General features: G+C 45.5%; 10 protein-coding genes across 19 annotated transcripts; 5 read left to right on the plus strand and 5 right to left on the minus strand.

The window, feature by feature from the left end:
* The first annotated feature begins 40420 nt into the window (after positions 1 to 40420).
* fam49a (family with sequence similarity 49 member A) lies at positions 40421 to 62533 on the plus strand. Of its 3 annotated transcripts, none has more exons than XM_037449593.2 (12): positions 40421 to 40577; positions 53535 to 53586; positions 57327 to 57406; positions 58450 to 58571; positions 58781 to 58886; positions 58966 to 59102; positions 59178 to 59255; positions 59461 to 59577; positions 59711 to 59790; positions 60002 to 60128; positions 60223 to 60293; positions 61794 to 62533. In XM_037449593.2, exons 3-12 carry the CDS (start codon positions 57334 to 57336, stop codon positions 61855 to 61857), a joined length of 975 nt encoding a protein of 324 aa, XP_037305490.1. In that variant the 5' UTR covers positions 40421 to 40577; positions 53535 to 53586; positions 57327 to 57333; the 3' UTR covers positions 61858 to 62533. The 3 variants fall into 3 exon arrangements, with proteins under 3 accessions (XP_037305490.1, XP_037305492.1, XP_037305491.1); XM_037449595.2 differs by lacking the exon at positions 57327 to 57406 and adding an exon at positions 56969 to 57048 and having other exon boundaries at positions 40422 to 40577; XM_037449594.2 differs by lacking the exons at positions 40421 to 40577; positions 53535 to 53586 and adding an exon at positions 56969 to 57048.
* An 848-nt stretch (positions 62534 to 63381) lies between these two features.
* fbxo16 (F-box protein 16) lies at positions 63382 to 75676 on the minus strand. The gene is made up of 9 exons (XM_037449590.2): positions 75592 to 75676; positions 74949 to 75040; positions 74690 to 74725; positions 74193 to 74399; positions 73866 to 74112; positions 73596 to 73770; positions 65827 to 65878; positions 65262 to 65508; positions 63382 to 64888 (listed from the first exon to the last, which is right to left on the minus strand). The coding sequence occupies exons 2-9, from the start codon at positions 75036 to 75038 to the stop codon at positions 64797 to 64799; spliced, it is 1146 nt and encodes a 381-aa protein (XP_037305487.2). The 5' UTR covers positions 75039 to 75040; positions 75592 to 75676; the 3' UTR covers positions 63382 to 64796.
* Positions 75677 to 77169: 1493 nt separating this feature from the next.
* Positions 77170 to 90720, plus strand: fzd3a (frizzled class receptor 3a). Of its 2 annotated transcripts, none has more exons than XM_037450358.2 (9): positions 77170 to 77274; positions 78012 to 78487; positions 84668 to 84864; positions 85426 to 85888; positions 85979 to 86278; positions 86369 to 86620; positions 88260 to 88408; positions 89453 to 89710; positions 89791 to 90720. In XM_037450358.2, the coding sequence occupies exons 2-9, from the start codon at positions 78293 to 78295 to the stop codon at positions 90041 to 90043; spliced, it is 2067 nt and encodes a 688-aa protein (XP_037306255.1). In that variant the 5' UTR covers positions 77170 to 77274; positions 78012 to 78292; the 3' UTR covers positions 90044 to 90720. The 2 variants fall into 2 exon arrangements, with proteins under 2 accessions (XP_037306255.1, XP_037306256.1); XM_037450359.2 differs by lacking the exon at positions 77170 to 77274 and adding an exon at positions 77286 to 77609.
* A 36-nt stretch (positions 90721 to 90756) lies between these two features.
* cdc42bpab (CDC42 binding protein kinase alpha (DMPK-like) b) lies at positions 90757 to 143190 on the minus strand. 5 transcript variants are annotated; one of them, XM_062559740.1, is made up of 43 exons: positions 141772 to 143190; positions 121463 to 121554; positions 118228 to 118311; positions 117351 to 117446; positions 115994 to 116142; positions 110460 to 110553; positions 109651 to 109851; positions 109329 to 109467; positions 108899 to 109008; positions 108718 to 108797; positions 107919 to 108097; positions 107651 to 107773; positions 107346 to 107479; positions 106789 to 106910; positions 106561 to 106681; positions 106260 to 106370; positions 105504 to 105751; positions 104385 to 104490; positions 102847 to 102971; positions 102158 to 102263; positions 101777 to 101925; positions 101597 to 101688; positions 101196 to 101272; positions 100133 to 100171; positions 99604 to 99723; positions 99030 to 99113; positions 98811 to 98916; positions 98557 to 98693; positions 98210 to 98349; positions 97804 to 97885; positions 97478 to 97697; positions 97280 to 97342; positions 96941 to 97194; positions 96724 to 96848; positions 96372 to 96586; positions 96196 to 96293; positions 95669 to 95753; positions 95363 to 95486; positions 95030 to 95147; positions 94556 to 94673; positions 94261 to 94418; positions 93560 to 93634; positions 90757 to 92868 (listed from the first exon to the last, which is right to left on the minus strand). In XM_062559740.1, exons 1-43 carry the CDS (start codon positions 141947 to 141949, stop codon positions 92737 to 92739), a joined length of 5409 nt encoding a protein of 1802 aa, XP_062415724.1. In that variant the 5' UTR covers positions 141950 to 143190; the 3' UTR covers positions 90757 to 92736. The 5 variants fall into 5 exon arrangements, with proteins under 5 accessions (XP_062415724.1, XP_037306254.2, XP_062415725.1 ...); XM_037450357.2 differs by having other exon boundaries at positions 94556 to 94658; positions 141772 to 143188; XM_062559741.1 differs by lacking the exon at positions 100133 to 100171.
* A 4466-nt stretch (positions 143191 to 147656) lies between these two features.
* lft1 (lefty1) lies at positions 147657 to 149646 on the plus strand. Its single transcript, XM_037449728.2, has 4 exons — positions 147657 to 147960; positions 148156 to 148402; positions 148559 to 148798; positions 149134 to 149646. The coding sequence occupies exons 1-4, from the start codon at positions 147696 to 147698 to the stop codon at positions 149456 to 149458; spliced, it is 1077 nt and encodes a 358-aa protein (XP_037305625.2). The 5' UTR covers positions 147657 to 147695; the 3' UTR covers positions 149459 to 149646.
* A 2469-nt stretch (positions 149647 to 152115) lies between these two features.
* On the minus strand, positions 152116 to 161789 carry hnrnpub (heterogeneous nuclear ribonucleoprotein Ub). Its single transcript, XM_037448704.2, has 14 exons — positions 161155 to 161789; positions 159600 to 159714; positions 157716 to 157795; positions 156984 to 157123; positions 156764 to 156863; positions 156254 to 156366; positions 155766 to 156029; positions 155550 to 155669; positions 155324 to 155452; positions 155068 to 155236; positions 154698 to 154979; positions 154347 to 154618; positions 154075 to 154224; positions 152116 to 153780 (listed from the first exon to the last, which is right to left on the minus strand). The coding sequence occupies exons 1-14, from the start codon at positions 161621 to 161623 to the stop codon at positions 153730 to 153732; spliced, it is 2454 nt and encodes an 817-aa protein (XP_037304601.2). The 5' UTR covers positions 161624 to 161789; the 3' UTR covers positions 152116 to 153729.
* LOC119194573 (kinesin-like protein KIF26B) lies at positions 160137 to 185593 on the plus strand. The gene is made up of 16 exons (XM_037448703.2): positions 160137 to 160380; positions 162402 to 163155; positions 163342 to 163704; positions 165634 to 166107; positions 167862 to 167983; positions 168724 to 168895; positions 172583 to 172792; positions 173077 to 173170; positions 174139 to 174410; positions 175055 to 175232; positions 175414 to 175552; positions 175809 to 175968; positions 176149 to 179266; positions 181047 to 181202; positions 183832 to 183982; positions 184571 to 185593. The coding sequence occupies exons 2-16, from the start codon at positions 163096 to 163098 to the stop codon at positions 184695 to 184697; spliced, it is 5796 nt and encodes a 1931-aa protein (XP_037304600.2). The 5' UTR covers positions 160137 to 160380; positions 162402 to 163095; the 3' UTR covers positions 184698 to 185593.
* Positions 185594 to 186409: 816 nt separating this feature from the next.
* cnstb (consortin, connexin sorting protein b) lies at positions 186410 to 203440 on the plus strand. Of its 2 annotated transcripts, XM_037449908.2 has the most exons (12): positions 186410 to 186523; positions 189721 to 189897; positions 191077 to 191177; positions 193521 to 193551; positions 197642 to 197728; positions 197816 to 197927; positions 198528 to 198549; positions 198629 to 198698; positions 199528 to 199778; positions 199994 to 200044; positions 201030 to 201174; positions 201477 to 203440. In XM_037449908.2, exons 2-12 carry the CDS (start codon positions 189810 to 189812, stop codon positions 201683 to 201685), a joined length of 1167 nt encoding a protein of 388 aa, XP_037305805.2. In that variant the 5' UTR covers positions 186410 to 186523; positions 189721 to 189809; the 3' UTR covers positions 201686 to 203440. The 2 variants fall into 2 exon arrangements, with proteins under 2 accessions (XP_037305805.2, XP_037305806.2); XM_037449909.2 differs by lacking the exon at positions 199994 to 200044 and having other exon boundaries at positions 186414 to 186523; positions 201477 to 203436.
* A 4211-nt stretch (positions 203441 to 207651) lies between these two features.
* On the minus strand, positions 207652 to 214043 carry LOC134107856 (polyunsaturated fatty acid lipoxygenase ALOX15B-like). The gene is made up of 16 exons (XM_062559803.1): positions 214025 to 214043; positions 212923 to 213016; positions 212592 to 212769; positions 212119 to 212323; positions 211911 to 211992; positions 211651 to 211773; positions 211464 to 211567; positions 211113 to 211276; positions 210830 to 210973; positions 210284 to 210484; positions 210059 to 210145; positions 209783 to 209952; positions 208815 to 208936; positions 208595 to 208695; positions 208182 to 208352; positions 207652 to 208028 (listed from the first exon to the last, which is right to left on the minus strand). Exons 1-16 carry the CDS (start codon positions 214041 to 214043, stop codon positions 207849 to 207851), a joined length of 2145 nt encoding a protein of 714 aa, XP_062415787.1. The 3' UTR covers positions 207652 to 207848.
* A 22837-nt stretch (positions 214044 to 236880) lies between these two features.
* On the minus strand, positions 236881 to 268432 carry snap25a (synaptosome associated protein 25a). Of its 2 annotated transcripts, none has more exons than XM_037448997.2 (8): positions 268289 to 268432; positions 254715 to 254856; positions 254007 to 254048; positions 251611 to 251659; positions 248090 to 248207; positions 239972 to 240091; positions 239202 to 239346; positions 236881 to 238410 (listed from the first exon to the last, which is right to left on the minus strand). In XM_037448997.2, exons 2-8 carry the CDS (start codon positions 254784 to 254786, stop codon positions 238342 to 238344), a joined length of 615 nt encoding a protein of 204 aa, XP_037304894.1. In that variant the 5' UTR covers positions 254787 to 254856; positions 268289 to 268432; the 3' UTR covers positions 236881 to 238341. The 2 variants fall into 2 exon arrangements, with proteins under 2 accessions (XP_037304894.1, XP_037304892.1); XM_037448995.2 differs by lacking the exon at positions 248090 to 248207 and adding an exon at positions 247758 to 247875 and having other exon boundaries at positions 268289 to 268431.
* Positions 268433 to 282309: the final 13877 nt, after the last annotated feature.

Consider the following 282309-nt stretch of genomic DNA (forward strand, 5'->3'; position numbering starts at 1 on the left):
AGTCAGGTAAATGACCGCCGATGAACGAGCTACACTCCTTGGAGTCAGCTTTCTCTCTGGTGCGTAATTAGCAGTATATATTTCTGCTGTGGGAGATGGGGGGGGGGGGGGGGTTGTATGCCATTAATACGTGTTACAATGAGCAGAAACAATTGACATTCTCTATATAGGAGGTGCCTCCCATAAACTGTTTGGTTCTTGGTGGTGGCGAGCGGAGCCAGAGGAGGCCGAGGGGAAAGATAAAATCATTGCAAAATGGTTTGCTGGCCACCAAGAATAAATCTGCATTGAGTGGATTGTTTTACATTTGCTCTTCAGGAGCTGAAGTGTTTGGCTGCTGCAGTCTTTGCTTTGAGAGACAACATTTAGCCCAGATGAGAGATGCTTTTCTTCTAGCATGTTAGACTATATCTCAAGGACCGGTCTTGGCGGTTACTTTACTTCCAGCCTTAATGCTAAGCTAAGTCAAGTAGGATCTTTGGTAGAGTCCTATTAGGACCCTCGAGGTCCAGCAACCAGCAGTCTTCCAAGGTTTCTGTGCTTTGTCCTCTCACATGCAGCCTCTGTCAGTTCCTTTACCTTGTCCACCAGGTGTCTTCAATCTGTTCCTGGCCCCGCCTTCTTTATTGGTTGGGTCAGGTGGGAGAAACAAGTCAGCAGACTTTGGTCTGCTACAAACCCCAGGGCGGAACCGCCGTAGTCAGGACCTTCTCAATATGCGTTCTTGTGTGGACTTTTGCTCTCGTGGACTCGTGAAACGTCATCAGTCTCAGCCCGAGTACTGTTCCAATTCTAAAGTCCGCATCAGGCCGAGAACGGTCATAACACCCGGATGTGACTCGCCCCGCCCATTTTACCGGGCCTGTCTGTTCTTGTGAGTGCCAAAAATCCCAGAATACGTTTCACCTCAGCAACAGGTGAAATAAACACAACTGTAGTTGAAGTTTATAAATACTACAATTGTAGCGTTGACTACGTCACCGGGCAGCGGGGTAACACAGGTGGGTGGTTCACTTAATTGATTGACGTCACGGGCTATAAGGGGAAGCGAGCATTTGCTGGCAGGTGGTCTCGTCAGGAGAGATGCGCCACCGGTAAGCTGCTGTTGTTGTTTCATTTGAGCTGTTTTATGTGTGTTTGCCTGTTACGCTGCTCTGGTTTAGATGTTAGTTGCTCCGTATGATAATCGCTGTCGGCTCGAAAGCGTTTGGAATTGGAGCGGTTTCGCTGTCACACTCACTACTTCCTGGTTGCGGTGCTGGATGGGAAATGTAGTAAATCGGTCTATTTTGTTAATGGGTTGCTACGCACGGCGCCACTATCTAAAACTACACTCTTTTTACTCCCGTTTACTGATGTACACCCTTGTGGTTTGGGACTATGAGTTTAATGTGTAAATTTGATTGATGTGTTTCTATGATTAAATGTTTGGTAGTCACTCAGTTAACACTTATAATAAATAGATAAATATATATATAGTATAATAATATTTATAAGACCAGATACTATATGTTAAAGAACCATGGTATATTTTGCATTGTTGAAATAATGTTGTTTACACTGTAACCCCTTTTTATTTATACAGGTTTATAACCTGCTATGTGGAAAATTACAGCTGTAATTGTGGAATCAATCGGCTTAATAAAAAACTACAAACGAGTTAGAACAACGTGTCCTCTCCTGATGCCCCGTTCGGTGGGGAGAATCTTATAGAACCGAACAGTTATAAACCGGGGCCCACTGAATAAAGTGCAGTGAAACCAGCCACGGACTGCTTCATCAAGGAAGCTCGGCCAGCCCTGGATTTGTTGGCCTCTTGGTTCTCTTCTGTGGCTGATCCCAAGTTATCATTAATCAAACTGCCCATTGATAGGATAAAAGAGCGTAATCACATTGACAGTGACCAGCTCTCCAGTCAACACAAAGGGAGTCACAATGGCAGACTTGGAAAAGCTTAAAAGTGTGCGATCAAGAGCACAGGCTTCATTCACAAAACGGGCTCATACTCTCACCAAACCAGGACTTTTGGAACCAACTGAAGTTCTCAAAGAATGGAAAATATTCAGGGCGGATTTTTCTAAAGTCACAGATGCGGGATATGAGTATGCTGAAGCCCTGAGGGAGTCAACAGATGAAGAGGTCATAGAATCTGCAACCCTAATTGATGTGAAGACCGCGGAGTGTGAGAAAAGGTTCATTGAGGTAAAGAAAGCCACCCAGGAAGCCTTTTGGACCAGCTACGCAGAGGAGGCGTTCTTCAGGCAGGCTGAAACAGCTGAGTCGGCCATCACTATGGCTGAAGGAGAGGAAGTTAACCCTCGGGAGTCAATCAAGGACCGCAGGCTAAGGAACAGAGGTCTTGAAAGAGAGGTTATTGAACTCGGAGAGATGCTGGAAGAGTGGAAAGAGTTGGTCCCTGGTCCAAAGGCAGTCGATCTCAGGACACGCCACAAGACATTCAAGAAGAGGGTCCTGGCGTTGTCTGATAAACTGGAGGACGATGAAGCAGTAAAGGGTAGAGAAAGAAACCTGGGAGATGATGGCAGCGCGGTTGGTGAGCCGAGACAAGATGCTTCTTTACTTTCTCTCCCTGACGTGTCTGCTGATCTCAAGTTGAAGCCCAAAACATACACAGGGGCACCAAACAGGAACATCCGACCCCTTAGACAGAAAAGCAGCCCCGATAGGACCAAAGAAAACTATAATCTCCAGCCTCAAATCAGCCTTGAAAGAGCACGGCTACCCACTTTCTTCGGTGACATGAGGGAATATTATCGCTGGAAGAACGAGTGGGAGGACCTAGAAGAATTGGGTAACCCACAAGGTGTTGAATGTATAAAAAAGTTCCACTTATTAAATAGTCTCCATGAGAAGGTCAAGAAGGATCTAGTTCTATCTAGCTGTGAATCTGCCGACGATATGTTCAGGCTGCTGGACAGCAAATACGGGAACAAAGCGAAAATAGTCCTACTGATCACCAACGAGGTCCAGTCTCTTCCACCCGTCAAAGGAAACAATCCAAGAAGAACCATTGAATTGATCCAGGCTGTAGAAAGGGCACTGTGCAACCTCCAGATCCTTGGTGAAGAGGACGCTGTGAAGAACCGTGTTGTTGCTCAATCTCTTGAAAGCAAGCTTCCCAGTTCTCTCAAGAAGGAATGGATTATTCACAAGACTGACCCAGCAAACCGGTTCTCTCCACTGTATCATTTTGATTTCCTCCTACGGTTCTTAAAGAAGCAGGAGGAGATTCTGGAAGAGTTGGATCAGTTGGAACTGAGCTCTGCAGATAAAGGCCCTGTGGAAAAGGGTGCTGCAGACTACCCAGATAAAAGAGGGAAGATGGCTTTCACAAAATCCACAGGAGGTCAGAAGGATGACTATCCCAGCTGTACTGTCTGTGGAGATGACTCCCATGCCGGCAAGCTGTTTGCCTGCAGGATCTTCAGAGAGCAAGATCTCTTAAGAAAGAGGGCACTTTTGAAGAAGCTAGGGTTGTGTTCCAAGTGTTTACGTTCCCACCCCAAGGATGGAAAAGGATGCACACCCAGATACCTCTGCCCGAAAGGAGACTGTCGTAAAGGAGGGGTGTCGGACCACAATTACTTCCTGTGCCCTAAACCGCCAACTCCAAAGAAGGACAGCACTAGTGAGGATCAGAGTACTGTAAAATTTGGAGGAAAGAAACTTGGCCTAACCGACAAACAAGAGGAGTTTCTGGCAGAGCTTACTCCAGAACAAAGAGAGAAATACAAGGATGCATTCTCAAATAGAATATCATCGACTGTATGCGCCAAGGCTGGAAAGAGTCTGCAAGAACATCCAGTGGTGATGATGCTGATGGAAGTGACGACAAACTCAGGTTGCCTTGTTGGCTCCCTAATCGACCTCGCATCTGACACAAATTATATCACAAATGAAACCGCTGATCGCCTGGGACTGTGCGGTGAGAACATCAGACTTGTAGTCCATGGAGTCGGGGGGATGAAAAAGGCTGTCTCGACCAGAAGATATTCCCTGCGGCTGAAGATCAAGACCTCCAAGGGAAAAGTGGCAGAGCATAGAATTCTCTGCTATGGCCTGGAAACCATCGCGGAGGTCACTCAATCAGTCACCGCGGAGCAGCTGCAGAAGTTCTTCCCCAATGTGCCCAGAGACGAACTGGTCCGCCCCACAAAGATTGACCTCCTTATCAGTCACCGGGAAGGTCGTCTTGTTCCCCAGCCAATCAAGATTGTGGAAGACCTCGTTCTCTGGGACGGTCCACTAGGAAAGACTGTTGGGGGAACTCATCCCAATCTCATTGAGACAGTCGATTTGGCCGTGTACCGCTCTGAAACTCACCTAGCAAGGACCATGAGAACGGCCTCGATGGCGTACAAAGAAACCATCATACCTCTGAGGGAGGAAAGACATGAGTATACCCGGAGCACTGCAACCGCCAACAAAGAGGTTCTTGAGTGGTTCAGGTGGGACAGCATCGGAGCAGCCTGCAATCCTCAATGTGGTGGCTGCAAGTGTGGCAGGTGCCCCCCTGGTGGAAAAGAAATGACCCTCAAGGAAGAGCGGGACCTGGAAAAGATAAAAGAGTGCCTAACATACGTGCTGGCGGACAAACACAGCAACTCTCCCCACTGGGACACAGCGTATCCCTGGAAGACAGACCTCAAAACACTGCCAGACAATCGGAAGGCAGTGGAGGCAACTTTCAGAAATACTGAGAAACGTCTGGGGAAGGAACCTGCGTGGAAGGCTGCATACAAAGAACAAATCCATGAAATGCTATCAAGAGGGGCTGCCGTAAAACTCACAAGGGAGGAAATTAACAACTGGGAAGGACCTAAATGGTACATCAGCCATCTGGTTGCACCAAACCCGCACTCCTCCTCAACCCCTGTAAGAATTGTCTGGAATAGTAGCCAAGAGTTCAGAGGCATAAGTCTAAATGATCTCCTTCACAAGGGTCCCGAGGTACTCAATCCCATCAGAGGTGTACTTCTGAGGTTCAGGAGTGGACTCCATGCTGCACTGGGTGACGTGAAAAAAATGTACAACTCAGTGTGGCTGAAAGATGATGAAGTTCACCTCCACCGCTTTCTCTGGAGAGACACCCCAGAGGACAACATCGAGGAGTTTGCAGTTGTCAGAGTCAATATCGGTGATAAACCTGCTGGATGTATCGCGCAAGTTGCAATGCGAGAGACAGCCAATCTTCCTCAGTTTGCTGATATGATTGAAGAACGGCGAGCTCTAACCGAGGACAGCTATGTGGATGATATCCTGACCTCGCACGATGACCTCAGGATGCTGGAAAGGGTCACTAAAGGGGTAGAGGAGATTCTGGAAGCGGGAGGATTTTTCCTCAAACCTTGGGTTCTGTCACGCCAAAGTGGGAGGAGTGGAGCCCCTGCTGAAACAGCTGTACCCAGGACTCTGGTACTGCCCAATCAAATGCATGATGGGGAGAACAAAGCACTTGGGGTCGGCTACGAACCTGAGACCGACACGCTCCGGTTGCTGACTTCTATCAACTTCTCGAAGAAAAGAGGAAAAATGAGGACAGGAGTTAATCTGAGCATGGAGGAGGTCAGGAGACAAACACCAAACCCCCTTGCCCGACGCATACTACTTAGCCAGATTGCCGCATTATACAACCCAGTTGGTCTTGCCTCTCCAGCCAAGCAGAAAGGAGTAATGTTAGTACGAGAATCATTCCAGGAAGCTGGCAAGGACAACCCATCTAAAGACACATGGGATGCTCCTCTCTCACTAAAACTCAGAGAAGCTGCAATAACGCTCTTTGAAGAATTTGTGAGACTTGGCCAGGTAAGGTTCGAGAGAAGCCTCACGCCATCGGGAGCCATAGGCCCACCAACAGGAATCACGTTCTCAGATGGAAGTGAATCCTCCTATGGAGCTGTACTCTACCTGCGGTGGGAAACTCAAGACAAAGTTGAAATGAAGGCATCAAGGCGGACCTAAAGCAGGATGGAGTCAACCAACCGACGCCACCAGCTGTCCCGATTGCAACATCAGCGGAAGACGCACAGAGAAGGCCCTGGGCAGTTGGACTGGTGCGCCTTGTGGAACCTCAACGCTTCAGTACTCTGTCCAAACTGTGTGGTTCCATAGCCTGGACTCGACGGGCTGCAGAAACCTGGCTGGGAAGACGCCTGGCACCAGACTCCTCAAAGTGGGAGGCAGACCGCTCTTTTCTATCTTCTGAGGAGAGAGAGCGAGCCTTCGAAGACCTGGTCCTCGCAGCCCAAGATGGCAGTCAGTTCCCAGTCTCAACACTAAATCGCTTGGTGGTCTACAACGACGGGAGCACAGGAATCCTTCTCTGTGGAGGGCGAATCCAATCCTGGAAAGAAGATGGAACAGCTGTCCCTATAATTCCATCTCTCTCATGGCTTGCAACACTACTGTCAAGAGAAGCTCATAATGAGAACCACGAAGGTATTGCTGCCACGCTGCTGCGTACCAGGAGGAAAGCATGGATTGTGCAAGGCCGGAGAATAGTAAAGAAAGTTGTGAACGACTGTATCGCATGTCGCAAACGGAAAGGGAAGATGTGCCAGCAGATGATGAGTGATCTGCCGCCAGAACGCTCACAGCGTGCTAACCCATTTGAGTATACCACACTTGACCTCTTTGGCCCCTTTGAAATTAAGGATGCTGTCAAGAAAAGAACAGGGAAAAAGGTTTGGGGCATAGTATTCTGTTGCATGGCATCAAGGGCAGTTCATGTGGACCTTGTTGACGACCAATCATCGGAGAGCTTCCTCCAAACTTACTCTCGCTTTGTGGCATTGAGAGGCCATCCCAGAAAGTTGTGGTCAGATAGGGGAACTAATTTCATTGGAGCGAAGCCTGCCCTACAAGACTTGCATAGGTACCTTGCTACCTTACGGGAAGCGTCCATAGAGGACAAAACCGCTAAAGATGGGACAGTGTGGGCATGGAACCTTCATCCGGCTGACGCACCTCATCGCAACGGGGCTGCAGAAGCTGCAGTCAAGCTCATAAAAAGGGCTCTCACTAGTCTCGGAGGGACAACAAGCTCACTTACCTGGGGTGAACTACAAACCCTCTTCTACCAGGCAGCTAACCTCACAAATGAAAGGCCGATCGACGCCAGGGCTCAAGAACAAGAAGATTCTATAGAATACTTGACCCCCAATACTCTTCTTCTCGGGAGAACCAGGGAAGGAGGAGACACAGGAGGAATTGATTTAGAGACTCATCCCTGGCGCCGTCTCAGAGCCATCCAGATTGGTGTGGATATGTTTTGGAAGAAGTGGAGTGAACTTGCCGGACCTAACCTCTTTGTTCGACCAAAGTGGCACCGGATCCAGAGGAATGTAGCAGTCGGTGACGTTGTCTGGATTGCTGATCAAAACGCATTGCGAGGGCAGTTCCGGCTCGGACGGATCCAGGCCGTGTACCCCGACAAGAAAGGACTTGTGAGAGACGCTGACGTTAAGACGTGTGCAGGCCCCCCTGCCTCCTTAATGGGTGGGCAACGTGGGAGGAATCCTCAGCACCAGACGTCTGTCATCCTACGGAGAGATGTGAGGAGACTGGTAGTCCTCATCGCTGTGGAAGACCAGAGACTCCTAGACAGCACGCCCAGATCCTGCCCTCTCTAACTGGCTGGTACCTGAACAGTGACAATGAACAGTGACAATGCGTACTATACTTAGAGAGGAGAAACAAAAACAAAAAAAAAAAGAATGTATATATAATGAAATTGTTGTCTGTGACCGCCTTAAATCACATGATCAGTCGGTCAAGTGGGAGGTGTAGCGTTGACTACGTCACCGGGCAGCGGGGTAACACAGGTGGGTGGTTCACTTAATTGATTGACGTCACGGGCTATAAGGGGAAGCGAGCATTTGCTGGCAGGTGGTCTCGTCAGGAGAGATGCGCCACCGGTAAGCTGCTGTTGTTGTTTCATTTGAGCTGTTTTATGTGTGTTTGCCTGTTACGCTGCTCTGGTTTAGATGTTAGTTGCTCCGTATGATAATCGCTGTCGGCTCGAAAGCGTTTGGAATTGGAGCGGTTTCGCTGTCACACTCACTACTTCCTGGTTGCGGTGCTGGATGGGAAATGTAGTAAATCGGTCTATTTTGTTAATGGGTTGCTACGCACGGCGCCACTATCTAAAACTACACTCTTTTTACTCCCGTTTACTGATGTACACCCTTGTGGTTTGGGACTATGAGTTTAATGTGTAAATTTGATTGATGTGTTTCTATGATTAAATGTTTGGTAGTCACTCAGTTAACACTTATAATAAATAGATAAATATATATATAGTATAATAATATTTATAAGACCAGATACTATATGTTAAAGAACCATGGTATATTTTGCATTGTTGAAATAATGTTGTTTACACTGTAACCCCTTTTTATTTATACAGGTTTATAACCTGCTATGTGGAAAATTACAGCTGTAATTGTGGAATCAATCGGCTTAATAAAAAACTACAAACGAGTTAGAACAACGTGTCCTCTCCTGATGCCCCGTTCGGTGGGGAGAATCTTATAGAACCGAACAACAATATTTATGTCACAGAATGTCATTTCAGGAATTATTCAGGCGAGAAGTTAGTTTAATCAACATATGTGTGGTTGCTTTGTTAACATTCTCCCTTCCTCTCAATGAGCTCCAGGATGCGGGAGATGAGGTGTAGTTAACGGACCGTCTGTGTTAAGGACGATGTACGCAGGGGCAATCACTCCGAAACTACAAAATCAGAAAGGCCACCAGGATCATCCATCATGCAGAACATACATGGACTACAGGCTACAGACTTAATACATGCAATGACGCAACAAGGGGCACAGGGCTTAAATACACAAGGGAGGTGCAGGTGATTGGACACAGTTGGAAACAATCAGACACTGCAGACAATCACAGGGGAAGACAGGACAAGGCAGGAAGTGAAGCTACCCAGGAACACAAGAGACATGAAAGTCCAAAATGAAATGTGGGCGGAAGCGTGCCGGGTGTCCAGGGCAGATCCGGAGTCAGTTTGACGTCTGGGAAGTTTCTTTACTCACCAACGTCATTCTGGGTTGTGAGCTCACTGAGAAAAGGGGAAAATATTACCTTTCTGGTTGTTTGAATTGCTGCTAGTCTCCCTTGTTGGCAAAGTGTTTTTGAAAGTTTACAAATATTTACTTGCTGTCAGAGTGGCAACTATTAAATGCAATGTTTCTGTAAATGACATTTGTATATAAAGTTAGTCACTTGGTCGTGTTTTAGATATTGTCACCTAAGAACAAAGACAAGTGAAATGAACAATGTTCTCCTGCTCTTGTCGGCTATGCTTGGCTTGTTCCTACCCACAAAATAAAACCTTCTGGCTTTCTATGTTTCGTACTCGCATCGTTTTGAAATACCAAGTATGCTCTTTGACGACGACAAATAGAAGCTGATTGGCTACAAGCACTCTTCATTAGAAATAAAGGCTGCTGTGTCCTTTGTCCCCACGGTCCCCTGCAGGTGGTCCAGAGGGACTGTAATGGTGACAAAAGTTTGACCTCTGCAAGAGAAATGGTTCACATGCTGACCTCAGTGTGCCATCTCACGGCCCTGCAGGGGTCAGCTGATTGGTCAGAGAGAATCAGGTACCTAATCCTCCAGAAGCAGCCACACCGTCCACAGGACCATATCGATGTTTTTAGAATCAATATGCGTCTCGCCACAGAGGCAAATAAATCACTTTGATAAACCGGGTCTGAGAAGTTAAATACCAGGGAAAATAAAATATGGGGAGTGTATTCATACTGTGGATTGTGAGGTGGAAGATAAAAAATAGGGTTAATAGATGACTGGAGAAAGCCTTCCAACGTGTTCGGGTGGATGCGGCTTACACTGTAATGTGTTGGAGGTGTGACGTAATGAGGTTAATCGAGATTTAGACGCTCTTTCTTCCCCTCTCCCTCCTTTCCTCACAGACAACCAGGAGAGAAACGCTGCTGCAATGCAGCAAAACAAATCAAGAGAATCTATTAAGTTTTTGTGATTCCCTCCCTGCCTCCTGTGTGGCTCGTCTGGGGTTAGACATGAAAGTGAATAGACGCTCAGCCGGGCAAGAGGATTGGTAGATACAATAAACATGCCGTGTGTTTCCACTTTTAGATTGTAATTGGTCATAATGAAGGCCATTATTTCGTGGTTCTGGACACCATGTCAAGCTGCAGTCCATGTATCGGTTGTCCTTTGCTCACTTCCCAGGTCCAAGGTCCCCGTCTGCACCTACAGTGTCCACTTCTGGAGTTGTTGTACAAATGCAAAGACATCTGTGACTTACTGGACAGGCACACGTGCAATCCTTTATCCACATGCATATGGTGATAGGGCTAATGGAAGGTTGCACCTCTCCAAAGCTTGAGTGCTGTTTTGTGTTCAGGATCAAACATACAGATTCAGTCTGCTTCTTCTTTGTAAAAACAAAAAGTGTTTCACACTGTGTCTGCTTGTGAAGGCAATATTGTTTCCATGTCACACTAAAATAACTGTGGGTCAATTAACCCTCACTAAAAACCTCATGTTCTGCTACTCAGCACTCAACCAGTAAACGTTTGAGCTTCCTCTCAACATTTCAAGCGGTTAAGACGGTAGAAATACTCAATATGTCCCTCGTGATGGAGAGCAACAGATTGAGGGAATGTCTCCTGGTCCCGTAGTGTGACCTCTACTAGGTGGTTGTTTGCAACGCCTTGGTTCCAAAATGAGTACAAGCAATTACTTGGAGCCCACATTAAGTGGCCTTGTTTAGCATATCCGATCCATTGCGCTTAAACTGTGAAGCCCGTTAGAGACAAACGAGCCCACTACTACAAACTGCACAGTGATTATTCACTCAGGGGGGTAATAAGCTTCCATCCCCGGGCTGCGTTTCAGCTCGGTGAGGAAGAGGGATGATAGAGGGTGAGGAAGAGGGATGGAGAGAGGGTGAGGTAGAAGGATGGAGAGAGGGTGAGGAAGAGGGATGATAGAGGGTGAGGAAGAGGGATGATAGAGGGTGAGGAAGAGGGATGGAGAGAGGGTGAGGTAGAAGGATGGAGAGAGGGTGAGGAAGAGGGATGATAGAGGGTGAGGAAGAGGGATGGAGAGAGGGTGAGGTAGAAGGATGGAGAGAGGGTGAGGAAGAGGGATGATAGAGGGTGAGGAAGAGGGATGGAGAGAAGGTGAGGAAGAGGGATGATAGAGGGTGAGGAAGAGGGATGGAGAGAGGGTGAGGTAGAGGGATGGTGAGAGGGTGAGGTAGAGGGATGGAGAGAGGGTGAGGAAGAGGGATGGAGAGAGGGTGAGGAAGAGGGATGATAGAGGGTGAGGAAGAGGGATGGAGAGAGGGTGAGGTAGAGGGATGGTGAGAGGGTGAGGTAGAGGGATGGAGAGAGGGTGAGGAAGAGGGATGGAGAGAGGGTGAGGTAGAAGGATGGAGAGAGGGTGAGGAAGAGGGATGATAGAGGGTGAGGAAGAGGGATGGAGAGAGGGTGAGGTAGAGGGATGGTGAGAGGGTGAGGTAGAGGGATGGAGAGAGGGTGAGGAAGAGGGATGATAGAGGGTGAGGAAGAGGGATGGAGAGAGGGTGAGGTAGAGGGATGGTGAGAGGGTGAGGTAGAGGGATGGAGAGAGGGTGAGGAAGAGGGATGGAGAGAGGGTGAGGCACACAGACACACAGGGATTATTCATTTCAGGTTGTCGTGGTCGGTGGTGAATAAGAGTAGCTGGAAGGCGGTGTGGCACACGGCCTGTTACCATGGCAATGAGTCCCACAATGACAGAAATGAGTTTGTCTCCCATCTTTAACATGTAAATTCCTTTCCCTCTTTTTCCTCTGCTGCTCTCTTGGTTCCTTTAACTTTGTCTTCCCAGAGGCCTCTAACAAAGTTTTATGATGCCAAATAACACCTCCTTGAGATGGTGAGGTAACGCTTAGTCATAGCACTCATTGACATTCATACTGCTCCAACTTATGCTCATGGAGGCCAAGCAGATCCTGCTCCTTCTCTCCTCGCATTACGCGTGTGACACGCTGGCGGCGGATGATTTAGGAGACGAATTGATGTTTGCGTTGAGCCAAGAGAGCGAAGGAACGTTGTGTTTAGCTGCTGGAGGCAGCTCCTCAGCAGGTCGACTCCAATGTATCCCACAGGGTAAAAGCATTGATCGTGGATTATTTGGTGTGGGAACAAGTGTAATGAATGAAACAAAATGTTAAAGCTTTGCTGAATCCTTGGCTTATATTTCTAGAAGAATTCAATATTCTTCTTCTTGAGATATGTGTAGATAATACAATAGTTGGATAACTATGTCAAGATTGGTTCCAACTAATTCATTATCGATATTAATGATCTAAATGAAACATAAATAGTTTTACCAACTCAGAATGTAGGCCTGGTAATTATTGCTGATACAATACATAATGTGACATGATTTCATGGTAGATATGTTAATATGTGCAGTACACAATAAATGAAACCCCCCTGAGGTGTGTCTAGTAGTCTCAGCATCATTGGCACATATGGCTGCACAAAGGAACCAAATCAACACAACGCGAGTCGCACCATCAAAACCTTTGACTAAGAAAGTTAAAAACAACGTGTCCTTAATCCCATTTTATGCAGTTTTCACAAAGATTCTGGCATCCGCCAAGGTTAATGCCCATTCATGGGAATTAACGGGGCGTTAACCTCTGCTACATCACAACATATTGGGGTTCATCATCCATCTATTCTGCTGTTTAGGAACACGTCATGAATCCCACTCTTAGGAACTTTCTTAAGAACAAATAGGTAGATATTGGTGAATGAGGCCCAATATCTCTTTTACTCAAATGAAATATTGACAGCAGCTTGAAGATGACTGCAAACAATAAACGTGATGGGATGAAAATGTTTGCCCCTCTGCTTCGCCTGGAACTCTCCCCGTAGCTGCTGTTGACGCAGGATGTTCAGCGGCTGAAAGAAAAACACAATTGGCAGCAAACGCAAACAGAGAGCGAGCGGCTATCTTAAGCCTCAGCTACACATCCAGCCGCAAGAAGGTCCGATTGATTCCTGCTGGCGTTTACCGAAGGTTCCTCTTAAGTCCATCGACAGATGGGTGTGCATGCACGGCTTCATGCCGGGAAGGTCACACCAAATAAAAGCATCACTGACTCCCCATACGGGGGACGGCTGGGAGGAGCTAATGCTACGTGGTATGTGGTCCGCACCGACTACTGCTGCTGATGGCTGGCTGGCTACAGCAGCTACTGACTGAGCTTCTATGGTGCAGAGCCGTGCTTCTCACTCACTAAGCCTCGCTGGCTCCACTCACGAGGGGAAGAGAGGAGGGAGAAGGCAACTCTATTTTCTGCCACTTAGCGTTCCATCGATGCAACACATGTAAATGTGGGGCAGAACACTTACATTCTTAACTTCATTGTTTCCAAAAAAAAAGAGGCCCGACTGCTTTGTTTACAGCAAATTTGAATTTTTCTTTTAGTTAATCATGACATAAATGTGATTAATCGTGACAGCACTAGTATATCTCTGTCTATATATATAGACAGCTATACAGTGTACTGTATATATATATATATATATACAATTTGCCTTTTGCAATGCATTCCATACCAGTCTTAGTGGCCACTCAGATGCACAGAGAGGCAGCTGTAAGCGAGTCCTCAGGTCCGGTGGCTCAACAACTCGCCTGTAGTCAAATCTCAAGGGGCCTTATTGAAGCGCTGGGCTTAACCCGAGAGGAAGGCAAGTGGGAGGGAGGAGGAGAACCAGTAGAGTGCTTTTGGGCACCACTGGCATGCAGACAGGCAGCTTAGAGCTTTCTCTTACACAATGAAAGTTTATCTGGGTTTTGCTGTCTGTCTTGCAGTCTCAGGGCTACGGATCGGATGGATTATGCCATGGGGTGCATGTTTTAACCTTGACTCTCTAACATAAAGAGCAAGGCAGAAGGTCACACTGTTTAAAGTGGTGAAGGTCAGGTTCAGAACATGGCGTTCCTAACAGACGGAGTTGAAGATGAGGAAAAAGGTTTCACGTCTGATTTGGGTCCCTGTGATGAGCTTTTCTGGGTAAATCCTTTAGTGAGAGATGAGGAAAGGCAGCGTACCGTTTACTTCTCGTCCTTTGCACAGCCTGTGGAGCTGTGAGCCTTTAAGATTAAAGTACAACCGGCTACGGAAAATGTCAGTTGAATTTAAATTACATTTAATGTTAATTAATTAAGCTCCTTATCAGCGTTCAAGTACAGTTTATATTCATTCATTTAGCTGCTTCAGTCTTCACAGTGGCTGAAAATAATGGGTTTTATTGGTGGGCGCTACCAAACTGTCCCAAATGGAGAGTCTTGACATTGCTGACCTCTAAAGGAACAGAACAGAATAGAGCGATCTGTTACTGACGTACCGTAACATCCACAGTGCCGGAGCTTTAGGTTGAAAATGCTGAATAAAGTGTGTTACGGAGCTATTGGTTAGCCACTGAGCTAACATTTAGTCTGTCATTTATCTTAGAATATTGATGGATTAGCTGTTAGCTCAGCAGCTACAGTAGCAGACTGTGGGCCTCGGCATTAGTACATTTATAGAGACTAAGTCACTGCTCTGATTTGGGATTATTGCAGAAAGGTAATGACTCACAAACTTTGTGTGAGTCAGTAAGCAGGTGTTGGACAATATGCTTCTGTAGGTTAATGCTGACCTCCTAAATTGAGATGAATTAAGGCTACAAATTTAGATAAACACAAAAATATATCATCCTGTGTTTTCGGAAACAGCGCGAGCCACAAAATGTAGTAGGTAGGGTTGAGGGAAGCATGGTTCATATCAAGGGGGGATATTTCCATATTCTATTCCATATTATTTCCATATATTTCCATCTTAGAAAGACGGGGGGAGCGATTAAAGTGTCTCAGCGCATATTTCCCCCCTCTCGTTTCTCCTCTCTTAGCTCTGTATAAACTCTTTTTTAATGGCGGGGTATTCTTGGCTTGTACTCAGAGGTCACCTCCTGATCTGCTTCTAACAGTCGACTAACCATCGATCCGCCCCCCCCCCTCTTCTTCACTCTCCTCCATCGATTCCACCTGCGCCTGAGAGGGAACCCGCGAGTCAGAAACACGATCGCTCTGAAGCTCCAGCCTGGGATCTCTGGCCAGACGTGTGGGCAACTGCCCTCAGAAGCCCTCAGATGTGCACGTGTTGGAGAGGAAAGGAGCAAACCAGCATGTCAGGCTGGTTTTGGTTTGTAACTTCGGTGTAAAACTCAAATCTCCTTGCTATTGAGCTATTGACTCGGCTGTCCCTTTTATGAGCAAACAAACAACATGGCGACGGTGTGTTTCTACTCCATGGAATATCCTACGGGTGAAGACGCTTTTACTCATGGGTCAGTGTCACATTACACATTAAAGCAAACTTTAAACCTTGAATAAATACTAAACATCAGAATGTGAATTCTTATGTAGAACCAGTTGCTTGCAGTGTTATATTTGGCAGTTTAATTAGCCATAAATCTGGGATTGAGGCGCTGGCCCATTGGCCTTCTGTGGAAGCCTCACTGCAGCCTATCAGGAGAAACCCAAAGCACATTGTAAACAAATAATAATACAAATATTACAGCTCTGGATATTTCGCTGAGTCACCTTGAACTGGACGACACCTCAGTGGCAGGAGGGTGTGGGGGGTCGTCGGTTCTATCTGAGGCATCTTGTCTCATGTCTTAGTGCGACGCTACAATCCACCACCCTGACCCTCAAACCTCATACGTAGTGACCAACTGATCCCAAACAACCTTTAGCCATTTACCTTTTGACTACCTGTCTTCTTTTTGAATAGAAATCAATTGAACAGTATTATTGCTACCCTGGATATGTTATATGTGATATGAAGATGAGATCAATAGTGATGCGTGTCGTCATAATAATATTTGCTCTTAAACAAAGCATTCATTAAACTTAGATTTCTAAAACCCTGCCAATATTATTAAACTCAAATCTGAATCTGCAGATTCGATAACATCAGATCGCTGCAGAATGATGATCAACTTTTAATTCCATAGCAGCGGTTTTTTAATAATCCCAAACCAGCTTGGAGCGGAGCAGAGCTCATCAGAGGGCAGCTCCTCCAAAGATTCTCTTCACAGCAGATAAGCTCTCACACCCTCCAAGGGACAGACAACCACAGCAGGAGACAGGAGACAGCATAGATAGAAATATCAGCTATGTGTAATTAATAAAACAATTATTTAACTATAGCAGGTTAAGTTTTCTTGCTTGTATATTCTTAATCTTATTTTATTCTTATTTTGCACCAATGCAGCAAGTCAAATCCCTCTCTGTGTAACATCTGATTCTGATTATGATAAATCCATGTGTGCATCAATTTGATCACCAAATCCTGATGTCGTCTATAATATTTGAATAAAAGTTGTAACTCAGATGTACTGATGCTACGCTACATGGACCCAAGGCATGAACCTGTGGCGCTGTGGCGCCTTTAGAGCAGGAACATCTCGCGGGACCAACAAAAAGTACACCAACAGCAATCCGAGCAACGCAGGAATCGGAGCAATCAATAAATCATTGAGGCCCTGCAGCAGGGCCCCGTGCCCTCTGCCCCCAAAGCCTTCTTCATTAAGGAAGAACTCATCTGCCGCTCACACACTAGCTTTTAGTCTCAGGCTCTCACCCTGATGGCATTTTAATGATGGGTGGATGATGATGGAAATACAGGCTGTTGGATCTCAAATGGATGCAAATAACTGCTAATTAAAAATAATATGAAAAATCAAGAATTTCAAAGGCCCATACAGAGATTAACTAAATGAACTAAATCGGTTGACGTGTCTTATGATCTATGCCATGTTGACATTGAACATAATCAGATGGGCTAATGAGGCCTTTAGTTGCACAAACTAGTGCAATGATGATTTTTCTTTTTTTTAGAGCAAAGGATATTTTTTGAGAGCAACAATTTCAGATCTGCAGCCACAAATTCTAGTTTTGTAAGCAAAGCTAATAATGTATTTTCACTATATATTTTTACTTTGATTACGGCCTTAGAGCTTTGCTCGGCCAAGCTGGCCGTAGTTTGTGGCATTTTGTCACAGAATCGATAGCAGAAATGCAGACCGGTTGAATTAAGTGTTAAAAGGATTCACAGAAAGAGTGTGAAGAGTGTTTAATCACCGTCAGCGCATTGTTTCGGTTTCAAAGCCTCGGAGATGAACATAACTACCAGTTAGGTGAAGCTGGTGGAGCCTTCTTACTTAACCAGCCTGCAGGGATGAATATTTTGAATAGTATTCATCACGTCCACTCAAACACTACTCTGAATGAAGGATTGTGTTGCTGTGTGTCTGCTGGATGTTAAATAGACAACTTTAAGGAGATCAATATTTCATTCACAGCAGGTGGCAAGCTCCAGTTTCTCTACTGTCCAGAAGGGGGCGACGCCTCTGGTCCCATAGAAGTCTATGAGAAGATGACTACAATGGTCTCAACCTCTAGTTTCAAGGCTTCAATTCAGCATTCAGATTTTTTGGTAAATGATGAAAACCGTAAGCAAGTCATACAAATGATCAAGTTCCAAAGCCATTTTGAAAAGGGAGTTAGAGCTGGAGTCAGAGCTGGAGTCAGAGCTGGAGTCAGAGCTGGAGTTAGAGCTGGAGTTAGAGCTGGAGTCAGAGCTGGAGTCAGAGCTGGAGTTAGAGCTGGAGTCAGAGCTGGAGTTAGAGCTGGAGTTAGAGTTAGAGCTGGAGTCAGAGCTGGAGTCAGAGCTGGAGTCAGAGCTGGAGTCAGAGCTGGAGTCAGAGCTGGAGCCAGCGGCTTTGGACCAGGGCCCTTCTTGCTGTGAGCTGCAGCACTGACACCGTGACATGCAGTCATATCGAACGCAGCGTTCACAATTGATTCAAGTCAAAAACATGATATTGTGGAAGACTTTGTAAAACTCAAATCAATTTATTTTATTTACAGGTAGGTGGGTTGCTGGTGCGCAGGGAGGACTCAGACGCAGGGTCTTCAAAAAAGTGCTCTTTAATCCAAGGATTAACGATGGAGTCCCGATCGGGCCGGCGTCGTGTGCCGCTGAGAGCCATTATGGTTATTGGAGGCGTAGGTGGCCTGGAGGTGGGCAGCCAGCTCCAGCACCTGCTCCCAGCGGCGAGGGGGGTGACCGGAACGCCGTCCGGACACCCCCTGAGCGAGCCGGGGCCGGCGCTAAGCCGAGCAGCCAAATCTGGTCCAACTCTAATGTCTTGAATAGCATCGTAGATATGAAATGAGACGTGTCCACGATCTCTGTAACGGACCTTGTGTTCCGGTCACGATCAACGTTACAGCTCAGGGAACAGGAAGACTAAAAATATTCCCCATGCGTTTCTGAATGATTCTGCGTCTTTACAATGATGATAAATGATAAAAACTATTTATGTTGTAAAAACCAATCTCAACAGAGACGTGTGTGTTTAAACACTCTCACAGAACTTCCTCTGCAGCCCAGCAGACCTGAGTCATCTCTTCATAGACTTTCCCCCACGGAACCAACACCAAAGTGCCTCTGACTCATCTGTTGCAGCTTAAATCAGCTGTAAAAGAGACTCCTACCGGTGGCTCCGTCCTCAGCGGCGCCGGCCTGCTGGGTGTCTGCGACTGTGGACAGCATAATAAGAATAAACTGTATGTACCTTTGAATGGGTCAAATCAATGAGATCCATCCTAAATGTGTCTGTAACGAGGGCCACGCAGAGGGGACCCAGGGGACCGCTTCCAGCGCCAAAACAAGTCTCCATGCGTGTGGCTCATGATCTTACGTTTAAGGATTTGTGCGGAAAAGACTCATGAGGTCTCATTATAGCGCATGATGTACCTCAGCTACCATGCTGGGATCATGGAGGCCTTCAGTCAGGGACAGCAGGGCCCACCTCTTCCAGCTGACACGCTCACGCTTCATTTAGCTTGTTAGCAGCTTAGCATTTGTTAACTAGTGCTGCTGATAATAATAGGAATGAGATTGGACCTGCTACTGATCCATGATGAATTTAAAGATGTCCCTATTGATCCATCAAGCTGCTTCTGATCCTCACCTGTTTAAAACAGGGAAGCCATCGAGGGCAAATGTTCCTGAAGGGTTTGTATCATCGTTGCCACCGTCTCCATTAGTGGAGTTTGTGTGAAAAGTCTGGCTTCTACATCTCTCCTCAAATTTCACAAGGTTTTCATTTGGATTGAAACGTTTTTTTGGTTATTGCATAATATCAATCATTGCATACCTGTCTGATCTCCAGCAAATAGATATTGTATTGATGACCTCTTTGGCCTAGTTGGTTCTCCAATAGATGATTTCGATGTTGTAGACTTGAATCCAAAATGGCTGCCTCGGTGTTTCGGTGCTCTTTGTTTTTTGTTTTTGTCGTAAATTGTGTTTCCTGTAATAAACTTGAGTCGTCACAAATTTGCCCACATATTGCTGAAAATGTTCAAAATGCATCCCATATCCAATGCAGCGATTACGATGGTATAAGTGAGCACTACGTCACTGCCACACATAAAAGAACATTTATTAAAAGTTTGCCACAACCTGGATTCAAACCCAGTCGAGCCAAATAACATTGCATTATAAGACAGCAGCGCTACGCCATCGGTCAAACAAGCTTGTAGAATGGTCTGCTGATTAGTATATTTGTCATAAAAATGTATATAGTCAGTGGTAAGAAAACGTTTTAGTTCAGGGTGAACATTATATGTTCTTCTTTATACGTTGCCACACTGATGGCATAAAGAAGAGTTAAAGCCCCGTTATTATTGGACATGGCTACAATCCGAAGCCCAAGTTGTTTTGGGTGCTCGCTCCTTTAGCTTGACGCAGGCTCCTGATCTTGAATCTACAATCGATTGCTCTTCCTGTGTGTCCCGGATGTTGCGGTTGAATTTTTTGCGGTTTCATTTTTTGCGGTTTCATTTTTTGCAGTATTTTAACGTTGAAAAACATTCAAATACACTATTTCAATGCATAAATATTCAGTGCTAGAAATTCAATCACCTTTTTATTTCAAAACCTGATGACACAGATTTACTTCCATAACCTCCCGCCACCCTAAGTTTCTTCCCTTCGGCAATCGGGCTCATCAACAGAGCCCGGGCCCCTCTGACTGACTCTCACTCCCATGTAAATTCACTTTGTCTGGTGCACTTTATCTTTAGTTAAGTTAGGTGCACTATCTTTATTTCTCAATTTACTAATCCATAGCTTTAGCGTACTAACTCATAGCATATATATTTTTTTATCTTATTGCTGTACTACATTATCATTATTGTACTGACTTCCGTCATGCACCAACCGCCAGGTCAAATTCCATGTATGTCTAACATATAATGGCAATAAACGATTCCTGATTCCTGATCTGTTTGAAAGGTAATATACCTGACAGCAGGGTCAGCTGGTTTGTGGAGAACATGAATCCTGTCCTGTGGAGCTTTTAAACTGCTTTCATTCAAACACCTTCTTCTTCAACTGGCTTTCTACTGCAGCTCCAGCTAAAGCTGAATCACACCAATCCAGAGAAGATCTTTGATCTAATTCTGTCATATCTACCCATTATTTCTAATGAGTTCAGCTCTGCATTATACACTGAATGTTAATATTCTATTTTACGTTGGTCCATTCTCAGGGACACCTTAAGGGGTTTCTGTCAATGTGCCACAAACATCCAACCGGATCCCATCATTGACCCTGGCGCCGTCATTCTAGTCATTTTATTTCAAATGCCTCGCATGACACACAGTATCAATTCAACTCATTTTATTTTGTCCAGCCTTTGTAGTCTGTAATAATCTGTATAATCAGGCCTATAATACCTTGTTTTCCTTACACACAACCATCTGAGACAAAGCATTCTGGCATTGCTTGATAAGGTTACAAAGGGGGATCGATCATGTATATCTAGCTAAAACACGCCGTTAACACGCGTCCTGCACAGTATGCAACATAAACACTTTCTTCATCTGTGAGTCTAAAACAGAGCGCACATTTAACATTCAGCAACACATAGCTGTGCTGCGGAGGCAGCCAGCTGTCACTCTGACTGATTACAGCGCTCGTGTGTGCTCGCCATGCCGCCACGTTGCCACATCTAATCTCACAGCGGCCTAATTTGATCAGGAAAGGTGAATCATGGCTCTCAGCTGTGATGCAGCCAGTGGAGGCTGATACCTAGACATCATGTTCCCTTCATCCATCACTGCAGACTGGCACGGAACAGGTTAACTCCAGGTTAGCTGTTAGCTAGCTCATGACAACGCCATAATGCAGCTGTATGCATCCACAAGGTTTCTCCACACATCAGCAAAGAAACCCCATAAGAGCAAAGAGGAAAACAGAGCTCCTTCACTCCATTTCACTTAAAGATGTAACATGAATCATTTTAAATCTGTTATTACACCTTCAAATACAAGTTCCACTGGCTGGAGCAAAATGGATGTGCTCTTTCCAGAGGCTTCGCCTTGAATGGAAAGATGTGAGTCTTACTTGAGTGAAGCTGCTATTCTCTGCTCCCTGCTGTGAACACATTAATCCACATGTAGTCCCGGTCAGTTATTTCACTGGACTACCATTTATTCCCTACAACATCAGGAGAATACGCCCCCTTCTCACTCAGAAGGCGACGCCGGTACTGATTGTCATCTTCTCGACTCCCTGCTCCATTCCACCTCTGCAGCTCATCCAGAATGCAGCAGCTCGACTGGTCTTCAACCTTCTTAAATTCTCCCACACTACTCCACTCCTCCTCTCTTCACTGATTACTAGTGGCTGCCTCCTCCAGTTCAAAGCTTTGGATCTCACGTAGCGTGCTGTGAATGGATGGGGTCCAGTCTCCATCCAGGACATGGTGAAACCCTCCATCCCAACATCAAGGTGCTTGTTCCTCCCTCACTGAGAGTAAAACACTCGACTAGATCACCACTCTTTGCTGTCCTGCTCCTAAATGGTGGAAGAAGCTCTCTGATGACATCAGGACCACAGAGAGCCTCTACATCTTCAGACTAAAGACACACCTCTTCAGACTACACCTCCACTAAAACACTAACTGTAGCACTTAAACTGTACTTGTAATGACTCTTAAATATAACAAGTTGTAAATCGGCTTATTTGATGAAGTTGCACTTTCTTGTTCTTCTGAGTTTGTATCTCTATGGTTGAAGTGCACTTATTGTAAGTCGCTTTGGATAAAAGCATCAGCTAAATGACGTGATGGAATGTATTCTGTCCCTCTCAATCTCGTTCTCTACATCCTACGTATCAATCCCTGAACTTTCCCACATGTTCTCCTCTCCTTGATTCACTGTGTCCTTCTTGCTCTTTTTTTTTCTCTCAGGGTCCGTCGTCCAAACCGCGGTTACCTTAGCTTCCTGAGCCCTCAACTGTGCAACACATATAATGACTGAACAGAAGAACAGTTTGTGGCTATTAGGGAGGCTTTTGAGACAAGATATGGATGCGATTCACTGCAAGGAATGCACACACACACACACACACACTGTACACACCTTTAACACATTGTATACCCTCAGAGGAAATGATGATTTTATTTTTAATTTCATCTTTATTTCTCAGCTAACCCATAGCTTTAGCGTACTAACCCATAGCATATATTTTATTATACTTTTATTTTATTTTTAACTTATTGGTGCACTACGTTGTCATTATTGTTCTGTCTTCCGTCATGCACCAACCGCCAAGTCAAATTCCATGTATTTCTGACATATAATGGCAATAAACGTTCCTGATTCCTGAATAATTAACTGAATAATAAATGAGAAAGACCCGTCTCTCCAGGTAGATTTGAAGGTTTGAAACCGTGAGTAAAATAGTCGGTGTGAGACTGAAAGCCGAGGGGCTTTTTATGATGAGACCATCGCAGTAGGAAAAGCCTCACTAGTTGTTTCTAGTTTGGTCACATCTCTGTTCAGTTTCCTGCATCTCCCACACCTCTGCTGTAGGCTCCTCTTACGCTTCCCTCCCCTTTCACACACCGTCCATAATCATTAGCGTTGCCACACACAGGGCTAAAAGCTCAACATTAAGGCTCTGAGGCTGCAACAAAGCGAGATGAAAAAAATTGTGTGTGGCTATTGATTGCCGTATCAAGATGGAGTTGTCTTATCACAGACTGGTGAGAGGTTTCCTTTTCCACAATCTGCTGAAACAGCAGCAATGTAGCGCTAATCAGGACACTCCAGTTGTTGGATCGTGTCCCAAATGCTGGGATCTTCATCCACATTGATGTGAGACGTTATACACAGGGAGTCTTGTATGTGCAGCCCATCCGATACCCGTTTACCTGGGACACAACTATGCTGCAGCGCAAGCAAACACAGGAGCTGTGTAAAAAGATCTCACAGTTAAATCAATAATGCATCCCTGTTGGTAGTGACACAACTCTGTTTACTATCTGATAGTGTGTTCTGAATTTACATAGGATTAGCAAAGAAGGAAGGTGCACACAGACAGTAAAACCAGATGAAAACAGTTATAACGTCAAAAGTAAAAACAGGAATCCACACGCGCTTCAATCAAATGAAAAATGAAATTTCCATAGCAGGGGGATTGTCCATCACGGAGGGTAGCTTCCCTATCCTCCTCCGGTCTCCACCCCCTCCACCATATCCAGAGACTACTTACTGAAGTGGGTCCTACACAGAGAATGAAAAGGTTCTTAGGTTCTTCTTTAGAAGGCAGTGTGGTTCTACAAAGAACCATCACCTTCTAAAGTACACCTGTTACCAGTTAAGCTGTTTGTGTGTAGTCACGTCCAAAACACAAAACACTGTGTTATGAGTGATGAATGATGGATGCTGCTCGCCCCACACAGTAAAAGGTTAAGCACCATAGTCATACAATCACCAATGAATAATGTGCACATACTGTATATTAAATATAAAAGTTTGATTTCTGCAGCTTCCTTTAGTTATATTTTGTACGCTTATCGTCTAATGGTAGAATGGTCATTGGATGGAATGTCATTGAATGGAACGTCATTGAATGGAACGTCATTAAATGGAACGTCATTGAATTGTGCGTCATTAAATGGAATGTCATTGAATGGAACGTCATTGAATGGAATGAAACGTCATTGAATGGAACGTCATTGAATGGAACGTCATTGAATGGAATGAAACGTCATTGAATGGAACGTCATTGAATGGAACGTCATTGAATGGAACGTCATTGAATGGAACGTCATGGAATGAAACGTCATTGAATGAAACGTCATTGAATGGAACGTCATTGAATGAAACGTCATTGAATGGAACGCCATTGAATGGAACGTCATTGTATGGTATGTCATTGAATGGAACGTCATGGAATGAAACGTCATTGAATGGAACGTCATTGAATGGAACGTCATTGAATGGAACGTCATTGAATGGAACGTCATTGAATGAAACGTCATTGAATGGAACGCCATTGAATGAAACGTCATTGAATGGAACGCCATTGAATGGAACGTCATTGTATGGTATGTCATTGAATGGTTTGTCAGTGAATGGAACGACATAGCTACACAGGATGTGCATGTGACAGGCAGGGACGTGCTGGAAAAGCATCTATTGTGCGCAGATATCATACTTTACAAATTTTGTAAAATTGAATATCATATTATTTCAAATGTCTTTGTGGGCACAGAGAGGGGCGCTCCAGGTGGGGGGACGCCCTACTGCCCTCTATTGGGTTTAAATGATGACTGCAGCCAGTTGAGGTGAGGAAGGTGTGCCCCGATGACCCTCTGCTCGCCTTAGTGTTTGGATGCACACATCACATGATGCACACAGCGTCACAACAATGTTAGCATTGGCTTGTGAAGCCAAATTGTTTTTACCCTTCTGTATTTTGTGGTCAAAGGTCACTGATACCATACAGATCACATTTTGGACCTCAAAATAACGAATCAGCGAAATTCGGACCATTTCACACAAATTTTGAAAACGATAGAAAGACGAGGAAGGCTGAAGGGCTGAAGGTCTTTGGTTCAGTGGATGTAACGTGACAGGTTGGTGGAGGCGAATTGTGTGTTTCTTCTGCAAAATGTGTCTCTTTTTTGTTGGTCTGTCAAAAATGTATGAGGTTTGGTTGTTTTCTCAAGTTTCCCAACTTCTTAGAGAAAATCTTGTGTCCTTTCTAATGAATGTGAAGTCACAGTTTATTTTTAGCTAGAACAGCTCTGTCGTACGTAGCGGCTTAAAAAGATCCATCAGACGTTGGAATCACATTCACACTTTCTCACTGCTGGAGTGAACACTGGGGAGACAAGCAGTTTGGGACTTGAACAATGTGGTACTTTGTCCCCTCATTATGTTAAAAGGCATTATGTTCCTTTCATAACGCATATGTAATAAAAATAGTAGTACATTAATATTGTTTCCAGACAAAAGACTTGACATTTGATATTTGTTATATACCCATTTCCAAATGTAATAATCAGACGCAGGTGCATTTCTGTCCTCTCCTAAATGAAGTTATTCTTCTGACTAAGCCCATGTCTCTGAATGCAGCATTTTAAATGTAGTTAAAGCCTCTCTGTGGCATCACTAAAGGAGCCGCTGATCCACCTTCCTCTTCAGACCTGCTGTCCATCCTGATTGTGATTTCCCTCTCGCCTGTGGGATTGTAGGTCAAGTGCTGGCTGTCGGGCTGCGTCTGAGCTTGATTAGGGTTTTATTATTCATAACAGACCTTTTCATCGAGACATTTATGACTCAAGGAGAACCCGACGACACGGCACATTGGGGGCGAACTCAAAAGGTGGCAGTTTGCTTCAAGCTCTATTCCCAAATAAAATGTTCAGTTTTCTGTTCCACACAGTTTGACAGGACGAGCCAGTTGAGTGTTTCCTCCACAGCTTCAACACACACACACACACACACACACACACACAGTGCTGCAGATGAGAACAGTGGCTTTGAATTATTGAGCCCAGCTGATAAAAATAGAAGTTAGATGTTCAGAGCCGTATCTTATGCAGCTCAGGGCTGATCTGTGAGGGAGGTTCCTAACGAGGAATATGACTCACATAACGAATTGGCTTTCAGCAGCAGTGACCAAAGGAACAGCGTGGGGCTGCTAGTAATCACAGCCGCTGCTGCTGCCGGGGGATTATGTGTTTGTGTTGCGTCCGCTGATTAAATCGTCATAAGCAGCCACGGAAGTCATATTGACACCCTTAAGAACCTTTCTCTATGCTGTTCAATATAGTACATAGAATCTATTTTAATCAGTTCCTCCATATATTCAAGCATACCAAATGATGCTGCAGGCTAACACACTACTGGACACTACTAAATGGTGGTACCCACCTCACAGTCAATATGTTGTCTCTTCTTCCCCTGCTGGAGGCATTGGGTCCTGACCCGTCTCTGGAGCTCCACCTTAGCTTACACTCAGTCCCACACGTACAGTGGCCCATAAACCACAAACTGAATAGTGTACGTCTGTACAATCACATACCAGAGAAGCTCCTCTAATTACACTCCTCATGCTCAGGAATAAAAAAAACGCAGAAAGTTACATAACGCTGGATGGACGACATCAGTGTCCTCCCGTCCCTGTATTAATGTCTCACTGTGAGCAGACAGACCCTGGAGACACTGCTCCGTCTCACCAACATCCCCTCATGCTGTGGTCTCAGTTACAGTTGTAACAGTGTTTTTCTATATTTTTAAAGAGAAGTAATGAAGAGGAAGCTGTGGTGCAAACAGGGACGTACACTGAACACACAGTCACTGCTTGGCAGAAACTTTCAGGAAGTACTTGAATGAACCATCTGGGAATAAAACTTCTGCCAAAGCCAATCAGGAGAAAACAAATCTTCCATTGAGAGCTGTTCTTTCAATTAAGAAATACTCTCTGACGAAGATGGCTGTGTTCTGCACTCAAGATGATGCAGCAACAGGCAAATGTTCAGCCTCCTCCTGTCCCCAAGCTCTTCCTCTCTCACATTGTTTTGCTGCAGATTAAAAAGCACATCTGTTTGCATGAGGAGGAAACGAATGCCGAGGAAGATGAGAGCAGACCAGCAGGAAGCTGCTGTGCGTCACTTGAAGTAACTTCTCTGAGAAGTCCCATGGACACAATAACATCTGTCGTGTTTACGTACCACTTTGAATTCAATGCCCTCAGGGTTAGGGATAGGGTTAGGGGTTGCATATAATGACTGAACTCATCTCATAACCTGCCGTGTGCCATTTAGTGGGAACACGGTCAGCTTATGGAATGTGGATCTGTTTATTGATCATTTCAGCACAACTAAAAATAAAAAATGTAACTAGTCAAATTACAGCTTCTTTCAGCATGATTGAGACCAGTTCTAGATGTTCAGAGAGGGAGACCTGAAAGCTCCTATTCCTCATCTCAAGGGAAGAATGGCCTCGTCATTTAAATACTGAACAGACACTAACCCAACTTAAAAACCCGCCTCACATCACGCCCTCAAGAGCAACCTTTTGTTATGCCTTGGTTCCTTTTAGGTGAGCAAAGTTAATCCAGCTGTGGCCTTTTAATGTAATTAAGAGAAAAGTAGTGGATCAAGTATTTCTGTGCAGTCAGATGGCTCAATCCGGTTAAGTTAAGGTCAATAGATCATTTAGTTATTATCCTCAGCTATTGGAATTCACATCTAGGAACATTGTGTGGCTGCATATTTGGCTGGAACGCAGGATAGAGACAAGGCGTTGTCATAGTTATCATGCTCTTAAGCTCATTCTACATTCCCAGCATGTGGAGCGGTATTTAGAAAGAATGTTTAACTGCTACTCCTATACCACCTCCACACCCTCTATTACTAGTATTAGTCTTTTCCCATCACCACAATGCAATTTACTGCTCTTTTGTTTTTACCAAATACAGCATTCAAACTTTTTCCAATGTAAATCTTTGTGTTCATTGCGGTATTCTATAACACCAGCAAGCAGAGGCGTGATGGAGGGAGGGAGGCAGAGCGAGAGGGGGATGTGTGTACTGGAGCACATGAGGGGTTATAATGGAAGAACATGTAGTGGGACGAGTGCAAGCGAGGAGGGCTGTGATGAGGTGAAGAGAGGAAAGGGGGAGGAGAGATGATGGTCATAGGAAGAGGGGGACGGGCAGCATCACAGGGAGCGAGGGAGGATACAAGGTGTGAGGGAGACAAAAGACAGGGTGCTGCAGTGGAAAGAGAGGGGGGAGGCCAGAGGGGAGCCCGGTGGGGGGGAAGCCCGGCAGATCTTGTCTGGAGGGGAAATTGCATTGCGAAGGATTTATTGCTTCGAGTGTAATTGGGTTCAGCGCCAGGAGAGAAAATCCATTGAAGCCTCCTCTGCAGCCAGCCCCCCCCCCCCCCCCCCCCGACGGGGCAGCAGCACGCATGCTAATCAAGAAGGCCCCTCGATTAGGATACTTAGTGTGCCATCCTGCTCTGATGGTGGTTTGGTTAAACCCCAGTGCATTCTGGGATTGTGGGCTGCGATCGATGGGTCCAAGAGTGAGCTCGACAGTGTTTCTGCACTTCCTGTTACCTCGTCTGAAGGTTAGGGGGGGGTTTGTGAATGGGTTCTTTAATTAGACACATTGGATAACAAATGCTTTATTATTTAACAAGCCTCTCTCATCATCTCTTTGTTTTTCAAGCTTCAGTGGCTGAAGGAGAAACGTCTTCCTAATGACCGGTGAACCTTCGTACTGTGTAACTCAAACGAATGCTTGCCCCCATCACCTGGGTGATTCTAAAACCCAATGTAGTATTATTGAAGCTTAGGCGCATATTGTATCTCTCAGTGGTCACGCTGTCAGCTGATTGGGGGCGGGCTTGTTGGAGGATGGATATGCCTTATCTGGTTTATCCTTCGATGGAGTCTCCTGCACTATTCATAGTTAAGCCTGTTTAATACATGATTGTTGAATTCAAAAGTCTGCCATTATTGAAAGAATGCTCATATTAAAAGGTAGTCATGCTAATGCAACAATGGTTTCTGTAAATGTTCTGTTTGCAAAGAGTTGGGAAAAATACATTCTAAATTCATCTATTAATTTCCTGTTTGTTTTGAAGGCAGAATGAGTTTAGGTTGCTTTTAATTCACACAGTGCTGTATACCTCTCCGTATATTCTGCTAATTCTTCAAACTACATAACGACCAATTTGGGCCAATTGATTGCGTACATTGACGACTTCTGTTCAGTTTACAACCCATCAACGTCTGGGTTAGTATTCATTCAAGCTTCTAGTTTAGCATTGAGTGAGATTCACATTGAACACACCTTACATGGTAATATTTAGCTGCTATTTCAGCTATTTAAGCATGACCATTTAACAAATTGGCTTTAAACAAACTGAGGGGAGAAATTTAGACAGCTAAAGGATGTGATGATCTTTTCAGCTGCTCTGCAATAAATCAACATAAGACACCGGTCTCCTCATCCTCCAGCATGCAGATCGCGGTGCTAGTCCATGCTGTCGCATTGGAAAATACTCTGCATGCTATAATATCTAGTGAAAAGTCATGCAAATATTCTATTTCAGTTTGGGGAGAAAGAGAGAAGCACACCTCTCATTTAAATGACTGTGCAAGATGGGATTCCTGAAGCACCACAGGAGGGTTGTGTGTGTGTGTGTGTGCGTGTGTGTGTGCTTCCCCCCCGCCGCCACTGCAGTGCGATTCCCCCTCTCTGCCTGACATTCAGCGGCGTTCACAAACCCACACTGCAGAACGGGGCGGGCCTGGCTCTGCATACAGAGAAGGCAAGAGACGGATGAGAGAGAGAGAGGGAGAGAGAGAGAGAGAGAGAGACACTCAGACAAAGAATAAGCAATGAAAGGAGGAGAAGCACCTCTCACCCACTTCCTGTTTTCACCTCTGCAGTCGGCTCGCTCTCTGGCCATCAGCCCACTGCTCTGACGTTCACATGGAGGGATTCTCCTTCCCAGGCTTCCACTGATGAGTGGGGGGGAGGAGGGGGAGGGGGGCAGCTACCGGAGCAGCAGACGACTGACTGTCAGGTGGTGCATCTTGTTCTTGATAACAGTATTGACAGCTTGTAAAAATGGAACATTGATTGAAGCTCAGGGAGTGTGTCTGGTGGTCCTTGCCCTGGAATAATAACGTTTCACTTGAGAATAATGTCGGGGGGGTTAAAGAACCTGACAAATCGCAGCTTTAACATTGTTTCAGCTCAACTCGGAGCTGCACAAGCCTTTGTGGGCACACGGAGACGGATGGTGACCTTTGATAGCCGGCAGGTATGCAGGGAAACAGTAATCCGTCCGCACTGCAGCACATACTTCTTCCCCAGAAGGAGGCTAAAACCACCGCGCTCAGAAACTCCCACAAGGTCAGAGAAATACCATTCATTGCATTAATGCTTCAGTGTCCCCCCCCCCCTCCACTGTGTCCATTAGGTTGTTAAAATGGAATGCGTAGAATGGCATTTCAGCAACCAGCAATTCAGGGAAAAAAAACATTTTGGCTAATTACTCAGAGGAGAGAATGACAGTGACAGAGTTGGGGACTTTGATGGAAACAGCAACATGACTGGGTGTTGCAGGCCATTCCACATGGTAATAGGTGACTTTTATCAAAGGTTGGGAAGATTGGGAACTGCTGCCTGTAATCTGGGGTTTGGTTCATGCTTAAGGTTCGGAGGCACCTGTAAGCCATTTCCACATGGAGACGTTTCCCACCAGCCCCTGGAGTCTCTCACAGGAAAAGGAGACCGAAGAGATGAGAGCCGAGTCCTTCTGTTGGGGTTGGTAGTCAAGAGGGGGAGAGGGGGGGGCTTTAGCTGAAGGTGCTCTTTGGATTGGGGGCTGTCAGTTAATGAAACTGCTTGAGGGCTTTCTCAAATCAGGTTTTTGTTTCAAAGGAAGGAACAGCAAGACAAAGCAATCTCAAGCTTCTAAAGGGATCTTGGATCTGATTCCCATCAGGCTGCTTTAGCAAGGGTTTCCTTCTTGGTGAGAATTATGAATAATCTCCTTCTTGCCTTGGACAAAGGACTCGCCCCTGCTCTTTTACTTGCTGAGCCTCAGTGCCTCGGTTCATCATTGCCTTCTGTTGCAGACACTAGACCATTTGATTGGTATTAAAGGAACTGCACTCAGTGGGATTTAATTAAAAGACACTTTCCAATCTGAACTGTGAGCCAAACCAAGGCAGAGGATAATTCAAAGAGCTGCTCAAATAGAGGATGGGGTGCACGACGTCCTTCTGCTGTTGAATCTGTAAAAGCGGTCGTCCTCATTAGCATCGGAGGGCGAACCAGCAGCGTATTTTACCCAGAAACAAACACTTAAACCTGTATCTGTCTTGACAGATAAGGACTTTGTCTTTGTCCCGGCAAACTGAATCACTTCTAACTATCGATTACTAGTCAGTCCTACTCCAGCTAAACTCAACGTCCTTGTCCTTTCTTCTACGCAGTGTGTGTGCATGGGCGCATGCAGGGGTATAAGCACAACGCGTCCGAGAATTGTAATGATCTGGTTTATGTAATACAGTAACAGCTGGCCCTGTTTAAAGCAAGGGGAATGTCATCGTTTTAAGTAGAAATAATGATGATGCCCCGAGGTCTTTGACTTCCATCGGTAGCGTTACGCAACCCGGGCTAACTGGGAGCCTTTCACACAGCCCTGGATTACATAATTCAAATACAGAGTGGAAACTTTCATGTATATTTCAGAACATATTCATCATTTACCAAAGGGAAGTTGGCTTCCTCCGTTCCTCACCCTGCTTCTTTCTACTTAATGAGGAAAACATCTTCTCAGAGAAAGTGAGCAGAATTCCCCCAATGCAAAACAGGGCTTTGCCTTCAAAGACTTTGTGGACATATAACAGCTGTTTGTTAGAGATTCATCCACAAGATCATACTTTCTGCCTCCACAAAGAGCCAATCAGTTCTTCTTCTGTTCTTCATCAGTGCGTGACTGATGAAAAGAAACTCACGAAAAGCGAGGTCGCCGCCACAAAGCAGCAGCATCCGAACAAGCGTACAAGAGAAGTCCATTTTTGCAAATGCTTTTTTTTGTAGTTTCACGCTTGAGTTGAGAGACAGTGAGCGGCAGGGTCCCTGAGGGCCCGCCGATTTCAATTCTGAGCCAGGATGGGATGAAGGGAACAAGACACTGCAAAACGCTGTGAAGGAGGAAGTCGCTCACCACCACTGAAATGCATCTGTGAAGTGTAATACTAAAAAGTGGTAAATTAACTACTTGCGTTGAGTTTTTTCTCGTCTCTCAGCCACTCAAAGTGCTTTAACACTGTCATCATTCACCCATTCATCAACTGATTGCAGGGCTCCCATACAGAGTCCAATGGCAACCTTATGTAACTTTGCTTTTTCTGTTCTTGTTCTATGAAGCACATCCATTTTTGCAAAGTTTGTAGTCATTGTGCAAAAAGTCTCTCTCCATCTGCTTACTTATTTGAGTTTACTTCTTTATCTTCTTCTGTGGTCCAAATCTCATAATGCAGATGCTGCGTACTGCCACTAAGTGAACAATCAGATATGACATACCTGCGGACTGCTCACACTGAAACATACTGGAGCAATGGCTCCTCTCTGCATGACCCATGACTGTCTTTATTTCAATTTAATAAGTGTTATTCTCATGCAAATCTTAAGTGTAGCTAAACGACAATCACCATTATTTGGAATAATCTTAGCCAATTGATTGTTATTTTAGCCTCTGCCTTGCTGACCTAGTATACGTTTGGCTTTTATGAGATAAAATACAAATCCCATGGCTGCCAAGATGATAAAAAGAGAGGAGAGAGCCCCAACGTCTGTGATGAGGGCATAAAGAAGAGCGTTATTAGACCCACGACGGCCTGTTTCAGACTACACTGAAATCAGGTCTCGCTTTGTTGACACGTCTGTTCTTTTCGCAGGTTTTTTTAATACGAGTACTTAGGCGCATCACAGGGATTCTGTAATCAACTTGTAATCTTAAAAACGGGGGCAACTGTCAAGGGAGCTTTCACCATTCAGTATCTACTGCAGATTGGCAGAGAAAAAGGTTCCTTGTGCAACATGGGGAGGGTTTCAATTGCATCATACCGGCTCTCAACATGGAGACGAGTGAGCAGCTAACCGTGCTAACCGCGCTAACGGTATAAACAGAGTTGCTGGATTAACTGGATCGTGGGTGCTATGCTAACCAAACGTTTGAGAGCATCGCAGGACGACAGCCATGAGCGTGCCAGTGGTGCAGTCTCACGTGCACTGACATGCACTGAAAGCGTGCACGGACGCGTGGGCTATGTCAACAGAGAGGAGAGAAGCTGGGATAACATCACACACAGAGGCAGAGTGACTGTGTCACTGCACAGGTCCTCTGTATCTTTACATAGATAACAGTTTGCTGTGATATTAATGCTCTGGATCCTAGTCATTAGTTTAAATGACATGTATAAAATCCTGACTGGTTATTTCTTTGGACAGATGAATCTTATGGAACTAACCGCACTGCCAGAGGAAGTGAGCAGAGCCCGTGTCAGGGTATCACTCATCACTGGCTTCACTAGTCCTGAGTACTGAGATTTCTCCAGGCTAAAAGAAGAGAATTTCTGTGTGTTCTCGCTGCTAAGTATTCAGAGGCTGGTGAGCATAGAAGGACTTGTGGAAGACAAAGTCACGTGTATCGGCTGAAAAAAGGGTCTCAGGTTTAATGATGCTGTGAAAGGGAAAAGGTGTCACAGAAAGGGTGCTACCTTTGATTCTGACCACTCTGCTTTTATGTAAGTGATACTATAGTGTATTGGAAGGAATTCTCATTTGTAGATAAGTGAGATTTAGACACCCTTGTTGAAGCTGTCCAGCTTTCAGTTCTACATGTATTTGATGGAAGGAGAAAACTGTTTTTAACCCTGACCCTGGCCTATGTGTAGCTGCTACTTGGCTCTTAACGAGTGTGGTAAGAAGATGAATTCCCCCGGAATCGGGCCTGGCCTTTCACCGTCATTATAGGCTCCTAGCAACTGTATGAATCAAAGCGCGCTGTGTTGCTGGACAGATTGGAGAAGGATGAAGACGGGAGTGAGTGCCGCAGTGTGAGTCCCAACTCTCTGAGTCTGCACTGAGAGCAGCCGGCGTCTCCGTTGATCCAACATCCCTCCGCGTCAGGTCCCCTGTGTCTTTTCCTTTTCTGGCATTTATCACCTTTATCCAATCATTATGGGTAATATCCCCGTTCCCTGCATCATTCCCTGTTCTGTCTGGCTCCTATTTTTTGCTGTTCTTCTTCCTTTCCTGGCAGGGCCGAGAATTGCTGGGGCGGTTACCATTGCGGATTCAACTGTTGATGCAGCTGAGGAAATGGAAACTTTTAACTTCTCTTTAATACATCTCGAAAGTAGGTCAAGGCAAAGAGTTTTGCCATCAGAACATATATTTTAAGCTTTAATGCCCATTGACGTGGGGTCAGCAAAACAAGACTTATCAGGAGAATACGACCCCTTCTCACTCAGAAGGCGGCACAGGTACTGATTCAGGTTCCTGTCATCTCCCGCCTTGACTACTGTAACTCTCTGCTGGCAGGTCTCCCCGCTACCGCCATTCGACCACTGCAGCTTATCCAGAATGCAGCAGCTCGACTGGTCTTCAACCTACCGAAATACCCACACACCACACCCCTTCTCAGTTCTCTTCATTGGTTACCAGTGGCTGCCCGCATCCACTTCAAAACATTGGTACTGACGTACGATGCTGTGAATGGATCGGGACCAGTCTACATCCAGGACATGGTGAAACCCTACATCCCAACCCGCACACTCCGCTCTGCATCTGCCAAGCTGCTTGTTCCTCCCTCACTGAGAGAAAAGCACTCGGCGAGATCGCGACTCTTTGCTGTCCTGGCTCCCAGATGGTGGAATGAGCTCTCTGATGACATCAGGACTGCAGAGAGCCTCTACATCTTCCGTCAAAAACTCAAGACACACCTCTTTAGACTCTACCTTGACTAAAACACTAGCGAACCGTAGCACTAACAAATGGTAGCACTTAAATTGTACTTATAATGGCACTTTTCTATAACATGTTTTGAAACTGCTTATTTGATGAAAATTGTACTTTCTTGTTACTTGTTCTTCTGAGTTTGTATCTCTATGTGGAAATGCACTTATTGTAAGTCGCTTTGGATAAAAGCGTCAGCTAAATTACATGTAATGTAATGTAAAGACTTGAACAGAGCATGCTTCAAGGAGGGGCTGCTGTGATTGGCTTCCGGACCATACACACATACCCAATCTGGTAACTTCCATCTTTTGGCTTCAGACAAAACACTGGGTTCCAGATGTGATCTAAGGCAGGAGACAGTAAAACCGCTTTAAAGCATCAGTCCACAATCCAACAGGTGACGTCACAATGACTGCGTCCACTTCCTGTATCCAGTCCATGGTCCAATCGCTGTTACTTCAATGGCTTTGTCATGCAAGTTCAGGCTTGTTGTGTTCTCTCCACAATCGCTGTTCATCTAAAGTCAATTTGGTATTTTTCAGTTCATTGACGTGAGAAATGGGAAGAGACAGGAAGAAATATCCCTCTATTATTTCCACCCAAACCTTATGGCATCTGACTGAGCATCCACCATTCAAGTTTATTCAGGCCAAGGGACTCATTTTCTTCATTTTCACAGCTCCAGATCAGAATAATTCCATAACTTTCGTTGCAGGTACACTCAGAGAGTTGAGCTGCATCATGAACACAGACTGTTTTTCATTAGGAAAGCGATCCACGAATGCCTGTCTCCCTGTCTATCTGTCTCCTTGTCTCCCTGTCTACCTCTCTCCCTGTCTCCTTGTCTCCCTGTCTACCTCTCTCCCTGTCTCCTTGTCTCCCTGTCTACCTGTCTCCCTGTCTATCTGTCTCCCTGTCTCCCTGTCAACCTGTCTACCTGTCTCCCTGTCTACCTGTGCACCTGTCTACCTGTCTCCCTGTGTCCCTGTCTACCTGTCTCCCTGTCTCCCTGTCTACCTGTTCACCTGTCTACCTGTCTACTTGTGCACCTGTCTACCTGTCTCCCTGTCTATCTGTCTCCTTGTCTCCCTGTCTACCTGTCTCCCTGTCTACCTGTCTACCTGTCTCCCTGTCTACCTGTTCACCTGTCTACCTGTGCACCTGTCTACCTGTCTCCCGGTCTACCTGTGCACCTGTCTACCTGTCTCCCTGTGTCCCTGTCTACCTGTCTCCCTGTCTCCCTGTCTACCTGTGCACCTGTCTACCTGTCTCCCGGTCTACCTGTGCACACAATATGGTGACAGCCGGAGGCGAAGCTGCACAACAGCAGGACAAAGCTGTTTGATCTGCTCTTCTCTCATGAATGATTTAATTAATTATTTCTGTCTCACAGGGACCTCAGTGGGCGCCATCGCGGCTTCTGCTGCTTTTCTCTGGGCATGTCTCTGCCCCATTAATTCAACCCTGGACTCCCTCCATCGATTGTGACACTGAAGGAGGGGTAGTTGCCATCGATAACCCTGCAATCCTTTGCAGGCAGCCGAACAGAGCTACTGGGATGCATTTTTCTCCTGCAGATCACCCTAGAAAAGGGAGAGAAGACAGGTACAAAAAAAGGAGAATGATGGAAAAAAGATGAACAGCAAGCCGCATCTGACACTGTCATTGCAGCAGAGGTCTGGGGACCCCAGCTTTGATACTGATTAAGTGAGCTGCAGTGAAGCAGGCAGAAAGGAGAACACAGAAGCAGAAGAGAGTGGACAAGGGTTATGACCAAACTAATTAGATCCAAATGCTCAGAAATATCCAACAAGTGCCCCAACGTCTGGCACATCTGAGAAAGGCTGTTTACTGTCTGCACTCACAGAACACAAGCCAGTTAGCATGACAACCCCTGCGAGGCTCACGGTGCTGCAGAGCGGTGTGGGTGGGGGGCAATCCTTTTTTCTTTTGGAGAGCCCTTGAATAGCTGTGAGCTTGGCGATGCACTGAGAAACATGTTTGTGGTGTTTTTCTCGAGCAGTAACACCGCAGGGTGTCAAAGTAAAAGAAGCGGGCAGCTGTGAGCAGCCTGGTTGCCAAACAGCAGCGGGGGCATCTAGAAAATCACTTTGCACTTTCCTATCTTTGTTTTAAACCAAAGCGTGAGAAATTGGGAAATTAAACCAATTAAGCTTTGTTTTAGGATGAGGGATTACACATCAGATATATTTGTCATGTCCGTGTGTGTGGGTGTGTGTGGGCGTTTGGTTCAGTCCAGGTGGCCGTTGGCAGCAGCGCCTCCTGCCATGTGTGGACCCTTGGAGAAGAGGGAGGGGAAGCTGTGGCGCTGCTCGACACCGAGGGCAGGCAGAGAAAGCAGAGAAAGCAGCGCAAGTACTTCGTTTTTTAATCTCTGTTTCTACCTCCGGGACCTGCAAGTTAATATCACTGTACTTATTATTTGGTTCTCCGTATGCATCCAAAGTCACCTCTCGGAAAACGGCCGCCAATTACATTATGTCACCATTTGAATGTCATCCTAGGTCCCTCGTTGTGGAAGTAGATTAGTGCAAGAACAAGGTGTCCTTGCTCGAGGCCACAAACTGGCTCTTGCTAACATTTGACCTTTGACCTCTGGACTTCCAGTATCATGTCATGGGCAGTAAAATCCAGCCCCCCCCTCCCGTTGCACGTACGTGTGTCGTCGACTTGCATGGAGGCATTGCACTGCACACAACAATATAACATGCATTTGCCATATCACAGTTGCGGTAGCGGTGTGACAATATTTCTATTTTTTACGTGACTAGACAGATAGCAATATCTAACATCAACCACTTGTAATCCTATAACACACATGTGACTCCGCCCACGGGTGATGCACTGTGTTATTAAATCATCAGGCATGAAGTGGTCTAAGGGGAAGGTAGAACGTGGATTATCAGGCCCTTATGTAACCTTTTAAACACATTTTAATCGATAATTCCTCTCCACATAGATCAGATATGGTACTTTATGCACAGATGTAAATATGTTTAAACTGTATAATACATGCAGTGGGCTGCCAGCCACAGCTACACGAGCTGAATCAGGAGTGTGGCAAGCTACTGCCCCCTAGGGGTGGTTCAGCAGTGGTTCTCTGCAGGAGAGAACCGGCTGGTTGACGAGCCATGTTTCACTGTGACATTCACATAAATTGAATTTTAACATGATTTCTTAGTTTGAAGTTGTTGTATAAATAATAGATTTCTATTACTAATACGACAGGAGGTCTGTGCGCTCTCACAGAGGCACATGGAGTGTGGGTCATCTGATGTCTGTGCATCGATCTTTATAAGGTTGTGGTGCCAAAGATGATGGTTCCCCTGTTTCATTGTTCATCTTCCAACCCTGTATTGAACCTTTGAAGAGCCTGGATCCATGACTTAGTACATGTGACAATGTGTCTCCTGCTTGCAAGAGTTATTTATTTTACACCAGTGTGGAGTAATTCTTCAGAAATCCAACCTATTTGTCTGTCTTAAAGTAGCGTCTTCATTTCTTCTTATTATTTTTGTTCAGCACTTTGAATACAATAACTGTCTATGAGTCTATGTTTGCTGCTTAGTTTGAAGGTATGGATCGTGTTTTTTGATATTCTATCTAAAGGAACAGTGTGTGCCATTTATTTGGGTAAACTGACAGTAATGTAATTCAAATATAAAGTGTTTTCTTTCTTTATTTTCACCTGAAAATAAGAATGTGTGAGATGAAAATGAGGAGGCCAGAATGGAAAAAACAAACACTGGTGTACAACGTGTCAGCGCTTCATGTAAGCCTCCATAGTTCTCAGTAAGTCTCATCTTCAACCTCATCGCTAGATGTGGCCCAAACTACGTAGCAGCAAAAGCTTTATATTAAAAATTAACAATAGATAGATATTATTATGTTGCCAAATCATTTAGCTGTAACATGGAAGCTTGAAATGTAAGTAGGAAACTGAAAAAGGAAAGTAAAAGAATACTGATTGTGACTTTGCTGCCACAAGGGTCAATTTTGTGTTATCATGGCACTATAGTTCATGCAGCCTAATTCCCCTGGCTGTTCCAACAGAACGGTGAATAATGTGCTGCAGTGCTCGTCCTAGTCTGGAGACCAGAGGTCATCAGTTCCATGTTTTTGTTTCATGATTCCTGTTAACCAAAAGAACCATTTGTTGCAATCTGTTCACAGTGTGGACCCGGCAAGGAAGTTTTGGAAGGTTAATCCTTTCTTCTGCAACACTACAAGCTATCACCACCAGGTGTCCCTATTGAACAATTGGACCCAGTCAGATAATCTGCAAGGCAATCTAACAATTCCCAATCGTGGTGTTCAGCCTGGCAGCCGATCAGCACTCAGATTGAAATTGTCCAAAGATGAAAATGAAAATGTCTTCCACATCCTTCACATCATTCTACTTTTCTACCACTCTGTTGGAGTATTCTAAAAGGCTATTTCCAGTTTTGGATTTAATATGTAGTTTCATAACTGACATGATACTGCCGGACGGGGTAATAAACGGCATCTTGCTGTGTGTGGGTGTTTGTAAAGGAAACTCAAGGCCATGACAACCAGCGGCTGTGGCAGTAGAAGACGTGGGTGTCCTATGACCCCCATTTCTCTAAGCTAACTGGCGGGAGTGTTTACCCTGCACATACCTTCAAATACACTGCTGACGACAAAGGGATCCGAACCTTTCACACAGACACCGACTCAGGTCTGCAGCCGGCTGCCGGGGCGGCATCAGCGAGCTGCACGAGGCCTTGCACTGAAAAGATTGGATGTTTTCTCTGTAGAGCCGTGACATTCTTTACAGCAGTGTGTGTGTGTGCGGGTGTGTGTGTGTGCTTTGCATTGCAGTGCCTGGGGGCCAGTATAAAAGCTCCCCACTAATGTTCAAACATGCCTTTGACTTCTGTCAATCCTGAAGCTGACTAACCCAGTATACGAGCAGAGAGTTTACTGAGATGTGCTCCAGTTTGCAATCTTAAACCCTGACCCAGGTATGAATGAATGTTATCAGTTGAGAATAATAGCATTTTGTTGGATAACATGAATAGCTTACTATCATGTACAATTAAGAAAAGAAAATAAAAAAATAAAAAATCCTCACACTTGTAGTATGATTGTCTGTGGAGTGGCAAATTATCTAATAAACTAATCCTTTAAGTGTACAGTATTTCACAAGATCTATATAATGTCATACTGTACATGCTTGATACATGGAACACTAGAAGGGCTAAGTACACTTTTTAAATCTCTTACGGAGATTAAAGCACTGGAATTTCAGTAGATACATTTTGAAGTTGAGGTCGATAAAGTTTGCAACACACTGCAGATGAGAAGTAAGGAAAAGCAGAACAATTCAATCGTGTTGACCAATTACAAATGCGAGTGGGCGGGGCTTGGATGCGGGCTCTCTTCCCTTCATTTGCATGGCGGCACAGGGGTGAACGAGTGTTGTGGTGCGTCGCTGCTGGGGACAGAGAGCTGCCAAGGTCGGTGAAAGTACATCTGAGACCAACGTTACATCCTCAGAGGTACCACCCCAAGAGACAAACAGGTACGGATCCGTGTTAAACCAACTTTTCCTCGTGCTTCGTGGCTGAGGTGGACTTCCTTCCCTTGGTGTTGTGCCAGGTTGTGTGTCCCCGTCAGTTCGGAGACTGTCAGACGCGCTCGCACGCGACCAGATGCCGGTGGACGACGTGCTAGCGTTGCTAGCTAGCATTAGCAGCCCCGGGGCGCTGGAATAAGTTATGTGGTGGAATTCAGCGTTGTGCGAGCGTGTGGAGACTTTAATGCAGCACTGCTTGTCCCGCCTTTAGCCTCTGCGACCGTTTCCGTGGGGACGTGTTCTTCCCCGGCTCGGTGGGCGCGTTGCCCCCAGCTAGCACTGGCTAGCGAGCGGACCTAGCTGCTCGGGTAGCGGCACACTTGGAGCCACGAGTTTCTTCCGTTTTCACTTTAACGAATTATTTGATTATGACTTCGGCCCACGATCGCTTGAATGAATGGATTCTGGTGGTGGGTCAAATACTGTGAGACCTCGCTTTGCGTCACGTTATAACCATTTAACAACTATTTCCATCCGCTATCAAGGTTTCAAAGAGCTCTGTAGACCAATATCAGGGTGAAGATTGACACCGACGTGCTTAAAAACCTGATATTTTATTTCAGTCCAGTCAATGTTTTGGTCTCAGTTGTAAACGAACCACAGCAGCAGCTGTTTTTCTCTTTTCTTGACATGAGTCAGTGTGATTTCTCCCCCCCCCCCATGGGATATTGTTGGAGAAGATACGTCATTCAATCAGCAATCAGCAGTAGCAGCAATACGTCCTTGTCCATGGTTCATTCGGTTCAGCACTGTGCGTCACTGCAGTGCTGAGGTGTGTAACGTTGTGAAGGGATACAGCTACATGGTTGGTATTGACTTTCAGAACTCAGTCATGACTAAGGATTCTCTCCAAACGGTGTCCACGTGGGTCCAATGAGCATAAAGCCAATGTGTTGGAACCAGTTAGCTGACCAATGGAAGGGACTCCCAGTTAGGAACATACTGGTTGCCAGCTTGAGATACCAAATGTTTGCTTCTGAGGAATGTGTTCGCGATGCACTGAAATGGCCCTCTTTTGTTAACAGAGAACATACAGCAACAGCTGCAGTGTGTGTGTGTGTGTGTGTGTGCCCGCCCATGTGTGTGTTTTGTCGGTCTGCATGCCAGCCCCGGATTGCAGCATTTCTGGAATGCTGCTTGAATTATTGTGACTTGATCATATAGAACACATGCGGGAGTGAATGAACCGGATCTCTCTGTGGTGCCTGTTGGCTAGCTGAGTGCCATAGTATTCCCTCAAACCCCGTGGAGGCAGGTTAGGGCACGTGGAGCTTTATGAAGTTTGGAGCATCCCGATGACGTTCTAGCAGACGGGCCATGGCAATGAATACTGTACTCGCCTGATCATCCTTTACAGGTTTGCGGCTAATATACATCCAACTAATGAGTTCATGTCGGGTCGTGCGTGGCTGTGTGAACCATGCAAAGGGCACGTCTTGTAGTTTGGCAAACAGGATATGGCCTCACACCCTCTCAAACGCTGGCCTTTTTTCACCTTGTGGTTTTCAACCTGTCATTGCACTGCAGGTTGCTTGAGACAAGCACAGGATATTTGTGGTGCAGTGCAAGAAGATGGTTGTTTGAATCGCAATAAGGCACGTGCATAAAGATGTAGTGCTTCACCACTGCAACCTCCACACTAATCAAATGGAACCAAAATATATATTGCTGTCATACCTAAAACAAACTACGCATGAATGCATTTACAGAATCACAGTCAATGACAGCCAGAATCCACTCGTAACACTGTTAGCACGCTGGCTTTAATGCCACCCTGTGGTGAGTGAAACAGGCGATAGTCATATTCCAAAGAGGTATCCAGCTGCTGTCTCACAGCCCGCATAAAGGTTCATACTTTCACACTCCAATAGCTTGCGGCAGCAGTTTTAGGTTTGTTGGAGTCCAACTATGAATCACAAGTTGTTTTGTGACACAGTGAGAATTTCCAGAGGATTTCCTTCCAGCACCACTGCACACTGGGCCGAGCCTAATATCTGATTTTGAGGTTTTGGCTGAACCAGCAGTGTGAATCCGTCGTGTATCATTACTTCCCTTTGTTGCCAGCTGAGGTTAAATTGCAGTGCGGCTCGGGCACATTCGATCTCACATGTGTTCGTGTGTCTCACATTCTTCCAGTAGTTGTGTATGAACGTGGCGGCGCAAAGACTTTCTTGGAGCGGAGGGGGACATTTGTCAATGGTAGGGGAAACACTGCAGGGCGTCCACGGGCTGTCCATTTTAATCGCTATCAATAAAAGGACATTTCACAGCAATCAAAGGGTGGTTGAATGAATTTATCAGTTGTTCTCAGCGTGCTGGCTGACTGTTATGACCTAATGGGACATTTCAATACTAAACCTTCTTTTTCCAAAGGAGGCCGATGACTCAGGGCTATCATTCTAGCTGTAATCGAGCACCCACTTCGACAAGGAGCCTTTTCAGTCCCACAATTTGCCAAGCAAGATTATTAAATGTCAGCTGTTAGAACAGCTTATCTCTAAAAGGCTTAAAGTGTATTAAGACGTAAGCTTCTGGCATTCAATGTTCACCAGGAAAAACGGCCATTATTTGTATTCAATAATGGCCTCCTGTTTTTATTAGAGGAAATTGGTTGTGTAGTCAACCGTGTGGTGTCACAGTTAAACACCTCGCCAGTCTCTGTCGGCGCCGAGTTCCTGTTTTACTCCAGAGGGGGGGGGGGGGGGAGTTATGTATGACCCCGTGCACACCCTGCTCACGTTCACTTTTCCCACTGGCATCCTGTCAGAGGTGTGTGCGTGTGTGTGTGTGTGTGTGTGTGTGTGTGTGCGCGTTGTCTGGCTGGCTACTACTGTCCTGTTCACTTCATTTCCTCTTAAGGGTTCCAGCCCTGTTCTTACTAGGCTGTCTTTGATTTGTTGTAATCTTGGCTCTTGTAATATATATGTATTTGTCTAATAATGCCTTCTTTGCTCTGGTTTATTCATGCACCTTCTAGGCCCCGGGGACATTGGAAAGCATTTAAAACGTGGTTCAGTTCTAGAACTACAAGAGTGATCTTGGTTATCATATATCTATGCTACAGAGCTAGCTGCCATCTACCAAACGCTAAATGTTCTCACACTTGTGCTCACTCTTTACGGTTTATGAAGTGAAATTGAAACCTTAAAGCCACTTCCCATTATTCAAGGATGAACTTTTGTGATCCATATATCCATCACAAAGACCACTAGGGCAGAAATGTTCACCTGTACTATTTAGATACATTTTGAGATAATAATGACATTGATCGACCTTTGGAGCATTAAGCATCTAGAAGTGACTAACTGGACTCATTTTAAATTCATCAATCTGCTGAAAGCAGAGAGTAAAATGAAGATGCTAATGAAATGAAGAACGCTGTGGTGCTGCAAACTGTTGTTAAGCGTAGCTATGATGCGGCAAGACGCGTTTCTTGTTTATAACTGGGTTGATCTCGAGCTCCATGTTTTGAGCCCAATATTTAACCTTGACAGGGACCAGAGAGCTGGCTGTGCTCCCACGCCACCTGTTGTTTTTCCTCTGCTCTGCCCGGCTTTTCTTTCTGGTGCAGTTCAGCTGCACCAGCAGCAACCCTCAGATTTACAGCTGTTTGTTGTTCATAACAAGAGCAGAACTATTGGGATGTTGAGGACACTCGTCTGGCTTTAGCGAGGACGCCAAAGCAACAGAACAAACCGGGCTGGCTACTGACTGCAAAGCTAAACTCTGACCCTGCAGCCTGTGTGTTGGCATTGGGATGATTAATCAGGAATCCTAATCCTGATGCTGATTCCTGGACCTGAAAGCTTGCCTCGTTCACCTGAAGGTGCAAAAGGTGCTCCGAGAAAACTAGAAAGGAGGCCCTTGCAGGCTGCAGCACTGACTGAGCCAACCCACTTGACCTTGGTGCCGGTCAGACTCGTCTGATGACAGAAACCAAATGCAGGACCCGTAAAGGTATCGTCTACTAGACCAATGTAAAGTGATTAGCACTGATCGCTTTTATCCAAGCCTGCCCTCCATAAATAGGTTAACTTTCACCTTAAGGGACACCCTCATGCTCCTCTCTGTGTTGGTATTGTTTGAACCAAAGTATCAGGGTGCCTCCACACCTGTTGCTGGCTTCATCTAGTCCAGACAAAGGGGTTCAATTAAGTGTTGTTGCACTGTGTTCACACGGACTACTTCCAAACCAAGAGGAGTAGCTGTGCAGTTATTCAGACGGACTGACGCTACTTGTGAAATAGACCCGTTTGGCTGTTGTCAAATTGCAGGGAAATCAAATTCCAGCAGCTGACAGATGTTGCTGCAGCTGTTTCTGGTGTGTGTATCTATGGTCTATGGTGCCTTTGAGAGCTTGTGAAGATTACAGTATTAGTATTATTAAACTGCAAATGGACCATATGATTGACAGGTAAAAATGGCTGCAAAGCCTTTGGGGACAGTACCATGTTGAAAGAGATCCACTACAACCAAGCTGAAGTCAAAGCCGCAAAGTGCTACCTTTTTAACTGCACACTTTCTCACTATATGTATAATACTTATTATTATTATTATTATTATTCTTTTTGAAAGCGACCGGAAGGCTCATTTCCAAAAATGGGAATTTGTTTGAGACTGCTTTATTATTATTATTATTATTATTATTATTATTATTATTATAGGATTCTGTTTTTTACAGCGACACAAACAAATTGAAGCACACCGGTTCTGTGATTGGTGCCCATTAGTAATTGTGTTTTTTCTCCTGTAGTGTGCATTTTGCAGGGTTCCGGTAGCTTCTGTGGGCCTCGCCTGGCTGCCTGTACCCAGTTAGTGGTGGACAGCGCTTGATGCTCACACAAACACTTGCCAACACTGGTTTCACACAAGACTCTGGGCCCACGCAGACATGGTGGCCTTTGTATGTGCAGCACTACGGACGCGCATGGCTCGGCAGAACAGAAGTGGCATTGAGCAGAGGCGTAGGAGGAATTCCTCCACCTGCGGTCCCACTCTACGGAGCCGTGGCTGCCATCAACAAGACCGCCACTCTGCCTCCTCCTCCTTCTCAAATACCAAACGCCCTCTTTAACTTTCCTACATCCATTTTGCCTTTATTTCTTTTCCTCTTGTATTGTTCTCGGCTGTCGGCCATCCCGCCCTCTCTTTCCCAGCATGGGCAGAGGCTCTCTGAGTTGTTTACTACGTCCCCCTGACCCCTCCCCTTGTCATTATCAGCAGTCTCTCGCTCTCCCTCCCTCCACCAGAGGCCAGATGTGGCTCAGGGATAGTGGGGAGTCTGTAAATGAGCAAGTGTAAAACTCTGCAGCAGGCCCAGCTGACGGGCCCAGAGGGCCCCCGGGGGCCAGCAGCTGGACGGACTGGACTCAGTGCTGTGTGACTGCTCTGCTCCGGGTTCAGCATTTCAGAGAGCAGCTACTTAGAAATGAGCTGTGCTTGATGAAGAGTTCTTCAGTGTGTGTGTGTGTGTGTGTGTTGGTCGCTAAGAGAGCGGCAAGTGGAGCAGAACAGTCGCCCCCTGTGCTGCTGTGTGAAGTGCACTGTAAGAGGGAAGGATAAAGCGCGCCAACGATGCCACACAGGGGAGCAAGGCGGCCATTGTGGTGGTGTGCAGGGCTCCCCTTCTCCACCCAGCCTCCCAACCACGGGCTCCTCCAACCTCCCCTGGAGCAGAGCTCAACCCCACCCAACACACACATACATACACACTCACACACACACACACACTCTGCTGACCCATTTGCTCCAGCGAGGGAGCCTGAGGGAGAAGCCGCTCTCCTAACCCCATTTGGAGGCCTGTTTTCCTGGGCCGTCCAAATGGCACATGGGTTTTAAAAATGGAGGCAAAAGGCCGAGGCCGATGTTGTTTTCTTTGAAAGCGGCTGCCTGGTGTGGTTGAATGTTTGTTTTAAAGCCGCCTGCAGTGTTTTGGCTTAACGTGAGCAGAGCTTGACCATATGCCACATGGTGATCTCTCCAAAGTGGGCACACATCCCTAGCATGCGTTTTCCCAAATAATGGAACCCATAGTTCTACATAGTCGGCTGTAATTGGTATTGTCACCACAGTTTATTCAAATTCAGCGTATTGTAAAAGCGCCAATAGCCAGCCCTGCAGTATCTTGCCAATATTGATGTTGAGATAGAATGAGATTATTCTTTCTTAGTTCGGCAGCCGGGAAATTCATAGGATAACAGCAGCAGAGCTGACATGTTAGACAAAACCAGTTTAAAAATGTAAATAAGCAGTGATAAAAAACAAGAATCCACAACAACTTCATTTAAATATAATGTAAAAAGACAGATATTATATACAGGCTGTGCAATAACTGTTATAATAGTGTTTTTATTAGGGCTGTAAAAATGAATAATCTAGTATAGTAGTCTATGCAATTAATGTGGCCGAGAATAATGCGATAAAATATTTGAACGCAACTTTGTTTACTTCCAGTCTTCCAGAGTGCCGGAAGTAAACATGGTGGTCCCGGGAAACGGCCCTGCAGACGCTGCAGACAGAAAAGAACGAGACAGATAGAAGACGGAGGGACCTTTTTGCATTGGAAGTAAAACACAGCTGATTGGTGCAGCTTTGTGTCAAACAGAAGGGGGACGAGTGGCAATCGGACCACTTTTATGCACTGCTAGGCTCAGCTAGCTGCTAGGCTACTTCCAACTCAACATCTACCCTCCGTGTTACACGGTCTGAGGAGGACTGTGTCCCTAAAAGACAGAGGTTTGATAACGTCCTGCTAAATGTGGGGACATTATTGGCACTTGAAACACAATCAAATGATGGAGAGTTGAGAGCAAAGTGCACGAGGACAGCAGAAAGAGTGGCTAGTTCAACATGTTCCACCCGGATCATGTGTGTGTTTGTAATACAATTAAACAACAATTCTTTCTAAATATTACTCATTTCTTGTAAGATTTAGTTTTTATTAAAAGAATAACAAACTTAATCGCAATTAAAGAATTTCAAAATGTGCAATTAAGATATATTTCATTAAATCATTTCTATAAACTGACCCATTGCACATTAGGTTTATTAACTAAATATATATCATTTCTCAGCTGTTTGCAATTAAAATGTGACACAAGAACTGTAGTTGATTTTTGATCCCTATTCAACTCCTGTGTAGACATTCAATGGCCACTTTAATTTGAGAGTGTTGATGCTCACGAACAAGACCAAGTACCTGGTGACAGCAGCAGGGTCTGCAGCCTCTAGTTACACAATCGGTTTGTTCCTGCCACTCATTTTCCTAGAGGTTCCCAAACACAAGTTATTTTGGGTCGTTGGTGTTGATCTTGGTTTCCTTTGGTTTATACAAAGTCCCGCCCAGAGGAAAAGGGTTGACTTTGGAGTACACGGACATTTTAGGCCGAGAGGAGCTTCACCCTAATCACACGTGCAGTGACCGATTGGGATGAGCCTTTAAACTATTATTAAGCTTTGAATGTTTACTGTAAAGGATTGCCCTTCTGTGCCAAGTGATCACAGTGACTCGCTCCTCCTGACCGTCAATCAGAGGCACCAACCTGGAAAAGACTTTTAGACGTCCTGTTTTTAATAATCAATTCATCTTTTTATTGTCGACCGTGAGAAGACAGTGGGCTCGACAGCCCGGCAACGTGCCGCACACAAAACAAGGGAACCAAGATACAGGAGAGGAAGTGGACGCGCCCCATTTGTCCTTAATGACCTGAGTGGGCATCAACGTTTTATGTCTCTGTAGGTTCACCCCGGCCCATAATCAATGTATCTCGATTTGCATCAGAATATGCTTAAAACTGTTAAAATGGTACAGAAACATACAGCAATCACTTTATCTTCCATTTTGTTAAACTTTTGTATTAAACATGCTTTTGTAAAAACACTCGTACAAGGTGATCATAAACCATCATGTGACGCTCGGCATGAAAAAAGGCTGGATGATAAAATGCAGTCAGACGCCGTTTCTTACACAATAATTTATTCACTTTATAAGCTGTGGTGTTTTCTTTAATATTATTCTCAGACATGGGCAAATAGAATTCCTTTCCATCCTCCTTGTCCGCCAATAACAGACCTCAGGTCAGTCAGGACACTACCTCCTCTGCTTTGTGCCTGTCTCAAGGGTGTTTGACCCACAGCGGGACGCACATGCATCCGTATGGAGTCGAGTTCAGTCTCAATAATCGCAAATACACACAATTCACAAATATATTCAATTTACAAACGCACAAAGAAGGATCTACAGTTGCATTATAATGCACACAACACAGCAGTGTTGAGCAAATAGGATTAAAAAATAGGATTACTAGTCAGTCTACTAGTTATGGGCAGGGCCTGACCACACGCTCTTAATGCACTTGTCCGAAAGAAATAAAATGTACAGTGTTGATTTTATTTCCCATTTTTAGGGCGCATTAGGAGTTTAAAGGCTGTATTGTAGGCTGCTTAGAGCTCACTAAGTCCGTGTGAATATGCCTCAATCAGACTGGCACAATGTTTCTCCACATGAGAACAAGTCAGCCAGCCAACCTTCTCCTCGTCTTTGAACAGTTTCTGTCGAGCTTCTGCTGGATGCTTTGGGTTTTTTCTTGCTGGAAAATCCATCTTCTCCCAAATCCTAGTTCACTTGCAGATGATCCCCCTTTTATTTGATGAAATCTTTCTGCATTCATGTTCCCCTCTACCTAGTTCCATACGGCTTCCATGTCTTGATGATGGATTTAGCTGAACTCTGTGGGATGTGCAGTGAGTTGGAAATCTTTTTGTAGCTCTCCTTTTAGATGATCTTTTCTCTGAGATGCTTGAGGTGTTCTTTTGTCTTCATGTTGTCATTGTATCATGACTACTGATGAACCAGAGACTGGTTTATACCACCATTACACACACAAAGCTCCACCTGCATGAGAAAGAAGTGTTTCTCTTGAGGGCGAGAAGGCCGACACATTTCCAGTTCACCTCAGCATCCGTTGTGAATTAAAGGTTTGAGTTGTAGTCTTTCCTGTTTCTCATTTGTTCTTTTAAGGCTTCAATCTCACAGGAGTGTAGAAGGATTTTGATATCCTCAGTGAAGGGGGTCTCCTGCAATCATACAGCACTGTCAAAAGAATGAATCTTATTGGTAAGCTGTTCATCCCCCAACCCAGAGCTCACTGGGGGCTCTGACTCTGTTATCCATTCATCGGCTGTTGCTGTGCAGAATGGCAGAAATATACTGTGGAGTTGTCACATTGGAGAGTTGTGCATTATTTTACTCACAGGAGGGCGGCGGTCTTCCAGCCCATTGAACCTCCATTGAGTGGTAACCCTTGTTTGAACCCTGGAGGGGGTCTGCAGGAGCCAGATGTGTGTCACTTCCATTCGTCACATTCAACCTACAGTGGAGGACTTTTACCATCTGAGATGTATGTAGTCTGTGGCTTTTGATAATCATCAGTAGGACATCTGGAGCAGTCCAGGGAATGATTTTGCCGCAACACAGCCTTTAAAACCTGGAATGCCATAGAATAATGGACAGCACAACATCTCATAGCACAATATGTATATTATATTGTTAAATTGCCCAGCCCTTGTGTCATGGAGGCATACGCTCACAGATTTGCACCCCCCCGTTTTCTAGTGGTGCAGATGATGCTCATCCATGTAAATAATTGAATCCGGGTTGAGTCCTGGATATCTGTCACGCTATCCTGTGTTTGTGCCGAGGTCTCCCGTCTGCAGCTGTAAGGAGGACGTATCGGAGCACTAGCGGCTACTCAGGATCACACCGACGTGGACGCCGCCATCTACTGGGCCCTGAATTAGGAGGATGTTGTCAAAATACAAAACAATACAGAGTACTTTACCATTCTTTTATGCATGGCATATGCGACTAAGTAATAGGTGCTTATGACAGTAGTAGTACTACACACTGGCTGAATGAATTCACAGTGCAATGTGAATAGCAGCATTTTGTATTTAGCCTTAAACTGGATTGTCATAAAATGGGCGCAGTGAGGTGGACGTTCTCTTCAACTACATTAACACGGGATCTTTCACCTGATCTGCTCGCTCTAACATCTACAATAATTGTATCCACTGAGGGAAAATGTCTACCCATGGTCTTAAACCGTTTAGTACATCTATTTTTGAAGCTATGAGTTGTGCTGTGTAGGGGAAAAAATAAAGTAAACTATCAGTTTTACCTGATGGTGGATGAAGATTAGAGAGTGCTAGTACAGAGAACAAAGGCAATGTGTCATGAGCTCAAACACAGATGTGGTCCTCACTTCACCAAAAGGTCTTGCTTCCTGTCTACGGGATGCTTCTCTTATTTGCAGCCCACGTTAATCTAAATTACAGCTCATTTGGATTACGGAAACCTAAATGTGGCTTGAACAAAACAAGTGTGTCACGGGCTGTTCCTGCAGGTGCTGACTGCAATAGAAAGACTTTAGTTGGGCTTTATGCATCTAAAAGTGTGTTTGAGTCCCTTCTGCTGTCCCTCTGCTTGTTCCTCACCATCACCGACGACCCGATGGCTCTGCACTCAAGGGCGCTGTTGGTGATTTTCAAAGGCACCTTCATAGTTGTGTGAATTACATATCCTGTTCAGTGGTTTCACATAACATGGAAACCAAATGGAGAGTTAAATGACCTGGAAAACATTTCCAACATTGTCTTTGCTGAGAAAGAACCACTAAGTTTTGGTCAGGATCGTATCAACATTCACATGCTACGTATGTTACAAACAGGAGTATGTTTTTGTGATTGGTGCAGTATCACGAGACAAATAGAATAAAAAGATAAAATATCCAAACTAGCAAAAAAGAAAGGTGGGGTTACTGGAGGAGGTCTTGAAGCAGGCATGAAATGCTGCCTTTACATCAGCACCATCCCCTGGTACAGCAGCTCATAGGATGCACATTAGCACGAGGAGAGCACATAACGCATCAAATATGTTGTTTCGGCTTTAAGATGAGCAAACATTTGATCTGTTTGACAACTTATCATTAGATGATGTGATCTGGTCTTTGTGACGAGTCCTCGGCGGTGTAAACCCTCAGTGCATGGTCCATGGAACGCAGTGCATTCTGGGATATGGTGTGTGATCATGGCTACAGGCTGTTGGAGGAGGACATTTGCTGGGTGCTGTCATGTACACGTAGTCTCCTACTTCTGTTCTACTTGAGTCATTGTACTTCTAATCCACAATCTGCATCCTTTACTGGCCAAATATTTGGTATGAAGGTGCAGAAAATATACTTATCTATATAAAAACTGTAGCTGGTTGTTTTTAATAAGTTATAGAAAATAGATAATCCTAGACATTACAACAGCAAAACTCTAATGAAGAACATAACAAATACACTGGAATGTGTAGGCAGTCATTGAGGTCAATTCATCTCAGAACAATGCAGACCTTCTGTCCTCCCATATTAATAGAATTCATTAAATGAATATAAATCTCAACGAGTTAAAGTGAAAAATGGGTCATGATCAGCCCCCTGCCGGTAAAGGGCCTTGACTGCAGCGTAATACGTGACGCATATATTACCTCACAAAACGTTAAAACATGATTTGTTTTCAGCGAAACAGTCAAGAGGTTAAGAGGTGTTCCTATTGTGTAAAATAGGAATGACCGTTCATTGTTGCAGCCTAAGCGGGGTGCCGACCCTTGACCCCTTCCCTTTAGGACGATCACAAGCTTCTTTATATTAGCTTTTGTTTGGCTTCGAGTCAGGCGTCCAACAACAGGTGTGAAAGGATCTTTCATCACACACCTTCCCTTTTTTTGTAAAGGGTAAAGTGTGTGTGTCCCCTGCAATGTTTTTTCTCTGATTCTCTCCCAATGATGTGCTTGCCTTGTCCCTCTCGACTTGTTTCTGGCCGTGCGCAGCGACTTACACACTACAATCTCAACAGTGGATGGTTCAGTAGAAATCTACCTTAGAGCAGCTGTATTGTTCACAAGAGCCCCGTGCTGTTATTACTATTATTCTATCATGTGTTTCATTCCTGCGGGTCTCTGGAAAATTCCTTTCTGGTTTTTGACGTTTCCTGAAAAACATGTTTGTTTGTTCGGAGTGTGCATGCATAACTTAGTGACTGCCTCCTGCTGGGTAGCACTTTGGCTGACTTCTTTAATGTCAGGTAGTCTGCAAGTTTGTAATTAACCTCCCCGTCAGAACGCTGGATTTCATACACATATTAGAAGAGTCATTCAGCAGATGAGTTGTTTGTCTTGCTGACACAGGGACACAACCCCCCCCCTCCCCAAACAATCAGTCATGTGTTACTGAAAGAGGAAGCAAAAGAAGGGAAAGCGAGTTTCCGTGCAGAGAAAGGGAGAAGTTGGATGTGTGATGGTGAAGTCTGTGCGGTCCACATGGTGTTTTTGCATGTGTGGTACAGAAGGGACACGTGACAGTGGACCTAGCACGATGCCGAGGTGAGCGCTCATGTTCCAGACGGCAGGAAGTTGAGGGCCTAGTTTCCCGTGGGGCCTCCTACCTACTCATTGTAGATCACCTCGGCCGCTACGTCCAATGATAAAGTAACAGTTGAGCTCATGGAGGTTTCCCAGGAGATGCAAATGAATGAATGTATTGTGGCCCCTAATGTCTGCCACATGTCCTGTGATTTGCATCTGTTCATAATAATCTCATTAATATTGCATCTACCCTTGAAACACTGCTCATTCTTCTGTTGCTACCTCTAATCCTCCAGTGAACACACAGCAGACATGATTCGCATGTAATGGTCCATGTCACTGTAATCATTTGGTGTGTGTGCTTGCTGGATGCACGTGTGAAGAGGAAAGAGAAAGTGGGTTGATGTGGAAAGTCGATACTGTATACCTGTTTCTAGAACTATTTATTTTGGCTCAGTCCAAACTGATTTAACACCAATTCTTTCCCCTTGTTTCAGTGAAGAGAAAGTGGATGATATAGACGGCAACCTGAGCTCTCCACCAGAGAAGGTGACACACCCCCACACACACACACTATGCAAAGCGTTTGTTGGGCCAGTGTAGTCATGTTGGAGTGAGAGCACCTAGTCCCAGTGCTGTGGTTTACACGATGGGGATCAGCCTGGACTCGTCGCCTTGGATGGAAACGTTCTCCCTGATCTGTTTGTACTCAACGCTGTTGAAGTTAGACAAAAGTTAAAAACATAGATGTAGATAGATAAAGCATAAATGTGTCTGCACCTTTGTTTTAAATGTCAAAGTGAAACAATGGTGCGTTTTGTTTCATGAACACTGCTGATGCCTCCCAATGAATGGTTCAAATAACCACTGGAACAGATATCTGATGAACAAATACCAGGGTGAAAGCTTCCTTCTTTGTTCTTATGAGGACCCGTTCACAAAACCATCAGCAAACAGGAGAAATCATGAATGACTTTCATGACAAATGGTTCATACTGATTTAAAAAAAATGCTGTATCATTTGATAACTGTGTTTCTCCAACTTTGTGTCCCATGCTGCATATGATGGACACATATCAGCCCCTGCTGTAATGCTGAATGAATTCAACACAGGGGAACTGTTTGATACCAGAGAGGTTAAGGAGGACGCTTTGTGGCACTGCAGGGATGCTACATGGAGGCCAACAAGTTGACTGACAGGGCGGGACGAGGTCACATGGGTGATGTGACACCCTTTGGTCAACTGGGAGCCGTTTGAACTGGAACGGATTCGGTCCTTCTTTTGGTCCAAGGACGTTGTTCTCTGTGAGGAGGAACACATCAGGGCCTTCTTGTGAATAAGGCTTCAAAGAGGAAGACGGGTTTTGCCCATGTAGCACGTTCTTCACTAAAACATCTCCATCCCCCCCCCCGTCCATCGCATGCACGTCACCATGGTGGATGCTGGTAAACACGCTGCTAGGAGGAAAGCCAAAGTTCCCACGCTTCCATTTAGTGAAAGAGGAAGTGAGCAGGCAAGGAAATTCCCCGAGCACTTAACCGTTCGGTGCGACTTGATTGAAGACAGGCTGGAGTCATGTGATCGAGCAAATGATCCTTCTGGGCACAGCTCTTCCACGTACAGGTTCCATGCATCACTGCTAGAACATTCCATTCAACAGCATCCATTGGGTGTGCGCTCACTCATGTTCTCGCTTTTCCTGTTGACTCAGTGTCTGAAAGTCCCTGACAGAATTAATTAACTAATTAATGATACATCCATGTCTCCTTACCTGTGTGCAACCAGGGTCCTTCGGGGGGCCGTGGACCCGGGTCAATGTCACCTGACCCCCAGGTTGTGGCTTTGAGGCACTCGGTGTGGACTGTGTTCATTCAATCTCACATTAGTGCAAGCTGTGCCGTTATCCTCCAGAAAACCTCGTCTTTCCAGTTGTGTGTAGAAGATGTTTTCACAACAACGTAAATCTATATTTGAGATGAATTATTAGCTGTTTCCCCATAAGCAGGCACGGTATTATTAACCCTAAAAAATAACTTGTTTTATTTCCTTTATTTGAGGAAATAAAACAACATTGACTTGATGAGCCTTATGTGAAATCAAATAACAAACAGACCAACTATCCCTAATAATAAGTTCTCGTTGCTCCCTAATGTTCTTTTGTGCGAGGAGGAGGACGGAATGAGGTCAGCATTTCTTCTTCTACTGTACATTTCTCTGACAGTACGTCATGTACGTGTGTATATAGAGCTCAGCCGTGTTCCATTTCCTCTTCAGCTGATGAGGAACAAGAAAAGTGGCTGGTGGAGCTGGTTTGTTGAGTGCATCTGTAAGTTTCAGTTTTCTGGGCTGTTGTGTTTACCTGAGGACTTTGTGTACCAGTTTGTGTGACGTCACTTGCACTCCCCAGTGTTCTTAAAGTAACTCACTAGCTGCTCTACTTGTGCTCTGCCACTCTTATGACTCAGTCCCTTAATGAGTTCTCTGGTGCTCTGTAGGGAAAGAAAAAGGAAGGATACCAAAAGGTGTATTTTTGTCATGACGGCATCTCTTTAGAGCTTCACAGTGAGCTTGTTCTTCTCTCTGAAACACCTTCTATCATGAATCAAATGAAGCCCTCAAACGCCTCCTTGTTTCATGTCTGGCTCTTTGGGCCACGTGGGGTACAGAGCCCCTCCCTGCTGAGGTGCTTGGGTAGCTGGTCCCCGAGGGAAGCATAGCCACAGGGGGCGCAGTCTGCAGAGGAACTGGTTGTAGCCGCGGGTCACACTTGATCCACAGAAAGAAGGCCGGGCCGACATGACGTCATTTCAGCACAACTCAAAGGAAGGTGAACCAGCACTGCCCCCTTCTGGTGCAACCTTGTATTTCAGCCCCAGATTCAGGTCATTATCAACACCATGAGACAGATGTCTGTTACCGTGGGAACTGTGTTACCACGGCGGCTCGTCTGCATGCATACATGAGCGGTGGTGGAGGAATGAAGGGCTGAATTAATTCTGCGGCTTGCCCGCGGCTCAGAGGGTGCAGTGTGATTATCATGTGCACGCTGCAGCACACAGTCTCTTTTGTTCCTTCTCCACACACTGTGGAGATGAGACCCTTATAGCTTCTTCATACACGCCGATCGGGCCCCTCCGTGCTTTAGTAGGCTCTAAACAACTGAAACTCTTAAAGACAAAAGTCCAACGCTATTCCTTTTTTCCTTTCTCAAAGCAAAGACATTTCATCCCGATGCATTCAGGGCCTCATCTTATCCCACGAGGAGCGTACGTCCTGCCGTCATCACACCTCCCAACGGCTGAGGAGGGAGACCTCTCCCTCTCGCACTGCTGACCCACCGTCTGCCTTTTGTGCCAATAGCCGCTTTATGGAGCCTCCCTGCCACTTGGGAGCCCGTCTCTCTGTTTCCACAGGTACAACGGAGCCGGCACCTTGGATCAGAACCTCAAGAGCTTTGTGCAGCGACGTTTGTCGGCCGCTCCACTGACCATGAAACCACTAAATCCTCCTCAGCATGCGTGCTGAGAATGTAAAACACAATCCAATCTGCCTTTGACACCTCCTTGAGCTTCCTCTGCTCACTGACCAGGCGCTCCATGGCATTTCTCTGCCCCGGTGTCTCCTTACAACGTTTCAGGAGCAAAAAGCTCCACACCGGCAGAATGCTTCTTCTGCTTGTGTCTTGTTTTTTGTTGTTGTAGGAAACCTAAAAGCCTCTGAGTAATGAACGACCTTTAACTAGAAGTCTTTTTTTCCACTAGGGACAACCTGTGCAGGGTGTGAGTGCTCTAGGATGACACACACACACACACACACACACACACACACACACACACACACACACACACACACACACACACACACACACACACACACACACATATTAAATGTTCTCCTGCCTTGTTTTTCACTGCTCTATTCTACCACCAGGTTTGCTGGGATGGGTAACCTGCTAAAAGTCCTAACAAGGGATATAGAGAACTATCCACACTTTTTCCTGGACTTTGAAAGTAAGTCTGTTAACGGGAGAGAGAGAGATGGATGGTGGGGTGGGGGGATGACCAGCTTAGCTGTTTCCTTTCTGTCAGCAGGTCTCTGCTCCCGATGACCTCAAAGGAGTCTGCTTCGGCTCCTCTCCCACCCTGTCTGCTCTCACTCGGTCACGACCTCTGACCTCTGATCTGCCGTCTTTGTTCAGTAACTTATTGATGACTTTATAACATCACGTATACTCTCCTTCTTTCCTTCCTTCCTTCCTTCCTTTCCTTGTGATTTTCCTCTCTTGCAGAAGCCAAATGGGGAATCTGTTAAAAGTGCTCACTTGCACAGAGCTCGAGCAGGGGCCAAACTTTTTCCTTGACTTTGAAAGTGAGCACAGTTTCCTGCCCCCCCCCCCCCTTAATTCTCTGAATAGGGTCAGCGTGTATTGAACTGTCAGCCTCTGCATGTATTGTAAGCCATGATTAATCCTGTCACCACGTAATGGAGAAGAATGGAGCTGACCCTTGACCTTTGCCGGCTGCGTTCACTAAGCCGTCTGCATGCATGTCCCTGTATGTGCAACGTTAGTAGGACCTTCTGCGTGCATGTCCCTGTATGTGCACCGTTAGTAGGACCTTCTGCATGCATGTCCCTGTATGTGCACCGTTATTAGGACCTTCTGCATGCATGTCCCTGTATGTGCACCGTTAGTAGGACCTTCTGCATGCATGTCCCTGTATGTGCACCGTTAGTAGGACCTTCTGCATGCATGTCCTACGGTCATCACTGCTGCATTATCATCAGGTCCACTCTCCATTAAGCATTGTTTCCCTTCCTGCTAACCCGTCCAGCAGCTTCATGATGTAAGCCTTAGTTCAGCACATCCCCCACAATGCATCAGTGAATATCAAATTACTTTTCTGCTTCCTAATGCTCACAGAGACACAATAAGTCTGCTCTTTCTAAAACGCACTCTCACAAAGCAGCCACATGGCTCAGTCCCTGTTGTAGCCAGTGGGCGTCATGGGAGACTAATTAGTAGATTTCCTTTTACTGATGTAGTGTTGTTATAGCGGGATGCAGAGAGTTGATCCTGCTGCAGTGGATTCACTTTCATCAACACTTGAGAGCTCATGAAGTTGGGAGATGAAGTGAAACAATACTTTTAGCTTTGACCCAGTTCATCGTGCTAAATAACAATCCGGATCGACGCCTTTTCAAATCATGTTACTGTGTTACGTTTCAGCCTGAAAATGTAAGGTGAATTTAAAATGTTGACTCTTGATGTGAAAAGGCGATGATCATTTCTGAAACGATTGTATTGACTCCTGCAGTAGCTGACTGTTATCCTGCTAGACATGAGTTTCTGTATGAACATGTGTGGTTTTATATATATATATACACACACACTTGCACCTTGTGTGTGTCAGATGCCCAGCCAACGGAAGGAGAGCGTGAGGTGTGGAACCAGGTGAACGCTGTCCTCCAGGACTCTGAGAACATCCTGTTGGGCCTGCAGGCGTACAAAGGAGCCGGCCAGGAGATCAGAGATGTGAGCTTCTTCCTCTTCACTGCACGATACATGCAACTCTACACTCACTACACAGGAGGAGCGCAGAAGGTTCCCTCACAGTACTCGTGGTGCAGGATGTCTGTGATGACATCACACAGATGTCTAGTCGAATTAATGATACAAACTGCTGCATGAGAGAGCGATGCAACCAAAAGGTGTTGATTCTGTTTCTATCGATTTGTTTCCAGGCGATTCAAAACCCCAATGACTTCACGTTGCAGGAGCGGGCCTGGAACGCAGTCTGCCCGCTGGTCATCAAACTCAAGAAGTTCTACAGTTTCTCTCTCCGGCTCGGTACGCTCACTGTGGAGAAACGGGTCACAATCCAAGCTTTGTCACTTTTAAATGAGATGATTATTATTTGTGTGTTCAGAGGAGGCTCTGCAGAGCCTGTTGGAGTGCCTGACATGTCCGCTCTTCACGCCTACTCAGCACCTGGAGAGGGAGCAGGCTCTGGCCAAGCAGTTTGCTGAGATCCTCCACTTCACGCTGCGCTTCGACGAGCTCAAGGTCTGCTGCAAACGCAAAGTACACCTCTCCAGGTGAAGGTGTTCTCGTCGCCGCTTTGACTGTTTCTCTCCTCAGATGAGAATTCCCGCCATCCAGAATGACTTCAGCTACTACAGAAGAACCATCAGTCGGAACCGGATCAACAACATGAATGTGAGTCGTCCACGAGTTGATCGGATCTACACGTGTCTGCTGTGGTCCGTGGTCATTCTCGATTAATGTAACTGTGTATATATAATATAACTGTGTATATAACCTAAACCAGAACACGAAAGCCTCGGCTTCTGGTAAAATCAGATGACCTCCACAAAACCAAGCCTCTTAGACTGACCTGTGTTTGTGGTCTGTGCACCTGCAGCTGGACATTGAGAAGGAAGTGAACAACGAGATGGCCAACAGGATGTCTCTGTTCTACGCAGAAGCCACGCCCATGCTGAAGACTCTCAGCAACGCCACCACCAACTTTGTGACGGAGGTGAGAGTGCTGCCACCGAGTCGCTCACCTTCTATACAGCTTCAGGGGAGACTCAACATCTGCTGTGTTTCCCCTGTCCCCTGTTGCATCCACTGTCAAGTCCAGGAAGACTAAATGACTTCCACATTTGCAGAACAAGAGTCTTCCCCTGGAGAACACGACAGACTGTCTCAGCACCATGGCCAGTGTGTGTAAAGTCATGCTGGAGACGCCGTGAGTCATCATGCCTTCCCTCATCTCCTTCCCTTTCCTCACAGATGGACATTTGTGTTGATTCAGCAGCCGTTGGTTAAATGAGACTAAATGATACTTTGACCTAAAGCATGACAGGTTGAGTCCTGGTGGTTTTTAAGTAAGGAAAGAGATCATGGTAAGGATGGAAATCTTTTCCTGTACAACCCTCTGCTCCTCCTCCTGTGTTCAGGGAATATTCCAGTCGCTTCAGCAGCGAGGACACACTCTTGTTTTGCATGAGGGTCATGGTGGGAGTCATCATTCTTTATGACCACGTCCACCCCAACGGTGCCTTCAACAAGTCCTCAAAGATAGACGTGAGAGGCTGTCACACTCACACACACACACCAGTAGAGGACCCTGCGTAGCATGTATGTGTGCGGTGATGATGCTCTCCTCGTTCCTCCACAGATGAAAGGCTGCATAAAGGTCCTGAAGGACCAGCCAACAGACATCGTAGAAGGCCTCCTGAATGCCCTCAAGTAGGTTCATGCTCACACACGAGATGGAAAGCCTGATTATGTACCTGCAGAGGAAGGAGCAGTCAGTGGGATCATCGTATGTGCACTGTGTACAGAATCACTAAAGTGTGTAAACGGAGTGAGAGGGAATGATGGAACCTGGATGACAGCAAGTCCTGTAGTGCAAGATGGACAAGGAAAGAGCCTTTTAGGGAGGGTGACTTTTATGTTTGTGTAAATGTGCTACTGGCCTTCCCCCATGTTTACCATCAGGACTAGAGTTGGGTATCGTTTGGATTTGAACGATTCCGATTCCTGGTTTCGTTTCCGGTTCCCAGTGATTCTCGATTCCGATTCTTTTAAGAGGCAGGTTCAAAAAAGTTTAAGTTTAAGATATTTTAAATGAGCTAGCTAACCAAGGGTCTTTCTGAAGGAAATAGTCTGACCTTCTCCATCAATGTTAATTCTATGAACTTTTTATTAACTTTACTATGAATTTCCAAAAGGGCTCTTTTCAACTACAATTTAAATATCAAACTATGAACTTGAATATTGTATAAACATTATAAATTCTGAATATATTTTAACAGGGGTACACTTTCCTCCAGAGAGCTTTATTTTTGAAACCTCACAGAAGCACATTTACACGTGAGTGTGTGACACTGCAGGTACTTAAAGGTTACCTTGCTCCCACTGATGGGCCCTAGGAGCCAGACGGGGCACATAGGGGGCCAACTCTCCCAACCTCTAATCAGGGACACTTCCGCTGACAGGGAGGGGGGGGGTGCTAGCACAATCTTTTTCTTTGCAGCGCCAGCCTCACGGCTCATTTTAACAGATAGGACAGCTCCGCTCGGGCCACCCGACAACCCCACACACCCTGGTCTGATGCGTCACAACTTCACAACAACCGGGAGTTTTTTGCGCGTCATTGACTTAGCAGGCTGTGATTGGAAATCGGGACTGAAGGGAAAATTGCCCATAATTCGGGATGTCCCGGATAATACGGGACGGTTGGCAATCCTAGGCACACATTTACTTCCACTCCATGACCTCGGAGGTGCTTAATCATATTTATGTGCACCCTCTTATGCATGAAACAATTTTGCTTTTGAGTTTTCGGTTTGTTTTGAAAAGTGTAACTCTTTGGACCGCCGACGCACGCTATCCATGTTCAATCGCTCTGAACACTTCCGGTGGACGCTTCTTCGTTGGTGTTCAGCGGTTTCTATTTCCGGTCGGCGCCGGCGGACTGAGAATCGAAACTAGGAATCGAAATTTAAACTTTTGAACGATACCGGGTAAATCCCAAAGCTAGTCCTGATTCCAATCGATTCTCGATACCCAACCCTACTCAGGACACTTTGAATTGTTGGTAATTCAGGTCAAGGCCTCCATGGTGCCACATGACCTCTAGAAGCACATCTTCCTTCCTCCATGCCGTCCCATCGTAGCCACACATCACCTTCACATTTAGATATGAGCATATCTCCCCTAACGTACGCCATTGTTTCTCCTCAGATTCACCACGAAACACCTGAACGACGAGTCCACGCCCAAGAACATCCGGACCATGCTCCAGTAGAATCTGCTCTTCTTTTTTTTTTTTTATACGTATGAAGAGGTTCAAAGCTCTGACCTCGAAGAAGATGTATATGTTTACATTATTTAAAAAGACTGGATGTTAATACTGGTGTGTATTTGCATATTCCCTCTGAAATGATCACATGGCCTCTCCTGATCACCGAGCACAGCTGATGGATCCGTCGGCCTCACGTACTCGAGCTTCTTCCTGGATCTTCCCAATCATTTTATGACAATGGAATTAGTTTAGTCTGCAGCTCTTTGTCAAATTCCACGCTGAAATGAATTAGTTTTTGAAAGAGTAACGAAGGATCCTAGCAACCTGTGCTGTGGACATGTGTGCTGCAGTGACGCGCCGATAAGGGATCGATTGGTTTGATGTTTGTTTTCTGTTTTTATAGCCAGCTGTTGCGTTTCTCTGCTTTGTTTTCTTCACACTCCAATCTGCAACTGTGGAAATATATCCACTGTGAAGATGAAAGTGACTTTGCACCCGGTCCGATCCAGTACGTCGCCGGTTGCTTCAACATCGAGGGCTTTTATTTAAGCGTTCCTGTATGTGGCCAAACGGGAACCTTTTAAGTGACTTTTGTATGAAAAATAAAACGCATTTCTCTCAAAGAAAGGCCCCCCCCCAAAAAAAATGTTCCCCCCAATAAATTATATGTACTTCTTAAGTGAACTACTTTTTTCAAATGAAAGCTTTTTTAAATGTTATTTAAAGTTTGGCTTTGTTTCCAGAGGGAAACGTCTCCTCTGGTGAGACCAGTTATATCAAACTGACATTGTTTTAAACCATGTTTCAGTTTTGTTCATCAGACTACTGCTAGAATTGAAGGTTAGAAGGCGTGCGACTGCTTCCCACGGTGCATGATGACCTGTGATCTGAAGACATGGAGACCCAAGTGGCCTTAAACCGCTGCACCAGCTGCCAGGAGCAGGTGGAAGCCTGTGTGCTCGTTGGGTTTTGTCCCTTTAAGGACGTTAACGTGTTGGCATCCATCCCGTCCAGCTGCCCAGTACTACGCAGCTGAGGGTGGCCCACGGGGCCGTGCTTCAGAAGAAATGCACACATGTGCCCGCGTGTGGCCACTGTCCTAAAGGCCAGACGTTCTAAATACTGAGACCCAATCGGCTGTTCATCTTAAACTGTTGGATTGAGACTCCATGTGGATAATAAAGTGCTTTGGCTTTGTTTTTTATGTGTGGATTGGGTAATAAAGAGGGTACATGTCTTATTCACAATGTGTTTCCTTTGGCTTTGTGATTGTAACATGAGGTATCCAGATGTTTTACTACAGTAAAAGTTCTCCACTACACGGAAAGGTCAGCCTTGTATCATCAGGTCAATCAACACCTGCAAGTTTTGTGTTATTGGGAATAAAAATACCCTTTTTGTTTTTACAGATGTGTTGGAGTAAAATGTTCACTGACAAAGTGGAGCATGAAAAGACAATGCAAGAATCAGACATTGTATAATACTTTATGTACTTAAGACCGATCTATACCAAGAGTACCTTTAAAGAAGAATAATAGGAGGTTTTGTTCTACTGGTTCTATTTCTCCAACGGTTCACTGCAAACATGGTGCAGTTTTTAGGGCCTGACCTGACTGAAAGTCTGTTTCTAGGAACTATTATTACACACTGTAATCCAAATTCAGCTACGCATCAGAAGTGTGAATCATTTCCATACCCTAAATGCGCATGCATTCATGGTTAAAACAATCGGAGATTTTTGCCCCGTTTCACCGATTAACTTGACATTTGGCACACAGGTGCTCTTGGACGTGTTCCACAAAAAAAGTCAATCATGCAAACAGCGGATTTTTTTAACTCCCTGACGCTCGGTCGTCATGTTCAGGATCTCGTTATTGGATCAATGCCATCTGAAATGATGAGAGGCTTTATCTCATTATTAATCAAAGTTATGGACGAATGAAGGTTGTTAGGGGTGTGGCCTAATAGTTACCTCTAGGATGTGTTCACATTGAGCGTACCTGCATTTTTTCAGAATGTTGGAACTATTCGAATTAGGGGGAGTTTTTGCTTGTTTTTTTCAAATTTCCATCGTATTTTTGATTCATAAATGAACCAACTTCTCTGAGAGATAAATTTTAAATTCAGGCAAATTAATCCTGAAACCTGTGTGGTCAAAAATCATTCAAATCCAGCGTTTTCATGCAGCTACGTGGGCGTGGCCTGGCATCCATTTTGGTCGATTTTCTTGAAAACGTAAAATATTATAACTCTAAGGAACGTTTTTATCTATTTTTCATGATGCTAATGTAGGACTTAACGTATTCTCATGCAATTGTCTTTAAAAAACGATGGCTCCACCTATTGGCATAGATAAACACAAACGTTTTACACTTTAATGAGCTACTTCTAGTCCATTTATCTAATGAATCTTGAATCCTTGGGACTTTGATAGTTCACATTGAATATTGGGAGTTTTGGGTATCTGGACATATGTACAGCAGGAAGACTTGGCTCTCTTGCTCTAAGATTAACAGGAAGTAACTTATAATATTCAGTTATTATTTTTTGTGTAGATATTTACTTTTTTCACTTCCTAGACGCGGTACTTTGACAAACTCCTCCCTGGGACTTTGAATGTTTGGTGAAACAATCCCAAGGCCTCGCTGATTAAAATGCATTCAAATCATTTTGTTTCGTGTTGCCGTTATTTACAGTCAATGAAGGTGCTTTTGAAGCACTAAATATGCTCCAATTTTTACTAAACTTGGAAAACGGTTAAAGATGTAGTTACTTCATATGATTTTAATGCTTCTACATAGCATTTTGGCTCAATAGCGCCCCCTGCACATGTTAACTTTAGCAGCCCATTTAACTGCTCCACGTTTCCTCATTAACACGAATTCTATCCGTGGAGACGTACACAGGACATCAAACCACACCACGCGAGTGCAGAGCTGCAGTCAATCTGGTCCTGACGCCGTGGCTCCGCGCTCCTCCAGATGTGTGCGTGGAGCACAGCTGGTCCAGAACTGAACCCCAAACAGTGGTGTACCTGGATAACCACAACGGTCATTATGTGGAGGAGTATTTCTACCCATGTGAGACGCTTTAAGGCATGTAACAAGATCGGATTCATCACTTTTCCTTTCACTGTAAATACAATTTTGCTCCTTTTTGTTGTTGATCACATTTTATACTTTAAACTGTCTGATTTGAATTGACAAATGAAACGTGAGATGCTTTTTGTACAGATGCAGCTTATCACACGTGTAATGCTTTGCTTTGAATACAGATTCAGTAATAAACTACAGCAATAACACTAAGACGTGAAACATTCGTGGTAGGGTCACAAACTGAACCGCTGTGTGGTTACGTCATACTCAGCCCACAGGAAGTGGAGCCCCCCCCCCCCCGGGATCGCTTACTAGGGGCGCTGCGGTGTGAGCGCTGGAACGCCCTGAGCGCCTCCTCGCTGACCCGCGGCACCGCCGACCTCACCGGGCCCGGGCGGACCCCGGCATTCCACCGGGTCAGGCGCAGCAGGCCGGTGGCGGTCTCCTGGGTGACGGGGGGGCCGTGATTGCCAGACGCCCAGGGTGGTCGCCATGGGGCCTCAGGGGGAGGAAGAGGAGGAGCAGGAGGAGGAGGTTGGGGTCTACAGCTGAGGAGCATCTGAGGAAACATGATCGGAGAACTGCTGGATGTGGAGATGTGTCTCACGTTAGCTCGTGTATCCATGGCAACGAATGAGGCGAAACAACTTCATCAAAGCCTGAATATGAAACGCCACAGTGTCCTCTATCTCACCCCCGCCCACCTCCCCCGTCCCCCCCTCAAAGCCCAGCAGCCTAATTGGGCTTCAGCTCCCTTTCTGAGCTGCACATCATTAACAGGCTCTTTCTGTGTAAACGCTGCTCCGTTATGCATGATGCCCCTCCCCCCATCTAACTTACACAAGGGAGTCACAGTGGGGGGGTTGTTGGTGCTTACCAGCGATTTGGCTTGGCTGGGCTTGTGATGCGCCTCGGGTGGTGTCCTCTGGCTGCGGGTGGAGAGACGGAGGAGTCAGTGAGCGGGTGGAGCCTCAGACTAATCAATCCGTCCCGTTATGGGCAGACGGGGACTGCGGTCATGTGGACCGCATTTGAAAATAAAATGCGCCTCTATGTAAGGTATTACGGTAAATGGGTCTGTACAGCCAAAAAGGCACTGAACATCATTTGAAGTGTCTTTTTTCAATATTTGAACTCTCTTTAAATCAGATAGAAGCCGGGTAACACTCTTCTGAAACTTGATCCTATTTCACCTCGATCTCCTCTATCAATATATAAAGTTACATAAAATATTACTGTGTAGTTTTTGAGATAACTGAAGGTAAAGTTAGTAATATTGCCATTATATTCGTCTTTTTCTCAATCTTTGAATTCTCTTTAAATTAGATAGAAGCCGGGTAACACTCTTTTGCCACTTGATCCTGGTTCATGTTGACCTCCTCTATTAACATGTTAAGATACATAAAATATTACTGTGTACTTTTTGAGATATTTGAAGGTAAAGTTATTACTTTTGCCATTATATTCGTCTTTTCCTCAATCTTTGAACTATCTTTAAATTAGATAGAAACCGGGTAACACTCTTCTGACACTTGGTCCTGGTTCATGTTGACCTCCCCTATCATCATGTACATTTACATAAAATATTACTGTGTACTTTTTGAGATAACTGAAGATAAAGTTAGTAATATTGCCATTATATTCGTCTTTTCTCTATCTTTGAACTATCTTTAAATCAGATAGAAGACGGGTAACACTCTTTTGACACTTGATCCTATTACACGTTGGCCTCCTCTATTAACATGTAAAGTTACATAAAATATTACTGTGTACTTTTTGAGATAACTGAAGGCAAAGTTAGTAATTTTGCCATTATATTCGTCTTTCTTTCATTCTTTGAACTGTCTTTAAATTAGATAGCAGCTGGGTAACACTCTTTTGACACTTGGTCCTATTTAAATCTGACCTCCTCTATTAACTTGTACATTTACATGAAATATTACTGTGTACTTTTTGAGATACTTGAAGGTAAAGTTAGTAATATTGCCATTATATTCGTCTTTTTCTCAATTTTTGAACTATCTTTTAATCAGATAGCAGCCGGGTAACACTCTTTTGACACTTGATCCTATTTCACGTTGGCCTCCTCTATTAACATGTAAAGTTACATAAAATATTACTGTGTACTTTTTGAGATACTTGAAAGTAAAGTTAGTACTTTTGCCATTATATTCGTCTTTTTCTCAATCATTGAACCGTCTTTAAAATCAGATAGCAGCCGGGTAACACTCTTCTGACACTTGAACGTATTTCACGTTGACCTCCTCTATCAATATGTAAAGTTACATAAAATATTACTGTGTACTTTTTGAGATACTTGAAGGTAAAGTTAGTACTTTTGCCATTATATTCGTCTTTTTCTCAATCATTGAACCGTCTTTAAAATCAGATAGCAGCCGGGTAACACTCTTCTGACACTTGAACGTATTTCACGTTGACCTCCTCTATTAACATGTAAAGTTACATAAAATATTACTGTGTACTTTTTGAGATTCTTGAAGGTAAAGTTAGTACTTTTGCCATTATATTCGTCTTTTTCTCAATCATTGAACCGTCTTTAAAATCAGATAGCAGCCGGGTAACACTCTTCTGACACTTGAACGTATTTCACGTTGACCTCCTCTATCAATATGTAAAGTTACATAAAATATTACTGTGTACTTTTTGAGATACTTGAAGGTAAAGTTAGTAAAATTGCCATTATATTCGTATTTTGTCAATCTTTGAACTATCTTTTAATCCGATAGAAGCCGGGTAACACTGTTCTGACACTTGGTCCTGGTTCATGTTGACCTCCTCTATTAACATGTACATTTACATGAAATATTACTGTGTACATTTTGAGATAACTGAAGGTATAGTAATATTGCCATTATATTCGTATTTTGTCAATGTTTGAATTATTTTTAAATCAGATAGCAGCCGGGTAACACTCTTTTGACACTTGATCCTGCTTCATGTTGACCTCCTCTATCCCCATGTAGTTGTTGCATAAAATTAGATTTTGTAGCTTATGAGCACAGGTGAAATCAGTAAGAATGACATGTTATTTGTCATTTCCCTTCCCTCTATGCCCATGTATATTTCCATAAACCTTTACTGTACAGTTTGAAATAAGAGAAAGTCAGCGCAGTTGGTACTTTGTCCCCTTCAGTGCAGACCACAGGATGTACGATCCAGGGGCCCCTATCAGGCCATTGTTCCTCCTCGGTTGGATGTAGCTGCCGGTGGACTTTTGTTTTTGCACTGACCGCGTTATGCGTGTTCCGGTTACGAAAGGAGTTGCTCCTGCGGGGGTCCATGGGTGGGACCCTCCTCTATCGCTCCAGCAGTTCTGGGGCTGCACCTCATTTGACTTTGACCTCAGATCAGACAAGCTAACCCTCTGAATTGAAGCATCTTACTAAGTGCAGGAAAGGAAACTTACAAGGTTACCCGCAGTAGCGGCAAGCGAAGAGGAAAGAGCCCAGTGCCAAAATGCGGTTCCACGTGGGACCGCTCAGCCTGCACATCAGATTGAGGCAGAGCCCATAGATGGCAGGAGGCCGTAACAACCTTTCTTGAAGTCGGGTTGTTTGGACAACAAACCCTAACCCTAAGAACTCCATCAAAGGCTAAATACTAGCACGAGACTGATAGTGAACAAGTACCGTAAACCTCTATGGCAGACTGTAACCTTCAGGAATCAGGAATCAGGAATCAGGAAACGTTTATTGTCATAATATGTTGGACATACATGGAAATTGTCTTGGCGGTTGGTGCATGACAGAAGACAGTACAATAATGATGACATAGTGCAAATGAGATAAAAATAAAATAAAAGTATAATAAAATATATGCTATGGGTTAGTACGCTAAAAACTAAAGTTATGGGTTAGTAAGTTAGAGGAGATAAGAAAATTAGAAATAAAAATATAGATTATAGATTAAGTGCACCAGCTAAACAAGTGACGAGTGACAAGTGAAAGTGACAAAGTGAATGAATGAACATGGGAGTCCGAGTCAGTCAGGGGGGGCCCCGGCCTCTGTTGATGAGCCCGACTGCCGAAGGGAAGAAACTGTTCGTGTGGCGGGAGGTCTTAGTCCTGATGGACCGCAGCCTCCTGCCGGATGGAAGGGGCACAAACAGTTCATGTCCAGGGTGGGAGGGGTCGGCTACAATCTTTCTGGCCCGCTTCAAAGACCTGGAAGCGAACAAGTTCTGGAGAGACGGAAGATTGCAGCCAATCACCCTCTCTGCAGAGCGGATGACATGCTGCAGCCTGCCCTTGTCCTTGTCCTTGGCTGTGGCTGCAGCGTACCACACGGTGATGGAGGAACAGAGGATGGACTCCATGATGGCCGTGTAGAAGTGCACCATCATCGTCTGAGGCAGGTTGAATTTCTTCAGCTGCCTCAGGAAGAACATCCGCTGCTGAGCCTTTTTCGTGATGGAGCTGATGTTCAGCTCCCACTTGAGGTCCTGGGTGATGATGGAGCCCAGGAAACGGAAGGAGTCCACAGTGGTGACGGGGGAGTCACACAAGGTGAGGGGGGAAGGTAGGGCTGTATTCCTCCTGAAGTCCACGACCATCTCCACTGTCTTCATTGAACCGGTGTTGATGGACCGAGAGGCAGAGACGTGTTTCCCCAGCTTCACGTGCTGCTTCATGTCGGACAGGAAGTCAGTGATCCACTTGCAGGTGGAGGTGGGCAAACCAGAGTTTGTCCTGCAGCAGAGACGGGATGATGGTGTTGAAGGCAGAGCTGAAGTCCACAAACAGGATCCTGGCGTAGGTTCCTGGGGAGTCCAGATGCTGGAGGATGAAGTGGAGGGCCATGTTGATAGCATCGTCTACAGACCTGTTGGCTCTGTAGGCGAACTGCAGGGGTCCAGGAGAGGGTCGGTGAGGGACTTAAGGTGGGACAGGACTAGCCGTTCAAAGGACTTCATGACTACAGAGGTCAGTGCGACGGGTCTGTAGTCATTTAGTCCTTATTTTCCTGGGCTTCTTGGGAACAGGGATGATGGTGGAGGCCTTGAAGCAGGCTGGGACGTGGCATGACACCAAGGAGGTGTTGAAGATGGCGGTGAAAACAGGAGACAGCTGGTCAGCACAATGCTTCAGGGTGTGGGGCGAGACTGAGTCCGGACCGGCTGCTTTCCGGGGGTTTTGTCTTCAGGCAACACAATACTTTTTTGGACCTTACACTGACCTACCCTTTAATTAAAAACAATGTATATGCGGCGGGGCGTTAGGGAGAGAGACCAACAACGCCACCTGGGGACTTGCACCCCAAGAATTATAGAGAATACCTAAGGCACGCAAATACTGTGGACTAGGCTGCATTCAACCCCACCACATATATAATTTCAGCAGACATGTCTGCGTCCAATCAAAGGAGGGCCCAAAGTGGGTGAGACTTTTTCTCTTTGGGTGAAGCATTCTTTTATGGCTGCCAAGCTGCATGGGACACAATGCCCCAAATCTGTGAGACAAAAGTAACTCTAAAACTGGTCTATAAAATATCTTCATTAAAGAATATGTTTTTGTGTGCATGAGTATGTAACTAAGTATATTTGGTAATTAATTTATTGTTATTTCTTTATTAAAACTGGGTGTTTTGGTTAGTTGACACAAGGCAACACTGTGCAGTTAGGTCATTGACCACAGTCAATATTTTTGTTGTACCAACTACTGATATTGAATGGGAATGGAAACAGGAACATTTAATGGGCGAAATGTTTGTAAATCAAGCTGTTAGGGCTGATCCATCTGACAGTGAGGACAGTGACAACGAGGAAAGTGAGCTTGAAAGGAGTCAGAAAGATTGGATTGGAGTCAGAAAGATTGGATCCCTGCCAGACAGTTAGGAGATCAGGGGTCCGTCAGGGGTCAGTCAGTAGAACAATGTGTGTCCTTCATTCATTCATTCATTTTGAATATGACATTCATATTTGTACTTTCTTAGGATAACGCATGTCTGATCAAAGCGACAGTGAGTCTGTGGATCAAGATGAGGATGAAGACATAGTAGAGGCTGAACACCCCACAATACATTCTGTGCTCGCCCTGGCATAACATTTCTAATGATATCATGTCCCCCCTTCAGTATTTTAAGATATTCTTCAGGTTATTGTAGGTCAGTCGAATGTGTATGCCATACAAAGTGACACAAACAAGCCCTTTAAGTTTACATGTTTTGGATGTGGATTTTGTACATACAGTGTTGGTAATTTCATTTCTTTGTTTAATATTTTTTAATTTATGTTTGGATCCATTTGTAGTTAATGTCCTCAAAATGAACTTCTTTCTAAATGCCTACATTGCTTTTTTGACTTATTTCACTTTATATATACAAGTTGCCCTGAGGCAACAAACCAAAATCAAGTTGGGGGGGGGGGGGGCGCATACATTTTATGGTTGATAAAAGCTCCCCAAATATGGGATGAAATATGTTTTACTCCACAAATTAACGTCATGCCAATGAAGAAAAATTAAAAAGGACTATGAAGAGAGAGTTCAACAGGGCGTAAAACCGTTGAGAGGTCAAAAGGCACTGCGGCCCTGCACCGCCACCGCCTTTCGGCCGACCCTGCCCCCGGTCCAACTGTTCTCCGGGGCAGACAGTTCTCAAAACGACCAACCTTGTTGCATTGCCAGGGCGTTAATTAACCAACTCCAGTCAAAGGACCCTGTAGCTCAATAAAAGTGAAGGCTGACGCGTGCCGGCTGAGGCCCACCATTGGCTCGGCTTCTATCTGATTTAAAGACAGTTCAAAGATTGAGAAAAAACTAATATAATTGCAAAAGTACTAACTTTACCTGCAATTTTCTCAAAAAGTCCACAGTAATATTTTATGTAACTTTACATGTTAATAGAGGAGGTCAACGTGAAATACGTTCAAGTGTCAGAAGAGTGTTACCCGGCTGCTATCTGATTTTAAAGACGGTTCAATGATTGAGAAAAAGACGAATATAATGGCAAAAGTACTAACTTTACCTTCAAGTATCTCAAAAAGTACACAGTAATATTTTATGTAACTTTACATATTGATAGAGGAGGTCAACGTGAAATACGTTCAAGTGTCAGAAGAGTGTTACCCGGCTGCTATCTGATTTTAAAGACGGTTCAATGATTGAGAAAAAGACGAATATAATGGCAAAAGTACTAACTTTACCTTCAAGAATCTCAAAAAGTACACAGTAATATTTTATGTAACTTTACATATTGATAGAGGAGGTCAACGTGAAATACGTTCAAGTGTCAGAAGAGTGTTACCCGGCTGCTATCTGATTTTAAAGACGGTTCAATGATTGAGAAAAAGACGAATATAATGGCAAAAGTACTAACTTTACCTTCAAGTATCTCAAAAAGTACACAGTAATATTTTATGTAACTTTACATATTGATAGAGGAGGTCAACGTGAAATACGTTCAAGTGTCAGAAGAGTGTTACCCGGCTGCTATCTGATTTTAAAGACGGTTCAATGATTGAGAAAAAGACGAATATAATGGCAAAAGTACTAACTTTACTTTCAAGTATCTCAAAAAGTACACAGTAATATTTTATGTAACTTTACATGTTAATAGAGGAGGCCATCGTGTAATAGGATCAAGTGTCAAAAGAGTGTTACCCAGCTGCTATCTAATTTAAAGACAGTTCAAAAATTAAAAAAAGACGAATATAATGGCAATTTTACTAACTTTACTTTCAAGTATCTCAAAAAGTACACAGTAATACTTTATGTAACTTTACATGTTAATAGAGGAGGCCAACGTGTAATAGGATCAAGTGTCAAAAGAGTGTTACCCAGCTGATATCTAATTTGAAGACAGTTCAAAAATTAAAAAAAGACGAATATAATGGCAATTTTACTAACTTTACCTTCAGGTATCCCAAAAAGTACACAGTAATATTTTATGTAACTTTACACGGTGATAGAGGAGGTCAACATGAACCAGGATCAAGTGTCGGAAGAGTGTTACCCGGCTCCTATCTGATTTAAAAATAATTCAAACATTGACAAAAAGACGAATATAATGGCAATATTGCTGACTTTGCCTTCAATTTTCTCAAAAAGTACACAGTAATATTTCATGTAATTTGAGATGGTAATAGAGGAGGTCAACTTAAAATAGGATCAAGTGTCAAAAGAGTGTTACCCAGCTGCTATCTAATTTAAAGACAGTTCAAAAATGAAAAAAAGACGAATATAATGGCAATATTACTAACTTTACCTTCAAGTATCTCAAAAAGTACACAGTAATATTTCATGTAAATGTACAAGTTAATAGAGGAGATCAGATTTAAATAGGACCAAGTGTCAAAAGAGTGTTACCCATCTGCTATCTGATTTAAAGAGAGTTCAAATATTGATAAAAGACACTTCAAATGATGATCAGTGCCTTTTTGGCTGTACAGCCCCTTTTACCGTAATACCCAACATAGAGGCGCATTTCCTTTTGAAATTGCGGTCCACATGACCGCAGTAGACGGGGGAGGGGTCCAAGAAGCTGAATCAGTGATGGATGCTTTGGTAGCCCAGTTGTAATAGTACTACTGTACTTTGTACATTATATAAACTGCATTACATGATGTGTATAGTGTAATTATCGGTAGAAGTATAATGTATATATTGTACAGTCGGAGCGCTGCCTCACGGTGCAGGAGCTCCGGCACCCGGCTGCCCGTTGTCCAGGTAGTTGAAGCGCAGGGTGTCTCTGGGACGCCGGTCAGAGCCTCTCCATGGCCTCCCTCTTGTTGGTGGCGCCCCGGAGATGCTCACAGGTGAGTGTGTGAAGGACGCGGGGGCCTCCTGCCTGATGAGGGCCCTTCCTGGGGTGGGGGGGGGGAGAACATACTGCAGATGGGACAAGGAGCTCGCTCTTCTTCCACATGGGTGCGTTCTAATTCATCGGTAGCAGGGTCACCTTGTAAGCTTGTGGGCCTGCTCTGTGTGAGGGCTCCTGCTGAGCCGTAGTGCTTGGTGTGGGACCGCTGAGCTGGTTCTGGATCTGATCTCCCAGCCTGCAGCTCCAGCACCGCCTGGATGTAGTGTCTCTTCCACACGCCCTGCTCCAGAGGGGAGGGGGAGAAGCTGATGCACCAGCCCCGCTTCACGCACTTGGGCATCCACAGCTGGTCCAGTTCCACCATGCTCCTCCAGTGCCAGCTCACCTGCTCACAGGAGAAGAGTGAGTGCTTCTCAGCTGGCTCAATGCGTATATTATGCATATGTGGTGGTCCTGTTTGTGTACCCGGGCACATCGACAGAGGCTGCGGGGGTCCAGGAAGGAGAAGACGTAGAGGCAGATGGCTCTGGGCAGCAGGCAGGAGAAGTCTGCGGCCTGCAGGGGGAGCCGTCTGCTCACGCTGCTGCTCAGGAACCGCAGCTGCTCCACCGAGCAGCTCAGCACCAAGTCCTGCAGCACGGCTGTCCTCTGGCTCCCAGACCACCCGTCCATCTGACAAAGGGACAGGACCGTCCAGGTGGACAGACAGAGGGGTTTCTTATCATCATCATCATCATTATTATCATCATTTTAAAGGGACAGGACATGCCCAAAACCCATTTGTAAGACTCAACAGCAATGTGTCTTTCACCCATAGTTCCATCGTGTCCTTTGGGTCCATTATATCACAGAGGGGGCTGATACCTCAAACCCCCGGGAACTCACAGCAGAAGTGTCTGGATCTACAGCTTGCACTACAAGGGGGGTTAAATGTTGTAGGGTGCACTGTCCCTTTAACTCACCCACTTTGCCAGAAGGTTCCGCCTCTCTTCAAACACCTGAGAAAGAAGAGCAAAGTGAAAAGGGAACGACCAGCGATGGTGTGACACATTTAAGGTGCTCATGCTTCTGTGCTTTTATTTAACATTTCAGGGTATTTAGTTCTTTTGACCACTTTTCACAGCATGTGAACGATGCTGCATGACTGTGAATAGGATAAGACGTGTGTGTGTGTTTGTTTGTGTGTGTGTGTGTGTGTGTGTGTGACTGGGTGGAGCTGACCTTGCTGTTGGACACAGGGTGGTGCAGAGGAGTCCAGGTGCTCCGTGATGTCCCTGAGGGCCTGGCTGGCACGCCGCCACCACGTGGCATCTCTGGGGACGCGCAGGTGGAGGGGGCGCTGTGAACACTTTATTTACATGTTTGTTGTAAAGTATGCAGAGGATCTTGGGACAAATGTTCAACCTCCCTAAAAAATCCAATGATGTTACAACTATCCCAGCGTTTATTTAAGATAAAGGGACAGTTCAACCCAAATAAAAAAGGCTTCTCTTCCCTGAAAGTGCTATTTATCTGGGTCGTCGGTGTAAGAGAGATGTTGAGCTGTGCCGTGGCACTAAGCAAGCCACATAAAGAAACATTTACGTTCATAACAAGCACTACAGGTACGAGGAGAAACCGTCGATTTTTGATTTGGGGGTAAAGTGTCCCTTTTCATTAGATCCAAATGTATCCTAAGATCCAAAATAAGAATCTGATCACGGCTAAAGTCCCCATTCAAGTCATCATGTCCCGCTCCACTGTTACCTATTAAACAAACCGTCTCCATTCGTACTTCTGTGTCTTATGAAATCAAGAGTTAGGAAAGGTAAAAACCAGTTAAAAAGATCCCATCCAGCGGACACTCCTCTGGTGTCTCACTCACCATCGGTTCTCCTCTGCCGACAGAAGCAATCCAACCCAACACACCCAACTCTTCTTCTCCTCTTCGTCCCATTTCCCTGTGCAAAGTTTACTCGTTGCCATAGGAACAGGGAGCATACTATCACAGTCTGTCCGATACAAAGTGTGTGTGTGTGGGGGGGGGGGGGGGCTGGGTTGGTTGGAGTGTGCGCGCTGGCTCTAACGATGACCCTCAGTGGGCGAGCAGAAGGCCTGACGCTGCAGCTAAGGAGACCACCTGCCTGCAATGCACAGACCCTGCAGAACCCCCCCCCCCCCCCCCTCAGCTGGTTCACACTTCACTGGGCCTTCTAACGGGCCGTATCCAACATCGCTCACTCATGTGCTGTAAACATGTAGATGTGCATTTTAGAGCAAGGAATATATCATTTTAATGCACTGTTGAATTTCAGATTAAATTGCTTAGACATTTTAAGATGAATGTCTGATTCCTTCGCTTGTGCAGAAATTTAAATGATCAATAGTTTGCATTATCACAAGTAGAATACTTGTAGTTGCGGTAATAGTAGAGGTAATGAAGCCTTGTTTAAAGCTTAATAAAGTATTAATACATCGGTGAATGATGCAGGCGTTGTTATCCCATAATGCACCTATTTTATTTGATCACTTCAGCCCGCTGCTGAAGACCTGAACTGAATAAATGAAACATGCTTTGGGTCGTGAGCAGAAGAATAGTTCAAGTGTTTCATTGATGATCAGAAAGCGCTGCTCGTCCCCGAAAGGGCGGCGGCGCGCACCGAAGAAACAAAACCTGCTGCGAAGAAAGACGGAGATTCGCATCAAGGTAAACAAGCACACGCGGAGCTGACCGGAAACTAGCCATCGTGCCTCCAAAGTAAAAGAGTAGACTGACATGGCAAAAATTGTTATGCATTGGTTGGTTGTCATGCACACTTACATCCAGCTACCTGGATTCAGACTTCACAATAGTCCCAGTGTTTTATTTTTGGGGTTGGTAATCTATCGACGTCCTACATAGACTTTTCATGAATAATGTTGATATCTTGAATAATGTTTGACTATAACTGTAGAGTATAAATACATAAGTCACAGTTTATTTATTATAGTATATCCACTGCCGCTGCTATGTTTTATATGATCTTTACTGTTTTACTAGTTATTTTTGTATCATTGCTGTCAAATGGATGGAATATGTTTTCATTGTATTGTAGTGGTCATTCGGTACACGTGACTGCACACATTAGGGTGAAGGAGATAAATACTTATTAAGTCTAAGTACTGGCTTCAAATATAAGTGCAGTACCAAATGTGTTGTTGCTTATCAATCATATTGATGGAAAGCCAATCATGAGATGACGTAGTTGGTTCTCTAGTTTGAAATGAATCCTGTTCGGCTGCCAGTAAATAAACAAATAACCCTCTAAAGTAATGTGTTGGATTTTCTGTCACGAGAATGTGTTTCTTCTCTTCTTCCCGTCTCGACTTTCGTCCATGAGGCTTTTAGTGTGTAGGGTCATATCCGGAAGCCACTTATGAAATGTCGCGGGCTAAGCGCTCGGTGGAGGAGGGAGGGGGGGGGCGCGCTCAGAAGATGGGGGGGGGAGAGGAGAGGAGGACTCATTGTTACCACCCCACGGAGGAGCGCCGGAGACCCCGTCGCTGCACGTGAATTCTCGCCATTCAGGTAAAGTTGCGTTTAATTGAACCGGTTCAAGCTAGCTTACATTCACCCCGTTTCTCCCCCGCTAACCCGCCTCGCGCGCTGCTCGGGCCGGTGAGACCGCGTCAGAACGCCGGTAGACACGCGCCGTCTCTCGTTTAACTGGAGCGCACCGTCGTCCCTTTTGTCCGCGGTGCTTTCATTTATACATCGGCTGCTCGCGCGTCACCGTCAGGAGGAGCGCGTTACCGTGAGGGGGTGCCCGTTACCGTGATGAGATGCACGTTACCGTGAGGAGATGCACGTTACCGTGAGGAGGTGCACGTTACCGCGGAGTCTAGCTCCCTTAAAGGCTCCACGTACGTTCACACCCTAATGGGATTCATTGTGTTGCCTTATAGCCTATTGTGTTGTAGTTGTGTGGGCAAAATTAATTAGATTTTCTACAACGTAAGGTGACACAATAAAAATAAGACAATAGCAGAAATCCTAACGGTGATGTGTGTGTCTGTGTGGGTGGTTTGGTTGTGGTCCCCAGTATGATGCTGGTAATGTGATCACTCCACTACCTCCCACCAGGCTAAACGCCCTACATCCCTCTCATGCAGCCTTTTGTGTGTATTCACACACCATTATTTCTCACATTTTCAATCAGAAATAATTTTTTCTCCATGACAAAATATACTATCCATTTTGAATGATCCTCTACTGGTGAAGCAGTAAAATATGTGTTTAACAGATGTTGTGCTTTTATTGTGCAGATGCAGATTCAGCGGTGGTGGTCACTGATATCCTCTCGTAAGCATCCTGGCTGACGTGGCGGCAGGAGAAGGAGGCGCGCCATCTTAAAGGTTCCTACTGGGCCATGGAGGTCTGCTGATTCCACGCCGACGGATGCAGCCCGCTTGAGTCATGGCCGTGTTGGACCGTCCCTCTGTGAGCCGACGAGCACGACGAGCTGTTTGAGGCTTGTGATTTCCACCTGGACCACCCGCTCCTTCCTGACCGGGCGACCCGCCTCGAGCTGCTGCACGGACCCGTCATGAGTCTCCTGTGGGTGCTGTCCGTGGTGACGGCGTGCGTCGCCATCCCAATGGACGCGCCGAAGGAGAGCCACAGTCTGTTCACGTGTGAGCCCATAACGCTTCGCATGTGCCAGGAGCTTCCCTACAACTCCACCTACATGCCCAACATACTGAACCACTACGACCAGCAGACCGCAGCCCTCGCCATGGAGGTACGTACCCCGCCGACCCGCTCAGCCCACAGTTCAACGGCTCGCTTTACTCCAGGATGAGATTGTGAGGGAGGATGATATAGCTGATATTAGAGCTGATATTCTGTGCTAGTGGTCAATAATGGAATCAGCACATGTTGCCTGACTCATGACTGGAGAATCAGGCCCTAATGTTTATAAACCGACAAAAATAAAATAATGTCATCTTCATAAATGCAGCATGTGGCGTTCATGGATGAACCTTCTATAAAAGTACAAATAACACTGTTGTATTTCTTAATATACATGTGGTTATCTAACGCTGCCTACTTGGAAGACCATCTACAAATGACACATAAATGGTGAAACGTGGAAATGAATTCATACCACGTTGTGTCTAACAGTCCTTAAACAGCATATTGCGTGTTATTTAACGCTACGTCTCCTTCCCACCTTCTTTCTGTCTCTCACCTGTCGTCTGCCTGGATTCATTCATCATCAAAGCATTATGAGACAAACATTTTGACAATACATTCATCCTTTTTCAAACACTAGTTGGTTTTAGCTTTTAAGGTATGATGATATAAAACATAATTACATTTTGACTGTTGGTTGGACTGAACAAGAATAATGTACAGGAGTGGAATAGGTATAAAATAGGTATGAAATTAAATCAAGACAGTAGTGCAATGATTATTGATATTAAATTAGGACATTAGTGTGTTATTGGTTATTGATAATGGTTCAATGGTTCTGCAGGAATTGTATTTTTACATTGGTGTTTTGATTGGTTTCTAGTGAGGATACAGATTGGATTTGATTGAGTGTTCTTCCACTAAGAGTTACTTGAGTCGAGGGGACTCTTTTTTATTGACTTGATCAACAAAATAAATAAAAAATCATAAATAAATCAATATTTGATCTGATTTCTAGGTCCTTTCTCTTCCAAGTTGTTCACATTTCACTTTAGTCTCCGAGGGTTCCAAACATATTGCAGGTCCTCTCATCACAAGGAAGTCGCTGTGCTAAACCCACGGACACCGTGTGTGTCTGTGTGAATGTACTGTCAGGGCAGGACGCTCTTCCTCACATGGCAATGAAGGGTTCTGGGTCTCCCAGCCTCTCCGGGTTTGTGCTCACAGTTTGTAAGCTTTAGCCCACTTTAATTTGTCTCTTTTCGCCCCGAGGACTGTGAATGTGTTACCAAAACATTAAGCACAAATTTCCCTTCTAATACCTGCCCCGGAGCCTATGAGCAAAGTGCATTATTGAAGTGTCCTAAAAGTGTCTCTGGCCCCGACGAGCCATGCTGACAGAGCGAGTGATCAGCCTCAACATCAGGACTCTTCTTATTTAACACAACCGGCTTTTGAGCAGAGTCAATGCAGTCCGTGTTTATTGTTCCCCCCGAGATTATCTATGGATTAAGCAGCAAAGTACCCTACTGTTGTGTTATCCTCTGTGGAATGACGAGTTAGGCATTTACACACAACCCTGGAGCAGATGCATCACCTTGTTAACTTAATCCCATCCTCTGCATAGGATGATCCCCTGGAAGCTCAATCTATCTAGCAAACTGCATCAAAACGTGTGTGTGTGTGTGTGTGTGTGCGCACGCATCTTTACTTCTCTCTCTTTATGCATTCTCATGTTCATGTGTGTTCCCTTTGGCTCCCACCCACTCCATCACTTTTACCGTTTGACACCCGCTCCCCCCCCCCCCCGGCGGTGATGGTGCACGAGCCCTGGCGACCATCTGTGCCGGCTGCACTTTGCAGTAGTCAGGACAATCCTGGGTTATGTAACCCGGCCTGAACATCACATTTCATCATCACGTCACGTCATCACATCTGCACTCACTTTTGGAAAAGATACAACAGCTGCCACCTCTCCGGCCCCCGCATACTCGCTGTGTCCTTGTCGATGGTGACTTGGACACATGACTTTAGAATGTGTGTGTCTCCTCATTGGCAGGGATGTAAGCGGCTGCTGTGTTGTGCCTGTTCGCTGTGAACAGAGGGAGGCCCTTCTGGTTTAGACGGTGTTCACTTTGATTGGTCATGGATCCACAATGAAGTCTCTCTTAGAGCTCGTAAATGGAAGGTACACATGCAAACCCCATTGGTTCCAAGTAGGCAGAGAGCTGCCCTCTGGCTCTTGTTTTCCAGATAACTCGCCTCTAGATGCAGTTCATGGGAGAATTCAAAGCCTGCAACATGTTGAGGGCAGCCAAAAGAGAATAGACAGTTGATTTAGAAGGGAATTAGGCCGCTGAAAGGCTGATGAGGATGATGATGATGATGAATGGAGAAACTGGGAGTTGGACCAGAACCAACGCCTGCCGTTCCTGCACTTTTTGTCCAACCCCCTGAAGTGTCTTTATCATTTCCTTTTTCTCCGGTCTCGTCTCTCAAGACATTTTCAAGGTTTAGTTTTTATGAGAAAGTGAGAGCAATTTGTCACAATATCGTTATAAACATTATTTTGTGAGGTTCTGTGCAGTCTGGGTTGGCTGTGGGGGTTTGACCCACAGAGCATTATGCTTCAACCCACATTAAACGGCCAGCTTTACACAAGGGTTTACTTTTTGAATGTAATCATTTTTAACCAAACTGCCAGGCCACAGGTGCTTTGTGTGTCCGCGTGGTCGGCCATCGCTGACCGCTGAATGACCTCCCAGCTAAAGTGGGACAGCGCCTGGGGGCCGGGAAATGTCTCCTCTTCCTGTGGCATAGTGCTACACAGGACGTGATCTGACTGGCCTCACTGGGGCTGATGGTCCCTTCCTCCAGTGGGACTGGAATGTCACTCAGTGAGGAGGGCTGATGACGAGCACTTTGCATTTCCTCTTTGGTGGTGTGGAGGCAACTGTTACAATATCGTTAGGAACCTGGCAACAAAATCCTTTCCGTGATTGATGTCCTTGTTACAGTACGGCTCTCCTGGATTTATGTAAATAATGAAATACTGAATCAAATGTTTCATGTTATGACAGTGGTAAAGGTTCAAGCAGGGAGAACAGGGATTATTTGGGGAGTTTCACAGCCAACTGAAGATGTTAATTCAGTTGGGTTATTGCAGGCGTGTGAACCCAAAGCCAAACCACCAAATCATTAATAGCTGCAAAAGAAAAAAGTTGTAAACTATTTAGCCTTTTAGTATTAACCCTGCAGAGTGTATTATTTCTCCAGCAGCGTTTATACACACACATGTGACATTGCATGTTGTCGTCATGTAGTTTGTGGCGCTTTGTGTAAAGAGCGTGACTCCTCTGTCCCACTTCCACTGACTTCCTCCTCTTTGCTGCTCCTTAAATCCTCCTCTCGTCTCAGCTTTACAACACATTCACATAAACTGTGTCATGTTACAGTAACCCAGATACTCCTGTGTGTGTGTGTGTGGTTGCTGAAGTGTTAAAACTGGCTGCAGTGAACTAAAAAGTAGTGAAGATGTTTCCCTGCTAAGCACACACACACACACACACACACACACACACACACACACACGGTCTGATAAATCCTACCCAGCGTGACTCAGGCTATAAAGGAGCCTCTTGTTTTATTAAATGTCCAACACCGTGTTTATTGGCAGTGGACTGAAAGAGAAGCAGAGAGCAAGTCGCTGGTCCACAACAGTGTGTGTGTGTACGTGTGTGTGTGTGTGTGTGTGTGTGTGTGTGTGTGTACGTGTGTGTGTGTGTGTGTACGTGTGTGTGTGTGTGTACGTGTGTGTGTGTGTGCGCATTGCACAGAGGGCACAAGGTTTTCAAACCTCTCTTAGCGGGGAATGACACGGTTGACTCAGTGGACCCATCCCTTCTCCCTCTTCCCCCTACTCCTCCCCCCATGTCTTTTGTCCTCTCCCTCCCCCGGCGCAGGGCTCTCCCGTTGCCCAGGAAACCGTCCCGATTGTGCTGGTAACAAAGGGGGCCGAGGCTTTCTTGCCTCCCAGGAGGTGGTCCCCTCCGCCCCGCACCCTGACCTCCTCAAACCCCGCTCCCCACCCTCGTTCTCCTCCTCCTCCCTGGTGATGCATCACTCGTTGCCATGGCGCTGAGCTTGAAATTTAGGGAATTGAAATGGCAGCAGAGGAGAAAGGAGGATAGAGGGGGAGAGAAAATGCAGGGGGGTGGGGATGAAGAAAAGAGGTGACAGGAATGTATTTCTAACAACGACCAGTTGGCTTCTTTGTCAGTAATGTCACCATCTTAGCAGCAGAGCCTTCATTAAAAGGGAATTACTTTAGCACCAGGAAGCTACCCCCCCTCCTCCCCCTCCCTCTCACTAGACCACATTCATATTTAATAACACAGTCGATCTGATACCAAACACACGGGATAATCTCCGATATTCATGTGGGTGAAACTGAGGTCACAGCTGTTTTTCTCACGTCTTTAAAAGCAGTTTGGAGATTAAAGCTTTTCAGCAAAATCCTGTTGAGTGAAAAGTGTCGGCGTGTTCACCACACTCACTGCAGTCTGCTCACACTCACACTCACACACACACACACACACACACACACATGCTATCTCTTCTTTGTGATTGAGACAAACCTCACAATCAGGCCTAAACAGCATTTCATATTGTTCCACTCAAAGATTCCCCCCCCCCCCCCCCAACAGACTCATGAATATGTAATGACTGGCCCCCACCCCCACCCCCAGTTTCTCCTTACACCGGGGGACTTTAGGGTGGAAAGCGCCGCTGGCCGTTCAGCGCACCAGTGGTTCACCGGCTGCTCCCAGTGGGCCCATTAACTTCACATCCCAGTGGACAGTGCGGAGGGTCGAGGGCCAAAACGGCCCCACCCTGAATGCAGATACTGAAGAGGAGCTAGGATGGAGGAGCAAAGATGCGAGCTCACTTTAGACGCATCAGATCATGTTTGAGCGGCTAACCGACGCTACGGGGCAACACCGATGACGTCAGCATCAGGGTGAGGAATGAACCCAGCTCGCTCTGTGCCTCCAAGGAACGACCCGCGTCACTCAAAGCCCTGCAGGACGGACTTCAGGCTGATGTCATCCAGCTCAAGGTGGATCTCAACAGATGCCCAATGAAACAGACATGGGGTCATCTCTGTGGAAGAGACGAGGCAGTCTGATTACTCCCTTCAGTGAACTAATGTCTCCTGATGCGTTGTGTCCCTGCTCATTGTCCTCTGGACGAGTGCTGCAGGGACGTGGCGGCTTTGTGCCCTGAGGGCTCCGCACATGAAGACCTCCGTGTGGGTGGCGTGCTTCCAGGAGGAGCATGTGTACTGGCAGGACAGACACATGGTGGGCAACGCGTCTCCACCACCATCAGGCTCAGATCTGATCGTTGTGTCCTAGTCCTAGATCAGCTGTTCTCTCAAACCAAGCCGCTGTGTTGTGTGGAGTGAAACTGTGTCTCTGTGACTGGGAACCCGTCTCCAGCCCACTCCCACTACGGCTTGTCCCTCTGACCACAGAGTGCGGCTCTGAGAACAGTGTCCGCTCTCTGGAAGTGTCTCACGTAACCTTCCACAACTTACTTCCCCCAGCAGACACCCACTGACAACATGTAGAACTTCCCACAGTGAGATCTTCTATCCACCATCCAACCAACACCGAGACCAATCGCCCCCCCCCCCCCCCCTCCTTCTGTCTTTGGGGGATGGTGCGTAGCATTAGCCAGGCGCTACGCACATCAACACGTTTCCACACTCTTCTACTAACGGATGCTTCCTGCCCTCACGCCTCTTGGCTCACTTTGTATGCGTGAGGCCTTTATGCTGCGTGTTTGTGGGTGTGTTAGCATGTAAATAATATACTTCCATCAGCACTGTGTGTGTGTGTGTGTGTGTGTGTGTGTGTGTGTGTGTGTGTGTGTGTGTGTGTGTGTGTCACTCAGCCACAGCGTGGTCCTCCCTGTAACACAAAGGTCCTGTCGGCCTGTGTGAGTGGGGGGGGGGGGGGGGGGGGGCTCCTTCCTGTCTGAAGGTTGGAGGGAAGGAGGCGAGCAGGGATGGAGGAGGGGGGGGTCTATTATTACGGGGGGGGGATTATTGGGAAAGAGGCCAGCGTTGTTTTCGTGGGCTCTTCTCCAGAAAGTGTCAGAGTCATGCTCCACTGATCTCTTTGTGCCCCCTTTGGCCCTCGCTGTGAGGCTGGGGGGCGATCTGCCATCTTCCTGAAGCGCTTTGAATAAAAGAGTTTTATGATTTGATCCCCATCTGCAGCCGTTCCATCCCATGGTGAACCTCCACTGCTCCCCGGACCTGCGGATGTTCCTGTGCGCGCTCTACGCCCCGCTGTGCACCGAGTACGGCCGCATGACTCTGCCCTGCCGCCGCCTCTGCCTGCAGGCCAAGAGCGACTGCTACAAGCTCATGGACATGTTTGGGGTCAGCTGGCCGCAGGAAATGGACTGCAACAGGTCGGTCCAGCAGCAGAGATCCTCTCCTCTTCCTCCAAAGCACCGGTTTCTAAGCCTCACTAATGACTGGCTTCAGATAACACATTCACAATTAGACCCACGAGTAGCAACACACACTTAGACATCGCCAGCAGGGAGGTGAGCATTCTACAAGACTTCTATCTTTCCTGTTAGCCGTCGAGCAGACGCACCACACAGCAAAGAGCAATAAAACCATGGAACACACCAAGGGTTACCAAACCTTATTTTACCTACTCTGAGGACTCAGCAGCTAACGGTAGCCTAGCGCTCGTGTAGCTGCATTAGCTAGCTAGCCATGTGCCTTTTATTCATTTAAGTCAGTGTTTTCAATGTGCATGAGCCCCCCCCCCCCCCCCTCCCACAGACTAAATGTGAAGCAGTTTAACAGTAGAACATTAAACCGTTCATAGTTTTAAGTTAAAACGTTTGATGCTGTAGATTAGTGTGTTTTGTATGTATTTATGTATAATAAGAACGCGGTCATTTCACGCTGCCGGGTGAGTGACCCTGAGGTCACCCTGTGGTCCCCCCCCCTCTCAGGTTCCCGGACTGTGACGAGCCGTACCCCCGCCCCGTGGACCTGCTGTCCGGCTCGGACGGGACGGAATCGCCCGTCTCCATCCAGCGGGACTACGGCTTCTGGTGCCCCAGAGAACTCAAAATCGACCCCGAGCTGGGCTACTCCTTCATGGGGGTCCGCGACTGCTCCCCCCCCTGCTCCAACATGTACTTCACGCGCGAGGAGCTGGCGTTCGCCCGCTACTTCATCGGCGTGGTGTCCATCGTGTGCCTGTCCGCCACCCTCTTCACCGTCCTGACTTTCCTCATCGACGTGTCGCGCTTCCGCTACCCGGAGCGTCCCATCGTATTCTACGCCGTGTGCTACATGATGGTGTCCCTGGTGTTCTTCCTGGGCTTCCTGTTGGAGGACAAAGTGTCCTGTAACGCAGCGAGTCCCGGGAGGTTTAGGGCTTCAACCGTGACCCAAGGCTCCCATAACAAAGTAACGAGCCGTCGGTCCTGGGCCGTCTTCTGTATGTCTGCTGCCTCCACACCGGTGTGATCCTCCACCTGTCCATTCTGTCTGTCCCAGGCCTGCACCCTTCTCTTCATGGTGCTCTACTTCTTCACCATGGCCGGCAGCGTCTGGTGGGTCATTCTGACCATCACCTGGTTCCTGGCGGCCGTTCCCAAGTGGGGCAGTGAGGCGATAGAGAAGAAGGCCCTCCTGTTCCACGCCTGTGCCTGGGGCCTCCCCGGTGTCCTCACCGTCGCCCTGATGGCCATGAACAAGATCGAGGGGGACAGCGTCAGCGGGGTTTGCTTCGTGGGGCTGTACAACCTGACGGCCCTGCGCTGGTTCCTGCTGGCGCCGCTGGGATTGGACGTGGTGGTGAGGAAACCCTACAGCTGTTCTCTCTCACACACATGGGTGCAGGAAAAGGTCTCTGAATGAAGTTCTCCTCCTGTCCCGTGGTCCCAGGTGGGCGTGGCACTGCTGCTGGCAGGCATAGCCGCACTCAACCGGGTCCGCATGGAGATTCCACTGGAGAAGGAGAACCAGGAGAAACTGGTAAAGTTCATGATCCGCATCGCTGTGTTCTCCGCGCTGTACCTGGTCCCCCTGCTGGCCGTCCTCTTCTGCTTCCTCTACGAGAGCAGCCACCGCGCCGTGTGGGAGACCACCTGGGTCCAGGAGAAGTGTCGGGATTACCACATCCCCTGCCCCTACCAGGTAACGCGCTGCACCACCTCCCCAGCGTCTGTGTGTGTGTGTGTGTGTGTGTGTTTCCACCTGCATGAGCTCATCTCAGGTCTGTGTAAAGCTTATGTTTCTTGGTGAAGGCGAATGAGAACCTGTGTCTAAGACACTTGTCAGTCACAAAAGAAAAAAAAGTTCATGATAAACGTCTAAGGGCCCCTTTAGGGGAAACCAAGATGTAACAACTCAAACAAAATAAGGGAATTAAAATATAACCATTACCGTAAATAAGGAAAATAAAGAGATTAAGCAAAATGGCACGGAAGCAGGTTTTTTTTGTTCCGACATAGTACTCATACAGTGGAGGGTGAGAGGTTTTACACATAAGTGGGGTCTGCCCCCACAACAAAGGTCACAGCTGGGAGGAGGCTGGCAGCGGCCAGATGTTTGCACACACACACACACACACATTAGAGAGCCAAATGCTCAGTGAGAGTGTGCTGAGTGCTTTAAAAGGCAATGCACACACACACACACACACTCATACCACAGCACCGCTGGCCAACACTGTTACCAGCTGTTACAGAGCACTAGCTGAGGGTCATGATCTCCATCTCGATGTACGGTTCCTCCTGCTGAAGCGCCTGGGTCCCTGTGAGCGCTGCGTCCACTCACAGGTTTGAACTGTTGTGTGATGAAGTCCGAGCTACAGAGAGGAACATGAGCACTGTGTGTGTGTGTGTGTGTGTGCTGGAGGGGTCAGGGGTCAAACTGCAACACATACATATGGCAGTTAAAGCACATCAAGCTGCATCTGCTGTTCTAACTGTACATACAGCAGACTCCTCTATGTGCAAAACCCCCCACCATCAGTACAAAGCTTAGACTCAAAGTACCTATATTCTGCTCAACAGCTCCTGCATGATGGTCCAAAGAGCCCCCCCCCCATCCCCCCTCACACACACACACACACACACACAGTGGAACTCTACACCAATGAAGGCAGTGTTTAATGGCTCAGCCGCTGTGGAGATGCTCTGCTGTCTGTAACGAGGACGTTGTTTTTCTGGGTCTCTCCTCTCTCTGCTGTGATGGGGGGTGGGGGGGGGGGTCCTGTGTGCACGTATATAATGAGACTGGGAGGCAGAGATGGGGTTTCTGTGCCTCGCTGCATCCCGGCTGAAGCGTTTGATGGAGATGTTTAACATGACCGTTCAACCCTCGGTGACCCATTAGGACCTTAAACCTGAACTAAAGAACTCATTTCCTGCATTGGAATGATAAAAAATGCTAAAAAAAACAGAAGTAGAAGCTTTGAGCTTTGAGCGTGTGACCGGCCCCCGTCTGGAAGGGTTAGAGCAGTAAAAGACGTAGTAGAACTATTAGTAGTAGTTAAAGGTCTGCTTTCATTTCTTTGTCTCCCCCTCTGGGCTTTGTGTTGGACTGCAGTCACGTGACTACGACCAGCACTACCATCCAATAGAAATGCTCATGCAAGAGAAACAATGGTTGAACCGGATTCTGAAGCTCTAAGAAAATAGTAAATAGATTATTGAAAATAAAACTGAGTATTGCTGGAAGGAGAAACTTGAAGAATCACAGCTCTGAAGGAAGTACAGGGACGACCCAGAGATTTAAAGAGTGTGTGTGTGTGTGTGTGTGCCCCCGTCAGGTGGAGCGCACCAGCCGGCCCGGCCTGGCCTTGTTCCTGATCAAGTACGTGATGATGCTGATCGTGGGAATCCCCTCTGTGTTCTGGGTGGCCAGTAAGAAGACCTGCTTCGAGTGGGCCAGCTTCTTCCACGGCAAGAGACGCAAAGAGTACGTCCTGCTTTATCATTGTTCTTATGTCTAATTGGTATTATTCAGGCTAGAGAGAGATGGCTCTCCAAAGAAGCACTCAGGACAGCAGCGTTGAATCGTGAGATCTAATAGTCCTGTGCTAGGAGACACCTTCATCCAGATACTCATACAGGCCTTCATCTCAATGACACTGTTGCTTTTGTAATACATTAATTGAAGTATAATATACTATGTACCATCAGTGTTGGGAAAGTTCACTTTCTACATGAACTAGTTCAGTTCATAGTTCAAACTTCAAAATATTTGAACCAAGTTTACAGTTCCAACTAGTTCAGTTCTTTTTTTCCATATGTTGCTGCAAGCTATTATTTTTCAAAATTATTGCCACAGCCCAGAACCACAGATTATTTAATCAGTTTTAACACTGAAGCTATGCATCAGATTTCATCTTCATATCTAATTTTGAATCCTTATCCAACCAGGGTTTACATTAGCATTGAGGGGACATTGTTGCTATAATGTTGCTGTCCATTCACTCCACACTACTTATTAAGGCGCGTTTACAGTGTTTTTTCTATAGAAATCTGGCACCCCATTGAACGATGTTAACCTGAAAGAACGCGCCGTTCACAGACACCAGAATGAACGAGTTCACAGTAACGTTCATCGGGCATTAATACAGTACGTTCAGTTCACGTTCGCCCAAAATATGAACGAGTTCATGAACTATCGTTCATGCACAACACTGTGTACTATACACACTACTATAGCAGCACATCACTGCAGGTAATAAACTGTGTAGAAGTAGGTTATCATCATGTCCATGTGGCTTGGTGGTGAACACTGGCCCTTTTCTGCACCTCCCTCCCCCCCCCCCAAACTCAGAGCATTAACCCCCTCTCCCACCGCCTGCTCCACACACTCCTCCATTCTCTTCTTCCACATCCCCCACCTCGCCGCCTTCCCCCTGTCCCTCCCCACCCTACTGCGTCTCTCCCTGCCCTCCCTTCCTCCGCCCCCTTCCTCCGCCCCCTCCCTGTCCTCCTCCTTCCCCTGCTGCAGCGCGATGGTCCACGAGAGCAGGCAGGTGCTCCAGGAACCCGACTTCGCCCAGCTGCTGCTCAGGGACCCCAACACGCCCATCGTGAGGAAGTCACGGGGCACGTCCACCCAGGGGACGTCCACCCACGCCTCCTCCACCCACCTGGCCATGTTGGACGAGCCGCCCAGCGGCAGCACCAGCCGGGCCAGCTCGGTCCGCAGCGCACGCTCCAAGATGAGCAGCTACCACGGCAGCCTGCAGCGCCCCCGGGACGACAGGTGGGTGTGATGTCTCTGTGTCCCCCTGTCCTCCACGCACAGAGGGCCGCGCTCCTGATGCTGACCTTTGTACCCCCCAGGTACGCCGCCTCCAGCTTCCGGGCCGCAGATGAGCGGCTGCCCTACGGCAGCATGTCGCGCCTCTACGACCAACCGCAGTCCAGACACTGCAGCACCAACCGCCTGGACAGCCTCTCACGGCACGGCTCCACCCAACGACTGGACTCACGGCACAGTAGCGCCAGGGACCTCACCAGCACCACCCAAGCCGCGTTCGGTGTCGCTGGAAACGGGATTCACAGAGTCCCGGAGGAGGACGGAGCTGCAGCCTGAAGAGGAGGACTTGTGTGTCCTCTGTTGACATGCAGCCACATGAGGATCGATGTCTTAAAATGTCCTCTCAAATGTACTCTTCCCCCTTTCCCAAAAGCTGAGGGTTTTGGACCTGCTTCACTGAGGCGGTTGAGGACCGTCGCTGCTGGGCTGCACTGATCGATGGACTTGTTGTGTACTTGTAGAAAGGAGCCTTCTTCTTCTTTTAAAAGATTTACATTTGACATTTTGCACCTCTTCAGTCACTGACGTCTCCACTCTTAACGCAACGCTGGACTTATTTATAAAGGCTATTCCTTGATATTCCGTGTGAGGGCTGAATTCCTTTAGAGAACCAAAATGTCCCTCATCTCATTTTACAACTTAATTTCTACATTGAGGTACTTCCTTGCTTTACTGTGATGGATGTAACAAGAGAAATGCAAGGGCTGGAACACAGCGAAACCAAACTGCTGCCTTAGGACTGTGTGTGGGGGTCAGTTAGAGGCTTCTACCATGAAATGTGATAGCATGTAAGCTAACGGCTAACTGCTAACACAGGCGTTGCTCTTCTGTGTGAACACACTTTTACGGTTTGAATTGGTAAATTGGAATCAGTAGTTTGTCCTGTTTAGAAATGTTTACTTGTATAGATGTAAAAACTGAACTTTTTATAATAAAGCTTTTTTTTTAAGGAACGGACAGACATGTAATGACCACACAGCAACACTCAGTTTATATTTGTAACAGCCCTCCGCTTTATTGAAATACATCGGAGTCAGGTTAATAGTTCTCCAGAGGTGTGGCAGCCAGTTCCATACATTATTTTTGTTTGACCTTACACCTTAAATATTTTTTTTGTGCAAAAAAGAATCTACATCTCCTGTAGTGGGTTATCCTCAGTAAAACTGTTCAAAAGGGAGCACGTCCAAGTAAAACAAACCAAAAAACAAATGATTACATCTAAAACATGCAAAACTGTACAAATTATTACAAAGCAATCCTAGAAAGAAAAACAAAATGCAATATGATATGAAAGAGCAAAATAATATGGAAGGTTCTGTAGATAAGACCTCACTGAAATGCAAAGGCGTTTGATTCATTATTTTCTTCCTCCCCCCGAAAACCGTTTATCTTCCAGTCGGCTCCCCCCGGGTCACATGTACTGCACGATTCACCTGGAGCCAGATTCACCTGTCAGTCACTCCTTCATCCACCCAAATGAAAAGAATTCATTGGTCCTGACGTTTCCTGAGTTTCTCCTCCCCTCTCTTTATCGGTCATGTGACTCTCACTGTGTCTGTACAATGATGGCTGATAAAACACTCACCCCCCAGCTTCCCGTAGCTAATACATTGTGCAGAAACTCCCGCTTTAAAAGGTGGTTGTTTGGAAGGAAACACATCCCACCTCCCGGCTCTGCATGAGAAATGGAATACTTCAAAATAAGAAATACTTGGAATGGGTTTATAGAGCAGCTTTGTTTCAAACGGCGGGAATAAAGTGGAGGATGGGTCGTGTTCAGCACTGCTCCTTCCCTTCCACTCACTGGCGCCTGGAGGGTTAGAGATGACATCATCCACAGACCACAGGACGCACTCCGCTCATTTCATCAAGACAAGCGCTGCTAGTGTTTGAGTGAATACATTCGCATTTTAGTGTTGAAATCAAGAAGTCTGACTAATGCTCCTTTTGTAGTGAACCGATCAACCAAAGTCTCTCTCTCGTTCAGTGGAAGGACTTCGTCACGTGATAATTCGTTCACCTGACAGCACGGGCAGCAGAGGGTTCTTCACACAAACGCAAACCGAGTGGAGGAAACACACAATAAAAAACAAACCAATTTAAAATCGCACGGTAAAAAAAAGAAACTGGTTTAAAATGGCCTAAATGTGTGAATACAACTCAGAAGGAACACATGGAAAATAAAAGAATCTTCTGTCTCTGTAGTACAGTATTCTCCGTATCATATATTACTCTCTACTTTGAACCTATGTACATCGTCGTCATGGGAACCTGCGAGCTGTTCAGTTTGGTTGTCCAGCACAGTGGGAGGTGTCACACTGGATGATGTCACTCCAGGGAGCGAGAGTCAGAGGAGATGTGATGATGTCATTCGAGCCGACGTTAACGCTGCTGGTTGCCGATGGTCAAAATAAAAAATGTTATAAAGTCACTGCAGTTAATACCACGAGCAAAATAAAAAATAAAGAGCATTGCCTTCTTTTCTTTTTTTTGACAATTTCAATTTCTGCAGCAACCAAAGAGAAAGCAGGGGGGGGGGGGGGTGAGGACGGGTTAAGCGCCACCCGCCTGAGTCGGCCATGAAGCAAACCTACTTTTCCTTCTCTAAGATTGATAAATAAATTAAAGTATTGTCCCCAAAACCCAAAGGGTCCTATGTACAAGTACGTTCTCTCCAGATACTCCTCTTGTTGCATTTAGAGGGGGGGGGGGGGGGGCACAGACAGAAAGAACACGCTGCAGTCGGGAGCTTTTTTCCTACACACACACTGATGTACATCACCACTCGTATCGTCTCTGTCCGTGTCTCCGCCTGCGACCAGGGACAGAGGGAAGGTGCAGAAGTGGGTGCAGTTATCTGGGCACTGGGGGGGGGGGGGATATTCAGAGAGAAAGCGATGGGCGGAGGAGGAAGAGGAGGGATTTTTTGGAGTCTGTGCTGTCGGTGGAGTTTGGGGGCTGACGGAGGCTCATGTGTCCCAGCCCATGCGGTCTGTGCTCTCCAGGGACAGGGACTTGGCCTTGTGGGGGGAGGCCGGACTGGGAGGGCTGCTGAAGGTGGAGCTGTTGGAAGCCGTGGAATGGCGCGGCGAGTCTGAATCCTGCAGGCAGAAGTGGACATTTTTTATTTTGACCATGAGGAGAGAGAGGCGGGGTTAGAATCAAAGCATAAAGGGGCGTGAGTCAGATGAGGAGAGTTCTAGTATCTACCATAAATGAGTGGAAAGCCACCACCCCCCCGCCCCATCTTTCACATCATCAGCTCAATTGACCAGCTGAAGGCAATCAAACAAACATGCAGGCCAGATTGGGGGGGGGGGGGGGGGGGGGTGTGACCCTTCATACTGTACAGTGAGACAGGATAGAGGCCCCTCCTCCCATGTGAGGCCAAGTGTGTCCCTTCAGTGACCATGTCCTCAGCTCGGGGGATTTACACACACACACACACACACACACACACACACACACACACACACACTATTGGGAGAAGCGCTGCTGTTTACACACCCATGTGACAGTGTGTAGCCTTTCGACCCACATGAACCAATCAGTGTTTGTCTTTCGGTGATGTCGTCATGTCCACAGGAAGCAGGAAGCAGACATGCGGTGTGCTTTGAATTGACGGTGAAACAAGTGATGAAGCCTCGGATGGCGGGTGGAGGCGGAGCAGCAGGGGCCGTGGCTGTCATGTGACTACACCTGGTGCAGACAGACTGTGTGTGATGCGTGTGTTCCGTGACACGGTGCTCGCCGTGGTGTGTTTGGTGCAGCCGGGGGGGCTGTTGACATTACCTTCATCTTACTAAGCAGGGTCCTTAAAGCCCTTTTCAGATCGGGGGTCTTCTCCGACGGTGAGACCGCCTGCCACTGCAGAGGAGAGTTCACAACTCAGCACCCGGCCCACAGACAACATGCTGGGGTGGGAGGGGGGTGCACAGCTGAGGGATGGGGCAAAGACGTCCAGGCTTATGGGCCATGGGGATGGCGGGGGGGGGGGGGGGGCGGCACAGGAAGGATGGCAGGCGTTCTGTGGTGGTGGGGAGTTAAGGTGCTGAAAGCTAATATATATTTACCGTTTGATCCGTTTAATGTGACACGAAGTATATACAACACATGTTCTGGGGGGGGGGCTACATGTGGAAAGGAAGCCACAGGGGAGGATGATTGTAACAAAACGACCCCCTCCATCATGTCAGGTGTTAAATGGGTTCAAACTATTGATCAACAATAGTTCTGTTCAGCAGGAAGTGGGAATCTGCGTTCATGATGACATCACAGGGAGCTCTGGCCGGTCGGTCAGCTCCGACCGGCCAGAGCGATGGGATGGAGCGGGGGGGGGGGGGGGGGGTTTAGGGGCTTCTTTCAGTAGGGAACAATGGGATTGCTTCTTCAAACACGTCGCATTTAAAACATCATGATGTGCATGTGGACAAAGCTGATGTTGTTTCGGCCAGACTGAAAGACGTCGTGTCACAGGGACTCTGTTTACTGACCTCTCTGTCAAACTGGGACAGCGGAGCGTCACCACAGTCCATGCCCCCGCCAGAGGACAGGGAGCTCTCAGAGGGAGAGGTCATGGTCTGCCGCTTGGATCCGTAGCTGCCCCCGGACAGCTCTCGGCGCAGCGCGCTGCCGTTCTGGGAGGACGAGCCTGGACGGAGAGGACGGACGGAGGACTACTTGAACAAAGGGCTCTTGCGGCGGGGGGGGGGGGGGGGGGGGGGGGGGGGGGGAGGGGGACTTACTGATTGGTTGCTACGGGCAGTGGCGGGTTGTGCGGTTACTCACGTATGCCCAGCCCGCTGCTGGCGCTCATGGAGCGGCCCGGCTCGCCGCGGTTCTTGGTGATGGAGGGGATGCTGACGGAAGCACTGAAGCCGGCGCGGCTCTCCTGAACACGGAGGTTCTGGTTTAAACACCACGGCGCAAACACACACACACACACACAGCGCAGTGCCGCGGACAGTGAGGGGCGAGGATGGAGCACGCGCTCTACAGATGTACAAAGGCACACGCACGGCGTTCCGCCAGCGCACAGCGGGGGGAGGGGGGGATGAGAGCAATTTAAAAGATGAAGGAAGACGAGGGAGAGGATGTTCATCAGGTGACTTTGAGAGAGAGAGGGACGACTGCTGTGACTTCCACTCAGATGAGATGCTGGCATGCTACACTAGATGATGATGATGAAGACGAAGAACAAAGGCGGGGGGTCTGTGGGGGCACACACACATTGTGTCCGTTTCAATGTGTGTGTGCGCGTACCATGGGCAGGTCTTTCAGGATCTGGATCCCGTCTCCTGGCCCCATGTGGGCCACGTGGTTGAAGTTGGTGGGGTTGGAGATGAGCTTGTTCCTCATCTCCGGATCACGCAGCATCTCTCTGGAAACAACACAGGGAACCAAAAACAACAACTTCAGATTTTGCTTGATGGTTGTGTTGCTGCCAACAAATATCTATAACATGTAGCATCGGTTATGCTTTTCAATAAGAAGGCAGTTAACACTGCACTGATGATGGTGATGATCAGAATGATGGTTTATACTGCCACGGTTCTAGTGGCTTTCCTCCAGGAGACTCCTCCCGCAGGTACCGACCTCCTCTGCTGGAGCCGCTCTTCCTCCGGCACCCTGAAGGAGAAGCGCCTCTTGTTGTTCATGCTGCGCACCATCTGCTTCCTGCTGTTATCCGACGTCTCTGGGACCACCAGCTCATCGCCCTCTGGAAGAGAGCAACAAAGCCACCGGCGTGTTCATGGGCGCGCCTACAAAGTGATGCAAATGTGCTGTGTGGTTCACAGTGGCACGTCACACCTTCTCCTCATACACAACGCGGTGTATAATGAGCAGGATGAACAATAAGAAAGGAGCGACGGCTTTACTTTATCCTTGTGGTGTTCTTACCGGCCATCTTGTTTCTGAAATAGATGAGTCGCACTGTTTCCAGTCCCAGAAGGTTCAGAGAGCCGTCGACGTTCAGGGGTCGCACCTGAAAGGGGAGTAGAGAAGTGTGTCATTAATCACCCCTGCACAACGGATTTCTGATCATCGGTTTCGTTCAAGACATGGCAGGGTCTGGTTGCTATGTTGACCACTCCACCAGGGGGAGCCAGAGATGCGTCCAGGTGCCTACATGAGTCCACACCATAGATGGAGGCCATTAGAGATTAGATAGAAATATCTCAACAATATTGGTTGTCAGTTGTCTAATTTAAATGAAAGAGTTAGAAATAATGATCTAAGAATAAAATAATCATTCCAAATAAATAAGGCTGGATTAGGGGAAATAAAATTTGCAACGGAAAGCTTTTAAAAATGTGCATCTTGATATAAACTATTTCATTTCAGAGAAATCGGTTTAACCGATCCGTTCTGTGGGGTTTGAACCCAGCTGTAGTCATGTGTCATGTGGTGTCTACAACAGCCCTGACCTTCTTGAGAGGGATGGTCTGAATCCACTCCATGGTGTTGACGTCAAACACGTCAACGGCGTTCTCGCTGTACACAGACAGGTAGGGGGCGTTGTAGCCTGGGCAAAAGGAGTCATTTGGTTCACACATGTGCCTCTTTGTTTCTTCTCCATGTAACAGAACAGGATATCACTCACAGGCGGAGTTGGGAACAGCTGGCCACATCAGCTCCTGCTGACGCGACCTGCGGCCCTGGGAGTCCACGTACACGGCGATGGAGCTGAAGCACAGCAGCAGCTCTTTGCTGGAGATCTCCACGGCGCAGAGGGCTTCCAGGCTCTGCTGGGGGATGAAGGCCAGGGTGTGGTCCTCGTGGTGGAGCAGGTTGACAGGGGCCATGTCTCCATGGACACTGTGGAGGTCATCACAGTCACTCAGGTCATTTGGTCCCAGTGTCATGCAACTCAGTCAGTTACCATGATAACAAATGAACAGCGAAACCGTAACATCTCCACTGCTCCCAGATCAGTCCGTTAACAGGCAGGGTACCTGTAGCGGGTGAAGCCGGACTGGTAGCCCACGTAGAGGCGCTCACTGAGCAGACCCATCCACTGCACCGGCCCCGGGGCCTGCACCTCGCGGAGCCGACGGTGACGTCCTTTACTCTTATTCACCTGGAGATGTTACAGCAGAAAAGCACAGCAATTAGATCCACTAAGAGCAAAAGGCCTGCTAGAAGCCAACAGCCAGCCTATGGTGTTCTCACCTCGTAGCATATGATTTGTCTCTTCATGGCCACGCACAGGCAGGTGAGCGAGCCGTTGCGGACGGGCCCGGAGACGATGCTCTGGCAGCCTTTGGTCTCAGCCAGCTTGTAGGAATCGGTCTCGCGGCCGTCCAAGGCCTGCGTGGGGAAGAGACGGACGTGGCGGTTCCTACCGGAGATGACCGCCAGCAGCTGCTCCTGGAGAATCAGGTCGATGTGGTGCACCTTCTTGTTGTCCCCCACACGGATTATTTCTGAGGACGGAGGGAGAGGGCAGGGGTGAGTAGATTCAAACGGGGGGATCAAGGGCCCTGAACACATCCTTGAAGCGGAGCTTACCATCTTTGGTGACATGGATGACAAAGAGGCCTTCCTCGTTGCCCAGGGCGACGCGCTCGTGATCTGAGGCAAAGCAAAGGAAGTCAGTGTCGGTACAGCGACAGAAAGGCTTCACTACGCGGTGGAGACCAAACACATAACCGTAGAGAACAACTAGACCCAGCATGCACACCGGGGGTCTGCAGTGCTGAAGCCCACCTATGATGGCAGCAGACTGCGTCGTCTTGATGAGCGGCAGCGTGCTGTCGTAAGCCTCCTTGGGGACGTAGACGAAGCGCTCCTTCAGCTTGTTCTTCTTGAGGATGCGGTGGAGCTCGTTGAGGAGACCCACCCATTTGTTCCTCTCCTGATCGCTGTCGGCCAGGATCAGGATGGAGGGCTTGTGGTTGCTCGAGTGGGAGAGCTGGGATGCTGTCACCTGATGAGACAGGAGGTGAAAGGTCAAATTACATGTAAAATAGCACTTCAGGACTAAATGGAATGCAAAGCGTTGTGAACGTTTCAAAGAAGTCAAGAAAACGTACTCGGAATATACAAGGGATATCTTTGCGGCTGGCGTGGATGACATCGGAGGCCAAGACAGAACTGACTGAGAACTCTTCATCCCTGGAGTAAAGGAAGGAGATCAAGGGTTAGACACCCAGGGCTGAGAGCCGCTATCATTGGTCAACCATCTTCGAACCCATTGCGCTGTCAAAGCCTTGGAGGGAGATAATTCTGTGGTTCTGTGGGTCAACCAAAGCCTGCTCGGACGTGATTGGTCAATACTACTCTTACAGCTGGATCGGATATCTGTTCATACATATAATAAATGATAGACAATCAATCAACTCTTATGAGTCAACTATTTGATAATCTATTAAGTAATGCTTCTAGAAAAATGCCAAACTTTAGCTTCTGAAACGTGTCAGCTGACTCCACGTCTCCTACCTCATGTCTATCACTTGGCTGACTACTACACTTGGTAGCGTGGCTTTTCCTTCTCCCAGTTCGTAGAGGAACAGCTTGAAGTCACACACCACCGCCATCGCTCTTTGCCAACCCTTCTTAACGCCTGTCGGTTTGGGCACCTAGGAAAAGACACGGGGGGGTGAAATAACATGGACCTGTACACAAGATACGGTTTCAAATCATTTCTACTGTTGTATAGTGGATTGAACTCTACTGGAACTCTACTCTACTGGAGCCGTCCTGTAAGATACCTGTGTGCTCAATTCACACCAATGTTAACCAGTGTTACAGTTTGGGAAGAAAGCAGCAGGGCCTGTTTCACTAACCCTGACGTGCCCTTCATACGCAGTACCAATCCCCTTCTGCGGGTCGATACCCAGCGGGCCCTTGGTCTGGTCCTGGGGAACGGGACACACGGCTGGAGCCTTGTCCGCACAGGTCACATGGCAGGAGAAGTTACACACTGGACCAGGAGAGAGACAGGTATCAGATGTTAAAACCAACGGAAAAGGAAGCTAATCTTTAAATGGTGAATTGGTTCAACTTCAACAGGAGAATCAGCTGTTGTTTTGCTCCTTGCCTTCACAGGTGCATCCTTGACGTATGAGGCCCACCATGAGGGAGGTGCACTGGTTACACTTAGTGGGTGTGCTGAATGACTTCACCACAAACTGGTGTGCTTTGGGCTGTGGAGGGCATCGACCAAATGAGTGTGAACAAAAGAACCCATAAAACACGTGGAGTCTGCTGTGGAGCAGAATTCAACACTGAAGAGTGCTCCTACAGAAGGAGGTCTGACCTTGGGAGAGGAGCGTCCAATGCTGCCGTACCCTCCGGAGCGCATGGTGGGGGTCTGCCCTGTGCGGGGAGGGTGGTCCATCAACTGCACCACAAAACACACAAAAACACTCAGCAGGTTCCCAAGAAACAAAATGCTGGTAGGAGTCACAGTGAAGGAAGCAGGTGGTAATTCAACAACGCAGTATTTCATTGGCACACATTACCACATGGAAATGCTCTCCAGTTTAGGACAGAATATGAGCAGTCGCATGTAGACTCTGCTCCTACAACACCACGAGTCCCCATGAGAACACGGTAAGCACCTAGTCAACAACTGAGAGCACACTGAGGAGAGCTGTCCTCCTTTACAAGGCCTCCTCATTCTTCTACAATCCAGTTATTCACGTGGAGTGAACGATTTGACAGATATGGTATTGTGAGACGCTAAGTCAAAGTCGCAGCTGAGTGATACCAGACACACACACACACACACATCTATATATATTTGCAGTGTATAACTACACCCGTGTTATAATCCTCAGTAATATGCTGCTGGAAAGATGGCAGCATATTACTCCAAAACAGAGCCTGACCTCTATGGGCTCCACATCACTCGCCATGGAGGGGGAGCGCGAGCGGGACTTGAGGTGGGACTTCGGGTCATCTTCCCTGGATGGAGTGTTGGAGGGGGTGAAGTTATCCATGGAGTCCATCTGAAGAGAGGCAGTGAGGAAAGATGGAAGCATTACATAAGATGGAGGGGAAGGGGGTGATGAGGCAGACGGAAAGAGGATGATTAGAGGAGGAAGGAGAAAACGATAATTCAACGTTCATGTTGACAAATAAGAAGCGGGTGCCATGTTGCTCAGATGGAAAACCCACATTTCGTGTGTCATGTCAAATGCACTGGACTTGAAAAGCCACCACAATTGTGTTGCCCCCCTGGAAAAACCTCAGAGACCAGTGACCACCCTCCATGCACAACCCTCCACAAAGCTAAAGGAAGAAAATATGGTGAATCTGACACAGCTGATATCCAAAATGGGTTTTTCAGAACCCATGCCATGCCACCAGACAAACATCAAACTGTGACATTCAGAAGGGCTCAATGATGGTGCTTACGCGTCTGCCTTTGCTCGCCGGGCCAACGGATGGCGAGCGCTTCAGCAGCAGGAAGGCAGAAAGAGGCAGAAACACAGATGTGAATATCAGAAAGGCTGACACACAGTTCAACAGACTGAGGGAGAAACATGAAGGTAGTAGAAGCCCATCTTAGTCAGTGGGACTAAACACGTTTACTTAATATGTCAAACTCATCCATTGCTTTCCACTAACATTAACTATTTATCCATTATTTACAGAAACTTTCAAGAATTGTATTCATTAGTTTCAGAAAGTGTTTCAGCTATTTATTCAACTATTTCAATCATTTACTGGCCAACCAGTGCAGACCAAACGGCCCTTTGTGTGAAATGTACCTGATGCTTCAACCACCCAAGATTGATTGGCAGCTCAATTGTTAAATGAAATGTACTTTAGTGGAATGGGCACAATTGGTGATTTAAAGTGAGCAGGAAAAGTAAACCAGGAGCACAGCAACGACTCAAGTCAGCTTTACATAGGAAGAGGTTCAAATTTAAAAAATGTACTTTGTGGTTCTGTTCAACACAAGTTTTAGAGCAAATGAGTTAATGTAGCGCTTCGAATCGCCCAATGGCCTAAAAGAATATACAAACTAATATATACACTAGAACCAAATCATTTCATGTGCATTATTTGTAGTAAGAAAAATAAATATCAGATCTTGTTAAAACACTGATGCACAGGCACAAACTCAAAAGACCCAAAATAGTTACACAGATCTACAACGTCTGCCTACAGCATACAACTACTGCTACACACACGGCCTGCTCAAGAGAAACTTACGTCTTCCCAAAACTCAGTTAAAGAAGATGAGGATGAGGAATAAGAGTCCTGATGTACCCGAGAATGAAGCAAGGAAATAACCAAAAAGAACACAAATAAAGATCTCAAGACACAATGAAAATGTAAACAAAATGAAAAAAACATGAAAGCATGAAGAAAAAGGACGCAGGTTTATAAATTCAAGCTTTTAATTCTCATAGATTTTCCCATCTGTAGCAGCAGAAAGATGTATGTTAGGACTTGTGACCTGAATACTTACATCGAACTGGTCGAGTGCGGAGGTGGGCGCGTTGAGGAAAGCCAAGAAGGAATTCTGGGAATCCTGGTGCTTGACACCTTCAGACACAGAACAAATAACACAATCGTGGTGGTTAAGTAGGTGATATTAACACATCAAAGGGTGACTTAACCAAAGTGAGTCACAGGACCTTAGTAACAATACATCTCACGCACATAGCACGTGCTTTTACTTCTAAAATATGGCTGCTGATGCAAAAACCCTCTATTTGGGGTCACTGGTGTATTTATTCTTCTGGTTTTTTAGATAATCCCTCACAAGCCTGCAAAGAGCTCGCTATTTGAAAAATGTACAAATACATGAATACATAAAGGCATTTAAGAGTCTCTGTGCGTGTTGGTGGCTGATGGGGAACGTCGTACCCCTTCGTAGCCGCAGCTCCTCGGTCTCTTTCTTCAGCCGCTCTATCTCGGCCAGCAGCTCCTGGTTTTTGCCCTCCACGTCCTGCAGTTTACTGGTGGGTCCCAGACAACAATGAGTCGCATACCAGCCAGACTTTCAGAAATACTTCATACTTCATTCCTGTATGTAAGTATCCATACCATTCTGTGGACATGTTGTTGGCCTTGACCTTGTTCAATTCATCTTGGATGCTCTGCTTGGCTTTAATCTCAGCATCTAAGGCAGACTGCAGCTCCAGGCGGGCTGACATGTCCAGCTTGGCAAAGCGTCGCATCTTCCACGGCATATCCTGCAACACGGAGCGGTGAAAGATGGAGGTAAAATGACAGAAGAGGAGTTACTTATTAGGCAACCTGTGATAAAGCTAATCTATTATTACTATTACCACTACTAGTTTGACAATATAGTAGAAATCATTAAAGTAAAACCAAACATAATCCTTATCTTCAGCCTGATTGTTTGATCCTCTGACTTAACATCTTCTATCGTAGTTTAGACAGGTGTGTGTGTGATTATCTCACTGTGGATCTGGCTCCCAGGCTGGTGTTTCTCAGTCCTTCCAGCTCTTCTGTCATCTTGGTAGCCAGAGCCTGGAGGTAGCCCCGGGCATCCTTCTCGTCACTCACCCTGCAGAGAACACACACGCACACACACACACACACACACAAAAAAGACAAGCTTTGTCAATGTATAATAGTCCACTAACTGATCTCGTTTCCTAGTTTGTCCACTGCAGTAGCACAGCTTTTCCACCAGAGGGCAACATGAATCACTAAATTAAATAAATTCCAGACTGAGCATGTGTATTTGGAATGTGTGTGTATCTGCCTTTGAATGGCTGCATCGTGCGTGTGTGTGTGTGTGTGTGTGTGTGTGTGTGTGTGTGTGTGTGTGTGAGATGGCGAGGTATGTGTGCTATGTGAGGACTGCAGGGCTCGTCCAACAGAGGGAAGCCGAGCAGCTGCTGAGGTGTCAGATGAATGGGAAGTGGTTGAGTGTAAGGGAGGGCCAAATAGCATGAAGATATTTAGAGGCATGTGAGAAATGCTGCAGGTATTCTGAATCGAGGCACCCAACACTCCAGTAAACAGCCTAGGAGTGTGTGTGGCACAATGAATATGTGTGTTTCAGCATTCATGGAAGTATTGTGGATGTTGGAGTGAGTCCCTGCGTGCATGTTTGCGTGTATGTGTTTATGCGAGTGTCTTACCATTGGATTATTTCTGTTATCTGCGCCTCCCAGTGAGCTACACTTTCTTTTTTGTCTGCCAGCTCCCTCATCTCGTCCTCCAGCTGCCTGTTGGAGCCGTTGACCTTCTCAAACATGCTGGTCAGCTGAGGGGAAGTAAGTAAGTAATGAGTAATGAAAGACCTCCCATTAAGCAGCATACTAAAAGGCACGTTCATAAAGCCATCACTAGGAGCTCAACACTTGCTAAATGGATTCATTTATACAGAAAGAAATACACTCGGTAACAGTACATCACGGAGCCGTACTACTGTGTAATGAGGGCTCAGGTGTCATTGCTGCGTGACAACAAGTGAAGGTGCTCAGCCTTGAACGTGATGGAGGATACATCGTAGTATTGTTGAAGGTTATGACTGTTGTGATTAAACTACAGGCTGCAAAGGAGGAGCGTGCGCTCCCACACACGCAGATAGCCAACAAAACAGTGATTCCTGACCCCTTAAATGTGAAGACGTAACCACCAAGATGTAATGTGCAAGTTATAATAGTACGTTATCCCTGTTTTGCATTTGGCTGCTAACGTTTGGAACACCTCATCTGCAGGTAGTTTGCCGTGTATTTTGTTATATACGTTTTATTATTGATTTCATGGGGCAGCTTGCATGGTGGGTAGAGAGGGTCGTCCATCAACCCAATGTTGGGGGGCGACTTGCATGTCAAAAGGTCCTTAAAGGGGCGGATTTGATTCAAATTGGCTAATACCCAAACACCATCTTCCACACAGTAAATCAAGTAGAGCTGACGAAGTGGGTTGGTTTCCACAAACAGGCTCTAATGCTCCGACGTGAAGGATCTGCTGAGGTTTGGAACAGTAGCTGTTTAGGACGGCCTCCTTGCACAGCTCTGTTTGCACAATGGCACTTCATAAAAACTAAGTGACCGCTCAGTCACAAGCCTTTCTTCACCAGGTTAAACATGTAACGGCAGCTCAAATAAAAAAGTGAAATGATTTTGCGGTGTGCTGTACATCTCAACCGTTGAACACAAGTGTCCTTAGTCAGACAACCAGAGATTATAACCTTACACCCATCCTTAATCTGTCTCCATCAGTGAAAATTAAACCGCTGAGGTTCGTCCGCTCTTTCAGAATGTGAAACAGAATAAAGCGTTTAATGTGTTGAGGGACACATACTTTCATTCTGGTGGCAGCCACATTCATATTCTCTATCAATTTCCTCCAGACTCTTTCCACTTCATCAGTTGCAGACAGAAAACAACATTTTATTCCATATGTCAAAATGCCTTCCGCTCCAGAGACAATGTTTCAATTCGGAGCGTTCCTGAACTTCCAAAGTCAACAGAGCGATTCCATCTGAATGTGCGGGGGCTCAGAGGGCTTTCGGGGGGGGGGGGGGTCTCGAACACTGATTCCTTTGGCATAGCTGGGAAAGACAGGATGCTGAAAGGCTTTGGGCCTGGGGTTGTGTGTGTGTGTGTGGTAGGGAGATAAACAGATCCCTAGTACAGGAGTATTCTGCGTGCACATACTGATATCTTACCTTATCCAGTTCAGTGGACAGCTTCTTATTCTCCTCAGTGAGCAGGACTCTCTCCCTCTCGTACTTCTGCTTGTACTCCGTCTCAAACTCCTCCCGCTCGCTGTGGCTGCAGGAAGCACACACAAAGTGTTAAGCTCATCACACTGACACAAATTCACAATATGACAATATAACACAAAAACTACCACAAAAAATATTTCTTTTTCAAAATGGGACTTTATTGAGAGCTCTTTAGTTGGTGGGATGATGGATGTGCCTTCCATCCCGGACTACAACCCCTCTGAAGGCCCCATCCTACCTTTGTTGGTGTGTGGGCCTTCACACATTTCCAGTAAACCTAAATCAAAGGCTTGGTGCTAAAACCGTGTCCACATTAAACAGCCCAAAAACATCAATGCAGTTAGAATCTGTGTGTCTAAAAGGGATTAGACAGCCGAGCGAATAATACGTCAGTAACCCCAACGGGCACAAAAACCAAATCTTAATGAAATGTGAGTAATCCAGCAGGATAAAGCATGGGATCAGGGCCCTGACTACCTACCAGGTGGTCTGCAGAACACAAATACGTAAATAACTCACATCTCTTATTTGGAACATATTATATCCAGTTCCACTTTAACCATTTAAAAGTCCCAATAACAAGTTGCCTCACTCTTTCAACTCATAAACAACCTTTAAATTTATGTTAGCCTAAATGTATCAAATAACAAAGAGCATTCAGTCCTGTTACTGCCCCCCATTTCAGCTTAATGGCGCATGAAGTGACCTATTCAGGTAAACCATAGCTGCCATTCAAGAAATGTTTTAAAAAATAGGCAATGAGATCAATCTTTGGAGCTCAATAAGGGAGGATCTTTAATTTTATGGTTGGGTTAAGGGATGAATTACTGTCAAGACTCAAATATAACTATTCAACAGAAACAGCACTTCACAGTTACTACACATTAATACCAGACAGGACCTTTTAATAGGATGGTAATTACCTCACACACTCATCACTGGAAAAGACAGTAAAGGAAACAAAAATAGCGTCATGACAGCCCAGATGTTGGACGCCATGTGACCAGAAATACAGATGACAAAAAATTGGATGGGATGAAAAAAGAAAGACAAGAGCACCTCTCTCGGCGCGTCTTGTCCAGCTTGTCTTTAAGCATGAGGATCTCTTTCTGCAGGGCCACGTGTTGACCCTCAGCGTCCCGCAGCTCTTTGCGCAGGGTCTTCAGCTCGGTGGCGTGCTGCGCCTCCCTGCGCGCCAGCTCCTCCTCGTACAGGAGCGTCTTCTTCTCCAGGTCACCCCGCAGGCGGCCCACCTCCTGGGTCTGGTCTGCCGAGGCTGGGGCTGCAGAGGAGCCGGCCTGCTTCAACTGGGTGGCCGGAAGATGGAGAAAAGAGAAGGTCGAGGTGAAGATGAGTAAAGTGTAGGAGACTCTTTGTGCCAGTACAGAACCCTTCCACTGCTCCTTATTTATCTTCTCTCACTTTCTCCGATTCACTCGTCTTTTTCTCAAATTTCGCTATCTTTTCTTCCTACCTCCTATTAGTACTACTTCTCGCGTCTGTCTGCAGTATTGAGACAATATCATCGTCCTGCCTGGAATGCAAAGACTTTATTGGTCGAGTGGTATCACGCAGGGTGGTTTAAATGCTATTGGTCGGTGCGTTAAGCCACTACTGTAAAGACGAGTAAAGCTGCAGTCAAAAGGTGTGTCGTCAGGTGTCTTTTTTAGATTTTGGTCCAGGTCCGGATGGGAGGGCTTCTGGGTCCGGATCCGGACCGCGGTCCCCCAGTTAGTGACCTGTGATCTAGATGGTGTGAAGTGTTGGCTGTTACAGATGCACAGAGGCTCCGTAGACGTTTCTTTGCACACTTACTTTAAGCCCTTCAAGGTCCTCCTCCAGCTGTCGGCTGTACTGCTCGTTACGCTCCCTCAGCTTCCTCTCCTTCTGAGCCTCCGCTGCCTGCTCCTCGGCCTGCACCTCCATCTGATTGGTGCAGAAACTCCGGTGAGTTAGAGGAGAGTATAGGTGATACTCCAAATCTACAGCCACCACGACATGGTTTCTAATCTATTGTCCAAGTATTTATGGATACTATATTTGTACACAGAAGGCAGCAGACGCTTGGATGGAGACAGAACAGGGTGTGCTAGCAACCACAGGGTGACTACTCTACCTCCTTCTTGGCTCTCTCAGCCTTTCGCACCTCAAGGCGGAGAGCCTCGACCTTCTGCCCCTGGCTCTCCATCTCCTCCTCCTTGTCACGCAGCTGGCGAACCAGGCGCTGCTTCACAGACCTGGGACGCGGGTTCAGTCAAAGGTGAGCACGAAACGGACACAAGGGTGAAAGTATACGACCACCTATACCGACACGTTGTTTAGTGGTCTGGAGCCGTGATCCTACCGGAGGTCGGTGAGTCTCTCGTTAAGCTCAGAAAACTCCTGCATGGCCAGTTTCCTCTGGCTGTGGGCTTCCTTCAGCTCCTTGGACTGAGACTTCAGCTTTTCAGTGGCTTCCAGAAGATCCTGGCCAGATAAAAGGGAGGATGTAAATACACAATTAGATTCATACAGTGACTTCAAAAACAATTCCTCTCCATCGGGCACGCCTTCATTAACCTATTCTGGATCAAAGAGGAGCATTTATATATATATATATATATATATATATATATATATATATATATATATATATATATATATATATATATATATAATTGTTGACTGATGACACTTGAACACACCGATATACAATACCAATCCACTACATTAGAACAAAAAAAGTTAGCATTCCCTCTGATATCCATTTTATATTACTGTGTTTGATAAAAAAAAATCAAATGCAATTTTGAAAAGAAACTTGACAATACATTTGTTACCTTAGATAATAAGGACATCATATTTCAATGAAAACATAGAAAACATTAAATTAATGCACCGACTAAAGGGGGCTAGTTCTACCTTGTGCATGTCATCCTTTTCCTGTGCAACGCTCTTCACCCGTCTCTCCAACGTCTTGACGTGTTTTGAAGAGTCCTCCAGGTCCCTGCGGGCCAGAGACACGTCCTCCAGCTGCTTCTCTAGTTGGCCCGAGTCTGACAAACACACACACACACACAAAACCAGACTTTGACTATGGGTGTGTTAGTTTATCAGAATGTGGTGTTGCAAATCTCTACTATCGTCAGGTAATTAGGAAATGATTCGCCCATTAGACCCCAGTGTTATGCAGCTGAATTAAATATGAGAAAGAGAAAAATACTGACCAGCGATCTGTTTCTTGAGGATGTCGATCTCACTCTTCAGACTCCTGATCTCCACCTCCTTGTTTGCACTGGGAGGGCCCTCACCTGTTGGGTGCTGCAGCGCCTGCACCGTCTGAGTCGCCTCTGCAACCGGTCATTTGGAGGCATCAGTTTGGTGCTTTGTTAAACTCGTTTTTTGGAAAGTTGCACCAATGCGTGATTAAACTGCATCATGCAGTTCAGTCAGACTGATGACAGTACAGAAGTGTCTCCTCCCTCCCCGCCTCACCTAGCAGTTTGCGGCACAGCTCTACTTTCTCCTGTTCCAGGCGGCCGATCCTCCTCTCATAGGCCTCTGTGGCCAGGCTGTCCTCCAGGCTGCGCTGGACATCCAGGTCCAACTGGTCCCGGCCCACCTTACCCGGCTCCCCCGCCAGCTGTCGAAGGCAGGCCCGGTCGGACAGGGAACTACAGGGATGGAGAGGAGGGCGGGGAAAAGGGGCAGGAGGCATGAGGACCATAGCAGTGAGAGTCGGCGATATATGAGCATAATGGTGTTATTACAGTAGAAGAGCATTCGATATGAAAGCTAAGGGAGGGGCCGAAGGAGGGGGGAGACAGGAAAGAGAAATGGGCGACAGGAGATACATGCGAGTAGAAGGTGGAGAGGATGTTGAGTCATGTAGGAAGAGGGAGGGTGGAGCAGGAATGACTGCTACAAAAAGGAAGATGAGGTCTGTGTGTGTGTGGCCATAATCACTAAGCTTTGAAGAGATGAAAGATGGGTTTGTTGCTTTCTCACAGGCTTCAGTGTACAGATGTACAGTGAGTGGTGAACAGGAGAATTTGGACCACACAAATATATTCTATGGAACTCAATATTCTATGCCCAAATCTCTGAACTTTTTTTTTGTTGCTTAGTTCAATTATCCTCCCCTTAAATATTTAACTATAGTCTTAACTTCACCAAAATAGATTAAATAAAATTAGGCCTTTGCTAAAAAGAGTCACACCAAGTCTAAATCTAGGCAGTAGCTAAAATAACTAAATAAATAATCGCTAATATAGAATCTATTTTTAGCACTTACCATTTACTGGTGTAGGTGAAGCCCACAAAGGGCAGGTGGTGGCCCGAGAAGGCAGTGTGAGAGGGAGGGGGCATGGTCTCCTGAAAGATCATTATAAAGTACAATAGAGAAGTGTTGTACATTAGAATATTTCTTTCTAATGTTTACGCAATGATAAACAATGTGGATTCAACCTCCTCACCGAGTTCTTCAAGCAGTCATCGTCCACATCGAAGTTGGAGGTGTCGGTCGGGCTGCTGACCTCTGGGATGTAGGGGGCCTCACACGACAGAACGTTTTCCCAATCAATGCCTGAACACAAGAGAGGTCACACATACAAGACTCCTTTATTAATTAGCACAACATACTGGCAATTACAAATCAACTCTGACAACTGAAAAATAGTATATAAAAATGTATCATTGACAGCGAAAACACATCACAAGCAAATGGAACAAAGGACACCAACAGTGGCAGCAGTACATCATCCAGAAGATGCTAATATGATTATATACAACTCCTAGAAAGAATAGATTAAAAAAAATGTAATTTGAGATGTAGATTTAACTCTGAAAAGGAAACCACATTCAAGTGCAGGAAACTATGGAGACGTTTGCTACGTTAGACTGTACCGACGAAGAAGGGGTGGTGCTTGAAGTCCTCAATGCCGTTCTGACCCAATCGGTGCTCTCGACTGCAAATGAGCCTGCGGATCAGATCCTTGGCGTCCTCCGACACGTCTGTGACCTGCTGGGGGAACTGGAAGCGCTCCTGTGCCAGAGGGATAGCGTACATTAGACATTATTACACAGGGCCCCTCTATACATGCCCCCCCCCCGCCCCGCTGTGTGTCCAGACTATGCTCATGAACTCCTCTACTGCAGCACTGACATGCCATGCATCAACAAGACATTCACACGGACAGAGCAGCAGAAAATCCACTGAGGAGCTCACCTTGTGGTTCATGATCTTCCCATAGGTCTCCACCAGGGACTCTGCGTAGAAAGGAGTCTCGCCGTACAGCATTTCATACATGCACACGCCCAGGGACCACCAGTCGCACTCAGGTCCATACTTGCCCTTCCCATCCTCCATGGCCTGGAGTATTTCTGGGGAGATGTAGTCGGGAGTCCCCACTGCCACAGAGGACTGCACCTAGCAGAAAGGTTACAGGCAGTCACTAACAACCCAATAGAGAGCATATGGGCCTTTAAGATCTCAATGCCAGATTATTAAGCGGTTTTCTATTTTCAATTCATCTAACCCTTGTTTGAATGAACGTGATGCTAAATCTGGAATTAATATCAAAGAACGATACATTTTCAGTGTTGTGGAAGAGAAAAGACAGATGTTGGCCTTGTTTCCAGTTATTTTTCTAGAGGTTGCAGATGAAATACACTCTTATCTTAAGTCAAAGCTTCGATTTCAACATTTTAGTCTGAGCCGAAACCCCCATCAAGCCCCATGTTTATTGTTCCAAATGATCATACAACCCCATTACTATACAACCCGTGGAGGGACATATCTGGAGCTTCTTTGATCATCCATTTCATCCTGTCATTCTTCTGTTACATAACACCTGAGGGCAACATTTATTTCATATTTTTCTGAATCATAAACTGCAGCCACAGCCAAGCACCGGAACCACACCCCCCCCCTGGGAGACTCCGGGGGTGAGGAGGAGGTCACAGTAGCTCTGGTTTGTTTGCTTTGGACCAGAGGAGTTGATGTCAGCAGCAGTATGGTTAAGAAAAACAACGTACTGTGCCGTCCTCCATGAGCTTGAGGCAGGAGCCGAAGTCGGCCAGGCGGATGTGGCCGTTCATATCCAGCAGAATGTTGTCGGGCTTGATGTCCCTGAAGGAACCCGGAGAGAAAAGGAGGAGAAAGACAAGATGAGGAGAGCCCTTTCCTAACAACACTTATCGCAAATTCCAAATGCACACAAGCTAAAGTGTAATGGTCTCAACTTACCTGCAGAGCTAGCATTCAGATGTAGTTACCATTCAATAATAAGCTCCTTTTCCCCCCACCCATTCATCAGCAGCTTGACCACAGGAAAGAATCAACACTGAACCATGTTGTGGGAATTGGCAGTGAAGAGAGTGTGTGTAAACAGACACAGTGGGGGCGAGGGGGGGTTACTGACGACACATTCCTTCACTGTTGTGCAGATGATCTCCCTCTGAACTTGTGTCCGCTCTTCATGACTATTCACCCCGTGGTACCATCCTCACTTTGTTCAACACTGCTGCAGATTGGATTCCAAGATAAACATTTGATTACTTCCTGTGCGATACCTCCTGTTAGGAAGGAATGCTTGATGGAATAAGGTGAAGGAGAACCTGCAGCATGCTTAACAGTCTGCTGGGGATATTGTGATAATGAAGGACATCCCTGGTCTCTGTGCTTATGTTCTCATCCGAGGGGCCAATGGCTTCCATGATCCAAGTTTGTTAAGTATCACACCCAATGGTCGCTGGGGCCATCGAGGCTAAATATAGCCTCAGTCCTTGCGTGACCAGTCCACTGTCCCTCTGAGGGCAGACCCTGTCCAGGCCCCTGTCTAAGGCCCACCTATCAAAACACAGAACCACGACACAATACACAAGCTGGGGAGGAGGACACAGACACTGTGTCCAAACATCAAAAAGCCTCCGGCAGGCGGCCACATTATGTGTCAGAAAGTGAGTGGTCCATCCTCTCAGTCGTTGGGACTACTATCGCTTTCCCAACGCCAGTGGCTCAAACCCGCACTGTAACACCATCTTAGTGTGGGCTTTTTTAGGTTTGGCTTCAAACCAACGTAAAGCAAGAGCCAACCAAAGTAAAAGTTACACAAACTCAATCCACTCCTCCGTTAAACAATGTGAATAGGGTTACCTTCAGCCCCAAGCTCGTGTCAAAGAGTAAAGGTAAACTTAAACAACAATGGTGGTGGAATTATTAACATTATTCACCAAACTTTAAAAAAAACTCGTGCTCTTCATTTTCAATCACAATTCTGAGATTGAGTCCAAGGTTTTGGACTAATCAAATTATGAAATGAACCAACCACAGACGCCACTTTCTCTTCTCTTATTACAATAACTACTAGTTAGTTAGCTAGAGAACATTGGCTTGCTAATTGCTGCTAAAGGTCCAGGGGTGACAGAAATCTGCTTATTAATCTCTGCCCCTGTTTACGTCTACCCCTCACAACCGTTCTCAGTTGTGTGAGTCTGCGTTCAGGATGGAAGCTCATGAAATCCACACATTCTCATTCTGAATATTCTTAAACTGTTAACTACTCTCTAAATACACAAGACAATCATAAGAGTCCTGTGGGGGTGGGGGGGAGCAGACAACGACTGGCTTTGAAGCAGTTTTTGATGTATCTGTCTACAGACCTCTACAGATGTGAAGGGCCTGTCACTTTCCAGTTGTGTTAATGGTCCCATCTGATGAGGCTGGAGCAGCAGCTGCCTTAGCAATCACTGAGATGATACGCCACTATGTCCCCAACAAGAATATGAGCACGTCTGTAGACTGGTAGAAGTAAATATCATTATTCCTTTCCCAAATCACCGCTGGCATTATGGATCACTTATTCACTTATGATTTTCAGATTTCCAATGCGGCTTCTGTGGTTTTGGATGGAAACCACACACTGTTAAAGAGTCCATACATTCACGCAAACGATATGAAGCAGGATCCTGGCCGAAATGAACAATGGAGTCAAAGATTACAGTTGGAAAACAGGACGTCTCGGATCTACACTTCAAGCCTACACATAATAAAAGAGGATTTTATCGATGGCTCTCAGTTTGTGCTTGTTATTCTGTACGTGCAGACGGAGGAATGTGAAAGGCCCACAGGTGGCAGTAATGTGCCAAGCAACATGGCGATGCACTGGAAGAGATCGGGAGAAGAAGACTGTCAGAGTGTTGTTTTGTGTTGGATTTTGATTTCTTGTTTTATAAGTAATCATATATTTGGCTTGTTTAATGTATCATGTGCTTTATGATTGAGTGACTTTTCTAGTATTGTCTGTATCTCTTTATTTTTAAATTGTACTGTTTTTAAAACTCTTTTACAAATGCATTGATTAAAAAACTTTGACACACTAACAGGTGCTTCAATAGCTGGAAGAACTTAATCTGTTCCAGAGACTTTACTGTGATGAGCCCTCTGGCCACATCCAAGCCCCCCAATCACACCCACTCAGAAGCTGAGTCACATTTGCCCTCCCCAAATGGTACTGCTAGGCCATGGTGGTTAGCGTAGCTAATTGGGCTCCTGTGTCACAGAGCTTGTGCCGTCTTAAGGAGCAGCGCAGGGACGAGAATAGCAGGAGTTAATCTCCTCTTAAGACCGCGGCCTCCATCTGTGAGGGCCATCTGGACGCCGCAGCACACAGACAAGGCATGTCCACATGGCACCGGCAGAGCCCTGGTGGACTGACACGTCAAAGAACTACCGAGACACCTGGCAACGCAAGTTTCCATTACTATCAAGGTAAAGATGACCTCTAACACCCAAGAGATCAGAAAGGCTTGATCTCTGTTGAGCCCATTTTTCAGCTGTTCTCATGGACAAGGCGCCGTCGAGGAGCTGAGGGAGCAGGGTGTACATCAAGTTCTGGAGACAGGTTACCCCTCAAACAGACCATGCTAGTGGGATCGAGCTCACCACAGTAGTAAGAGCCCACTCAGCTGGCAGCCCCTCTGAGGACATATCAGCTGTCTTTACAGCTCTGTCCCTGTGTCCATCCACACACACACACACACACTTTTGTCCCTGTTTACATCCCCCATCTCCAATCTCACTCAGAACCCCTCTCTCTCTCTTTCTCCCCTGTGGCAGACAGATGTGGTGGTCGGCGGCACAAAGCCATGCTGAGTTAGCCTATTGATGCGTTTGTCCAACCCCTGTGGGAGGCCACGCGGATCACTGACCACTGAATAAATTAACACACACACACACACACACACACACACGGACAGAAGGTTGACCTGAGGCTCTTTGCTCCTCATTTATTTCAGGACTGCATATATTCATCTCCAAAGGGCTCTATGGCCAGCTCAACTACTTCACAACGCAAGAAGAAGAGCCCACATTAGGCGAGCTGAAATACTAGATTGGAAGTAACAAAGCTAGATGTCTGAATAATAGAACTTGGGGTGAGGCACCATGATGCTAATCACCATGAACCTACATGATTCTCTTTGGAAACATGAGAGTTTATGTTGATCTCATGACGAGGCGCTTACATGTGGATGGTGGGAAGTTTGGGGGCTGAATATTGATAGGGTTTCATTGTGTGTTTGGTGAGACAGTCAAAGAGATTTGACGTTTCTAGTTTCATTCAAGGACTGTGCCCCAACACACCTTTTACTGCTACACCCATTTTAAGTACAACGTGCAAGATCCGCACAGAACCCCGTCACAATGTGAGGGAAGTGTGCCAGCACGGTGATAGTGAGTCCCCTTTGTCCTCAGCCCAGAGGAAGAAGTAGAGGCCTCGTCAGTGACACAGTACAGCCAAGGTCCATCCGCGTTGTGACGGTCCGGTCATTGGATCATATCCAAAGTGGCAGAAACGAGACAATACAGACACTCAAACGCTGTCAGCAGCTGGCTGAACTCCAGCCGGTTCAAACCGGTCCCTGAGCTGCCTGGTACTGACTTGTCTCCTCACAGCTGGCGGGTCTTCTGTTTTCTGGGTTGACCCGATGAAGGTGTAGGTGGAGCCATACTCTAATCAAAACATGCACCGTTGAGCCCTGGTTGGTGGCACAAAAACACAAATGGCTGACTTAAGCTGCAGGCCGACAAAGGGGAAATGGTGCCCCCTTTTTCTTTGTAGCGGGGTTTAGGGGCTGCTAGGTCGCACAGTGCACCTTTAGAAGTCAGCCTGAGGGTGGGGTCACAGGATAGTCGGTACAGGACTTCGAATAAGCCCAATGGAAACTGTCCTCTCACACAACTGGAGTCCCAAGAGGAAAGCTGCTCGTCTCTATTGGCGGCAGCAGCAGCCTGTGTGAGTCCTTAATTACGGCCTTAATACATTGTACTCCAATTTAGTCAGTTGGAAGAGGAACCACACACACACACACACACACACACACACACACACACACACACACACACACACACACACACACACACACACACACACACAATTCCACTCATCTGCATAGAAAGCATGCAAATCTCCCACAATGGTTGTGCAAGCCCAAAAGAGAGCAAATAGAGGGTGTGTGTGTGTGTTGGGGGGGGGGGGGGGTGCATTGGGGAGGAGGGAGCAACACCACACCCCCACACCTCCCTAACCCATCATTACTGTCCCAAAACGTCCTTAAGGAGAAGCGATGCAGTTCCCTCTAGCCTGTCCTTTTTTTTCCGTCTCCATCGCCAACCCCCACCAGCGGCCCCCAGATAACACCATGCAATTAGTGGCTCCTCGGCCCCGTCCCATTCGCTCCCTTTTCTTTACTTATATCTACAGGCCTGTTTGGGTCGGTCTCCTTCCAGTGGCGTATTAGAGATCAGAGCGACCACAGACACACCCACACCGCAGCCCGGCTTTATCGTAGTCTCCCTGGCCCGCCCTTGTCCTCTCATCCGTCTGTCCTTCCCTCTGCCCCTTGAACCGACGTGCTGGGACTACTCCTTAACCGGGTTAACATGCCTATGTGACTGCTTCCTGTCTGGCTAAGCCACACTTCCTGCTCCCAAGCACATCCTCTGTTGGCTGAAGAAATGTTTGCAGAGGAAAACGACAGCGATGATCCTGCAATCCGTGGTTTTTGTGGGTCACTCGGGGGCAGATGAGACCGGCTGTGAGGGGGGGGTGCTGAGTAAAACTAGCTTAAAAAATGAGAATAGATGTTCCACTTGTGGATAACCCACTTCATGTTAGTCAGCTGGACACGTGGCATTCACTTGTTTATTCTGTGAGGTGCTAAGGTAAGTATCCGTATCGGTTGCTGCTCCACCATGTCCACCTGATGGTCCAGCAGTGTGTTTGGCCCCAGCACGTGGTAACTGTGGCATTTTTAGAGCGTTTCACACAAAATCATCTTGCAATTCCTAAATAGGATTTAGAATGCAGTACTTTTACATGGGTTCAAGTATGTATGACAGCAGTTATTTTCATCACCTCAAATGTGAATGTTGACACATGGGACCCTTGATGACGAACAACCCAAAAGTGCGACACACACACACAATTTTCAGCTGGAAGCAAGAATCTTGTGGACACGCAGCGCCGTCCCTCACCACGGCTCTCACACGCATTCTGCCTGCTCCTCACCTGTGCACATAGTGGAGCCGGTGAACCGAGTCGATGGCCAGCACCATCTCAGCCAGGTAGAACTTGGCCATCTCCTCCGGCAGCCGGTCCTCGAACTTACTGAGCAGAGTCAGCAGATCTCCACCCACATAGTAGTCCATGACCAGGTACTAGAGAGACCAGGAAAGAGGCCAACAGAGGGACAATTAGCCAGGTCTCAATACTATTGTTAAGCAGAAATTGGTGCTATAGGCTTCATGAGTCTGCTGGTAAACACACAAGAGCTTGTGAAAGGCAAGTCACTACGCTCATCTCAGCATCTAAGAGGAATGGGGATCTATTTTGTTGATTAGGTTTCATGTTGCCTGGAGACAGGGACGAGCATCCTTACATTAAGGGAATGTCCCATCAGCCACGTGAGCTCAAAATTTGGGCAAGGTAGTACCATATCCCATTTAGAGCCCAGATTTACTTTTGGAAAAAAAACTTTCCATTTGAGTAAGTTTCATCAAATCTTTCCTAAAGAGACCCAAATAAAAAAATGTGAATGCAAACACAGCTACTGAGACATAAATGTACATAAATGTACCTGAATATAAATGAGCCTACGTAGGGAGAAGAATACTCCGGTAAAAAAAAGATCAGTATAGTGGAAAACAATACAAGTCCCCCCACACACAAGAAAAAGGTCGGCCTTTCTTATAGAAACATTGCTGCAGAGGCTCCCAAACAGTTCTTCACTGTTGAGGGTTTCTCTAAAAATGGAGGGTTGGACAGTGGTGTTTATTTTTTAAGCCTTTAGGGAGTCCAGGGTAAAGCATTTGTTGTGAGATTGTGAGAATTGGAATGATAAGCAGTCCTGGAATTTAAACTGGGGGTCTCACACCCACCCACACACGCACATACAGAGAGAGAGGATAGACGGGCAGGTTAGAGAGTGCTCCAGCAGCCAATGAGAGACAGGCAGAGCTTGGCTCACAACCAGTCACAGAGCGCTAAAGTTATTCTTTTGGTCTTTTATTGAAATGTTCTGCTCCTGCAGCTCCATTCTATGTGTTGCAGCAGTGTGGTGGGAAGTGAATGGTCAGCGTCTGGCAGGTCCCCAGCCCTCGTGCAGCGGTGGTGCTGTTCTCTGTAAATCAACAGGCAGGTGGGGCTACTCAGTAGAACACTGCGGTTGTAACTTTGGAAAGTACCAAAGCATGAACGTGTTGACATTTATGAAGTTGGGCGGGGTGATCAGTGGATCAGCAAAGGTTTAAAGTTCACGAAGAAAGGTTGAAAACCTGGCAGAGGGGTGTCAGGAAATACACTTGCAATGATTGGTGAAAAGAAAACAACTCTCTGCTTTTGAGGACAAACAGAAAAGGTTCTGCACCAGATTATTGTCGTCCTGGAAGGCGTAGTGCAGGGTGGTGATCCACTGGCAGTCCCCGTTTACCAACACGTCCCGCTCCTCCCGGAAACACGCAGTCTAAAGAAAGTAGCAGCAAATATGAGACCTCTGAGATTAAACCTTCTGGCAACTTTCAGCTGGACATTGGTGCAAGGGATCCACATTTATAAGTGCAGTGAAGTGCTAACTCTAGCTAGTGATGTGCCCAAGCACTCTTTAGGTTTTTTCATTTTCTTTTTTTTTTTACATAGAAAAGTACATTTTATCTCCTAACCTCTACAAGCCCAGCATGAAATCCACCCGCCACCCCTCTGAAAAGGTCTGGATTTAAAAAAACAGGCAATTCCAGCTCCCTGCATGCACGGACATATGACTGCTACCAGCGGCCTAGGACTTGGGACTCGAGTGCATGAACTTGACTTGAAACAATGGTCCCTGGACCCACTTTACAGGTCCGATATTAATGTGTCAGTGGATCGCTCTGGAACACAAATCAACACCACATCCAAATATGGACATGGAAGGAAGGAATGTCAGTATTTTAAAATACTTGTTTGGTGCTTGGATGTTCTGACGCTCACGCTGCACTGTGTTGCTCTACATTGTTCCTCTAGGCTGGGGGCGCACACGCGCACACGCACACGCACACTGGGGAGCAACAGGAATGTCAGACTGTCAGGAAGAGGTCGATGAGAAAAACATGCAACGTCAGCGTGTAGCAACATGTTCTGGAAGCGTTTAGCTATGAAGGTCCGATCCCACTGCGGATGGTTAATCAAAAACCTCTATTTTCTTTACAGGTGCCCCCCGCCCTCCCCTTCCTGAACACGGCTTTGACACCCCTGTGCGTGACGCTCACCTCGGCTCGCTTCAACATCTCCCACTTGTTGAGGATCTTCATGGCGAACACCTTGTCAGTGTTTCTCACTTTCACAACCGCAACCTGCCAAGAGAAGAGAAGACTTTGGCGTGTTAGTGAGATGGAGTCAGACAAAGACTGAGCCGTGTTAAAATCACAAACCAGCAGGAAAAACCAACAGATCTCCCTAATGAACACTACATGGTGCCATCGTAGCATTGATTATTTAAGCAATACGCTACGAGAGGCTCTACTTTACTGTACAATAACGCAACAGTTTGGGGGTTAGGCAACCCTCAAACTGAAGATAAAGTACTGCCTCACCTTGTTGCTTTTATAACAAGGTTACCAGCGACCGTATAAATAAGTAAGTAAAAAGCTGCCTTTCAGCACAAAAGAGTTGTAGCTACCAAACTTTTTGTATCACATTTCATCAGTCTAGAGTAGTAGATAGTCCCCTACATGCATGTAAACAGCATCGGGTCCCTCACCATATCATGACTCCACCTTAATGTCCGGTTGCGAAAGCTCACATTGCCTCAAAACGATCATTTGTGGGATTACCGGTCATTTTCCAGCACACAAAATCTAACGTGTTACTTTGAGTGTGCAGTGATTTGGAACACTGAGGTCAATGTGAACAGGTACTGTACATTATAGCTGAATAATGCACCCCCCGTGACTCTCTCTCAACCAATCAGAACTCTGGATTTCCTCTACTATGGCTATTTTAAGGAAGTATCGATGCTAAACATATGCAAAATCTTATCAATTTTAATGTACGGATACCGCAGCACCTTTTTTAGTATGGAGCATTACAAGTACAGGGGCCGACCAGTAAACTGCAACTGGATCCACATCCACACTCAGACACTTACAGTACAAGCACTGCTCACATCCCTGTGTGTGCACTGATTTGTAAATGACAACACATCCATAGTGAATGGAGAGATTTGGGGTATAAAATATATGTAATCTATCAAACTGAGGACACTAATGTAGTGTTAAAAGGACCACAGCAAGTTCATTTACCAACGTGACACAAAAAACATAGTGATGTCATTTTCCTGCCTTGCCAAACGTGCTGTCAACTAATACAATCACAAAGAAGCCTGACAAGGATTGTGTGGCTTTAAAAAAGACTATTTCAAAACCTTTCAAACATGTCACACACCACACATACATCACATGTATTCAGTACACACCCACAAACATGTATATCCTTTAATACATTGGACACTGGCCACATGTCAGACTAAACCCAATCATTAGCTTCCGTCTCAACAACAGAACTGCCAGCTCTCCCTTCCCTCAAAAGTGCCACAACGAACCTCCCCTGGCTCGGGCTTCACGTTTGGCCAAAAAAGGAGCTGCACAAGTGGCTGTGACAAACCCTGCAAGCCCAGAGCCAGACAACACGTCCATGCAAACTCACATCCTGTCTGATCTCTTTTAAATTCCTTCATATTACTGGGGCATTCTAGTCATTCTCTAAAGGAGTTGGGGTTAAACAAACTTTTCTTCCGGTTAATTGCTGAGAGAAATATGCATAAATTTGTAGGCACACACACACACACACACACATACACAGAGAGAGTGAGAGCGAGAGAGAGAGAGGGGCCTGTAGTCTATTAAATGAGTTGGGGAATGCTGCTAATGCAATACAATGATAACATTCCTGCAGTGTTTGGATTTCCCCTAGTGATCCCTCAGCAGAGCAGAGGGGAGACGGAGGAGCACGGGGGGGGGCGGCTGTTTTGGTCTTTTTCTCCATCTTTCCACTGCTCCTTCCTTCATCTCATCCTTGCTGTCGGCCTGCTCCTTGCTACAGGTCACAGGAGAAGCCTAACGGAGACCAACCAAGGTTCTGCTTGGGGTTTTTGTCCACTGAGTCTTCAAATGTTTAGTAACAAACCCCAGCAGCTGATCCAACTATTCCACCGGCCAAGTACTGAGAGTACTCCAGCTATCTGCTAAAACTGCCACCACACAAGGCAACCAGTATTGTGATGAAACATCTCCAGCAAGGCCACTCTAAAGGCATTTTAAAGTTCTGCTTTGAACTGGTACAGATGCATACCGATGTGCAGACCTCCCCAAAAATGTAATTACCAAAACAACGAGGCCTGTCGCCATAATCAATATAATGACTTAAAATGCGTTCCTCCAGGTACTAATGGAATCATGAGGCAGGTGACCATTCAAACCTGGGCTCAGATTGCTGTTATTACTGTTGTCCAGGATCTCATAAGCCTTCCTAACTTTGTGATCCGACAGACACCAAAAAATAAACTACCTCTCAGGAGCTTTCAGGTGCCAGATGCAGACCACTAGTTTCAACTCTTTTGGCCCCTTCATTCTGCTGCACAATATTCCAAAACAGTGACATCCACATTACATCTAAAAGTAGAGCCACAAGGACATAGTGTCTCTCAAGGACTGACCCGGTGAGAAGGCTCTGGAATGTTCAGTTCATGGATCACACGCTCACATCATATGACTCATGCATGCACATACCAGCACTCCCTGCAGTGAGCACATTGGTGGAGGGGTTTGTGATTTGGTGCTGCAGCTTTACGCTGGTAAGGCAAATGTGCCCCAATCTACCTGCATCCTCCTCCACCTGTGAGTAATTCAAAAGATCGCTAACCCGTTAGAGGGTTCGTAAGGGTGGAGTACAGGGCGTAGCACAAGGCGTAGCACAAGGGGGATCAATTCAGTGCAGAAAGCAAACTAAAACTCTGAGAAAGATGGGCGATGCAATTGGCAAGACGACACCGGGTCCAGCACATCGTGTAGGAGACTTGGCTGCAGGACCACCACACCTGTCCCTGCGACATTCCCCAGCCTTTATGCCATTACCTGAAACCCAGTGACACGTGCATGCAAAGCTCTCTACAGGCGGCCATTGGAGCAAAAAGGAATGCCTGCCTTCACTGGCACTCTGCTTCTTTTACTGTGAAAAAACTACTTCTGGCCTCGTTTTTTTTTTTCTTTCAAGCTGCAAGTAGAGTCATGCTCATGCAGCAGACCAACACGATCCAAAAGTGATCCACCTTCCAACACAACAACACAGCTCAGGTATCAAGGGTACAAGACAACACCGCCTGTTAATGGCCGCTCACAAAAAGACATCTTCTGTCAGTAGACTAATTAACGCATGCAACACAGAAGCAGAAAAAAACAAGCTGCATTTTGATTGGTGAAGTGTGTAGAAAACCAAAAGGTACATCACCTCTCCAAACGCTCCTCGTCCAATCACCTTCAGGATCTCAAAGTCCTCCTTATGCAGGCGCATCTGCTTCACTTTGGAAGTGAAGGGTTTGGCTGTGGGGAGAAGGTAGATAGACTTGAGGCAAAGAAAAGAAGACACATGTGAAATATTAAATCCCCACTTAAAAGTTGGTGAAAAAAAGAAACCTGTGTCAGAACTGTGTACTGTGAGTATGTGTGAGAAAAGAAGCAGAGGCGCAGCAGACTGAAGTTGAGGCCGTGAGTTTGACATGTGATCTAAAAGGTCATATTGAACAGCTGGACTCATTTCATCAATTTTTGTGAGCAGACAGATGATGGAAGTCGGTCTTGCAAACCAATTATCACAAGTATCATCACAATACTATATTGATTCTTTAGACAACATTAGAATATTTGCCAATATCCTAGTGTGGAATTATACAAAGTAGACAATTCTCATGGATTTGATTTAATTCAGAGGGCTGCGATCGATATTAGATAATATTATACATCCAATTATTACATTCACAGAAACTTACAAAAGGCATCTAAAATATTTCCTAGGAGCTCGGCACATGGAAACATGCTTGTGTCATGTGATCACCCGCTAGGGACCCACAAAATCCCTCGTGCCTCCCTAAAGGCTGTGTAAGTGACCACCTGGACCCGTGTGTGTAGCACATGGGGCCGGACGCATGGAGGCTAGATGATGCAGCTAGCTATTGTTACCCCTGCGCTTGAGGTTCCTGGTGGTAAAGGACTCAGGGGGCTCCACAGTCCCTTACTAGCCTAACACCATGCTCAACGCCCCTGGTAGCCACAACTTTACAGAACCCGCAGTGTCTAGGGAAAGGACATTGACCCGCTGTCTCACATGCAGAAATAAAGCAAACTGGTCACCGGTTGCTCAACAAGCTCCCGCTCCCTCCCTGACTCCCCTGACAGCTGGCCCCGGCCTGCTATGACCACAGGGCAGGAGGGGGGGAGCAAGGCCCAGTGCAATGTGCCACCGTGTCTGCACCTAAATACACAGCGGCGTTCAGAGTAGGGCTGGGAACACCTGGGTGGAGAAAGGGCTTGGGTTATTTTGTTATTTATTATGCCTGTGATGTTTGGGAGTGAGATCCAGCTTCAGAAATCGCCAGCTGTGTAAATGATGACGAATCAGGGTGTGAAAAACAACCGATTGGGCCTCTCTCAAAGCGTTTTATCCAAGCACCCAGCAGCGCGGGTAGAGTGCTTCTCTTCTAGAGATCCCAGGCCTACCAAGCGTCCTCTCCAGCCAACATCAAGACCGTGGAAAGTAGCTTTTGATAGCAGATGGACACCAGCAACATTACTACGCTTTCAAGGTCCCGGACAGGACAAAATAATACATCCATTCTTGATTCAACACTTCCTGTTTTGTTACAAAATAATAAATCCTGATGCGTGTTTCTGCAGACAGAATCCCTTCATACGTTCATGCCAGGCTTTTATTCTGAAATAATAATTACGAGACGTTTGCACAGCTTCATTGAGTGGTGGTTATTTTTATGTGACCATATGCCTCTAGCTTTATCTGCATGAAATAAATACACAAGGGACAAGTATAATTGATTTAGAATTTCCGTTGTTGACGGTACAAAATACAAACTATGTAGAAAGAAAGGGCTGCAGCAGAGACGAGTGGCGTGCTCATCTGGAGAGACCCCAACAGATAGCTTGTTGGCACACATAACAGCTTCTCTAAATTAAATTTGTCTTGTTGAGATGGTGTCTTTGATTCCGTACAGAAGCGAGTCAGGTCTATCAGCTGCTCCTGGGGACTTCCACCGCACGACTAATTCGTCTCAAGGGAATCGCTGCCACAGCTTCCTATTTCTGCCCAAACTGACACGGCGCATTAGCCTGGGAGGTGCGATAATGTTAACAGCTAAATCCATCATGATTCACATTAAATCATGTTACAAAGCCGTTACAATTACGTTAGAGTACTAACCGATTAGGCAAGAGATTACATCTATTTAATAAGACTGCTTTTCACTGTTAACGAACACACCTTTAGATTCTCCTCAGATTAACTTCAAAGCTGAGAGCAAACATACAACACAAACTAAGTAAGTAAACTTACATTAAAACATGCATTTATTCCACTTATTCAGCACAATCTCTAAAGTCTGATTTGGCCGTTCCACATCAACACACAGAGCATCGTCTGTGCGACTCTTTTACCCAATGTGTATTTTAGAGACATTTCCATTCAGTTTTCTTCAAATTAAAAACGTGTTCAACTGTGCAACAGAAGAGCAGTTGTGTTTGGTAGGGCGACGAGTGTCTTGGTGATCTGATTGTAGGACGGTTCACTGCTGGCTGTGGAGCCCCGGGGCTGAAAGGCTGCCCACATCACGCTCATTTGGGGTTTAACTGTTGTCGGAGCTGACAGGGTGGCAGGCCCAGGAGTAGGGGGAGCCAGGTCAGGCCAGCTAAGAGGGAGCACACACTGATTAGTAGCTGCATGCTGACTCAGGAGCTCCACTAACCCAGCCACATGAGAAATGGCTTTCATCTCTGAGCCACGAGCCCACAACAAAGCACGCACGCACACACACACACACACGCACACACACACACAATTAGCCTGTTATTGTGCCTTGCTGACACCTTCCACTTGTAACACCTTTATTAGTCTCACAACTATTACTATCTAAATGAATGCACATCACTAACTTTGTTTCTTCCCCGGAGTATTTGTGCTTTCTCGCCCTGCTGACTGCTGCTGCTGCTGCTGCTATTACTATCACGTTACAGTTACTGTCATCATAAACCATCAGTACAGACTACTGGCTTTATCCTGAAGTCTTTGTTCTTCCCTCCCCACAGGTCTCTGGATGGTGGTTCTATCTGATGGTGGTTGTGTCTGCAGTGGACCTGCTGTACACCTGGCTTACTACACTCACTATTTGAATCATCTATGACGCGGTTTATTCTATAAACACGATATGCATTGCAGTCTGTCCATCCTCACTAAGGTTTCCTTCCTTTTTTCCCCAGATGTGAGGGTTTCGGGACAGAGGATGTTACACGTCTACAGACTGTAAAGGTAAATTTGTAATTTGCCATTTTGGACTGTACAAAATAAAATGAATATGTCACGTGGAGGGCTAACCCACAGTTTGAAACATCCTGACTGAACACCCACAGGCGTGGCTGCCTGAGCTCGCCCAACGTTTACCCAGGGATCACTGTGTCTGCACTGATACATTCACAGCAGCGTGCTGCATCCCTCTTTTACACCACAGGAGGAAGAAATGAATACCATATAGTGGTGTCATACAGCCTTACTCACTGGCAAAATACGCAGGTAGACCCAAACATAGCAACCGTTGCTACGACAAGGTGGGGTAGGAAACCCCTGGCCATGCTAGGGGAGGTAACTAGCCAAGCTTTAGCATGACTGGAGGTCTTTGTCTGCACAAAGATTTGCAATGAGTACGAGTTGGACACACAACCACCAGAGGACACTCATGTTGGGCAGTGTGGGATGTAGGGAAACTGGAAAAACACGACAGCTAATCCGCATAGCCAGACTGGTTTAACTCAGAAACGCAGAGTACTTATCGGGGCCCATCTTGCTCCGTACCGTCTGAGCCGTGTGTGAAACTCAGCAACTGTGTTCACTTAGCAGCCGGCCCGCAAATGACACGCTTACAGAGCTGGGCCTCTTCATGCTGCGCCTCAGCACAGCTAGCTCCACATGTCTCTTACGTACCCGGGTGTGACTCAGCGCTGGGCGGTACTACGTTGTTTATATGGAATATTCTAAAAGGAAATCTTTTTTGTTTTGTTTCAAAGAAGCTAAATTTAGCCCCTTTTGTCCTTTTAAGAATAGTACAAATGAGAAGCATTGCAATAGACTGCAAACATGGCACAGGGTTGTCGTCATGTTCTTAAGTGCACGATGGCAAGCAGGAAAATAATCTCCTCAGTCAACGAGCCAACACATCGTCTTTCACTCAAGGCTTTTAAAACTGTAGATCTAACTTCAGTCTTTCTCAAGCAAAGGAACCACAGTGTAAGTGCATGTGTACATTAGAGGAACTGCTGGTGTACGGCGGTCAGCCGATCTGTGCATGCTAGCAGAGGCCTGTACTTATCTACATACCAGAATATGCATTATTCTGGCAGAAGTCGATGCAAATTCAGTAGACACGTGAATCCACCACGAAAGATGAGAAGAGACATAAATAAATGAACAGGGAGTCCCATGTGGAGGGCTTCAGAGGCCGGGGGATGATCCAGGTGAACAAAGAGTGACACGTGGGCTAAAGGGCAATCCACACACATTGGTTTTTAAGTTCTTGGAGCTTTTTAGCCATTACATTACATGTTATTCAGCTGACGCTTTTATCCAAAGTGACTTACAAATCGAATTACACTGAAAAACACTCATTTCATATTCTGCTTTATGGATGGATCAATCCACAACAACGCAGAAGGAATTTTCTTTAAGGGCGTTTTTGAGAGTGTTTCCCGTAGGTTTACGACTTCAGGGGGCGGGAGGGTAATAGTCAGCCAAAGCCAAATGGTTCAGCTAACCGGGGGGGCAATAGTCACTCTGGTGCTCTCTATAAACAAATCTTTAGACTTCAGAATTCCAGTGCGGTCACTTCTATTAGTCTGACCGATATTACGCATGGCCGGGCCCTGGTTCCTCTCGAAGAATGTAAATGACACAAGAAGGAGGAGTGGAAACTGTGAACCAAACCAAATTCAGCTCGTGGGAACTGGGCGGGACAAAGACAGCGAAGGCTTCACATACTTGGACCCCGTCAGCAGCTGAGCCCGTTACAGTAAGTGTCCGACCCTTACAAACCCTCAGAACCCAGGCCTGCTTCCAGAGCGGGGCGGAGGGACATCTGGAAGCCATAACGGGGATTATTTACAACCACAGTGAGGTAACGACACAAAAATGCCGCTTGCAAGAGGGAAAGGGGAGACGGGGGGGGAGGCGTTATTCAGGGTATGACGTGAAGGAGGAGACTGGCAGAGGCAAAGTAGAAACCCTGTGATGGCCTTTGCTGCCATGCAACCACCTCATCAGCAGCGTTCCTACAATACAGTGATGCTGAGGAAATGCTTGGCAGCACAAAAAGAGAGCAGATCAAAGTTCTGACGTGACGCAGGGGGCCCAGTGGTGGCTGTGGATTACCTTTGGATTCAAAATGTTCACTACTTATGTAACATTTCAGTACCTCTGTGGCTAGAGTATGAGAGACTCTGTGCCAGCATCCCTTTAAACCGTCCGAAACAGCCAGTAAATAAGCTAAAATACAAATAGAAATTAAACCATCCCTTTATACATTGTAGACTCAACCAACCCCAATAATCTCACAGCTGTGTGCTGCCCACAGGCGGCGCCGGAGGGCAATGGCAGCGCCCCGACACAGGTTTGCCCCATCAGACGGATGCCATCTGACAGAGAGGGTGAGAGTGTGTCCGGATATTGGCGAGAGGACAAACAGGGAATCGCTTACATTGTGCCTCCATAGGCCTCTGAGCATTGAACTGCATTTAATGCCCGGCTGCACACCAGCATCACCAGAATTACCAATGCTGTGTGCAATAACGTACCCCCCCCCCTCCCACTCACTCAACCACAAGTTCCCCTCAGCGCCGTTTTCCTTTCCCCCCGCTTCCCTACACATCTCTCTTTCCATCATTTCCTCTCTTTTTCCTCCTGGCTTCTCTCCTCATGCTGCTTGGCTCAGCAACCCCCCCCCCCCCCCCCATCCTTTCCCAGTCCCTGCTTTGGTCCTGTTGCATTAATAAGAAAGCAGGAGTGGTCAGAAGGCTTTAAACTAAACAATCGGTGGCCTGCGGCATTGAGCACACAAACAGGATGTCCCCGAAATATTAAGGAACCACAAACACCCCAAAGAAGAGGGAGGGAGGCGGGCCCTGCAAAACAATAGGTCAGAAGGAGTGTGTGCTACAGTGCAGTCTGCTGCTTGGGGGAGAGAGAGAGGGGGGTACTTTCTGCTTTCTGCACAGGAAGTGTTCCAAACTACTTCAAAGAATCCTGTCCAAGTTGATTTACACACGTTGTGCATGGAGAAGGCATCCTGATGCCATCTGCAGATAAAGAGGCTATGAAAGGAGCCTGCTGGGGGACCCTGGAGGTGGCAGACGCACCAGGTGCTGCATTGTTCCTCTGCTGGGATTTCATAGCAACACAAAGATGCCAGGGGTAAGAAGATGGGATGGTGCCGCACAATTCAAGTCACAAGGATAATCCTGAATGTGTGTTGCTGGGTGAACTGAAGAATAATGAGGGTGAATACATTGAAAGTCACCTTCCCTGTTTGCCATATTTGGATCTCCTGTCATCATCAGGAATGATTCATTTCAGCCTAGCTGTAGGTGGGGTGACACGCGTCTCTTGTTTGGGAGCCACTTTTGTTTTTTTACAGAGAAGTCAATTAACTGAGGACGGGTTGAGCAGTGGTAATGGTTATTACAGTTTGGAATAATGGGTGTGTATTGTTCAATTTTTTTCTAATAAGCCTAAACTTATCAAGAAGAGTTTTCTGAATGATAATTATAAAAGCAGTGCTTTTGTATGGGTGCTATAGGAATACTCCCTATTATATTCAACTGTAAAGCAAGGAGTTTCTCATATTCTGAGGACTGATCATCTGGTCCATTTCTTCACCACTCTGTAGCTGGGGACTCAAGTACTAAACTACGAACGAATGACCACAGCATGGCGTCCACAGCCGTCCTTTACAGACCCGGCTCGTTGGCTGTGAATCATTTCTGCTGTTGGTCATACCACCAGGACCCCCAAAGCTATCGGAACCGCTCTAGTATCATTCTTGGATATGCTGCGTTGTGTTTTACCTTCCCAAAACCTTAAGCTGCGTATCAGCAAATGCCACACTAAAACAAAGTATACAAAGTATGTCATATCCTATTTCATAGTAATGGGTGTTGCTTGGCCAAAACACACTTCTACAAAATTACATTTGAACACATCATGGTACGGTGCGGTTCCATTTACCTTTTCTATATAGTCATTTTAACTGACAGGACCTTGAATGTATCATAATGTAAGTCTATGGAACCTCCATGTGTTGGGTGGGTATTCTATTGAACATATCACACTTCAAAGTGGCAGTCTGTAAAAATCTACAGGATAAATAGATAAATGGCCGAGAGGTTGGCCAATGAAGTGAGGGGACACCATTTAAAATATTGCTATCCATTTAGAAGGACTTAAGATAGTAAATGCACAAAGTGAACTAGGGTTGTTCCGATACCAAAATTCTGACTTCGATACTATACCTGGCAAAATATTTCGATACTCTTCGATACGATACCACTAATAAGATACTGGAATATCTGTAAGGTTCCTTTTATAGCAGCTTGTTCCTGCCCAGCTTTTTGAACACTTAACAAATGTCACTCACATTAGTATGAGCCCACAGCAAGATATTAATGAAAACGACATGGTAAAATCACAGCATTGATTATACACAGCTATGTAGGCCTATTGTCCGTATCTATATGACTACATAGGTTATTTCCATAAGTATGAATTACATAATTTTACAGATGTGTGTTTGAGGTGGAAAAAAAACTAAAGCTATGTGGATTGGGTAGATTAAAGATGGACACATAATTAAAGGGCAATTTCTCCCCTTTATTGAAAAACGACAATGAAAATTGCATCTAGTGTGTATTATTTTGTACAATTTTGTGTGCAGTCTGACCTCATGATCACATAGACTCACATGAGTGAAACTGTAGGTCATTTTGCATGTTTATATTTCTGCTGACTATTCAGTAACTTATTTGCTGTCTTGCTTTGTCTTGTGTTGCACTTGCTGATGTTTGACTGTTAGGAAAGTTGTTGTCAAGCCAACAAACACAGCTACAGGGCGGAACACTGAGTGCGCTTTTTTAATAAAGTACCGGTACTAACAATATTTAAACCTAAGGGTACCACGGTACCTTTCTAGTACTGGTACACCGCCCAACCCTAAAGTGAACTGTATTCTGCATTATCTATCACACCTCCATCTTAGAAGGAGGGGCAGGTTCTGGAGGGGCCCAGCAGGCAAACACTTGGCTCCATCTAAGAAGCAATGAATGGATGGCGCCCTCCGAGTGCCTTCAGGCGCCACGCTGTGGTTACAAGAACCAGAGCTAGCAATACCAGGGCGTCGTGTGCTGTGGGAATGTTTTCCAATAGCGAGCTGGCACAGTGCTCACACAAGAATGTAGGCGCACAGCCGCCCCTAACCAGTCACATGAAAAAGTCACCAGTAACTTAAACAGAAGTAAGACTTTACTGCCAGTGGTGCTCCGGCACCATCCTGTCACAACATCCTGACAGATGTAACAAAGCAAGTTCCCTGCTGCCTTTTCTGGGCTCATCCTTCCACATTTATTTTCCACTCTGGATGGAAAAGAGGGGGGTGGTCACTAAGCTACAGCCCCTGGTACAGCCCGACTGACATTGCACCATGTAAGGGTTTGATTCCCATTGGGACCACCCATGCTATAAATGAATGAAAGCATCCACCAGGCATTTGTTGAGACCGTTAAAGCAACAGTGAAGTGGATAACAATAATAAAGAAACTTAAATGGATGTGCCGTGTATTAAAAAGGAGAATGTCACGTCTCAAATGAAGGAGACAAAGGAGGCAGAAGGGAGAGGAGGAGACAGCAGAGAAGGGAGACAAGATGTGGGCCAAGGCTACACGTTTTCCAGGTAGATACTGAAATGGGTGCCCAGTAGGCCGCTCGCGATAATAATTACATTGACATACAGTATATGAAAATGAACGCAATCATTTGTGGTGCTGCATTATATTCATTTAACATAAATGAATGTCACCAGTATTTTAGTCAATTGTGCTGCCTCTTGTCTGCTTTCTTTGTCAAAGGCGTAGGCGGAGCGCAGTCAGCTTCTCTTCACACACACACACACACACACACACACACACACACACACACACACACACACACACACACACACACACACACACACACACACACACACACACACACACACACACACACACACACACACACACACACACACACACACACACACAGGAAGTGAAGGCGTGAACACACTGTGTTAGGAAGGGTTCTTCATAACACAGTCGAGCCAGTTAGGATAAACAAGTCCAAATGGACTTGGTTTTCAAAGCTGCAATCTTGAGCTCCGGTGAGGAACAGTTTGGCTTTAAGCCGAATGAGAGAAGAGCCGATAACGTGAAGGATGCGGTATGTCGACTTATGGAAACAAAGAGGCAACACAACTAACCTAAAACAGGTGTGCCTTTCCAGTGGACCTACTTTCTCGAGCACTACCACATCGTGAACTGTGCCAGCAGCATCTCGCCAAGCCCAATGCTTTGCCCTGTGTGCACTTATTTATTTTGTTTGAAATATATTTTATCCCATTCCGATTCTAATGTCTAAATATTCAGAAGAATAAAATGTTCTTTGTTCTTTAAAAGAGCCCAGAGGTCCTAGTGTAGAAGTGACAAGTTACACAGCAGTCAGGTTGACCCTCCCACACTAATCACTGCCCAAGTCAGTATTTGGAAACCTCATTTCTGACCTTTATCTTTTTAAATAGGATATTATATATGCATATATAATATGCATTACCCCAAAATCCATGGCTGCTCCCCCAGTACTAAAACACAGAGGAGCCGCTTCAATACACCTACATATGTGCACATTTGTTCTGTGCTTTTGCTGTAGTGTAGTGTTTGATGTAATTACTGTATATTTGTAGCTGTTTATTTAAATAAAAAAGGAAACCAATTATGTCCAGTAAAACGTATGCAATATGTGTAAATAATACATGCGGTTTGGGTTTTTCTAGTCATTTGTTGGTTCTTCATGTATTGTCTTTGTGACGCTTCAGTTTTTTTCTTTTCTGTCTCTTTCTGGTCCGAATAATGGATGATGCCTGCCTTGTTGCAGTTATACTGGATGACAAAATATGTATGATGGAGAATGACATGAGTATGGTCCATTTCCCATCAATGCAAAGAAAAAAATCCAGACCAGACTCCAAATGATGACATGTAGAAGAAATGTGTCAGTGCTGGGACTTGTAACCAAAAGCATCCTGAAAGTATGCATCTGGCAACAGCTGGGCGTGTTAGGACGGGCCTTCCCTTTACAACAGGACGGAGGTGCACATGTGAGCTCGACACCAAAGTGAGAGCTTTATTTCAGAGCCATGATAGTGATGGACAGGAAGACAGCCTCTCCATGCTGTTACCATAGACACACTCCCCGTGTTGATATCCCAAACAGATCACATGATGCGTACAGCTAACGTTCCTAAGAGATAGAGCGCGCTGCCACTAGCGGACGGAGTCCAGGAGTTAACCGGGGAGGGCTAAGACCTTTCGGGTCGATTGGGTAAGCTGCAGGAGCGGGTGGACACCAAGATAACAGCTAACGCCACTAATGGCCTCAGCGCTAAGCAGATTGAGTCCGCGTGGGAGGCTGCAGCGGGACGGCCCGTGTTTTGACGTGGACCTGAGACACCGAGGGGAACCCATTCCCCCACTGTCACCTGGATGATAAAGGCCAGGCTTGTGTGTGCTGGACCCCGATGTATGTTAGAACCAAGCAGGCCCCTGAGTACAGGTGTACCAGGTGTACCCTCAACGCGGGGCAGGAGAAGCGTGTTAGTGACTAGTCCATGTCTAATAACGTTGTGCCGTGTTAGGATTGACTGTAGGGCTGTTTGGGATGCGCGTCTGCACATATGGATCATCAATGATGAACAATTAGCATTTCAGAAAAGCATGAGGGATCTTTTTTTCTTCTTTTGGACTGATCCAATCTGTGACTCTGATCTGTGTAATGTGAACCGCTAGTTTTCACATCACATCGGACGTATTTCGTATGGTAACGTAGGTATGCTAAATAAAAAGTTTTGGACAGAAAACTATCAAAACCTAATCATACGCAACTGAGTTTATTATCAGCAAATGACTTAATCTCAGAGTGGTTAGTGACAGACCTTTGGGGCTATTCATATGAGGGGGATGGCTGTGTGCACATATCACTGCTTGAATAAATATTCTGTTTGATTATTGATTCAATAAGCCCGCCTCCTATCGACTACTATATAATAAGAGCAATCAATACTCCGGAAGGGAGGCAAATGAAGGGGGGGGGGGGGGGGGGGGATTGGATTTGGTAGTGATGAAATTGAGTCATTAGCAACGAGTCCAACTGTTGTGTCTGTACAGTGACCTTCACCACAGGAAGGAAGGCGTGAGAAGCTCCTCTTTATTTATAGAGGACAATAACAGTGACCAGTCAGAGGAAGACAATCAAGCCATCACAGGATATCCCCCACCAGAGAAAAGAAAGACTACTGTGGGCTCCAGCCACACGGCTTAATGCAAATATCCGTATTAAGCCGTGTCTCAGCTCACTGTCACACCCGTTCCCTTTGAAACAGACACCACGAAACTACAAAGAAATCCTAAAGCAACAAGAGGAATGAAGAGGAAACATCTCCCCGGGCGCTGCAGAGGGGGCTTCATTGTCACCCACAATCCACACAGATGACACAGCTCGGGGGGAGGGGGGGTTGGACTATCCAATTGCTTGCGCACAGGGACCTGCGTGAATTGGTCCAGCCATCGAACATTACTCGAGACGTGGAGGTCGCAACAGCGTGCACGAGCCATGCACGCGAGTGGCAGCGTAGATCCAGCGAGGGACCTGAAAATAGATCGGGTCACCGTCAAATTCACCACCGCAACACGAGCCAAGGTCATTGCTCCGCCGGTGTCAGCTGTTGTGAGCAGCGCAGAGGCAGAGGCACGAGTCTGTGTGGACTCTTCATATCCATCTCAGCCAATGAGGTTACTTTGATAGAGGCTGGGGGGGTGGGAGTATGGAAGCCTGCCATTTGTCAACTTTAAAAACGGTATTGACGCAGGGCTAAGCAAGTATTGTTCTCGTCATGCATCAATTTCTTTCCCTCTGACAGCAACTGGTTGCATCCATGTCCGTCTAAAATGTCAGCAGCTCATCATTTTATCCCAACCGATCTTTTGGTCGTAATTAGAATATATATTCATGAGTTATTCCCATTGAAGGTCAGTGATATCTGACCTACAACTTGTAATTAGTTCAACCATGCGTCAAAGTCAACTGACAGCCTCAGTGTGTGTGTGTGTGTGTGTAGCAGCGGAGCTTTATTACGGATGCAGCTCAGCTCAGAACCAACTGAGCTGTCAGATCGACTCAGGCTTTGCACGTGTGCTTCTTTTTGCCACACCCCAAAGCAAAATATAGCATGCATACACCACCCCCCCCCCCAAAAAAAAGGACCAGCACGTAGCGCCGGCCTTCTGTCAGGAAGGAAAGAGATGGAAAAGAGGTATAAAGAATAATCATCTTAATGCTGAGTGAGTGGAGGAGGCAGGAAGAAAAATGGACAGCGAGAACACAGCAGGAGCAGTCAGTCAGTCAGTCAGACAGACAGAGCAGGGCGGGTGGCTCGAGTGGACAGACAAAAAGGCAGACCTGGCCTCATCTGAACAGCTGCTGCTCTCTCCAACATTGCCCCTCTGCTCCGAATTCCACAGGCAGCCCAGCTAAGAGGGGCCGGAGTCAGCGATTCTGACTCACAGGCACCAGCCGGGGAAGCAGGCTACGGCACACACAGAGGGACATAAAGCACCCAATGCCTGAGGTTGGACTTATCGTTTCAGAGTTTTCTCAAATCAAAGGAAAAGGAGATTTTTTTGTAACAAACAAAGAGGTTAGACCACTAGAGTGGATGCATTGGCGGTGATGATGTTAGGGAATTAGAGCTGTTGCAGACAGACAATGTTTGGCCAGTGCTGTAGCTCATGGGAACACGCAGACAATAGAACAACAGAAGTGAAATGGAAAGTAGGAGCAGATTCCCCGGGACAACAACATGAATTGTACGCCGAAAAAACTGGATACCCAGACATAACGGCCACGCTAAAAGGCCCAGCAAGCCCCAGCCTGACGCAGAGAGGGGGGCGGCGTGAACAGCATGCCCCGAGGACCCGCTGGAACTCCACAGCAGGGGTTTGCTCTCATGCTGATGGATTTTAACCAGAAGAAACCCCAAGAAACTCAACTTACATGGGGTTTTATATTGTGGGTCGTCCGCCCACCAGCCCCGCCCACACAGTCTGCACCCTCCCCCGACTCCATTCATTAGGACGTCTGGACCCTGCCAAAGCTCTAACCTTGGGGAACCACTGCTCAACTAAATAACATCGTAGTGTGTACATACTGTTGGAATTGGATTCTAAACGTTCCAAATTGCGTCTGTGGCTTCTGCCCAAAAGGTCTTACATTCCTTAATCCCTGGATTTAAATGAGAAGCAACATGAAGTACTGTCAGTGAACCATACTAGACACACACATTGTCATTATACCAGCGACCATAGTTCTCCTGCTACTTACGACTCAGCACCATTTAGCAAGTATCATCATTGAGAGGCTTTATGTTATGATGAAAATAAGGATCACATGCAGAGGTGGATTATTCCGCTTCCTATGGACCTTTTTCTTTGTTTCACGTCAAACCTGTAGCTATGGGTTGACTATATCAGAAAAGTAGAAAGTTACAACTTTTCAGCGCCACCTTGCAAGCCCAAAATCAATACGTTTTTGAAAATACATTTTGGATGTTGTTGAATCCTGCGGTAAAACTACTGTATTACCAACCAATGTACTGCTGCAGACCGATTTTAGACACCAGTTATGCAGTGTGCACTGACTAGAAGGTGTTTGCTAGGTTACCATGCTGAGAGGCAGCTAAGGGGTCCGTGTCTGTGACAGGGAAATAAAGTAGTTCCCCTGTTCGGTGAGCTAGGATGAGTCATTGGAGTGTGGTTCAAGTCTGACATGGTTACATCCAGAGCAGTACACTGCTTTGCTTTCTCCCTCTACTGCAGTAGTACACAGAACACTGAGCAGTACCTTGGACCAGCCAATTACAAACATCTCAACCATGCCTCTCTAACATTTGGACACCTTGCATACTCAGCTGCTGAACACGCTGCAACAAGAGGCATATCCAAATAAAGCTGCAGGATGGAAAACCTAAAGAATTGGTGAGGAGGGGGTTCCTTGATAAGAGTGAGATAGATGTTTAGAGGACTTTAGGTATTAAAATGTTATTGATCATAGTCGTTTTGAAGATGGATTCTTTCCATGGCAGCATTTGAAATGATGCTGGATTTATTGGCTTGGCTTTCACCTCCTTCTTGTTCAATGAGACTACACAACCCCCGATTCAGCAAGTATGGGAGGGGACAAAAGTATGCAGGCCAGCGCCAATTAGCCATGGGACCAATTTGGCTGAACGGGTGGAGTGGGGGAGCACCAACATTCACCAGTTTTGTGAGAAATCGATTGTCTGTGGTGCGTCTGTGTGTCATACAGAGAGGAAGCCGTGCCAATTGCTCATCTGAGCTGAAGAGTCAGAGTAAGTAACAGTTTTCCTTTAGCGTGGACAATTACAAGGGCTGTCAAAGTTAACGGGTTATGTGATTATTGTGGCAGAGATTAATGCGATAAAATATTTTAACGCTGTTAACATCAGTTAGATGGGGAGAGACCGAGATGGAGCTGAATATGGAGAGCTTTTTCCATTGGAACTGTGCAGTTCATTTCTAAAAATGACTTGTTTTAGCTTTCTAAGCTTCAAGCCAAAAAAAGTCCACTTAGTGAGGGACTCATTTTGAAAAAGAACCGCAGTAGAAAAACAAAAGCACAACACGATAATGAGCCGACGCAGCCAACCGAGCAGGTTCATTTCCATTTGGTCTGTAAAGACTGGAAAGACAGCCGAGCGGAGAGGTCACATGATCCCCGGCTAACGGACACTACAGGGGAAGAACCAGGTGGAGCGAGGGAAGAGGGGGAGGGAAGATGAAGAGCAAAGGGGGAGGAGGGGAGGCCATTTGCAGTCAGATCCCGAGGGTCCTGAGCGGCCGGCTAATGACGGCGTCCTCCGGGAGACGAAGAAAGGAAGCCGACCCCTCCCCTGCCCCTTTGTGATGACACATCACAATCAGCTGTGAGCATTTCTCTGCTCCAAAAGTACCTGACAGATGAACGTCGTACGTTACACCTACCGAATTGATATTTATTGATAGCAAGTAAGAAAAAAAAGTATCTTCAAAATGAACAGGAATGCTTGTTAGCGTTTTCCTCAGCAGAAAAGTCATATGTTTTAATGTGACCATTTAATGCAAAACTTATTTTAATTCAAAGTAGAAATGGCCTTTTGAACTGTGGGGGAAAGAAAGCTCAGGTACTCCACTCACTTTACACATCGAAGTCTGTGTTTTCTTCACTTGGAGGACCACTCGGCCCGTCCTCCAGAGCTCTACAAAGTGTGAGAAGAATAAATAACCTTGGTTGTCATCAGCGTTATCTGACCTCTGGATGCTTCACATTGTTAACAGCAGCCAGCATTATAAACCTGAGACGTGGAATTTGAAGGAAGAGTGAATGTTCGCATGAGAATTCTAAAAAGCTGTCCATGTTTCTGGATGCTCTTCTGTTGATGAATGATTCTTTGTTTGGAGCTGCTGAGTGAAATCACAGGAGCAGCAGGACTGCTAGAAGAAGAGGATCTACATGTCTGATTGCTGGATTCTGGACAATGGAAAAGGTTGAGTCCGAGTGTGTGTGTCTCGAAAAGGGACTCAGAGCTTCGGCGTGCTTCGGCGTGTGTCAGAGAGCAGACTGGCTGCCTGCGAGTCGGATTGAGAGGGGAGACCACCAGCGAGGAAGTAAACAAGCTGGTGACCTTGCACCAAACTGTTGGGACAGCAAGCGAGCCACAGTGCACATAATGACACAATGCTGTACAGCTGTCCCGCTTCCTCCTATGACATCATGTTCCCGTCGGCTAGGGACCAGCTAACGTCCTTGAGGTTCCTTCCTGCTCTCTGGGCCCCACCGTAAGCACCGGACGGGAAACGGTTGAACAACTTGAGGGGCCAAAGGATGTCCTGATAGAATCCACCACAAAACCGATTTTCAAGTCCCACGCTAATAAGACTAACAAAGATTCCCCTTTAATGGCAACATGCATGTCCCTGGAAGCCCTCACACTTTGGAGAGAGTTTGGATTTGTAAACTATGACTTTGGGTTAACACTGGATTACTCTAAACCTAAACTCCTAGTATCAGCACTTATATCAGTCAATTTTATATATATATATATATATAGATAGTATCCAGTCCTAAAAATGACATTAAAACACTGCTTCACAATCTCACTACTGGGTGGCGACCCACCAATTGAGAATCACTGGTTTAAAAAGTACAAGAAATGGTGATTGTTGTTTGTCGCCATGGTGACAACACACATTAGCTGGCCTGTAAAAGGGCGGAGTCAGCTTGCCCTTCTCTGGCGTGCAGTTTTCCACTTAGCTGGCTTGCTAACTAGTGTACAGCTGGTTACTAAGATATGCTATGCTAGCTTTAGCTCCCCAAGAGCATTGGGGAGAGAGGCTGGTGGACCGCTGTTTAAGGGCCTTCGGGAGCTCGCCAGTTAACTAGCATAGAGCTGGATAATTAGCTAGCTTCTCAATTCCACCAGGCTGTTATGCTACCCACGGTTCCAGAAAATGAGTCAAAGCTGTGACTGCTATCGATGTGCTTCCTACAGAGACAAGATTATGTGGATTAAGTCTCAACTCTTCTAAATACTCTCCAAGCTGCATAGTGTTACTACAGCTCATTGGTGAGTCTGTTAAGTTTGCATGGAAGTTAGCTACAACAAGTATCACAATGGCAACAGTACAAATAAAAATGGCCACCAATCCGACCATCCTGACTTTGATAGGAATATCCATTCTTTCTCGATTTCTCAGGAATTACCTCTCTATTCTGTGTTCATCATTCACCAAGACTTACCAAAAAATAAAAGGACACCTCCTGCTTGGTTGGCCACTACCTAAACAAAACCGTCGTCCTATAACTCAGAAACATGAATATTTCTGCAGCTGCGGCTGGTTCTTGGGGGGCCGTAATGGCCTCCAAGCTGAATCTAAAACCATGTGACACAAACACTCAGGTGCGGTTTTATTAATGGCAGGAATAACCTTGCTCTGTGAACTATGACATAGGCTAGTTCAGCAAAGCCACAAAGTGTGTGTGTGTGTGTGTGTGTGTGTGGCATGCTGCCAATGAAAGCCTTGCAGGGTGGAGCACACATCAGCTGCAGCTGAACAGCTGGCCTCTGCAGTCTAAAACTGAGAAAAGGTTAGGCGTCCTCCCCCATGTTTGCCAAATGTGGGTTGGCATGGCCACCGATTTCATTCAGCTGTCCGGCAATCTGCTTCCAAAAACAGGGACAGAGATCGGGAGAAAACAAAGAGCAGGAAATGATGGGAGAGATTATGGGATACCGAAGACTATTGAAAGCAAGTTGAATGCTGGCTACTTTTTTGCAGCAATCGCAGGTACAAAGACAAATTTTATTTAATTAAAAAACAATAACATGACAAACATGGGAGATGTTGATAAGTTGGGGCCGGTGGACCCGTGGGGAGTCAGGATACCGAGTACTTTCCTTTGTTCATTTCTCCTGTGGCTGCAGGTCATGTCGGGGTCTCTATTTCAGCTGAAATAAGGTCACCACGCAGGAAAAAAAGCAAACCCAATACAAATGTTTGTCTTTCTCTGCGGCTCATGTACATTCTCTGGGGGAAAAAGAGACGGTTGAAGCCCTATTTCAATAAAGAGGGACACAGGTAGGCTTTTTTGCTTTCTGTAGCTGCAGAGTGGCTGACAAAGGATCTTAGATTTCACAAGGCCCATCTTGAACCATTTTTCTGTGTGTAGAATTAAACTGTTTTAAGTACACGTTCACGGCGGGGCGGGGGGGTTATTATTATATCGTCAGCTAATCTTTAGCTAGATACTGGAAAAAGTGTTGCACCTCATTTATTGCAATGTTAAAAACAAACATCGGACCGGGTCACAAATGCTTCGGTTAAGACAGTAAGCAATTATATGCCAACCCAATAATGAAAACGCAGAAGAATAATGGCTTGATTAAAGTAACTGAATGATTGTTGATCTGAATTCTAAGTGTTAACGTGTGGACCCTCACAAACAAACCGTACCGCTTGACATCAAACATCAATACTTAAATGTAGTTTTTCTCCGTGCTGTACATGTTAAAGTAGTTGCAACTGATGCCCACAGAAGGAATCAGTGAGCCCCGCTGACAGCATCAAAGTACGCAGAGAGGTGAGGAGTGAGGAGCTGTTTTCTTTGTAAATGTATGTACTCTGTCGGTTAAGTAAAAATGACCACGGCTGTGTCAATTTATCGTGCAGTAAATCTATGAAATAAAAATAATCTAGGTCGTTTCCATACGTTATACGTTGACAGTCCTAATGTTTACTCCATCCCAGATCAAAACAAACAAACAAATTTCCAGTTTAGACTGCTATAAGAATAGCTCTTTCATCCAAAAGTTGGTGTTTTTGAAAAGTGATGAAGCATATACAGTACATGGCTCATCTCAAAATGCTTCATTGGAACATGGTTCAAAGTCAAAGAACAAAAACTGTGACACTCCCAACACACTAGATCCCCAACCCTGACAGCAGAGACACCGAGGATCTCTTCCATCTTGACCAGGAGCCACAACACGCCTGTGATAGCCATCGTTCATTTGTCACAGAGAGGAATACGAGACGAGTGAAGCATCATGGTGCACCTGCTTGGGGGCGGCAGTAGTTGCGGGCGGACGTGGGCTCCCTGTCCGCTGGTGCAAGCGTGCGCACGTGTCTGTAGGCCGGGCGGAACTGCTGTGCACCACCAGGAGTGGACAATTGTAGAAAAAAACAATTCCAGACTTTCGTGTTCAATGGTTTGAAGTAACAAGGCTTTCTATCATGCCACCTATCGAACCATCTAATAATTCTTGCTACTAGGGATTAAACTCTGCAGCACAATTAGGATGCTCTAAAAGAAAACACATCATGTGTAATGACCAAACAAAGGGGCAGAGGTACCTCTCAAGATACAAAAAAACAACAATTATTCACCAAATTCCAGCCACTTCCAGTGTTTAACTAGCCAGCATAGCTCGGGTTTAGCTCAGAATAGGTTGTCCAGATGGTGGAGTAAACCAACAAAGCAACCACAGCCAAACTTAAAACACCATTTGACCGATGTATCTGCTATTCGGTTTGCCTGCCACTGCCTTTCCAAAATGCAGTTTCATAAATAAATAAAAAACAGAATACAAGATGGGAGCAAATGTATCAAACTGCAGCTCCTTTGCGTATTACTTTTGTTGCCCTCATTATGATGAATGTGTGTAGTTTTTGTGGGGCGATGGCTTGCTCCCGGACGGCCTCAGACTGCTGCAGCACGACTCTCTGTGCTTTCAGAGCCAGGCAGGCCGGCTCCAGCAGCTAGCCGGGCCTCTGCACCACATTTTAACTAAGAGAGTTGTTCACATTCCTGCTTCATGCACAAACCAAACCCCCAATGTCACACACACACACACACACACACACACACACGATCGAGTTGCTTGTGTGTGTGTCCTCTTGTCTCCTGCATGTTGTTTTTCCTGACTTTGTTTTAACCAGGGGAGTGGGAAAGGTTACTAAACCGATGGAAACATTTCAGGCATGTGTGCTGGAAACGACACACTGATCATTACCTAACAGAGACGGTCTGTCTGATAACGCAAACTTTGAAAAACACACGCCCATAACACAGGAAAACAATCTGGCATGTGAAATGGATCATTTAAAAAAGGGACCAATCACGGCTCGGTGCAATGACAGAAGTCTTCTTGACTGTCATAAGGACAAATGGCAGCATGGAGGGTACGGACATCTTAATGAGATCTTTGGAGTGGGCCCGTCTAAGATCCTCCTCACTACAGCAGACTCTCTTCTCCTTGTCTGCCTGGTACCTTTCTTGTGGAGGAGGGAGGAGGAGGGGGGGGGGGTGTATTAAGACATGTGTACCGTTACGGTGTATTTCGTGCAACTTCCACACCGTGTTGTTGGTATGATGTGTTTGGACAAAGTGCCCCCCCCCCCCCCCCCCCCCCGCTTTAGTTACCGGGAGGGTTTTAAGTGAGGAGAGGCCACCGGAGCCCCACTGCTACTATAAAAGGAATGTGATGGGGAGGGAGGCCACAGCAACACCAACATCATCCGCCTATCATCTTACAAGCAAAAGAAGACAGAACATGAGTAAACAAAGGGCCGAGCCTGGCTCACCCCATTCCAGGAACTCCAGGATGTTCTTCTCTCTCCTAATTGGAGAGTTGTTGCACTCGTCGTAGAGGCAGACCAGGATGTCCAGCAGCGTCTCCACGCTGAGACACTGGCCGTTAGACTGCGCCGGCCCGTCCAGGACCAGCTTCTCCAGCTTCTTCAAACGCACCTCTCCCGACATGGTTATTCCGGCTGCTGTTCAAGTGATGATGAGGAAGACGATGGAGGATGCTGGGAAGGGGAAATGGTCGGGCTGCTCCTCGGCCTGTTGGTTGGCACACAAGGGGCCTGTAAAGAAGTTCTCTCCCCTTGAATGTCTCCAGTTATAAAAGTTTATGTTGAGGACAAGCCGGTGGGCTAATTCCGCGTCAACGTTGGCCAATTCATGATCTCCCTCTTGAAGATCCAGTAACTAAGACGCGCAGAACTTGCCCATTTTGTAAATACGAAAAGAAGTAACGTTTGTCCCAACAATCCGGCGGATTCTGACAAAGTCCCGACGCAGGCCGGCGGTGACGAATTGTTTCGACGCGGCTCAAGAGATCCACCTGAGTTGTTGTGGCAGATATTTGGGATTCTCCATTCTTGCAGTACCCCCCACCACCCCCCTCCCCAAAAATATGCAGGGCAGATCTGCAATGCTACAAAGCCCGAGCGCCCCTCCTCTGCTCCAGGAATGGCTTAGTGAGCAGCCCTGCTAGTCAGCTAGCAGCTAGCCAGTGAGCTAACGCTAACGTTACTTTCCCCCGTTCCTAAGTGCCATCCCGCTGCCTTTCCCAGTGGACGGACACGACGACGCCGTTAAACTGAGCGTGTCCCCTAGCAGCAGTACTGGTTATGTTCCACCCAAGCGCAGAATATTCCCGTGTTGTCACAACTCAGTGCTGGCAGATATGTTCTTTAAATCCCATTCTTCGTCCAAACGTCCGACTGTCTCTTTAGTTTCTTCCCAGTTGCCACACGACGGTTTGCTCGCGAGTTCTAACAGACAGAAAGTTAGCCGTCAAAAACGCAGCTCGTTTTTTTTGAAGGTTATAGCGGAGCTCGTTTCACGTCACGAGCAGAGCTGTAGTCTCGTCTGGCTTATTCCGAATGCGGGACACAGCCTAAACTCCCCCCGTCCTTCCCGTCGCCGTGCCCGCCTCCCCCGCCGCTCGCACCGCGTCTCCTCGCCGTCCTTGCACAGTCAAGTCAGCAGCAGGCTGCGCCAGAGACTGTCCGCGCGGAGAGACAGCCGAGGAGACAGCTCTGTCCGCTACGCCGCAAGGAATTGTGGGAAAAGGGGGTCCTGTTATAAATTATGAATGAGTTACAAATGGACGCTCAGCGCGTGACCCTTGTACGCGTTGAAAACAAAAAGTAAGCGCCCATAAAAACAGGTACGCTCTCCTTCCCTCGGTAGAGAACGTCCAAGCTGCAAAGCCGCGCGTCGCGAAGCCACCTTGCGTCTGCTTTATCGAAGAATAGCGTAAAGGTACAGCTGTCACGCATGCGCAGAGTGCTGGCTCCACGCAGCCATCTTTGATGGGCCAATCCTTGAACGTGCCTGGCAGCGTATCTCTCCCCCTCATAGCATCTCTGGTTGCTACTGCAGGCAAAATCCCAGATCATCATCATGGCGCCCGGCATAGCATCTGCTGTGCGGAAGGGGTGGGGGTGTGTGGTTCAATGTTGTGAATGGAAACTGCGGGCTGTCTGTCAGTCAGCTGCTGACGTAGGGCGGAGAGGACACATTTTCTGCAGAAGTGGGACAACAGTGACCGCTGTCCCTTTGGATGAACCTACGCAACGCACATCAATCAATGCAGCCTGTAGTGAGACCTGATAGCTGTTGCAGTGGGACACATTCACACAATCTCCAGACAATACACAGCCATGTTTGCCATGTGTGTGCGTGTCTATATTTGGTCATTAGTCATCTCCTGCCCCTTGGCCCGCTCTCATTGGTCAGAGCAGACACTAAAAGCAAACTCTTTATACATAAATGAACTTGTTTAGCTTGGAGTTCTATTTTCTGATGACCCGTTGTTCCTGCAGGTTGTCACACGCACAGACCCATACATGAGGATGAATCCTGCCCCTGTGCTTGTATCACCAATAACAGTGGTGTTATGAATCATTAATAAAGTACAGGAGTAAACAGGGATAGTTCCCAGTATCAGCCAGCTATCGCCGTCCTTGTGAGGTGCTTATCGCCAATCAAAGTACATCTTTTAATGGCTAACGGCCTGCAGCTGAATGGTTTGGGGGGGGGGGGTCTGTGCTGCACACACCAGCCAACATGCCAACTTAAGAGGGTTCTAGCTACTCCCGGCAGAAGAAAAGCACAAACACACACACACACACAAACATTGTTGATAAAATGTTGCGTGTAAGCGACAGGAAACTTAATTAAACACGTGTGCTTTGACAGTGCAGGAACACGATTAATAACTCACACCAATGTGACAAATGCTTTGTTGTTATTTAGTTCCATTTTGATGTGAATTAATAGGATTTTTCATCATCATTCAATTTATCTTTAAGTTTAATTTTAAGCAACCAAGTAAAACTATGAAGAATATATATTTAAAATACATTAGAATTCGTTGGAAATAGATTACATTCATTTGGGAGACACCTGTACACACTAGAAGCAGCAGTGATAGTGACTAGGATGATGATTAATATCCCTATGATGAATATGACTATTTTGACTGAAAGCAGGGAGACAGGCATACAAATCATAAATATATCTTGTATTTATTTTCCACATTCCTAAATGCCACCGTTGCAGAGGGTTAAAAAAAGAAATACAATATACAAAAATACAACAGTGCAGTAACGTCTTCTAGAATGTGTTCTTATTTGTGGATGCGTTTCTTCATTGACTCAAGTTCCACAAGGCACATGGTTTTTAGGGTGGATGTTCCCTTTCCAGCGTCACCAGAGCGCCCCCTGCCGTACGAACAGCCTCCATGCGGCCGGTCACCGCTGTGTGTTGGGAGGAGGAGGAGGAGTCCACACATATTGTGTGTATTTAAGCAGGATCTTATCTATTTCCCCTTGGGAACATGGATGCATTTCTACTATTAATAGGCTGTACATTTTAGTTTAGAACTCAACTCTGCAGGCATTTAACTGGTCCTCCCCCAGAACCTAAAAACACGTGTCAGTTAAACGTATTCAGTTGTTTTTGGATCACCAACAGTCTCGCCTGTGTCGATTCATTAAACGTGAATGAAAATATGAATTGTTGGTCCTATCTAATCACGTCTGATCCTATTTGGGTAAGTCTGCGCGGGGGTTAAACCCTCTGTCTCCGTGCTGATTGTCCGCCATCAGATGCGTGAAATGTAATTAGAGTGGCGTGCACTCTGTCTACATGTTGACGCCAGTGAGCAATACTTTGTGTTGCTGTGTATCGTCCCCCCCCCCCACAGACTGATGATCGGCTGCGATCCAGACTGCGTGCGTCTTTCTGACATCTGCAGCTGCGCTGAAAATAAAAAAAAGGAGGAGGGGGGTCCGGGGGAGCATTAAGGTGCAAAATACAGCGGGGGTTCATGTCCCCAAATATTTGATAAAGAGATGAAGCAGGCAATAGCAGATCAGGAAGTCGGAAACCACGCAGCCATGTGAATAATGAGGAATTTGCGCTGACCACCAACACAAGTTCAATATTGACTCTTCGGCGCATGCCCCCCCCCCCCCCCCCCCTCTCGTTGCCCGGGAGACACCGCACGAGATGCGGGTGTCTAGTGTACAAACAACCCGTCTGAGGCCAGCCTGTGGGGGCTCCCTGTAATATTTGTCTCAAGTAGCTGCAAGTCTGCAAACAGCAGCCCCAGTGAGCAAAGGGGAGGCCATGTTTCACAAATGGAAGGGAATGACCTATAAATTGGACCGCTTTTGAATGCAAATGCTTGGATGTTAATTAACACCTGAGTTGTTGATTGTGGGAGCTTGTTGGCCTTTGATTGAAAAGAAATGGCACCTGGGAGTATCATATGGAGCTTTGAACTGGGCAACTAGTCTTTGATTGGCATGGGAAGGAAGAAAGACTGAGAAATATCACACAAAGGGCATCTTAATTTCCCAAATTAGGGGTTGTAATGTGATGGAGAGAGAATAACACGGGGTTAGACCTGGCTGCTGGCTGGACTGGACAATGTCTGCGCTCTGAATTCACATGTCTGCACGGACCGACGTCCGGTGGAGCCGAGGGATTAGACTCCATGGAGTTCTACTTCTTTCTTAAAACTTAAAACAAAAAAGAACAATGAGAGGAAACATTCATGCAAACATCACTTATCAGTATGCGACTGTGGCATTATTCTTTTACAAAATGGTATGGATTTGTTTCTTATGTTTTAAGACTCATTTAGATTTTCTCCTTAAAACAACTCTTTGACTGAAAACCGTCCATCATGGATGAGACCGAGGATTATCCAACATTAGCAACATCTGATGCAGATTTACTTTCCTCATTCATCAACCAAAAACAACAGCACCAGGTTGCAGTGATGCTGTTAGTCGTCTCTCTGCGCACACATTTGTCCGGTGGTGTGAAACGCGGTGCATGCTGGGACCGTAGCGTGCTCCACCAGGTCCGCGGCAGATCATAATTTGTCTCGCGTGTAAGCTGCGGCGAGCTGAGGTCTGGCAGTCATCTGTCATTTGCTCTTCCTGTGTGCCCCTTCAGTCTGTCTGACATCTCTAAGCAAACACGGCCCAATACACAACCACAGGCCGGGCCTTCTGGGCAGCCAGCGAGAGCACCTCTCTTCTAATGTTTGTGTGACAAAAAAGCCAAAGGCAAATCCTCGCAATGGAATCAGATAATCACCAACCTGTGAAGAGCCTGCCCCAATCCACATCCACCACCGGCCCCCTGGATTAGCTGTCTGTTTGGCTAATAATTTTAATCTGCCCGTGACGGCCGAGAATGGGCGACAGGGCTCGGAATAAACATCTAATCCTCTGGTCCCCCTCCTCCCGTTCGTAGAGCTCTGCACCACTTCGTCCTCGTCCCCTTTGTTGTAAACTGGGGGCCAAAAGTGAACCGCCTGGTTCTGTTGTGTGGCCCGATCTTTGGTCCACTTTTATGCCAGAGAAAAAAATTGCTCCCGGGCCACCCAGAAAGAGATAAGGCCGCTGTGTGACAGACTGACGCCAGACTGACATTGTCCAGTGGAATGTACACGTCGGAGTGCGAGGTGTGTGTGTGCAGACAAGGGTTCTACTGAAGACCGAGGGCCCCTTCAGGTTCACAGGGTCAGGAGATGTCTGTCTGGGACGCATGTGGAGAACCCAACACACTTCAGAGCGAAGCGCCCAGAATAAACCCGAGGAACTGCCCCTAAATGAAAAGCGCTCTTCCGACTTTGGGTAATCAGACGGATGGCTTGTTGACCGAAAGAATCCTGTTTGCGGTCACTTACACGTCGCTGGTCCTTGTATAGTGACAATAACAATAAAGCATGACAAATCACGTTCTCCCATTTTCCTTCGGGGCAGCGGACATCCATGATTGGAACTTTGTAGTGCATTCGGTTTTCCAAAATACAGGAGCGAGTTTATAAATAAACAAAGGGCCAAAATAAATGGTGATGCGAGCGTCTGGTTTCCTACAATCCAGATGAGTCCAAAAGACCTCATTTATTTCCACTATGAAGCATGTATTTTTTGTAGTTTTTTATGAAACGACGGTGAACTATACGAGTGTACTTGCTGCTGTTTGAAGTATGGCCACTTAGATATCCTGTCCAGGATGGGGCTGTATTGTCGCACCTTTGTTCTGATAAGGGCCCCCTGCCCCCATTGACCAAGTGTGAACGACTGGGAGGGCCGCTCCGATATAAGAGGCCGCAGGAGTGTCAGGGGGACACTGTCTGTCTGTGGGCGACTCGTGCTACCGCGCTGCCGTTTATCACACCCAACTCAACATGGATTTCCTCCGCGCTTGTGTCCTCTGCGGCGTCTTCCTCGGCTGCGCCATGGCCTTTACGCACCAGGATATGAAGGAAGCGCTGCTGCACAAACTCGGGTTGGATGAAGTTCCAATGATCCATAAGAGGGATCTGGAGAATCTGGTTGTTCCGGCGCACATCAGAAACAAGTACGCGTCCATGCTGAAGATGCACCAGAGCAGGAGACGCAGGTCTCTCCCCAGCCTGGCGGGCATCCTCAGGGGAATCCCCGGCAATGCAGGTAAGGAGCGTTTCCGTCTCAGTAACACATGGCCTGACATTTTAAACACTTCCAACGGAAATAACTGTGACACAGATCCCGGTTCAACTTAACGGTTGTTTCCGTGCGTAACCGTGACCCGACGCGGCCAAACGGTGATGTTACGTCCCTCGGAGGAGACCATTGACTCACACAGTGTATCGCTCCGTCTTGTAGATATTTCCGGGGAGTTTGTGTATTCTGACACCACTCGGCAACGCATGGTGTTCGAGATGGAGTCGAGGATCCCGGATAACAGCGAGGTGACCATGGCGGAGCTGAAGCTCTACCAGCGGGCTTCCTTCCACAAGCGCTTCGCGGCGGAGAGGAAGACGCACCGGCCCGTCAACAACGCCCGGGTCAGCATCTACTGGGTGGAGGTGATGCCCAACGGATCCAACCGGACATCACTGGTCGACTCACGGTAAGGGGCCGATTCATCTGCATATCTTAATGAGTGACATCTCCTCACGCACGTCTCAGCGGCTTCTCCTCGGCACAATAATTCAATTGCGTTCCTCTCCAGGAAATATCCATTTGTTTTCTTCTTTTAACTCGCCCTTATCTCCCGCGTTCACAGGTTGATCCCCATTCACGAGACCGGCTGGAAGAGCTTTGATGTGACACAGGCGTTGCACTATTGGTCCAAGAGCCAGCAGAAGACACCTATGCACATGGAGGTGTGGATCGAGGGCGAGAGACCCGGCAGCTACGCAGCAGAGGTGGCCAAGAGTGTCCGCTTTACCACCCAGGAGCAGACGGACAACACCTTGGGAAGGCCCGAGCTCATCCTCTACACACTCAACCTCGAGGAATACGGGTAAGGGCGCAAGCTTTTGATATACAGGATATTGTATCGGTGTGGCAATTGCCCCCCCCCCCTTTTTTTATTTTAGCCGTCACCATTTGCATTCGTCATTGAATTTGCAGCAGTGTTGCACGCGGGCGTCAAGTTAAGAGTCCGGAAAGCACGTGGAGTGAATTCAAGGGTGATCTCACACCTGATCCTTTATGACGGAGTTATTGCTATAGAATGGAGATGTAATGGCGTCTAATGGTGCAGCTCGAGAAGCGTTGACTTGTGGAAGAAAGAAAGCTTGAGACCTCCCTCTAACTTCTCTCCTTCCTTATTTCCTTCCTTCCTTCCTTCCTCAGTTCTCGCGGCGACTGCGACGTGCAGCAAAACAAAGACACCTGCTGCAGGGAGCAGTACTTCATCGACTTCCGCGCGCTCACCTGGACCCAGTACTGGATCATCGAGCCGGCGGGGTACCAGGCCTTCAGGTGCACCGGAGGCTGCAAGCAGCCCAGGCGCAACTACGGCTTCGGGGAGAGGCGGTGCACGGTGTCGGAGAGCGCCCCGCTGCCCATCATGTACCTGGTGAAGAAGGGGGACTACACGGAGATAGAAGTGGCCGAGTTCCCCAACATGATCGTAGAGAGGTGCGCGTGCACCATGGACAACGTCTCCATAGTGTGAAGGAACATTCGGCGAGGTGTTGATATATTTAATGTTCCTGAACAAAGTACTTTCTATTTAAATGGACATTTACTGGAAGTTTCTCACGCGACATCAAACTCCATCTCCTCCCACAAGCACTTTTATATATTTTGTACATTTTTTATATTTTTCTGGGAAATTCACATTTGTATGAGTTGTGTTGAACCTGCAGCAATTTTCCGAGTTCTGCCTCATATGTTCTATTTTTTTTCAAGGTGTACATAATATGGATGAGTTTATGTTTGGAAATAAAATATTTAGTTTCACTCTGGTCCTTGTGCCTCCTGCTGCCTGGGCCCCATTCTCATTCATGAGCACATTCTCATGCAGGCCTCCTCCGCCTCCTCTTCATTTACACTCACAGCAAATACGAGAGCAGAGCCAATCATTTGCCTAATGACTTGTAGCATTTGTCATGCTTGGGCCCAACCGACCCATAATGCTTTGTTTGCGGTGGGAAGGATACACGGCCACATACGAAGGAACGTGAAGTCACTTCGCATTAAGCCCCAGTGTTTAGACCGGGCCAAACATTGCTAATCAGGCCCAGTAGCTAATGCTGTGTTTGCTGTCTGAGGGGGGGTCCTGTCACCCGCTAATATGCTGCTGGTGGAGGTAAACAGCCTCTGTCTGGGAGGGAAGTGGATTCTACTCCCCCCATCACACAGAGTACTACTATTTATAACATAAGAAAGATTTTTTTTCTTTCTTGTGTGAGCACATTAAAGAGCATCAGAGAAATGGAAAGATTGGAGAGATGGACCTGATCTTAAGGTGTGTCGTGTGTAGTCTGGAGCCACAGTGAAGAGGTTTAATTACTTCTACACTGAAGGACTGTGGTACATGTCCTGTCAACAAAGACCGATTCAGAATATCCAGTGAAGACGTGCTAACTAAAGCAAAACCTCCTTAAGCAGCTTAGTCGTTGGATCCAAGAGCCGAGGACGGGTCGGCACTGGTTGACCCTTTAATAGTCAGAAGTTCATGAAGTCGTTACTACTGAAGTTCACAGGAACACACGGCCCTGGCTACAGTGCTGAAGAGAAACCTTTCATTATTTATATGCTTTAAGGCGGTCTCCCCAAACTGGACCCTTCTAAATGAGTAGAACGCCATTGTTCAAGCTTCCACAGTTTGCTTTAAGTTGGGGGTTGGATGGTTGATACCAAGAGGAGAACTTCCTCCCAGTCGCCATTCTCCTTTCCAGCACCACTCTCAAAGAGCCTGCAGAAGTATCGACTGATATATTGAGACACGATACTGAACTAAAAGAAGGAATCACCTCTTTACACGCGGCTATAGCGCTAATCAGATAAGCAGCGACGGTAGAAACCTTTGCCAGAAACAGCACATTCCGATAATAGGAACTCAAAGGGTATCAGAGAGTTCTGTGGAAACACTGTTAAACGTTCGATCCCAGTTCCATCCACCAGAACCAGGTGGAAACTAGGTTTCTATTCACTAGGACAGAAACCAATTCAATATAATAAGGGGCAGTATCACACATTATCTACCTGCAGAGGGAGAGCACAGCTGCACTCTGCAAACGTACCACTAGATGCAGCTAAATCCTACAATAAGACCACTGAGAAACACTCAAAACAAGTCCGCTTAAATATTATGACAGTTACAAATTAGGGCGTGTGTGTAAGGATATAACGTTAACGTTTGACTACTTTTTAGTCCCAAGTCAGCCTTCAGAGCTGCACACACAGCCACGAGGAAGGATCCCTCCGAGGCTAAATGAGAAAAGTGTGTCTGCTGTGTGTCCCCTTAGATGAATGTTTTGGAATCAAATACAAAATACTTGTGCCAGAAAATGTATCAAAACACAATACACTTAGTATTTAAAATATAGGAAATACTTTTTCTGGATTTTACATTTTCTCACAGGTAAAGCGCAGCATTCAGGTTTCATTTCCACAAAGTTTTGGTGAACGAACATAAAGGAAGAACTCTGAAACTCAATTCAACTCAACTCTCCTCCACTCTCTTCACTGGTTACCAGTGGCTGCCTCCTCCAGTTCAAAGCATTGGTTCTCAGGTAGCATGCTGTGAATGGATGGGGTCCAGTCCCCATCCAGGACATGGTCAAACCCTCCATCCCAACCCACACCCTCCACTCTGCATCAAGCTGCTTGTGGCCTTCTGCTGGGCCTTCGCCACCAGGTGGAATGTGTTCAGGGACCAAGTGCAGGAGACAGCGTCTTCTGCAGTGCAGGGACAATGGGGCTGGATTGTTGCAGGGACAGGTCTTCAGGCTGCCTTGGGGACGTTGACCACCCCCCCCCCCCCCCTGGGCTGCAGGAGGAAGGGTCTGCTCCTCTTCCAGCTGGTTCTTATCAGCTGTTGCTCCATTTTTGAAACCATCAACTCAATTGTACGATGTTCATAAAACACATTTGCACACCTGTGATTTGGATTCTAGGAAGAGTTGTGGCTTAGAGGTCCCATACGGCAGAAGATAAGTCCTTGTTTCTTTCTATAGTGTTGGGTGTTTCAGAGAGACTACAGACGTATTTGGACAAATAGGAATCTTTTTGTGTTGCCACCTTGAGGCACAAAATCAAACCAAATCTGGATATTCCCAAAGCAGAAAAAAACATTTCACTGTAACAAAGCACAAAGTCAGCATGTAACAGATTTTTAAACTTTATTAGAGTTGAGACAAATAAAACGTTTTTAAAACATAAATATCAAAAACCGTAAGATAGAAAAGACCCAAAGCTTTTTGCATTGTTGGTTCGATAATAAAAGACCTGATTTACAACCTGCAACATAAAGCGATAAAAATATAGTCTATTGTGTTTTAGGTTATGAAGTGAACGCAACAGCTTGCACGATGCTAGATGCATGTATCCAGTAGAATAAAAACAGGAGAAATAACTCCACACACTTAAATATAGTTGACAATTCATCACACAGCATAACTGGAGCCAACGAACACTGTTTCCAATCACAATACAGTTAATACTCCATTAATCAATGAACATTCGTGCATGGGCTGAAATAGTGGTGACGTATTTACAGGCCAGTAGACACAGGCAGGTAGAAAAACACTGGCTTTCACCCACTGCATCCTCCTGGAACAAGCAGGGTTCCCTCTGACAGGACACGCCAGGTGGGGAGTAGATAGAGGGCCTCTGCTTGGTCTGACCGGGTGCAGACGCTGTGTAGCCCTTGGGTTTGCTGGTGAAGGAGAAACCCTGCTGCCTTCCATCACTTTTGTTCCGACCGAGCTCAAGAATTAAATAGTGTTGCAAAGAGTATTGAAAGATAAAAGGTTTCATTCTATGGTTTTAGCGTGAGAATATGTCATCCATCTGCACTGAAGAAGCACAGAGGGTTCTCCTTTAAAACATGATGATAGCTTACGTTGTGAAGAGTGATCCGGTCAGAATACTTTGTGAATACTTAAGGCCCTGTTGAAGGTGGGAGCCTGAGTCCTCACGGTTTGAAGTAGCAAACTAGGACTCTGCCCATTCAAAGGTCTTTTACACACCTTTGAACCGAATCAAAAGTCATAAGCCAAGAAGAAAGTAAAAAGCCAACGAGTTTATTGTACGTCTACGGAGTTTAGGTTACAGGTTCCATACTGGCAACAAAAGACAGTTCATCTGTTGCTTGGGTTCATCGGCAGACTGACATGTACAGTACACTAACAGTAGAATCAGCTACCATGCTCTCGCTAACAAGCCACGGCTCCGTGCAATCATCACCGTTTCTTTGCACTTTTGATACAGATCAAGCCAACGGGAAAAAAAAATATTTACAATTTGTAATAAAAAAGCAACACACAAAAATATGAAATAAATCACAGCACAGGTAAAATGCACAGCCATGGACAAAAATAAAAATAAAGGGAAAATAAAACCTCTTAACATCTGCCCTCAAAGCAGGCAAAACGGGTTCTGGTTCCTAACAAGCATGACATTTTTTTATTTTAAAAGCACATCATTTAAAAGTGTGAAAAATGCAGAAAAAATATACATCGAAAGAAATAAAAGCGGATGATAGAATGAGACTGAACCCACGTGGCAGACGCATGAAGCCTGGAGGACGTTGGGGCGTCTGGTCTCCTCCCTGAAGTGGAATGTTGCTGCTGCTCCATATCGTGTTAGTCTTCACTGTCCGTTGGTGGCCTTGAGACTATTAAAAGTGGGTCCTAGAGAAAGTAAAATTGAAGAAAGCGACGTGGAGGGGTGTTCCGTGGCTAGCGGTGGGTCGGCCACCAGTCCGTTACAAGTGTCTTAGTAATATCCAGGCTGATACTGCTGGCTCCAGGGTTTCTGGTTCCAGAACTGCATGGGACACACGAGAGACAACATGGGTCATGGGCCGTGTACTAGGTCATGGAAAAGGTTAGGTAGGAAACCTTTATAGAGGAATTTAGCTAGACGAGTTTCCATGAGAATGTAAAAGCTTATTATAATTTTGCTAGTGATTGAAATCCTAAAATACCACAGAGGACTAACTCACTTTCCACGTAGACTACTTACAGTTCAGAAGGACATTTAAAAGAAAGGTTGGCGTTTATTTCAATCAGTACAGTGTTCAACGTGGACACTGAGGTCCATTGGACGTGCTCTACTGACCCCTTGCTGCCAGCTCTGGTTGAAGGCCTGGGCCTTGTCCATGCCGTTCCTGTTGCCAAAGTTACCGCTGTTCCTGTTGTTCCCAAAGTTGCCATTCTTGTTTCCAAAGTTGCCAAAGTTACCACCACGGTTACCACCTCTCTGCTGGAACTGGAGTTGGAGAAAGGCAGGTTAGTGATGACCATGTTGCCAACCACACCCCCCCCCCCCCCCCCCCCCCCCCGCCTCCAAAAAAACAAGCAGGAAGCCTCAGCAATCATCATGTAACCCACCTGGTTGTGATGTCCCCTGGATCCACCACGATGCATGTTGACTCCGCCTCCTCTGCTCATGTTTCCTCTGCTCATTGGGCCCCCTCTGTTCATGTGACCCCCCCTGGGTCCCATGTTACCCCTCATTGGGCCACCCCTGGGTGATCCACCAAGGCTGGGAATTGGGCCACCACCCCGATTGAAGTTCCCACGGCTATGGAACCCTCCCCTGAAGGCTGGAGGGGGCAGGAAGCCTCGAGGTGGGCGGTTGAAGCCGCCACGAGGGCCGGGGGCTGCAACCCAACAAAGGCTCTTTAGAACAACACATAGATTAGAGAAATAAAATCCGTTTGATTACAGATGGAACACTACCTCCTCTGAAGTTGCCCCTGTTCTGGAAGCCCCCACGAACACTGCCCCTCTGTCCGGGTCCGCTGCCGCGGCCAAACTGGTTCTTGCCCCCCCGGCCACCGCCGCGCAGGCCGCCGCCCCTTTTTGGCGTGGTGCTGCCCTGGTTGGGCTTCTTCTCGGCCGGCAGAGCCGTCTTGCTCTCCTCTTTGTACTGTTCCAAAAGCTTGCCGGCCTCCTCCTTCTGCAGCTCGGCGTAGACGACGCCGCTGAAGCTCTCCCCCTCCTCAGGCAGAGAGTAGAAGCCTGTGAGGAGGAACATCAAGGGGCGGGATCAGAAAGACGCAAAAAACTACAGCACAACTTTGGAACTACTACAACAACGCATTGCTACCTTTCATTTTGAAGAGTGCATGCTCAGGAACTTCCTTGCCATCACTTTCAACCTTCTTCTGGACTCTCTGCTTGTAGTCGTCGTCCGAGGGGCAGACCACCACCGCCTTGCGCTGGAAGCCTGCAAACAAGCACATCTTCCTCTTCTGGCCGGGGGCCGACAGGTTGGTCTGCGATAGGAGAAAGTTAGAATGTTTGAGTTTGAATGAATCTGTATGAACCACGATAAAGAAATAGAAAGAGAGAAAGCCACTTACATGGTCCAGGATGTAGTTTCTTTTCTTGCGGGCGGCGATCTCAATAAACTTGCCCAGGAAAAGAGGTGCTCGCTGGGAAATGGCGCTCAGTTTTGTGATGTCTTTCGACTGGCGTTTCAGGCTGTTGATCTGTTTAAAACGATAGAAGACAAAATGTCAACATATTAAATAGAGTTGGTTAGAAACAGGATGAACTACTGAAAGCAGGAGCGGCCTCCACACTGACCATCATCTTGTCCACAATGGTGTCACTACCCAGGATGTAGTACTTCCCTGGGTTCTCCTGGACATGGTTCTTCACCCATGTGGTCTTCCCTGAACCCGGCAGGCCAACCATCACGATGATCTACATGAAACAAAAGGAAGGTTACATGAAAAGAATTTTGGCTTTACGAATAAACTCCCTGAGTAGTTAAGAATATCTGCACATGACTAGGCGTACCTCGCAGTCAGCCTTGGTCTGGGGCCCCTTGAGCCCCCGGACTCGGTCGTCCACGGGGATCTGCTGCAGGAAGGTGTAACCCTGGGGCTGAGGGAAGTACGGCGTCTCCATTTGGCCAAAGTTGAACTCCACAGCACAGTTGTGGCAGATGACGTGGGGAAAGAGGGCCTGGCCGTTTAGAGAGTCCTTCTTGACCTGGAAAGCGACAGCCGGCTCCCCGCCGTTCTTTGAGAAGGACAACACCACCTCGTCCCCCTCAAAGTCCTACGCCAAGAAAGCCACAGGACCCGTTGTGAGGAAAACGAGTTGAAATGGGAGCACATTTACCCGCCAAACTACACAAAGTTAGAGCCAGTCATTCACATGCAAATTATTTCATCATCGCATTGATAACCTGCATAACGTTTTTGGGATTTACACCAAGTGATTGTTAGTCTCTTACGTCGGCTTGGTTTGCGTCGACAATATGATTAGGAATCAGTTCTTACGATAAGGCAGCAGACGACATCATTCTCCTCGTAGGTTTCTCCAAAGTCCTCTGTCACACAGTTGGTGGTCTTCTTGCCCTTGCCAGAGTATGCATAAGAATGTTCCTCCTCACCTAAAACAGAAAAAGGGGAGAAAATAAAATCACCATAAAAAAAATGTCTTCCTGCGAGCAGAAGAAATTCATTTCTGAATGAACACAGCTGGTCCCAGTCACCTGGACTCGATTGACACAGTGATGATGCCATTCAATATGTAAACCACCATAACCATCATGCAGCCTGAGCTGGAGCCATTTGACATGGCAAAGCTCATGGGTCATAAGCAGCATGGCCGTTGTCAAAGTTTAGCTTTCTTTCAATGAAGGCTCGACTAAGTCAATTGCAGAATAGTATTTGGGCCTGGTTACCATATTGTGTGCAAGTATTGATGTCCAATCGTGTTCGTTATTACTGTGCTATTATTGCTTCGGTAACGCCCACTGGCTGAATGAGTAGCGCTGAGACACTGACCGAGGAGGAGGGTGCCAGTGGACAGGGACCAGCCGACCTGCACATCGTGAATCTCCATGTTCTTGCTAGAAATGTGCTTCACTGGAATTTTCTCTGCAATCTGTAGACATAAAAAACCCAAATGTACCAGGATTAATTTAGTCATCCACTGTACATCATGCAGGGATGTTTTGAGAATGCTTACAGCAGGGGAAAGTGGATTATGTTACAAATACTGTACCTTCATCTCAAAGCATGCTTTGCCCTTGTTCACACCGTAGGTCCCCTTGCCTCCGGACCAGAGGTAAGCAAAGCTCTCCATAGTGAGAGAGGAGGCGCTGTAACGGTCCCGCGACACCTTAAAATGCAGGTCGCAGTTGTCTAGAGCATAACAAAATAAAAACGTATCATTATCTGCATTCGGGTAAAGGGACTGTGATAAAGATTGTGGTAACGTTCTAACTGCGGGTCATTTAAGTAGCTTTGCACTTATATTCATACCTGCAAACTCATAAGAGGGGAATATGGTCACAAGGGTACTGCTAAATGAGGTCATCGCCTAGTTTGCATAATTGTAATTGACGCGGTAGGATCAGAGATTCATTCATTTTCAGTCCGGACAATTTCACGTCAGACCCCACAAAAGCCTCCAATGACACCGGGGAAGGTAGTTACTCGCATTTGCCAAATAAGACGACAAGAGGGTTTGGAAGCAAAAGTTAGCATCACTGATTTGTAGTGAAAGGATGAAAAGCTGGAGGTGAAATTAAGATGCTGTAGATCTCAGTGCTGATTGGCCAAGGTTCATTACACAAGAAAACTACATGACATCTCCTCTCACTCCAGTATTAGAAACACTGGCCGAACAGCCCTCGGATCGACTTGATTCCCGTGGCTGACTTGTTTTGCAGCACCGGCTCTGAATCCATTTCGCTCAGAATGTTCCTTTGAGACGTTTGCTTATGTCACTCACATGTGTCCAGGCAGACTTTTGTGTCATCAAACTCTTCATCTTCTTCCTCCAGGGGGGGGACAGGAGACTTAAATGAAGCCCTGAAAAAACATCAACTAGTCAACGGGAGGATTCACATGTCAATGCAACTGCATGGAACACAAAAGATGTCTTGGGTACCACTGGCTGAGAAATATTCTTGGGAAAAAGGTGGAAAGACAGACTAAGGGAAGCGTTACAAATTAAGAACAGTAAGTTGGGTAAGTGAGAACATTTTATCAGCCTTTGCAGACAGCACTTACCTTCATTATCCAGCGAAATCTAAAACGTGAGCGATACAGACAGAGCACCTCTGCTGTCCACTGGTGGAAGTGATATAAGACTTTCAGATGAGGGCATTTATGATCTCCGGGATTGCTGTGGGGTAAGTTAAAAATAACGGCAGTTGCCGTTTATACTACTCCCTATGAATTAAAAAGTGACGACCCACTCTGTGTTCTTGAGTAAGTGTGAAATGAGTCATCGTGAGAGCTACAGCAACTTACCAACTCTGTAACTTTATATTAGGTACACAAATCCAATATGGGAAGTTAAGAATAGAGTCTATACGGTTCTACATGTCAATGAGGATTCTGCATTGCCCCACATGATGTAATGGTCCAGGCCCAGTGGAAGTCATCATTCAGATAGGATTAAACAGATTCGGGGTGGTCAGCAGTCTTAACATCTCCACCGACATCTGCCACTGTAGTTCTTTAAACAGCATTTAATACAATACGTATGGCTGTGGGGGGGGTGGGGGTTAATGCGAAGTTGAAGGATATGGTCAGCCAGTGCTGCTTTATACGAGTCAGGACTCACTTAAAGTGGATTCAAAATCTAACAAAGGTAGATTAAAAACCTAAAGTTGAATTAGTGAATTTGGGGGGAAAATCTGGACTCAAACTGAAACAGTGTGAACTGTTGCAATAAATATAGCTGGCTGTCTGATAGGAAGGATCTAAAGAGGCAGTAATACCAGTGTATTCCAATAATTCTGGTGATGGAATATTTTAAGTGCCTCACACCCCACCTCCTCCCCCCCCCAAAAAAGTCTTCTGACATTGGATTCTTCAAAGTGTGTCAACAACGCAATGAAAACAAAAACACTGACCAAGAGGTAAGTACATGTATGCACACATACAGACAGCCACGCTCTCCATGCATGAAGTCACCTGCACGGGGTATAAAGAGTCTTGCACGCACGCGTCCACGCTCTCACGCCATGATAACAAACAAACATGATACATGAGACAGAAATAGCATTTTGACGTCATACAACCAGTGATATAAAAACGATTTAAAAAAGGAGACCACTGCGAGGTAAAACGATGGACGGTAATTAACGACCTCCTTCTAGACGTTCCAAACACTTTGGGAATTCTGCTTTCCTTGTATGCTACCCTGCAGCACTATAACCCTCCTCCCACATCTCAGCTATTCCTCCCTCCCCCCTCCCTCCATTCAGTAGTTAAAAAGTGCACATCTGCTACTTTCCTCTGGGTTCTCTTGAGCAGCCTGGCTTCTCCTTCAGGACACAACTGGCTTTCCAAAACAATAAGTGGCATGAGGAACATATACGAGAATCCATAGAGACTTGATAGTTGCACTTCTGCTACAGAATGCAGTCCATTTGAGACACAAATGTGAGTGGGCACTGTAAAAGGTTGGGCTCTTTAAAGTAGTCAGGGATGACCCTCAAAGCATGTGTGAAAGTGAGGTAAGTAATAGTGTAATACTTGAAAATGAGGGTTTTCCTCATGCTAGTAATATGTGCATTGGCACTTAAAGCCAATACAGTTCAACAAAGCTATGGATGGCGTTTCAGGGATGCTGAAGGCCATTTTTGCTCTGTCCCATCCTTACCAGCTGTATTTGTTCTCTTCAATAAATTCAAAGTAGCCCCTTCCATGTTCCTCCCGGCGTCTCTTAACACCCTTCTTATTCTTCTGATCAGCATTCGTGTCTTTGTCCGCATCCCCTTTGAAAATAGAACAAAGATATAGAATGAGGTGCTCCTTTTTGTGAGAGAGAGGTTGGACTGGCAGTGGGGTTCTGGCCCACAAAGCCCGTTCATTAGTTACATTGTGTCGAGCATAATCATCAATAGTAAGGTAACCAAAGAGGAACACCTCACGATTACACTGGTATATTTATTATATTATATATACACAATCATACTACATAACTTGTAACAGCTCTAAAGACCAGATACTAAATTACAATAAAGGCTGGTCCAAAAGAACATTGTGAACAGTGTTTGCTGGAGCTGGAACAACAAGTCTCTGAAAAGTAAATGGGACATTAAGCCTGGCATAAAGGGCTTGGACTGTATTGTGTTTAAGAAGATTCAGAAGTTAGCCCATTGTATTCAAGAGGACAAGTCTACTGTTGTATCGGACAAATGCCCCATGCAACGAAGTGGGAATAGCTATTTAAACCTGATCAATACCCCCCGCATCTAACCCTGAACTTCCCAGGTGAATGGTCGCGGTAGACCCGACATTTTCTTTACTCTTATCGCACGATGATGCTATCGACTCTACTCAGGGACTAAACTAACCACGAGGGAAACAAGCAGTTCTGCACAGCACCGGGTCAGCAGGTCCAGGTGCCCCAATCCCCCTTACGGCAAACGAGACTGGAGGTAAACACAGAAAGGAGAGGTCCTCCCATGTGTCGACATCAAGTCGGAGAGAATACGTTTAATTCGAATTTAACTCGGAACAGCGCGATTGCGGCGGCTGAGCTCGGCGTGTCATTAACAAGATGGAAGCGGATGCAGGCGCTCTGCTACAGCCCGCCGCCCGCTGCTTTAACGGTGCGCCTCCAGGTTGCGCGGGTGCCTTCATTTAACGTTAGAGTAAAGAGTAATCTTGGGTCACCCTCCGCGTCACTACCATCCCACTGCAAGAGTTTAACGTGGGACCCTGAACTAACGCCAGCTAACGGGCGGACCGCTAGTGAACACCACGGACAAAGAGAATGGCGGTAGCTAGCAAGCTAACACGCGAAACAAGCCGAACGAAAACATTACATGTTTAACTTTATTCACCTGACATGTTATAGTTTCAATGAATACATTATACCAATGCATAATTATAAAGTTGATCATTGTGAACTAGAATTTCGACGCTACTCTTAAAATAGGATTAGCGTTAGCCACGGTGGAGGCCGATGCTAACGTCAAGTTAGCATGGCCGGCTAACAGTTCCAGTCGGAGGCTAACGGTTGCTAGTTTAGTGAGGTCACGCTATCTTAACTCAACATGGACGCCGTGTTGTATTGTAACGCAGTCAAATGTAACGTTAGTCATTTCCAGCCGGCCCCCTCCCGCGGTAGTAGTAACGCTATAACAAAACCCGACGCCCAGCCACAGTCCATCCAGCCAGACACATCTCCATAGATCCGGCCGACTCACCCTCAGCAGCCTGGTCCGCGGGCTCACCATCCTCCGTGTCTATTTTCTCCATGTCGTCGACATCTCCCTTGAGCATGGGATCCATCTCGTCGTCCTCGTCTCCATCCTCCTCCCCCTCACCCATCTCCTCGTCTACGGCAACGACATCGCCGTCGCCCCCATTTTCTGGCTGCTCTTCTTCTTGTTGTTCCTCCTCCTCCGCCTCCTCCTCGTTGGCCTCCATACATTCTTCTATGGGGCCCTCTCCCTCGCCTTCGCCTTCCTCTTCCTCGCCCATGCCCTCCTGGCCAGAACCTTCAGCCGCTGCAGCTTCTTGGTCCGGGGGGTTTCCTGCGAGGGCCTCCTCGTCCAGTGCGGCCTGCAGGCGGTCCATCAGCTCGGCCTTCAGCCCCTTATCCGAAAGATCGCGCTTCTTCAGCTCGTCCTTCAGCTCGTTCACTTTCAGCTTTTTGACGTTGATTGAGCTCATCGTGGATGTTCGACTGCAACGTGTATTTAATAAAATATCACGGAGACGATTATTTAAAAACTGCACGTCTTTTGTCGAAGGATATAGTTCGATATACTGCGCCAAATGGCACCCGCGCTGTCCGACCAATCTTTCACCGGCAAAGGAGCTGTGCTTATCCCGGGGTGTGGGGGAGGAAAATGACGTGCTGCCGTAATTACCCAGAAAGCAGCGCGGCATGATTAAATAGCCCGTCGACCATCTGTCGCTGGCGGAGTAACAGAAGACCCCCTTAATAGCGTCCATGTGGGGCAAAACACGAGGGATTACCGGTATACCTTCTTTTTCTTTGTGGGCATAATTCTTACAGGTCTAGGCTATATTAGTAGAAGTAAAGTGACTGAATTATTTAATGATAACGTTCATGAAAGGGGCGAAAAGATTTAAGGATATTAAAATAATAATCAAAACTCTCAACAAGAATACATTTTGTGGAAGAAAGATCATTGTTGGAGTATTCCATAATAAATATAACTTTGGGAATGTTTTCTAAACTGAATGTATCTTAAAGAAAAATCGCTCATGGAGTGATCCCTGCCATCCAACTCTACAATACAGCTATTTCAACTTTGAATACTTTAAAAACATTGTTTTTTTATTTTGTATTAGTCGATGTAAAAAATGCTATTAACAAACCCAATTGTTACTCTGAATAAACCCCACGATGACCATTTGTTGCTTTCGTTCATTTAAAGGGGGCCCTCATTCTTTGTTTTTGTCGAAACCGTAATTGTGACAGATGACATCATCAGATGAAGAAATGTACGCTCCACTGTTTGAAGAGCGCAACCCTTGAAGTTTGGAGGTCTCGTCATCTCCTGCAGCAGTTTGTATCGTTCTGTATCATCCTGTCTTTTGCGAGTCGTCCAATATCATCATGAAAAAATAGTATATTTTATAATTCAATAATACACTCTTTTCTGCCTCAATAAGATGTATGTCATTGTTCTGCATATAGTTCAACAAGGATATTTAATAGCCTCATGCAACATTATCTTCTCTATATCACTATGAAGGTTAAATATTCTTAACAACAACATTGTGATAATTACTCTATTTGTGTAGCACTTTTTAAGGTAAACTCACCATTAAACTGCAGAGCGCAGGAACTGCTGCTTCGGAAAGATGTGAAATTTAGTATATTCCACTCGTAAAAGTTTCTTTTGGCTGTTTCAGTGCACGCATGCTCTTCACTGCCTCCCAGAGGAGGTCATCATGCATACTCAAGTGAATTCATGAAGCGCTCCCTCCTTCTCCTCACTGATCCCCTCTCCTCCTCTGAGGACAGCATCTCCAGCCTCTCACTTTGTTCATGTGTGCCCACGCCAAGAGTGAAACATGTTTGCTCTTCATCCACGGGGCTTTCGGGGAACTTAAATGAAAAGCGCGCCCTGCCTTTGTTCGGATATCGTTTTAAATATTAACAAGTTGTCATGTCATCCCTGACTCGAAGAGGAGAGAGATGCCCTTCCTCGGTGCGAGGGACACACTGGGTAAGTCCGATTTACTCATCACGAGCAGGATAATCGCAAGGTCTTTATGTAGTTTGAAATGAGAATAACTCTTGAAGACAAATCACACAACAGCATTTGGGTGTGGTAACAGTTGTCCACGTCGATTTGACACCTCACTTCCCTGCTGCCAAAGCCCACGTACATCCTTCTTCTGGTGCTTTGTAGAGCTCACAAGTGCAGCATCACTGTGAGTCGCTGGGCTTTTCTACACCCGGGAGGGACCGGCAGCCCGCGGAGCGGCCCCCCCCGGAGGGGGCCGGGGGCTCCAGAGGCGACCGGCACCGGAACACGTGCCACAGCGCGGACGCTGTCCCGCCTTACAAGTCCCTCCCTGGGACCGACGGGGACCGCGCCAGGAGCACCATGTCCTCTGCGAGCGGGACCTGGTGCAGAGGCGCCGTGTCCGCCAGCACCGAGCCGGGGGGGTCGGACTGGAAAGTTGCGTGTTGCGAGAAGTGCGCCGCGAGCCTGGTGTCCCTGAAGAAGCAAGCCATGAGCCTGGCTGTGCACCACCGCTTCTCCTGCAAGGTCAGTTCGCCATGGGGCCGTGAGGGGATGAGGTCTCTCTTCAGCTTGATCGGAACCATTATGAAGACATGTTGGCCAATAGACCAGTAAAGGCGTCTCAGGACGTTTTATCACGTGGTAGTGCAATAGGGGGACCGATAATACAAATATGCAGAGTCCTTTGGAAGTTGTGAAAGGTCCAATCTAATCACCCCATATGAGTGTACCCTTTTACATTTTCAACAAAGGAACTGCAACAAATGTAATTACATTTTATACATTTTTTTTAAATGAATGAGTAATCGAGTAGACATTTATTTATAATTATATAAGATGTAAAATTGTTATCTCAGTCTGCTATGACAGAGAATGGTTAATAATTAGGGTGTGGAGTGTTTGTTAGACAAACAACCAGTATGAAATTGTCAGTTGGGGCTCTGGGAAAAGCAAACGTCTTGCATGCATTTAAAAAAAATGGAATCAATACTAAAATCAAACACAAGTTACAACCCTCACATAGGCAAACAAATGTAGACACACTTTAACACGTTTTCTGTTGGGTATATGCTTAAGTCAATTAGAAAGTGTTTGACTGCCCATATGGGCCCATCAGTCTCAACATTTCTGTACATCTGTCACCACGAGCATCCATCAAACACACCCCAATCGACTAAGTAAACCAGAGCCATTGCTGCATGAGTGGTTCCAAATGTGCATGAATATTTAATCTCAACATCCCTATGTCATCTCCACAGACTGCTCCGTTGAGGAGCACTCTTTATTTTTGTCCTCCTCAGTGGGAGGGGGCACTGCTATACCACAGGCCAGAGCAGTACACAGTGGGAGCAGGAGAGCGATGGTATCTTGTGGCCATAGACATGGTCAGAACAAAGAAATCTGATAAGCCAGCGAGCTCCATGCAGCATTATTGACCCAGGCATGATTTTTCGATGGGTTTGCTGTTTGGTTGAGATGGAGAGTACTACAGTAGCCCTTCTAGCTCTTTATATATCCATATATATACATGCAAGAGGCACCAACATGAAAGAGAAATTGTTCAATTTTAACCGAACAAAGATAGTTGTTTTAATTATTGTGATTAAATTAACTCTATTGAGATTAATGGAAGCAAACATGAAATCTCTAATGATTTTGTACTTTTAGTAATTTTGTTTTACTGTATAATTTAGAGCCCTTACACACCTCCTCTTGAGTGATAACCACTAGTGATTCGCTGATGGACTGGATGAAGAGGGAGGGAGAGTGTTAGATTTTGATGGGTGTGAAGGGCAGACCAAACAAGTCTGGCTGCAGTGTCTTTGTTTCTGTTCATTTTGTGGACATATAATGCTCGGTTTCAGGCTCACACTTATACTGTGGGTTTCTTCTACATGTTTACATGCCTTAACATGTAAAAAACACAAATACTTGTATTATATGCCCTCTAAATTTTTCTGTCTTTTAAAAAAAGCTTCATTTTAGCCGCTATCTCTTGAAACCACTAACTTTAGTTGGAAAAATGTCAAAATTCTTACATGTTGTTCTCCCTGAATCAGTGTTTCACATCAGAGATTCATCACCTTTGTGTTCACTCTAAAGGTGCAGTAAGTTTTCGCTAACTGCACTTTTAATGATTACAGGCGTAGTATTAATCAATACAGACTCCTTGATTACTTGGCTAAGTGCTAACCTTACTTGGAGTGCCCTCCCAAGTCTCCATTTGCACATATTAGCCATGTAATCCTTAAGCCAGACATAAAACCAAGCAAATGAACTTTTCAGTATTCATTAGAAGCGTGTGCCTGATCTCAGAACTTACTTCTTGTTTGTGAAAATATAATCACAGGCTTCAAGAAACTAGTGATTACTTCTGACAGCCCAGTTTACCTGGGATTTTTAAACATTGAAATATTTCTGCAACTTTTCATTTTAGATGTACTTCATTTGCAGGACCCAAGTGACCTGTCTGTGTTCCTTCTTGAAAACCTCCGGGTCCATAGTCGGACCACCAACGAGGCCAGGGACAGGGAGAGGGAGCAGGGCGAGTGTGGAGTCTGCGGCGTGAACCATAACCAGCTCAAACAAGAGGCCGTCCATTTGGCCCTGAGCAGGGGTCAGCCATTAGCTAAGCCTCCCTTTGAACCAAGCTTCAGCTCTGGTACACTGCTGGGCCAAAGAGGGACAAAGCACGGAGACAGGGCTCCACGGGAAGCTGCCCCGGCTGTGCATCAACCCCACAGTCGCACCCACACTCCGCAGAGCCCAAGGAGCCCGAGGACGCCTCAGAGGACCCCTCAAACCCTCAGGAAGAGGGGGCCCAAGCTGCCCAACCCTGATATGGACCGCTGGGTAGAGCAGCAGCAGCTGGTCGCTTCTAAATTTGCATCCAGCGCTGATGGTGTCACCACTTACCCGTACCATAAGGTAACCCTAAAAGCCTTCTCTCCCACCGCTAAATCACGCATAACACATCCCTTAGTGTGCATTCCGCTTTTAATGAGCTATATCGGTAAAGAAGGTCTTTACGGGTGCACATGTCAGCGAAGCAATGCTTCACAGAGCCTATTTAGATCCCATGGCCTAGGACGTTGTTTAAAAGTACTTTTGCTAATGGAATGGAATTGGGTCATGATTTACCCCTGTCATAAAAGCCAGACAGTCAAAAGCCCTTGTGATCAATAGGGGGATGGTCATATTTAACTGGGTGGCTGGCGAAATATGCATTACAGTGATGGAAGCCACTAGACCGAGTCCCATCCCCTCCCCATAGTACCCAATGTCATAAACCTGAGCAGTGTGAGTCATTTAGATTTTCTTTTATATGTGGTGCTTCAAGATTTTTTAATGGTCTTTGATTTTGCTCCAGATCTATACAGACATAAGGGAAATATAAGTGTCCAACATTTGACGTAATTGTAGATTACTTGTGACAGAAACTTCAAAGACATCAAAATTAACTATTCATAACACGCCTTTCTGGAAGACCAATTAGCCAATTATAGCTTAGCAACCGTAACCACGCATATAAAGGGGAGAACCTCTACATACACAAATAAACAGTAGCTTTAAAATAAGAGCAAAAGTGCAAAGAGTTAATATGCAATGTGTTTACCTGCTCTAAAATGTCCAAGCAGCTTATCGAAATGAAAGCTATGTTGGCCTAAAGCAAATGGAGCTAGCATTAGCCTTGTTAGCTTGTTAGCTAGAAAAAAACAAAATGGGCTGCTTTGACTGCAATAATACTACAAAACCTCAGGTTACAAAGCTGCCACCACTGTCATTCTGTGCTCTATTAGTACGGGATGCCGGACATACAAATGTGATTTATTGTAACAAACCTCTTGTTCTTAATCACTTTGTGATCAAATTTGACAGTTAACAATGCAATATCTTGCTCAAATGAAACTGTACTGAACTTTGTGAGACTGCATGAGAAATGAGTGAGAGATCAATACAGGTTCATGTGGCTGAGGTGAAATAATATGAGAGAAAGCAGAGAAAAAAGAGTAGGGAAAGAGGAGAAAAAGAGGAGGGCGGAGGAAAAATGATTGCAGAAAAAGAGAAAAGGAAATTGAGGAGGAAAGACAGGAACAATGGAAGTAAAGAACCGAAGAGGTGAGTGGGAGAGGAAAAAACAAGAGATCATAAATGCCTACAAATACAGAGAAATGAGAGCAGAGGAAAGACAGAGTCAAGATAAAACAAGAAGACAAGTGGATGGGTGGGGGAGTATGTAAAGATCATCCGCATTAACTGCGGCTTCATTAATTCACGTAGCCCCGTCTTTATTTCCTTCCCAGTCTCCTTCCATCCTAACCACTGCCGCAGCTAAAAATCAGTTCATGGTTGAACATCGTTAAAAGAGGAAAGACTGAGCTGACAATGTCATGTTGCCCCAGAAAAGGCTGAGACATTGATGAGACACGGATCACCACGGGAACACAAACAAGTTGGCCCTTCATGTTGAGAACAAGCAAACGCGTGTTTAAACGGTCATGGCCAAAGCCGTGATACGACTAATGGTTCCTGTTTAACATACTGGGCTCCCGGCCGTAGACAGAGACACGCCCTACAATTATGGTCCCCAGTGTAATTCCTGTGATAATAGCCCGTTTGAAGTGGGTGCAGGAGGGCAATTAGTGATTTTATTTTTCTAACGAGCTCTCTCCCTCCAGCAGGCTGCTGCTGATGCTGCCCTGGGACCTAGTGACACCGGGACCGTACAAGCGACCTCAAAGATCCCTCACATATCCAGAGTGGTTACCATCGCCAACACTGCTGCTATGTCCCTCTTAGCCAGGTAAATATATGCATGGGAATATATATATATATATATATATATGTATAGAAATTAGGGCTAGGAACGTTAACGCGTTATTATTACATTAACGCATTAGTTGTTTGTGTTATTGCATTCATTTGTTTTTTCAGTGTTTCTTTTATTATGGAAGTCCATTGCTGACTGGCTCTGAATACACATACAAACAAACCATGGGTCAAAGGGGGGCCGGTGGGGGGGTATTGGTTAGTATTGGCTTGGAATAGACGTCTTCACTTAGGGGCAACGAAACACAAAATAACTGGCGGTCAAAAATCTCTCAAGTCTCTTCCAGACGGCAGAGTTGATTTAAGTTCCTGCTAACCTGCTTGGTGATATTGAACATAGATTATTATTAGATAGACTATTAATTAATCCAGCGCCCTAATCAAAGACACATGTTCATGCTTCAAAAAAAGAAAACCGATATAGAAATTTTAACTTGCCTGTTATTATCTGATGATCATGGAGGGAAACACGATTTCATAGCAATCTAGATGAAACGTTTATATTTCATTCATTGATTACATTAATGTTGAAATTTACAAGAAATATTTTAACTTCTATGGTGCAAAGGGAGTAAAACCTTATTAGTTATTAGTTAATCATGCGATCGATCGCAATATATTTTTTTCTATTGTTTCCCATCATAACATATACTGTCTCGACTGGCTACAGCATAAGCTTTAGTGTTCTGACATGGCGTTCGTTCTTTCCTGTAGGGCTGCAGAAAAGCTCAACCTAACATCGAGGAAGAGAGGCCAGGCCTCTGATCCACCTCCCGCTCATTTCTCCACCTGCTTCAGGGAGTTGATCCAGAAAACCCCACCGCCCGTCCCCCCCTGCCTGCTCCAAGCTGCCACTAGAACCAGAGACTCCCCCACCGTTGCCAAGGTAGACAGTTTGGGTCTAAATTCCAGTAGATATACTGTAGGAGTGCTTTGGTTTGTGTGCAATCTGTAATAATTACATCTAGTATTCTAATTCAAATTTGCAAATTGTAGCAAAACATTTTGCATATTTTATTGTCAAGTTAACAGTGGATATTTTACATGTCAGTACTTTAAATACTTAATAATATTAATAATGATTTGGCCAATATTAAAAACTTAAGGTAATAGTTAGACATTCTGTATTCGCCTAGTTAGTCGAGAACATTGATATTTGGGTTAATCAAATTAAATATGAACATTTCTTTTGGTAAACGTTGAAGGTCTCTGTAGGTGTATTTTCCAAAATGTCAAAGCTATTTTTGCAAGTGTATAAAACAAATCATGAACTGCTCTGTTTGTTGGTGAAATTGTAATTTCCAGGCTTCAATGTCTTTAAACTAAAGGCAACACATCCACACGCCTCCCAACATGGAGACGGAGCCCCACATGGCAAAAACAGTGCTGACAGAATAAGCAGTTGTACCTGAATTGGACTCGGAGGGTAAACGCTACGCACCCACCAAGATTATGGAAGCAAATCTGTGTCATCGGGTTTTGAAAGAAAAACGTGATTGAATTTCTAGCACTGAATATTTATGCATTGAAATTATGTATCTGAATGTTTTCAACATTAAAATACTGTAAAAAATTAAATGTTAAAATATTCAACCGCAAAAAATTCAGTCAGTTAATGTAAAAATGTCAGCTGTCTATTACGGAATCTTACAGACACAAACCACACTGACGGCATGAAGAAGAGTTAAAGCCCCGTTATTATTGGACATGGCTACAATCCGAAGCCCAAGGTGTTTTGGGTGCTCGCTCCTTTAGCTTGACGCACGCTCCTGATCTTGAATCTACAATCGATTGCTCTTCCTGTGTGTCCCGGATGTTGTGGTTGAATTTTCTGCGGTTGAATTTTTTGCGGTTGAATCATTTGCGGTTGAATTTTTTGCAGTATTTTAATGTTGAAAAACATTCAGATACATCATTTCAATGCATAAATATTCAGTGCTAGAAATTCAATCACGTTTTTCTTTCAAAACCCGATGACACAGATTTACTTCCATACAAGATGCCGTTATCGCTGTTAACTGTCGCCAGTCATGTGCACTCATGGAGACCTTGCGGGCTTGGGTCGAAAGTTCTGGATCAGATCACACACAGTTTCAAGAGGAAAAACCCAACATATATAACGGAAGCAACACACAGAAAACACACCTCTACAACAGTGATTTTCAACTGGTGGGTCTGGGTCGCGGAGCCGTTTTTAATGGGTCGCGGCCCTCTAACCCATGGCAAAATAAAAAATCGAATTTTTACAAAAAAGTCATCCTGTGATTTTATTTTGAAGGGACTTTTTTAATGCAGCGGAGTGTAGTTTTTTTTGCCGGCGCGTCCGTCCATGTTTTCAGCAGCGTGTGCCAGGTTGGGTCAAACCATTCTGATATGGGGGAGACATTGGGTTTTTAGGATAATTAAACATCCTGAACATAAAATATAAAATTCAACTTATGAACTTGATTTTGAATACATTTGAGATGTTGAGAATGTTCCTCGATTTGGGTCGCGGCTTGTCATTAAGGGGTGATGGTGGGTCCTGGAGCCAGACCAGTTGAGAACCACTGTTCTACAACATGGATTATGTAATTTGGGCTTTATCCTAAGAGAAAAATACAAAATGAAACAAAGAAAGACAACCATCTTGCATGAAGTGTCTTCTAGGACAAGTACACAGTACCAGTAGACAAAGACACGGTCCGGACTAGTGTATCTTTGGAAGTATATACTATCATCTTCGCCCACAAACCCCGTCTTGGAAGAGTAAAGAGATACGGCAATTTGGAGGAGATCCTATATCCCGCCTTCTTATGATACACTGTAATGTGGTGCTAATGTCTCCATCTCACCCCCTCCCTTCCACTCCCCTCCCCTGGGACAAACTGGGGCGATCAATATGGCTGCGTGTGCTCACTTTGTCTCAGATAGACGGACTCTGGGGTTGAGTATAGTTACATATAAGGTTTAGATAGACACCCCCTCCCCCCCCTCACGAGCCAACCCGTGTCAGAATATATATATACACATGTGTGAGAGCAAAGGGGGATTTCTCCACTTGTAAAATGGGTCTCTTGAATAATTCAATCCTCATAAATAAAGTTTGACACAAAGGGTTAAGGAGCCACTTCTTGAATAAGGTATTACAATTGTGATTTCGAGCGAGAAGTGAAAAAATCCTTCAAAGACAACATGGCTTTTAGACATTCAAAATGTCAATGATGGATGATGTCATCGTAGTGAAATTCAGCCCGAGACACTGGGGCACATCTAGCAGACCAGAATCCTGATTGAGAATCATTTTATAAAGCTTTTATGAACGTCAATAGAGCTTATAATCCTTTCTGGGGTTTATTTGGCCTTGTACTCCTGCAGACCTACGATCCTTTTAAAATGACGTTCAGAGTCAAAATCTAACTTAATTTAAAACCGTAAAGCCTCTAAATCTAAAGGCTTCCTGTGGAGAACTGCATTAAGGCATTAATGTCATGCGGAAATATAGCGCGTATTTAGCAGCTGTAAGTTCCTGTGAGATTTCTGCCCCAACTGGATGAACGTTCTGTCTAATGAAAAAAAAACAGTTAACATGAAACAAAACAAAGCTTATTTTTGTATTTTTGTTGCTATAAAGCAAGAGAAACAGTTTACGACATTTAAGGTTCAGGCAAGGCAAAGGTAATTTAGACTTCAAAGAAGATTTTTTAAAATAAGGCAAGTGCGTTAACGAGCCAAAAGTATACAAAATTAAAAAGGTAAAATAGACCGGTATAAAATACTTTCACAAAAATTACAGCGTAGTGGCAGGATTGAAGAAATGGCAGAAACCTTTTAAGAAGTGAGAGTTGCAGCAGCCTTATGGTTCTATGCACAAGGTGAAAGCTGTGTCTCCATGTTTAGCTTTGACTGGAGACAGGAGCAGCAGTGACTCAGAGCTGAAGCCTCACTGATATATTTCTCTATGACAGATTACATGCTGCTTTGTGACAGCAGAGGACCAACTCACTCTTTATATTTCTCGATTAAACAAATATAAATAAAAACATATTTTTTAATCCCATTTGTATACACGACTAAGAGAACACTGGTGTACATGCCAGCATTTCATTTATTTGTTGCTACTTACTAGCTAACTTAGCTTTAGCCAGGTGCACTCCTATGTAAGTGTAAGCAGGATAGTATTATCTGAATTCAGGCCTAATGGGGCTTTGTGGTAAGTTAAAATGTTAGCATGTTCATAGTGGCAACATGCTGAAGGTTTAGCCTGTATAACCGTCTTTGTCATGTTATTTTGGTTTGTTATTATGCTTACATGTGCTAATTAGCACAAAACAAACAGTCCAGCTGCATCTGTTTGAATGTCATTGGTTTTGTAGGTATTTGGTCATAAACTAGTGGTGAAATTGATTCTGTTTTACTTGACGATGGCAACAACAAGAATGTATCCACAAAAATTATTATTTTTATCATATCCATCTTATAGTTGTGTAGATATTTCTGACCAAAGTGAACGACACATCATGTTTACCACACATTGTTCACCCCGTCAAAGTGCTTAACATTTCATAACATACTGTCATCCTTTGGTGAACAGGTCATGGTCTCGCTGAGGGTGAGCCCAATGCTGTCGGAGGGCCAAGCCCTACCACATATCCTCCATGTTGACAAGTCAAAGGGAAGAGTGGCCATAATAGAACCAGTAGGTAAAAGCCAACCACAAGCAACAATGACGATTGGGAGGGATGGCAAAAACCAGCTGAAGACCTTCAACTTTGACGCTGCCTATCCCCAAGAGTCAAGCCAGGTTTGGTTCTTCATCCAACATTCTGTGTCTTCTCAAGTATTCAATGTATACTTGCCCATCTGTACACCATGGTTGGTTTTTGCTCTTGGTCTGATGACCTGAAAACGGATAGGGCCCGGGTAGCCTCTACAATTACACTCTCCATCAATTATATTCAAGCTCTGCTTACAGTATCTAGGCCCAAGGGAATTTACTGAATCAGTATGCTTCTTTCATTTCATTGGATGTACCATCAGTGCAGTGAATCATTAGATGCTCACCGTCCTTTGTTCCCCCCTGACCAGGCCGAGCTGTGTGCGGGCGTCTTGCCTGATGTCATCCGCTGTGTGCTCAGTGGCAGCGATGGATGCGTCCTGGCTCTGGGATGTGCTGATGTGGGTGAGTAATCGTTGGCTGTGAGGGGCCACGGGTTAAAATCTCAAGATGAGAGTGGAATGCTTCTATCGTTGCCCCCTCCCCCTGCTCTTCTTTCCCTGTCCTGCTTTCTTTCTCTCTATCGCTTAAAATAATTCTTCCCCTTCTGGCTTCTTCTCAAATAAAATACATATTGTCTTTTCTTTTTACAGAAAATAATTTCCATTTGGTCATTCCTCTGTCACCTGTTACTGTGTAAATAACGGCCTGTTGATCAATTATGCATTACACGTGCTTTGCCAAACGTCTGAAAGGCATTTCAGTGTCCTGCACAAAAAGACTTCTGCAGCACTAAGCTCCGAGGGGACTGTAAACAAAATGGACTGTAATACGTTGCTATTAGAGAAATGGAACCTGCACTTAGCGTCGGTGAAGGGGTTCAATAGATTTGCACACACACGTGCACGCACACACACACAGAGGGAAAGGACAGGGTCTCCTTGGAGCTGCTTTTTCACATGACGCCATTCTCCGTAAATCTGATTGAATTAGTTGGCCAATACAAAATGCATGTGGCCCCCAGCCGAGGGATATCAATCTCCACCACAGAGTACGGTTCTCTCTGAATAACGGCAGCCAGCTTGGCCTTTAATTGGAGTAAACCAATTCGCTTATCCTCATTCAATTAGAGTTTGGATAAGACAAGAATTGTAAAACAGGTCCGTATAGCTCAAAACTAATGTGGGGCAAATGTGCACTTGGAGATAAATGTATGGTATCTGTCCACAAGGAAGGGTTTTTTACTGTTTCTGTGTCTCCCATCATGCAAATGGGTCACTCGGTAGGCCATTTAAAAGAAAGATTTAACATGTAAAACCGTTGTTCTAAAGAGTATATTGTGTTGTCTAGAATGTTGTGCATGTATATTCTCTATATATTTCTCTGTCCATGTGTAGCATGCATACATCTGCGTGGTCTGTCGTCTGCCTCAGGCTCCTGGTCCAGCATGGTGGGGAGCGGTGAGAGCATCCAGAAAGTCGGACTGGTTCCCTGTGCCATCTCCTGGCTGTACAGCGCAATCGAGCGGCGGAGGGAGAAGACCTGGACCGACCTGACTGTGTCAGTGTCAGCCATAGAGCTCTGCTGCGGAGAGGAGGACACAGTGAGGGATCTGCTGGGGGAGGTCGTCCCCTCATTGGGGAGTGTCCAGGACAGCCCAAAGGCCCATGTTAGACTCCACGAGGACCCCGTCCATGGGATACAGGTAAAAGGAGCTGGTTTGTTGAATGTACTGTTGTTTCTGCAGTGTCTCTTTCTATCTCTATGTTGTTCTTGACCCAAATTGTTGGTCTATTAACCATACAAACCAAATAGGAGTTTGAAAAGGTTTGTTATTGTTATTGGCACAATTATGTACAGTCCAATCGATCTTTAGGTAACAGATATAAGAAAGCCAAGGCTTTATGTTTTGTCGCTGACTCCTTGCTTTGCGCTACCTAAATGGCAATGTATTAATGGTTGAATGATTCACAGTCTAGTGTTATTTGATTTGTTTTAACAAACAGACAATTAACAAATATTACAAAGAAACCTGCTGGCGTATTTTCATGTGTATTGCTCATTCATTTTCGTAAGGAAGTGTCAATGCTGTCACAGATACTGCTCTAGATGTATGCCCTCTAGATATAGTTGAATTAACATTAATGCTTCTTGAGACAGTAAATTCAGATAATGGTCTTGCATTGAAGATTACATCGGATTGTATTATAATTGTGCAGATATCTTTACGATGGCACTTCTGCAAGCTAGGAACATACTAGTGTAGGTGTTTATTTCTAAAATACTTTTAATGCCCTGGTCACGTATTGTATGAAGAGATTTTATGACTATTCTGCCCCCTTCCTCCAGCTGCGCAACCACAACCGGGTGAAGGCCCCCACTGCTGAGCGGGCTGCTTCCCTCCTGGACGCTGCGATTGCGGCACGTCGGCACAATGACTTCATTACGTACCTGTCTCACAGCTCTATAATGTTCTTCACCCTCCACATCCAACCCCCTCGAACAGAGAGCAGCACCATTGGCAAAGGTTCTATTGAATTATTTACTTACCAGGGAGGCTTGTGCCTAGTAAATGTGCTGTTTGCCCATGAATTATTTCCTATGCTTGAACCTGATTCAATGGCATTATTTTATTTTTATATGTCTTTCATTCATGTGTTCTTTATTAATATTCACATTATGCTTTGTCCTCCGACTTCCATGCTTAGGTACTCGTGGCCCCACAAAGTTGACCCTGATAGATGTGTGTAGCGGCATGAGGGGTATGAGCAAGAATAAACCTCCATTTTCTGAAATGGGACCCGTTGTCTTATCTCTACTAAGTGGACCCAAAGCCTCCCCCATCAAGTAAGAATTTGCCTCCAAAATATGAACTAATATCTATTACAGGCATTGTTGTACTGCAATCTGCATTCATTTTTTGACACTGAGCTGAAGTTAGTTCTTGCTTTTGGTCTTACAACTTGTTTTCTAAAATAGTAAGATATTTGACTGTAAACACATGTTATAGTGGCTTAAAAATAAAAGGACTAAACCAAAAAGTAGTAGAGAATTGATCAAAATGATGCATCCCTTCATTAATGTCTGGGATGTCTCTTTATAGGGCCAGTAAGTTGACAATGCTCCTTCGTGAAGCACTTAGTCATGTCAATTGCTATACAAGAGTGATCGCTCAGGTTGATGACTCAATGGCCCACCTTCAAGAGGCCCTATCTACCATCCAGCTGGCTTCTCGTATCCGAAGGACGCAGAAGAGAACAAAGGTATCGTACACGTCCTGTAACGTCCTGTCTTTTTAGTCATTCACCATCTTATAACTGCATTCCAGTATGGGTGCCTTTTTTACAAAGGTTATTGATTACCATGCATCCCATTGGTTCATGTATTGTTTTTTGTTTGGTATAGTTCTAGAGCTAACTCCACAACTCATCTTTATCCAACAGCAGTCCACTTCATGTTCTCCTTGCGGCAGGAGTCTCACTAAAGACAAGAGAGGGCCTCCATCCTCATCACTGCGGGCGTTCCACTCCACCGATGAGGTGGACGTCGACGTTCCTTGTTTCCGTTTGCGTGGTGATCTAGATGAGCATTCCAGCAGCGACCAGTCCTGTGACACAGTCATCCAAATAGACTCGGATGGCTTGGTCAACTCCAAAGCAACCTCAAGATTGGCACAACATGAATTTGTGTCCATCATACCCTCTTTGCATCCTAACAAGGCTGATATAGATGACCCAGAGTTTATTGCTCTGCTGCAAGAGCTTCTGAGAATTCCTCAGCTGCAGGGAGAAAAGAAGGACGAGGAAAATGTTCAAGGGAATATTGAGGTGTTGAAAGCAGACGTCAAGCAGACAGGGAGGGACTGTTTTAAATGTGACACATTTGCTGAACTCCAAGAACGCTTGGGTTGTATTGATGGAAGTGAGGCAAAAGCGGATGGGCTCAAGTCTTCCTCAAAAGGCCCTCCTCATGACAATGTCACAGCAAAATCACAACCCCAGAAAGAAGAAGGGAAACAGCGAGACAGCGAATCATCAGAGGCACAACATAAATTGTTGTTGAATCAGGGGTTTGGCTGCAGTCGGGCAGGTGTCGGAGAAAAGCAAACAGATGGTGCATTCCCTGGGGACAGTTTTCAGCGAGAGGATTCAGGCCTGTATGACTGTGAGGAGTGCAGTGCAACCAGTTCCAGTGAAGAACTACTAAATCAAACTCTTAGTCTTAACATGACCTGTTGCTCTGATCTTCCCAAAAACAAAACTCTGAAGTCATCTGATAAACCCTCTTCTCAGAGCTTTAAAGTGGAGGCTCAGTGCATTGCTGTCACCAGTTCTACACCCCTTCCAAAAAGTACCCAGGGGAGCCGTGAGGCTGCTGATTGGTTCAAACCTAACAATAGGACCTCACCAATTGGCAAGAGCTCCCCAATATCTACTTCCTCCTCATGCTCCTCTTCCCACTCGTTGGTGGCTACCAGTGTTGTGGTCGGAGATGTTTCACCTAATTGCCCCACAGGAGACGTTAAAGAAATGAAGGCGACCATCACAGTTACCGTTCAGCAACCACTAGATCTGAAAGGTCAAGATGAACTCGTGTTCTCTATGGTGGAGGAGGTAACCATCAGTGGGGCATTGGACAGAGGGAGGACAGGTGGAAATATTATTTGTTTCAAAGACACTAACCAATCACCGGCGCATGTTCAAAGCTATTCCAGCTCTCAACCAATCAGGATAATCAGCAATGTTGGGGAAGAAACTGTAGTGGCAGGATCATCTTACACAAACAAAAGCTCTGTAGCTCAATCTGTAGCTACAGACACTGACACACCCCAGTATCAAAGCAGAAGGGAAAACAGGTTCTTACCTTCATTTATAAATCATATGCTGATTGATACGGATGTGGATTATAAAATCGATAGTCTGAAAGAAAAAGAAAAAAGTTCTTGTGACACTTTTACAGAAGTTCAATCGTCGTCTGAGCTCCGAGGGACTAGTGTGAAATGCCCAGAAGATAGGAAGGCTCTTGAGAAGAGATGTGATGCTTTTACTAATGAGACTCATGGCAAAATTCTTGACACAGTATCTGACACATTGTTTAGCCAAAGTTCTTTTGACCCGATGGTCTTGGAGGATTCAGCTTTCCGTGATGAAACTGGAGAAAACAAAATGCGTGGCAAGACACCGAGACAATCAGACAAGAGCCTCCCTAAAGACAGGGAGCATGTTTATTACACCAACACTCCAAAGGGCTCAGAGGGGGGCGAAATCCGTTCCAGACGTGTTGGGAATGCCCCCAAGAGAATTGGTGTTTCACCTGGTTGCCAGGAAACCGCCACTGCTTCCTTTGAAACAGGTAGCTTGCCTAGAGCCTGGCAAAATGCCAACCATCCGGATATCTACCATTACGGTCACATGGCAGACAACCGCAGAGACCCAAGGGGGGTGACATCATCCAACCCTTGTAGCCCAAGTGCAACGGTCGAGAGGAGGCAGGGCAGACAGCATTCCCCAGCGGACCACAGCATCCGCGTCTCCTCTCCTCGGAAATATGGAAAAGAGTCCAAACAGCATGCTGGCAGTCCTTCTAAAAGCGGGAGGCCGAAGTCACCCATTGAGGACAGCAGACGACTTTTCAGTGCCAAACTGGAACAGCTGGCGACCAGGACTAACTCCCTTGGGAGAACCCCAAGAGATTTCCCAAATTTGAATAGAGGCAGTAGTAACACCTCCATGAGTTCTAAGGGGAGCTCCAAGGCAAGCACCGAAGGTGTAGGTATGGAAGGTTATAAAGGAAGTAATGATGGAGATTGTACCTTACCAAGAGCTAGCAGGAGCCCCAGGAAGAACCCAAGGACTGACCGCAGTCATCACTTCTCTCTTTCTGAAAAGCCTGTAACTCATTCTGCTCGGCATACCCATTCAAAGCTTTCTGCTGTTGGAAAACTCAAGATGGCCAGCCCCAAAGTCCGTCGACTGTCTGCCCCCAGCACCAAGAACCTCAGTCTCCCCCACAAAGGCCTTCAGCAGTCCATCAAACGCAGCCCCAGTCTTTCTCCAGACTGTAAAACTGTTAGCTTTGAGCGGACCTCGTCCTTCCTCCTATCTTCCCCTACGCGGTCTTTTCACTCCATCAGTCGCACTCCGAGCCAAAGCTCCACATGCTCATCCACAAAATCTGCTATCCAAGGGTTTTTCAAAGGCCACATCTCCGACCTGCTTAAGGATACTGCATCCAGCCCCACTTCAGGAGGACTGGACCAAATAACCCCCCTTCCATCGCCCTACAGCCGAGTAACTGCTCCCCGAACTCCTGATCACCTGAGCGGTTACGCTAGTGACACCACCAGTGTGTTGAGCGGAGATTTGCCACCAGCAATGGGGAAGACATCCCTGAATATCTCAAACAGGAACAGTATGGTGAGCAGTGGGTATGACAGCATGGTGAGGGACAGTGAAGCCGCAGGAAGCACCATCTCAAACAGAGATTCTGCAAGCAACAGGAGCAGCTCTCTTCTCAGTGTGGCTCGAAGCAGCCGATCATCTCGGAGGAGAGGCAACGCAGGTAAAACTTGTAACTAGGCTCTTATGAACTGATACAGAGGACTTCTTCTTCTGGAACGATTGTAACCTCATCCAAGTGTTGAGTGTTATTATACGTTGTTGGTGTTAAATTTACAAATGGAGCCTCAATGAAGTCTCAAGCTTAGAACCCACGTTCAACGTCTGAACCGGCCGTGACCATTTTAGACCAAATCATATATTTTACTTCACTGAAAGCAACCAATTGTTTCCAGTACAGAATCACTTTTAATTGGTACATTTTGTTGATGCGTGGCATGTTTTTTTTAAAACTTTTGTCAGTTGTTTACTATTGTTGTATTGTAAGGCATTTGATCTTTTACACCTGTACTATCCTGATTAGACAAACAACTCAGTGTTTCCCCTAGGTTTCCAACGATGAAGGGGGGGTGGGGGTATAGTTTGTCCATTGGTGCTCTTTGTCCGCTGGTGCATGCACCACATGCGCGCATACATGGACATGTTTGCACGCATGTCGGAGCGGAACTCCCGTGCGTGGGGTAAAAAATATTTAAAAAATATACATTTTTTAATTTTGAAATCTATGCTTTTTCAGGGGGGTCATTTCAGGAGCCTGGGGGGCCCACCCCCTCATTTAATGGTAGGGGAAACACTGCTACTGAAATGCATTAGCTCTAATGTCAGCTGAAATGCTAACTCATGTCATTTGAAAAAGTGTAATGTTTCTTGTGGAAATTTCAATCCAGTTCAGAATTTTTGTTGCTTCCTCCTAAGACATAATCTACAATAGAAAATGTCCAAACCTTTAACCACAGAGGTTTTATCAACACTACTGCCCACCTAACATATTAATGTGACATAAATTAGAGTTGACACACATCTGTGGAATGCAGGCATTAAAAGCCTAATTGTGTAGGAGGTCACATTATTAATATATGAATCCAGGGACTTCACTTTCTAATGGCAGCACCAGTGCAGAAAATAAGTTATAAAGACGTGTGTGTGCATACTAACAATAATACTTAATGGAATAATACATTATGCAACGTTCAATGTGCCAAACTGCTAATGGAGAAAACAACAAACAAATTTTACTGTTAATTGAAAGATTTAATTCTGTCTGTACTAAGTTTCCCCTTACGTATTTAGCTCACATGAATTCTAACTAAGCTTTAACCATTTCTTTAGATCTTCCACAAGTTAACACAAGGAATGTTTCGCTGGTCTCAATTTAATATTGATTCCTCAACATGACCGAAATTATCAAAAGAAATCATCGGCGAGAATATTGTCTATTTCCACGTAGTTATCCTTTGCTTGTCATAGGGTCTAACCCCGCAATATCAGAAAAAACACTCACTTCCGGTTCCTTTAAGCAACTTTTATTTCTATGGATCCTGTTAACACAAACAGTAAAACATCTTTTCCTTCTCAGACAGAGAAAAGAACCACATACCCTGTCTTGACTTATGAATAATATGGTAGCCCTTCAAGCTGTATTTCCTCACCAAGCAATCTGTGTTCTCCATTCCCCATGGCCTCGGCATTGAAAGCCACGTAGTGGGACTAGACTTGTTTTATTAAACACGTCAGTGCCAGCACCTGCAGTTAAACATGACAAATAGCAACAGCATTAAAAACTGTAATGCCACCCTATTTTAAATGGAGTTTGATTGGGTATTTATGGAGAAGAATATCTCAACACTGTGTATATGAAGAAGGCAGAAACTGGAGAAGAGAAAGGAAACAAGTCAGATGAATATACAGCGTCTCACTGCACTCTCTGCCTCGCCCCGCTGTAGGTCCTCACCAGCGCCGCCTTTCCCATGATGCACCCCTGTCCCTGAGGCACTCGGCTAGTGGTCTGCAGTCTGGCAGGGCGGATCGGGGGATCCCAGAGGCCTATGAAATCAAGGTGTATGAGATCGACAATGTGCTGAGGATGCAGAAAAGAGCAGGTGCTGGCAAGCAGGTGCTGTGTTTATTTTGAGTTTTTGGAGGTTTAAGGGCATTATGTAAAATATGACCTTTATAAACCTCTTTTTGCAACCAATGTAAACAGCAACATTGATCAAACACCTCTCCACATGGCCTTTTCTTAAGTTCTTAAGTCCCCTTTCTTCATTTTGGCATGAGGTTTGTAAACGGGCCCTCTGCATTGTTCAATCAAAGCCTTCTGACAGTTGGTTCCAAGGTTAACAAATCTCTCATCCAACGCTTGTCTCCATTGAAGCTCCCAGGGATCAACCAAATGGGCCAATTACAAGCTATCTAAGCCCAACTTGAATTGTTCGGCACCTGCGGTATGTAGCTTGAGTGTAAATTAAGTGTAAATGTCAGTAAACATTTCATATTTTGCTGCTTAAAACATAACATAGACTTCCACTAAAAACACAACGTGTCCTTGAGTTTTAGGTATTCTACATCCGTGTTTGCAAAACTTAAAAAAACATTGCAACCCAATTATCAACCCCGTATCTGTGTGTTTCCTGTTCCAAACTATGTTTACTGTCAAACCCACACCAACTTTATTGTCCTTACATATTATAGCATTTATGTTAAAAAGGTATACACTAACAATGTTGGTTCATGCACTTATTTTTGATAACTTATACACATGTTAAACACTCTAAATGACATCAAATAAATACATTTTGACATTCTTTTCATTTACTCTGTTCAACCCATGTTCATTAACAACATAATGTATGCTAGCCTTTCATGGCAGTTGGTATCTACATACTTTACTTGAGTATTTATTTTTCTACTTCTACTCCTTACATTTTAAAATGACAAATATCTGTACTTTCTACTTCTTACATTTAAAAAATCGCCTCGTTACTCCTATTTCATTTTGGAAGGTTTTCCGGCTTGTCACCGTTCAAAAACACACAAAAAAAACTATCCGGATATATCGAGTTGATACTTACACTTCTACAAAAGTATTTTCAAAACCTAGTATCTATACTTCTACTTGAGTAATGAATGTGAATACTTTTGACACCTCTGATTGCAAAATGTGAACTCCAAAATATCAACTCGCGTGTGGCATCAAGGTAGGCCGCATGTTGCTGAAAAGCAGCCTGCTCTGTGGAGTAAACGCTTCATGAAAGATTCTACCTCTCCATTGGAGTTGATATTGGCTGGAAAGCCAATGTGATGCATGTACTGACGTACTGTCCCCGTGAAGAGAGGTCTGTCCTCATGGGACTAACCCCCCGCCTCCAGCCGTCTCAGGGACGGCAACTTTGATGCAATTTTAATGACCACATGGGGGAAATTGGGTCAATGCTGCAGCAAAGAACAAAGAAGCACATTGGATGTAAAATGAATAGATTCTATAAGAAATAACACTTTTTTTCACTGGGCAGGGGGGGGGGGGGGGGGGGGGGGGTGTGATAGTTTTAGTAGTGTGTTCCTGGAGCACTCAACATCTCAAATCTAGTGTTTTCATCTTGTTCCCCATTCAAATGATATTTGGATCATTTGTATTGACTATGGAAGGTTCCTGTAAATGTGTTTAGGGGTCTACATCTGTCTTGTCTCACTCCCCAGGCGTGTCCTCCTTGCCCTAACATGGTGCTAATGAGTGTGTGGAGAGAGAGGGGAGGTGCTGCTGTTCATTCAACCGAGAAAGCAGTGTGTGTGTGTGTGTGTGTGTGTGTGTGTGTGTGTGTGCGTTTGACTCTTAGTGTGGGGACCTAAATCTTTTTTCATAATGAGGGAACTCACCTTCCTTTTGAGACTAATTGAAATGTCCTCACACCATAAATGATTCTCTTTTACTGTGTGTGGTTTATTGTTAAGAGCAGTAGCGACGGCCCAATCAAGGGCACCCCCTGGAGCGCCCTTTGACCCCCCCCCCCTAAAAAAGATAATATTTAATCATAGAAATTGTCAATATTTTTGTTTCGGAAATATGGGATGTACCCAGTAATATTTGTAAATATGATATCTAGTCTAAGAAGCGCTTTAGCCATTGATTCCCAGACTATTCATCCAATCAGCACCCAGCCTGGGGCCACAGTGGCTTTGCCCCGAGCTTGTGCGTTCGGGTCCAGGCTGGTATCGACAGGCGGGGTCGCATTCTGGAGGAAGTAAAGAGCACGGATCTATATATATATATACAATATGTATTATATCATACTAATTATTATTTTATATGTATATTATTTCATACTAAACCGCTTAACAAATAAGATCGTCAAAGTGTTATTTACTCCTTTTTCCATGTAGAAAAAATATTAAATATTTTGTTTTCGAAACCTTTATTGTTTTGCTTTAAATCAATTGGGGATGTTTGCTGAGATTGGATTGCCCTACATAGAACTTTCTCCACCAGTCGCCACTGCGTTTGGACAAGTCAAATAGTGCTGATGAGGGTTTGAAATGTTCTCATTAAAACCACTGTGGATGTTCAACACAACCTCATCAACCCATCAGTGTTGCAGTCATTCCACTACATGTTATTCATGTTTTTAATTACAACGGTAGAAGCACAAGGTCATTCTCTAAATCCAAGCTTTTCATTCATGATTATGAGCTGCATGATCATTAATATACGTTGTGACATGTGCGTGTTTTCAGGGGACGGCACGCTTCAGTGCCAGGCGGAAGTTCTTGGAGCATTGACAGCAGAGGATCTCAGAGGTCTGAGCCAGATACAACGACGTGAGGAGAGAGCTAGACGGGGCCGAGCACCACCTCACGCTGGAGCCTGCCCAGGGGACCCGACAGGGTCAGTCTGGTTTTATTCATTCGAGGGAATAAACATGCACAGTGATGCTTGTTTCTTTTAGATTGTTTCAAATATTGCAATGAATCAATAGGAAGTTCTTTTTTTCTCACAAAAATTTACAGATATATGTGGCTTTCCATTTCTTTTTGCACCTCCCTTTCTTCATGTGTTCAATACTTTTTCCCTGTGTCATTTCACACTATTACACATAACTTTATTTCTGAACTTCTTTGTTCTGGTTTCTTTGTATGTATGTATTACTTGGGTTGTTACCATGTTACCATTGCATGTCAATAGCTCCTTTGGAAATATATTTACTGAGAGAAATGGTGAGGTGTTCAATACTTATTTCACCCGCCGTAACTGTAAGTAGTAGCAAAGAGGAAGCCAATGTTGTGGACTATAAATCACAGGGTCACAATGTACTTCCTGTTATTCTGTATTGTCGATCGCTGGTTAGTGCAGCTATTAACATTCACCACTTGGTGTCACTAAAGAACACACAAATTAAACAATTTACCGGATCCAATACACCCTGACAAGTTCCCGCCAATAACGACCCACGTGTTGAACCTCACTGTCCTCCAGGCGACCTGGGGCAGACCTTCGAGGGGAAGTCCCTGCAGCACCCGGAGGCCCTCGAAGAGGTGACTCCCCGGCTGGAGGCCAGACTCACCCTCTGCAAGGCCGGCGTCATGATGGTCACCTGCTTTGATTCCGGCACTAGGAAACGGGAGAAGAGGAAGGGGGGATGGAGGAGGGAGCCTGCAAGGCAAGCTGCAATGACTCATGGCAAGCAGCGGTTAAATGCTCTTCTTTCTCTCAGCCTCTGAAGGTCTTTGGGATGATGAGTCCAACATGTACCACGTGTACACTCCACGTTCTCTTCTAGCATTCTACCTCCTTAAGCTGACCAGGTGCTACACATGTCTTTGCTCATGGGGGGGTAATGGTCAGAGCCAATAGTAGAGCTTTTTGAAAGGGCCTAACGTCAAAAGACATCATGACTTTAAATATAATCATTCATGTTATCATCGTCATCAGTTTTACTGCAGATTTGTTTCCCATTCAAATACCCTTATGTATATTTTAAACCCACTGTACAGTATTTTAAAAGCAACTCAAAAGCTCAGTGCAGCATTTAATGCTAACAGGACACACATTTCTGTGTGTCGACAGGGCAAATATTGCTCCTCCATTAGTGAAGTAATCCGATCATAAAACAATCTTCCTTTGTGTTAATTGTCTCAGAGTACGTTTGGATGTTGGATAGAACTACGATAGATACTCAGCATTAGTGCAGGGTTACTCACAAGCTTCTTTTTAATATGCAGCTTTAGCTCAAATAAATACACTGGAGCCCCTTGAATGACTTATCAATCATATGAAGACATACATCTATTAACATTTTCTATGTTACTGTTTTGTTGTGTTTAAAAAGAACAAGTTTCTAAAGCACGAGAAATGGACAGATTACTCTGCCTTAGAGTTGCTCCATGTTCACCCTCGATGAAGAGGTTCGGCCACCCATTACTTTCAAACGGGTCTCCAGAAGGGAATATGCCATTTTGAATGTAGCTAAACGCAACAATAAACATGTTCTGAAACGAATCTTCTTGAAGCGTTCATTAAATGCTTGAGGGAATTCTGTCTCATGAGTGGAGGACTGAGGGACCAGCTCTGCTTGTAGTGACTGTGAATAAATGAGCTCAGCTCTCCCTTATGCTCTGTGTCTGTAGACAAACGGTGTCCTTTGATTGGATAGGAAAAAAACCATCACATCTGTTCTTCTGTTTCAACATCTAACATCTTATTACAGATGAATATTTGTCTCATGCATGAGTAGGTCAATCATTTACGTTAAAATATTAGTAAAAAATAACAAACATTTCTTCATTTGAGAAGTTTGGAATCCAGTGTTTCCCCCTCCATTATAACAGGGGGCGCCCCCCCCCCCCTCCCTGAAAAAGTGTGCAATTAAAAAAATATATACAATTATAATTTAGGATAATGCAAAGATGGCGTGCACGCTCAGTGTTTTCCTTATAGTCCCATCAGCACCCTGCGTCACAGCCTGCGTCACACATTGGCACCTACGTCACCACCAGCAGCCAGTGTGACACAGCTGCCACAAGATGGCGACGTTCTGCCTCACGGTCAGTCAGTCATCTTCTGCAGTCCATCCCAGCGGACATTGTGTGTCGGGGTCCCCCTGGACCTGGATACGAAACCAGGACCTTACTGTGAGGCTACAGGTGTAACTACCTGCCCCCCCGCTGTGACATAAATAAACGTCATACATGAGACATACCTACTGTAGAGAGACAGAGAGAGAGAGAGAGAGAGAGAGAGAGAGACACACACACACACACACAGAGGGAGAGAGAGAGAGAGAGAGAGACACACACACACACAGAGCGATAGAGAGAGAGAGAGAGAGAGGGGGGGGGGCGGGGGGGGGTGGGCTGATGTGCATCCTGCGGTTGATCGACACGGAGGACCGACAACACGACGCCGGGCTTCGGGGGACATCGTCCAGCGGTGAGTGCCGTCCCGCCGCGTGCGTCCTGTTCATGAAACGTACTCGTGTGCGCGTGGGAGCGGTTCGTGTACCCGCGCGCACCTTTAATAGCCACGCAGCGGCTTTACGGCGCGTGGCGCAGCAGAGTTCCCACAGCGTTTATGCGTCATGCGTGTAATAGAACCGTCGTAACATCGTCTAATTGGGCGCGAGGCGGTGTAGTGCTGTTGACTTTGCCTGACGGACACGTGCACGCGCACGTGCACTCTGACATTTACTTTGCTGACTTTTTTCCATTTGAAGAAATAACGGCAGGAAGAATTATTATATCGAATTTACAGCAGTTTTAAATACTTATAGTTGTGTAATGTCAGACTACAAGTGAATGGTGCGAAGCTCAGAGCTACAGCAATATGTTCAATGAAAGCACTATATTCATCTTTATTATTATAAATTACCTTCATTAATATCATGCATTCTTATTTGGCTCATTACTTTGTAAAGATACATTTTTACGAATCAAATAATATTTCTGACTGAGTGAAGTGTTTCCACTTCTTATTTCAGAATAATATTAAATAAGTGCTGTTGTAACAGATTGTAGCTAAATATAAAATATGTCAATAAATAGAACATGCGGGTTTAAAGGAGTTTTTTATCAACAACATTCATACAAAGATCAAAACCACTTTCTTATCTGTACTGTAAATGCAAACCCGGTAGCTAGCTTAGATAATATGTATATAATAGTATGTTGAACAGAAATGTGGAAGCAGCTGGCCTGGTACTGTTAAAAATCCACTTACCAGTATCAAGTTTATACTGCATGTAGTATCCAAAGTAAGAAGCACGAGTTGTGGGTTTAAAGCAAATCATGCTTGAATCTTTGTGAGCCGGTGGTCTAGTGGGATGTTAAAGGTAGAACGAACCAGGCCTTTATGCTATGCTAACAGTCCCCTGGCCCGATGGCGGTAGCTTCTAACTGCTCGTGGCACGCGTCGGGTGACATTTTGTATCTATTCCTTCTCTGCAGGTTTCTGTGTATCTGTTAGAACACATGTGTAAAACTCAAGGCCCGTGGGCCACATTCGGCCCGTGAATAAGTTATCTTTGGCCCGCATGATCAACTTTACTATTAGAGCTGGCCCGCCGGTATAACGCACCATAATACTACAAATCCCACAATGCACTCTCCGTGTCACAGTCTGTATTAGATACTGTCTGTAATGACAGCGGTTACCAGGGTAACAAGAGGAGAAAAGTTCATTAACGGATATGAATAAATAATCCTGGTCTGACGGGATGTGTTACATGACATTACATGTCATTTAGATGGCGCTTTTATCCAAAGCGACCTACAATAAGTGCATTTCCACATAGAGATACAAACTCAGAAGAACAAGTAACAAGAAAGTACAATTTTCATCAAATAAGCAGTTTCAAAACATGTTATAGAAAAGTGCCATTATAAGTACAATTTAAGTTCTACCATTTGTTGTTGCTACGGTTTGCTAGTGTTTTAGTCAAGGTAGAGTCGAGTGTGAGTAGAGTGTGTTAGCAGCAGTAGGTGACTACACTCGCTGCTCTTGGCTCTGATATTTATTGTCCACAGATTGTGTTGCTTCAGTGAACAGAGCCGAGACAGTTTAAGGACATCGCAGAGTAAACGTGTTCGCATCTCCACCAGCATGTGGCAGAACACGTGTATTTAAACCATAGATTTAATTATATTGAACTGTCCATGTTATTTGTCTAGGTCACATGTGTCGAACTCGGTCCGCCACCGGAGTGCGTATGTCCCGCCGTCAGCCATCCGTCGGTCAGATCACCAGCCCCCCCCCCCTCCCGCCAGCGGCCCACGTCAGCCGTTCGCCGCGATCCTCAGTGGCCCGCGTTCGCTCGAAGTCGGCAGTATCTGGCCCGAACCTGAAATGAGTTGGACACCCCTGTGTTAGAAACGTTTTATCTAACAGGAGAATCCTTACAACGACATTGTTAGCCTTGCCAACGTCATTCTTGATTTCATCCCACACATCCTATGAGTCAGCCTCTCTGTGCTCCCAGCGTTTGTACTTTAGTGTCACATTCCACGCTGCCGAGTTCACGTGACTGCCGCTGACGTACTGAGTGAGCACTGCTTTCATGCTCTTGGAACACCGCTGGCGGAAAAAAGCTGGTTTCACGAAGCGGAAATAGATTGATCTACAGTATGTCAGCTGTTGTCTATTCAACCTCTCCCAACCCGAGAGAGGAATTCACAGTGTCTTGTATAAAAACACACCAATACTGCAAACATTTATACTCACAACGGAGGGGCGCAGGGGTTCTGTGGCCTAAATACAGCAAAACACCTCTGAACGCCACAACACATGGAACCTGTCGACTAAGAAATGCTTGAAAGCATTGTAACTGGCGGACAAATGAAAGCTTTAGGTTCTTGAGTAGGATATTGCTGATGTATTGTCTGATATATGGCTTTCATATTATCACGCTAGACTAAAATGTGAACATACGTCAAACGTTGATGTCAAAAATGAAGTGGTGAGCCTGCTGACGTCGGCATTAAGCACAAAGCATCACTTGTTCAGCCTCTTGTTGGGTACAAAGCCGTATCTGTAGGCCAAAGTTATGGAATTGACATAAGTCACATCCACAAACGCCCTTCTAAAGCTCCTGTCTGTTAGAAGAATATGCAAGAACGGATTATTGCTCATTGTTGTGATCCACAGACTATCATGAGTTCATTGTAAACCTGTGTTCTTCAGTTCTTCAGAAAGGAGCACTCGGACATGCCTCAATGGACACAAAGATAACCCTTTCATTGAGGGAATCACCTATAGGCTGCTTCTATTTGCCTTCACGCTCTCTTTGTTCTCTGTTCGCGTGTCCCCTCCTTCTCAGAACATACCGAATGTATGAGGCCCATATCTTCTCTCTTGAAGTATGCTTCTTTTTTTGGACAGCTTGGGCGGAAAAATCTTCCTCCACTGGCAGCCTTTACAGACCATAGTGGACCTTCGCAAATTCCCTTTTTATGACCACGAGAAGCAATTTAGGATTAAATCACATGCTCCGTCACAAGTCATAACTGGTCAAGACTGCAGAAACCTGGTGTTTCTGCACTCATGAAACCAGTCACTGTCCCAAGTCCTTCTCTTATCTCACTCAAAGGAAGCAATTCAATAAAAAGTCAGAAAAATGTTATGTTTTTTTTCAGGGAGGGCTTGAAACCGTAGACCAAGAAAGACCCTCTGGTCCCAGAGGAACCTTGACCTGGAGGGTAAGATTGGCACAGCACCGGGGCTGATGGGTAACAAGAACACCATCCCACTGAAAGGTCCCGACACTGAGACAGCACAGAGAGAGGAAGTGCTCTGCGTCGGCACTGGCACAGGTTAAATATCTGTTCTTCATCTTGGTTTTATCCAACACATGACTGCTGTGTGATTTGTGTGCTTTTGCAGCTTGGGGATGTCGCTTCCTCTGCTGCAGTATCAGCTGATGTGGATTGTTGTGGCACTCAAATATACATCATTCAGTCATTAAAATGTCTCTCAAAGACCACCAAAGACTGACTGAAGAGAATTGCTGAAGGCTTATCCTCCATCAGTTTACCATAAACTGCCCAGGAACAAAATGGAGCTTAAATTGATCAGGGTGAAGCTAAGCTGTAAGAAAGCCACGTCTGATAGGCTTGGATGTTAGTGGGCCCTTTACAGCTACGGTTTATGGCGACTAATTGTGGCAGTAAGGCAGCAGGTGGCAGGCAAGGGAATGACAGGCTGTCCCTGATGGCAACCTGCTAAGCTAACAGGTAGCTTCGGCATCTGCCGCATGGCTAGAACTTACAACATCCCAATGAACCGCTCACATGGGGATTTAGAAGAAAACACATTTACAAAAGCAGCTTAAATGTAGTGTTTCAATGACCACAAACAAATGTGTCTCCATCTGTGATGAACCAGGAACGTCATTCAATCGGAGATATTATATCTCTCACAAAAAGAACAAATACAGAGCAAGTACAGTCCATCTATCTTACACACCGTTTCCCTGATCGCTGAGAGGAAACAAACTGACACACCCTACGCCACGGAAATCCAATTCTAATTTAGTGAGGTCCAGATGGAGAGAATTTCCTCACGCATAAATACAGAACATCACCATGTCTTACTATGATTTAGTGGCATGTATCTACTCATCTCATTTTCAGCAAAGAAGGGTTTGTCTTTTGTCAGTGTATGAAAAATTCTTTCTGTCATACTAAGATAGTGAAAAGATAGATGAAGAACAACAACCAAATTCAACAAAGCAGATATCAAAATACAGATATCCAGGCAGTTAATCTCTGATTTAGTCCAAAACAAAAAAAACCCCTGCTTATTAAGTTATTATACACCTTACAAGTTACCGTAGACAGAATATGTTTTCATACCATTAAGAACACATTTCCGTCACTGATACATAAAATGATGAAGGGCACAAACGCTGCACATAAGAGTGGGCACACCAGTGCAGCCGTGTGCTGTAGCATAATCCAACTGAAGCATTTGTTTGTGCTGTTTGTTTCCAGGTGGCGTCTCCAGAGATGGACCCAGCGCAGAGCTGCTGGCCTCCCTGGAGTCCCTCAGAGAAACCAGTGACTACACCATGCTGCCACACTCCCTGCACCAGGTGAGTGTCTCTGTGCAGGAGCCAGTGGGAGGCAATTTGTGTCCCAATCCTGAGGGAACATGTCTTTATATAGAGAAGTGCCTTCATCTACAGGTGTGTGTGTGGCAGTCCTCCTGTGTGACCTCATTCCAAACTCTTTGTAAGCTGACACAAATATGACAAAGCCCGGAGCTGGTGTGTCTGAAATGGATTAGTTTGGTTCGTGGAAAAGGCTTTAACCCGAAAATCCAACAAGGAAACATTTTGCAACTGTTTTACATTGCAGGTGCAGAGATTTAAACTGGCAGCCCCTAGCCTAATATTGTCTCCCCTACAGCCACCGCTCCCTCAGATCATAACTCTGGTGTTCAAAGAGACATTAGCGGCGCATGTAGTAGTAAAAGACATGGTTTCATGTTGCTGGAGAATCCTTTGTAGCCCACGATCCAGCAATTAGACAAGATGATCCATTTGTCCCAGCTTCTCCAGCCCCTTCAGGAGCATGTGGTTTATTCAGCTCCGCTGCCAACCCCAGTAACCAGGTAACTAAGGCCAAGCTATTTTCATCAAACACCGAGAAAGGAAAGGAGAGGCCATGCAGAGCAATCAGGGCTGGTTCCGTTACTGTGAGTCACTCGCTCTGCATATTCACCGCTACTTACCATCAGTGCAAGCTAATGTTGCTGGACCCACTCCCTCTTGTCACAGTTTAGGAAACAGATCGCTATCACCGGGATAATCAGTAACTCTGATTCAGCCTAATTTACAGAGAACAGGATTCTGCTGTGCTGTGATTTCAATGCTGCACAGTAGTTAGTGTGAAAGTAAAAAATAAATAGATTTGTTAGATAAATCCTCACTTTACACCGGTGTAAAATCATCAAAACAGGACAAGTTATGCACCAAGCCAACTCAAGGTTTTCATCTTCGGAGCAGGAATATATAGTTGGAGGATAAACATGCTAAAACAGGGGGGGCTCTGGGCAAAACTAGAGTGCTGCTAGTTGACCTCAGATGATTGTCACCATAAGATTGTAAACATCGACGCACAAACATGTTGACCATCAGAACACTGTGTGAAGTGAAAGAGCACTCTCTGTCGTACTAAAGTGGAACATCAAGTGCTGTTTTTTGGTCTTGATCATGGCCCGTATCTCTTTTTATCTTTTTTGTCACAGTTTAGGTCTTCTTCCTGTTTTAGTTTGTAGTTTCACGTCTCTTGTGTCCCTGGGTAACTTCACTTCCTGCCTTGTCCTGTCTTCCCCTGTGATTGCTGTGTCAATGATCGTTGCCACCTGTGTTCAATCACCTGCACCTCCCTTCTGTATTTAAGCCCTGTGAGTCCCTTGTCCGGTGTTGCGTCATAGCGTGTCAATGTCTGAGTACCCCGTTACGTGTTCCGTCAAGTCCGCCATGCCATGTAAGTCTTTTGTTGGTTTTCAAGTCCAGGGCCCTGTTTTTATCTTTAGTTTCCTCCTCCTTCTCGCCCTGTTTTCTTTAACTCTGCATCTGAGTCCTCCCACCATGCCCACGACCCCCTGTTGTGACATTTTTTTAATCTACTTATTTAGATCAGTACATTTTTAACCATGATATGCATTTTTTTCTTTATTAATTTGGTTAGAAATATGAACACTACCACCAGCATTACAGGACTTTGAAAAGTTGTATCATTTAGTTTATAGCCAAATGAAAATGTTAAAGTGTGCATTTACTCGTTAAGTGCTCAGTGATCCGTGTCCCACACTCTGTCCATGCTATATGTGAAACTAGTATGTGTCATGCACATAGAGATACACATAACTGTTAAACAATGTGTTATACGCATATAAACAATAAAGGCATCTTACACAAATTCTTTAGGGGTATTCATGGTGATGCTCGGAGGTCATTCCGTGAACAAATAGGCATTTAGGTTTCACCAATAAAATCTAGAGGGCAAGTAATGTCTACGATGTCCAACTTGAGGTCGGCTGAGTCAGACTACTGACCACAAAAAGGAGGACCATAAATCATGAGGGTCCTCTGCTGACAATTATAAGAACCCCTTCCTTCATTTAAAAGGCCAACAAGTCAGTGCTCTACCTTTTGTCATAAATTCACACATTAGGTCTTGTGGTATAAGCATCTGGTCTACTGGTTGTGGAAGGATGAAAATAATACCGACCATAATTAGTCATGTGATATTCATCTTTGACGGAATTACAATTTGAATCTACCGGACTTTAAACCAAAACATTTAAAAGTTTCATAATTTTCAGTGCTTTGTTTAATACTATGTTTTTAAGCTTCATGGGTTGTTGGTGACACAAATAATGTGTCAGCTGTAATTAAATTCTGTGCATTAATCATCTTCTCTTCCAGATCGCAGAGGCCTACTCGCTCAAAGAGGACTGTATCCTTATTTATAACACGGGTAGACGAAATCCAGCGTTCTGATTGGTTGGGAGTGAGTCACCGAGGCTGCATTATTCACTGATAATGTACAGTACCTGTTCACATTGACCGATCGTTCCATATCACTGTGCACTCAAAGTAACACGTTAGATTTTGTGCGACCGTTAGTTGACATTTTAGCTTTTAGCTCGGTGGTTATCGCCAGAAAAAAAGACAAATTCCCAAATGATCGTTTTGAGGCAATGTGAGCTTTCACAACCGGACATTAAGGTGGAGTCATGATGTGAATGAATGAGATGGTGAGGGACCCAATGCTGTTTACATTCACATTTTTTCTCTAGACTGATGAAATGTGACACACAACGTTTGGTAGCTACAACTATTTTGTGCTGATAGGCAGTTATTTATTTATTATTTATAATGTCACTGGTAACCTTGTTATGAAAGCAACAAGGTACTTGAGGCTGTACTTTATCTTCAATAATGCAACAGTTCAAGGGTTGCTAACAACATCCCTTGAACTGAACTCATTTGTTGGTGTGTTTATGCATTGTGACTGTAGACTCTATTGAACAGAAGTGCCCACAACCTTTCGGCTCAAGAGCGAAGTAGAGTCCTTTTCTCATCGACGTCTATAGGATCAGAGGAGTCGCCCCCTGCTGGTCACTAGAGAGAAGTAGTCATTTTCTCAAAGACTTCTATAGGACCAGAGGAGTGCCCCCTGCTGGTCACTAGAGAGAAGTAGTCATTTTCTCAAAGACTTCTATAGGACCAGAGGAGTCGCCCCCTGCTGGTTGTGGTGGAAATTTATGGATTGAAGCCTTGTGAGAAATCAAAAGTATCTTGAAATCGCTTTATGATTAAGTATTTATTAAAAATGATAAAGAATAGAGAAATCATCAACACAAGCCGTAAGGACAGACAGAAGTCAAATGACTACAATTCAGCTGAAAAGGGAAAGATTGTTCCTTCTCCCTCGGAGCAGGAAGATCTGACAAAGGAAGAGAAAGGAACAGAGAGTCTTTATACCTTTCTGGAAGAGGGACCGCTGTTGCTTCCCCCCCAAACCCTCAGGACAGAGCAACAGGAAAATCCCCAAAGTTTATAAACTGACCCTCCCTTAATGGCGGCCAATCAATCACTAATCCAAGACAGATAACAAAACAGGATATGGATCAGTCAAGGCATCTGTTGGCCTCTCTGTTTAGACCAGGGGCTATCGTAAACTCGGACAGGTCACGGGTATCCCAAGAAAGGTCACCCCACAGTCCTGAGAGACTCGCACACATGCCGCTCACCAAATTCTTCCCCTACACGGGTCACTAGAGAAGTAGTCCTTGTCTAGTAGACGTCTATAGGACCAGAGGAGTCACCACCTGGTGGTCAGTAGAGAGAAGTAGTCATTTTCTCATAGACTTCTACACTCACCGGCCACTTTATTAGGTACCCCATGCTAGTAACGGGTTGGACCCCCTTTTGCCTTCAGAACTGCCTCAATTCTTCGTGGCATAGATTCAACAAGGTGCTGGAAGCATTCCTCAGGGAGTTTGGTCCATATTGACATGATGGCATCACACAGTTGCCGCAGATTTGTCGGCTGCACATCCATGATGCGAATCTCCCGTTCCACCACATCCCAAAGATGCTCTATTGGATTGAGATCTGGTGATTGTGGAGGCCATTTGAGTACAGCGAACTCATTGTCATGTTCAAGAAACCAGTCTGAGATGATTCCAGCTTTATGACATGGCGCTTTATCCTGCTGAAAGTAGCCATCAGAAGTTGGGTACATTGTGGTCATAAAGGGATGGACATGGTCAGCAACAATACTCAGGTAGGCTGTGGCGTTGCAACGATGCTCAATTGGTACCAAGGGGCCCAAAGAGTGCCAAGAAAATATTCCCCACACCATGACACCACCACCACCAGCCTGAACCGTTGATACAAGGCAGGATGGATCCATGCTTTCATGTTGTAGACGCCAAATTCTGACCCTACCATCCGAATGTCGCAGCAGAAATCGAGACTCATCAGACCAGGCAACGTTTTTCCAATCTTCTATTGTCCAATTTCAATGAGCTTGTGCAAATTGTAGCCTCAGTTTCCTGTTCTTAGCTGAAAGGAGTGGCACCCGGTGTGGTCTTCTGCTGCTGTAGCCCATCTGCCTCAAAGTTCGACGTACTGTGCGTTCAGAGATGCTCTTATGCCCACCTTGGTTGTAACGGGTGGTTATTTGAGTCACTGTTGCCCTTCTATCAGCTCGAACCAGTCTGGCCATTCTCCTCTGACCTCTGGCATCAACAAGGCATTTCCGCCCACAGAACTGCCGCTCACTGGATGTTTTTTCTTTTTCGGACCATTCTCTGTAAACCCTAGAGATGGTTGTGCGTGAAAATCCCAGTAGATTAGCAGTTTCTGAAATACTCAGACCAGCCCTTCTGGCACCAACAATCATGCCACGTTCAAAGTCACTCAAATCACCTGTCTTCCCCATACTGATGCTCGGTTTGAACTGCAGGAGATTGTCTTGACAATGTCTACATGCCTAAATGCACTGAGTTGCCGCCATGTGATTGGCTGCTTAGAAATTAAGTGTTAACGAGCAGTTGGACAGGTGTACCTAATAAAGTGGCCGGTGAGTGTATAGGACCAGAGGAGTCACCACCTGGTGGTCAGTAGAGAGAAGTAGTCATTTTCTCATAGACTTCTATAGGACCAGAGGAGTCACCACCTGGTGGTCAGTAGAGAGAAGTAGTCATTTTCTCATAGACTTCTATAGGACCAGAGGAGTCGCCCCCTGGTGGTCATTTTTTTTACAGATGGTCACTACAGAGGATGGAGGTTTAACACATAGTGGTGGCAGAGTTGTGTCTGTGTCACACTAGAATATGCAATACAGATTTAAATTAGTTAACCTATAATTTCTACAGTAAAACAAATGGTGACAATGTTTGAACTCTACATGGCTCCTTTTTGAATGAAATAAATAAACGATATGCCGTGATTAAATAAACATTTAGGAGTACGATTTTCACTTTATGGAGGAAAGGCTTTGATCTTTTTCTGTTCCAGTAAGAGGCCTGTTGGACTGATGACGGCTAACAGGAGGCCCTCCAGCAACCAAAGGAATAATAATCTGATATTCAAAGTGGCACTATGCAATGGAAACGTTAATAAACATGCCAGGGTGAAACCATCTTTTATTCATATTTTTTGTCCGGTTTGGCTGTGTGCCTTATTGTGACTGCGTCATGTTCTCTGTTTCTTTGTCTCTCTGTCACACATGGGCTGAAAGTAGTTTCTTTTGTGTGCATCGTTGTTTAGGCGATGGGGAGGTGTGAATTTACGTGTGAGTGGATAAAGGGAGAAGGTTTGTTCCTGAACTCTTGATTCTTTGAATCAGTCACGGCTGTTGATGATCTGGTTTATAAAATCCTTTTAGAAGGTAACGTTTTTAAATGTCCTTTTTTAATGCATGATCAAATTGCAAGATTAGCCATCACTTCACCCATGTTGAACTTCACAGGTGCTGAAAGTATGTAGAAGCTCAAAGTGATAAGATAGATATCAGCAAGCCAGAATTCATGAAGAGAACGCCATCTACTCATGATCATTAAACGGACAGGGTTAGTTGGTTTAATTACCACAGCAACATCAAATGGGATCCAAAAAATGACCTGATAAGTCAAGTAAAGAACTCTTCAGAACTAGAGTAACATTTTAAAATCTAGTATATGATAGTATAATATCATACTTTAATAGTTAATTCCTTGGCTTCCTCGTTTCTTGTAAAATGTACAGCAGCATCTCAATCCATCATCACGATGGGTCCTTTCTTCTCTCCTTGATGTTATCTGATGCAACTCTGATGACATAACTCATGCCGTTGCTCTGACTGAGATACAACTGAGTAAAGCGTCTTATTGACCTCTTCATTATGAGGATCCCGCTGACCTTTATTTTCCATGTACTTTGCTGCCGTCTTGTTTTGTAGGGATGTTTTCTTGTATTTTAGTATTTCCGGGGTGCAGAGACCTTTTAGCTTCAACGTCTCAGTTGACTTCTTAACCAACGACCACCACTGCCAGACCACTGGGCCATTCAGTTCCTGCAGCTGGAGAAGCTCTACCACCAACGTCTGCTCTCCAACCTTGCCGACATGCAAGTGAACTGGGGTAAAACACGTGTGACATGTTTCCTTCTCTCCAGGAAAAATTGTATGTTGGTGCAACACAAGGAAATAATAGCATGTTCTTTCACAGAGAGCCAGTGGAGAGAGAGGAAGAACGATGGAGGTGTTTTGGCTGCTGAGACAGACGCCATCAGTCAGAAACACATTGAGACGCTGGACCAGATCTGCAGGACACACTTCCGGTATACCACGGCATATAGACACAACATCCATTTCAGGAAATGTTAGGGCAGATGTTTCCCTCACTTCGGTTTAGATACAGACGCCACAAACTTCTCTTTTAAACGTCTCCTCGATTCCTTTTCCTCCAAACACTTTGATCCCTGTTGGGCAGAAAGCGCTTAGCGCCCCTTTGGTGTTGCTGCAATTGACCTCCATCTTTGTCTCCCATGTGGACATGCTGAGGAAACCAACTAATGCATGAAGACATTGAGGATAGAGACACACATGGGAATCATTTGGGGAGATGAATAATTCTGAAGGGGCCTAAGAGACTTCTGAAGAATGGAGATTCCAATGAGTGACAGACATACACTGCAGGGCCCCAGGACACGGGGACTCTCTTGTTATGTTATTATTGCAGCTTATAGTCATTTGACCCAGATGGATTGGATTTTTTATGAAAAAATGATCCATTCTCCTCTGGATAGGAAGATGATTTTAGCTTTTTAACAGTTGCACCATCAACCTCTCGCATTTCTCAATTTAAGTGTGTCTTTTCACTTTCCCCTGCCTTGCTGTCCTTCTTCTCTATCTGCGTTCTTCTTTTTGGCATCACTCAGACCCTCAATCAGTGTGGAGCAGGTGAGACATGTGAACCTTCCCTTTATGGTGATCTCTACTCAGTTTGATACATGATCATTAACTACGTTTGATTCAACAGAACACAGTGAATCAAACACCGAAAGACATCCAGAGCGAAGACGAGAGACTACAAACCTGTCATGATGAAGGTAGACATGTGTCACTATGGTTTATATCGTACCAAGTTCTGCTTTGAGCTCTTTACTAACCGCCTTCTAGCTCACGGTTACAATGCTAACGAACTGATGCTAAACATGAACCAAAACACAGCTTGAAATTAACATTTTGACTTGATGGTCTGATGCTGCTTGTTCACACCCAACATTTTTTAAATGTTAAAATATGTTTTAAATATAATTTTGGGATCTATGATCCTTCAAATAATGGAATAAAATAATTCCTTTCAAGTAAACCAGATTGCACTGAGGGACTAATGAGGGAATGGGCTGCTGGCGAGGGGTGTGGGTGCTGATTGTAATACGTCAGCTTTTAGCTCACTGGCGATTGATGGAAAATGACCGGAAACATCACAAATGATCATTTGAGGCAATGCGAACTTTCACAACCAGACAATCAAAGGTGGACGTCATGAGCGATGTGAATGAATGAGATGGTGAGGAACCCAATGCTGTTTACATGCACGTATGGGGACCATTGGTCTCTAGACTGATGAAATGTGATACACAATGATTGGTGGCTACAACTATTTTGTGCTGAAAGGCAGCTATTTACTATTATAATTTCGCTGGTAACCATATTATAAAAGGCAGTACTTTATCTTCAATAAGCCTCTCGTACCTTATTGCTTAATCCCATGACTTAAAAATGACCTACAATGAGCCTGGTGAAGTTAATGGCCTGACCTTCTCATGAATTTCTAGACACATTAAGCCACACAGGCCCTCTGCATCAACACACGGTTGGATTCACATGCTTGAGTAATAATCCATAACCAATAGCCAATCTCCTGTCATGCAGGTAACAAGACTGAAACATTCCAGGATGAAGATAAAGAGCTAAGCGTGAACCCACAGGTTCCACAGACAGCCCAAGAGGAGGGAGGTGAGGAGGACGCAGAAGAAGAAGAGAGGCGGGAGGACGGACAGGAAGTCGAAGAGGAGGAGAAGCCGTGTGAGGAGACGCCAGAGGATGAGGTGAAGGTGGAGTGGCCCTCAGGAGTTCCCCAGGCTTCAGTCAAGGAACTGGCCAGGCTGTCCCACGCAGAGGGGGTAGGAAAACATCTGGCTATATTGCTGATAATTATTACTGAGGGAGGTGCATTTTGAAAGGATCGGACAGAATATCACGAAACATGATCTGGTGATGAGAGAGAGCAGGAGGGGTTTACGTATTCCTTGCCCAAGTCTCTCTCCAGACCCGTTCTCATCTTTCCTTCCTGTCTATTTCCCTTTGTCCACTGGCCTCTGATCTCTGCTGATCCCAGCTGGTTGTCTTTTCTGGGATACTCCCAGGAATGATCTCTGCGCTCCCTCTGGTGAGATCATCACTAAGGTCTCTCTGTCCAAAAACCTCCACCCGTGTTTGCTGGTGTGGGATGTTCACCCTGCAGAATGTGCTAGATGACTGAGCCGAGACATGGTGCTCTGAGCGGAGGGGCCTGGTTCTTTTCAGAGGTGGAGATGAAATCTGATACTCAAACAAGCAGGAAGACTGAGCATCGCTGTGATGTACGACTGGGGGGGGACTTCTTTTGCAGGGTTTTGTTTGACACAACAACTTTCCCTTTAACAGGCAACATGAGAAATTTGTGTATGTGAGTGTATATATATATATGAAAACTGCAGAATTAAATCAAATATGATCACATGAGCTGTATATAATATAAGCTGGTTGACCGAGAATTTCTGAAAAGTGAAGAATTAGAACATTTTGAATCAACATGTTTGATTAAATTTTGGCGGCTTTGAAAGTTTCAGTTAAATTCTGTCTGGCAACAGCTGACTGAGGGGCTATCTGTTACAAGACTACTATTATGTCTATGAATATCTAACCTCTTACCCTAATTAAACTCACAAATAAAAACATCCCATAACCTGTTACTGATGAGCAAGTTCAAGTGGTTTCGTCCTGAAGCCAGAAACTTACAGCCAACCGGCGCCATGCGGTGGAGAGAGCTGTTTCTGCTGCATACCTCTAGCATCACCTCAGTGGTAGCGCAGAAGATTCTGACTGGAACAGGACTCGAGCACCAGAGTGTTTCAAGTCAAACATGATGTACTAACGTGCCTCTGTAGGGACTTGAGTGAATGTGATGACTACGGCGGCGTTGGCCACGCCATCGCTTTATGTTCTCTGGGAGAGATTCTGATCCGGTCAGAAGGGTCTCCTGTGGGTTTGGAATGAATCGACTGACCTCTGTTGACCCCACAGTGTAGCTACAGTTCACTTATCAGTCAGTGATGTCACAAATAAGAAGAAAGCACTCATTATCCATCCTCTGGTTTCTGTGTCCTCCTCAGAGCTCCTACCCTGACGGTCTGGTCTCCATTCTAAAGAGGAGGAGAGCTTCGCTGGATGGATTGCCTCCTCCGAGCGACATTGCCACTAAACAGAACCTGAAACGCAAAGTTCGCTTCAGTGAGCCAGAGGAAGGCCTTGAGCAAGGTGCTGTTTAACTAAACAAATGGAGCCGCAGGCTAAACAATAAACCTGTTACTATACTGGTAGAAAATGTCTACATAGTACTCCTTAGTCACTGCAATGATTAAAGAGCAGCCAATCACAATCCCTCCTGACTTGTGTGAAAAAACAAAAAGACTTTTACGAACATGCTATCTTCTGTCGTTTCCGGTCCCACCATGGTAAACGTTTTTATTGATAAGAAAGTCAATGCAAATTAAAAGGTTCAAGCCACATACTAGTAGTTTCCATTGAAAGATCGTATTTTCTCTCTCTCTCTCTCTCAGATGAGATGGGGGGGGATTCCTGCCTGATCTTGCTGCTGCTGTGTCTGGTTACCGTGGTGATCAGCATAGGCGGGACGGCCCTCTACTGCACGCTGGTGGACACTTACTCCAACATCTGCACCGACTTCACCAACAACGCAGACTTCTACGTCATGACCGTGCGGAGGTTCTTTGAAGGCCTCGTCCACTGGCTGCCCCTCCACACTTAAGACCCCCCCCCATCTGCATTCCAGACTGGGATGTTCCAGAACACTGTGCTACAGTGGACAGCGTCAATCGACATCAGCGGGCATGGGACGGACACGCGTAGAGCTGACGCTGAGGCTCTGATTGGCTGTGCAGCGACCTGAGCCTTGATCCCATGGCTCACTAAGATACGTCTAATCATCCGTCTCTGATTTACCTGGAACATACCGTTGCCCAAAGACGCACCACAAAGTCCAAACTGATGCAAACGAGCATGTTGTGGGACTGCAGTTTGAAACTTCCTGTTCCCTGTTGTTTGTGGGGAGACGTACACCAGACACACAAGTGCTTCTCTGATGCCTGTAGCAGTCACAGCTTTGTCTTTGGTTCCTCGACCCTTCTTCTCCTGTTTTTGGATTCATTAGGATTAAACATGTGTGTGATTGTTTTTTGTGCAACGATTAATAGGCATAAAGATTATTTTTCTTTTATTCCGGTTAAAGCTGTCTTTTCCTCGGTAAACCTTTATCAGACACATTACACGGCTTAATAACGAGATTTCTTTTATTTTGGAAAACTCAGATTCCAAAGAAGCCTTTTAATGATTCCTTCACTAAACGTGCGTATTTACCTCAACACAAGTGGTTACTCGTAACATTCCTCTTGCCATCTATGCATCTATATACAGTATATGATCAAATCAAAGAGAAACTTTACTATTTGAACAAAGTACCCCATTTAGCACAATACCCCAAACAGAGTGCCTGAATGATGTGCTGTGTGTACGTTCAGGGAGAGTGGCTCTTGGTACGGAAACATCAGGGCGATCCACTTCTAACACAATACATTGCATAATGATGACGGGGATGCAATGCAGTCATTTAACTCTAAAGACTCAGTTACACTCCTTGTGTGTTCATGTTGCAGGAGGAGACTAGATCATTACTAGATGATTACACTAGATGATTACATCTAGTCTCCTCCTGTGGTGGGCCAACGGCTACGTCACGACAGCAGAAACAACGCAGAAAGAGACAACATTTCAACGTCAAAAAGAAAAAACGAAAATGAAAAATGAAGATGAAGTGAATCATTTCATATCTCTCTCAGGTGTTCATGTTTTAAATGCACTTTGTTTTAAACTGAGCCTTCTGTTATCTGCACTGGGACTGTGAGATCATCCAGTGGACGTGATGCTGTTGTATTGACTGCTGTTCTAAGGCAGAGCTTTGTGAACCAACACTTGTGTTTCCTGTCTGGCACAAGCAGCACAACAGAAAACCCCTGATGAAGAACTGCATCCAATTGAATCAGCATGATCCCTTTTCATCTTGTTTTTACTGATTACGACACTTTAATACCACCACTTCTGAACTCCCAATATTTTGAAAAGTAATGCATGTTACTCCTGTTTTGTGTCTGTGGATATTCCATCTTGAGGCTATTTGCTTCTATTTATGTTCAGTTGTGTCCAAAAGGGTGAATACAAAAAACATCTGCAGGAACATCTGCCATTGTGTTTTCTGTTTGCTGCTTGGTGGGACAATAAAATTTGTCCCTTTAATCTTCAAGATATTTTGCTTCTTCTACAATAACACGCAAGCTCCCATCAGTTTTGTACCCACGTCTTTTTCAACTGGCCACAATAATGTAGTACATCAGTGTGGCCACACGGTGTCAGTGCGCACCACGGAATGAGCCACCAACGGCTCCTGAGGGGCACCGCGACAGCCCCACACCGCGCAGCGTGGGTGGAGACCTCCGGAAGGAATGTGTGGGACATTTAGCGCTCCTCGAACCATGATTCACTTTAACAATACTATGACTAGAACCTTTAGGCCACTAGGAACTAGGGCGGTTTTGTGTTACGTTGGGGTTCATATCTTTGGTTGTCCTCCCCTGCAGCGTTCGAAATGACTTAGGACTCTTGGGAGGTCCCCTAAAATCTAACTATAAAAAATACTGAAGACTACCTTGCTACACTATAAACTGCAGGCAAAATTATATTGACATATTTTGAAGGTGGGATAATGGTCTTGGGATGTTTTTCATGGTTTGGGCTAGTCCCAGTATTGTAGTGGTGTCTGGAGAAGTGGATTGGCTATAATCAAACAGGTAACCCTCTAATTCTGGAGCAACAAAGTTACAGCACCTTATATAAATCCCTGACATGACAAAGTGGAAAACAGGTCATTCTTTCCTTGAGCAAGGAAGTTAACTAAGTTACCTAAATCCACCAGGTGTCATTATGGCAGCACCATGCACCTTCAAATGGTTTGATCAAATACAACTGGCGTTTCTCATCCCTTACGTTAATGGAATTTGTAAAACAGCTAGCCGCTGGATTGAATAATAATGATGTCTATAAAGACTGTACCTACATTAGATGGTTTACTTTGTTTTAAAGTAGTCAATCTAAAACCTGAACTAAAATCTTTAGGGACACGTTTAAAAAAAAAAGTAAGATATTCTAACATGACCGAAAGCCTTTAATAGACAATAATCCAATAGTCTACATTATTCAAAATCAACATGTTAAGTGACCAGGCACATATTTTATTTATTTGTTAACAACTTCATCAGGTTAGTGTTAACTGGGGTTGGAGAGAAGACCTACAGGGCACCCCTGCTTCTTTTTTTTTAGTTAGTAAAAAAAAAAGGAAACGATAGTGAGCTCAACATTAAATGAATTATTAATAATGTAATAACATAACTTATAACAAAAACTTATTTCACCAGTAAATTACTGTTAAACGACAAAAACAACATTTTACAACAACTTCAAATGCAGCACAAGGCTGGCGAGGCGAATTTCAAGTGAACGCAACATCTGTTTGTTTTTTAGACAACGGCAGCTACAGACTGTGAAACACAGACACACTTTACACCGTTTATCTGTCAGTATTTTAACCGTGGTTGCTCCATTGACATATTTAAAATATATATATACTTCAGCTGCTAGCTAATGGTAGGCTAACGTTAGCTGCTGTCTAGTGTAGTGTTTACTAGCGTCCCGTGCAGCGCTGTTTCACTTCCCTCTAACGTCCGTTTTCGGAGCATCAGGGAGAAGCGGGAGGCATTTTAGTGGCATCTAAATAAGGCACCGAAATCAGAGTTGCTATTTGGTCCGGTAGATAACGGCCGTTAAGACGGCTGTACCGTATTAGCAACGGGTCTCGGACCCCCCCCCCAAAAAAACCTCTTCGGATCTACACGATTCACGTAGATGACATTTTCCCATTTAAAACTCACAGACTTGAATTAAGTCCTCGCTATCTTTCGTAATCACTGACTGGAAAATTATGTTGGCATGCTAGCTTTGAATAACTAGTCTAGCTAACTGCTAACTGTCTGCTGTTAGCTGGCAGATTGTTTGGCTTCATATCTATGCTTCATACACATACAGCTAGCAAGAAACGTTGACAATATCTTCTAATCATCTAACTTAATGCAACTTTTGATATAGGAACACCAACTACAAATATTTTACTATAATAAGCAATTATTATGGAGATATAAACATAATCGAAGCACTTACGGGATTTTCATTAGGGTTCTTTAGATTTCACTCTTTGTGAGGCTTCGTTTTTGCCGCGTTCGACAGTAACCCACGTGTCTGCGCCACAGACTGTACTGTTTACGCCGGAGGACCACAACAACAACCTGTGATGCTATTAGCTGCCCTGATTGCTGCTCAATCGTGCTAGGAAATAAAGTAATTGTTTGTTATAAATATAAAACGTCACTAAAGACCTATAATTACACAATCATTTTTAATGTTAAAAATATTTTTCGGGGACCCCCCAAAATCTAAAAATAAATTCTTATGGAGGGTCCCCAATGGCTTATGGGGGGTCCGGAACCCCCCCAAACCCCTTCTCATTTCGAACCCTGCTCCCCTGTATGCTTTTGTTCCTCTAGTGAGCCACAAACATGTTTCCCTAAGTTCTACTCTGGTGGTGGGTGGCTAATGAAGTGAATGTGTTGCTTTGTTAAACTTTAATTCAATTCAATTCAATTCATTTTATTTTGTATAGCCCAAAATCGCAAATCACAAATTTGCCTCAGAGGGCTTTACAGTCTGTAAACATGCAACATCCTCTGTCCCGAAACCCTCACATCGGCACAGGAAAAACTCTTCAATGGGGAAAAAAAGGGACGAAACCTTAAGGAGAACGTCAGAGGAGGGATCCCTCTCCCGGGATGGACAGACTGCAATGGATGTCATGTGTACAGAATCAACAATGTAAAAGATGTACAATATGTACAATATATTCAATTTCTCTAACAGAAATGACACAAGTAATTGCAAGTAGCAGAACAGGTGTACGGCAGGACCACTGCAGGGACAACCACCATCAGGTCGAACCACCATCCACAGAGGCTTCTGTGGGGAGGGAGAGCAGAAAGATGTTGGTTTATGATGACAGTAATATGAATCATATTTAAAGTAATGATGATGGCAGCAGCAGGTGTCAGCAGAGCCATACCAGGAGTCAGAAACGGGGTCCGCACGAAACTATGATCCACGGAGACCTGCTAGGCGAGAAAGCACAAAGAACTCCGGAAAGAATCTTAATTAGTGATGTACATTAATAAAACATGGATGATTGTGGAAGGAGAGAGTGAGAGTGAGAGAGGGGCTCGGTGTGTCCTAAGAAGTCCCCCGGCAGTCTAAGCCTAGAGCAGCTTAACTAAGGGCTGGTCCAGGCTAACCTGAGCCAGCCCTAACTATAAGCAAGATCAAAGAGGAACGTTTTAAGCTTTATCTTAAATGAACTGACCGAGTCTGCCCCTCGGACTGAAAGTAGAAGCTGGTTCCACAAAAGAGGAGCTTGATAACTGAAGGCTCTGGCCCCCATCCTACTTTTTAAAACTCTAGGAACCACAAGTAGCCCAGCATCTACGGAGCGCAGATGCCTAAGACGGTGCCTCACCAGCAAGTGCCTTGTAGGTGAGGAGAAGTACCTTAAATTCTATTCTTGATTTAACAGGAAGCCAGTGCAGAGAAGTTAATACAGGACTTATATGATCCCATTTCTTACTTCTTGTTAATACACGTACTGCAGCATTCTGAATCAGCTGGAGAGGTTTAAGCGATTTACAAGAACAGCCTGATAACAAAGAATTACAGTAATCCAGTCTAGAAGTAACAAATGCATGAACTAGTTTTTTTGCATCACTTTGAGACAGGAAGTTCCTGATTTTCGATATATTACGTCGATGAAAAAAGGCAGTCCCTGAAGTCTTCTTTATATGAGAGTTGAGGACATATCCTGGTCGAAGAGAACTCCAAGATTTCTGACGGTGCTGTTGGATACCAGAGCAATTCCATCCATAGAGACTGTATCACGTGACAGCTGACTTCGAAGGCGCTCTGGGCCTATCATGATAACTTCCGTTTTTTTCCGAGTTTAACATCAGGAAGTTGCAGGTCATCCAAGTTTTGATGTCTCCAAGACAATACTGAAGTCTAACAAGTTGGTTGGTGTCTTCTGGCTTGATCGATAGATACAGTTGAGTATCGTCTGCATAACAATGGTAGTTTATGCGGTGTTTTCTGATAACGTCGCCCAAAGGAAGCATGTACAGGGTAAATTGAATCGGTCCAAGCACAGAACCTTGTGGAACTCCGTGACCAACATTGGTGGTCCTTGATGATTCACCGTTCACAAACACAAACTGGGATCGATCTGATAAATATGATTTAAACTTTACTTTTTTATTGTGGCCCAACAACTTTGTTAATTTATTTTGGTTAATGTTTCCTTTAGTAGAATATTTGGAAAGATAAACACACTTTTTTGCAGTAAAAATCTGTTTCCTTGTGCCTGGACAACAAGGACCACGACAAGGACATAAATGAACGTGATGAAAGGTGAGGTTCAATATGAGGGAAGGTTCACAGAGCTAAGCAGCCATGATGCCCACCATGCACAACAAGACACCGAGGAATGGGAAAACGTTGCTTATGTTTATTTTCTGCAGGGAATATTCATTGAAGAACCAAAAAAATGTTTGATGATACAAAACAGTAAATTCAGAAGTTAAATTGATCAGCATACCACAAACATGTGCACCGTTTCATTCCAGGAAAAGACCCAACATGCAGTTCTTCCCTTCCTAGTTGTTGTTAATGTGAAGATGAATTTGGCCGACATCTGAGGATATCACACCTTCTGATATTCAAATGCTCACGCTATTTTCTGTTACCAGTGGATCCAGGTATGTGTAGGGAACATGGAGAATGTGGTTTCTGGCTCTGATCTCAGCTGATAGCACTTTAAGCTCTGCTTCAAAGCGCTTTATCAGCCTGCAGGGTTGTTTCTCACCAAAGTGTTCCTCTGGGTACTGGCCAAGAGGAACCTGGTGACAATGATACATATAAAAAAAGAAAGGGTTAGAGTGTGAACTTTGAATTTAAAATATTGTTCAGCTTCAGTTAGCAGAACATTAACAACCTATACTTGAAACAACTTGAACATGCATTCTGATTTGATTAAAGACTTGGGCTCTTACAAAGTCAGTGGACTGCTTGCTGAGCAGCCACAAGGTGGCCATCCCCTTAACGGTTGTGTTGACATCAGGTAATGTTTGCAGCAGCGTGGCCTCGCTTGCTCTCCCCTTTGTGGTGGGCGGAGGTTGTTGTAGGGAGCTGGGAGTGTTGGGCATCCAGCCGCCGTAGTCATACTGTGATCAATGAATGAAAGAACTGATGAAAAGGCCTTGAAACGTTGCCATCTGACAGTCCTTCAACTACTGTGGTCACCACTAAAGTGTTGTATTGGGATAAAGATAGTCATGGTCCCATGAGGATGACTCCTGATGATCTTTGGTGAAGCCTCACAGTACCGCTAACATGGCTGAAAACTGTAAATCTCATGAAATTCACTCCACAAGAATAGCACCAAGCAAATAGAACAAGTCCATACCTGTCCACTGTTCACCGCCGAGTGCTGTCCTGAGCAAGTGAAGATGACCATGGTGACAAACTTCACCAAACCAGCCACAGTGGTAAAGCCCTGGGGGATTCCTGACAACCAGAGGGAATAAATGGTTGTATAGACGACAAAAAGTTTGACTTTTATTGTATTATGGTTCTAAAATAAGCATATTTTCCATCATTAGGATTGAGCTTGTCGTTCAGCCCACCTGGGCCGGTTTGAGAAAGGAATCCATATTCAAAGATGTCTGAAATCCACTTCTGCAGCTCAGAGTCCTTCTGGACTTCAGCATCAGTCTTGTAGTAGAAGCTCAGCACGCCCTGCACAAACCTTTCAGAAATTGTGGATACCTTCCTTAAACAACATTCTCAGTTGAATTGTACAATTTGTATAAACTGCAGTAATATTCGAATGCAAGACATTTCAAGGCCATTGCTTAAGAATGATCAGTTGTGCCTTCTCTTTAAATAATTTAGTGCAACAGCTTATTCAACAAAGAGGATCAAATAACTTCAAACAAACAGCTTGACATAAACTTCTAATACGGGATGCTGCTGATGAAGGCCGTTTTTAAAAATATTTTAAGGATCTTCCAGTCTCTGTGCTGATAGGATAGTCACCTCTCTGCAGTAGCTTCATAGTTAACACAAAGACCTGAGCGTGGTTTTCATCCACTCTTTTCTTCAAGAGAAAGTAAAACTCCTATTTCCGTATGCGCTGAATTATTCTTTTCAAATAAAAGGATATTAAGCATTTTGTAATTCCACTTCAGTTCCCTCTTTCGTTAAACATGTGATTACATTCAAACATCACCCGCCTTTGTGTCATCAACACCAATGATTTCTTATTGAAATGACACCTTCAATGATGAAGGGCAGGGATGTCCCCTCCCTGATCCCTCAGTGTAGGACGGTTAATTTAGAAAATGTCATCCGTCACTCAAGAGGTAAGTCAATCATTTACTGTCTAGTCATACTTTCAGGCAATAGTAATCAACTTTGCAGCAGTGCCTCTGGTGGCTGTTAGAAAGGATGGAAATAAACACTTTTTTAAAGGGGAGAATAAGTGGTAAAATGAGCAGCTAAACTGATCCTTTGTGACAGTGGTCCCAAACCACCGGGCCACTTGGTACCGTGAAGCAGCTCTTGTTCTCCAATACCAGAATAGCTGCATTACCTGTTGATGATACCCCAAAGCTTGAGTCCATCATCTCTGTAGTAGAAGTTGGGCACGTCCTCCAGCCCACGCTCAGCGATGTCGTCTGGAATGCAGAGGGAGCTGTAGGTCACTGAGGACCACAGTCTCTTCAGGAGTGTCTTCATATCGTCTCCCCCCGAAGCTGCGATCTAGTAGACGTTAAAATATGTAAGGATTAGAGTTAGAAATTCTGAAGGAGACATTGAAATGATATAAATACTGTATTTATTTCTTAACGTATTTAGGTGTTGGTACCTGTGGGAAAACTCCAGACTCAGATATTAGAAAGTCTCGAGCTAGGTAGTTGATCTGTATAGTGTAGCGAGTGTGAGGTGCAAGCAGCTGAAAAAAAGAGGAAACTTGAATTACTTCAAGGCACACATCTTCATGCCTCCATGTGAATACCTGTCAGGATTCATGAACTGTGAGACACAGGAATCAGCGACTTGATAAAAAGGAAGGATTGTCCCTTTCCGTTACCTTGTACAGCGGATGCACCATGGGCACGTTGCGCAGCAGGGACACGGTGAACACTTCAGCCAGCAAATGAGTGCGCAGCAGGTGAGTCCCGAGTTGATGCTCGTTGAAATCAGCACTTCTCACAAAAACTTTGGCCAACAACCAGTCAAACCCATCAGTGGGAAAGAAGATGGGATTATCGTGTGCAGGGATTTGCTTCAGCTGCAGAGAAGAAAAGAGGTCTGGTCACATCCATCTCTTTAAGCTGTTAACACATGTAGTCAATATTTATGATCTCTAAGAGCAAATTCATGATTTCAGATCCCAGGTCAGAGCAATTCTCAAATCTTTGTCAAAAAGAAAAGGGAGAAAATACGGCAATTTCAATAAAAATATTTGAACAACCTTTATTCTCTGATTCACACTATTCATAACTAGTTGAGCACTCTATTTGTGTCAATTCTCTAAAGGTTTTTTGATCTTTTCTGCACAAATGGCATTTATAGTATGGTGGACTCTGTCATGGAAGATTGTGCATTCATTCCGCTATTTGGTCGCTAATCTTACCTGAATAGCAATTGGCATCAGCTCATCATTGCTGGTTTTATGAAGCAGGACCAGAGGAGCCATCAAGTACTGCTTCTTCCCGTTGATGACGTTTGGCATCAGTCCATCCAAACGCTTGTAGTCACACAGGAATATGTTTCCTTTCTTTTACAATTTGGAGTGAGGATGAGAAATAAGTGGATTCAGAGAATATTAATCACACTAAGTCAATGCAAGTGCAAACATATATGATACATATACATATATACACACATACATATATGATCAAAGTCAAAACAGTCACCTTCATTTCATCTGCCAACCTCCGACCCTCGAGGGAGAGCATGGCCTCTGGCACAGGAAAGTTACCAGGCAGGGCTGAACAACGTTGGATCATCATGGGGTTGGCCCCGTTTAGAAACTGGTAGCCAAAGAAATCATCTTCCTTCCAATTATCCTGGACATAATCTGGAAAGAAAGCACAGGTTACCATATTGGAGTTTTAAACGTTCTGCTAGAAAACAATTTTGTGTATTACATTTATCCCATATTTATAAAGCTAAGTAACAAGAACATGAGTAACATCTTTTTAGGTGGCATCATGAGCATTTGAACCAACACCATCCAGTATGTCATTAAACCAGGCCGACAGTACCTGAGATGTCAGTGTCTTTGCAGCAGAACACCTTATGGATATGATCAATATCTGGCCAGTTCTCCTGGCAATCAGATAATCCCTTCAGCTGCAACTCCACCAGCCTAAGAAATAAAATGAAGAATTAAAAATCATCAATAACCTTCAAAAAATGTTATAGGGAAACTCAGTTCCACAGAATACTCACGCAGTGGCTTCTGTGAAGATAAACTCTGAAGCCTTAGTGAAGGAGAACCAGACCTCATAAGGCAGAGAAAAAAGGCCCTTTGTCTTCATGCAGTGGGGTATTCCCTCTAGATACTCATCCCAGCTGGTAAATAAAGAGCAATGAGGAACACCGACACAAGTCAATAAGCCCTTTAATTTAGTCTGTAAGCACAATATACTTAACTTGCGTGAAGGTGAATGTATATTTTTGGATGCATGAAGCTGTGAACGACTGCTCACCGGTAGTCTTCCTCTCGCTGCTTCAGCTCCTGCATCCGACTGTATCGGCCCAGATCGTTGTCATCCTCGAAGACTCTCAGAGCTTGAAGAAATAAATAAGACGGCTTCAAATTGTTAATAAACACATTGTGTTGGTTACTCCTGCCTTAGAGACCAGCTTCTCCTTCTTTCACGTCTTACATGAGGTCTAAGTCCGATTTACACAAACCTTTTGCCTCCCTGAAGCGGTGCACCTCACTGTCAGTGATCCAGCGATGGATGGGAAACATGTAGGTTTTACCCTCAGGGGACTTCACTTCTATCTTGGCAGGGAACCAAGAATCTTCAGGGAAGATGCTGAAAGGCTCTTTATCAAGCTCTATCAGGACCAGCGATCCAAGAGAGACGGGGCAGGACACAGTGAAAGAAGTGTCCTGGATTAAGAACAGGAAAATGGTTAGCATACCATACTGAATGGAGACAAAATATAGAATGTATGCATATATATAATAATTATTTAGAAGCTCATTATGATTTTTTGCTTTGGTCACCAAAGTTAAAGAGTTAAAGTGCAGCTTTTATCCTGTTGATCTTGTAGGTGGGCGAAGGATAACAAAAACCTCTGGTTGATGGAAATTTGATTCAATAATCTGAAGTTTAGGGAGAGTGTCATTCATTTAGATAAGGAAGTTTCAGACTCACTGCTCCTCTGATGAAGGATAGGGCTCCTTTATATTTATCGAGCCAGGTGCGGTCACTCTCCCCATCAGTGCCCACCAGCTTGATGTAGACGTTGTTAAGGGTGGCGGCATTGGCCACATCGGTAGTGTATACGGTCACTTTGTAATTCACAATTTTCATACTTGCAGGCAGAGGAATCCTGGTGGAGAGAAACACATTAACCTTACTAAAGATTCGTCCAACTGTTATACCAGATCAACCTCAATGCAAAGAACCTTCAACAGACTGCTATCACAATGACAATGGCTTTTGCAAAATACATAAGATGTAACATTAAAGGTTTCTTGCTCACCACTCAGGCTCCTTGGATGGACTCTCGATGTTTGTGTTGACGGGAACACGGACCCTTCTCCTTTTATACACACCGCTTTGTGGGAGTTTACAGCCTGTGCAAATGGATATGGATATTGGATGTTACACAACTGTTGACACTTCCAGCACATCAATCATTATTTGTAGGTGTCACCTTCCAAAGAATTCTCTTCATCTTCTAGGAGATCAGTGTGTCTTCAATCATTAACTGAAGGAGTTTGGTTCCAAAGAAGTTGGCCAAATATTGTGTCGAAAGAGAGAAAATTTCGTAATGCTTAAAAACTGTCGCAATTATTAAATGTGCCGATGTGAAACGCCATTATGAGGGACAATGAGCTCCTCCGTGTGAGGAGGAAAATTACCCTGATGCATTAACGCCCAGGTTTAAAATCAACTTTCCCACAGTAGCAGGTGACAGATGCCGTTTTCTTCCTGGCAGTAACATGGCAGTAACACAACTACGCCACACAGTTTATATAAAAGGTTATATATTATAAAAAGGCGATATATATTTGTAACACATTTTAATAATGAATTCTTAAAAGAACCAAAATGCATCCGTTTTTTATGACAAAAAAAGTATGTGCTTCAATCATTCCTTCAGGAAATTGAGTTGATTTTATCAACTTTATCTGAATATGATTATTATTATTATTATTGTAAATATTGCCATTGTTTTTTAAAAAATTTTTTATTAGTAGTTCTAAATTTGCAACATTAATGCTTTATAATTATTTGAACAATTACTTCATATGCATTGACCGTGTTGTCATTTTATTGTGTTTATTCTGTACTCATTGCACTCCTGTCCATCTGATACGTGGATCCATCCTCTGAGGTTTCTACTTTTTTTTTGGCCATTGAATATATTCAGGGTGAGTTTGTCCTGTTCTGACATGAGGGTCTTGGGCAGAGGATGTTGTATGTGTACAGGTTGTAAAGCCCACTGAGGCAAATATGTCATTTTTGGATATCCAAAAAAGGTTCAATGGAATTGAGCGGCTGAGGTCTTTAAATTTACATCTAAAATTCAGTTTGGGGCTTTTATCACAGCTTCAGGCTTCACACCTGTTTTCACTAACCTTCCAGCGCGTCAGTCATTTTCACCTTAAATATGTAGGTGTCGGCTTCTAAAGAATTCTCTTCATATCTTGCAGGAGATCAGTATTTGTACACTCACTAACTGAAGGAGTACTGTACCGAAGAATTTTCCTTTGTACCTTTTTCGGTTCAGTCATTGTGCAATCAATAACTGTAGGTGTCCCCTTCCAAAGAATTCTCTCTCGTTCCCCTTGGCCCTCGTGGGAATGCAAAAGCATGACACGGAAACAGCAATTTGCCTTTGTGTTGTAATGGCCCGATTTTATTGGCCAGGCATCCGGGCGGACGCGCGCCGCTGGTGTGCGTCCTGCCCGGAGTGTCAATTGGTCAATTCACCAGCCATACCACGTGCCCCGCTGCGGCCGCTACCGTTGGTGGAGGTTCCGTTCGAGCGCATCGGCATGGACCTCATCGGGCCATTTCACCGGAGCGCACGCGGATACCGCTTTGTGTTAGTCCTCATGGATTACGCAACCCGGTATCCGGAGGCAGTGCCATTGCACAATATCTCTGCAAAGAGCGTCGCACAGGCTCTGTTTCAGGTCATCTCCCGGGTTGGAATCCCGAAAGAGATTCTAACTGACCAGGGCCACTCATTCATGTCGCGCACACTGGGAGAACTTTACGGGTTACTGGGCATTAAGTCCGTCCGCACGAGCGTGTACCACCCCCAGACCGACGGGTTGGTAGAGCGGATGAATAGGACGCTGAAGTCCATAATTCGTAAATTTATTAGCGACGAATTGGGACGAATGGCTTGACCCTCTGTTGTTTGCAGTCCGGGAGGTCCCCCAGGCCTCCACAGGGATTTTCTCCCTTTGAGCTTCTGTTTGGCAGGTCACCAAGAGGGGTGCTGGACCTTATTAAAGAAAGCTGGGAGGAAGGTCCGAGCCCCAGAAAAAACGAGATCCAGTACGTCCTGGACCTGCGAGCTAAGCTCCACACACTGGGGAGGATGTCACGGGAGAATTTGCTCCAGGCCCAGGAACGACAACAACGGCTGTACAACAGAGGGGCCAAGCTGCGAGAATTCACACCGGGAGAAAAGGTACTTGTATTACTTCCCTGTTCCAACTCAAAACTCCTGGCTAAGTGGCAAGGGCCCTTCGAGGTCACACGCCGGGTGGGGGATGTTGATTATGAGGTGGTGCGGTCTGACAGGGGCGGGGCTACACAAATATACCACCTCAACCTCCTGAAACCCTGGAGGGAGGTGGAGTCTGTTTCTCTGATTTCTACAGTATCGGAAAGAGAGGACCTGGGGCCGGAGGTGTCAAAAGCGGCTAATCCCACCCCGCTCCCGTGTGAGGGTCATCTCTCTGAGAACCAGAGAGCAGACATTGCCCAGTTGCAGAAGCGGTTTGCTGATGTGTTCTCCCCCCGGCCAGGCCGCACCAACCTGATAATGCACCGAATCGAGACACCCCCGGGGGTGACGGCGAGGTCACGACCCTACAGACTACCCGAACACAAAAGAAAAGTGGTTCGGGAGGAATTAGCGGCTATGTTGGAGATGGGGGTAATAGAAGAGTCCAACAGCGCCTGGTGCAGCCCCATCCTTCTTGGCCACCAGAACGATGGGACTGTGCGGTTCTGCGTGGACTACCGCAAGGTAAATGACGTGTCACGATTCGACGCCTACCCAATGCTCCGGGTCGACTAACTCCTGGACCGGCTGGGCACTGGACGTTTTTTACCACCCTGGATATAACTAAGGGCTACTGGCAGATTCACCCTGTCGTCAGAGTCCAAAGAGAAAACGGCTTTCTCCACTCCGTATGGTTTGTACCAATTCACCATGCTTCCCTTCGGCTTGTTCGGTGCCCCAGCCACGTTCCAGCGCCTCATGGACAAGGTACTGCGCCCGCACGCCGCATATGCACCCGCATATCTGGATGATGTAATTATCCACAGCACCAACTGGGCGGAGCATGTGCGGCGGGTGGACGCGGTGCTGGAGTCGCTGAGGCGGGCCGGGCTCACCGCAAACCCGGGGAAGTGTGCAGTTGGACGGAGGTACGGTATTTGGGGTACCACTTGGGGGGGGGCAGGTGCGTCCTCAGGTGGACAAGACAGCGGCAATTGCAGCCTGCCCGCGCCCCAAGACAAAAAAGGAGGTGAGGCGGTTTTTGGGGCTGGCAGGTTACTACAGACAGTTCATCGCCGGGTTTGCGGACCTCACCAGCCCCTTGACCGACCTGACCCGGAAAGGTGCGTCAGATCCGGTCCAGTGGTCGGAGCAGTGCCAGCGGGCGTTTGTGAAGGTAAAGCAGACTCTGTGGGGAGCCGCTCCTCCACACACCTAACTTTTCTCTCCCGTTTGTGCTGCAGACCGACGCGTCGGACAGAGGGCTGGGGGCCGTTTTGTCCCAGGAGGTGGAGGGGGTCGACCGCCCGGTGGTCTACATCAGCCGGAAACTATCGGAGAGGGAGGCCAGGTACCGCACGGTGGAGAAGGAGTGCCTAGCCATCCGGTGGGCTCCCTGCGCTACTACCTCCTGGGACGCTCATTCACCCTCTGTTCGAACCACGCCCCGCTCCAATGGCTCCACCGCATGAAGGATACTAACGCCCGGATCACTCGGTGGTATCTGGCTCTACAGCCTTTTAACTTCAAGGTGGTCCATAGGCCGGGGACGCAGATGGTCGTGGCGGACTTCCTCTCCCGCCCTCTCGAGGGAGGGGGGGGGAGTAAGCTAGGCTCCCCGGCCTAAGTCGGGCGGTGGGGGTATGTGGCGGCGGGCGTGGTTTCGGCTCGGCTGTAGGGGAGAGAGAGGGGGAGCGGCTCAGGGAAACAGCGCCGGGTGGAAACTAATAATTAACAGCTGTTGGTGATTGTGGTGATTGTGTGGGTGTGTGGGTGCTCTCCCGCATTAAAAGCAGCAAGGCGGAGACGAGCGAGAAAATCCAAACTTCTCAAATGTCATTACTAACAGTTATTTAACTTCAATAGGTTCTTCTGAACATGAATAGAATATTTTGGGGGGCCACAACATATCGTCCAGAGTGCCGCAATTGGCCCGCGGGAACGAAAGAACCAAAATGCATCAGTTTTTTGTGACAAAGAAGTATGTGCTTCAATCATTCCTTCAGGAAATTGAGTTGAAGAATTTATCTGAATATGATTATTATTATTGTATATATTGCCATTGTTATTTAAAAACTTTTTTATTAGTAGTTCTAAATTTGCAACAATAATGCTTTATAATTATTTGAACAAATACTTCATATGCATTGACCGTGTTGTCATCTGATTGTGTTTATTCTGTACTCATTGCACTCCTGTCCATCTGATACGTGGATCCATCCTCTGAGGTTTCTACTTTTTTTCTGGCCATTGAATATTTTCAGGGTGAGTTTGTCCTGTTCTGACATGAGGGTCCTGGGCAGAGGATGTTGTATGTGTACAGGTTGTAAAGCCCACTGAGGCAAATATGTGATTTTTGGATATCCAAAAAAGATTCAATGGAATTGAGCGGCTGAGGTCTTTAAATTTACATCTAAAATTCCGTTTTGGGCTTTTATCACAGCTTCAGGCTTCACACCTGTTTTCACTAACCTTCCAGCGCGTCAGTCATTTTCACCTTTTATATGTAGGTGTCGGCTTCTAAAGAATTCTCTTCATATCTTGCATGAGATCAGTATTTGTACACTCACTAACTGGAGGAGGATTGTACTGTCAGGTTAGGAGCTGGTGACACGGAAACAGCAATTTGTCTTTTTTAGTTCAAGTGACAGGCAGCGTCATGTTTGTACCTACTGCACCTCGCCAAGTTTTTACACGCATGTTGCGAAACAAATACGCATGAAGTGGGTGCAAAAGCGTCAGTACATAAGGCCCTGACAGTTCTTCCAAAAAACTTCTAATCCAGGGTTGTAAAACTCATTTTAGGTAAAGGGGCACATATTGTCCACTTAAAACCACAACCTCTTCCCATTTGTTTTTTGGGGGTGCTCTAGAGAAGGCTGCTATTCAAATCTGATCAAAGTACACCCATAAACTCTCATAAACATACAGGTATGATAACTGTTTATGTTGCTTCAAGCATCAAACCTGTGTCGATGGTCTGGATCCTTTACATTTGGGACTTTGTCATGTCGTTCTGCAAACAGCTTAAAGCAGGGGTCTCAAACTCAATATACTGGAGGCTGTATCTGGGTGAGGCTGGGCCGCATCAGGTATTCCACAAGGAAGAATTTGCAAAAAAAATCCAAACTTCTCAAATGTCATTACTAACAGTTTTTTAACTTCAATAGGTTCTTCTGAACATGAATAGAATATTTTGGGGGGCCACAACATATCGTCAAGAGTGCCACAATTGGCCCGCGGGAACCAAAGAACCAAAATGCATCAGTTTTTTGTGACAAATTGTTAGTAATTTAAAAAGAGAGGCTCGTGTTCAAAAATTGGAAGCCTGGATGGGGACGTCTGGAAGAATTCAGCCAAACTACTTCTCTCGTTCTGGTAGATTTATTCATCAGATCACAGGTCAAGTATAAGCGCTGCATTTGCAAAGGCAGGAGCAATCCTACCGGCCCGCAGGCCGGAAGAACACACACCCCAACATCAGCAAGAATATCATGTTTTATAACCCGAAAGACAAAGAAAAGATTTCTATTGGCCCTAAGCTGGCGTAGGGGATGAACCTTCTCCCCCCGCCTCTAAGGATCCGGTCACATCCAATGTCCAGACCACCTTGCCTAACGTAAACAATGAAAAAAGTATGAGTGTTGTATGAAGTGTGGTGTGGGCCTCCCGCCTTATCTTACACATCTGCTGGTTGACCCGCTGACCTTGAATTCTTAGTCAGAACAGAAACCGATCCCCTTATCAATACACACAGAGAAACCTCTGTTTGTCCGTGCGGGTCCCAACTCTTAAATCAAGTCCAGACAGGAACCCCCATCCTGCCAGGCTGTCTCTGACTTAAATTCTTCAGCAGGACAGGGCAACATTTTCTAACTTAGCACAAAGAAAGAAACTTTTGATTTATCACAAAGAAGTATGTGCTTCAATCATTCCTTCAGGAAATTGAGTTGAAGAATTTATCTGAATATGATTATTATTATTGTATATATTGCCATTGTTTTTTTAAAACGTTTTTATTAGTAGTTCTAAATATGCAACATTAATGCTTTATAATTATTTGAACAATTACTTCATATGCATTGACCGTGTCGTCATTTTATTGTGTTTATTCTGTACTCATTGCACTCCTGTCCATCTGATACGTGGATCCATCCTCTGAGGTTTCTACTTTTTTTCTGGCCATTGAATAGGGTGAGTTTGTCCTGTTCTGACATGAGGGTCTTGGGCAGAGGATGTTGTATGTGTACAGGTTGTAAAGCCCACTGAGGCAAATATGTGATTTTTGGATATCCAAAAAAGATTCAATGGAATTGAGCGGCTGAGGTCTTTAAATTTACATCTAAAATTCAGTTTGGGGCTTTTATCACAGCTTCAGCCTTCACACCTGTTTTCACTAACCTTCCAGCGCGTCAGTCATTTTCACCTTAAATATGTAGGTGTCGGCTTCTAAAGAATTCTCTTCATATCTTGCAGGAGATCAGTATTTGTACACTCACTAACTGAAGGAGTACTGTACCGAAGAATTTTCCTTTGTACCTTTTTCGGTTCAGTCATTGTGCAATCAATAACTGTAGGTGTCCCCTTCCAAAGAATTCTCTCTCGTTCCCCTTGGCCCTCGTGGGAATGCAAAAGCATGACACGGAAACAGCAATTTGCCTTTGTGTTGTAATGGCCCGATTTTTTTGGCCAGGCATCCGGGCGGACGCGCGCCGCTGATGTGCGTCCTGACCGGAGTGTCAATTGGTCAATTCACCAGCCATACCACGTGCCCCGCTGCGGCCGCTACCGTTGGTGGAGGTTCCGTTCGAGCGCATCGGCATGGACCTCATCGGGCCATTTCACCGGAGCGCACGCGGATACCGCTTTGTGTTAGTCCTCATGGATTACGCAACTCGGTATCCGGAGGCAGTGCCATTGCGCAATATCTCTGCAAAGCGCGTCGCACAGGCTCTGTTTCAGGTCATCTCCCGGGTTGGAATCCCGAAAGAGATTCTAACAGACCAGGGCCCCTCGTTCATGTCGCGCACACTGGGAGAACTTTACGGGTTACTGGGCATTAAGTCCGTCCGCACGAGCGTGTACCACCCCCAGACCGACGGGTTGGTAGAGCGGATGAATAGGACGCTGAAGTCCATAATTCGTAAATTTATTAGAGACGAATTGGGACGAATGGCTTGACCCTCTGTTGTTTGCAGTCCGGGAGGTCCCCCAGGCCTCCACAGGGATTTTCTCCCTTTGAGCTTCTGTTTGGCAGGTCACCAAGAGGGGTGCTGGACCTTATTAAAGAAAGCTGGGAGGAAGGTCCGAGCCCCAGAAAAAACGAGATCCAGTACGTCCTGGACCTGCGAGCTAAGCTCCACACACTGGGGAGGATGTCACGGGAGAATTTGCTCCAGGCCCAGGAACGACAACAACGGCTGTACAACAGAGGGGCCAAGCTGCGAGAATTCACACCGGGAGAAAAGGTACTTGTATTTCTTCCCTCTTCCAACTCAAAACTCCTGGCTAAGTGGCAAGGGCCCTTCGAGGTCACACGCCGGGTGGGGGATGTTGATTATGAGGTGGTGCGGTCTGACAGGGGCGGGGCTACACAAATATACCACCTCAACCTCCTGAAACCCTGGAGGGAGGCGGAGTCTGTTTCTCTGATTTCCACAGTATCGGAAAGAGAGGACCTGGGGCCGGAGGTGTCAAAAGCGGCTAATCCCACCCCGCTCCCGTGTGAGGGTCATCTCTCTGAGAACCAGAGAGCAGACTGTAAATGACCACTAGCAGTGTTTTTATTTTGACGATCCCGCTTCTATGTTTTACGTGACTTTTATTCTGACCGCAAACTATCCGCACACGTGACTATTCGCTAGCGCTCATGTTGTAAGAAGTCACGAGAAGCCCGTTATAAGGCAATGCAGACTCTAGAACCAGAGATTTAAAATATCACTAACCTTAACGAAGGTGTTGTTTGAAGAGTACATTCAGTGTTTGTTGATGATTTATTAATGATTTGTTAAGTTGCTAGCTAGCTCTATAACATCCAAAGCTAAGCTAATGGCGGCAGCCTTCCCGGGATAACCACGGTATAGCAGCCCTTTGATATGCGGAGCGAGGTACGTGGTTAAATGTAATTGTATTCCATGTTCATGTAAATGATAATTAGATCAATTCAAATCACTGTTGTCTGCTATGCAGTTATACATGTATGCTAAAGTGCATTTGTCTGGCTAAATTGCCTTTGTTGTTCCCCTCTTTAGTTTTCACGGTGTTGGTGCTATGCACACTACTGAAATAAAGTACACCCGTCAGGAAACACTCCAAAGTCTGTTTATTCAACGTTGAAGGGATGCTACAGTGAAAACTCGGCGCGGATGTGGAGTGAAAATTCGACGCCGACGCGGACCGAAACTTCGACGGCGATGCGGAGTGAAACGTCAAGTCAACGTTCCGTCCGCCATTCTATGAACGACACTGCCACCTGCTGTTCAAACGCCCTCACTTCAACCGGCACCCAGGCAAGATCGGTCTGCTTTTGTTTGCTGATTGCTGCATAAAATCACAGGGACTCTTTGATTACAAACAGTGATATTTATGTAATGGACTGAAGTCACCTTTATGAACGATAAACCGTATATCTGATGCTCTGAAATAATCATACATCTGAAAGGTGCATTCACAGATACAGAAAGGTGATTTAAAAAAAAAAAAAAAAAACTATTGAACAAACTGAACCTGTTAAAAATGTAAATTCATTCATGGGTAAATCTGTATAATAGCATTCCTTGCTAAGCTGTTTGTGTGTTAGCCCACATTTTGTTGATGATAATCGCCCCAGTGCATGTTTGAGTTATTTGAGGTATTTGAGTTATCAGTCTACATTTCAGTAATTGAACTGTAGTTTAGTAGTTTCAATATAACCAAGCAGCAACATAACTTCAACAAAAATGTCACTTAATGGAGAAGAAGTAACTAGCACACATGGCCCACTGATGGAAACAGATAACCCACAGCCAGTCAGGTCTAGTTCACGCGAAAGAACATTTACAGAAAAGGGATTAGAGATGCACAAACAGGAAGCGATTAAACACAAGAAAGAATTCATGAAAGCTTATGGCCAATGGAAAGAAGTTGCAGGGAAGGTTAGAACCGCACTAAAATCATTCTGTTCTCAAGATGAACTAAATGAAATCAGGGAAGAAATCCAAAGTCGACACAGTGCAGTAAGTGAATGTTATGAGCCCATTCAACGCAACCATGATGCCACCCCAGACGTTGTAGCGAAAATGGATGCTTGTATAGCACTCACTGCAGAGATCAGCGAAATAATTGAGATGCGGCTTGAAACTGTGGATGAGATCTTCAATCCAGAACTTGAGAAACTACGAGTGAGGATGGCACTTAAGAAGGATGAGTATGGATCTATCTTCGGACACACAAAGACAGATACTGTACTCTCTCTAGCAGAAAATTCCATCCACTCACAGGGCTCAAGCAAACATCTAGATGCCGGAGCAGAACTCGCAGCGCAACAAGAAAAGGCTAAAGCTGTGTATAAAATACAAGCTCAAGAAGAAGTTCTTAGCAAGTTAGAAGAAGAAAGGCAGCTAGTGCTCAAAAGGTTAGAAGAAGAAAAGCAAGTAGCTCTTAAAAGGATAGAGGCAAATGTGCGTCAGGAAAAAAAAAGATTACAGCAAATTCAAGCAGAGTCAGAAGTAAGAATAGCAGAGGCGAGAGTAAATGCATACGAGAGCCTTGAACATGACTTCAGAGACTGTCTAAAGGAGACTGATCGCACAGTTGAATCCAAAAGCCAGCTTAATCCTATGGCCAACGCATACCAACCTCCACAAGCACACGCCAGAGCACTAGCATCTCACGAGAAAGATAGCCTTACCCAAGCACTCATTAACTCACTCAGTATGAATCGCTTGCCTGCTCCTGAGCCACCAAAGTTCTCTGGCGAAGCCCTAAAGTATGTAGACTGGAAGATGTCCTTCATGGCCCTCATAGACCACCAGCCTCTCCCCGCCCATGAGAAAATGTTTTACTTAAAAAACTATCTGAGTGGAGAAGCACGTAAAGCTGTAGAGGGCTTTTTCTATAGAAACTCAGAAGAAGCATATCATGGGGCCTTAAAGGTCCTGGAAGAAAGGTACGGAAACCACTTCATTGTGCAAAAGGCCTTTAGAGACAAGCTCATGAAGTGGCCCAAGGTTGGTACCGGTGATCCTGCTGCACTTCGAGAGTTTGCTGACTTCCTGCAAGGATGCGTTGAAGCGATGCCTCATGTGAAAGGATTGCCCATCTTGGATGATTGTGAAGAGAACCACAAGCTGCTGAAGAAATTACCTGACTGGATCACACGAAGATGGAGCAGAATCGTCACGGATAGGTTGGACGAATCCGGGGATTACCCAAGCTTTTCCTGTTTCACAAGGTTCATCCAGAAGGAGGCTCGGATAGCGTGTAACCCTGTCGCCTCTCCACTGCTGATCAAGGCCACAGATGACAGGCAGCCCAAGAGAGCTAGAGCACTACACACAAACACTAGAGGGAACAATCCCACGGAAAATGTTGAGAAAGTGTTTAGCACCAAGTCAAAGCCACCTTGTCCTATCTGCAAAGATGAGATGCACGGCGTCGTGAAGTGCCCCACATTTGCAGCAAAATCTCTGGAAGATAAGAAAGTCTTCATACGGGAAAACAATTTGTGCTACGGATGTTTGAGAAAGGGACATAACAGTAAGGATTGCAAAACACGACACACTTGTGTCATATGCAGCAGACGTCACCCCACCTGTCTACATGAAGAGAGAGAGAACCGACCTGTTGAAGCAAAAGAGAAACAGTCCACTTCCACAGACAAAGACAGTAGTCAGGAGCAGATCAGAGTGACGTCCCATGCAGTGACGCAGCGCGTCTTTGCCACATCAAGCATCGTCCCTGTTTTCATGTCATCTGCAAATGAACCACAGAAAGAAGTTATAACGTATGCTCTTCTAGACACGCAGAGTGATTCGACATTCGTCTTGGAAGACCTACTCGAAGAGCTGAACGTGGAGACTAAACCAGTACAGCTAAAACTGAGCACCATGACAGCTGTTGACACACCTATAGCAAGCAAAAGTGTCTACGGCCTACAAGTTCGAGGACTACAGTCTGGAAAACAGATTCAGCTGCGCCAAGCTTATACTCGTGGTTTCATCCCGGTCGACAAGTCCTACATTCCGACTTCAGAAACCGCGCTGCTCTGGCCCCATCTAAAGCATCTAGCAAACAAACTTCCACTGCTAAAGGACTGTGAGGTGGGACTGTTAATTGGAAATGATTGCCCGTTGGCGTTAGCCCCCCAGGAAGTCGTCATAGGAGGTGAAAACGATCCATTCGCCCAGAGAACGGAACTCGGCTGGAGCATCGTAGGCTCGTCTAATCCACATCTGGATCGTCAGGGAAACCAGAGGTTCGTCCATCAAGTGACAGTGAAGGAAATACCAGCTCCATCAACCAATGACGTGCTGAAGGTTTTGGAATCAGACTTCAATGAAAGGAAGTATGCAGATAAAGACAAGTATGTGTCACAAGACGACGTTCGCTTCATTCAGCTCCTGAGTCACAACGTAATTCAAAGGAAAGATGGACACTATGAAATGCCCCTTCCTTTCAAGAGCACAGAGCCACCTCTGCTACCAGACAACAAGAAGCTGGCAACAGTTCGACTGCAGCACTTAAAGAAAAGATTGAAAAATAACGAGCGGTTTAAAGAACAGTACAAGGCCTTCATGAAGGATATGATAAAGAAAGGCGACGCAGAGCCAGCCTCTCCTGTGACAGAACAGCAGACTACGTGGTACATACCACACCATGGAGTGTTCCACCCCAAGAAGCCAGAGAAGCTAAGGGTCGTCTTTGACTGTTCAGCGAAGTTCCGTGGTGTCTCACTAAATGACACATTGCTAACAGGTCCTGACCTGATCAACTCTCTCTTTGGAGTGCTCTGTCGTTTCAGGAAAGAGGCTGTAGCCATCATATGTGACATTGAGAATCAGTTCTACGTTTCTCCTGAACTACGAAACTACTTACGGTTTCTCTGGTGGGAGGATGGAGACCTCGAAGCAGAGCCTCAAGAGTATCAGATGGCTGTCCACCTATTCGGCGCCGCTTCGTCACACGGATGTGCTAACTTTGGCCTGAAGTACTTGGCACATCAACACAAGGAAGAGTATCCATCAGCATCAGCCTTTGTTGAAAAGAACTTCTACGTCGATGATGGGCTTATCAGTGTCCCCTCCGTAGAAGAAGCAAAGGAGTTAATTGCTGAAGCACAAGAGTTGTGCAGTAGAGGAGGCTTGCGTCTACACAAGTTCAACTCAAACGAAAGATCAGCTTTGGACTCTGTGGACCCAACTGAGAGAGCAGTCACATCTGAACCCCTAAATCTGGACCTAAATGCAGCTCCAGCAGAACGTGCTCTTGGTGTCCAGTGGTCCCTTGAACATGACACCTTCAGCTTCAATGTAAACCCACAACCCAGGCCATCCACACGTCGCGGAATCCTATCTGTTATTGCTTCCTTGTACGATCCAGTCGGATTCGTGGCTCCATTTATCCTAACTGGAAAGCGCATCCTCCAGGAGCTGTGTTGTCAAGGCATTGGCTGGGATGACCCACTTCCCGAAGACTTAAGTCCTTGGTGGGAGAGATGGAAGAGCGACCTACAAAGGCTGAAGGAAGTTTCAATACCGAGATGCTACCAACCACAAGGCTTCGGCAAAACCGTCACAAGGGAATTACACCACTTCTCCGATGCCAGCAATGTGGGATATGGCTCGTGTTCCTATCTGCGAAGCAAAAATGAAGATGGCGAAGTTCACTGCAGCCTTGTGATGGCAAAGGCTAGAGTTGCGCCTACAAAACTCACAAGCATTCCAAGATTGGAACTTTCAGCGGCAGTGGTCACTGCAAGATCAAGTGTCATGCTGAGAAACGAGCTTGAAATGCCGATTCATGCAGAATTCTTCTGGACTGACTCCCAAGTTGTCCTGGCTTATATCTGTAATGAAGCAAGAAGGTTCCATGTCTTTGTTGCCAATCGTGTGCAAATGATCAGAGAACACACCAGCCCCAGCCAATGGCACTACATAGACACAGCAGAAAACCCCGCTGATCATGCGTCGAGAGGTCTAAACGCAGTAGACATCTCCTCAACTAACTGGCTATCAGGACCCAAGTTCCTGTGGGAACAAGAAATACATCCAGAGTCCCGCCCCACTCCTGAGTTGCTTGTCGGTGATCCTGAGGTCAGGTCAATGCAGGCGTTCACAACTAAAGTTGAACCTTCCAAGTCAGACTTTCTCACCCGCCTAAATCGATTCTCCTCCTGGTCAAAACTCCTGAAAGTCATTGCAAGAATCAAGAGGCTGAATTCAAAGCAAAATCATCCTGGCAAACCTGTGAGTGTAGAAGAACGCGAGAGAGCTGCCAAATCAGTAGTGAAGCTTGTACAAGAAGAAGCATTCTCCCAAGAGATGAAGATACTTCAAAGGGGAAAGGATCTTCCAAACTCCAGCCCTCTGTTTCACTTGAATCCCATCTTGGAAAGAGGAGCACTTCGTGTCGGTGGGAGACTGGCTCAGTCATCCTTAAGCCTAGAAGTCAAACACCCTTTGATTCTACCCAAAGGAGGACATATCACCAAGTTGATTTTGACCCACTGCCATGAGAGGATCTGTCACCAAGGACGTAATCAAACTCTTACTGAACTTCGAGCAAATGGGTATTTGGTCATTGGGGGAAGTAATTCAGTTGCTAAGCTGATACACAGATGTGTGAAATGCAGAAGACTCAGACGGCCTGTAGAAGAACAACGCATTGCAGCGCTCCCAAGAGAACGTGTAGAAGTCTCTGCTCCCTTCACATACTGTGGCATTGATTGCTTCGGCCCATTCGTCACTAAGAAAGCCTGCAAGGAGCAAAAGCGCTACGGCTTAATCTTCACCTGCCTTGCTTCTCGATCTGTTCACATTGAGATGCTTGAGGACCTATCCACAGATGCATTTATCAACGCCTTAAGATGTTTCATCAGTCTCAGAGGACCCTTTCGTCAACTCCATTGCGATCAAGGAACCAATTTTGTGGGAGCTAAAAATGAGTTCAAAGAAGCACTGAAACAATGCGACACCAAAACAATCGATATCTTCCTCGCAGAAAAGCAGTGTGAGTTCATCTTCAATGCTCCCTCAGCAAGTCACGCTGGTGGCGTGTGGGAGCGCCAGTTCCGGACTGTCCGCAATGTCTTAAATGCCACACTCTGTCAATACTCAGGCAGATTCGACAACTCGTCCCTTCAAACTCTGTTCTATGAGGCAATGGCTATTGTGAACAGCCGTCCGTTGACTGTAAACGGAATAAATGATCCTACCTCACTCGAACCATTAACTCCAAACCATCTCATACTGATGAAGTCCAAGATTGCACTTCCACCGCCTGGCAAATTCGAGAAGGAGGATGTCTATGCAGCTAAAAGGTGGCGAAGAGTCCAGTACCTCGTTGAACAGTTCTGGAGCCGGTGGAAGAGAGAATATCTCATGAACATCTCCACACGTCAAAAGTGGCATACGACTCGACGCAACCTTAAGGTAGAAGACTTAGTCATTATAAGGGAAGACACCCCTAGAAACCAGTGGCACCTGGGACGAGTGGTTGAAACCACAAAGGGGAGCGATGATCTAGTACGTCGCGTCAAGGTGTTAGTAGGAGAGAGAACATCAGGAAAACAAGATCGCCCTACCAAACCTTTGATTATAGAGAGGCCCATCCAGAAACTAGTTCTCCTCACAGACATTGCCCAGTTGCAGAAGCGGTTTGCTGATGTGTTCTCCCCCCGGCCAGGCCGCTCCAACCTGATAATGCACCGAATCGAGACACCCCCGGGGGTGACGGTGAGGTCACGACCCTACAGACTACCCGAACACAAAAGAAAAGTGGTTCGGGAGGAATTAGCGGCTATGTTGGAGATGGGGGTAATAGAAGAGTCCAACAGCGCCTGGTGCAGCCCCATTGTTCTGGTGGCCAAGAAGGATGGGACTGTGCGGTTCTGCGTGGACTACCGCAAGGTAAATGATGTGTCACGATTCCACGCCTACCCAATGCCCCGGGTCGACTAACTCCTGGACCGGCTGGGCACTGCACCTTATTTACGACCCTGGATTTAACTAAGGGCTACTGGCAGATTCCCCTGTCGTCAGAGTCCAAAGAGAAAACGGCTTTCTCCACTCCGTATGGTTTGTACCAATTCACCATGCTTCCCTTCGGCTTGTTCGGTGCCCCGGCCACGTTCCAGCGCCTCATGGACAAGGTACTGCGCCCGCACGCCGCATATGCAGCCGCATACCTGGATGATGTAATTATCTACAGCACCACCTGGGCGGAGCATGTGCGGCGGGTGGACGCGGTGCTGGAGTCGCTGAGGCGGGCCGGGCTCACCGCAAACCCGGGGAAGTGTGCAGTTGGACGGAGGTACGGTATTTGGGGTACCACTTGGGGGGGGGGGGGGCAGGTGCGTCCTCAGGTGGACTAAGAGAGCGGCAATTGCAGCCTGCCCGCGCCCCAAGACAAAAAAGGAGGTGAGGCGGTTTTTGGGGCTGGCAGGTTACTACAGACAGTTCATCGCCGGGTTTGCGGACCTCACCAGCCCCTTGACCGACCTGACCCGGAAAGGTGCGTCAGATCCGGTCCAGTGGTCGGAGCAGTGCCAGCGGGCGTTTGTGAAGGTAAAACAGACTCTCTGTGGGGAGCCACTCCTCCACACACCTAACTTTTCTCTCCCGTTTGTGCTGCAGACCGACGCGTCGGACAGAGGGCTGGGGGCCGTTTTGTCCCAGGAGGTCGAGGGTGTCGACCGCCCAGTGGTCTATATCAGCCGGAAACTGTCGGAGAGAGAGGCCAGGTACCGCACGGTGGAGAAGGAGTGCCTGGCCATCCGGTGGGCGGTGGGCTCCCTGCGCTACTACCTCCTGGGACGCTCATCCACCCTCTGTTCGGACCACGCCCCGCTCCAATGGCTCCAACGCCCGGATCACTTGGTGGTATCTGGCTCTACAGCCTTTTAACTTCAAGGTGGTCCATAGGCCGGGGGCGCAGATGGTCGTGGCGGACTTCCTCTCCCGCCCTCTCGAGGGAGGGGGGGGGAGTAAGCTAGGCTCCCCGGCCTAAGTCGGGCGGTGGGGGTATGTGGCGGCGGGCGTGGTTTCGGCTCGGCTGTAGGGGAGAGAGAGGGGGAGCGGCTCGGGGAACAGCGCCGGGTGGAAACTAATAATTAACAGCTGTTGGTGATTGTGGTGATTGTGTGGGTGTGTGGGTGCTCTCCCGCATTAAAAGCAGCAAGGCGGAGACGAGCGAGAAGACGAGTGGAACGCAACGAGCGAGCAGGACGCCGACGCGTGTGTTTAACGAACTGAAATAAAAGAATTGTTTACAGGCAACTCGGTCTTCAGCGTCTTCCTCCCGAACCTGACCCCGCACACGTTACAGCCTTTTTCAGTTCAAGTGACAGGCAGCGTCATGTTTGTAACTACTGCACCTCGCCATGTTTTTACACGCATGTTGCGAAACAAATATGCATGAAGTGGGTGCAAAAGCGTCAGTACATAAGGCCCTGACATTTCTTCCAAAAAACTTCTAATCCAGGGTTTTAAAACTCATTTTAGGTAAAGAGGCACATATTGTCCACTTAAAACCACAACCTCTTCCCATTTGTTTTTTGGGGGTGCTCTAGAGAAGGCTGCTATTCAAATCTGATCAAAGTACCCCCATAAACTCTCATAAACATACAGGTATGTTAACTGTTTATTCAATTCAATTCAATTTATTTTGTATAGCCCAAAGTCGCAAATTACAAATTTGCCTCAGAGGGCTTTACAGTCTGTACACATGCAACATCCTCTGTCCCGAAACCCTCACATCGGCACAGGAAAAACTCCCCAAAATATGAAAAAACCCTTCAATGGGGAAAAAAGGGAAGAAACCTTAGGGAGAACGTCAGAGGAGGGATCCCTCTCCCGGGATGGACAGACTGCAATGGATGTCATGTGTACAGAATCAACAATGTAAAAGATGTACAATACATTCAATTTCTCTAACAGAAATGATACAAGTAATTGCAAGTAGCAGAACAGGTGTACTGTCACTGTTTGGGTCTGCTTCTTGTCTTATTTTGTAGTTTTTATGTCTCTTGTGATCCTGGGTAACTTCACTTCCTGCCTTGTCCTGTCTTCCCCTGTAATTGTCTGCCGTGCCTGATCGTTTCCACCTGTGTTCAATCACCTGCACCTCCCTTGTGTATTTAAGCCCTGTGAGTCCCTTGTCTGGTGTGGCGTCATTACATGTCAACGTTCATGTGTCAAGTAAGTCAAGTCAAGTCTGTTTCGTGTTTTCAAGTCCACGTCCCTGTTTTGTTTTCTCCTCCTTCCTCCCTTTTTTTGGTTGGAGCGATTTTGATTTTGAGTTTTGACAATTAAAGTATTTTATTTTTCAACTCCGCATCTGAGTCCTTCCTCCTTGCCCTCGACCGCGTCCCTCCCTGACAGAATGACGCCCGGTCGCCGACTCAGCAGACCCCCCGAGACCCTGAGGCCCGGTCACCGACCCGGCAGACCCCCCGAGACCCTGAGGCCCGGTCGCCGACCCGGCAGACCCCCCGAGACCCTGAGGCCCGGTCGCCGACCCGGCAGACCCCCGGAGCACCACGAGGCCCGGTCGCCGACCCGGCAGACCCCCGGAGCACCCCACGCCCGGCCGCCGACCCGGCAGGCGGCCGGACCATAGCTGTCGGGTCCCCACCCTCCCGCCCCTTGTCTGATTTCCATGGTTCTGCCCCCCTTTAGGACCGTCTGGAATTCGGTCCTTGAGGGGGGGGGTTCTGTCACGGTTTGGGTCTGCTTCTTGTCTTATTTTGTAGTTTTTATGTCTCTTGTGATCCTGGGTAACTTCACTTCCTGCCTTGTCCTGTCTTCCCCTGTAATTGTCTGCCGTGCCTGATCGTTTCCACCTGTGTTCAAACACCTGCACCTCCCTTGTGTATTTAAGCCCTGTGAGTCCCTTGTCTGGTGTGGCGTCATTACATGTCAACGTTCATGTGTCAAGTAAGTCAAGTCAAGTCTGTTTCGTGTTTTCAAGTCCAGGTCCCTGTTTTTGTCTGTTTTGTTTTCTCCTCCTTCCTCCCTTTTTTTGGTTGGAGCGATTTTGATTTTGAGTTTTGACAATTAAAGTCTTTTATTTTTCAACTCCGCATCTGAGTCCTTCCTCCTTGCCCTCGACCGCGTCCCCCCCTGACATGTACGGCAGGACCACTGCACTCCAGCCCCGTCCCGAGGGCCCCCGACCATGACCCCTCCAGCCCCGTCCCTAGGGCCCCCGACCATGACCCCTCCCTCCCACTCTCTTGGGACCGCCTGGAAGTCGGTCCTTGAAGGGGGGGTGGGGTCAGGAGTTGGGTCGGCACCCCCCGCCACGACGACGCCGGGGCCGCACAGCTCGGCGCTCCACGCCACGACGACGCCGGAGCCGCACAGCTCGGCGCCCCACGCCACGACGACGCCGGAGCCGCACAGCCCGGCGCCCCCCGAGACCCTGAGGCCCGGTCGCCGACTCAGCAGACCCCCCGAGACCCTGAGGCCCGGTCACCGACCCGGCAGACCCCCCGAGACCCTGAGGCCCGGTCGCCGACCCGGCAGACCCGCCGAGACCCTGAGGCCCGGTCGCCGACCCGGCAGACCCCCCGAGACCCTGAGGCCCGGTCGCCGACCCGGCAGACCCCCGGAGCACCACGAGGCCCGGTCGCCGACCCGGCAGACCCCCGGAGCACCCCACGCCCGGCCGCCGACCCGGCAGGCGGCCGGACCATAGCTGTCGGGTCCCCACCCTCCCGCCCCTTGTCTGATTTCCATGGTTCTGCCCCCCTTTAGGACCGTCTGGAATTCGGTCCTTGAGGGGGGGGGTTCTGTCACGGTTTGGGTCTGCTTCTTGTCTTATTTTGTAGTTTTTATGTCTCTTGTGATCCTGGGTAACTTCACTTCCTGCCTTGTCCTGTCTTCCCCTGTAATTGTCTCCCGTGCCTGATCGTTTCCACCTGTGTTCAAACACCTGCACCTCCCTTGTGTATTTAAGCCCTGTGAGTCCCTTGTCTGGTGTGGCGTCATTACATGTCAACGTTCATGTGTCAAGTAAGTCAAGTCAAGTCTGTTTCGTGTTTTCAAGTCCAGGTCCCTGTTTTTGTCTGTTTTGTTTTCTCCTCCTTCCTCCCTTTTTTTGGTTGGAGCGATTTTGATTTTGAGTTTTGACAATTAAAGTCTTTTATTTTTCAACTCCGCATCTGAGTCCTTCCTCCTTGCCCTCGACCGCGTCCCCCCCTGACATGTACGGCAGGACCACTGCAGGGACAACCACCATCAGGTCGAACCACCATCCACAGAGGCTTCTGTGGGGAGGGAGAGCAGAAAGATGTTGGTTTATGATGACAGTAATATGAATCATATTTAAAGTAATGATGATGGCAGCAGCAGGTGTCAGCAGAGCCATACCAGGAGTCAGAAACGGGGTCCGCACGAAACTATGATCCACGGAGACCTGCTAGGCGAGAAAGCACAAAGAACTCCGGAAAGAATCTTAATTAGTGATGTACATTAATAAAACATGGATGATTGTGGGAGGGAAGAGTGAGAGTGTGAAAGTGAGAGAGGGGCTCGGTGTGTCCTAAGAAGTCCCCCGGCAGTCTAAGCCTAAAGCAGCTTAACTAAGGGCTGGTCCAGGCTAACCTGAGCCAGCCCTAACTATAAGCAATATCAAAGAGGAACGTTTTAAGCTTTATCTTAAATGAACTGACCGAGTCTGCCCCCCGGACTGAAAGTGGAAGCTGGTTCCACAAAAGAGGAGCTTGATAACTGAAGGCTCTGGCCCCCATTCTACTTTTTAAAACTCTAGGAACCACAAGTAGCCCAGCATCTACGGAGCACAGATGCCTTGTAGGGCAATACGGTGTAACAAGCTTTTTAAGATAAGACGGTGCCTCACCAGCAAGTGCTTTGTAGGTGAGGAGAAGTACCTTAAATTCTATTCTTGATTTAACCGAAAGCCAGTGCAGTTAATACAGGAGTTATATGATCCCATTTCTTAGTTCTTGTTAATACACGTGCTGCAGCATTCTGAATCAGCTGGAGAGGTTTAAGCGATTCACAAGAGCAGCCTGATAGCAAAGAATTACAGTAATCCAGTCTAGAAGTAACAAATGCATGAAGTAGTTCTTCTGCATCACTTTGAGACAGGAAGTTCCTGATTTTCAATATATTCCGTGGATGAAAAAAGGCGGTCCTTGAAGTCTTCTTTATATGAGAGTTGAATGACATATCCTGGTCAAAGAGAACTCCAAGATTTCTGACGGTGCTGTTGGATACCAGAGCAATTCCATCCATAGAGACTGTATCACGTGACAGCTGACTTCGAAGGCGCTCTGGGCCTATCATGATAACTTCCGTTCAGGAAGTTGCAGGTCATCCAAGTTTTAAAGTCTCCAAGACAATACTGAAGTCTAACAAGTTGGTTGGTGTCTTCTGGCTTGATCGATAGATACAGTTAAGTATCGTCTGCATAACAATGGAAGTTTATGCAGTGTTTTCTAATAACGTCGACCAAAGGAAGCATGTACAGGGTAAATAGGATCGGTCCAAGCACAGAACCTTGTGGGACTCCGTGACCAACATTGGTGGTCCTCGATGATTCACCGTTCACAAACACAAACTGGGATCGATCCGATAAATAAGATCTAAACCAGCTGAGTGCAGTTCCTTTGATGCCAATCAAGTGTTCCAGTCTCTGCAGCAGGATACGGTGATCGATGGTCCAGCAATACAAGAAAAGATACAAGTCTTTGGTCCGATGCAAGTAGAAGATCATTTGTAATTTTCACCAGTGCTGTTTCTGTGCTATGATGCACTCAAAATTCTGACTGGAAATCCTTGAACAAAGCATTGTTTTGTAGAAAGTCACATAATTGATTCGTGACAGATTTCTCCAGGATCTTAGCGAGGAAGGAAAGATTAGAGATGGGTCTGTAGTTAGCCAACACCTCTGGAGCTAGAGTAGGTTTCTTAAGAAGAGGTTTAATTACAGCTACCTTGAAGAACTGTGGTACATGTCCTGTCAACATAGACAGATTCATAATATCCAGTAGGGATGTGCTAATTAACGGAAAAACTTCCTTAAGCAGCTTAGTTGGAATCGGATCCAGGAGACAAGTGGAAGAGTTGGATTTCAAAATTGTAGAAGTCAGTTGATCAAGGTTGATGGAAGAGAAACCATCCAAGTAGGTATCAGGGCCCACGGCTGCGTCCAAAGTTCCTACATCGGGTCGGACGGGTCGGCTCCGGTTGGGGGTAGTAGACCATCAATTTTCTCTTTGATAGTCAGAATCTTATTATTGAAGAAGTTCATAAAGTCGTTACTACTGAGGTCCACAGGAATACACGGCTCGACAGCGCTGTGACTCTGTCAGTCTGGCTACAGTGCTGAAGAGAAACCTGGAGTTGTTTTTATTTTTCTCGATTAATGATGAGTAATAGGATGCTCTTGCGTTACGGTGTCTTGCCAAGTTAGCCTAGATCCTTCTGATTTGGTGGAACGCCATAACCGGTCAAGTTTCCGCACAGTTTGCTTTAAGTTCCGGGTTTGAGAGTTATACCAAGGGGCGAACATCCTTCTTGTTGCCATTCTTCTTTTGAGGGGAGCAATACCGTCCAGTGCCATTCTCAAAGAGCCTGTAGCAGTATCGACAAGATGGTCAATTTGTGACGGACTGAAGTTTTCACAGGAGTCTTCTGATATCTTGAGACAAGACACTGAACTTAGAGCAGAGGGAATGGCTTCTTTAAATGAGGCTACAGCGGTATCCGATAAACATCGACTGTAGAAATCGTTGGCAGGAGGAGGAGAAATTCAAAGGTTATCAGACAATGGTCACACGAACAAGAACCAAGTCGAGGGTGTGGTTAAAACAATGAGTTGGTTTGTTTACAGCCATGTTTCAGTAAGACAGAAAATATCAACATGGTTGTCAGATATTAGTTCATTTACTAAAACAGCTTTAGAGCACAGAGATCTAATATTCAAAAGTCCCCCTTTAATTGCCCTAGTTTGTTGCACAGTTGTATTGTTACATTTAACTTTGATTAAGTTATTAAATATAACTCCTCGGTTGTTTACCTTTAACATAAATAACGGTGTCCGTGGGGCAGAAACAGTTTCTATAGAGTTAATTACGCTGAGTGACTGCTCGGAATGAAGCGCAGAGAAGTGTGTAAGACTGCGACTCCTGGTCTGAACTCTGGATCATGGATTAAGTCCATTAAGAAACTGAGTTAGGTTTTTAGAAATGAGTTGAGCTCCATCCAAAGTTGGATGGTGTCACGGTTTGGGTCTGCTTTATGTCTTATTTTGTAGTTTTCATGTCTCTTGTGTTCCTGGGTGACTTCACTTTCTGTCTTCCCTTGTGATTGTCTGCCGTGCCTGATCGTTTCCACCTGTGTCCAATCACCTGCACCTCCCTTGTGTATTTAAGCCCTGTGAGTCTCTTGTCTTGTGTGGCGTCATTACATGTCGACCTGTCCATGTGTAAGTCAAGTCTGTGTTTTCAAGTCCAGGTCCTTGTTTGTGTTTCTTGGTTTTTGTTTTCGCCTCCTTCCTGTTTTTTTGGTTGGATTGATTTTGAGTTTGAGTTCTTTGACTTTTAAAGTCCTTTTATTTTGTTCATTAACCCTGTGTCTGAGTCCTCCCTCCTTGCCCTCGCATTCCACCACGTGACAGATGGATGCTGTCCCTCCTAATCAGACCAGGCACTCCCCAAAACGTCTTCCAGTGATCAACGAAGCCCACATTATTTACTGGGCACCACCTCGACAACCAGCGGCGGAATGACGACATGCGGCTATACATGTCGTCATTAATCAAGTTTGGGAGGGGGCCAGAGAAAACTACGGTGTCCGACATTGTTTTAGCGTATGTACACACCGATTCCACGTTAACTTTTATGACTTGCGAGTGGCGTAACCGGGAGTCATTACCGCCGACATGTATTACAATCTTACTGTATTTACGTTTATCCTTAGCCAGCCGTTTAAGATAAGACTCAATGTCGCCCGCTCTGGCCCCGGGTATACAAGTTGACTATGGCCCCTGGTTTCGCTAACTTCACGTTCCTCAGAATGGAGCTACCTATCACCAGAGTTGGCTTCTCAGCGGGGGCTGTCGCTGAGTGGGGAGAAGTGGTTTGAAACGTGAAGAGGTTGGTGGTTAACCGTGTGCTTCAAACAGCCTAAAGCAGGGGTCTCAAACTCAAAATACTGGAGGCTGTATCTGGGTGAGGCTGGGCCGCATCAGGTATTCCACAAGAAAGAATTTGCAAAAAAATCCAAACTTCTCAAATGTCATTACTAACAGTTATTTAACTTCAATAGGTTCTTCTGAACATGAATAGAATATTTTGGGGGGCCACAACATATCGTCCAGAGTGCCGCAATTGGCCCGCGGGCCACGAGTTTGAGACCCCTGGCCTAAAGGAATCTCATTGACTGTCAGTGTCCTTATCATGAAAGCTGCTTGTTGTAAGCACTGAGGATATGTGTTCGACCACATCAGTCACAGTCAACACAAAGGTGGTGTTCATCTGTAAAAATGGACGTCAGAGAGAGAGAGTAGAGCAATAGAGCCAGACATGGTGCAACCAGGGTTTATTACTTTTAATCAATTCATCTAGCTACAAAATATGCACCACTTCACAGACTGACAGGACACAGAGAGGGAGTCTTAATAGTACATGCGCTGAGGACATCAATCTCACGGTTGTACCTTTTGTGTCGTCAGGTTTAGGTTTTAATCACCTAGTCTAACGAGTCAACAGTTTGGCGTTTTGCTGTGCATAGCTCTAAAGTACAGAAGCAACAAAAAACCCTTTCAAATGTATTTTTTTGTTTCATAGTATAGTTATTCAATCGTATCATTATTTATTACCAATAACAAACCACACAGGGAGATACAGGTACAATCTTCTTAAAAAAGTAAGGTCTCTCAGAAATATGCGTCTTTGCTTACATTGCAAATGGTTTTTTTCAGAGCATTCAAATGTTACAGTAAACAACCAGTCCCCATCGTTCAGCACATAATCAACATCTTCATCATTGAGCTGCATAATCATTTAGAAAACAGGTCATTGAGTTTTTGCAATACAACCCCGAGTCCTCCTGGGTTCTTTTGTATCCCCTTTTTCATTATTTTACAACAAGATGGTCACAGTCGGTAATATTTCAAGACAAAAAGAGTGGCACTATTGCAAACTTGCATGAGTATGGAACCATCAACTGTGTCCTAATACTGAGCATGCGTTCAGCCAATTTACTACTGCCATGTTATCCTTTTTTATATATATTTTTCAGACAGGTTTTATTTATAAGACTAAAAGCGACCATTTGTCATGCAGATAACACACAATACACATCACTTGGAATGCAATGTCTAATACAGCTACAGAGAGTCTAATGCACATTGTCTAAAAGGTAACTCAGGTTGATTGCAATGAAAGAAAATGTACCAACGTCTTTTTTTTACTGTAAGTGCTCTGTGCGATCCCATTGGTTGCTTAGTGAACCATCACTTTGTCCCCAGCCTCCTGCCTTTAGTCGCCACAACACCAAAATAAGAAGCCTGACAATCGCCTACATGGAATGACACAGTTCAACTAAGACCATACTGAGATACTGAAAATAAAAAAAGGATAAAAACAAACAGCCTGTATAGCATTCCTATTAAATACTTATCATCCAGAGCAGTGTGCTGTTTACATCACATATTTATATATGATATATGATATGATATATACGTATATATTGATAAGAGAATACAAATTTCACAGGTGAGCTATAGAGCCATCAGGTTAGTGCTATATACAACCTTTGGAAAGTATGATTTATGGAGAATAAGAAATCATCTTTTAGCGAGGACAATCATTTTGAAAAAGCTTGACGGACAACGTACAGAACAACATTTACAATGAGGGTGCGGGCCGATATGTGCATGTGCAAACCTAGAAGGTCAATACCATGATGAAAGCATGTTAGCGCCTGCTGATGTGCGGTGTGGGCCGCCGGCATGCTCCTGTTGACTAAGGGGGCGGGGCGTTTAGCCACTGCCCAGCATCTTTGTGGCGCGCTGGTTGGCCTCGTCGATCCTGGTCTTGTTGGAATCAGCCTGAGGTAAGAGGGGACAAGGAAGGAAGGGAACATTCATCATGGATGTTGTTACTGTAAATTGACAGGAACATTCACGCTGCCTTCACGTTGCATCCAACAACGACACAGGCAATTCAACCTTGACAATATGTCGCCATGGTGATGGAATGAAAATGTAATTCTTTTATAAAACTGTTCTAGCATTGCCTGTAGGTATGAGATGCTGCTTTGCTTTAAAATATATTTTTTTCTTATTGGGTTCCAAATTGCGATAGGAAAGTTAAAATATTCTAACTTGGGATAAAGATGGCGTTACGCCTGCTTGTATACTTCACCATCCCGTGGTCACCTTCTAAACGGACCTACCAACTGGCTCACCTGGCTGTGGTGGTAGTGGTGGACGGGTTACTGAGCTCAGAGACACCCTTATCAATCCACCTTCTAATCCAGAGCTACCACTGATGCTTTTCACTGCATATTACACTAAGTATCATAGGCTTTTCGTGAATGCATTTCAGTTTTAGAGTTACGAGTTAATACATTTTTCCAAAGTAACAAAGTAAAGATTACGTGTTAATTTATAAGATGTAGTATTAAGAAGAGAAACAAACTTTTCTTTGCGATTAATCTAGATTAATGGATTTTAAAAAAAGATTATCTTTTGTTAATAATCTATTGAGAGCTCTAGTTATGTTTGTAAATTTAATTACCTTCAGAAATGGCTTAAATAAAGCTGCATACTATTCATATGTGCCAAAAAATCTATGTAGCTTAATAATAAAATGATGTGTGACATCTATGTCTTGGTACCTTCTCCATAATCCTGTCGATCTGGCGGTTCTGGGTGTCGATCTCGTTGCCCATGTCCAGGGCCATATGGCGCAGGTTACCAATGATGCCGCCCACCTGCTCCAGGTTCTCGTCCATCTCATTTTCCCGGGCATCCTCCGTTACCCTGAACACATGAAAAAAAACTCAAACTCGCAAAAAAAAAAAAAAAAAGAACTGCATTGTGCCGTTTAGAAGCCTTGAGTTCTGCGAACTAGAAGTTGTAATTTTGACTATTTGCAACTTGTAAACGAAAGTGGCCATATTTGAGTATAGAGAAGTGACGTAGGCAGCCATATACGGCTCTGATAGACGCAGCAACCGGTCAATCACAGTAAGCCCCGCACTAAAGCATCTCCTGCTTTATGGTCTGTTTGACTCAACATTATATTTTACTAAATGAACATCATGATGTATTGAAGAAGACTTGAAACAAAAAATTGAGACCATAAACTCATGTTCTAAAAGTTTACTGAAGAAATATATCAAGAGAAAAGTAGAATAATTTTTCTATAGGACCAGAGGAGTCGCCCCCTGCTGGTCATTTGGGAGAATGCAGGTTTGAGATGGTTTCCATCTGTTTGCTTCTGTCTCTCTTCTTTGTGTAGATCCTTTTCATGTCCTACTAACAGAACATCTGCACCACGACCACATGGACGCCTGCATTCCTCACACTTTTTTGTCCACATCTGCATTTGTGTTCATCCCATTTCTTCATCTTCATCTCCGGAATAACACCGTGCGACTCTTACCGGCGGATGAAGCCTCCGCTGATGGCCATCTGTTCACGTTCGTCCACCACGCGGGCTGGCTGGCTGGCCACCACCCCATCCTGGTTGTTCCCCCAGGCCTTGCTGGCTCCGCTCTTCATCCTGGCCGCCGACAGCGAATGTGGAGCACAAGGAGGGACAGTTACTCAACAGTTTTGACCGAGCGACACAGAATTTAGCTCAACCAGGCCCCTGCTTGACACATCCACTAAGAGAGCCTAGCATTTGACACACAGCAGATAAATGTGTGGGGTGTGATCAGCTGATACAAAAGGTGGCTTCATGCATCTGGCCCAGGTATCTATGGTGGGGACTAAACTAAAGTCAAGCAAAGCATAGCAGGAACGGACTTATTGGAATTTGTAGCTATAGGATCATTCTGATACACACTAATAATTTGTGGAATTTTATATCTTGTATGTATATAACATGCTGGTTACATACAATCAGGCACACGGCTGTTTCGTATAATGTGAGCATGCATTTTGATCATCATACAGTTTGTTCCCTTTCACTCTTTCATTCTTTTTAAATCATCCTGCTGGATTTTCTTTCTGTGTGCTGATAACGACAGTTAAATGTCCCAGTGCGACAGAAAACAGAGAAGAGAGACACTTTTAGGCAACATACAACGAAGAGTGTACAGGACTGTCACACAGTTAGAAAGGACGACGAGTAATGTGGAGAACAAACTGCCAAACGTGAAGAGGAAACAAAATAAGAAAAACAACTAGAGGGAGTCATCAGAGATTAACACCACCCTTAATATTCCTAAACCCACCCGATAACCCATCCCGTGGCTTTGTTTTTAGCATTAAAGGCTCACTGCTGTTGTTCTGGGTCGAGAGTTGGACGTCAGGTGGCAGCAACGCAGACGAGTGAAGAGTGGGATCTCACGAGTAGAAAGTGTGTGACAATTTTGGCACAAAAGGAGTCAGGATAGAGGGGAAGGTAACAAATGGAAGTCTCTTTTTCTCCATTTACTTTAGTTATGTTTTTTTCATGTTTTCACTTCCAGAATGAATGAAAGGACAGCGAAAACTTTGGGTTACTTAACGTAACCTCGGTTCTTTGATAACAGAGTGAGGTGTTGGGAATCTATGGGAATCGTCTCGGCGTGACCAACTAAGGAAGCTCCAATGACCAGAGGTGTGGACTCGAGTCATGTGACTTGGACTCGAGTCAGACTCGAGTCATGAATTTGATGACTTCAGACTTGACAAAACGTACAAAGACTTGCAACTCGACTCGGACTTTAACATCGATGACTTGTGACTTCACTTGGACTCAAGCCTTTTGACTCGAGAAGACTTGCTACTTCCCATAAAAACTGGGGGAAAACATTTTCACACGGCCGCGCCGCTCTGTTTATCTGCATCTGTCAAAAAAATGTGCGCCACCTGTATGCAGAGAGCGCGCGCTGCCTGCACGACATCCAATCACTGCAGTCCATTTTACCGTATCAACGAGACAGCTCGTTCATGCTTACAAAAATCTGGATTTTTGAACCCGGATTCAGACTCCGATGGAAATCCTCACCAACATTATGTCAACGTCCGTTTTAAAGTACTATAACACAGTCACAGTCGATCCACCATTACCCTTCCCTTCGTAGTCTAGGTCTGTGAGGCAGCGCACCATCACCCAGGGTTCCCCGTCCCCACTATAATAAGAGGACTTGAAATGACTTGAAACTAAAATGGTAAGACTTTGGACTCGACTTGAGACTTGTCGGCTTTGACTTTTGACTCGACTTGGGACTTGCCTCATCTTTGACTCGACTTGACTCGGGACTCGAGGGCAACGACTTGAGACTTACTTGTGACTTGCATAACAATGACTTTGTCCCACCTCTGCCAATGACACCACGTCTGTCAGTGACAGACAGGTCAAACTATGCTGGGGCCCCGCCCCCTCATGTTACTACAGTCGACCGCCCCTCGCAAATGATTCTAGACCAATTTCTGTGTCAATGCAAGGAGGAATGTGTGGTGAAACACCCTACTCTGTTCAAAGAACCGAGGTTACGTTAGGTAACCCAAAGTTCTTTTTCTAACTTTGTTCGGTGTTTCACTATGGGATATATAGACCGCTCTCATATTGCATGCCGTTCCCAAAGCCAAAAATTGTTTAGCCCGGTAATGACCATCACAGGGACACTGGCGCGTTGGCTTCTAGCACAGCATGTGCTAAGGAAGGCCCTGAGACATCTAGCCCGTAAAACGTAAAAACGTAAAAAGTGTGAGGTATAGACCAGCATGCTGCCGCACAAATATCCAGCCATGGAACCCCCTTGAACAGGGCCCATGAAGTGGCCATACTCCTCGTGGAATGAGCCCTCAAACCCTGGGGTGGCTCAGAATCGCCCCAGGACACAAACAGCTGATCTGCTTTTCTGAAACCTGCCACCGGGACACTTGTACGCTGCCTCCACCACCTTAGGCACAAAAGCCGGGTTGGCCCGCATACAGACCCTAGTGAGCCCTGGAGAAAAGTAAGCAGGAAGGGCGAACGGATAAAGCCTGTAAGTCACTCACACGCTTTGCTGTGGTTAAAGCCAAGGGCAAGGCTGTCTTTAGTGAAATAAATTTAATCTCAGCTGCCTCCATCGGCTAAAACGGGTGTTGAGAGAGGGCCTCCAACACCACCAATAGATCCCACAGAGGAACCAGGGGCCTGGAGACGGGGAGCTTACGGCGAGCACCTTTCATTAAACGACAAACTAAAAGGTGTTGCCCCGCCGTCTTCTCACCAAAGCCCAAATGACAGGCTGAGATAGCTGCTAAATACTTTACTTTAATAGTAGAAAAAGCTTTGCCCTTGTCTCCAAATCTTTCAGAAAACATAGCAGGTAAACCACTGAACACTGGAAAGTAATGAATACGGCACCATTCCTCAAAAACCCACCATTTACCACTGTAAAGAGAGCGCGTGGAGGCGGCTCTTGCACTCTGAATGGTGTCAATGACCCGTTCAGGCAGGCCTGTTGCGTTGAAGTTCCACCTCTCACCGGCCAAACCCAGAGCGCTATTCGGTTTGGGTGAGGGTGGTAGATCTCCCCGCCAGCCTGGGACAGAAGGTCCCTGCGTATGGGCAGAGGCCACGGCTCATCCGCCAAGAACTGTATTATTTCCGCCACCCAATGTTTGGATGACCACCGCAGCGCTATCAGGATTAGCGTCAAGCCCTGTTCTCGTACCCTGTCTAGAGTCGGGAAGATCAGGCTGAGCTTGGGGAATGCATAGAGCAGCACGTTTGGCCACGAGTGGGCCAGCGCATCCCTCCCCAGTGGTGCGTTTGCGTCTGCCAGGGAGAAAAACAGTGGACATTGAGTGTTTTCCCGCGAGGCGAAGAGATCTACGTCTGCTTGGCCTTATTTCTGCCAGACTTCACTTGAGGGTGAAGAGCCCACTCTCCGTACAGAGGGTTCCCTCGGGACAGAAGATCTGCACCCCTGGAACGTGTGTGGCTCGAAAAGACAGGAGCTTGGTGCTGCTCCACAGGATTAGCTTTCAAGCCAACCTGTGTAACCAAGTGCCGCCTTGGCGGTTGATGTACGCCACGACGGTGGTGTTGTCTGTTTTTACCAGAATGTGGCGACAGTGAAGAAACATCAGACATGCACTGGGGGGTCTGGGTGGTTCGACAGGAAAAGTGGAGTCATCCTCCTCCTTTTCCATGTCGTCTACGTCAAGGAGGTCAGAGTTGGCAATGCCCGCTGCGTCCTCACCCCCAGGCTCTAGTTCGAGCAGTTCCTCGAAAAGTGGAGGCATTTCCAGGGACTCAGCATGTCCAGCATGTCTAGCTCTGTGCTGGTTGAGGCTTTTGGGGCAGTTCCAAACAGACACGGGTCCTACTTTGAGGAAGCCTTCTCTCCCGAATCTTCTCCGGCATTGGCGCACAGTGTAGACAGGACTGTGGGTCCGCCAGAGCCGCATGGGCGGGTTTAGCGCCCATGCAGGCTATGCACATCGGATGAGGGTCCCTGCCCGAGATGGACGCCCCGCATTACGCAGGGCACGGGCGGGATGCAGCCTCTTTGGCCTTCAGCTCTGACCGACATAGCAACTGAGAAGAGAGGGTAATACACATCAATTAGCCGAGCCTAGCGTTAGCTTAGCTTGACGGTAAATTGCTTCGGTAACCGGGGTTTTTTCCCGCTAACCGTAACACGTCGTGACACGTTAGCAAAACAACGGTTACTTGGCTCGACTAGCAAACTAATGCTAATGCATTAGCTCGAGATAATAGATAACACACAGTCACCGAAGGCACCGGTAATCAAATACCGAGCCGTCAGGAGAACAGTTCGCCTTGACGCGGACACTGCCTTAATACTGTGTCCACCAAAAACACTTCTATGAAGTAACTTACTCAGCAAATCCAGACTACAGCCAGGAACTCCGTTCGGCGGCGAGTCCTAATGGGTCGTCTGCGCACTGTTAAGCAGCAACCCAAGCTAGCCAAGATAAGCTGAAGGAGCTACAGTTCTTCAAAGGAAGAAAACGAGAATGATATACAAGGGGCGGTCGACTGTAGTAACATGAGGGGGCGGGGCCCCAGCACAGTTCGACCTGTCTGTCACTGACAGACATGGTGTTATTGGAGCTTCCCTAGTTGGTTACTATGATTCCCATAGTGAAACACAGAACGAAGTTAGAAAAATAATTTTAACAATTTTCCATAATTCTTCATAATTTTAATAAAACAAGTGTGTCCAAATCTTTGACTGGTACTGTATCAGGAACGGCCTTGACTCACCCTTTATTAATAGTGATACGCACCACGGTGATGAACACGTACGCTACCTGCTCATAGTAGTGTGGACTACTCCTTTCCTTTCCTCCCGCATCACTTTCCCTCCATTTGGAATCCAGTTTGGACTCCTTTGCAGTTTGCTTCCCTGCAGTCTCATAATGGCTCTGATGCGCTGCTCTAATCTGCTTTGATGTGATTGAACTGAAATAATCTGATTAGATCACATGGGCATTGCGCCTCCTGTGAGCTCATTCTATGTAATTCGTTCCACAAACTACTATCCTGCTATTGAAATCCACTTACAGTGGCACACAGGAAGTCTGACTCCAAAAGACATGAAGTACCAGAAAAACACGAGTCAGTTAATTTGACGGCTGTCTATCGCGAGTGGGGAAAGAAATCCAAACGAAATCGGTCTGTTTTCCCGTCTTTCTTCGCTCAGTTTGACCCAACCTCCCCGCAGGAGTAATTAATTACTAGAAATTACTAGAAATTAATCGCATTTTAATTGCATAAATATTTGACCTGAGAACAGTGAGAAGTAATTTTTTATTTTTTTATTTTTGTTCAAACAATTCCAGCAGACAAGTGTAGAAATAGCATATTTAGAAATATAGTACTTTCAGAAATTCAGGTAGCCTTTAGGTAAGTAGACCTTCTGTAAACTAGGTTTTTTTTAAGTAGACCAATACTTTCAAGTACATTCAGAACATTGGTTATTTTTTCAGACGTGGACTTAGTTACCCTGGTCCTTAAACCAGTCATCTGGTGCAGCATGGGTTGGGTGTGGGTCCTTGTACTCGGGTCGGGCTAACGTCCACGCTAGCTGCTAATTGTTTTGCGTTGAGGTGATACTTGAGGCTTGATGTGAATTCCTTGTTGCATAGCTTGCACACAAACATGCTCTTATCGACGCTTCCATCCGTGTGTTTATTATAATAAAATTTCCCATTCACGGGGCCAACCGGCACGGTCTCGTCAGCTTCTTCGTTCATGTTCACTGTGGTTTGTTGTTATCTGAAGTCATGAACGCTAGTTGGTGCTCCAGTATAATCGGTCCTCCGAAACTCATCCAGTGAGAAAAGTTCCGCGGTGCAAAGAATAAGTGTAAAAATGCGTAAAGAATGTTTAATGTGTTATTTTTTGTGTAATTAATTAATCTTAATTCACATTGTAATTAATTAATCGTAATTAACGTGCTAAAGTCCCGGCCCTAGTTTAAATGTTTTCTTTCAAGACTTGAATTATCTCTAATGGTGCGTTTCCACCGAGCGGTACGGTACGGTACGGGTTGGGTCGGTACCCTTTTATTTGTGTCTCCACTGAGAAAAGTACCAAAGATCCGCACCGTAGCGTACCACTTTTTGGGTACCCTTCCGTTGGGGTACCTGGCACAGTTGTTTGGTACTAAAGGGTGGAGCTAGACTCACTGCAGAACGTTGATTGGTTGAAAGAGTGTCGTCATTTGCGCGTGCCGCAAGGGGAAAGACAACACACGAAGGAACATCGTCGCAACAATGTCGCCGCGCAGCATTTACTTTAACAGCCACATATCGAAACGCAAGAACAGGATCGGCTGTATGTCCTCCATTGTTGTTTGCGGTTAGCTTTCAGTTTTCGCGCGATCGAATGACGTCAATCTACTTTCCGTCCAATACCACGCCTATCAAGTAAGGGTACTGTTGGCGGTGGAAACGCTCGCCAAATCATGGTTAACAGACCCGACCCGTACCGACCCGACCCGTACCGCACCGTACTGCTCGGTGGAAACGCGCCATTAGTCCCACCAATTAGATCTCTCTGCTATGTATTGCTTTGCGTATTTGCTAGAGAAAGGCCCAGGGTTAGGGTTCCCTAACATCACCCTCATTGTTGTCATCAGCATCCTCGTGTGTGGTGCTGCTGGTATGAGTGGCATCGTCATGCATGCATGGGCATTCAAAAGGGTCATGCTTGCCACTCATTCCATGTCATTGGCACTTGGCAGTTCAAACTGGTGGTTGGCAGAGAGGGGGGGGGGGTCATGCCAACCGCAAGAAGAGTCAAACAGTCCCAGAACAGGCTGACCGAAGGCATTTTGGGACCGAGATCACCGGAGCTCCAGCTGGATTCAACACATCATGATCTTAGCGCAAAGATGCTTCGGCAGCCTTTGCTCTGCAGTTGAGAAAGCTGACAGCCACAGCAAAACCCTTAGTAGTCTGCATTTATATTAAAACAAAACCACTCCTCTTCAGCAAGGAAGTAGTGGCTTCATACGCATGTAAATATAAGTTATATAAGGTGTTTGGAGAAGTACAAGCTTAGAGGACTGGATGCTCTGAGAAGGGCCTTTGGTCAAAGTGTTTAAAGAGAGGCGTTGAGTGGAGAAAAGCTTATGTGGAGGACTGGACGTTTTGGGCTTGGCTTTATGGCTTTATGGGATCCTGCTCAACTAGTAGTAGGTGGAGGGGGGGGGCTATACACATGCTTCTTATCACAGGCCAATTGTGGAGATATGAATTCTGGGATAATTTCTGGAGGGCGGTCTAGAGCCTGTATGCCATAAGAACACAAAGGCATGTGCCCATGTTATCAGTATGAGTCTGCAGATTGTGGATTAGCATTAAAGCCAAACTCAAATTCCTTCACATTTGGGCTCACTGTATACATCCTTTGTCTTTGTCATCACAAATTGTCCAGGGGGCGTAAGTTTACAGCCGTTGTCCAAAAATATGTCCAAAATAGCCTTTTTTGAAAAAAAAAGTCTATCAACTTATAGTGAAAAAGTTTGAATTTGACTTTAAGTATGCCATGTCTTGTCTGTGTACGTTGGGGAGAAGGCACATCCTGGCTTTCTGCGCATGTGAAAGGGGGCGGAGTTGGGATTCATTTGAAAAGGAGCAGAGCGGACTACTGTCTGATGGCGGTCGTGATGTCCCTTCTACCTCGATCATATTTTGACTGTTGCTGATATTGACTCTCCTTTCTGAATGGCAGGCAGGCAGGCAGGCAGGCAGGCAGCACCTACTTGTTACATGGACAGGAGCAAAGACCACAGAATTTCCCTAGATCGTTCAAATTCTTTTCTGCATCCTTCATGTCCTTATTGATTTGGTCCATTCCCTCCTCGATGCGCTCCAGTTGCTCTGATTAAACACAAGTAATTTATCCCCCACAGAACGAAGCACGAGAAGAGAGAGGAGGAGGAAGGAAGGAAGATGAGAGGAAGAGAGGAGAAAAGGAGAGAAGACAACAACTTCAGACACTCACTGTGACGAATGAAAGTTAAACTTTAAAAAAAGGAAAAACTGGACGCCACCACATATGTAAGAACCTTTGGGGCACATTGTCAGTACCTACTTGTTACACGGACATATGAAAAGCCCACAGCATTTCCCTAAATCTTTTAAATTTTTCTCGGCTTCCTTCATGTCTTGGTTGATATGGTTCATGCCATCTTCAACACGATCGAGTTGCTCTGGTCAGGACAAAGGGATGACAGTAGTGGAATGAATTTCATTGGCTGATTGACAGAAAAATGAGTTAGGATGAGCAGTAACTGTCATACCCTAGTATGTATGTGCATGTGTCGGGGTCTGCCATTAAGTTGTTTTTTATTGTGTGCACCAATTTGGGGGGATTAAATTAGGTTTACAGGCACTTCAGGAACTTGTTGGCAAGAAGAAATTGTATTAAAAAAGGCACAAAAATAAAGTAATGTCAGTAGATTTCAACATTAATTGGTAGAAGAATAGTCCAACATTTTTGGAAAGTACACTCAGGCAGGCAAGTAGGTGTTACATGAGTAGATTGATACAACTACAACCGTCTCGTGGCTCGAGCTTCACATTCAGTGAATTCAATTATCAATCCTTTGGTCTCAGAGCAAATAAACCCCATTTAAAATGTGTCAAACTAATCCAGGAATTGCTCCTCAGGACACTTTACGTGTTGACGTGAGGTAGCACGAGAGTAAGAGATCGCTCAGTTCAAATCTGTTGAAGTGTGTAGAGAGCCAATTTTTAACACTTTTATCAGACTAAAGCAAAGAAATGTCCCTTGACAGCTGTTTAGAGCAACCCTTTATCCAAAATCTGAAGAATTTCATATCACAACAGTGTTCCTGCCTCCTGCCGTGGCCCTGCTGACACGTGCTGCTGCTATCATCATCATCATAACTATTTAAATATTAATAATATTACTATTACTGTCATTATGAACCAGCATTACCCTTTGCTTAAGTCCTTGTGTTTCCCTCCCCACAGAAGATTCTGTGGATGGTGGTTCTACTTGATGGTGGTTTTACCTAATTGTGTTTTATCTGATGGTGGTTTTACCTGATTGTGGTTCAATTTGATGGTGGTTTTACCCGATGGTGGTTCTACTTGATGGTGTTTCTATTTGATGGTGGTTCTATGTGATGGTGGTTCTATGTGATGGTGGTTCTACTTGATGGTGTTTCTATTTGATGGTGGTTCTATGTGATGGTGGTTCTATGTGATGGTGGTTCTACTTGATGGTAGTTCTATTTGATGGTGGTTCTATGTGAAGGTGGTTCTATTTGATAGTGGTTCTACTTGATGGTGGTTCTATGTGATGGTGGTTCTATTTGATGGCGGTTCTATGTGATGGTGGTTCTACTTGATGGCGGTTCTATGTGATGGTGGTTCTATGTGATGGTGGTTCTATTTGATAGTGGTTCTACTTGATGGTGGTTCTATGTGATGGTGGTTCTATTTGATAGTGGTTCTATGTGAAGGTGGTTCTATTTGATAGTGGTTCTATGTGATGGTGGTTCTATTTGATGGCGGTTCTATGTGATGGTGGTTCTACTTGATGGTGGTTCTATGTGATGGTGGTTCTATGTGATGGTGGTTCTACCTGATTGTGTTTCTACCTGATGGTGGTTATATATGGTTATACTCTCATTATTTGTATCATCTCTGTTGTAGGAATTGAATGTATTTTACATCTTTACATTGTGGATCCTCCTCTGATGTTATCACTAAGGTTTCTTCCTTAGTGAGAAACTTCCTGGGGAGTTTTTCCTGTGCCGATGTGAGGGTTTCAGGGCAGAGGATGTCACATGTGTACAGACTGTAAAGCCTGAGTAATATGTAATTTGCGATTTTGGGCTATATGAATTGAATTGAATAAAGCCTTACTAATGTAATCCAACATCTATTAATATAAATGTTAATATATGTATATTTGTATATGTTCTATATGATCTATTATTATATATTGAGAGGTTTCTAAACATTCATTCAATTTATTTTATTTTATTCACCTAAAAGGTTACATTTTTCTGCCTCAGTGGAGTGGCTGTGTGGATTTGTCTTTTTGTTGAAGGTGTAACTTTTTCTACGAGGATCGGAGGCCTTTGGTCAGGCTGATGTGCTGGAATGAGACTTTTCCAAAGAGGAAACTCGACTGAATCCTGTTTGTGATCAAAGGAAATGTGGTGCAAGCAGAGTGAAAAAGGGTGAAGCACACTTAAATATGGAGCAAATTCAAAAAGTGATATATCGATTTTTTTAGATATGTAAACCCCCTGGTTGCAATGTATTTATATAAATATAATAACAGAGCTTCTTCTGCTCTCTCTGACAGGATTGGTGAATCGGCCAATGGGAGGAGAGTCGTCCTCTGAAAGGTTCTGTCTTGGACTGTAAGTGGCTTATTAACGAACGGCATGTAACCAGGGGTTGTACAAAGCAGGGAATGTGTTGATAGTGATTGGATGATTTGTCGTTACCAGTTAAATTGATCGTTTGCTTTTACACGTCTGGACTGTCACAAAAGCTGTTCTCACACCTGTTTGAACTATTTGGCGGCAGATTGGCCAAAATGTAAACATTCAACAACTGATCTTTGAGCAGAACCGGAGCGCCGATATGTTGAACAGCCTTCAACACGTGCTTTTTTACTACAGGACAACAACATCATTCTTTTGAGAAGACATTCTGTAGATTTTTACCCTTTAAGTGTTATAGTAAACAGTTTCACTCTTGTGTCAGAATATATCAAATTTCCAGTCACACATATGTATTTGTGGACAAAAAACAATGTGTTTAAAATCTTTTAATGGGCGAGACCTTCTTAATAGCGAGAAAAAGAAGCAAGTGAATGCAGCCGAGCTAAAGGTTCACGAGTTTGTACTTTTGGGATTGTACTTCTGGTTGGATGGATAACAGGTCAACGACCAGGATTAAACGTTGCTGTGAGCCTTTAATACAGTGTGCAGATCTTCCTTCTGTCTTTGTACATTCCCACTAAGGCGTAATAAGACGCTCGGGCGAAATGTCAATTACCTGTTGGCAGTGGGTTCAAGTTACAATAGGTGTGACACACTGATCATTTTAAGGTCCAAATAGTTTTCTCCTCAGAGGATCAGAAGAGGATTTAAACTCAAACAGATCCAAGAACAGCCCAGGAGTCAACGCTGTGCATATTAGGGTTGGACGTGTTTTAAGATAAGAATTCCTGCAGCTGCTTTTGTTCGCTGGTGAAAATGATAGAACGGTGCTGACAAACCAAGAGCAGTAAGGCATACCAAAACAAAAAAAATAATGTTAGCCAAGGAAACAAAGGAAGCTGAAAGAAATTTTCTAAAAGTTAAACCCCTTTTGAGCAAACAAATAAACCATGCATTAAATCAGAGAACGTCCCTCTAATGAAATCAGGAAAACTTGAATTAATTTAGAAATGCATTTAAATGAAAGCAAGCCAGTGCATCCCAAACAGTTAATCCACTCACAAGTGTTTTGATAAATTCAACAATACTGTCTGCAAAGGCTCATATGTGAATGGTTTATTACATACAGATGCATTGGTTAGATGTGGACAGCTCTGTACCCTCTCCTCTTGTGCACACTTACCTCCCTGCTCGTCCAGCATGACCAACGTCCTGATGCCGGCGTCTTTGCTCTATTCCGACAGACAGCCAGGCGCAAAGGGAGGACAAACACAGTCAGACACAAGTCAGCGGACAAATGACTTGCCAAAAGCAATTTACTCGTTCCCCACATTTTCACCAGAAACAATAGTATTTACGACACGTTGTCACTATTGTGCATTCTGTGTAATTAGATTCTTCTAAGGCAACAAAACAAAGCGCGCAAAATTTGCGTCAAATGGGCAACTGCAGCAGATGTGAAAGTTGAATGTTTAGTGTGAACAGTGTGAAATGTTTAATCCTCTCGTCATTTGTCTCCAGCGTTCACATCTTGCTCTGAATTCCTGGCCCACTGTGAGCCATCCATCCATCAGCTGAGCCTGCATGGGTGCGACAGTGAGGCTGTTAGTCTTTTCGTGCAGCTAAAAAGAGTCGAGGAGGCGCAGGACATCCACACCCGCTTTGAACCCCTCTGTGCTTCATATATTTGCTGAGATGTGCCACCTGGTAGGACCTGATAGGCATAAATAAGATTATTGTGAGTCAGTGTGCACACAAGCAGGTATCCTCCCCCAGCTGCAGCCTCAGCAGTTTGGGATTGATGTTTGAGAGCAATGAGCAAACTGCAGTATGAAGGATTCTGTAATTCAGCAAGCTTCAAGAGAAGTCCCAACGTGGTCAAAAGATGTCTGCACACAAGTAGAGACGTGCACATGTTCTTTGCTGTGTGGCAAAATTAACAATTTGTAGTTAGTCCAAAACTCCATCTGGGAGGATTGTGTATTCAGAAACTACTTTTCCTTTATGATACCAATCAAATCCTTCTTCTTTTTCTTTGTGTCTTTCCAATCCATCATCTCCTCAGTCGAAGGCAGCGCCACACCCCGAGTGATTCCGGCCTGTGGAGCAGCGCCCTGCTGCCTGCAGCACAGCGAGACGCGTCCAAGGATGATCCATGTGACCTTGACATCTGCACTGAGGGCCTGTCAGACGCCACAGCTGTCCACTCCGTTCCCCTTTCTCCTCGGCTTTCAATTTCAGTCAATCACAGCGTTATATATATTCACCGATGTAACATCTGCTTCATTCAGTTCTGCGGCGTCTTCCTCCTCCACGTAGAAAGTTCCCTCATACAAATGTGCTTTTATTTTGAATGTATTCATTGTCTGCTTTTGGCCCAGGTTTGGTTTAATAGAATTGATATCTCAATGCTTTGAAGCAATTAATGAAATCGCATATACATTATACTTCATAATTGTGTTGACATTATCCTATCTAAATCAAGTTTTACTATAAATCAAAATTAATCATTTAAACTGGATATTGATGCAAATACAATATCGATAGATAGATCTGATACTATTACTATTACTACTATTGCAGCCATTGATGGTCTTGCTCGGGACGTTTTTCACGTGTAACTGACTTTTATCAGGTTAAAAAGTGTACATTTTCCACGTGATTTTTCATGTGTAATTCCTCATGCCCGTGATATTCACGGTTATCTGAGGTAAAAGAAAAAGCGATGGGGAGTTCAGATAAGAATACTTAAGGTAGGATGTATTTAGGTACCTGGCAGCAAAGCGGTTCTAGAGCAGTGATTCTCAACTGGCGGGCCTTTGCATGGGAAAATAAAAATTGGAATAAAAAAATCACAAAAAATTCATCCTGTGATTTTGTTTTGTTTTTTTTGCTGGCTTGTCGTCCATGTTTTCAGCAGTGTGTGCCAGATTGGGTCAAACCATTCTGATATGGGGGACACATTGGGTTTTAGGATAATTAAACATCCTGAATATAAAATTCAGCTTATGAACTTGATTTTGAATAAATTTGAGATGTTGAGAATTTTCCTCGATTTGGGTCGCGGCTTGTCATTAAGGGGTGATGGTGGGTCCCGGAGCCAGACCAGTTGAGAACCACTGCTCTAGAGAAAGTTTGCATTTAGGGAAATGGGATCAATCTTGTTCTTTCCGAAAATTGGATAAAACGGTCAACTTATGTGATCAAACCACTTTGTCCAGTAAAGTGACTTTTCCAGATTTATTTCCTGTCCTTCTGTTCAACCCCGCTCCAAGACTAAATTACGTCTCATTCCTGCAAATTTATCACATTTTCCTGTTGTCGTGGAGACAAGTTGACGTCTTTCGGATTTACTGTAGAGCAACCATGTATCTAAAGATAACAGGCGACTGTCCATCTGTCGCCTGAATCTATTGTTTTATTTACTGCTTGGTTTCCAAATGGCAAAACGGCAGTAACAGAAAGACAGTATCAAACGAAATGGCCTTCAAACTATGGACACCGAAGCGAATGATGCTTTGTCCAAAATGTGCGATGGTCACGTTTGATCAAAGAAGATAGTTGTATTAATTGTCTTACCTCTTCCACCAGCTGCAGCATACGGCGAGTGCTCTCCAGCGACTGAGGAGGAATAAAAGACACTTCAAAGACGTGACAAGATTCAAACTGCAGACGGGATGCAGTCCGTTTGACATCCGGAAGGTGAATCGGGGGGGGGGAAATAAATCACTCTTGTCTAAAGTACGTTGATTGTATTCATGTTGATTGATAAACATTAGCATAATTAGCGGGACATTTATCGACATTAACTCCCAGAGACGCCCCGTGATGGAGGCTGAGAGGTTCTGAGAGGTTTACTCTCATGCTGTCAATCAACTGGACGCTGAGAGAGAAGGAGATGCTTGGTAGCCACAGTGCTTCCCTACAGCTACAGCTGCAAGGGGTGGGACCAATGTGCTGTGGGCCAATTCTCAGATGAATTCCTTCACATGTACACACAGACACAATTTAACTCATTCAAGGACACACACACAAAAACACACTCAAGAGGCTATCAAGTGTTAGGTAAAGATGCAAAATGTAGGTCAGATGTAGGTATACTCTACAAGCACCTGCACACACACACATGGTTCCTACACAATGTGAGGATGCAGTTAAAGTTAAGAGTTTTGTTTGAATTTTTTTATTTGAAAAAATAAAAAATACATTTGAATAAATCATCCTTCACATCATGGTCATATTTTAGGATGTGCCATCTCAGAGTGTGCGTAGATGTGCCACTCTCACCTCGTCGGCCAGCTGGTCAGCGCGTTGCTGCATGTCTGACAGCTCATTGCGCATGTCCGCATCTTCTGCCATGGCTGCTGGATGAGGGGGTGGAGGAGATCTCCAACGGGGAAGAGAAGATCCTAGTGGGAGTTAGGGAGGGCTGGAGACAAAACACAAGGGAAGAAAGGTGAGGCACAAACAGGTCTTTGGAGAACTTGGGTCATTTGACGATTGAGGAAATATGGTTTGGTAATGATGGGAATCATGGTCTCCATTCTGAAGAGAAATACTTCAAACACTTATGGTGAGAGAAGGCAGGCAATGTTTGCTGAGGAGTATCAGGCTCAAAATCTAAAGAAATACCTCAAAAAACTAGATATATAGTTTATAACTCAAGAGGAACTCGAACTGACTAATTATACCCTTTAAACAAATCACACATCACTTGTGCTGTGCCAAGAAGCCCTTGGGCAAGGTGATCCACTCCTGCCCATCAACTTCCAGCCGCACTGAGTTACAGCAGCAGCTGACAAGCCGAAGGTACAAATAAAAATAAACATTCCAGAGGGGTGAGAAGAAAAACACGAAAGACGAAAGAGCGAGTAACAAAGTTCAGTAAAATCAGGCAGGAAGGTTGCCTTGGACGGACTCTTGAGATGATCAGGAAACCTGGGAGGGAGACAGAAATATCATTGCTCATCGTGGTTCCTTAATGTACGCAAAATACTTAATATCCTAAATGGCACAAACACAGAAAATCAACCTCACTGAATACCCCGATGGAACGATGGTCAGAGGCCTGGAGACCAACACAAGACTCGTTGAGTAAAGGAATGGTCGTCTGTCTATGGCCTCGCCAGACGGCTTGGTCCAGCTGGACGTGTCTCACCATGGTGACTGAGCGAGCAGTCTGCTCCATATTCTGCCCCGGAGGGGCCTGCTGCACCCTCTGTGTTTGCCTCACGCACTCGTGTGTTCAGAGATGATCAACAACAGCATCTGGCAACACGCACACACACACTCCCCGGGTGGTGCATAGATTCATCTGCATTCTCCTCAGGAGATGGATTCGCTCAGGTACAGGTCCTCAGACCAACAGCTGCATGGAGATGATGAAACCCACTCTCGCACTTCCACTCTCAATCTGGTCGGATACGTGGCATGTTTCTGCAGAGCGACTCACTGGGGGAGGGGAGGGGGGGGGGAGGCTGCTTGTCCTGTTACGCAACCAAATACGGGCAATTAAGTTTACGTTTAACGGGCCATGCTGAGCTTTTGCTTTACGTCTCAATTACAAGCGTCGCATTGAGCTTTTTAGCTGCCCTCACGTCTTCTCAAGAGGAGACCCAGATCACTGGTGGAGCAGCCGTTATGCAACAGCATGCCTCTATAATCAATGCATTAATCCATGTTCTGAGGTCAGATTATTTTTCAATTAAAGTGAATCTATGATTGTTGGGTTTTTTCTCTTACTAAATTCCATAGATGTAGTGTTACATTCGCAGGAAGAATTGCTTTATTTGGTTCTGGTTTTGGTTTTCTTGTATGTATTTGTTTCTATCCAGGAGGGGGGGGGCAGAGGTTTTCACTGCTCTCTAGGGTTGGGTACCGAACCGGTACCAATATAGCACCGGTTCCGACACGACCGGTACCTACCGAAACGCAACGCAGATATCGGTTCCTGAGCGGTTCAAACACTTTATTTATGCACTGTGATGACAGCGTCCTCGTAGCTAACGATAGCCGAGCACTTGTGTAGCTACGGCTAGCTAGCCATCTACCTTCTAGTTGTATTCATTTATGTCAGCGTTTCCGTCAGTCTGCAGTTCTATCACAGCACTATCGCTCTGTCGAACGAAGGCAGACTATCGCGCGCGCACACAGACACGTGCACGTACACAGGAGCTGGATACAGAGCTGGTTTCTCCCCCCCGCCGAAGTATTAAACCGAGGGTGTAGCGGCGTTCCTTCGGTGTTGTTCTCATTAAGGCGCATTGAGATGCAGACATGTGACTCCATTTCCTCACACCAATGACGACAGATCGATGAATGATTATTTTGGTCTTTATTTTACGCAGCAAAGCTAAATGTAGAAATAATCATAAATTCAATCACACGGTAAATAAACAATATGCTCTCGTGCTTAATGCAGCTCTGTGTTGCACCTGCTGGATTCATGACGTCATTACATCAAGACAAACAAGGAGAGTCAATGCTTTTCAATGTTACATATCTTTAGTTCCTGCACAATGAGCATGAATCTAAAATTAAATGATATGACTTATATGCCCCAAATTTCAATGAAATATATACAGGGAGGGGAAAGAAGTTACTTACAGTAACAGTTAATATATTGTTCATAGTTTGAACTAAAAAAAGTTTAAAGCCGTATTTTGAAGCCATGTGTTTTTTTATTAATTTATATTTACAGTATTTGACACGAGCGTGTGGCGGAGCCAAATGCAGCACAACGACACGCAGTGTTTGGTTCATGATTTTATGAAACACGGCTTCACAGCAGGCGTTCGGGCACGATGAGAGGCAGAGCAGAGTTCGGTCCTCAGGGTCGGGGAGGAAATGCCGGGAAACAGCTGGTGCGATCGCTGGGCCGGTCGGGGATCGGGAGCACAGGAGCAGAAGCGCCGGGCAGTCCAAGGAGCAGGCAACAGAAACCCGAGGCGCTCAGGCAGAACTCGTGGTCGGGGACAGAAGGCTGAGGTGCTCACCGGGGCGGAGACAGACGAACAGGTCGGGAACGGGCAGGGTCGTTTTGGTAATCGATTAATCAGTCGATTATTATTTCGATTTAATCGATTAATCAGATTTAAAAACAGCATTAAAGAGCTTTAATATCCAACCCTTAATTCTAAAACAGAACTTCAAATTCACATTGCTAAAATACTTCAGAAAGTACAGGTTGCTCTTTGAACATATTCATTCAAGATTTGTTTTAATGTCAGAATTTCTCTAAACTACACCCACAGATGCACAAACTCTCACACTCCGACACGCTCCGACACACACTCTCACGTTCATTGGGACATTTTTTGTAGGGGGTTACTTCCGGTTCGATGCTGACCACACACCCCTGTGTGATGTCCCCTACGTTATGTCATGTGGTTTTACTTATATGCTTCCTAAGCAATGTATTAGCACACCTATCTTTACCATAGCCTTTTCAAGGCAGAAGTAAAATGCTTTTTCCTTATGCTGTCCCAAATTACCTGATGTCCCAATATACCTGAATTTTGAGATTAATTTAAAATGCCATTTGTAAATAAATGAATTAGAGGCTTCTTAGTTTAATGGATCACCGAGTGTCTCCCTTTACAGGCATGACATCAACTACCGTATAACCCACAGTGGATGTGCACTAGACTACCATATATGACAGCATTAAAAAGTACAACACATACAAATATATTTGTTAACAATGGCCGAAATGTGCCGCTGGTATTGCCTCTGGTGGAAACACTAGCAGCCATAACAGCCAACACGCTGTGGTGGCGGGGTGTGGTTAGCTCCGATGTAGATTCAGGTTCAGGGAAGGGGCCGGGAGGCAGCAAACGACCACAGATGACGAACATTCTGCCTGATTATCTCCCTATAAACAGTGAGCAGGACTCAGCGGAAGAAGCTGGACGGGACCCCAACGAGAGGACCGGCAACATGTGGTGCTAACCAAACTGAATCAAATAAAACAAATTGTAAACCGGCCAAGAGTGTGCATGCATTTGTCCCAGAACCTGCGGGTGGCGCTATCTCGGCTACACCTGCTAACAAGCTATCACGCTAATGAGCTGGCCAGTTGCAAGCGAGTTGGCCAGCAAGCGGTGAACAGCTGTCCGAGTGCTAGCAGTCCTTTTCGGGGTCAATGATTATTGTGTTTACTTGATAAACCGAGATACCGTCAGAATCTTACAAAATACCGTGATAAGAATTTTTGGCCACACCGCCCGGCGTTACGCTACGATTAAAGTGATGTGATTATTTAAACTTTGGTGTTTATGTTAGCCGTTTGTAAAGTTATAACGTGGTACTAGTTTGCCCGTATCGATGAGTCGATCATTGTGACCTGATTTATGTATGTTCGTGCTCCTGCTACTACCGTTATCTTACCTGCAGTGGCAGGCTTAAGGGAAATGTTGTAGCTAAAGCAATCAAATCAATTTCAGAAAAACATCCTTGATTCACGAATGATTTATTGCACAACAAGATTTCAAAAGCACATTCCTATTATTATATTATAAGTTAAATATTAAATATTTATACCATGAAAAAAGGCATTAAATAACACTTGGACTTATTTGTGTCACCCTCACAATGCAGTTCAGTAGAATATGATATAAATATCAAATAATAATCAGTATGCCCTCCATCTCATCATCGTATGTTTATTACCTCGAAAGTGAAGCAAAGCGCAATGGGAACAATAACACAAGATAAGAAGGTGCTCTTAGTTCAATTCCCCCACACCTTGCTCCCCTAAGGACAGCATGTGTCACCTCGTCCAATCACATTCTACCATGAGAACAATAGCAGCCCTGACAAACTGCTCCGCCTTTGTACTTTTTACCAGCAAAAACAGAGCAGGGACTGGAACCTCAAACCTCTAATCACATTTATGTCATAGTTAACTCAAAATTAATCACGAATTTGTATCTATTCTAAATGTCGCTTCATTCATTTTTTTCCATAAAGAAATAGACATTGTCATTAAAATTGGTTTGCATTAACGTTGTTAATAACGCGTTTAACTGACAGCACTAATGTAATACAAATAATCATCCATTATGATTGAAGTACATTGCACCATCCAGGCTTAGTTCAAGTTATGTTCTGTCAGTAAAATATTTATTATAAAGGCAAAAAAGATTTCACCTTTAAATTAAATGAATTATACTTTTACAAATGTTGTCCAATGATTGGCAAATAGTCCTTTTTATGGCCTGTAATCCTTTTGAATACTATGGATATGTTTGAAGGGCTGTGGGACAGATCGATTACGAGTGATGTAATGTAAGACCCTGTAGTGCTTTGATGGGATTCTATAAATATCCATGAAGGAGGTTGATGAAACAGCGTCTCACTTTCTGGGAAGCGATGATATGAACAAAGACGGAGCTGCTTTGACACTGCATGCACTCAACAACAACTGCATTTAAAGGTTGTGTTGAGGCCTTTCAGTTGAGCACAACGAAACAAGTAACCTTGTTATGTAAAACGATTTAATTGTTACTACGGCTTTGTGTTGCTGTTTTCTCTCCACACAAACGAGTGCAGCAACCAAAGCACTGAAGTGACACGGTTCAAGGCGGCGTCTCTTTATTTCAACCTAGTTGAATTGTCCTTCGGCTACGGATGAAATGGTACGTGTAAAATGATATACAACGCTTTTTTTTGCTTATAGCACGTTAGTGCGCTGCATTGACGCTGCATGCATTGACTGGGTGGGCGGGGCTACCAGCTCTCCCATGCAACAGGTAGCTGTCACTCATAGAGTCATCTCAGGGAGACATGTCCTCATGTACAGGAGCCGTTGACCACCGTCCTCGGCTTGTTGAAATAAAGGATGCCAGAAGTGAGATCTGGAAATACTTTTCTGGTAATTTATATAATAATTTATAATTTTTATTTCATTTTATAATTTTGAACCCTTTTTTTTGCGTTTGCCTGTGAAAACACACAAAAGCGTGTGTGTCACACGGGAAAACAGTGAGAGATGGCAGCCTGTAGCTGTGTTTGTTGGCTTGACAACAACTTTCCTAACAGTCAAACATCAGCAAGTGCAACACAAGACAAAGCAAGACAGCAAATAAGTTACTGAATAGTCCAGCAGAAATATAAACATGCAAAATGACCTACAGTTTCACTCATGTGGGTCTATGTGATCATGAGGTCAGAATTAACACAAAATTGTACAAAATAATACACACTAGATGCAATTTTCATTGTCGTTTTTCAATAAAGGGGAGAAATTGCCCTTTAATTATGTGTCCATCTTTAATCTACCCAATCCACATAGCTTTAGGTTTATTTCCACCTCAACCACATCTGTATAATGATGTAATTCATACTTATGGAAATAACTATGTAGTCATATAGTCAGATACGGACAATAGGCCTACATAGCTGTGTATAATCAACGCTATGATTTGTACGGTGGCCGAGAAGGTTCAGACAAATACAAAAGCAACAACACAACCGCAAACGCCACAACACAACACGAACGCCGCAACACGAAAATACAAAAGCCACATCACAACCGCAAATGCCGCAACGCAACACGAACGGCGCAACACAACACGAAAGCGAAAACGGAAGTAGCTGCCCACGGGAGCGAGCGTATTTTGGAGGAACGCCCACGGGAGCGAGCGTATTTTGGAGGAACGGAGCTGGAGGATGGCAGATCGTTTAAGAAGTAAGTGAAACATGATTCCTTACTTTAACTGTAGCCGCAAGGAATCATGTTTCACTTACTTCTTAAACGATCTGGCATCCTCCAGCTCCGGTGTTACATGCCGACTGGGTTTTTGAACCTACTGGTTTGGCTACGCGTGCGTGTTTGTTTTGCCCCGACAGCGGCAGATGTTGTCTGCCTCGATCACCTGATCCGTCACACAGTCGCAAACATATTTCTGAAAATGTTCAAAATGCATCCCATATCCAATGCAGCGGTTATGATTGTATAAGTGAGCACTACATCACTGCCACGTATAAAGAAATAAATAAAAGAACATACGTTTATTAAAAGATCGCCACAACCTGGATTCGAACTCGCAGTCGAGCAAAATAGCAAAACTTTATAAGACGGCGGCGCTACGCCGTCGGCCAACCGAGCTGTCAAATGCCGCTACTGATTTCACTACTTATCATGAAATTGCAAATCGTCAGTGGCAAGAACATCTTTTGGTTCAGGGTGAGCCAAGACAACTGGTTTTTGGTGGCGTAGCGTGAAATACATAGTTCTGTCAGGTTTTCTAGCACATTGCCCAAGTAGGATTACTCTCTTAATAACATCTAAACGCGTAGCCAAACCAGTAGGTTCAAAAACCAGTAGGCACGTAACAACGGAGCTGGAGGATGCCAGATCGTTTAAGAAGTAAGTGAAACATGATTCCTTGCGGCTACAGTTAAAGTAAGGAATCATGTTTCACTTACTTCTTAAACGATCTGCCATCCTCCAGCTCCGTTCCTCCAAAATACGCTCGCTCCCGTGGGCGTTCCTCCAAAATACGCTCGCTCCCGTGGGCAGCTACTTCCGTTTTCGCTTTCGCGTTGCGTTGCGGCGTTCGTGTTGCGTTGTGGCATTTGCGGTTGTGATGTGGCTTTTGTATTTTCGTGTTGCGGCGTTCGTGTTGTGTTGTGGCATTTGCAGTTGTGATGTGCCTTTTGTATTTTGTGTTGTGGCGTTCGTGTTGCGTTGTGGCATTTGCGGTTGTGTTGTTGCTTTTGTATTTGTCTGAACCTTCTCGGCCACCGTAGATTTGGCCATGTCGTTGTCATTAATATCTATATCTAGTGTTCAAAAAGCTGGGCAGGAACAAGCTGGTAAAACAGATGTTTTTTTTCTTACTATCATAGATAAATGTTCCAGTATCTTATTTGTGGTATCGTATCGAAAGTATTGGGTATCGTAATATTTTGGCAGGTAAAGTATCAAAGTCATCATTTTGTTATCGTGACAACCCTACTCTATAAAAATCCACCTGTCAGAAACACATTGCTAAAGAGCAGGAGGTGGAGGACCATCACCGTGCAGACTACCTTCTTCAGACACTTCCAGAGCTCCTGAGGTGATGAAGAGAAACACATCTCCCTCCAGTGAGGTCTCCAGAAGAGAACCGGACATTTGATTCCAGATTTGAAGAGGAAAATGAAACTAGAGCAGAAATGATTGGTCAACTTGTCTCTCAACAGAAAAGGAGTCAATAGTTTGAAGGTTGTGAATGAGGAATTCAAAGCATTTCTACTCTCAACACACCGACGGTGCAGCCTGCAGCTATTAAGCAGTTCATTAGGAAAATAATGAAGTAGCAATTGATCATCCTCATCCAACGGTCAGCAATATCAATTCTTCAAAAGTCCATCACCGTCATTAACACTGACCAGCAGCCACAGAAAAGGACTCTCAAAAACAAACATGCATTCAAGAATAAGATCCGTCAGCACTTTAAGGGGTAGCGAACAAATGCCGTGAGGTCAGACAGACGGCATCCAGAATGTCATGCAGACAGTAATAACCATCAGTCCTTGCTTCTATGGCATGGTTATGTCACGTTGTTGGGACAGCTGGTAATAAGGACGAGAACATTTGCTTGTCCTAGGCTCAGAAAGCACAAGAACCAAAAGGATTCATTTTATGTATGAAGAATTGGGCACAAGCTGTGGGTTTGGACTGGTTTCTCAACCTGGGCCAATACAACGCTGGCACAAAGACTGGTCTGGTTCAGATCGACTTAAAGAGACAGGCGCTAAAAAGGAAAGTTTCAGACAGAAGGTGAATGTTGCTTCTTTAACATCAAAGCATGTGAGCGTGTTAAGGTGGAAACCCTAAATACAAGTATGAGTCTTAAAATGAGCATGTCTGCTTTATTATGGTGACGGATCAGGATTCACAGTTCGGCTCATTTTTCGTCACTGATAGAGCTGTAGGAATGTCTGTTCTACTCCTTTAGAGACCCACACCGGAGTCAAGTGAGAATAAAACTAGCTTTGCAGAACCAAACTGAATCTGAGCACAGCTACCGGGCTCCATGTGTGGGGGGGGGGCCCTGGCCGCAAAACACTTTCCTCTCCCCATGAGCACTTATTTAGTACCATTTGGCCATTTCAGACGAAGATTTGGCAGCAAAAGGTAGTGGATTCAAGCCAATTGAAAACTAAAACATGATCGGCTCTTCCTTAAATAGAAGAGGAGGGAGATAAACACATGAGCGGCAATCAAAAAAGCAATTCTCGTACCGGCATCCGCGGCCTGTTTTGAATTAGAAACAATATCTCTTGTGTTCTACGACGCAATAAACGCTGAGATATGGGATGAGAAACACAGCTGATGTCCGTCTCATATCTGCATGTCAGGCAGGAAACATCCCAGCCAGACGCACAGGCAGCTTTCGCTATGTTTTGGAACATGTCTGATCAGTATTGATGTCTTTCATTAGTCTTGCATGGAGAACATTGGTACACCACGAGGTAACTCCAGTGAGTTATTACATCAGAACACATTTGGTGCTATAAAGTCACTGTATCGACCTCAGCGTCGCAGAAGAGATCCTTCAATATCTCAGCCGCCGTGAAACAAAGACATTAACAAGCAGGCAGAAATGAGTTGCACCTTTTGACAGAACACAGTCATCATAGAAAATATTCTCTTCATCAATCCAAGCTGCCAAATAACTTTAAATAATAAAATACATTATATAACATAATGTTATGTATTATGTTATATAAGGTCAAAAAATCTAAAATGTAAGAAAACAAAATCTGCATTCATATATATTCAGTAAACTATAGATAAATGATGATATGTAATAAAAAACAGACAAAAGTTATCAATAGAAACTTTGCAGCTGATAATTATTTCATTGTAGATCAATTGTTCAGCCAACGTACAACTAGTGAGAAATGCTGAAACTCGATGTCCATTGTGTCGTCTACTCAAACTTGGTCTACAAGACAACATTTAGTCCTCTGTCACAGTAGATATTAATGAGAGGAATCATCAACAGAAAACCCACATTGTTGTACAGTGAATGAAAGGAGAAACTCAAGAGCACCCTGCTGTATTTAAGTGTGTACATTAAAGGCTGCAGGGGGCATTGTTGACCTCCAACAGGGTCCCTGGAAAACAATCAATAAATCTGATGCTCTCTTTGGCTCATAAGGCTTTGTTAGACATTACATACATGTATATACATGTATATGGACATTAAAGACGGTGTTTTATGAACTCATGAAAATGATAACATGAAAAGTGACAGGTTTGATACCTGCATAGCAACTATGAAGATAAAAACAAATTCATTAGAGCGTCAAAGCAAATGCATAATGCAACACACCATGCATGCCACTACACCCTGTCTCCATACAGTATAATGCAGTTATATGGGCTGAATAATGAAGCTCAAGTGTGACAAATGGGGAAGGAAACCCCCTCGGTGCTGTCCCTCGGCTAACTTGCACCAACAGCCTCGCTCGGCTGCACTGCAGCACCATAAATTACAGGGCCAACAGCGGCCCAAAGAAACAGCGCGTAACACTCTACCGATCCTTGAATGAAAGCCGTCCCCACGCGGCGCCGTGTTTGCAGAAGACCGATACAGCTGTATTGTTCCTGCACCTGAGCACACAACGCCGTGCAATGACCAGAGCTTATTCCTGTTGACCCGAGCAGATTCATGTGTGACTTTACGCTTCACTGGTGTGCAGATAAGATGTCCATGCTAGCTCTTTTTGTGGAAATGGGTGCTTGGGTTGTTCAGCAATGGTTTAACAATAGAGTATGGCTGAAGGTGTGGTGAAAGCGATATGTTTGTATAGATTTATATAGCAAGAGATCAATACTAAACTGGAGTAGTCGGCGCCACATGCCACACAAGCGACTGAATTCTAAAATAAAACTAGGACCCAAATTTATTTTTGCTGTGCATGCATTAGCAAAGCTACTTGAGATGTCTGGATATAATCACTTTCACCCCCCACCTTCCTTTCATTATTCAAAGGAGTAACAATCTTCACCCGTGAGAGTGGGTCAGACAGATGGTGAAATGAAGACTGAGGCTGACAGATTACTCTCCAATAAATGTCTCTTTGACAGGTAAAAAGAGGGAGGAGTCTTTTCAATTATCAGGACCACAAACACCTCAAAAGCTTGGGAGTTAATATCAACGTCTTGTAGCTGTCCAATCTCTTCTCTTACAGAGCACACTGGTACGATGAATACAACTATATTTGCAACGTCCTGCTTTCTCGGGGGCACTTAAAGGAGTTTTAAATATGGTGGACATTTAACTGACAGAAAAATATATATTGAAACCAACAACACTGTCTCTGTGAAAAACAACTCATAAAAGCAACAATCTATTGCGTTCTCTAAATAAAAGATGATCAAACAATTAAAAGACTGTTGAGCAAAGCAAAGTTCCAATTTCTCCGTCATAGCTTGAAGGCCCCAAGCAGCCATTTTGTTTCTGTGTTTTTGTTCACATGTAGGGCAGAGCGTCTCTGAGGAAGCGAGAGGCGATCCCTCGAGGGCTGACTGGTCGCTTAAAAAAAGCTCAGTCCGGCCTTCCGCATGGACTTGCCATTTTTGGCTTGCACTTAGCTTTTGTTCTCATCTGTCTCACACTCACTTGGAAGAAAAACACAGCTCTTTTCATTCTAATTGAAATAACCTCAGACGGGACACTGTGTCTAAATCAAGGCGCCTTTCATTCACAGGAAGAGTTTGACAGTTCAGGAACAGATCTGCTTCCCTGCAGAGAGTTGTTTGCCTTTGTCTCAGTACCTGCAATTGATAGTTTAATCTAATCTACTCTAATTTACAAATGTAGGGAGATGAGTATGCTAAACAAGACCCCCACGGAAGTAGCTCTTTAGCTTAACTCCCAGAGCGGAAACGGTCATTACAAAACTCGGTTGTTTAATCTGCTGTTGTTGAAAACTTTTGAAACCATTGGACAGAGCATAGCAATCTACTCCCACTGTCTGTATGCTAAGCTAAGCTAGCCAGCTGCTAATTGTAGCTTTATATTTAACAGATTAAGTTTAAATGTGACCTCAATAAAGTCAATTGAACTTTTTACGGAAATGTCCTTTTAGAAATGTAGTGTTGCGTTAACTTGATTAATCCTTTGTATTTATATCACGTCCGTGTGTTTCTGTCTCCTCAGTCCTGCGGTTTGCTGCGTTTCAAATCATATTACGTAGCTAAAGTGAAAAATGTATTTCTTCATCGTAATGAAAGCCTTAATAGGTAGAGAACTCAACGAGAGAAAGAGGGAGGTTGTGATCTAGTTCTTTTCTCAAAGGCACTTTACAAAGAGTCCTGGATGCTCCTCTTTGAACTCTCCAGCTGTGGTTTGGATTGAGGCTCGAATGCAAAATAAAGAAATCCTTTGGACTGTTTGGGGAACGTTCAACTGCGACTGTCTGAGAGGACAATGTGTGCGTCTGCTCATGCAGACGTTAGCTCTTGAGGGCCATTCCAACTACAAAAGCTTTAAAAAGATTAGGGCTGTCCTGCATTTCTTTGGCTTTTTGCACACGTGCTTATAGTCTTGACGTTTTGGTGTAAGCTCGGTCGCTGTTTACCGGCATCCATCACGGAGGCTTCGGCTTCATTTCACAGCGGCGCAATCCAGGCCGGGGTGATTCCGAGAAACAATCAGCGCACGGTTTTGCTGTTGTGAGTCACCATCCTTTTTTACAGAGAGTGCAGTGTAGTGAGGTATAGGCCTGACACCCCCACCCTCTCCCTGTTTTCTGCCCCCCCCTCTGTAGATAACACAGTACGCACTGCAAAACGCGACATGGTTTAGCAGTCATGGCAACTGGAGCCTCCTTGGGGGGCTTCACCGTGCTCTCTCTATCTACTGTAGACGAAGACCTGTCATTGTCGCGATGACTTGCAGTCACCCCTCAGGTGACAGGAGCATACGTCAGTGACCCTACCGCGCACGTGGGGCGATATGGATTAATCCCAGGTGCGACAGGGATCAACGGGACTCCAATAGTTGCGTCTGCCGCATGGTGGAGACTCGGGATGCCAATTGGCCCTTTATCTCTGCACCACAGGGCTCGGGTTGCCTCTGGTGTGCAAATGGGCAGCACAAGGGCGTTAATCTGGCACTCTGAAACCAGACACTAAAATATCCATACCAGACCCATTCCAAATGACATGGCGCGTATATATATATGTGTATAGACACATGACATATGTCCTGTCCCTATAGTCCTGCCGCACTGCAAATCTGGTAGACACACCTAAGCAGTACCAGAGGGACGTCCAGCCTTTAATGTGATCTACTGGATGGTGGGTTGGAGGGGGTGGGGCACAGTGCGGGTTTCTCCGCGGTCCTCCCCGGCACGCGTTTTCCCCGCTACTTGTATGAAAACAGATGGAGGCGACGCATCTCCACCCCCCCCCCCCCCCCCTCACGGTTTCCACCGACTTCCACCATGGCGCAAGTTACAACAACGTGATTTCACCTGGCCGGTTCGGGGGCGACACATGCTGGGTCACGAGGCCGCGCACCACACTAACCTCAATATTCTTGGTTGAATAAATTAAAGAGAGAAGTGACGCGGGGAATCAGACAGCCTCCTCGTGGGGTTTTCCCGCGCTGTCGAAGGTGCTGAAACCTCGAAAACGCCCACGGTGGAAATCCGCATTATAGCGCATCGAATCCGCTCACTGCCTTCTCATCTTCCTCTTCCCCTGTCTCCGGTACTTCTCTCCCCCCGGAACAATGCTGCGGATGACCCGTCACATGTACCCCAAACCCCGCATCGCCATCAAAACCCGCATCCGAACATGGAGCCAGTGGTCCTCAGCCTGGTTCAGAAGGAAAAGCCGGTTCCGTTCTTACCTGAGCCTGTTGTCGGTGTCCCGCAGACAGTAAGGGAGGAAATTTCAATACCCGCCTCTCTCTCCCCCTGCACAGGACTGAGATGCTGCAGAGGACTGCGCGCTGGTTGATTCCTCCTCACTTCTTCTTCAATGGGGGGGGTGCAGCTGTCGTCAAAGATGGCGGACACTTTTGACGTCAGCAGCTTTTTATGTCTGTCGGAAGGAGAGAGGCTTCCTTCGCACTCATTTTGTTGTTGTGGAGCATCAGCACGTGTCCGTTGTGTATGTCTTCCCTCCACAGGTATAGATTTACCTCCATACGGGCCATTATACAAGTTATTTCCCTTGTTACCTGTTATCTCAAAGAGTTTGAAATGTTAGAGCTCAAGCATTGTTTTTATTAAACAGAATACATATGTAACACATACATTTACAAAATTATATAAATAATGTGGCCAGGTTCCAAAAAACAGTTTTGCACTGTCACTGTTCTTAAAGCTCCTTCTTAAGCATATTAAATCAAAGATCTCTGAACCGTGCACGCTAATCGTGAGGATAGAAGTGGGCTTCTGCCCCAGTGTGGCAATTGATTTGTGGGACAGTTGGATTAATTGAAACTTATTTGTAAGTATCACAATGTGCACCACTTAAACGATAGGAACAGACGTACACATTTAAGCCTTTTGTAGCCTGATTCTGGTCTCCAGTATATCTATATGTAGTTCAGCCAGCGCTGTGTTTTGGTTATTTGTGTTTTCATCCAATAGCACATAACCAACTGTAACGCATGTTGGATTTCAAAGACAGAGTGCCGGAGTAAATGGGAATCCAGAAGGGCCCACAAGGGGATAAATCATGGAGCGAGTTAGTGGTTAGATGGGTTAGAGGAAAATGAGGCGGCCTGCAGTGTTAACACTCCTGGTGTCAGCTGTGCTGCATCATCACTGCCTCTGCTGTAACCTCATGAAAAAAACAATTCAAGATATCTGAAGGCCTATTGCATAGCACCGTCTTCCATGGGTATACGATTCTGTACCAAGGTTTTTAGACATTTATCCTATATTAACAATACCCATGGAAAAACCAAAACAACTGACAGATTGTCCGTTTTATGGATTTAATCACCTCCACCATCCTGCTGCTGTAAATACCCACGATAGCAATATTTCGGATTATCCCACCACAGGAAACAGTCCCCAACAAATGCGCTGTTTACTCTTGCTTCAAAGGGATTCGGGGGCCTTGGGGCTCCGCGGACCGAGCCATTAGAGAGATGGACTGTCGTTTCATGTCTTCTTCCATGGGCATTGAGACAAAACATACCACCCAGCTCGTGCTGTAAGGCTACGCTCGTGGTGTTGTCTCAAAGGGCTTAACAGATCAACACTTGTATTACTGCACACTGTCATCACATTTTCTCTGTCTGTTGATCAGAACAGATAGTCAACCCCCGCTCCGAAGCAATCGGCTGTCACTCAGCCAGAAAGGACGCTCCAGGGTGAGTCAGGTCCGTCGGGCAGACTCGTTATTATGCTCACTCATTATTCAGGGCTGTCAATCATGGTGTCGGCCGTTCTGATCAGCTGGTCTCTTCTATCCACAGACTCTGTTAAGACTGTATCATCTGTTAAGAGTGAGCAATTATCTTTACCTCACCTGCCTTGTCCCTCCCGATTGAAATATTAGTTTCAACCATCCTGTAAACATTTTTACACACGCAGCATTTCTTGACTCTCACTACATGTGAGAACTCTCCAGGTCTGACCACACAACTGGAGGTTTGTGCTTCTGATGAATCACACAGTTTTCTCTTTCTCTCTGCACGTCCGGGCTGAACCGAGGAAAACCCCCCCTGACCTCCACCCTGCTTGTCACCATAAAAAATGTCTACTATTTGTCTACTATACTGTCTACTAAATTAATCATAATGATAACACTGCATAAAAAATTATTTGGAGAGGACAGCCAGAGGAGGAAAGAGAGGCGGGAGTTTGTATGTGTGTGTGTGCGCGTGTGTGTGTGTGTGCGTGTGTGTCGACATAGCGAGCAGAATGAATCTACAGGTGCTTCATTTATCGTTCATCATCCATTGAAACAATATTACAGGAAGACACAGAGTAAATCTGTTTGCAGGGAGGAGGAGGGGTGGAGGTTTTCAAGGCCTCTAAGGGTTTGTGAGGAAGGTCCAGGGCCCTCAGCAGGTCTAATAATATCACTATGATTTTTTTAAAAGGATAAAGTGTCTCAATTAGAGAATGAATACCCTGGGCCGACTGTTTTGATGAAATTAATTCCCGGCTAGAGCAAAAGTGTACTTGCATGGGATTCATTACTTCACACACACAACCCTAATATGAACAGAAGGTTATATGAAGTCTTGATATAGTTAAGTGCAAACTTGAAATCAAAGGAGAAGCAAAACGGTGTCAATCTGTGCTTTTTCAGCAAATACGCTTTCATTAAAGGAAGCTCTAAATTCTCAACCGGCTGGTCGGGGTCATGGGTCTAATAATAATAACTGCAGCCATGATCGGCCCCCTTTTAGCAGAGTCTTGTGCTCTGCTTCTGCCTTGACGGCCACTGTTTTTAGCCTGTAGAAGCTCCCCGAATGCAACTGGTGTCAGTTTTTGACCTCATTGTGGGGACTTTTGCTGGATGCCCAGAGCTTTTTAATCCAACAATCGTTCTAGACCAATGTCATGTATGGAAAGACTGATATTATATACTGATATTATACCGCTGGCATGTCTAAAAAAATCAGTCGAGAAATCAAATCATAGCAGTTATTTTGTTGTTCAAAGTGGATTTGTAATACCTCTTTGAAGTGTCCATTTGCACCTTCACTCTTTGATTAGTTAAGAAAATAACAAAGATCCAAAATGAAGCTTGCAGAATGATGCAGAAGAAAAAGGTGCCCATTACAAATCTGCTATTTCAGCACCCTGGACAGTGCCATGGATCACACAGGTTTGATTTCGGTCTGTGAGATTTTGAAGCTGCATCTGTCAGGGGATCGGGTTGTCGCAGGATGCAGGGAGGACTGACACACAGGGTTTCCGATGACAAAGTGCTCTTTATTCCAAAAAACAAAACCTAGACATGCTCCAACAACGAGTGACGTTAGACATCAAACAATGGCGCGACAAGGGACAACAGGCACACAGGGCTTAAATACACAAGGGAGGTGCAGGTGATTGGACACAGGTGGAATCAATCAGGCAATCACAGGACAAGGCAGGAAGTGAAGTTACCCAGGACCACAAGGAACATGAAACTTCAAACTAAAACAGGAAGAGAGACCAAACCGTGACAGCATCTCACTACATTCAGCTCCATGTGAAGTCATTCAGGTTCCTTTACAGCTAATAACTTGTTATGAAACACAATGTCTTTTAATATCCCAGCATATTCAGCCAAAACGAATTCTGTCTCCCAGAGTATGAGGTTGAGAGAATATTACTCCCATTATTCCCATTTCAAATGCTACTGTGTTAATAACCAGGTGATTTTAGAATAAAACAATGTCCTTGTCTAGCAGGGTTTTTTGAATACTGAAGTGGGCATTGTTAGCCCACATGTCATGCTCCACAGGCTACAAATTGAACAATATGACAATGTCTAAAAACTGCAGGTTCTTTGTTGGGATTTTAGGGGGATTTTGTGGTGAATTAATCAGTTGGACTACCTTACAGTAAGATGGGGAGATGTTGTTATATTCAGGAGAGTACCAAAAACTGAGAGAATGAAACTCATTTCATCTAATTTGCTTCTCATTTTCTTTCATCCATTAAAGCCTGCTGTTTTTTCCCTTTTTATTGGGATTAAAGAGAATTACTAACTTTTCAAAGGAGACCTTTGAAGAGTGTTTTTTGCCAGAAGGGTGTGTGTGTGTGCGTGTGTGTGAGCATCTGTGTGTGTGTGTGTGTCTGTGTGTGTGCGTGTGTGTTGGTGTGTACGTGTGTGAGCGTGTGTGTGTGCGTGTGCGCGGGTGTGTGTGCGTGTGTGTGTGTGTGTGTGTGTGTGTGTGTGTGTGTGTGTGTGCGTGCGTGCGTGTGTGTGTTTAGGGAACTCGGGAAGCAGCTCTTCGTCTCATGGTAAAAGAAAACGAAACAAGGTGAAGAGAAGATGAGCTGCAGCATTATCAAACCTATAGAAATCAATCTCACTCAGTCTTAATCAAAGGAAGGTGTGAGTATGGGGCGATGGGGGCGGGATGAGGCAAACTACAATAGTTTCAAGCCCAAAACAGTTTAACAGGTGTGAAAGATCTGGAGAGGACAGAGCTTGCAGATGAGGGGAGGCATGAACACTCCATGGGAGGGCAGGGCGTGATGTGTGTCCACACGTGTGTGTGCAGGAGGGGGCTTGAAGCCAGCCAGGCTGTGTGGTTGGGGGGGGGGGGTGAGTGGGGGAGGATGCTGCAGCAGCAGCCTGCCAGTGACTCAGCATTAGAAGCTCCCTCCCCGTCAAATATCAAACACACTAATAGTCTCAGTCCGAGAAGAGCTAGTCACGACAGCACATCTCTCACCATTCGGCAGCTGTGTTAAATTGTTCCATTAGATTTAGCTGGTACGCCTTCATCAGGGCTGAGTCATAAGTGCACAAAATAGCAGTGAGAACATTTGAATCCCACTAGTTTATTTTTTTTAAGGATATTGATGATTTACTCAAGTACTGCACTAGAGTAGTTACTGGAAGGAACATTCATTATGATCAATGAATGTTGGGGTAATGGTCTGGTCATCTTCTCTGTGATGGTCTCGTTTCCTGATGTAGGTCAAATAGATGCATCACTATTAATCTGAAGTGGGTCTCCAAAGCAGTTAAATGTTCCTCAATATAACTCAAAGTTGGGCTCCAGTATGATTAAAATGCTGCGTACATATTATTACATCAGTTATTTAATAATCCCTAATTACATTAATCATTTCCTTCTTATCATGCATGGCACTTCAACATATCTAATTTATCATATTTCTTATTTAAATCTAAAGTTCAAAATAATACTATTCTCTCTGAAAAATAGTGCAGTACAAGCTTAAAGTAGCATCACTGAATATTTGCATTTATGTATGTAAGCGCTAAAGTTACTTTAGTAGAACTGTCACAGCTAATCTCTGAGGATTGTGCGTCTAATCATTGTTGCGGTTCCCCCCCCCCTAGAGATGTCTTGTCTTTACAGAGGTGCTGAACTGTGAAGGAACGCACTTTAGAGCAAAAAAAAACGGAACACAATGAAACACAGGTGATGTAAGTGATCAAGAATCCTGCTGTAATACGACAAAAACACACAAACACACACAATGACAATGTGATTCAAGTAAAGCAGACAGAGAGCATGGGAGGTTCAGGACAGCGTGCACAGGCAGGAGTCTAACGTCCCTCCTGGCTAGCTCACAGGAAGTGGCACATTACTGCTGACTGAACTCAAATGGGCCTTCTCTCAATGTCTGACCAGCGGAGGTCTCCCTTCTGCGTGACCAGAGTTGAAATGCAACGATTCAGATGTTTATGTCACGGTGACTAGAGAAAGTGACACTGGGTAGAAATAAATAGCTTCAAATGTTCTAGCAGTAAACATCTGCTCTGTCCTTCCCCCGCTGTGTAACGCATTGTATGCCGCGCAGCTCTGGGGATGATTTCTCCACCACTAAATGTAATTTAAAACACCAACCAGGTATTATGCAAACTCCATTGGCTCCTAGTGAAACAGAATATTACTCACCAGCTGGAAAGCCCTAAACAACCCCCCCCCAGCTTTCAGACGTCCTCCCCCTCCACGTCCCAACCCGTTGCCTCAGGTCCGCCAACGCTAACACCCTGAAGACCATCAGGACCAAGTGCTGGACCTGGAGCAACAGGGCCTTCTCAGCTGCTGCACCCCCCCCCCCCCCCCCCCCCCGGAAGGCCCTCCCCATCCCAATCTGCCAGGCTCCCACGTATCATCATCCAAAAAAGCCCTCAAACTCGCCTCCAACGGCTAACCCCTACACGACTCTTTACAAACTGTTACTCAATTTCTTTCCTTAAAAAAAGTGTTCTTCTGTTCGCTTGTTTAGCAATTTTTTGTAAAACGCCTTTGCGAATCTAGAAAAGCGCTATATAAAACTAGAAAGTATTATAGTTCTTAATTTCTTTTCTCATATCACTGAGTGATTGTATTGTTACACAATTGGCAGAATGTTTGAATCTCCAAACTTGCCAGTGCAGGTGGGCGGCGGAGGAGGTGGATGCTCCATCTGTTCCCCAAGTCTATTCGGAGGATCTTGTCATGTGACTTGAACCCAAAAAACGATGTACTTCTATATGTAACTTATGTATTTCACAATCTTTTACATTTGTTTTTATTGAAGGCCGTGTGCAGGATACAAGCTGCTGGTCAGTTTGCAGCTTAGCATCAGGCTACGTAACTGCTTTTGATACAAAGCATTAATTATCTACTTAGTATCAATGTAATTCTGTATATTTTCAGGAGAAATAACAATAGAGTACTTAGACCTACTTGTTTTAAACCATCTAGATGCAACAACAACAACAACAACAGTATGTTCTGATTAGTCAGTTAGTCAGTGCTAGCCAGAGGTGTCAAGTAACGAAGTACAAATACTTTGTTACTTTGGGTATCTATACTTTACTTAAGTATTTATTTTTCAGACGACTTTTTACTTCTACTCCTTACATTTTCGCGCAAATATCTGTACTTTCTACTTCTTAAATTTAAAAAATCGCCTCGTTACTCCTATTTCATTTGGGAAGGTTTTCCGGCTTGTCACCGTTCAAAAACACACAAAAAAAACTATCCGGATAAATCGCGCCGTCGGGATTGCGTGAATTTGATTGTGGTTGGATGAGAAGTGTAAACATTTACCATCCAGACACCTTATTGGTTTATCACATGACGCAAATCAGAGTGACGCTGGGTGCGTAAAGTGGTGAAGGATCTTTTTCAGGACGGCAGATCGGTGGTCGCGGTACAAGTTGATCTCAGTTGGTATTTAGAGACATGAACCCCTCCTCATGCAAAGTCCATGTAACGATAAATGAGTCTTCATGACCATGGGTCGGCCCTACATGTTGTTTCTAACTTTATTGATAATCTGGGACAACACAGCGACCTGCAAGTAGCGCAGCGTCTTCAATAAAGCAACGGATGTCTTATTGCGAGGCTTTAGAAATGAACACTAAGGGATTCTGTATTTGTTCAATATTTTGATATCCGACCGCTCCCCATCATTATAAAAGAGATGCCCCCCCCCCCCATGAAGTAGTAAACCATGGGGAGACACTGTAGTCTAATCAATGGGAACAACGTGTGTGTCCTCTGACTCGTGTCATTTAGCCGTCACTGGAACATGTTTTTTCTGTGTTTAAGTCATACAGCATGCGGGTCAATACGTGTGTCCCTCTGTGGTTGTAGCGTCGCCTTTCTGAATGTCGCCATGTTTCCATCATCCGGCAGGTCACATGATCTGAAGGCACCTTCCCATCGTGTTGTAACGGACGGGCGGACTGTTTGTTCTTAATGGACATTTCTTTTCCTTTCAATACTTAAAACCAGTACTTTTATACTTGTACATAAGTAAAAAGCTTGAGTTGATACTTCCACTTCTACAAAAGTATTTTCAAAACCTAGTATCTCTACTTCTAATTGAGTAATGAATATGAATACTTTTGACACCTCTGGTGCTAGCATGCTAACGCTCTCAACAAGGTAAACCTTTTAACCCCTAACGTTAGCATAGTGATGTTAGCATTTAGCTGGAAGAGGTATCACAGGGCTGCTACCACTGATGTCCACTGTTAGATTTGAGCTGTATTCTTTAAAGCAACCTCTCAACATTTCTAAACCTAAAGTCTATAAAACTGCCTTCACTTCCATCAACCTCTTTCCTTCCCCACTCCCCTCTCCTCCTCTTCATCGTGTAGTTGACCCCCAGGGTACCGATCAACACTCCTTTGCCCTAGCTCCACCTAGCGCCTCTAATCCCCTGGCTCATCCTTCTCCTCTTCTTCTCAACTCCCTTTTATCCTCCTCTCATCCCTCTGCCTATCTGATGTGTCTGTGTGTGTTTGTTGAGGGGGGGGGGGGGGGGGGGGGGGTCAATACGGTCACGGTCCTGGTTGACTAATCACATCTTACTGTTCACAGGTATGCGTCTACCAAGACACCCGCTCTGCGTCACATCCTTCTCACTGTGTCCTAAATCTCAGTGTGGTTCTAACGTGTGTTTTTGTGTATTATTTTAAGATCACACACATGGCTTTGTTCTTGTGTTAATTTGTGTGTCTGTGTGTGTGTCTACTGTGCAGATGTTTCACCTCAGCAGAGAGAACACGCGATGAGCTCCCAATGTCTTGCACCTGCCTGTTGCTATGGAAACTGGGCATCCTCTGTGCGTCACCTGTGCCCATGTTTGGTTTGCTTTCCTGCGCTCGCTCGCTCTCTCTCTCTCTCTCTCTCTCTCTTGCGTCATGGTTTGCTATCTGTGCCTCTCTCCATCCCATCTCTCTGTGGTTCAAACACACATACAAGTTTTCTGTTAAGTGGATTAGCAACTATACTAAAGCGCACTATTTATGCTGTACACACAGACACACAACATACACATTAACAATGACAAAACATCATAAGTCGGACTCGATTCAGAGTCATTTATGGCTCAAACAGACGTGTGGTTCCTCCTGAATCCGCAGCAGGAAGCACTGATTATTCATCATCAAAGCGACTGTGCATGAGGGCCCACATGGAGAGCCTTCTGCTGCAATCCTGCTCGGGTTATCAACTCCTAACGTAACAATACACCCTTTCAACGTTTCTTTCACTAATATAAGTGCATCCTATTTCACCATATCTATCTATTTATAGACCAGCTAGATGACTGATATTCCTGAGTATGTAAGACAAACTGACTGTAACTGAGTTAGTAACAGAGTCATTTAGTTGCCGGGCAACCTCACGGTGAAGACGTAAGAAAGCTGGTTCCCCGTTGGTCACTTTGGTTATTTAGACAATGTCATTTAATAATCTAATGTGTTGTAATGTTAGCTGTGTGATCCGTAGCTACCATTAGCCAATGTTAGCTAACAGTTACGTTATTCTCCAAACTTCTGTGCTTATCACAACAATTGGCAGGACTTGCAGGAGGTGGAGTCCTATTGATACACAGACTGTCTTTCCTTGTTCCTCATGACTCAAAATTCAGCTTGTTGTGTGGTTTTGGGTCACTGACTGAAACAGTAACTCCAGTGGTAACTTCACAGATAATCTGCTGAACACATTAAATGAAATGTGGATTGGATTTACACGTTGGCCTGATGGCCAGTGCGCTAAATTCGTACAGATCCAACAGATCGGAGCAGTGCAGCCTGACGAGCCCCCACCACCTGCACGCCATGTGCCTTTAAATGGCCTTACGGACATATACCAGTAGAAATTGCACTCCGGGTCTGTCAGACGCTGATGCAGTAATCAGGTGGAGGTCTTCCGTAGCTCGGTGAGTCTAGGTCCAGACGGCCGGGCGCCAGGTGTCAGGGAGCGTACACAGGACCACGAGGTGAGGACACAGAGAGACAGAGTCAAGCAAAGATGGATAGATGAGAGTTCAGAGAGAGAGAGAGATGGGGTCTCTCAAGGTGAGGCAGGAAGGGGAGAACAAAAAGCCTCCACTGCAGTGAAACGAACCCCCACCGGGCCGACCCTGCTCCCCCCTCCCCTCATCGATTCAGTGGTGCAGCAGAGGCAGAACGAAATCTCAGGCTCTGCAGTGGCAACCCTGCTTTGGGAAAACACCCCGTTTTTTTGTTTTCTCCTCTCACTGCTGCGTCCTCTCAAATGCCACCGCCCGCCTTTCACACCTTGGTAAATCAGCTCCACCCCCCCCTCGACTTTCTCCAATACTTGATTTTTCCCACAGCAGCAATGACAGGCAGATTGTTCAGAATACAGAGTTCCTTCACTGCTGGTGTGTCGCGTGGCCACACACACACACACACACACACACACTCTTGACCTTTGTTTACGGTCCATTGTTCTCTCTTGACCAGCAATAATGCCTCACTTTAACACTTCATTGTCCTCACCCTGCAGCACCATGACACTGGCAACGTGTGAATATCCACCAGCGTCCGCTGTGTGCAGGTTGGCTTTTTTGGCTTCATCCATCTGCAGCTGTGGATGCAGCATCATTACCATTCGCGAGAGAATACGGTGGCAATGATGAATGGAATGTGCTTAAAGGTAAAGAATGTTAATGTGTTGAGTGGCAGGAGGAATTCTGAAAGCTGCCTTTTCTCCTTGTCCCCGTCTTTTTAGAAGCATCATCTGTATTATTTATAAGCTGATCAGAAAGCCCTGCTCACAGTGCCTCACGTATATATAACACAAGTTAAAGCTTGAGTAAAGCGTCGTACTGTTGAGCGATTGGCTGCTGAGGAGGCCTTAATCAACAGGCAAGGTGTGTGTGTGTGTGTGTGTGTGTGTGTGTGTGTGTGTGTGTGTGTGTGTGTGTGTGTGAACGAGCGACTGAGGGAGACAGTTTGAGGGGGGGGGGGGTACTGGAGTATAAAACAGAGCTGTGAAGCTTTTGTCAATAATTCGAAATTTAAGGGCTAAAAGCTCACTTTTCAGTTAATTACACACAGACTGTAAACATCTGTCATTATTTATCCTTATAGGAAGCCTGCTAACAACACGTGGCAGTTAATGAAAAGGAAATACCACATTAAACCTTGATTTTGTGTGATTTTCTTTTTCTTTCTTTTGCCAACTGGGGTCAGCGCAACAAGCCGAACACACAACACTGACACAACCGCGTGATGAAATGATGGGTGAACTTGTTTGTTTTTAGACATGCAGAGCAGCCTCAGCATGGACTCTTTGAGCTCTTTAGTGTAATATTCACTCTCCTCTAAGCTCTAGTTTGGTCTGTACACACCTTGATGCTGATGAGACTGTTGAGAGTGGAATATAACAAATTATAGATCTGGATTGATACATTTAAGTAAAGAGTTAAAAGGTGCTCAAATACTATGAATGTGAGTGGAACTGCAGTGTGGCCCTTACTGTTACATGTAAACATCAATTCTTTTTTTTTTCTTTCTAAAAGCCGTCAAAAGAAAACAATCCTTGTGGAAGGAGAGAGCAAAATTCGACATTAATTGTCCCTTCGATCAGCCCTGTCCTCCTGCTGCCACTCCATCAATCTCTAAGTTACCTCGGAAACCACACAGTCACTATCTGCACTCCCTGAAGACACGTTACATGTTATTGGGAAAACAGGATTTTCTAGAGAAAATAGAAATGAACTAATGCTAAGCTACGCATTCAGTACTTCAACACCAGCACTTCTCGCCAACTTTCACTCATGCCACATTATTTTAATAGCAACCATCGCTTTACAGTCACTTTACAATCACTTTACAGTCATTTTACAGTCATTTTACAGTCATTTTACTGTCACTTTACAGTCCCAGAGTGACATTACAGTCCGTTCAGCTGCAGCGTTGACCCTCAATACTGGAACAACGTAAAAAACTACCTTCCCTAATCATTTCATTTTGACAAACAAACATGGAAAAATAAGTTGGAAAACTAGTATATGTGCATTTATTATCTTAGAATACTATGATTCTAGCTTAAGTTAGCTAAGCTTAACAATGCTTTCTTTGGTAGAAATCAACTAAAAAGTTTTTTTTCTGATTTGTTTGCTATTTACACATTATAAAATTGCACTTCATTATAGAAAGTGTAGTCAGTATAATGCTGCTGCAGTCACCCCGGCCAGATATCTATTTCCTCGGTTTTTTGTCTTTTTTTTCCCCAGGATTCTGTGTGTTTATCTGAGCAGAGATCCAGGGCTCTGTTTGAAGCCCGCGTTATTGATCTCACTATGAAATTCAAATCAATATCCTCCTAATAAAGGTCCCAGCCCTGCAGCAAATTGGAATCTATAGCTTAGAAAGCTGAAGAGATCTTCGCACTGCTACGGCTGCACTGATGAATGATGAATCACTGCAACACAATCACACACTCATGCAGTAATCCTGCACAGGTAGCAAACACACACTTGAGGCCCTGTTCTGTTACTTATAGCCACGTTTGTGTGAAACACAAGTCCCTCATCAATAATGCATGATGAACCAGGATCTGTGCAGCAGCGCCATTGTTTCTCCCGACGCAGCATTTCCTGCACTGTGTTTACAGCTGGTGCTCCATGAAGGACATGGAGGCTTCTCTATGTCGTTATGGGCGTCTGCTGTATTATGCAGAATCATAGAGTCAATTCCTTGAACTAAAATGTTCTCTGTACCTAGGTTGGAGGATGGACACCACCAAAGATGAATATTAATGATATTAATATGAATTATTCTTACAATGTGCAGAAAGTAAAGAAAGTTCTGTTTTAATACCAAATATTAAAAATGCATTAGAAACAGTGTGGGCCGATAATATATCTTCTTTTAATGGAATTGTAGAAACCAAACTTGAGATTTAGTAATATAGATAACGTCTGATAATAATAATACACATACACACAATAACTCAAATATCTCAAAAGATATGATGATTTTTCCCTAAAGTTCCTAAATCCACAGATTGAGTTGTGAGCAGTTTTCAGCAACTATTTTTTTTCAACAATGCTTCCTACATGAAACGGCTACAACTACTACAACTACTACTACAACTACTACTACTACTACAACTACTACTACTACTACAACTACTACTACTACTCCGCTCTCCGCCCTGCTGTGGTTGCTGTGCATTCTGCTGCTTATGCTTCCGTTGTGGTTGGATCGGTCACAGAGACCTGTCTCAGTTAAAGGAGCAGATCCCTATCTCAGTTCTTGGTGACAGATTAACAGTGTCTTACAACTAACACACGTCCTTCCACACATTGATAGATTCACCCACACTCAAAAGATGGTCTGTCTGTCTCCTCCTTTAAGGTTGCATGGCCTCCAGCAGCTTATTGTGGCCTAGCTTCTAGACATGATGAGCAGTAGTGAGGGTTAACACGCTGTGGTAGACTTACAAGAGCAGTTTACATAGTGCTTGGTTAGAGGGACAATCTGGATATGTGGTATGTGCTCAAACTCACACCGGCACTGTTTACCTCTAGTGCGTCATGGGGCTTTGAACATAGGTCATGGTCCTAGTTTGGTCTGTCTGTCTGTGCTAATTAGATCATTAGATCATACACGACGCATGCGTGAGCACATCACAGCGTGTGCATACTTAATGTAAGAAATGTAGTGAGAACTTACTGTAATGTGATGAACAAGCAGTGTGTGTGTGTGTGTCCCAGTGGGGTGTTGTGCTGAGTAAGCGGTGCAGGACGAGAGCTGGGAGACTGCAGTGCTGCTGGCAGCAACCCCCACTTATCTGAGATCAGAGTGGTGCTAGTGGGGGGGTCGGGTTTGAAAGACACTGATGTTGGTCCCTGTGATGGATCCATAAATGACACATCATGAAGGAAACAATAACTCACAGACATATACGTCTATACGTCTATAATATAAAGTGTATATACACTTTATAAATAGACACGTTGGTGCACCTCTACGCACGCACATACGCCCCCCCCTGCCCCCCCCGACAGACACAATGCGTCACGGCCGACAACCAGAAGCGAGGAGCTCTGTTACTCCCTCTCCCCTGTGTGCCACTTATTGTGCTAGAAAAGCCCTCCTCTTCTGCTCCTGCCCACACCTCGCCCTCTCCCCGTCTTCTGAGTCACCCCCCGACACTCTCCTAACACCCCCCGTGCCCCCGCAGCTCTCCCCCCCTCGTTATGAGCGTTTCTCTGTCTCCCCCCTTATCGCCTCATGTGTGGGTTCCTCCTTCTGCCTTCTCTCTCTGGTCAAACTCCTCACATGTCTTCACTGGCGTTGTGACTATATTTAAACAATCCAGCCCCCCCCGTGTATTTGATTGTATAACTGCGTCCCCCTTAAGGACGGTCTAATCTAATTTACTGTGCTGATGGGAGTGTGCAATGTTTAACACACAGAACGGCATAGATTCCTGCTTCGGTC

Source organism: Pungitius pungitius, chromosome 20 (assembly GCF_949316345.1).
Source record: "Pungitius pungitius chromosome 20, fPunPun2.1, whole genome shotgun sequence".
In the NCBI taxonomy this organism is placed as follows: domain Eukaryota; kingdom Metazoa; phylum Chordata; class Actinopteri; order Perciformes; family Gasterosteidae; genus Pungitius; species Pungitius pungitius.

Coding starts and splice junctions, on each gene's coding strand:
- fam49a (XM_037449593.2), top strand. CDS start 57,334: ATGGGGAATCTGTTAAAAGTGCTCACTTGCACAGAGCTCGAGCAGGGG. Junction 59,578..59,710: donor CCACCAACTTTGTGACGGAG/GTGAGAGTGCTG, acceptor CCACATTTGCAG/AACAAGAGTCTTCCCCTGGA. Junction 60,129..60,222: donor ACAAGTCCTCAAAGATAGAC/GTGAGAGGCTGT, acceptor GTTCCTCCACAG/ATGAAAGGCTGCATAAAGGT.
- fbxo16 (XM_037449590.2), bottom strand. CDS start 75,038: ATGCCACGTGGTGGCGGCGTGCCAGCCAGGCCCTCAGGGACATCACGG. Junction 74,400..74,689: donor GGAACCTTCTGGCAAAGTGG/GTGAGTTAAAGG, acceptor TCCCTTTGTCAG/ATGGACGGGTGGTCTGGGAG. Junction 65,509..65,826: donor CCAGCCAAGCCAAATCGCTG/GTAAGCACCAAC, acceptor ATGTTTCCTCAG/ATGCTCCTCAGCTGTAGACC.
- fzd3a (XM_037450358.2), top strand. CDS start 78,293: ATGAGTCTCCTGTGGGTGCTGTCCGTGGTGACGGCGTGCGTCGCCATC. Junction 85,889..85,978: donor CCCAAGGCTCCCATAACAAA/GTAACGAGCCGT, acceptor TGTCTGTCCCAG/GCCTGCACCCTTCTCTTCAT. Junction 88,409..89,452: donor CACGGCAAGAGACGCAAAGA/GTACGTCCTGCT, acceptor CCCCTGCTGCAG/CGCGATGGTCCACGAGAGCA.
- cdc42bpab (XM_062559740.1), bottom strand. CDS start 141,949: ATGTCGGGAGAGGTGCGTTTGAAGAAGCTGGAGAAGCTGGTCCTGGAC. Junction 121,555..141,771: donor CCTGGAGTTCCTGGAATGGG/GTGAGCCAGGCT, acceptor TTCTCCCCACAG/CCAAACCCTTCACTTCCAAA. Junction 106,371..106,560: donor CTGAGAGAGCCAAGAAGGAG/GTAGAGTAGTCA, acceptor TGCACCAATCAG/ATGGAGGTGCAGGCCGAGGA.
- lft1 (XM_037449728.2), top strand. CDS start 147,696: ATGGATTTCCTCCGCGCTTGTGTCCTCTGCGGCGTCTTCCTCGGCTGC. Junction 147,961..148,155: donor GGGAATCCCCGGCAATGCAG/GTAAGGAGCGTT, acceptor TCCGTCTTGTAG/ATATTTCCGGGGAGTTTGTG. Junction 148,799..149,133: donor CTCAACCTCGAGGAATACGG/GTAAGGGCGCAA, acceptor TTCCTTCCTCAG/TTCTCGCGGCGACTGCGACG.
- hnrnpub (XM_037448704.2), bottom strand. CDS start 161,623: ATGAGCTCAATCAACGTCAAAAAGCTGAAAGTGAACGAGCTGAAGGAC. Junction 156,864..156,983: donor AAGCATGCTTTGAGATGAAG/GTACAGTATTTG, acceptor TTATGTCTACAG/ATTGCAGAGAAAATTCCAGT. Junction 156,030..156,253: donor ATGTCGTCTGCTGCCTTATC/GTAAGAACTGAT, acceptor TTCTTGGCGTAG/GACTTTGAGGGGGACGAGGT.
- LOC119194573 (XM_037448703.2), top strand. CDS start 163,096: ATGTCATCCCTGACTCGAAGAGGAGAGAGATGCCCTTCCTCGGTGCGA. Junction 167,984..168,723: donor GCTATGTCCCTCTTAGCCAG/GTAAATATATGC, acceptor TCTTTCCTGTAG/GGCTGCAGAAAAGCTCAACC. Junction 183,983..184,570: donor TGCCCAGGGGACCCGACAGG/GTCAGTCTGGTT, acceptor ACTGTCCTCCAG/GCGACCTGGGGCAGACCTTC.
- cnstb (XM_037449908.2), top strand. CDS start 189,810: ATGGGTAACAAGAACACCATCCCACTGAAAGGTCCCGACACTGAGACA. Junction 189,898..191,076: donor CTGCGTCGGCACTGGCACAG/GTTAAATATCTG, acceptor GTTTGTTTCCAG/GTGGCGTCTCCAGAGATGGA. Junction 197,729..197,815: donor CGACATGCAAGTGAACTGGG/GTAAAACACGTG, acceptor GTTCTTTCACAG/AGAGCCAGTGGAGAGAGAGG.
- LOC134107856 (XM_062559803.1), bottom strand. Junction 211,993..212,118: donor CCGCTTCAGGGAGGCAAAAG/GTTTGTGTAAAT, acceptor TATTTCTTCAAG/CTCTGAGAGTCTTCGAGGAT. Junction 211,774..211,910: donor CAGCGAGAGGAAGACTACCG/GTGAGCAGTCGT, acceptor TTTATTTACCAG/CTGGGATGAGTATCTAGAGG.
- snap25a (XM_037448997.2), bottom strand. CDS start 254,786: ATGGCAGAAGATGCGGACATGCGCAATGAGCTGTCAGACATGCAGCAA. Junction 254,049..254,714: donor CTGACCAGCTGGCCGACGAG/GTGAGAGTGGCA, acceptor ATTCCTCCTCAG/TCGCTGGAGAGCACTCGCCG. Junction 238,411..239,201: donor TCGACAGGATTATGGAGAAG/GTACCAAGACAT, acceptor CTCTTACCTCAG/GCTGATTCCAACAAGACCAG.